Here is a 288,358-nt window from a genome sequence, read left to right on the forward strand (position 1 = left end):
TAGTTTAGCCACTGTGGAAAGCAGTCTGAAGATTTCTTAAAGAACTTAAAACACCATTTGACCCAGCAATCTTATTACTGGGTATATATATCCAAAAGAAAACAAATCTTTCTACTAAAAAGACAGATGCACTTGCATGCTCATCGCAGCACTATTCACAATAGTAAAGACATAGAATCAGCCTAGGTACCCATCAACAGTGGATTGAATAAGGAAAACGTGCTACATATACACCAGTGGTTCCCAACCCTTTTGACTCCAAGGACTGGTTTCATGGAAAACAATTTTTCCACAGACTGCATTGCTGGGAGGAGATAGTTTTGGGATGAAAATGTTCTACCTCAGATTAGACGTTAGTTAAATTCTCATTGGGCATTAGATTCTTATAAGAAGTGTGCAACCTAGATCCTTCACATGCACAGTTCACAACAGGGTTCGTGCTCCTATGAGGATTTAATGCTGCTGCTGATCTGATAGGAGGTGGAGTTTGGGTGGTAATGCTTGCTCGCCTGCAGCTCACCTCCTGCTGGGCAGCCCAGTTCCTAACAGGCCATGGACAGGTAACAGTCCACAGCCAGAGACTAGGGACTCCTGATATACACCATTGAATACTATACAGTCATAAAAGAAATGAAATCATGTCCTTTGTAACAATATGGATGCAGCTAGAGACTATTTTCCTAGGCAAATTAATACAGGAACAGGAAACCAAATACTGCATGTTCTTGCTTACAAGTGATAGCCAAACACTGGTCACATGGACATAAAGATAGCAACAATAGACACTGGGGAACACTAAAGGGTGGAGGAAGAAAGGAGAGCAAACGTTGACAAACAACTGGTGGCTACTATGCTCAGTCCCTGGGTGATAGGATTATTTGTGCCCCATACCTCACCGTTACACAATATACCAGGGTAGCAAACCTGCACGGCTACCCCCGAATCTAAAATAAAAATTGAAATAAATAACAACAAAGAAAAAATAAAATCCTTATCTCTCACTGTAAAAAAGTAAAAATAAAAAGACCAAGGTGAAGTCAGCTTGAGGAGAGTTGGAAGAAGTGTCATTCAGTTTGAGAGATGGAGCCACACTGAACCAGCAGAGTGGGTCCCAATCTTTTCTGCACAATTTCCTGGGGGGAGGCTTAAAGAAATACATGTGAGATCACAATCCTGGGGGTGGTGCACATGTCTGAGTATTTTACTTTAAGCTCTTCAGGTGAGTCTGACACACAGCCAAGGTTGAGGACCCATGTAAGCAGGCGGGCCAGATAGCTTTTTTTTTTTTTTTTGAGAGGGAGTCTTGCTCTGTTGCCTAGGCTGGAGTGCAGTGGCACATCTCAGCTCACTGCAAGCTCTGTCTTCTGGGTTCACGCCATTCTCCTGCCTCAGCCTCCTGAGTAGCTGGGACTACAGGTGCCCGCCAACACACCTGGCTAATTTTTTTGTATTTTTAGTAGAGAAGGGGTTTCACCATGTTAGCCAGGATGGTCTCGATCTCCTGACCTCGTGATCCGCCCACCTCGGCCTGTCAAAGTGCTGGGATTACAGACATGAGCCACCATGCCTGGCCGCCAGAGAGCTTTTTTTCCAAGGCATGTCCTGTTCTCTGGTCCAGCCACACTAGCAGCACTGAAACCCAATGTCTCCAAGCAGCTGACCTCTAAAGGGTCCAATTCTTCTTTTAAGAGGGGACCGTTTGAAGAGATGTGAATAGAACATGAATAAGGGCAGAGAAGGTACAAATATGCTAACAAAGCAGATGTTCCAACTAGTTTATTGTGTTTTTACACACGCACACATACACATACACACACAAATAAATAAAAAGCTCTATACCCAGTAATAGCACTAGTGATAATGCATTTTTGTATTTTTTGGATCATATTTTTGAGAAAGATCAAATATTTCATTAACATTTATTTACTAATTAATATTAAAATAACTTATATTTAACATTTTTACAACAACCTTACTGAGGTATAAATCACAAAACATACCATTAACCCATTTAAAGTATACAATAGTTTTCATTACTTTCACAGAGTTGTGCAACTGTCACTGCAATCAATTTTAGAACATTTTCATCACCCCAAAAAGGAATCCTGTACCCATCAGCAGTCATTCTCCATCACCGACCCTTCTGCCAACCCTCAGCAACTACCGATCTATTTTCTGTCTCTATGGATTTGCCTATTTTTTGACATTTCATATAAATGGAATTATGCAATATATGGTCTTTTGTTATTCCATTATTTCACTTAGGATAATGTTTCCAAGGTTTACCCATGTTGTAGCATATATCAGCATTTCATTCCTTTCTACTGCCAAATAATATCCATTGCTGGAATATACTGCATTTTATTTACCCAACCATCAGCTGATGAACATTTGGGTTGTTTCCACTGCTTGGCTATTTGAGTAATGGTGCCACAAACCTTCCTGTACATGTTTTTATGTGGACATAGGTTTCCATTTTTCTTGGGCATATACCAAAGAGACTTGCTGTGTCATATAGTAACTCCATGTTTAACCTTTTGAGAAACTGACAGCTTTCCAAAGTGGCTGTATCACTTTGCATCCCCACCAGCAACATATGAGGGTTCCAGGTTCTTCACACTCATGTCAATACTCATGATCTGTCTTTTTTATTATGGCAATATTTGTTTTTAAAATGGTATGTCTTGATATTTTGTAATACATTTAGATATCTTAAAATTTTTTATGTTGTTTTACTGATGGTTTTGCTTTATGATTTCTGAACTTTCCAATGAAAGAAAACAACTACTGAAGTCAATACATATTTGAGTATCAAAGACCCTAAACTGTCATTTTTGCTGCAGTTATTGCAGCAAGTAATTAGATTTTTTTTCTTTTTCTTTGAGACAGGGTCTTATTCTGTTGCCCAGGCTGGAGTACAGTGGCTCATTGCAGCCTCAACCTCCTGGGCTGGCTCAAGTGATCCTCCCACCTCAGCCTTCTGAGTACTAGGCTACAGGCATGTGTCACCACAACTGGTTAATTTTTGTATTTTTTGTAGAGATGGGGTTTTGCCATGTTGCTCAGGCTGGTCTGGAACTCCTGGGCTCAAGCAATTCACCTGCCTCACCCTCCCAAAGTGACAGGAGGTGTGAGCCACCATGCCCGGCCAGTAATTGCATTTTCTTTATGACAAAATTATTTTCAGAGCTTAGAATTAGATAAAACTTCTTCTCTACTTGTATATTCCTTCTACAGAGGAAAGCAGTCATTGCTTCTTTGCACTGACTGGTAGAAAGCTTAAAACTAAAACTTTTCTTGGTTGGAAATTCTTGCTAAATTTTAATTTTTATTTTCATCTTTTATCTTGTAGGTATTTTTTGATACCTCTATATTAGTAAAAGCTAACTCACATCCCTTCTAGTGGGAAAGAGGCTATAAAGAAGTAAAGAAATAAATACATGGTAAGTACCCTTTATCTGCACAGCAATCTCAAGGCAGTAATTATAAAGGATAAAACTGAAGATATGAAAAGTTATTTACCAAAGTCAGAAACTTATAAGTGGCAAAACTGTATTAGAATACAGATCTTGCAGTCCCTCATTTCAGTTCTTTATACTCTCTCAACATTCCATCATTCTGTTTAATACAGACATTTTATGGCATCTGAAAAGTATCCCAAAGTAGCTCTTGCAGAACCAACACTTAAATGTAATAGAGTCCCTGTGATAAGATGTTCAACTAATATTTTATCCCAGTGATTGAGATAACTTTAAATGTTCCTCAATAGTCCCTACAATAGCTTAGCTCTGTATGAAAGGAAAAAATGTGTTTATTTTTCATTGATAATTATAATTATTATAATAATGATTTTTTTTTTGAAACAGAGTCTTGCTCTGTCTCCCAAGCTGGAGTGCAGTGGCATGATCTCAGTTCACTGCAACCTCTGCCTCCCGGGTTCAAGTGATTCTTGTGCCTCAGCCTCCTGAGTAGCTGGGATTACAGGCGTGCACAACCACTCCAGGCTAATTGTATTTTTTCTATTTTTAGTAGAGACAAGTTTTGCCATGTTGGCCAGGCTGTTCTCAAACTCCTGGACTCAAGTGATCTGCCTGCCTTGGCCTTTCAAAGTACTAGGATTATAGGTGTGAGCCACCACACCCGTCCTATAATTATTATTTTAATTATTAATTTTCTACTAATGCTGAGAAAGATGGTATAAGACATAAAAATCTAATATTTGTCTAATGATATGGGTCAAGGCACCTAATATCAATAGTTAGCTAAATAATAGGGTAAAATATTTATGAATAATTCCAATGTAGAATAATTTATAGAAAGTTATATTTTTCCACATTACATTTTAAAGTAACTTAAAATATTTTTGGCTATATGAAATTTATATATTCTTCCTTAAAGAAAGAAAATAAACTTTTATAGAAGTAGTTACAGAAATGCATTTGGTATTCATTCCTGGTGATACAGAATTGAATTTAGGTTTAGTGCCAGATACAGGATGAGAACACCATTAGCTGGAAACTATACTTACCTCTAGGTGATTTCTATAAATTTGAAGTCCAATGATTTCACTTATTAAAGTGGACAAACAAGTTACATGTTCCGGACCTAGGTGACAGTTACAAAAACTATCTAAAAGACAAAAACAGTCTAACCACGAATGAGAGGATTCAATACATTTTATAAATGCCTCAAAAGAACTCTTTTCTTATTCTCATTCTATCTCCATGTCTGGACTTGAGTATTGTGAACAATTGCAGTTTGGTCTAAAGAATTAGTCCATCACTATGAATTACCACACATCACAAAATTACTTAAATCACTAGTGCTAAGTAAGTGGTAGGACCTTATGATTGAATAAATACTGGTTTTCTAGAATTGTAAAAATCCTCAGAAAGTGTATAGTTTTGCCTCAGTCATTTTACAGGTGTGGGAAATAAACAAGAGGTGAAGGGACTTGCCCAAGATCTCCTAAGTTCATGGCAGAGCGGCAAGTTTATTTGTAATCTAAGGTTGTTCTACAATACCATAAGAGTTCAAGTCAAAACTTAAAATGGACTTGATTTTCGGCTTTGTTTAAACTTGAAATTTAAAAAACTGAGCAAGATCCAGCCCAAAATAGCAAAAAGGTTTTATGAATACACACTTTTCGCTGACAGTCAACTAGAAACCAAATAGAATAGAAATGTTTCTATCAGAGCAGATCATGGGTGTATCATGAAAAGTAAATGTAACGATGCCAGCCTTCAGATTCCCTAGGATATTTTAAAACTCTCAAGCACTTCATAGTTTAGGGTCACTGGAGAAAATTACTTTTATGCAAACAAAGGAACACACATCTGGAAAAGGAGCTAAAGAAAAATTTGGCAGTTCTTATCTATTTTATTCCCTGAAGAAATGTGCTGACCATTAACTTCATAAGTTGAATATTATAAATGGAAAAAGGAAGAAATAGAAATCCACCCAGTTCTGGAATCATGGATGGAGTTCTGGAAGATGGTTTGATCTTGTAATCTTTTTTACTGGTCCTCTCTTGGCACTCACTGTCTTCTGCTTAGCTGGATTATATCTTCCACTGAAATAAATAAGTGTTCATCATAATTTTTCAGTCACCATTATGTACAACAAAAACATTATAGGCCACACAGGGAGAAATGTATATTGTACCTTATTCCCCACCCCCCACCCCGATAGACCCTCACATGGAAACCTTCCTGTGAAGAGTTTCAGCTTACAGTGCAAATCTTAGGCAGCCTTCTGTTATAGCATATCATCTCCACAGCTACAGAGGCATACAGCTTAAGGGTAGATAATTCAAACGCTGGGAAGCAGCATGTCAGGTGCCCTAATGTGGAAAGTTCTGTCTAATGAGGGATAAGACAGATCCATGGATTCCTTTCCTTAGATTTCCATGAGATCCTTTTTCCATTAATGACTTATGTGGCATTAAAAAGCCAACCTAGCTTATACTCTGACTTGAGAGAGTAAAAGGCCACTTCAATTTCCTAAAAACTTTCTTAGTTAGGGGGTGATGGCAGTAAAACGATGAGTAAGAACCTGTCATTTTCTCCTCATTAAAATGAAGGATAAGATTCTCTTCTGCATAAAAGTGATGATAAATTGGCAAATATGGTTAGAAGCAACTTTATCAAAACTCTGGAAATTAACGAAAGTGTTGCAACAATCCTGGAGAATTTATAAAATAACAACAGAAACAAATGGCTGAAACTTCGAACACTGAGCTTTGTAGCATTTTAACTTGCCCTATGCCTATCCACTGTTCCCCCGGCTGTCATCCCCAGCTCCATGGCAGCCTTGAAAACCAAGAGTGCACAATTGCAGTGAAAACCCAGTAGCCTGGCAGACACCATAAGGGGCAGAATAGGGCTGGAGCTCCTTTAACATCTATTTCATTCCGAGAGGAGTTTCATTATTTAAATAGTCTGGTGATTACTTGAAACACCACTTACAAAGCTATCTTTATTTGACCTAACTTGGAGATGGTCCAGTGTAAATAGCCTTTTCCCTAGGGGCATGGAACAATAAGAAACCATTGTTTAATTTCAGAGCTGCCGGGAGTTAGTAGATAACAATTGAGGAAAAAAAAATAGGCTTACCAGGAAGCTTAAAAGGAAAAGCTGAGAGGCCAGGCTCAGTGACTCTCACTTGTAATCCCAGCACTTTGGGAGGCTAAGGGAGGCAAGTGGATCACTTGAGGCCAGGGGTATGAGACCAGCCTGGCCAGTATGACGAAACCCCACCTGTACTAAGAATACAAAAAAAAAAAAGAAAAAAATTAGCCAGGCGTGGTGCTGCATGCCTGTAATCTCAGCCACTTGGGAGGATGAGACATGAGAATCACTTGAGCCTAAGGCAGAGGTTGCAGTGAGCTGAGATCATGCCTAGGCAACAGAGTGAGACGGCTGCGAAATGAGTGTTAATAAGCTCCATTATATTTCTTGGAATCTAGAAGACCATACACACGCGTAACTGTGGGGATGCATAGGAGTGTGTGCATACTCAGGAAAGGCCTGAAAAGTCCCTAAGCTTTTGCCTCTGGCTGACCTTGAGGCTCTGCACAAGCAGGAAGTAAAGAATAAGGTACAGTTGTAATTTGCCTGACCAGCTGTTGAAGGCATGTTCCAACACACACACACAGAGCCCATCAGCAAAGTCTAGGAGATTTATTGATTCTAGGCATTTAAAGAAATCTGTTCAATTATTAGCTGACCCCTAAGCTAACTCAGCAGAGACTTCAGTGTCCACCCCAACAAAGAATACAGATTTTACATAATTATTTCAGAAAAGTCACTAAACAAGCAGCCGCAAAAACAGTGACAACAAACAACCCTGGGGAGGGGAAAGAAACTAATATACAGAGTGGCCACGTTATATTTTTTAAAACATCCAGTTTTCAAAAAAAAAATTACCATATATGAGACGAGACAAAAAAAATGGCTCTTATGCAAGAAAAAAAAGCAACTAATAAACACTTTCCCTGAGGAAGTCCAGATGTTAGACTTAATAGAGAAAGACTTTAAATCTACTATTTAAATATGTTTAAAGAACTAAAGGAAATCATATCTATAGAGGAAATTATAAGAATGTTGTCTCACCAAATCAAGAATACTAATAAGAGAAAGAAATTATTTAAAAAGAACCAAATAGGCATCCTGGAGTTGAAAAAGAAAATAACTGAAATGAAGAATTCACTAGAAGAGCTCAACAGCAGATTGGAGCAGGCACAAGATTCAGTGAAGTTAAAGATTTGTCAACTAAGATCGTCTGGTTTGAGCAACAGATAACAAAGAATAAAGTGAAGGAAGTTAAAATATTTTCCCCCAAAATATAGTTCTTTGACATATTTTGAAATGTCAGTCTCTTGGCCAGCAGGCAGAAATGGCCTTACAAAGCTGTCTTAAGTGGGGAACATTTGCATTAATGTGGAGAATCTCCACTAATGCAGCTGTGCCACTTCCCCTTTCTATGCTTTTCCCCAGATCTAGGAGAGATTGAAAATCTGACACATTTAAAAGTCTGAGAAGAAACATTTACCATCTATTCTCTTTGATGGTGGCTTCATCTACATAAAAAGTCCACCTTTGTTTGCTAAACCTCTTCTCCCTGCTCCTATAACCTTTTTTAAAATCAGAATCTAAGCCCCTACTCTTTCTGTAACTTCAAAATGGTATATAAGCTTCTATAACTCATTGGGAAGTTGGGTCTTCATTCTGAAGCATGTATACATATTAAATAAATTTGTGTGCCTTTTCTCCTATTAATAAATCTGATTCATGTCTGTGATTTTTAGTAAACTTTAGGGGCAAGAGCCTATGGCCCCCACTAAAGAAAACTGAACAGTCTCAGAGACCTGTAAAACACCATCAACTATACCAACATATGTATAATGAGTGTCCCAGAAGGAGAGGGTAAAGAGTAAAGGACAGATAGATTATTTGAAAAATAATAGCTAAAAATTTCCCAAATTTCATTAAAAATATTTATCTACAAATTTAAGAAAGCTAACAAATTCCAAGATGAATATCCAGACACATCATAATCAAACTATCAAAAGCCAACACAAAGAGGGAATCTTGAAAGCAGCTAGAATGAAGCAACTCAGTCTGTATAAGGGATCTTCAATAGGAGTAACAACTGATTTCTCATCAGAAACTATGAAGGCCTGAAGGCAGTGAGATGAAATATTCAAAGTGCTAAAGGAAAAAGACTTTCAGCTAAGAATCCTATGTGCAACAACACTATCCTTCTAAAATAAAAGAAAAATTAAGACATTTCCAGATAAGGAAAAACAGAAGGAATTAATCATCGGTGAACCTGCCCTATAAAAAATAGTAGAGATTTTTGTGTTGAAATAAAAGGACATTTGATAGTAGTGTAAATTCACATGAAAAAATAAAGAAAACTAGTAAAGGTAACTACATAGGTAAACATAAAAATAGGATAAATGTGGTTTTTGTTTGTAATTCTTTTTGAATCTCCTAACTGATTAAGAAAATAACTGCAGGAGCAATAATTATAAATCTGTTGATGGAAACAAAATGTATAAAGTTGTAATTTGTATGACAATAACAGCACAAAGTAAGGTGGAGGGAATGGAGCTACATAGGAAAGATCTTTTGGTACACTACTGAAATTAAGTTGATTTGAACCTAAAGTAGATTGTTATAAATTAATATCCTAATTGTAATTCCCAGGGCAACCACTGAGACCAAGACCAGATGGCTTCACTGGTAAATTCTACCAAACATACACATGTAAAACCAATCCTTCGTGCACACTTCATAAAAATGAAATAGGAGAGAACACCTTCCTACTTATTTTATGAGGCAAATATTACTCTTATTTTCTTGTTTCTGCTTGTTTGGGGTTTGGTTTGCTCCTCTTTTTCAAGTTTCTTAAGGTAGAAGATTTGATTTTTTATTTGAAATGATTCCTTTAAAAATATATTTACAGCTATAAATTTATCTCTAAGCACTAAACCTAATAAAGAAAATCTATGAACAAAATTTACAGCCAACATTATATTTAATGTAAAAACCAAAAGCTTTCTCTCTAAGATAAGGAACAAGTTAAGGATGTTCACTATTACCACTTCTATTCAACATTGTATAGAATTAGGCAAGAAAAATAGATAAAAGGCATCCAAATTAGAAGAAAAAAAAGGAGTAAAAAAAGAAGAAGAAAAAGAAGAAGAAAACATGGAGTAAAATGATCTCTATTTAGGTGACATGTTCTTATGTACAGAAAATACTAAGGCATACACATACACATACACATACAGACACAGACACACGCATGCATTTATGAGATCCAGAGTTTCTGGATTTAAGATCAATATGCAAAAATCAACTGTATTTCTAGACAATGCAATATATAGTCCTAAAATGAAATTTAAAACATAATTCTATTTCAAACTGCATCAAAAAGAATACAGCATTAGGAATAAATTTAGCCACAGAATTGTAAGATTTGTACACTAAAATCTATAAACTATCTATGAAAGAAATTAAAGAAGATCTAAATAAATAGAAAGAAATTCATATTCTTGGATTAGAAGACTTAATATTGTTAAGATGGCAATACTACCCAAAGTGATCTACAAATTCAACACACACTCTTCATCAAAACACCAGCTATATTTTGTGAAGAAACTGACAAGTGGATCCTAAATCCACATGGAAATTAAAGGGACTCTGAATAACCAAAACAATCTTGAAAAAGAACAATAAAATTTGAGTACTCACACTTCTTGATTTTAAACTCACTAAAAAGTTAGTCATCCAGACAGTATGGTATTGGCATAAGGATAGGGTTATAGATCAATGAAATACAACTGGGAGTCTAACAGTAAACCCATATGTTATGGTCAATTGTTTTTTTACAAGAGTGCCAAGACCACTTAATTGGTGAAGTATAGTGTCTTCAACCTATGGTGCTAGGACAACTGAATAAATACAGGCAAAAGAGTGAAATTGGATGCCTATCTCATATCATATACAAAAATGAACTCAAAATGGGTGAAAAGGGAGCTAAAACTATAAAACTCTTAGAAGAAAACATAGGTTAGGCAATGACTTCTTATATATGACACCTAAAACACAAGTAACCAAGAAAAAGTAGATGATGGTCTTTATCAAAATAGAGAACTTTTGGGTTTCTAAAGATATCATCAAGAAAGTAAAAAGACCATCCATAGAATGGGGAAAAAAAATTGTAAATCTTTTATCTGATAAGCTCTCAGACCTAGAATATAAAATGCTCTCAATGCAATGTAACAGAGACAAACAAGCCAATTTAATAATAGGCAAAGGACTTGAATAGACATTTCTCCAAAGAAGATACAGTTGTCCCTCTATATCCACGGGTGATTGGTTCCAGGACCCCCATGGATACCAAGATTCACAGATGGTCAAGTCCCTTACATAAAATGGTGTCATATTTCTATATAATGTACACACATAATCCAGTATACTTTAACTCATCTCTAGATTACTTATACATAATACAAAAGTAGATGCTACATAAATAGATGTTATACTGTATTTGGTTCTTAAAAATTATTTATTATTATTGTATTATTATTATTATTATTATTATTGTTTTTTCCCCAATTTTTTTGATCCACAGTTGGTTGAATTCATGGATGCAGAATTCATGCATATGGAAGGCTATCTGTATAGAAATGGCCAACAAGTACACGAAAAGATGTTCAACATCATTAGTCATTAGGAAAGTGCAAATCAAAACCACAGTAAGATACCACTTCATATCCACTAGGATGGTTAAATTTCTTTTAAATAAAGGACAACATGTTGACAAGGATGTGGAGAAACTGGAACCCTGATACATTGCTGACAGAAATATAAAATGGTACAGCCACTACAGAAAACAGCTTGGCAGTTCCTTGAAAAGATAAACAGAATGGAATTAACGCAGCAATTCCACTTTTAGGCATGCACCAAAGAGAATTAAAAACATTTACACACAAAACTTGTGCAGGGATGTTCATAGTAGCATTATTCAAAAGAGTGAAGAGGTATAAACATGTAAATATCTATCAGCTGATGATTTGGTAAATAAAATGTGGTATATCCAAAAACTGGAATATTACTCCACCACAAAAAGGAATAAAGAACTCGCATATGTTCCAACATGGATGAACCTTGAAAATGTTATACTAAGTGGCATAAGTTAAACACACAAGTTCACATATTGTGTATGCTCCCATTTACAGTTGGAAATGTGTCACATAACATTTCAGTCAGCAATGGACTGCATATATGACAGTATTCCTGTAAGATAATACTGTATTTGTACTATACCTTTTCTATGTTTAGATACACAAATACTTACCATTGTGTTACAATTATCAGAGTGTTCAGTACAGTAATATGCTGTACAGGTTTGTAACTTAGGAGCAATAGGCTATACCATAGAGCTAGGTGTGTAGTAGGCTCTACCATCTAGGTTTTTGTAAGAACACTCTATGATGTTTGCACAATGACAAAATTGCCGTATGACACACTTCTCACAACATGTCCCCATCATTAAGGGACATGTGACTGACTGTATATGAAATAACAAAACCAGAGAAAACCATAAAGACAGAAAGCAGATTAGTAATTGCCAGGGGTTAGTGGAAGGGGGTTTGGGAACTAACTGCTCATTCATATAGGCTTTCTTTCTGGGGTGATGAAAATGTTCTGGAATCCGTTAGCAGTGATGCTTGCATGACCCCATGAACATACTAAAAATCATTGAGTTGTACACTTTATTATTTTTATTTAAAAAAAAAATTTTTAATGAGGTCTGGCTCTGTTGCCCAAGCTGCAATGAAGTGGCACGAATATAGCTCACTGCAGCTCAACTCCTGGGCTCAAGTGATTGTCCTGCCTTGGCCTTTTGAAGTGCTAAGGATACAGAGTTGTAGGCTAAAAGGATATTTTTTTTGGTATATGAATAATATCTCAATAAAATAACTTTTTAAAATGTGCTTTGGGAATAATTTATTTCCTGTTAAAATTTTCTTTAGTTTATTAATCATGTTTAAAAAATGATTTCTTCTGGTGAAATATGGAATTAATCACAATCATTCAATTATTATATTTAATTAATATAGCTCATTATAGATATTACTTATAGTATGAAATGATTTTCTATTACATTAAGGATGTTTTGAGTAGCTTCCAAAATACGGCCCATTTCTAAAAGATCTAACTAACATGATGACACTAATGTCTTAATAATAACTGACTAATGACACTAATGATGAAGCTGAGGTACTTTACTGGTAAAAGATATTTAATCTCCTAGATGTCTTTTAGAGCAATGTTTTCCAAACTGCAGAATGCAACTCATTAGTGGATTGATTTACTGAATTACAATAGCAATATAAAAATAACAGAAAAGGAAACAACAGAAGAAGAAAAAGAATATATATTAATAAAAAGAACAGAAAAGGTTGGCCCTTGGCTGGTATCTGGAAACTTACTGGTAAACAGTTCCCTACACTGATATAAACCTTTTCCCAAACGAAAAGAATGATTCACTATGCCTATGCTGTCTGTACAAACAATGTGGTTTATACTGAACACCTGCTTTCTTTCTGGGAGTCTGGAATTTTGGTGCACGCCAGGCAGACGAAGCCTATGTGATCTGCTCCCAGTAGAAACATTAGGTGCTAAGTATCTAATGAGCTTCTCTGGTAGATAAAACTTCAAGTACTGTCATAGTTGTTGTTGTAATTTTTTGCTGGAGGAATTATGTATGTCTTATGTGGCCCTAACTTGGAGAAAACTTTTGGAAGCTTGAGCCTAATTTTCTGAGAATTCATCCCATGAGCTTTATCCCTTGGTTGATTTTGCTTTGTTTTCCTTAGCTAAGGATGGAAGGAAGGAAGGAAAGAAGGAAGGAAGGAAGGAAGGAAGGAAGGAAGGAAGGAAGGAAGGAAGGAAGGAAAAAAGGAAGGAAGGAAGGAAGGAAAGAAATATATATTAGCCATAAGTACAAATATATGCCAATCCTTATGAATTCTTCTAGCGCATCACTGAATGTGGGCGTGGTCTTGGGGACTCGGACAGTATATGAATTCTTCTAGTGAACCATTGAATATGGATGGGAGTGGTCTTGGGGACTCGGACACAGTGGTTATTGGACAAAATGTTGCTACCTCATTAATCTCCAACAAGGAAATTTGCTATACTTGAGTGGCTCTTACCTTGACCTATATTTAAAAAGGATTCTGACTTATAGCTGATTCACATCTTGGCTTAATTTTTTATAGTGTTAAGTTACATATTAATGTTTTCCCCTACATAGGATAAAGTTACTCAGACAAGGATTACCTGAGTAATTCTTCTGTATTTAGGACCAGGGAAAATTGCATGTAGATATAACCTTCTAAACTCACAAAATATTTTCCTGGTTTTTTTTCTTAAGAGACAGTGTCTTGCTCTGTCAACCAGGCTGGATTGCAGTGGTGCAATCGTGGCTCACTGCAGCCTTGAACTCCTGGGCTCAGGTGATCCTCCGTCTCAGCCTCCCAGGCAGCTGGGACTACAGTGCACACCATCACACCCAGTCAATTTTTCTAATTTTTGTAGAGACAGAGTCTTGCAATGTTTCCCAAGTTGGTCTTGAACTTGAGGCCTCAAGCAATCCTCCCGCCTCAGCCTCCCAAAATGTTGTACGACAGGCATGAGCCACTGCACCAGGCCCTCTGTTCTTTATCTATCTTAAATTGGTTTTATTTACATAGGAAAACAGTTTAAACTGCACTGGCATCTACGTTTATTTTAGTGTCCACTCCAGTGAACATATTTCCTGACTAAAAAGGCATGCCTTGTCTTATTATGCTTCACTTTATTGTGCTTCAAAGATACTGCATTTTCTTACAAATTGAAGATTTGTGGCAACCCTCTGTTCAGCAAGTCGATCAGCACCATTTTTCCAATAGCATATGTTCATTTCATACCTGTGTCATATTTTGGTAATTCTCACAATATTTCAAACTTTTAAATTATTACTATATCTGTTATGGTGATCACTGATCTTTGATGTTACTACCGTAATTGTTTTGGGGAGCCATAAACCATGCCCATATAAAACAGCAAACTGTTTAATAAAGGTATGTATGTTCTGACTGCTCTACCAACCAGCCATTCCCGGGTCTCTCTCCCTCTTTTTAGGCTTCTCTATTCACTAAGACACAGCAATATTGAAATTAGGCCAATTAATAGCCCTACTATGGTGCTGAAGTAAAAGAAGAGTTGCACATCTCTCACTTTAATTTGGCTAGAAATGATAAGCTTAGTCATTTAGTGAGGAAGGTATGTTGAAAGCTGAGATGGGCTGAAAGCTAGGCCTCTTGTGCCAAACAGTTAAGCCAAAGTGTAAATGCAAAGGGAAGATTCTTAAAAGAAATTAAAAGCACCACGTTAGTGAACACACAAATGATAAGGAAGCAAAACAGCCTTTTGCTGACATGGAGAAAATGTGAGTGGTCTGGATAGAAGACCAAAGAAGCCACAATATTCTCTTAAGCCAAAACCTAATCAAGAGGAAGGCCCTAAATCCCTTCAACTCTATGAAGGCTGAAAGAAGTGAGACAGCTGCAGAAGAAAAGCTAGAAGCCAGCAGAGGATGGTTCATGAGGCTTAAGGAAAGAAGCCCCCTCCATAACATAAAAGTACCAAGTGAAGTAGCAAGTGTTGATGTCATACCTGTTGCTGCAATTTTTTGCTGGAGGAATTAAGTATGTCTTATGTGCTGCAGCAAGTTACCCAGAACTAGCTAAGATCATCGATGAAGGCAATTACACTAACCAACAGATTTTCAATGTACACAAAACAACCTTCTGTAGGAAAACGATGCCAGCTGAGAAAAATGGGAAATTCTGGCCTTCTCCATTATTATCAAACCTCTGAAGATTCTGGAAATCCCCCTATCTCAGACCCACAGTCCATGTGACTTTAAAAATAAAATGTGGAGGAAACTGTGAAAACCATGTCACCTAGACATTCCTAGCTAGAGAGGAGAAGACAATGCCTGGCTTCGAAGCATCAAAAAAAACAGGTTGACTTGTCTAATGCAGCCGGTGACTTTATGTTGAAGCTAATGCTCATTTACCATTCTGAAAATCCTAGGAATTATGCTAAACCTAATATTCCTGTACTCTGTAAATGAAACAACAAAGCCCAGATGACAGCACAAGAGTTTAGAGTTTACAGCATGGTTTATTGAATATTTTAAGCCCAGTGTTGAGACCTACTGCTTAGAAAATAAGATTCCTTTCAAAATATTATAACTCTTTGATAATGTACCTGGTTACATCCAAGAACTCTGTGGGAGATACACAAGAAGATAAATGCTGCTTAAATGCCTGTTAACATAACATCTATTCTGCTGCCCACTTATCAAGGAGTAATTTTAACTTTCAAGTCTTATTATTTAAGAAATACATTTCATAAGGTTATATCTGCCACAGATAGTGATTCCTCTGACGGGTCTGGAAGAAAACCTTCTGGAAAGGATTCATCATTCTAGATGCCACTAAGAACATTTGTTATTTATGGGAGGAGGTAGAAAAATGTCAACATTAAAAGAAGTTTGGAAGAAGTTGATTCCAACCCTCACAGATGACTATGAAGGGTGCAAGACTTCAGTGGAGGAAGTAACGGTAGATGTTTTGGAAATAGCAAGAGAACTAGAATTTGAAGTAGAGCCTGAAGAGGTGACTGACTTGCTGCAATCTGACAATAAAATTTGAATGGATGAGGAGTTGCTTCTTACAAATGAGCAAAGAAAGTGGTCTCTTGAGATGAAATCTGCTCCTGGTAAAGATGCTGTGATGTCATTTTTGAAATGACAGCAAAGGATTTAGAATATTCTATGGACTTGGTCGATAAAGCAGCAGCAGACTTTGAAAGGATTATGCCAATTTGGAAAGAAGTTCCGCCGTAGGTAAAACGCTATCAAACCACAACACAAACGACAGAGACATCTTCCATAAAAGAGTCAATCGGGGCATCCAACTTCGTTGTTGCCCTCTTTTCAGAATTTGCCCCAGGCACTTCAGCTTTCAGCAACCACCACTCTGATTCATCAGGAGCCATCAACATCAAGGCAAGACCCTCCACCAGCAAAGAGATTATAACTCACTGAAGGCTCAGATGATCAATAGCATTTTTCAGCATAGAATCTTTTAAAATTAAGATATTTACATTGTTTTTAGACATAATGCTAATGCACACTTAATAGACTACAGTAATGGTATAATGGTATAAAAATAACTTTTATATATACTGAGAAACCCCAAAATTTGTATAACTCACTTCATTGTGATACTAGCTTCATTACAGTGGTCCGGAACCAAACCCATAATATCTCCAAGGTATGACTATGTTTATGTCATTGTTAATGGTGTAGTTTTAAGCTCTCCTAGGTACATATTATTTTAGTTTAAAAACTAATATATTATTGTGCTTGAGGACCAAAAATGTATCTGAGATCTAAAAAAAAATGTGTATAAATAGTGGAACAGATCACAACTTCTTTAAGTTCTCTTACCATCTGCAATTTTATATTGTTGCTATAAAACCTAGACGTTCTGCTTCCAAAATATAGTGGACACCTGTTTTGTCAGTGGCATTTATGTGCAAATGTAATTAATTAGAAAGAAAATATGTAGCTAGACTTACGTTTTCACTAGATTCTCTTGCATCCTAGGCAGTTGATCCATCTGTTGCCTTTTAGAAACTTGATGTAAACCAGAACCCTGAAATACAAAAATTTGAGTGTTTATCCTCTTAGTTCATAATTGATTTCAGAAATAAGAGAGATAGTCAATTCTCAATTAACTCTCCCATAACCTGGTTTTTCTGCAGCATATGTAAGAGAAGTTTTTTGTGTGTGAGCTAAGATATTAGATCATTTGATATGAGTGACAGGTTTGGGTATATTGGAACAGAAAATAGAATTCATTCATTCCTTCAGCTAATGTTATGGAGCATCTACTATATGCTGCCACTACATTAAGCACTTAGGTACAAAGACAAACGGGTCCTAGTTCTATTGGGGAAACAACAAAATAAATAGGTGACTATAATTAAATGCCTTGATAGAGATGTGCACAGGTGCTTTGTAAGCATACAGGAGATGTAGTTAATTGAGGGTTTGGGGGGCTCCACATGGAAGAGTAGCCAATTAAGAACTAAGGAAAGGATATTCTAGGTAGAAGGAACAGTAAGGACCTCAGGTATAACGCAGTAGATATATCCAGAAACTGCACATAGCATTTGGTCTAACGGCAGTCTAGGATATTAGCAGGGACAAGGTTGCAGAGACAGGTACAGCCAAGTTGGAGAGGACCCCATAGAGACCACACCACAGAGCTTTGCTGTGATCCTCTGGGTAATGCAAACTGAAGGTTTTTAACAGGAAACAACACTATTGTATCTGTATTTCAGAATGATAGGCAGCAGAGAAGAAAAATGGGTGCGGCAGAGTTAGTTAAGACTTTGGTCACTATGCTGTTGACATTATATATAAAGTACTAAATTTAAACCTAAGTACTACATTTAAACCTAGGGAGCCACATTTTTAAATGAACAATAACAGAATTGTCCAAAAAGGCAGCTGAAATACCTGGGCAGTCTGGAACCTATGTTATGGGAATGGCTAATGTAACTTAATATTTTAGCTTAGAAAACAAAACAAAACAAAAAACTAAGGGAAGACTGAGAGGCATTTACAAATCTTTGAAAACCTATCTTGCAGGAAGAGTGTAGACTTATTCTTATTCTTCAGAGGATGTAACTAAAACCAATGGATTTTAAGGAAGTTTCAGGAAAGGAGAATAAGAGGCATCATATGATATTTTAACAATTTTAACAATTAGAACTTCCCGATAATGAAACAGAAAAGCCTCAGATTCCTTATCTGTGAGCTAAAAGCATTATATTCCTCAACCTCTCACAGCCATTGCTAAAATTCTATGTTTACGAGGATAGAAGCTAAAGCTTAAGTTTATTATGTGTTGCAAAAAGCTCTAATCAGTCTTTCTGCCTGACTTTAAGTAATGTAACGTACCTATGTATTAAAAAGCAATGTCCGTAGTGTTCTTACGTTGTGCATATCAGAAGACTCCCAAGAGGGGGAAACTCAGTTTCATTCAAAACAGTGAATCAAGAGTGAGACAAAGCCACAGAGAGGACAGCAGCAGAAGGATAAACAGCACACTCAGCAAATAGCTCTAGTTATCTACCAATGAATCAATTATTTATGTATTCAGCCTGGGAAGAACTGCAAATCATCCATTAACCTTTCCAATCACCATAGTATCCACATGGTTAGAACTGTCCTTCACTATAGAGATTAACAATTCACACTAGAGTGAAAATCCTTATTAACATTTATACTGGGGACAGGATTAACATCTTCCTGGGAAGCTGTTAAAATAGGCTTTTATCGTATGTTCAGTGATCCTATGGAGTCAGAGTAGGATTATTTCACATAAGTGAATTTTTCAGATAAACAAAGGTAAATGAATGCCTTGGGGACAAAAGACTTTACTTTTAACCTTAAAAGAATCCTTCAACAATGTTTTATATATCACCTTTTTCTTAATAACTTGGGCTTAATATTATGAACATAAATTTCTATTTTATGTTCAGTTCAGTAAAGAATTTTGCATATTTCCTTTTTGCCACTCTTTGTGAAAGGGAATAGAAAGCATGAGTCACCCTGCCTGACCTCAGGGAGGAACCTACAGCTGAGTGAAGCAAACAGATGTATCAGCAATAAGGGACCAGGAGGAAGGCTAAGGCAAGCAGAAATTCTGGTGTCCCTGTCACAGAGAGGCTCGGAAAATCAGAAAAGAAACATAGGAAAGTGATATTCACCATTTACTGGAATTTAAAACCTACTATGTGCCAGAAACTTCACCCAGCACTGCACATATATTATTTCTCTACATACTCACAAAACCCCTGCAAGATACTGATACTTTCTTTTCACAGGTGAGGAAGGAAATTAAGGCCCAGAAAGGTCACATAATAGCAAGTGCAGAGCTGGGATTCAGATTCAGATTTGCAATCCCACTACAGTCTGGTCTTTTCATCACGTCATGGCCCCATAAAGAGGTAGTGTTTGTGCTAGACCTTGAAGGAAGTGGAACTGGCATGTATGAGAAGGAGCACATTCCAAGCACATAGTCTGAGGAAAGGCATAAGGGTGCCTGTGTTCTAGGAGGAATCAATGCATCCAGCCCAGTATCAAGGACCATGAAGTTTAAGCTAATCATCCATTTTACAGACAAGAGACTGCAAGAGCTGATCCTATCTTGTCTCAATTTCTTCTTGTTTACCTTAGTCAACACCGCAACACACACTTCCCTTTACCCATGATAGACCTTTCTCAAAATTTTCTAAATATCCCCCTATTGGCTCTAATCCCCAAACCTAATGCTCTTCCTCTCAATCCTTTCATTAATCCCTCTAGATATTCGGGATCAGTGACTAGCAGATTATTCTTCATGCTACTCCCATCCTCAATATCCTCTACCTCCTTGTCAGACCTAGTTGTGTCTTCAGGACTCCAACCCTCTTTTCGGCTCTTTTTCCCTTGATCGTCACTGTTGAACTTCTTCACAGCTATATCCTAGACTATTTTTTCTTTTCCCACTGTATATTATTCCCAATGCATTTCATTGATTCAATGACTTCATTTTTTTTTTTTTTTTTTGAGACAGAGTGTCGCTCTCTCGCCCAGGCTGGAGTGCAGTGGTGCGATCTCGGCTCACTATAAGCTCCGCCTCCTGGGTTTACGTCATTCTCCTGCCTCAGCCTCCCGAGTAGCTGGGACTACAGGCGCCCGCCACCACGTGCGGCTAATTTTTTGTATTTTCGGTAGAGATGGGGTTTCACCGTGTTAGCCAGGATGGTCTTGATCTCCTGACCTCGTGATCCACCTGCCTCGCCCTCCCAAAGTGCTGTGATTACAGGCGTGAGCCACCATGCCTGGCCTACTTCACTTTTTATATGTTAATAATTTTCAAATCTTTATTTGTTTCCTGAGAGTCATATATCCAACTGCTCTTTGGACACTTCCATTTGGATAATACACACTGAAAACCGAGTTTACATCCTAATCTTAAAACATTACCAAAATAAGATTAATACTGATTACATATTTAAATGTCAGATATTATGCTATACAAATACTAAAAGATGTGGTGAATGCTGTGAAACATTGAGATGGTCTTTTTAACTATAACATTAGAAATCATAAATAAAAGATAGCTCTGACAAGGTCAAAACAAAAACTCTACAATACCAACAATATCATAAATAAAACTGAAAGGCAAATGAATAGCTTGAAAATAGATACAACATCTTTCATAACTTACTGATCACCTCCCTGTCCTGTATTTATAAGTATGCACTTCTACCAACAGCAATTCTGATCTCTCAGACCTTACCATGCATTATTATAAAGTGAAGTGCCTTGAATTTCATGATAGTACAGAGATAGCAGCTACCAGTTGGAATTCTAGTGATTAGGGATGAAACTAAAAGGATAATTAAGGAAGCAAATATGAAAAATAATCTCTTAATTTGGAAAACTGTTATGTCCTTTTTACTTTTTTTTTTTTTTTTGAGATTGAGTCTTGCTCTGTCATCCAGGCTGGAGTGCAGTGGTGTGATCTCGGCTCACTGCAACCTCCGCCTCTCAGGTTCAAGCTATTCTCATGCCTCACCTCCAAGTAGCTGGGACTACAGGTGCTCACCACCAGGCCCAGCTAATTTTTGGCATTTCTTATAGAGACAGGGTTTCACTATGTTGGTCAGGCTGGTCTCAAACGCCTGACCTCATGATCCGACTGCCTCGGCTTCCCAAAGTGCTGGGATTAGAGGCTTGAGCCACCACACCCAGCCCTTTTTATCTTTTATACAAGTTGTGTATTTTCTTGTCTACCCTCCATATTTAGAAACTTAATTCCAACATCTGCTTCTCTCCCAAACCAAAACAAAACCTAGAAAAGTGAAAAATGTAATTTATAGTAAGAAGAAACACTTAGAATTTGGAAATAAAAAAGAGTTACCTGAGACATTTCAGCTAGGTATGTACGGCGTTCATTGCTGATCTTCTGGTAAGCCTATGTGAAGATACAAAAGTAAAGGGTCCAGCATATGAGAAGATTAGCAATACTAGCAAGACTAAGTTAAGGTGTATGTCTCTATAGTATAGGAAATAGTTTTGTAAGCATTTTGTGATAATTATAGAGTAGGTTTGTAGATAACATTAGAAATAATGGCAGTTTCAAAGGAATTGCTAAGTATATAGAGTAAAAACAAACCTTTGATTCTTGTTCCAGTTTAAGTGCATAGTATTTCACTTGACTTTCAAGAGTCCTCTTTTCTTTTTCTAGCTGTTTAAGTAATGTGTTTAAGGATTCCTGAAAATGTAAATAGTAAAATTTTATATGTATTCATGTTCTAAACAAAATAAGAAATGACCATCAATGTATTCACTAGCAAATGCCTTGTATACCTAACATTCTGTGATTTCATAATTCTATGATGTGTACTTTTTTTTTTTTCCAGACAGAGTCTCACTCTGTCACCCAGGCTGGAGTGCAATGGCGTGATCTTGGCTCACTGCAACCTCTGCTTCCCAGGTTCAAGCGATTCTCTTGCCTTAGGCTCCCAAGTAGCTGGGATTACAGGCACCTGCCACCATGCCAGGCTAACTTTTTGTATTTTCAGTAGAGACATGGTTTCACCATGTTAGCCAGGCTGGTCTCGAACTCCTAACCTCAGCCTGGTCAGGCAGGTGATCCACCTGCCTCAGCCTCCCAAAGTGCTGGGATTACAGGCGTGAGCCACTGCACCAAGCTGATGTGTACTTTTTAAGTAATGGCAATAATCACAATATTTATTGAACGCTAACAATATATCATGTGTTGTACTAAGTGCTTTTCTTTTTTTCATAGTAAGCTATCTTTATTTGAAAAATGGTATCGTACAAACCTAACACTGTCTATCAAACTTCAATAAGGGCAATTTCAGCATCAACTAATGAATAGTAGCTCAACTAACAAGAGACCAACCAAAAGCGCTTTCAGAGGAGCAGCACTGGCTGATGTTCTGCTGGGGCTGTGGGCATTCAGAACCTGGCTACAGGGAAAACATAACCAAACCCGCTGGTGCTTTGGACCCAAGCCCTCACATCGTGACCTGCCTCCCTCCTGGGAGCCCTGGCACTTCCAGGTTCCTTTGGCACTTCCTGGCCCCTGTGGGGGCAGGAACTTGGCCTCACAGTCAGCTGGCTTCTGCCTGTTGTGGTCATTTTTTTTTCCAGAGTGCCCAGAGTGCTCTCTCAGTGGACATGGCAGTCACCCAGCTTTCCTGAGGTGTTTTCTCATGGAAGAGGGTCTTGTTATGAAAACTGGAAGTGTCTTTCTTCAATTCTTGGGCCAGTTCTTGGAACAACTTGTAGCAGTGTGATATAAGCAGTTCAAGTTTTCAGGTGCCTTGTGAAGTCTCTGGTCGGGGTCCAGGCAGTAGGTGTCCTCCTCCATGGACTGCTGCTGAGGCCCCATCATGTGTTCTCCATGCAGTTCAGATAGAGTGGGGAGGGTCAGCTACAGCTTCAGGAACTCCCCCTCAGGCTGTGCCCTGGCACCCTGCAGAAAGGCCTGCTCCCTGGCGTGGTGGCTCACACCTGTAATCCCAGCACTTTGGGAGGCCGAGGCAGGTAGATCACTTGAGCTCAGAAGTTCGAGACCAGCCTGGCCAACATGGCGAAACCCCGTCTCTACTAAAAATAGAAAAATTAGCTGGCATGGTGGCACATGCCTGTAATCCCAGCTACTCGGGAGGCTGAGGAAGGAGAATCACTTGAACCCAGGAGGCAGAGGTTGAAGTGAGCCAAGATCGTGCCACTGCATTCCAAGCTGGGTGGCAGAGCAAGACTCCATGAAAAAAATGGAAAGGCCTGCTTGCCGATCAGACTTTGGACTTGTCCTGTGAATTCTTTCCTTCTTTGGATTTCTTCCCACAATTGCATTCTGCTTCTCCAACTACCCCTCAGGAAATAAGAAGGATGTACCTATGCTACCATTGTCATCCACAGTCTTCAGAGGAACTTGTGGCCGGGACGCTGGGGGACCCACTATGTCCTTCGCTGATCCCCATTCACTGCCAAGTCCCCGTCCTCCACGTAGTCTCTTACCACCCTTGAGCAGATACAGGGCGCTCAGCACGGTGTGGGCCAGGGAGGTCAGTTGTCTCACTCCAGTATTCATGGGCTGTTTCATTCTTGCCTTGGTCTGCTCCAGCCTTTCCTTCTTCTCCTTCTTTGCCTGCAAGTGTTGCTTCCATCTTGCAATTTCTTGGCTGGGCAGTTGTGCAGGTTGCTGATGGTCAGTGCTGTCATTCAGATCATCTGCAGTTTGTCCTTAAAGATCTCCAGCGTGCTGTGAAGTGTGAGGGATGTGATTTGCATCAGTCACTTGGGGAAGTTCAGGAGGCCTGTTTTTTCATGCTTTTCTCAGAAGCTCACTGTTTTAGTTTGTTCTCATGCTGCTATGAAGAAATACCCGACACTGGGTAATTTATAAAGAAAAGAGGTTTAATTGACTCATGGTTCTGCATGGCTGGGGAGGCCTCAGGAAACTTACAATCATGGTGGAAGGCACCTCTTCACAAAACGGCAGGAGAGAGAATGAGACCAAGCAGGTGAAATGCCAGACACTTATAAAGCCATCAGATCTTGTAAGAACTCGCTATCATGAGAACAGCATGAGGGAAACAGCCCCCATAATCAATGACCTCCACCTGGTCTCGCCCTTGACATGTGGAATTATTACAATTCAAGATGAGATTTGGGTGGGAACACAGAGCCAAACCATATCACTCAGTCATGTCCTGAAGGGAAGGCCTGCTCATTTCATTTAGAATCCCTCAAGCAGAGGTTTTGGAGCAGTCAAGGACTGACTTCCAGCATGGGTGATACGAGGCCCCCACCGGCTTGGGGTGCTGACCACATCTTGGCCCTGGCCTTTCTGTGGACCTCACCCTGGTCTGAACCCCCTGGGCCGTCTCTTCCCTTCTTCTCACTGCATGTCATCTCCTGATCATAAAGGCCACCACAGCAGCACATGTCCGATCACCCAGAGTGTCCATAGGTTCCCTGGCACTAGTCCTAGGCTGCACATCACTAATTACTACTGCCCACAGGTGGGCCAGCAGAAGCTGGGTGGGCATTGTGTGGCAGACAGAGGTGCTCCGTGGTTCCTGAGGGCTCTGCAGCTCTGCTTCCATTTGCCAGTGGCCTGTGGGCCAGAGCTTACCACTAGTGTTCTGTGTCTAACACAAACAAGGGCCTATTGACCAGGTAGACCACTCACTGAGCTGGGGGTAGGGGAGGCACCTGGTATTACAGAAAACTGTATTCTTGATTTTGCTGTACAAATAGAAAGTGACATTACTTACGCAATGCCTTGGAGGAGTGGAAAGAGCTCATGGCAGCCCCTAGCTCAGGCCACTCCAGGCCCCATCTAGCCCTACAGCACAGCTACAAGGTCAAAGCAGGGCTATGTCATAGCCCTGTGTCCACACATAATCATCTCAGGGCAGTGTGGTGGCCACCCCTGGTGAGGCTCATTACCCTAATTTCAAGTTTCCTTCTGCTTCAGGGAAGCCTGGTCCTGCCTACAAAGAGTCTGTCTACCAGCTGGGCATGGTGGCTCATGCCTGTAATTCCAGCACTTTGGGAGGCTGAGGCAGGCAGATCACAAGGTCAAGAGATCGAGACCATCCTGGTCAACATGGTGAAACCTCGTCTCTAATAAAAATACAAAAATTAGCTGGGCGTGGTGGCGCACACCTGTAGTCCCAGCTACTTGAGAGGCTAAGGCAGGTGAATCACTTGAACCTGGGAGGTGGGGGTTGCAGTGAGTCAAGATGGCACCACTTACTCCACCCTGGCAACAGAGCAAGACTCCATCTAAAAAAAAAATAATAAAAAAAAGAAAAACAATCTTTCTACCTTACTAGATGGAGCTCTTTGTAAAAGGGACTATGTTTTCTTCATCTCCATATCCCCAGTAGCTAGCCAGTGCCCAGTATACACTAAGGCTCAGTCAACGGCTTATTTTCTTATCTACTCTGACTTAGGACATGTCACTTCCCCTCTTGACCTCCATATTCAGACCTGTGAATGAGTAAGTGGGCAAAGGTCCCTCTAGCTTTAAAACCCCTCCAATATAGAGAGAACTCAGAAACCAGAACCAGAAGCTGAGGAACGGTGAATGGAGCATTTTCCCTGGTGTGATGGATGAGACTGTAGATCTGGTTACTAGGGTGATTTTTTTGCCACTTGAAAGTCCCTGCAGAATGTGACCCTAGTTTTCAAATCAGACTCTAGAATGATCTTCAGTGTTGGTGGTTTTGCTTTTGTTTTGAGACTGTTATTGACACAGCAGCTTCTGGAAATCTTTTTCATGGAGAGTATGGGGGCTTCTTTGGCCAAATTGGGTGGGTGCAGGCTCCATCAGCTCGGCAGCTGCTGTCTGGGCCACAGCCTGTCTGCTGAGTCCTGCTCCCCTACAGAGGTTTTGGTCAGAGGTATCTGAACAAGAGCAACTCCATCTTGAATACAGGCTGGGTAAAATAAGGCTGAGACCTACTGGGCTGCATTCCCAGGAGGTTAGACATTCTTAGTCACAGAATGAAATAGGCTAACACAAGGTACAGGTCACAGAGACTTTGTCAATAAAAGGATGCAGTAAAGAAATGGGGCAAAACCCACCAAAACTTGAGATGGCAACAAAAGTAACCTCTGGTTATCCTCACTGTTCATTATATGCTAATTATAATGTATTAGCATATTAAAAGACACTTCTATCAGCACCATGACAGTTTACAAATGCCATGGTAACATCAGGAAATTACCTGTATAGTCTTAAAACGGAAGGAACCCTCATTTCCAGGAATTGCCTACCCCTTCCCCAGAAAACTCATGAATAATCCACTCCTTTAGCATATAATCCAGAAATAAGCAAAAAAAAAAAAAAAAAAAAAAAAAAAGCCAGTCAGCACCCCTGGGGGCTGCTCTGCTGATGGAGTGGCCATTCTTTTATTCCTTTATTTTCTTAATAAACTTGCTTTCACTTTACACTATGGATTTGCCTCTAATTCTTTCTTGTGTAAGATCCAAGAACCTCTCTTGGAATCTGGATCAGGATTCCTTTCCGTTAAGTTTCTCCATACAGTGTGACTGGCCATGTCATCTGTCACAGGTGTGAAAACACTCAAAACCAAGAGCCTGAAGCTTCCGGGTAAGGATGAGTGCCTACCGAGGAATCCTGCTCCCTGCAGGCACATCTAAAATGTGTTCCTGTGCTCGGGCCCTGCTCTTTCCAAGAAGGCAGGCTCCAGGGATTCCCAGGATCCCCCTCCCTCGGATACCACAATCTATGTAGGTAGCAGGACTACAGTGGTGAAAGCCACCATGACAGTGAGGGCCGAGGGCAGGATGGTCGAATTAGAAGGCAGCATCCTGCCCCCTGGTGATGAGCTGAGTCACTTGGTCCCTGTCTCCCCCTCAGAGCCACCATCTTGTCGTGGCTTCCCTCAGGAACATTATGAGCTCTCCCCCAGGAAGTGCTTCTTGGCTTCCCTTTGTTACCGGATGGGAAGTCTTGACTGCGAGTTGTCCAGGTTCTTGGTATATTGAACAAAGACTTGAACAAAATGCTCAAATAAAGCAATGGATGGCAGCAACATAGATTTACTGAAGTGAAAGGACACTCCACAGAGTGAAGCGGGCTCAAGCAAGTGGCTCAAGAGGTCTGAGTATAATGTTCCCTGGGGTTATTAACTAAAAGAACTTGATAACACCCTTTAGAGGTTTCCAATTGGTTACACCCTATGCAAATGAAGACAGCCCATGACCAACCCTGAAGTGAAGACTTGGCCCAAAAATACGCATCAGAGGCTGAAGTAAAGACTTAGCTCATGACCAATCAGAGGTTGAAGTTTTCCTTTAGGTTGAATTCCAAGAAGTCAGAGGCAGGTTGGCCTTAGACTCCCTGTCTCTAGACCCTATTCTCCTGCCTCATCTTCTCCAGACTCCCACCAGGTGGTGGCCTCTCTGGCCCTGCCAGGGACTGGGCGCAGGGAGGGGAGGGGTGGCTGACAGGCCTGCCTGAGGCAGGTGGGCAGTTGGTGGCCTTCGGGCATGGCCTGCTCCAATGGAGATGCCTCCTCGCTTGGCCTGTCCAGCCCAGTCCACCTCCATGCCTCTGGGAGCCCTGGGCCTAAGTGCTTTTCATAGATTATTTCATTTAATACTTATTACAGTTGAAATGGCTAATATATTTCTATTTGACTGTTGAGAAGATTGCAGCTTATAGAGATTACATAACTGGCTCAAAAACACACAGCTAATAATGGTAGAGCTGGAATGGAACCCAGGTAAAACGACTCCAAAGGCCACAGATGGTAAACAATTATTATATGCGTGTTCATTTTATTGTTACCATTGTAAAAAAAGAGGTACAGGCAAAGACATTTAAAGAGGATGTCCTATTGTTAACTGTATACTCTAAGTCAATTTTTATTTCCTGGTGAAAAACTAACTTAGAAATCTATAAAAACAGGATCAAACAGGCATCCAAATACAGGAAAAAGTTTATGGCACCTTTTTTATAAAAAGATGGAATGTAGTGAATTATCTTGATCCACATCAATAATACCATACATATACATAATTATAAATTGTTAGATAAATGTACAATTAAAATGTATAATTTTTATCTTCCAATCTGAGTTACACTAGTTTCCTGGTATTAGTGAAATAAATGTAAGCAAACCCTTATGTAAAAAACTCCAGCTATTTGTGATGAGGGGTATCTAGGTTAAGGTCTTAGTTTCTAGAACTAGTCTACTCTGTAATATCCTCACAATTTTCCTGATTACCAACCTTTAGTGCCTATTCTACCACTCTACTTCTTTCACTTCTTGGGCTTGATAAATAATCTCCTTTTCCTGATCATATTATTTCTCTTTTTTTGTGTCAGTGCATCCCTCACAAACTCTAGAACTTTCTTTTCTGAATGCTACTTTTCATAAGAACCTCCTACCCCCATCTGTTTTAGCTTTTCAGAGAGGACTTAGAAGTGCACGGTTTCCTGGGTGTCACATATAGAAATGCAGAAAAGCTTTCAAGAATCTATAATCCTTCTACCTGGCCAATATTCACTGAGGGCCGAAATCTGTACTGACTTGATGATTGGGGATGTGGAAATCTGGGAAAGAGGTATGTGGATGGTCCTATAAAAGTGGGAACAAAGGGTGAAATCTCTGTATTGCACAGTAATTTTCACCAGAGAGCACCCACTACGTAAGAGGCATTAAACCATATGGAACAAAGACTTAACCAGGAGATAGCATCTGGTTTCTGTTTTTGGTCACCCCAGTGGGTAGACAATGAGCTCATGATCAGTAACCACAGCGGCTGAGATGGCGACTTTGCGTTGGCTCAACATAACGGGCTCCTTCCCAGCAAGACTAATCTAGTACTGCTGCTGCTCAATGTCTAGCCTACCAACAAGAGACGACAACATAAGCCGCTGTTACTGTGCCATCTTTCAAGATCAATCAGCTGCTTGGTGGCAAGAGTTGATTATACTAGATGCCTTCCAACCTCAAAACAGCAACAATTCATCCTGACAAGTGTTCCTGATACAGTTTTACCTTTCCTACCACAGTGCCTCAGCCAGCAACATACTTTGGCAATCTATCAGTTCTGAGAAGGAAGTTTGTTTGTTTGTTTGACTCAAAAGGGCTCTGTTAGGCCAAAAAACAATCTTACCATCCTTTTCAGGTGGGACTGGCTGGACAGTCAACTGGCTGATATCTAAGACTGGCAGCCTAGCATAATTAGTGGCTCAGAGCATATGAGTTGAAGGCAGAATGCTAGGCATAGAGCTAAATTTGTAGCAAAGAAAACCCACACTGCCACTAGAAGATAACTTGTGCCTGTTCTGTAGGAAAGCTGGATTCTTTATGATTAGACTTGCCTCCAGAGCCTGCCCTGTGATCACAGAACTGAACATCAGAAATACACCATTGGGAACTTGCTGTTGGAACTCACTGCAGAGCATTTGTGAGTTTAGGTAAATTCATCAGTTGATTTTAGCCCAATAGACCCAGGTGCCAATTTACTCTAAATCGGCTTAGGTCTGGGTTGTTTAATCATCCCACACTTTTTAGTTTTCTCTTATATTCTGGGAAAACCATTAAGAGATGCCCCTGCTGAGAGACTTTCACATGCAGAAACTTTTTCAGGAAGTTCATACAGAGGAATAACTGTCTACCCCTCTAGTGCTGCCCAGAAATGCTCGGCCCCACCCAACTGGAATCTACCACCCAGAAATGACTTATGTTAACAATTAAACCTCCTCTGCCAACACTTCAGCACATAGTGTTCAGATTACCAAATACACAGTCCTTGGGGAGGTATGTGATCTCATCCTTAGACAAAAAGGAGATGAGTGGAAATAATTTTCTAAGGCCAGCCTGACCCACTGTCACATAATGCTATTGGAACTGTACCAGCATGACTGTGCCAGCACCTGAGGAATGATGAACACCTCCATCTCCTTCTGGGTGTGAAAGTATGTAATATATTGATTTACTGCTAGATGTAGTCTCCTACTGGCCCTGTCTTGCTAGTCTTGGACTTCTAACATGTGCCACAAAGATTAGTTCTAATACCTAAATAAATAAAAGTACTACTAGCTTTGAACTATACCTAGGAATTCAAGTCATGCTTCAAATATGCTTTTAATTGTGGCTCAAGCCTTCAATCATGAAAACCTGAAGATTCCCTGCCCCAGCTGAAAGGATAAAGGTGGCTGGAGGGGTGAAGATTGGTATATACTGGATAGCCCAATATAGATCTTTAAAGAACGATTTTTACCTAGGAAGTATGCTCTGGGCTCTGCTCTGTGCATAAAAGTGCCATCTAACTATAGGTCCAGAGCTAGTGGGCTTGGTTTCTTGAACTGTCTCTGTGCCCAGCTCTGGATCAGTGGTGGGGGTGAGCATCTCTTTTCTAAGAGATACTATGGTTGGCCAGTCTATGTAAGGTCTCCACCTTTAAACTAATGAGCTCTGGGGACATATAAAGCAGTGAAAACTCTTTTGATATAAACATATGATTGAAAGAAGGAGAAAATACAATTTGCAGAAGGAGGGGAGTTCTGTCCTAGAAGAAGTCAGAGGGAATGCTGATCAAACCAAACCAAAATGCCCTCTACAAAGGAGATGTTAAAGCCCAGTGTTTGGCCATGGTATATGGGTTTCTGAAAAGGAGTGGGAGAGGGAGGGTTTAATAGAATTAAGCAGTTCAAGGAATTGTGAGGCTATAGTATTTGTTGAATTTACAATCAAGTTCCCTAAAACATTGGTAGGAAAGTAGAGAAAAAAAGGGTTAGAGGTCAGAGCAATAATACACTCATTTGGTTTAAAATTTAATCCCCAACTGATAACTGATCATTTTCAGTAACTCCAATGAGTTCTCCCATTCTTGCAAATTAAAGGGAAAAAATCTTCAAGTCAAATTCTCTCAATCATATTGGTCATGATCTAGGTCACTAAATCTATTAAAAGAATCCTTCAAAGAAAAATGGAAGCAGTTGATTTAAATCTCCACAAAGCAAAACTGCAAGATATTTCAGAGCTCATACCTTCCGGAAACACATCTACTTCTCTAAACACTTTATTCTCTCTTAGATACTTCTTAACAATTATTAGAATTTTAAAAATTATATTAAGAGAATAATTCGGTGAAACAGGGCAAGTTCCAGTCTCTCAAAATAATTCTAGTGATAAAACAAATCCCTGAGAAATGACACATCCTCACTATATATATTTGACCAACATCCCTGTTAAAACGTACTTGGGTGATATTTCTCAGGTAGGTATTATTCTTCTTCAAAAATTAATTACACACTAGTATCATAAATGGTTTCCAGTTCCCTTCCCCCAAATACAAATTTGCTCCGGAAGAAAATCAATAAAAGGCAAACATATGCAAGAAGCTAAACTGAGTCATTTTACAGAAAATTAAAGCCCTATGAAATAAACTGCTCAATATGAAGAGCTTTTGAAGGGATAATCAGGGGGTGAGGGAGGTAGTTCAAAATTCTGCTACATGGACGCTTGCTCCAAGAATTCCAAGTTTAGGCTACCATAGTAACGTAGATCAGTTACATAATTTGTTAAATATATTTATAGATGTAAAATGAATCCAACCCTTTTTAGTATAGTTTTAATGGAAAATGTATTCTAAGTTCTAAAAGAAGTTAGCTTACAAATAACTTTCTGGAACACAAATTATTTTTGCATTAAAGATGACCTGAATTAGATGGGATTCAAAACTTTAGAAATTCATACCCAAAAAACGTACATTCAAATAGCATTTAAAATTACAGGCAATATGTGATTAAAAGCCAAAATGTGAAACATAGACAATAAATACTTCAGAAGTTTTTAAAAGAAGTTGATCAATATGGGCTACAGAGTCCTTAAAATGAGAAGGATTTCGATGGAAAAAGTGAAATGGAAGGAGCTATATATTGGTCACAGGCTTGAATCAGAAACAATTATTTAATGGTAGTGATAGAGCTGAAGCAAAATATTTCAGCAATAAATAAAAGACAAAGTAGGATACCTAGGGAAGGACCTGGATAAAGAAGGCTTAACATGTTAGGCTCAGGAGTCTAAGAACTGGGAGCTGTTCCAAGTTACTAAAGAAGAGACATGATAAAAACAGGGACTTAGGAATATTAGTCAAGTGGCAGTCTCTATGACAGAGGATGTTTTCTGTTACTTTCAGGTGTGAATTTGCAATTCTAACTCCTGAGGCTTAAACATTTTTAATATACCTGTACTTCCTTTGTGACTTAGACTATATCTTACTGCTGTTCCCAACCTGACTAGATTCCTTGTCTCGTAGCCTAATTTTACAATTCATTCATTTATTCAAAAACTGCCTATGAAGCACCTCTTATGTGTCAGGCATTGTGCTAGGGATAGCACACTAAGAATTACAAACCTAGACTCTGTCCTCATGAAGCTGAGAATCTGATGGGGGTTCAGAATGTGGTCTATCTTGATGAATGTTACATGTGAGCTTGAGAAGAATCTGTGTTCTGGTGGTGTTGGATGGAATATTCAATAAATGTCAATTAGATCAAGTTGGTTGGTAGCACTTTTCAGGTCAACTGCCTGCTTATCAAGCACTGACAGTGAGATGTTGAAGTCTCCAACTTTCATAATGGATTTGTCTATTTTCCCTCCAGTAATTAATCAAAGTTACCATTCAGGTACACCTACCAGTTTACAATTCTAGCAGTTCTCATTTTAGGTGAACAGATCTCAATTGTGACTGTCCACTTTTTTCTGTTTATCCAGATTTCAGGGTAGGAGTTTGCCCTGCAAACACAATTTTCTAATGGGTCTAAGAAAAGTCACTGATTTTCAGTTTGTTCACCGTGTTCTTGTTGTAATGACAAGATTGACAACTTTCAAGCTGTATACATGTTCTAGCTGAAACAAGGAGTCACATACTTTGATCCCCTTTTCTAACTGAAATGAAAAGAATGAATTCTCCAAATCATGGCTGCATACCCTGTAACTGAAACCTTATTAATCTGCTCTGGCAGTGATATCACATCAGGCAAAGTAGCTGCAATTGAGGCTACTAATTTCAGTCTGTAGTGCCTACAGTTTTTCCCCAAGAGACATCCAGTTTCTGCAGCCATTAGGCTGGCAAATTAAAGACAGCTATGATAGATACCAGTATATTTGCATCTTTTAAGTCTTTAATTATGGCACTAATCTCTACTGTCTTCCCTGGGATAAGACATGTTTTTGATTTACAGTTTTGGTCTGGTGAAGGGAGCAGTTTCAGAAGTTTTTATTTGGTCTTTCCCCTACCATGATAGCTTTTACTTCAGAGATTAGGGACCCATAAGGGAGTAACTTTCAACTGTCAAGTATATCTATTTCAATTATGTACTTGGTGATGGAGATAATTATCACTGCAGGGGTAGGGGAGTCTGTGGGCACATTGAGCCCACTGTGATTTGGAATTTGGTCATAGATTTTCTGGGAATCAATGTCAACTCGGAGTCTGTGCTCAATCATCCTTGAGAACTAGTTATTTCTTTTCCTCAGTGTCCAGTCACCTGTGTAAATGGCCAGAGATCCCTTTTGGAAGGACTATGGATACTGTCATAACATAAACTTTGACTAGTATTGCAGGGCCCTTCTTAGGAATCCAGTCACTTCTTTGGTCAGTAGTTTCTGGTTCTGGAAATTGGTTCAGATCTGGGAAATGAGTAAAAGAATTATGCTTTCTGCTGGGCTGTCCTCAGCCTCCTGCTCCTATGTTTTTGCTTTTCTTTCTTTAACTAGAGATGCTGAACAGCACCATTCTTAATTGCCTTTGCAGCCAGGGGAGGAGGTGGGTGCAGCTCCTGAGGAGGAAACCAGTTGTCTTGTTGGGAAGAGGCCTCCACAGCATCTTCCAGCACAGTGGATACTCTTTTAGCCCTTATTAGGGAAGGGTGGGCCACCTCTGCACACCTGGAGGGTCCAGGTAGACTTGTAGAATCCAGATCCTCAGGGGCACCTATCCAGATATCCCATCAGAGTTTTCAAGATCCCTGGTCATCCCTATCAGGGCCCTGCCCTTCACATAACAGACCTACCTGGGCTGAGCATTCAGATGCCTCTGGAGCTCTGCAACTCTCACAATTAGGTCTTTAGCCTATTGTTTTACCCTGTCCACCCTTCCACTACTGGTATAGAGGGCCTCTTATGAGGCTACCACTAAGGCTTTCTGGTTTCACATACTTGTTAACAGTCCTCAGCCTCTCATTATCCGTATGTAGGCTGTCAATACAACTTGGTAGCAAATGCCTGCATCATGGCTTCTTCCACAGTACTCCACTCCAACAGGACATTTTCCAAGGTCATCATCAGTGCAATCTTTATGAAATGAACTGCCACGTTGGGCCAGGATCTACTGTTGTCACATCTACCAATCAGAACAGATCCTCTTCCTGCTACACAGTGATTGAGCCAGTTACAAATTACCTCCTATTTTCTCATATTACTATTCTTACTCCTAGTTTTAGACCTGGTCTTCTGAGAAGCAGACACTATGATGGGATTACATGTGAAAGGATCATGTTATGAGACACACCCATGTAAAAGGAAATAGGGAGCAGGAAGAGGCCAGGAGAGCAGTCTGACAGTAATGCAAGTCTTAGCCCTAGTAAAGGACAGGGAGAGAAGCTTGGCTGGGAGCAGAAACGTCCTAGGCTGTAATGTAGTCTAGGAAAAGTTTGGCAAAGCCAACCAAGAGTGCTCACATCTGCAGCACATATACTAAAATTAGAATGATACAGAGAAGATTAGCATAGTCCCTGTGCAAGAATGACACACAAATTCATGAAGAATTTCATATTTTATAAGTTAGAAAAGATTAGAGTCCTATCTTCGACCTCCTTAAACAGAATAACTCTCAGCTAACAATTTTGTATCCAGCAAAACTAAGTTTCATAAATGAAGGAGAAATAAAGTCATTTTCAGACAAACAAATGCTGAGGGAATTTGTCACTACCAAACCAGAACTATAAGAAATGCTAAAAGGAGTTTTAGACCTTGAAACAAAAGCCCAATATGTACCAAACAGAACCTCTTGAAACCTTAAAACTCACAGGGCCTATAAAACAATAACACAATGAAAAAAAAAACTAGGTAATAATTAATATGATGAAGAGAACAATGCCTTGTATCTCAACATTAACACTGAATGTAAATGGTCTAAATACTCTGCTTAAAATATACAGAATGAATTAAAAAAAAATCACAAACCAAATATCTACTGTCTTCAAGAGACTCACCTAACATGGAAGGATTCATATAAACTCAAGGTTAAAAGGTGCAAAAAGATATTTCATGCAAATAGAAACCAAAAGTGAGCAGTAGTAGGTATTCTTATATCAGACAAAACAGACTTCAAAGCAGTAACACATTAAAAAAAGCAAAGATGGTCAGTATATAATGACAAAAGGATCAATTAAAGAAGAAGATATTTTAATTCTAAATTTATATGCACCTAACACTGGAGCTCCCAGATTTATAAAACATTTTAAAAATGTTTAAATTTTAAAAATTACTACTAGATCTAAGAAATGAGACAGCAACACAATAATGGTGGAAGACGCCATTGACAGCACTAGACAGATTTTTGAGTCAGAAAGTCAACAAACAGTGAACTTAAATGACACTCCAGAACAAATGGACTTAACAGATATTTACAGAACATTCTTCTCATCAGCACATGGAACATTCTCCAAGACAGACCATATGATAGGCCACAAAATAAATCTCAATAAATTTTTTAAAATTGAAATCATATCAAGTATATTCTCACACAACAGAGCAATAAAAGTAGAAATCAACTCCAAAAAGAACCCTCAGAACTATACAAATACGTGCAAATTAAATAATCTGCTCCTGAATGATATCTGGGTTAAATCAGTAAGAAACAGAAACCCTGAACAGATCAATAACAAGCAACAAGATTGAACCAGTAATTTAAAAGTTGCCAAAACAACAACAACAACAACAACACCCAGGACCAGTTGGATTCACAGCTAAATTCTATCAGGCATTCAAAGAAGAACTGGTATCAATCCTACTGAAACTATTCCAAAAGACTGAGAAAGAGGGAATCCTTCCTAAATCATTCTATGAAGCCAGTATCACCCTGATACTAATACCTGGGAAGGATTCAACAACAAAAGAAAACTACAGACCAATTTCCCTGAGGAACATAGAGACAGAAATCCTCAACAAAATACTAGCTAACTGAATCCAACAGCACATCAAAAAGATAATGTATTTTGATCAAGTGGGTTTCATTCCAGGGATGCAGGGATGATTTAACATATGCAAGTTAATAAATGTGATATATCACATAAACAGAATTAAAAACAAAAACCATATGATCATCTCAATAGATGCAGAAAAAGCACTGGACAAAATCCAGCATCACTTTGTGATAAAAACTCTCAACAAACTAGACATAGAAGGGACTTACTTCAAAATAATAAAAGCCATACATGACAAACCCACAGCCAACATCACACTGAATTGGGAAAAGTTGAAAGCATTCCCCCTGAGAACAGGAACAAGACAAGGATGCCTACTTGCCCCACTCCTATTGAATATAGTTCTGGAAGTCCTACCCAGAGCATTCGGGCAAGAGAAAGAAATAAAGAGCATCCAAATTAGAAGAGAGGAATCCAAACTATTGCTGTTTTCAGATGACATGATTGTATACCTAGAAAATCCTGAAGACTCCTCCTAAAAGACCCCTAGATTTGATAAACAAATTGAGTAAAGTTTCAGGTTGCAAAATCAATGTACACAAATCAGTAGCACTGCTGCACAACAAAATGACCAAGTTGAGAATCAAATCAAGAACTCAATCTCTTTTACAATAGCTGCAAAAACAAAACAAAACAAACAAACAAAAAAACTAGGAATATACTTAACAAAGCATGTGAAAGACCTCTACAAGGAGAACTACAAACTACTGCTGAAAGAAATCACCGATGACACACACACAAAACGAAACGCATCCCATGCTCATGAACTGGAAGAATCATTGTTGTGAAAAGGACCATATTGCCCAAAGCAATGTATAGATTCAGTGCAATTCCCATCAAAATACAAACATCAGTTTTCAATGAATTAGAAAAAAAATTCCTAAAATTCATATGGAACCAAAAAAGAGCCCAAATAGCCAAAGCAATCCTAATCAAAAAGAACAACTCTGGAAGCATCATATTACCAGACTTCAAATTATACTACAAGGGTATAGTTACCAAAACAGCATGGTACTGGTATAAAAAACAGGCACATAGATTAATGGAACAGAATAGAGAACCCAGAAATAAAGCCAAATACTTACAGCCAGCTGATCTTCGACAAAGCATACAAAAACATAACTTGGGGAATGGACCCCCCTTTTAATAAATGGTGCTGGGAAAACTAGCAATCCACATGTAGAAGAATGAAACTGGATCCCTATCTCTTACCTTATATAAAAATCAACTCAAGATGGATCAAAGACTTAAATATAAGATCTGGAAGTATAGAAATTCTAGAAGACAAGGCTGGAAAAATTCTCATAGACATTGGCCTAGGCAAAGAATTCATGACTAAGATGCAAAAAGCAAACGCAACAAAAACAAAAATAAATGAGACCTAATTAAACTAAAAAGCTTCTGCAGAGTAAAAGGCATAATAATCAAAGCAAACACACAACTCACAGAATGGGAGAAAATATTTGTAAACCACACATCTGATAAAGGATTAGAATCTAGAATCTACAAGGAACTCAAACAAATCAGCAAGAAAAAAAAAATCCCATCAAAAAGTGGGCAAGGACATGAATAGATATTTCTCAAATGAAGATATACAAATGGCCAACAAACATATGGAAAAATGCTCAACATCACTAATCCTCAGGGAAATGTAAATTAAAACCACAAAGATGCTATCTTACTCCTGCAAGGCTATTAAAAAGTCAAAAAACAATAGATGTTAGCATGGATGTAGGGGAAAGGGAACTCTTATACACTGCTGACGGGAATGTAAATTAGTACAACCTCTATAGAAAACAGTATGGAGATTCCTTAAAGAGCTAAAAGTAGATCTACCATTTGATCCAGCAATCACACTACTGGGTATCTACCCAAAGAAAAAGAAGTCATTATACAAAAAAGACACTTGCACACATATGTTTTTAGCAGCACAGTTCACAATTGCAAAGGTGTGGAACCAACCTAAGTGCCCATCAGCTAACAAGTAGATAAAGCAAATGTGGTTATATATACACCATGGAATACTACTCAGGCATTAAAAGGAATGAAATAATGTCTTCTGCATTAACTTGGATGGAATAGAAGGGTAATATTCTAAGTGAAGTAACACAGGAGTAGAAAACTAAAAACTGTATGTTCTAACTTGTAAGTGGGAGCTTTACTGTGAGTACACAAAAGCATACAGAGTGATATAATGAACTTTAGAGACCCAGAAGCGGGTGGCTGGCAGGCAAGGAAGGGATAAAAAAAACTACACATTAGCGGCCGGTTGTGGTGGCTCATGCCTATAATCCCAGCACTTTGGGAGGATGAGGCGGGCGGATCACAAGGTCAGGAGTTCAAGACCAGCCTGATCAACATGGTGAAACCCCGTCTCTACTAAAAATACAAAAAAATTAGCCAGGAGTGGTGGTGCATGCCTGTAATCCCAGCTACTCAGGAGGCTGAGGCAGGAGAATCACTTGAATCCAGGAGGCGGAGGTTGCAGTGAGCCAAGATTGTACCACTGCACCCCTTCCTGGGTGACAGAGTGAGACTCCATCTCAAAAAAGAAAAAAACTAAAACTAAACTAAAATAATAATAAAAACTACACATTAGGGACAATGTATACTACTTGGGTGATGAGTGCACTAAAATCTTAGAATTCACCACTGTATAGTTCATCCATGTGACAAAAAGAAAACACACACACACACACACACACACACACACACGTACCCCAAAATGTATTGAAATAAAAACTTTTTGAAAAAAGCCATCAGGGAACTTGAAGTCGAAGTCAGCTGACAATGGAGTCCCATGCTTCGCAGGAATGGGTCTGCCTTAGTAGCTCCACTGCACTTAGTCATAGGCGGAGAATAGCCCTTAGGAAGTATAAACCTGATACAAAAGTAGTAACACAGGTAGAATTTTTTTGAAGCCCAGCACCTATGGTCCTCAGTTAACTTTCCTGTCCTGGGAAGTCTGTGAGGTTCATTGTTGGGTCACCATACTAACTTTTCTATATTTTTAAAATTATTTTTTCTCTTATTTTTTCTTCCTATTTCTTCCCATTCAACACGCTAACTTTTCTAAAGGGCATTTCAGGTTTTTTGCTGAAGAATACTCTAAACTCCTAACCCTTAATGTTTAATCCTAGCTGCTGGTTTCATGGAGTAGGGCAGGAGAAGAGAGCTGAGAGTTCCATTATTCAAACTGCATATTTTCATTTGATCCCATCATTCTTAGACCTCTATCTCACTCACACTTCTCTGTGTCTGAAACTCCAGAGTACAAGAGCTATTGCAGTTTAATTTCTCCAGAAAATAGACTCCTAACTGAAGGAGAGTATCCTGGCTGCATGGGATGGCAGAGGGGTTCCAGTGACCAACTGCTCCATGTGTTTATCTTCAACTGTCTCTCAGTTTTCAGCTCCTTTCTCACCTCCATCTTCTTCCATATCTGCCAAGTTCTAAAGCACTAAGCAGGTCAGAAGAGTGAATGCATTATTTTCACCAATATTCTTCTCTACAGGCACTCTGTTGTTGCTTCCTCAACTTCTATCAAGTCAATTTGTATTCTTCCAGCTATGAGCCTTGCAAAATTTGTTTAAATCACTCGCCTGCTGAGATTTCTTCTTATCCATTCATTTCAATGATCAGCTATCATTTCTTGTCTAATAAATATCAGATCCAAATGTAAAAGTAGGCCCCTGGGTGCCTATTCTTAACATTTTCTTCACACTTCAAACTCAACTTTACCAAAATAAAAATTATGATTTTACTTAAACCAATTATACCCAATTATACCCAGTTTTCCAATTTTACATGTGTTATTGGATTTTGTCAGGTGGGAGTACTTTAGGAATTTTATACATGGGAAGAATATGGGTTTGTGAGACAGGAGCATGTAAGAGTGAACACACCAAATGATGTAATAGTCATTAAAAAAATTTCCTAACTGAGGCCCCACACACATACTACCTTACTTACTAGTTTCACAAGCAAAACATGTTTTGACTAAAATGGGGAACATTCTAATTAGGCATATTTGCATTTTTTAAGCACAATACTACTACTGCTTCAATAATATTTCTACTATTCTGCTAGATTTAAAAATAGTAATTTTATACTCAAAAACTGTGAATTCTAAAATAGATCACATTTGAGATCGTTAACAACCCACCCTGGTATTTAAGTTAGAAATTCCATCAATGTTTTTATTTAAAATTTTTTTATAATGTGCTAATTTCTAAAGCCTTATAGGCACCATGTGGAAAACGTATTAAGAAGCAGCTTCATAGGAGTTGTGGTCTTCGTGCCTTGTCCTTCTTTCTTTCTTCACCATTGTCTTTAGCTTTAAGCTTTAACACCTTGCTTTCTTCTTCCAGCCTCTACCACATGACTTTGTCTCCCAGCTCTGTGGGTGTTCATTCTGTCCAGGCTCAACATAGAGACACAAAGTATTTTCTCTTCTGCAGTTAGCCTCAGCACTGCCCCCACACAGTTATAGCTGGTGTGGTCCAGAATTCCTGGAACCCACTTCACTCTCCTTCTCTGCACCTGCTTCTTATGAGTTGTGTTTTAGACATACTATGCTTTGAAATTATACTATAACTCAGGAAGTTATGATGTGTCGTTGGGGCAATCTCATGGGAATAAGGCCAGCATAAAAATAAATTATCCTGGGGAGAAGACAACACCACATTATAGATTTTGCAAAAACTACAGCAATCATGAAATAACCTGGACCATAAACAAGAAGATATTTGTAATCATCCATTTATAATATACATACTAGAGATCCCTGTAAAATATAAAACTATACTACAATAACTTTAAAGTTCCCTCTTTTACTGACTCCAAAATGAACTAGATATCTTCAAAACAGAGGAACACACTCTCTCATTCCATCATTTCCAATTCACTGGACCACTCATAACTTAATGTTCTTGATCTTCCCAAGGAGCTGCTTTTATCTGATTATACAAATCAATGGTAATATACCAGAAAACTGCAGCCTGGAAAGACAAAGCAATGCCACAGTTAAACTGAAAACTCTGTTAGATATTAACAACAACGAAAATCACATACATAAAGCCAATTCTTCTACTATCATACAAGAGCTGTTTTGTTTTGTTTCTGACACTAATAACTTCTTAGCATTCCAAGCAATAACGTATTTCACCTACGTTCTTGTTTTAATTTGCTTTTTAAAGGCCATTTTCCTAGAGTAGATTGAAACAACAGGGTAAGAATAAGAAATTTCAAGATACTGTTTACACACCTGAAATAAAGTATACTTAGGTTTTTTAAAAAGTCCCTCACCTCTATCCAAAGCAGAAAGAAAATTCCACTGGCTGCTTATTATTTTTTAAATCAACAATTGCTAAAGAACACAAAAAACTGAAGTAAAAAATAATCACTCCACTGAAGCTTACAAAAGAAAAAACAGAAGAACACAATTTAGTTAAGCACAGCTCCTAGATATACAGTACTTTTCAATATAGGCAACTGCAACAATGAAAGAATACAGCCTTCTACATACTTAAATACCAAATGCCCCCTTGTGGACAGCACTGTTACTAGATTTACATATAAAATCTGTTTAACTTTTCTCTTCATGATTTGAAGCTATGTACCTATCCCCTAATTGACCATTCTGATCTTGGGGAGAACACAAACCCAGTGAGGGCTGTCACAGAACACCTCAGGAGGCAGTCTCAGAGGTTATATCATTTTAGTAACCTCAATACTTTAAAAATACTTAATGCGTGTCAATAGTGCTCTAGGGTCATTAATTTTAATGACTGGTTATCAGGCATTAAAAACAAAATTTCTAAGAGTTTTCAGAAGGCATAAGCTACCAGAGTGAGCCCAGTGGGAGCATGACTAACTGGGTGCACAGCGAGGTAATGAGTCCCAGGAAGACCCAAATAGGGCTGGATGTCCATCAGGCAGCACAGCTAAAAGAAGAATCTGAATCATGATAAAGGAAAGAAATTAGTATCACAGTCAGGCAAATGGTGTGGGGCATCAGGATGAAGAAAAGATAAGTAGGTCAATGAGTAATAAGACAGACTGGAAGTCAGAGGGTGGGACATGACATGGACAACAGAGAATAATAGAGAGGAGAGCCCAGTGTGGGATAAAAACAATGGCCCGATGGTTTAAAAGAACTAAGACTTAAAACCATTTCTTCCTTCAGGTTTCTCCTGCTTTTGTAATATGTTCTTCTCCTGTTTGTCATATGGCAAACTGAAACATATGTCAGAAGGGAAGACAAACAGCCAAAGATTAATATTTCAAAAAGTCAATTCACCAAAGGATTAATTTGCAGGGAGACCAATCTACCTATAATTCCAAACTTACTAAAAACTCGCTTCAAGGAAAATCATTCATATACGTGAACGTATAACCTGAAATATATTCTTTTTCTAAGTATATTTTCGATAATAATACTAAATGCTAAATCATTTCTGTAAGTTTTGGGTTTTCAACAAACATTTCTTAAAATGTTACTAAATAAAATTATATTCATTAGAACATATTCAAGGATTTGGATTTTGGCAAATTGGCTTCCTGTGAATTGGTTTTCTACAAATTGATCAAGAGTCTTCCAGAGAATGTTTGAATGAGATTAAGTATTTTCCTGAATAATGTTTCTCGTTTCTACACCTTCTCCCCTATTCTTTTCACTACCAGCTAGTCTTGCTAGCTTTAGGAACAGGATCCATCTGACTGACAAAGCATATGCACTGGTAAGAGATTTCCCTGAAGAATCCAAGCTGCCTGGGTGTCATGGAAGACAAGAGGGTGGGTATTGATAGGAAAACTAGAGAAAGAGAAAAATAGGGGTCATCACTTTTATGACTCTAAATGAGTCAAGGAACAGGACTTCCACTTTGCAATACAATTGACTGCAGGGGTATGGTGGGGCTTGTTGATAAGAGCCATTACACTAACTTTTCACAAGCAAGTCTGTATTGCACATCTTTCTCTGAGGGATATAAATCCCCTACATCTGTTGATCTCAAGTGGTGCTCTGTAATAGAGCCTATTGAGATGCCTGCCAAAAAAATACAAATGTCCAGGCCTTACTCCAGACCTACCAAATTTCTGGGGAAATCCTCAGAATGTATACTTTTAATACACATTAGTATACATACATAATGTATATAAAAGTATACATTAAGCAGCACTATTCACAATAGCAAAGACATGGAATCAACCCAAATGCCCATCAATGATAGACTGGGTAAAGAAAATGTGGTACATATACACCACGGAATAACATGCAACCATAAAAAGGAAAGAGATCATATCCTTTGCAGGGACATGGATGGAGCTGAAAGCCATTTCCTCAGTAAACTAATGCAGGAACAGAAAACCAAACACCACATGTTCTCACTTACAAGTGGGGCCTGAACTTTGAGAACACATGGAAACAGAAAGGGGAACACCACACACTGGGGCCTGTTAGGGAGTGGGGTGGAGGGAGTGGAGAGCATTAGAAAAAATAGTTAATGCATGCTGGACTTAATACCTAGCTGATGGGTTGACAGGTGCAGCAAACCACCATGGCACATGTTTACCTATGTAACAAATCTGCACATCCTGCATTTGTACATTTGTACCCCAGAACTTAAACATTAAAATTAAAAAAGAATACACCTTTAATATACATTAAGATGGCTATAAGTCTTTGATGAACATACCTGGGAACTCTTGGAAGGAATTTCAGGTAGGCACTAAGTCCCTTTTTGGTGAATGCACATGGAAGAGACTAGAAAATGTACACCCAACTAGCTCAAGGGAAGTAGAGGTTCTGCACTTTTTATTAAGTGTGTTAAATACCGGCCAGGTGAGGTGGCTCACGCCTGTAATGGGAGGTGAGGCAGGCGGATCACCTGAGGTCAGGAGTTCAGCCTGGCCAACATGGCAAAACCCTATCTCTACTAAAAACACAAAAATTGGCTGGGCGTGGTGGTGGGCACCTGTAATCCCAGCTACTTGGGAGGATGAGGCAGGAGAATGGCTTGAACCCGCGAGGCGGAGGTTGCAGTGACCCAAGATCACGCCATTGCACTCCAGCCTGGGCAACAGAGTGAGACTCTGTCTCAAAAAAAGAGTGTTAAATATCTAATGAATTCTATTATAGTTTTGAGAAGGTACCAGAAGATTCAGAAGATTCACAACTTATATAACAGCACAGCTTAATAAGTGAAAACAGATTGCATATCTTCGGGCCTTATGCTTATCCCTTCCAAGGTGATTGGGGTTAATTTCACAACAGACTTGTTTTAATAAAATAGTACTTTTCCTTTATCAAGGGAAAATAGGACAGGAACTAACACAGAGCTTACTATGTCAGGCACTATGCTATTTGTTTTATCTATCTCTAATAATCTTCACAGTAACCCTGCATGACAGTTTAATTAACTCAATTTTACAGATGAGGAAATTAAGCCTCAGAGAGATGAAATAGCTTCCTCAGTGTCCCATAGTCTGAATTTGAGCCATGATGGTCTGATTCCAAAACCTATGTTTCTAGGTAAAATAGGTTATACTCAGTACATTTTCTCAGCCCCACTCTTCCACTACACACCACATCACATTTTCTCCTAACATCCTGGCCTCTAATTGGCACTTCTTTCTTCACTTTTGAATAATTTGCCTGAACTCTGGACAACGCATTTTATCCTCTCCTACAGCAGAAGTTTCTAGAACATTCTTTTGCTGTTCATAAAGCCATCCCCTTCTTGACTTCTATGATACCATTCTTCCAGTTGTCCCCCTCATCCTTTCTATTTTTCCTTCTCAATAATATCCCCTAAATTGCCTCCTAACACTTTAAGTGTTAGCATTCCCCAAGGTTTCAACCTCAATCATATTTTTCAGACTGCATATATTTTCCCGAGCAATCCCTTGTAGTTTCATGACTTCATGTGACACTTATGACTTGGTGATCAGGTCACCAAGAATGATATGCACAGTATGATATTTTTTAATGCATTTTTATACATACAACATGTGGAGAGATATTAAAAAATAAACTGAAATAATATATACCAAATTCATGGTAGTCCTTCCCTATGAAAAGGAAGCAAAAACAAGACAGGGAGGAGAACAAAAGAGATCTCAACTCTATAAATTGTTTTCATTAAAAAATTTAAAATAAAAAAGGGACACAGATCTGAAGATTTATAAATACTAGAATATGGAGTTGCTCGCCATAATATATTCTGTGGGTTTTGTTTAACTCAAAATTGAAACCAGAAACAACCTAGAATACCAAGTTATAGGGAAAAGTAATGAACATTTGCATTCCAACACAATGGAACATAATATAGCCTTGAAAAATGCACATGAAGAGAATATAACATAAGAAATAATTGACTTAATTATCCTGATTAGCATAGGATTCAAAATTGCCCATGCAGTAAGGTTATAATTATATTTTAAACAATAAAAACTAGCTGTAATTCTTTTTCACTTTGTTTGTTGGCTGACTTATTCATTTGGTTGTTCTTTTAAATCAATATGTATGCATACAAAAATTACTAAAAACAGAACTGTCAACAGTGGATATGTTTGATTTTATAATATTCTCTTTCTTTGCCTTTTATTTTTCAAATAATATCAACTGAATACATATTGAATGAATATGTATGAATGAATTGAATACATAAAATGAAATGCCTTCACTTTAAATGACTTTGTGTGTGGCAGATACAGCCAACTGTACGCTCACAATCCACTCTTCTCTTCTTCCTGTATATTCAGTAAAACACTACATTTCCCAGCCTGTCACGCACACAAAGGTGGCCATATGATACAGTTCTAACTCCCAGTGAAATGTCAAGGGGAGCAGCATCTTAGAAAGCTCTTTGAAGGGGAGTAGACCTGACTGGCTTTCACCTTGGCCATTTCTCCTTCACCTACTTCTTTTTTTGAATGATAATGTGAAGCAGCTGAGAAGGTGAAGCAGCCGTCTTTAAACACGAGGACAAAAGCCACTCACAAACAGATGGCAGAGTAGAAACTTAGGGGAAGCCTGGATTCCTGAAGGCATACAGCCACTGCACCACCCCTGGACTGCAAACCTCATACTTTCTGTCACATGAGGAAAAAAAAGAAAAGAGAAAAAAAAAAAACTTTACTTGTTTAAACCTTTCTCTTATATTTTGTCAAATGCAACCTTTAATTGATACATCATGCTAAAATAAAATTTTAACAAATTACCCCACTGAAAGACACTTAGAAGATAATATAATCTATCTTACCTTCAGAGGAGAAAAGTGAACCTCAAGAAAAAAAAGGTTGGAGGCATCAACCTAATATCAGAACAAAGACTAAAGCTTCACTCTCACGTATGTGAATAATTTTTTCCAAAATATTAAAATCACACTGAACTTTATATTTCAAAATGGCTGAAACAGGCAGGGTGTGGTGACTCATACCCGTAATTTTGGGAGGTGAGGCAGGTGGATTGCTTGAGCTCAGGAGCTTGAGACCAGCCTGGGACACATGGTGAAACCTTATCTCTACTAAAAATACAATAATTAGCCAGGCATGGGGGCATGAACCTGTAGTCTCAGCTATTCAGGAGGCTGAGGTGAGAGGATTGCTTGAGCTCAGCAGGCAAAGGCTGTAGTGAGCTGAGATTGAACCACTATACTCCAGCCTAGGTGACAAAGTGAGACCCTCCCTCAAAAAAAAATGCTGAATGGTAAATTTTACATTATGTACATTTACCACAATAAAAAAGAGATAAAATTATATTAAAATAAAGTCCACTTTAATGATATAGTTTGAAGATAATATTTTATATATTTTTGTCAAACAACATTTAAAATATTACACATATACTAGTCAACAACGAGTGCCCATCCTTTTGCTACCCATAAGCAAATCTGCAGTTTGAAGTTACTCAAAATTAGTATTCAAACTAACACATCAATTTCATAAGTATGTCTGTACAGATTACTCCTAAACACTAAACAATCCACAACAAGGATAAAGAATCGGGAAATTTACAGATGGTGTTTGAATTCATACCCTATCCCACAAACACAAGTAATTTAAGCCCTTTTGCCTAATTGTCAATTTAACAGGAAGCCAAAAATAGGTCTGCGTTACACAATTACATGTCTAAATTTCACAAATATTATTCTTTATATCAAAGAATAAGACTTAGTATATCTTTCGTCCTTAGCTAAGAGGGTCTCTTGACTGGATATAGGATTGTTGGATCCCAGTGCTTTTTGTTTAGCATTTGGACACTTCTATCACTGACTCCTTGGCTAGATTTCTAATGTCTGCTGCTCAGACATACCCCTCTTGGATTCATGAGTACCAAACACTCATGAAAGCACCTGTCCAGAGAATAGAGAGGATCAGTACTATTTATACTGAACTTTCATTCTCTTTCCTTTCTGCTTAGCCTGTGGTCTCACTTTTCCTTGTGTTAATATTTCTTCAGTCCTTTACTGTGCAGAAATGTAATTCTCTGTCTCTGGATCTAAATTATTAAACCTCTTAGAGAACCATATTTTCTTCAGAAATAACACAAATACGTCAAGGAAAATAAATGTAGTTTTGCCAACATGAATATGTTCCAGAGTCTCAGGTAGTAGTTAGAAAACCAATTAAAGGCTCCTTAGATATGCCCTAAGGTATTTTACCAAGTCATACCAGCACTTGTTGCTACTCTCCACGAAGGTGGTGATACCCACTCTTGTGAGCTAGGACTGAACCTCAGTTATCAAGAAGCAGGTAGCTACAATATTTTATATCCAGTAGGTACTAATAAAATTCTACCTGCAATTAAGAAAAGGCACTAAGCTTAACACAGCTCTAGCAATGATTTCTAAATGCCACAAGAGGGCGATATAACTCTATGACAGCACACGGGAAAACACAATTTTTCGAATTAAAAAAGAAAAATTCCTGACTTTCCAAGATATGGAAATAAAGGCATGTCTGGGTTGAAAATAACAAGTGTGCAAAAACACTTATTTCTCCTTGATCCATTATTAGCAAAAACACAGTATTTGTCTATATCTTTCTCTCTAGAGGTTGGCAGTGATTCAAAACGCAATATCCACACATGCTCTGCTCTTCAGGAGGCCTGTGAATATAGCTGGCAACTTAGTGCTCCACCTATAGCTACTTGAAAATTATTTGTTGTTACTTCAAACAGGTCCCCTGAAAAAAATAGTTTATTTAGACCTTGCCCTAGTCTTCAAACTTCTGTTTGAAATACGTCTGAAAAAAATAGACATAATTTCCTTCAATTATTCTTTGTGTTTAATCATATTTCTACTCACCACTGGCATTCGTTCATAGACACGAATAGAAGATAGTCTATCTACAATAAATCAAATACGAACACTTAATGTTTTATCAGTTTTAACTCAAATTATAAAACATATATATGATTGGTTTTGTACCTGAAGAGTTTCCACGGATTTTTTCCATCTTCTCCTTGAGATAAACAATTTGCTTTTCTAGTTGATCATTTAATTCAAGTTGTGTCTCATAACGGGTTTTCCATTCACTACCTGAGTAAAAACGGGGAAACAATCAAGATAACCCCAACACCTCTCATTTATTCATTAAAATAACATGAAGAGCTTGATCTTACTCTATTACTACATTTTACTTTATTGGCAATACAGATCAACTAGAAGGAAATAATTATTAAGTCTGTATTTCTGTTAGTAAGATTTTCTAGATTGCAAGAATTAGACCCACACTCAGGCTACTACACAGCCAAAACTTATTACAACTACTACAATTCCTCTTCTTCCCTATTTCCCACCCCCTTTTTTCTTTTACTTCTTGTGCATCCTTACAATGAATTCAATTAGACGGAATATCAGGACATGTTTCTTTCCTTGGAACTTGAAATACCCATATATATAATATTCATATATCCATAAATACATATGAATATTTAAAGTTCCAAGGAAACTTGATATATTTATATATTTTATATATACTTATATGTATATAAAATATCCTAAACATTACTAACCTATCCAATGTCATGTTCATTTTTTTCCTTTGAAAGCAATTCTGAAGTCTGCTTAATAACTATCACTTATGTGTCTGCTGTGTGTAAAGCACACAATGCTTTACATACATTAACTAATTTAATCCTCATTTTAGAAATGTAGTTACCTATTTTACAAAGATGAGGAAACCAAGGTTCGAAGATGTCAAATAATATTCTTAAGATGACAGAGCTAATAAATAAGGGAAAAACCGGGTTTTAAATCCAGTTTTATCTGCCTTTGAAATCACATCCTCTTAACTGCTAAGCTGAAGGAACAATGTACATTTAGCTATCTTCTCGGGCATTTTCTCTTAACCTTAAGCATTTTTCTTTCGCTAAACCCCTTTAGCTATTAAAGTCAAAGCATTTTTCTTATGTCTGGGGAAAAAGAAGAATACAGCCTAAAATTAAAAGGTCTTTGTTCAGATTCAAAGTCCAAAGCTAACTTTTTCTAGTCTTTAAAGTCAGGCTTTGTAGAGGGCAAAAAGATGGCTTCTTTTTCAACTTTAAATGCTCTTCACATGTCTGAAATAACTGCTGCTACATAACAGTTGGTGGAGGAGTTAAGGAGAAAGAGTATTAGCACATACCACTACCAACCTCCTCAGCCCAGACACAGGTCTCCCTTACACCCTCATCTTTATGCAAATGTGGCCTACCAAAGGGGCTGGAACACCCTCCCATACTGAAACTGAAAGTCATTAACCCAAAAGCTTTGGAAAGCAACAAGAAGAAAGGAGAAGCCCTGAAAGACTAAACATTTACCCAAAAGACACAGTAGAGCCCAGCTGCATGGAATCATGTTTATAACTTGCTACCTAAAGTCTCCCTTTGTCATGGTATCCCCCTTCCTACCATGGGAATGGATGCTTCAGACCAAGATGAGAATGGTTACCAAAAAATTAAAAACGCAATTTATTTTTGGCACATCTGAGTAGTTTATAAATTCTGACACCATTTTATTTTAAAATATTATTGACTTTTAAGTCAAAAATCAAATATAGACAAGTCAGCCAGGCATGGTGGCTCACACCTGTAATCCCACCATTTTGGGAGGCTGAGGCCAGCAGATCACTTGAGGTCAGGAGTTCAAGACCAGCCTGGTCAATGTGGAGAAACCCCGTCTCTACTAAAGAATACAAAAATTAGCTGGGCGTGGTGGCAGGCGGCCGTAATCCCAGCTACTCAGGAAGCTGAGGCAGGAGAATTGCTTGAACCCGGGAGGCGGAGGTTGCAGTGAGCTGAGATCACGCCACTCACTGCACTCTAGCCTGGGTGACATCGCGAGTCTGCATCTCAAAAAAATAAAAATTTTTCTTAGAAAAACAAAAATAAAATAAGATAGATAGACAGACTGACCTATTAGTATACAATTGTAACCAAATGCAATTCGGCTGCTCGCCACTTACAGAGTCCAATTAATAAGAGCAAGGTCTGGTGGAAAGTGACTTTATTAACCCCAACATCAACATGGGACAACACAAAAGACCCAACATAGACACCAAAACAAGACACAGAACCTTGTAACCAGCACAACTCCTGCATGCCTCCCATATTAAGTTTCCCTTTGTAAGCCCCCTGCCTTTTTTCTAGAAATTGGACATGGTTATTTTGGATGGGAATCTGGCCACTTGTCCATTATTAGTTTTGGTCAATGAAGTCACTTTCTCTCTCTCAGACCTCGCTCTTGTTAATTGCACTATGCAATCAGCACTTAAAATTGCTGGTTACAATTTTAGTGTCCCATATGGTGAGTGCTGTATGCTCCAGGGCCTGAGCCCGCCAGTCTGGTTTCTGTCAGATGGGGCAAAGGGCCATCTGTGAATACTAGTTGCTGACGGCTAGCTGACCCATGGCTAGGATATTAGGGAATTTCCAGCAGTCGCCAAGAATCTTTTGTCTTAGGGATCCTCTCTTTTCTTCCTGCTATGGTGTCTGCTACCTTCAATGCTTCACTGGTGCAAAGTGACCTCTGGAGAAGTTGACAAACTTTGGAACTAGGTACATTAGTCAGAGTGTACCCAACCACCCTCTGCCTCTTTTGGGGTGTCGCTAGGGCTCTGCTTTATTTAGACTTGGCTGCCAGTGACACTATATGAGCATTTTATGCATTGGTTTTGTTTGTATTTGCTGCAATCTTGGGCCTTTGCTCAGTTCTGACTCAGCTGCCTGGGGGGAGCCATTTGAAACTGAAATGAGGGATGTGGGAGTCTACACAGCCCCTTAACCAGGGATTTGTTTGGAGGCACACCACCTGTTTGTCCGTGTGTGAGATCTTTGTGCACCCTGATCTCTCTCTCTCTTTCCCCTTTTTTTTCAACTTCATCATCCTGATTATCTCAGAAGCCATCTACAGCCCTCCTCTTCTCAGCCAAAACCACCCTTAGCTCCCTCTGGCTCGAAACAGTTTACCTTGACTGGTGACTTGAGGAAATGGGAGGGATTCATCCCACACCCTGCAGGTCTGGGGTGCTGAGGCTGTCCCTAAGAGGAGATAAACAAGAGAGGTAGGGGTACTGTGCAGTGGCTGGAAGGCTCATGAGCCTCCCTTCCCTCTTTTTTCTTTCCTCTTCCTGCCCACAAAACCTGACCTCCTTTCTCCTCTCCACTCTTCTTTTAATCTTTTCCTGTTCAAACCAGGAAACCAGTACTGAAGAGGAAAAACAACTTTCAACATCCTGGCCCCATTTTGTCATCCTCTTTGGGACTCCAGCTGATTACATATGGTCCATTTTTGTGTACATTTTAAACTGATGGGCAAATTACAGCAAGAAAAATTTAGAGCTCAAATAGTTAACCTGAAGCTATAGAGTTAAGTAGCGTCTTCTAAAGCTATCTTCCTCTCTTTCCTGCCTGCTTTAAATCTGCTGTTACTAAGCTGCTGGTGCTAAGACTCATTTATGGTCTAACTAGAATGTAAACACTGGAAAGTTGTTTGAAACTGAAAATAAAAAAACAAGGGTAAAAGGGGTTTAAAAAATTGCCATAGAGACTGTTTTACCCAAAATTTTGGTTCACAGATTTCCTTGTATTACCTATTAGGGCAAACGAAGTTTGGCCATATGAACAGGTTTCAATTTTGTCAGAAAAAGAACTTGGAGCCAGCTAACTTTTGTATGTCTGTAAGTTTGTAATGCTATCTCATGGCTAGAGTTCCAAGGTAAAAGCTATTGGTTATTTCTTTGTGCATGTATGTATACATGTTTAGATATATTTATGTAATGTTCATGTATTATGTTCTGTGTTGTGTCTAGCATGCTATCAAATTGGCTTATAAGTAAACGAGTACTCAAAAATTAAGTCCAAATGCTTTTCAAGTGCATGTGAATCTTTAATAAAACTGGTTTTAAAATTATTGATAAAAATAGAAATGTCTTCAGAATTGTCCACATACGTTTTTATCTAAGTGGTTTTATATTTGTATCAGTGTGTATACTAAGCTGTCAAGGGTTGACATAAAGGTTCTAAGACTTTACACTCAGCCAAAAACAGAATAATCTTTGTGTATTTTTTTTGACAAATAAGATTAACTTAAGATTGTTAGTTCAATGAAACAGCTAAATCTTCTGAGTCATCAGCAAATACATTTAATTTTAAGGCTCTTAATTAGGTGCTCACCATTTACTGTTCACAGATTTTAAAAATGGTTAATAGGGAAATTATTATTATTATTATTGAGACAGAGTCTTGCTCTCTTGCCCAGGCTGGAGTGCAGTGGTGCAATCTTGGCTTACTGCAAGCTCTGCCTCCTGGGTTCACACCATTCTCCTGCTTCAGCCTCCAGAGTAGCTGGGACTACAGGCACCCGCCACCACGCCCGGCTAATTTTTTTGTATCTTTTTTAGTAGAGACGGGGTTTCACCGTGTTAGCCACCAGGATGGTCTCGATCTCCTGACCTCATGATCTGCCCACCTGGGCCTCCCAAAGTGCTGGGATTACAGGCGTGAGCCACTGCGCTCAGCCCAGTAATAACTTTAAATAATGATTAGTTTTGTGTAGTATCTCAATTTTCGGAAGTAATTTAGATAAACTATTAAAAAATGGAAAGAGTGAATACATGTAAATGAGATAAATGCCTGTAAGTGGACTTTTTATGTAATTTTAAATCTTAAAATTGTTTTGAATTAAATAATAGATGCTCCAATCCAATTGATAATAATTAGATTTCTGGGACACTTCCAATTAAGAAAAGATTATGATGTGGGAAAACATATTTCTAAAACTGTAGAATGGTTTCATCCAGACAATGCTAACATCTGATAAACAGTTCAGGATTTCTTGCTTCCTAAGTTTTCACTAAAATTTAACGTTACTAAGAATAAGAATTCTAATATATAATTCCGTAAGTTGTGTTTTCATTTTTTAAAAAAGAGTAAGTAATTCAAAGGTCATTTAAAAGTTATTTCTAAAAGAAGATAAAAAAGAATCAGTGAGTAGGGGAGATATAAAGAAAGTTGTGGATACAAAAATGTGTTTATAATAAAAAGGTTATAAAACAAGCAAATAATTTTACATGAGAAAGATTTTATATAGTAAATTCTTGTCCTCAAATAAAATGGCTGGTTATTCAGAAAACAGAAAATTTTAGGACAAATCAGAAAGTCCAAGCATGTAATAAATGGTCTATGTCAGTTATGATAAGGTTCGTAAAAGGAAAATCACAAAAGTTATTTTATGTATTAAGTTGGCTATAATTCAAAGGGAATTATTTTTAATAGTCTTTCTAAGATTGATCTCCTATCCTACAACAAGGTTTTCTTAAGGTATTACTTTTCTCTTAATAAAATTACAAGAGATTTTTAAAATTTTAGAGCCTGTTTCTTTTAAAAACTTCTCAGAATCGTATCTCAGAAGTTCAACTATTGCTGTCTCACTGCTTTCAGTTTTTCCTCCGCCTGAGAAGGCCTGAGATGAGCGCTCTCTCCTTCAGCTTTTAAATTAGCTTCTGTAACATTTTTCCTCTGGTTCCATTGTTGTGGCCTGATGCTAAAATGTTTTATCTTAAAGGTCTAGAAAAGCAATATTTTCCTCCAGTATAATTTGAATCTGTACTCTTGGCTTTCTTGATAGGTTTAAATTTTTCAATGTAATCAAGAAACTTCTCATGCAGTTACTAAGAACTATGTATTCCTCTGCTATACTCATAACCCTGAACACATTCTTCCTGTGTCTGATTAAATTCAAGTACATTTTTCATCAGGTTTAACTTCCAGGTTGTCTAAATAGGCTTCCTATAAGGAGAAGTAGTCACACTGCAGGTTTTTCTTCACCTTTCTAGTAACTGGCATAAGAAACAACATTTTACTTTTTATCAAAATAATTCGTATGTTGTATTTATTAGATTTTTAATTGCTTAGAAAAACTGAGACCTAAAAGGCTGAAAGTTGTTACATGCATGTAACCTTCTGTATTGCCTTTAAGTCTTTCAATGATCATTTTGGTTAAATTAGTAACTATTGGTTTACAATGACCTGTGGATCTGTTTTAATCAAACGTTTTGAGCCCTTTAACATTTTTGAGAAACATCTTCAAAATTGAAACCAAAATTAAGTCTCTGGCTTATTGCTGGTGTTTATCAAAGCTATAAAAGTTAATTGCTGCAAGGTTATAGAATCTTTTTACAGCTTCCAGTCAAGTCATGGACTCTAGCGTCACCACCTCCAGCCCCTTAAAAAGGTCCTTATCAGGTGCTATTAACTAATCCTTGTGCTATGAAGTTACAGGGCTTTGATTCCTGGGTACACATATCTCATCTAAAGAAGGCACTGACTCCTGCCAGTATCTGACAGCAAATCTAAGTTAACCAAAGCCCCATCTTTAGATCTGGGAAAAGATGACAATCATAGTAAACTACCTTCATGAGACACAGGGACACACCTGTACCGCAGAAAAACTAAGATTCACTTAATAATTTTGCCTCTATCTAAAATAATATAATTTATTCTGTGCCTTGATACTAAATAATTTAAATGTTTAGCTACCTATAAGTTTCCTTTCCTGTAATTGTCAGAACTAGGCAGGGCTTATGACCTTTTTGTGTGAAACATTGCTAATACTTCACATTTTTTTTTACCTCCAGAATTTGAAACTATTCAATCCCTCCAGGCCCAGGGGCTATCGCAGAAGTGTGTCATTGTAAGGGCCAGATTTTGAGGGATAAAATTAATTAAGACCCTCCAAATCAAGGACAGACACACAGATGCCTAAACAGCTGAACAAATTCTTGTGTTTTGTATAGCTAATTGCTACAAGTCAAGATTACAGTATCTCAATGCAGAAAATTTATAGATAACTCAACTTTATAACCTTATTTTTTGGCTTTTGGTTTTTGGCTCTTATGTTACCTAAAAGGGGTTTTAAAGATTCCTGAATACCTGCTCACCTCCACTCCTATCTAGCCTAAAACGTTTAATCGGATGTAAGTCTTTGACTCTAAGTTCCTTGGCAATAGGGGTCCCACTGAGAAGCATGATGGACCAGGGGCAAGTAGTCACACCACCCCAGAACTTAAGCTAATAAAAGCTTAGCTATGGATACTGCCTCTGCATACCTTGAACAAAAAACGGGGAATATAAACTAAAAAAAAAAAAAAATCCTAAGCCCCCCCCAACAGAGGGAATGTATCCACCTCTTGGCCAAAGGGAATCTCAAAGAAACCTGAAAAACTAGTTCAGGCCATTATGAGAAGTGAAGGGTTGGACACGCCACACTATACCTTCCCCCACTTTGGAGTTTAGGCACAAATGACCAGCATTAACATTAAAATAGAGATTACCTAAGACTGACAGACTCTGTAGCAATAAGATACACACTGTTACCTGTTTCGCTTACTAACAAAGACTCTCAGAAGGTCAGCAAACAAGTGTTAATGCTGCAAAGCTTTCCCAAATTCATTTTATTCTGGAGTTTCCTGTATGATATCTCTTATGTTAAATAAGTAAGAATTTGGACTGAACTGTTATTCCCTTATAGTTACAGTCTTCTGTTATCTCTTCATATAGGTCCTCATACTTCTTAGGAATATTGCCAGATCTTTTATGGTTTGGGTTGGAGTTGTGGGTGGGATCATTTAAAAACCCTATTTTTCTAACTGGTTATTGCTGGCATTTGTTTTTTAAAATAAACATTTATTTAGTTATTGTATCCAACCATTTTCTAGTTCTTTATTAATATGCTAATCTTTATAATAATTGTATCACTTCATCTCTAATAGCTATAACTCTTATTTCTATATCATATTGTATTGCTTAATTGGAACTTTCAAAACTATATTGCATTTTAATAATGGCAGCAGGCAGCTTTGGTATTTTTTTCCCCAAGAATGGAAATGCCTCTACTATTTCATTGTTAAGTATTACGCTAGTTTGAGATAAATAGAAGTATTCTTTTCCTTGTTTTGAAATAAGAAAAACAAATGGAATTTTATTTTAAAAATTTTAGCATTTACTGAGGTGATTTTTAAAAAATATATTGGATCCATTAATACATTACCCACTAGCTAAAGGCATTTGGGCATAGAAACCAGCCTATAAAAGACTCAATGGAGAAATCCAGGTTGAAGATGTAACCTTGTGTGTTGTCAATAAGTCTCCTTTTTTTTTCTTTGGATGGAGTCTCATTCTTGTCATCCAGGCTGGAGTGCAATGTTGCAATCTTCGCTCACTGCAACCTCCAACTCCCAGTTCAAGCGATTCTCCTGCCTCAGCCTCCAGAGTAGCTGGGATTACAGGCACCCACCACCACACTCGGCTAATTTTTCTTTTGTTATTTTTAGTAGAGACACAGTTTCACCAAGTTGGCCAGGCTGGTCTCAAACTCCTGACCTCAGGTGATCCGCCTGCCTCGGCCTCGCAAAGTGCTGGGATTACAGGTGTGAGCTGCCGTGCCCGGCCTCCATTTTTCAATCTATAAAATGGAGGTAATGATACTATTTTCAAAGGGTAGTTGTGAGGTTTCAATTTTTTTAAAAAACATACTTAAAGCTCTACACAAATACTAATTCTTCTCACTTAAAAAAAAAAAAAAGTCACCTGAACATTTCTTTACCATTTTCTTATCACTAAACTTTGTTGTAAAATTCAAATTAAAACATAAAACCAAATTTTCTACACATAGTTTCCTATGAACCCTAAAAGGCTTCAAGAGGTGACTGAGAATATAAAGCTCTTTAGAGTTGGCTGTGTTTACCGTTTACCTAAAAATTAATCCAGTGACAAGCAAGATCAAACAATAAGCAGATGAGAAAGTAGAAATAAAAACTACTCTTTCGAAGGTTTTTGCTATAAATAGGGCAGGGAGAGGGGATGCTAGCTGAAGGGGAAAAGTGGGACCAAAAGAAGCCTATCATTTGTTGTTTAGATAAAATAAATTCAGCATGTTGGTCTGCTGTTGGGAATGATCCAGTAGAGCAGGGAAAACAGTGTCGGGAAGACAGGGCCATCACTAGAGTGATATCCTTGAGTAGGTAAGAGTAGGTAGGATCTACTGCACAAAGGGAGGAGATAACCTGAGACAAGAATAAGGACAGACAATTCATAAAACAGGAGGGAAGAGGAAGTGCAAGGGTGCAGGCAGATGGGTAGCTCTGCTGGTAGAAACATGCAGAAGTCCTCTTCTGATAGCTTCTCTGTTTTCTTTGAAAGAGGAGGGTAAGCTCATTACCTAAGAGTGGGATTGAGTAGAGAGGTGGTGGAGGTTTGAGAAGAAAGCAGAAAGGGTGAACAAATTATCTGAACAGTGAATGCACCCATATTTGTCGCATGTGCACCTTTTTCCAATAATAAATTCATTTTAAAACACCTTTAATATTGCCCCACTGCCTTCAGGATAAATGTAAATTCATTAGCATCATGCAGTCTTCTTGATTCATCTCCTTCGTAAACTTTAATCTCATCTTTTACCGCATTCTCATTATGACCTATGTTCCACTTTTATCAATTACTTAGCATATTCCCCAAATGGCTTTATGTTTAATGCTCCTGTGGCAGACTGTATTTTCCAAAGATGACTGCAATAACGTATCCCATCCCATGTGCTGCTCTGTAATGTGACCTTAAAGCAGTCTACCTCTCCAGTCCCTTGAATCTGTGACTATTATGACCAATAGAATACAGTGGATATACACCTGTGCCAGTTCTGGGAGTAGCCCTTGAATGGCCTGGCAGTCTCTACTTACGTCTTTTGGAATGCTTGCTCTTGGGATACATCCTAACCTAACCACCATGCTGTGGAAGAAAACGGTACAAGAGGCATTTCTGACAGGCAGCCCTAGCTGGGCTTCCAGTCAAAAGCCAGTGTCAGATGTTAGCCAAGTGAATCAGTCATCACGGAATAACCAGTTCACTTGAATCTTCAGTATACCTGACTGCAACCAAACAAGAGATCCCAGTCAAGAACCATCAGGTGAACCAACCCAGTTAATCCACAGAATTATAAGAGAAAGTTTGTTGCTTTAAGCTCCTAAATTATAGGGTGGTTTGCTATGTAGCAACAGACAAGCAGAACTGTTTTGAGTGTGATGTGGTAATAGCAGTTGTATTATCACTTACTGAAGGCATGGCAAATATATGATCTAGGATCAAGTCATGGCTCAGCCACTCCCTGGCTATATGACCTTAGAAGTTATTTGAATTCCTGAATTTCATTCTTCCATAATGGGAATAATAGTAACTACCTCACCTGACACAGTCCCTGGCTTTAAAGGAGTAAACGTTTCTGCCCTTCACCTTAGGCCTTACTTTTCGCCCACGGAGGAAAGAACTTTCTCTCCTATCATTCTGACCTTTTCTCTTTATACCCACATACTAGCTCCTTTTGAGAACTGGTACAACTTGTTGAGCCACATTTTACTAGTGGGTATAGTTACTGCATGTGTACCTGTAAGCATGCTTTCTGTTTTTTCCTGTAACTGGGTATATGAAGAAGTTCTAGCTATCCTGCCAATGCAAGTATTTGATAAGTACACTTAGAGCCTGCCCCCAGAGACTCAATTATATCTAAGATATAGATATGGAGATAGAGGAAGCTACTTCAGCCTTGGGACAAAGCAGTATTCTGCAACCAAGCTTTAACAAAGCATTGGGTACTTATAGAAAGTGGCATTTTATTTCCCATATGGCCACTAATCCTTTTTGTTCATGGCTCCCCAGTTGAGGAAGAGTATAAATGCCTCCCCTGATAACCCTAATAAACTCCGCCTGTTCCTTAGCATTCAGTTCAAGCACTGCCTGTTCTGGAAAGCCTGTCTTTATTACCTCACCCAAATTCTGTTAGGTTTCTCTTCCCTATGTTTTCATTTATCCTCACATAGAACTCATATGACTTTTCATATCCATATTCTGGTTTGATACTTTCTCCCAATAGTCAATGAACCTCTTTAGAACAGGGAAAACAAAGGTCTTCCATTTAAAGTGTTTACATATGGCAGGGTCATATCTTGCATACATTACAAATTTTAAGGATACATGAGTGTGTATGTACACAACATCCTCCACAGCAAACAATAGGCTTCCAACAACAATAGCCAAAACCTAGATACAGATTTTATAAACATATCCCAAATCTAGAAGTTAGGATACAAAGAGTATATCTTGAGGTGAATAGAAAACTGGTGATATTTATTTAATAAAGAAATAATATATTGATGTCATGTAACAAAGGTTTTGCTAATTAATGAACATTTTGAACTTGAAAGGTAGAAAAATAATTAAATAGTAATAGGTTTGATATTCTGAAGTATCAATTTTAAAGCCTCTATCATAAACTATTATTAATGTGGCCAAAAAGCAATACTGAAACCTTGGTACTATTATTCAATATATGAAATTTAATCCTGGTAAAATGAACAATAATTATACAGGAGTTACAAATGTAAGTATTTACTTATATACCTTCATTGTCAGTATTCAGTTTGGCTTCCAGTTCTGTAATCTTGTGTCTTAGTTCAAACATTGAGAGTTGCACTGCATCCCTGTTATTTAAAATGTTTTTGTTGATTATAATTCAATTAAAAATAACATCAGAAAAATAATACATAGTAACCCACTACTACTTCAGGAACAATTTACTATGACACATCATTTACTGAAGGACTGGTTAAGAAACAAGACTCAGGTAAAGGAAGGCTTCCAATTAGTTCTAGGACTCAAATATGCACTAAAGCTCAAAGACCCCCAGGCAACCACTGGAAATCCTTTATTTATTTATTTATTTATTTATTTAAGAGACAAAGTCTCACTCTTTCGCCCAGGCTGGAGTGCAGTGGTGCAATCTCGGCTCACTGCAACCTCCGCCTCCCGGGTTCAAGCAATTCTCCTGCCTCAGCCTCCTGAGTAGCTGGGATTACAGGCATGCGCCACCAAGCCTGGCTAATTTTTTTTGTATTTTTAGTAGAGACGGGGTTTCACCATACTGACCAGACTGGTCTTGAACTCCTGATCTTGTCATCCGCCCAGCCTTGGCCTCTCAAAGTGCTGGGATTACAGGCATGAGCCAGCACGCCCCGCCCTCGGAAATTCTTTAATTTAAATATCATCCCAAAGAAGTTAGCTATCTGGTTTTTCAGAACCAAGCAAATTAGGCACTGCACATTATTACAGAAAGGCATACCTAGGGCAATACACAATAGCTGACAAACTGAAACAAAGGGAAAAAAAGAAACACTAATTTAAAAGGTTAGCTATTTAGGACATCAATAAATAGAACATTATCATATGACAGGACCATTTATTCAATAAATAGTTTTGAGTGCTATTATGTTCAAGGCATTGTATTAAACACGGAAGAATTCAGTGAACAGTGAACAGAAAAATAGCAATAGCGGCAGCAAAGTTCCACTGGATGCGTATTATAAGCCAACGGTGAGTGCTTTATAGTGTATTTCATTCCAACCTGGGCACAACTGCAGGAGTATGATGATGACTATTTGTATACCCGTCTTAGAGTGGAGAAAACTGAGGATTAAAGAGGTTAATTAACTTGTCTAAGATTGCATAATTACTGAGTGACAGATGGGGTTTGCATTCATTCAGCACTCTCCTCAAGTACTTGCTCTTACTCTCTACTTCCTCAGAATACACAGAACCTGTCCTCAGAATGCGTGTAGTTTGGTAGCAAGACAAGAAATACACAAGCAATTAAAAAACTGTGATTGGAGCTACAATAGAGGAAAACCCAGAACGCTATCTACGCACAAAGGAGAGTCCAGTTCTCACGGGACTTGTGGATGGAGTTGGGAGTATGTCCAAAAAATAAATGTTTCAAAAATTTAACACCAAGTACGAATACTGTTTTTAAAAAGCATAAAGGAGTAACAGTTTTACTAAATGCCATTTTATGAAGTTCCCCCTAAAGGGATGAAAGAAAAAAAACAAACCCGCATAACTAAATAAAATCTTTGGAATTTTAAACAAAAAATCTGGATTTATGGAGACGACAAAACCAAACACAACTTTTGGCATTACAGTATATAGGCAAAACACACGCCGTATGCTCGGATCCTAAGGGCAGAACATCCTACCTCGAAAGCTGCCTACTTACAATACCAAAGGCTTAGTCAAAGAGGCACATGAATCTTTGGCACGGAACACTTGGGCAGGTCGACCGAAGTGCCCAGGGGTTAATCCCGGGGCCGGTCTCCCAGTATCCTCAGCGGCTTTGGCCCTGAGACGCCGCAGGTGAAGGCTCGGGGGGCGTGGACCAGACTCCACACCGCGCCGCCTCCCGACTCACTTCTTGCGGATTTCTTCCAGCAACTGCTGTTTCAGGCGGTTGGTGCTCACACCGTCGAAATTGTAGCTTTTCTCTTCCTCCATAGTGTCAGGCTAGAGACCTCCCGCGTCCTTCCCCTCAGCACACCTTAGAACACAAGACAGTAAAGGCCACCCAGAAGCGAGCAAGGAGAGTATGGCACGAGGCGGGGCACCCGAACCGCCTCCCGGTCCCACCTCCCGCGCGTGCCTGCAGAGGCGCGTGGTGACGTCATAAAGCGATGCCCGTAGGAGGCAGGGGGCGGGGCGAGGGCAGCCGGGGAGACTGGAAGAGAAACCTGCTCTGTCCGGTGGAGCGACCCTGGAGAACAGCTCGAGGGACACTCCTTGCTCAAGACTCTGGGGTTAGATTGTTCCGACTACACAGGGGAGTGTCAGGAGGCCGAGAATATCCCTCACCTTTTTCTTCCCTCCTGCTGGTTGCTTTCCTAAACATAGACCTGGGTGGCAAAGTCAGCTTCACTCTTAGCCCTTGTTAGGAAAATGCTGGATCCAAGAGTAGCTGCGCCCTTCTTTGCTTCAGTTGAACAAGCACCAGAGTCGCTGATTTGGCAGTGTTGGAGCGAGAGGAACTGGCCTTAAAAAGGTACCTCCTGAACTCGGGAAGACTGCTAGCCCTCCAGATTATTGTTTTGCATCTGTGTGCCGTTCATGAACATACCTCAGAGCTGCTCACTGCAACTTGAAATTTCTATATATATATATATATATAGAGAGAGAGAGAGAGAGAGAGAGAGAGAGAGAGAGAGAGAGAGAGTCATGCGCCTCCATGTGAAGAGACCACCAAACAGGCTTTGTGTGAGCAACATGGCTGTTTATTTCACCTGGGTGCAGGCGGCTGAGTCCGAAAAAGGAGTCAGCCAAGGGAGATAAGGGTGGGGCCGTTTTATAGGATTTGGATAGGTCAAGGAAAATTACAGTCAAAGGGAGGTTGTTCTCTGGCGGGTAAGAGTGGGAGTCACAAGGTGCTCAGTGGGGGAACATTTTGACCCGAGATGAGCCAGGAAAAGGAATTTCCCAAGATTATGTCATCGCTTAAGGCATTGACTAGCCATTTTCACTTCTTTTGTGGTAGAATGTCATCAGTTAAGGCGGGGCAGGGCATTTTCCCTTCTTTTGTGGTTCTTCAGTTACTTCAGGCCATCTGGGCGTTTAAGTGTAAGTCACAGGGGATGCGGACATGCAAGTCACAGGCGTATATGTGCAGGTCACAGGGGATGCGATAGCTTGGCTTGGGCTCAGAGGCCTGACCTACATTTCTTTTTTTTTTTTTTTGAGACGGAGTCTCGCTCTGTCTCCCAGGCTGGAGTGCAGTGACACAATCTCGGCTGACTGCAAGCTCCGCCTCTCCGGTTCACGCCATTCTCCTGCCTCAGCCTCCCGAGTAGCTGGGACTACAGGCGCCTGCCACCACGCCCGGCTAATTTTTTGTATTTTTAGTAGAGACGGGGTTTCACCGAGTTAGCCAGGATGGTCTCGATCTCCTAACCTTGTGATCCGCCCGCCTCGGCCTCCCAAAGTGCTGGGATTACAGGCGTGAGCCACTGCGCCCGGCCTCATTATATTTTTAATCACAAAGTTCACCTCCTGCCCTTGATACATCTGTGTTTCCTTGACAAAAAGAGACAAACTGTAAAATATTTGAAGAGATTTATTCTAAGCCAAATGAGTGACCAATGGCTGGTGACAGCTCTCAGGAGATCCTAAGAACACGTGCCCAAGGTGGTCAGGGTACAGCTTAGTTTTATACATTTTAGGGAGACATGGGACATCAATCAAATACCTGTTAAGATATACACTGGTTCCATCCAGAAAGGCAGGGCAATTGGAAGGGATGGGGGACAGGGGGCGGCTTCCAAGTCACAGCTAGATTAAAAGATTTCCTGATTGGCAATTGGTTGAAAAGTTATTTACTAAAGACTTAGGAATGTCTTTAGAAAATAAAGGGGTTGTGGAGAGCAAGGTTTTAGTGAGAATGGGATAATTGATTGGTGTGGAAAACACAATTTGGTGTCAGACGTGTTGTGAATACATAAATAGTTTTCCAATTGAGTTTCTGGATGAGATTAACATTTCAATTGGGAGACTGAGTATAGTACATTGTCTTCTCCACTGTGGGTGGGCCTCAGCCAATCGACTGAAGACGGAATAGAACAAAAAGGCTGACCTCCCAGGAGTAACAGGGAGCTCCTACAGCCAAACAGCTTGAGTTGGAACACTTTTCCAGCCTTGGGCTCAGACTGGGACTACACATCAGTTTGCCTGCCTCTCCAGCTTGTCAACTGCAGATCCTGAGACTTCTCAGCCTTCCTAATTGTATGGGCAAATTCCTTATAATAAATCTTTTATACACACACTCCCTATTAGTTCTGTTTCTGTGAATTACCCTAATATAGGAGGTATGCTTATCAAAATTTTGTCTAGCTGTAAGTCTGAAAGGGCAACTCACAACCAAGTAAACAGAATAGAATGAAGTGAAAAGGACTAGATTATCTGTTGACAAATCCAAATGTACAGAGGATTTCTTTTTTGAGATGGAGTCTCACTCTGTCTCCCAGGCTGGAGTGCAATGGCACAATCTCAGCTTACTGCAACCTCCGCCTCCCGTGTTAAAGCGATTCTCCTGCCTCAGCCTCCCAAAGTAGCTGGGACTACAGGCATGCACCACCATGCCCAGCTAAAATTTTTTGTGTATTTTTAGTAGAGACAGGGGTTTCACCATATTGCGCAGACTGGTCTTGAACTCCTGACCTCGTGATCCACCCGCTTCTGCCTCCCAAAGTGCTGGGATTACAGGCGTGAGCCACTGCACCCGGCCGAGGATTTCTTAAAAAGATCTGTTAGCAGAATCTCACTGTGGGAAATTAAGATCAAAGGCAAGCAGAGAACAGGTTTGTGTTTCTGGCAGAAATAAAGCAACTGAATTTACCTCCTGCCTGAAACAACTAAAAAACTAAGAGGAACAAAAAAAGAAACAATGGTTTTCAAGACATTGAACATCAGGCAATAAGGGACAATGATCTCTTGATGAGACACAAATGAGGCAAGCTCCCAAATTGGCCTGGGCCTGCCAGGGTACAAAGCAGAAAGGGAGAAAACAGGCAGAGGCTGGTGGTTGCCCTAAGTTGAGGAAACAGAGTTTCTCTAACAGTCTAGGGAGAACAAGGCAGCTAGACTTTGCAGGGCAGACATTGGAGGGAAGAGCTGCGCACGGTGTTCCCAGACCAAACTGAGGGTTGGGCTGCTATTTCTTGTGACCCAGTAAGAAGATGTAGATGAACCGGGGAGGAAGAGTTTTTATTTCTGGAACCAGTTACAGGGAGAAGGCCTGGAAATGATCACCAGACCAACTCAAAATTACAAAATTTTCCAGAGCTTATAATACCTTCTAAGCTATATGTCTATGTGTAAGTGTGCATTCATCTAAAGACATAAGTGGTTAACTTCTTATAATCTACAACTAAGGTCTGGAGTCCTGAAGACCTTCCTCTGCAGCCTCAGTAAATTCACTTCATCTAAATGGGTCCAGCTGCTAGGGTGATTACGCTTGTCTCCTGCTAAATCAGGGAGGTTTGGTGATTCTTTCAGAACCCCAACAAACTTGTTTAATCCTAAATGGGTCCAGCTAAGAATTCCTTCATTTTTTTTTTGTCATGCTTTAAGGCCCAATAAAGGCCTGGGCAAAATTCTTGGTGGGCTTTTGTTACATTCCAGCCTTTGTATAAGGGCCTTGGCTTTTTTATCTTTTAGCATTTAACTTAGCCACTCACTCAGTACTGAAACAGTTGTTATGGGGGCCTGTGTTGAGACCTGGCCTGCCACAGGGTACACTCTGCAGCAGAGTCCTGATGAATGCACACACATGGTGGGGCAAGTACTCAGGCTGGGGAAAGAACCATCACAAAGGATTAGTGGGGAAATCCTTACAGTTTACAGAGGTAGGAATAATCCCTGCTACCACCCACCAGAACGGAAAACCTCTGAATTCACAGGGCATCAGGTACACAGAGGATTTTGCTTTAGGAGTGGAAAAAAACACTAGCCACTAGCCCTAACAAGTTTAGAAGAAAGATCCAAAAGTATCCAACTGGTTCTAAGTAACTTAATCCCCTCCCAAGACAAAGCTCAAGAATATTTATAGGAACACAAAACATCCAGTACCCAATAAGGTAAAATTCACAATGTCCAACAATATCTTTGGTCTCGTTATGTTGCCCAGGCTGGTCTCAAACTTCTGGACTCGAGAGATCACCCAACCTCAGCCTCCGTTGGGATTACAGGTGTGCGCCTCTGCACCCAATGTAACATTGTTTTCTTAAGGTATGTTAGAACTCACCTGTAAGTCCATCTGGGCTGATGTTTCTTTGTGGGAAGATTTTAAACTCCTTATGGAACTATCAGCCAAAATACCCTTAAAGAATTTGGTTTAGGGAATTGAGCCTCTTGCCCTAACAATCAGTAGGACTTACTAATTTATAATGACGACAGTGTGGGACTGGCCCAGGAAAAAAAGAAATGACAGATGGAACAAACGTCTCTGAGCCCAGAAACACTCATACTTGATATATAGAGAAAGACCTGTGGGAAATTACTGAAGAAAAGAACTATTCAATAAACAGGGGTTAAATAACTGATTATCCACGGGGTGGGGGAGGAGGGGAGGAATTAGATACCTTACATCTTGCACACATACACACAAATCTCAGTAAACACCTAAACATGAAAAGCAAAATTGTCAGCAGTGACAAAAGGCAAATTTTACAGTAGAGGGAAATGAATGGCAAATGAACATGAAAAATTCCTGATCTAAGGTCAGGAAAGGAGGTCAGGAAAACACAAGTTAAAATTATGAGATACTTTTTTATATATGCTACATTAACAATAAAAACATTGCAAAGTTCCGGAAGTACTACTCAAGAGAATATCATCATTTTGGAAAATACCTGGCATTATTTTGCAAAATTGACAAGCCAACAACTCCACTCTTATGTATAAAGTCTCTTGCATATGTGTACCAAGGGACAGTCAAGTATTTTTTGAGTGTACTGTTTCTACCAACAAAAACTAAAAATAAATGTCAACTGATAGGAAAATGAACACTTGATGTGGTATACTCAAACAGAATACTACAGAGCAACTAAACCATCCATGCATATAAGCACAAGAATTAATTTTAAACATAAACTCAAAAAAGCGAGTAAGACTTCACATTCAGACACTATATGTAGAAAGCTTCAAACAATGAAACAGTATGTTTGAAGAATATATATGTGTGATTAAAAAAGGGGAAGGAACAATAAAAAATGACGTGGGGAAAGAGGTAAGAAAATAGGAAGAACATACATATACGTAATTGGCAGCTTTCCGTGTCTTTAGTTAGGTGTGATGAGTTTTTAAGTATTAATTCTGTTACTCATCATACCTTACATGTAATATGCAATTTTATCTATGTATCAATTATTACAAAATATAAAAAAATCTTTAGAAGATGCCTATCTCCTAATGATTCAATGAATGGTGGGAAAAGTCCATTTTCTAGAGTCTAAGACAGCACACTTTTTCTGCAAAGGGCCAGAAAGTGTGAATAAGTTAGGCTTGAAAACAGGTGGCCATCTGGATTTAGCCCATGGAGGATATTTGCTGACCTCTGGTCAAAGCTAACTATTTAAAGTTTACATTCCATTATTTGCCATTCCATTTCTTTTAAAATTTTTTTAAATTTTTAATTTTTATGGGTATGTGGTAGGTGTATATATGTATGGGATACATGAGATATTTTGATACAGGTATATGATTCATAATAATTACATCAGGGTGTATCTACTGCTTCAAGCATTCATTTGTGTTACAAACGTCCCAATTACACTCTTTTATTTTTAAATGTATAAAAAGTTATTGCTGACTGTAGTCACTCTGTTAGGCTATCAAACACTAGAACTAATTCGTTCTAACTAACTGTATTTTCATACCCATTAATCAACCTCACTTCCCTTCCTATCCCTTCAATGCCTCCCAGCCTCTGATAACCATCATTCTACTCTCTATCTCCGTAAGTTCGATTATTGTAATTTTTAGCTCCCACAAATGAGAATATATGAAGTGCCATTCTATTTCTTAAACTTAAAGCATAGACTGTAAGCTATTTACCAATTCACTTTTATTTCCATTTTATCAACTAGTACATTATCCTTGGTCTTAGGAAAAGCCTACATCAGTTCCATGTGTTCCCAAAATATAAGCCCATGTGATAATGAGGTCAGGCAATTCAGTTTTTTAATTCATAAAGTGCATTCTTCAGACAGCTTCAAATAATGTCTACGTAGCCACTAGAAGATCAGAAATTATTAGAATGGACTACAGCTATGAAAACTAACACCAATCTCTTAAATTCAGTAAACAAAAATAAAATACCATTAGGTATTTAGTTAGTTTTTTAGCCCACGTAAGTAAATAGGTCTGTGAATAGTCTGCCTCCTGCCAAAGTGGAAACCATAATGCCTATCCACCATGGATTACGCCTAAGGTTTTCATATTCTTTACCTTGATTATGAACGAACCTTTCCTTTTTAATAACTTGTCTTTTAATATAAATTCCAATGACCGAATCCCAGAATAAAAACGTTTACCATTAGTAAACTCAATTCTATTTATATATATATATATATATATTTTTTTTTTTTTTACAAGTTTTAACCTTTTGGAAAAACAGAAGCAGATATGATAAAATAATTTCTTGAAGTACTTTTTTAATCCAATTAAGCTGATAATAATCACTTTGAATTTTAATACAAAACAATCATGTTCCCAAATGTCCTAGGCTCATAAGAGAACAATCGGTCTCAATACAAAAGATGTAATAATCTATTTTTATTCATTTTAAATCAAAAAGACCATTCCATTTCCTAACAAACAGGTAAGTTACAAAAGTAGTCCATTTTACTTTTCATCAGTCTTTCCGTTTTGAACAAGTCTTTTTGAGAATTCTTAGTTTAGAATTAGGTTTAGCTTACACACTGAAAATTTTGAGAAGCATCTAAAAAAATCCACACTTAGTGCAAAAAGAGGAGACAATACTTTAAGCCTTCTATAAAAAGAATTAAGGTTACTAAATGCCAATTTTTAAGCAAATATATAGTTTCCTAATTTGCTTTCTGAAATATAGCAGATATAAAAATAGTTCAACATTAGGTTTAATAAGGTCTAAATAGCACATGTATTATTAGCTTTATTTTACCTGCAAAAATATTTCAGCTACACTTGGAAAAAATAAACTTGAGAATATTACTTCACATTTCTAAGGCCAGATGCAAGAATACTTATTCTTTTCCTTTTAAATAGAAGACATGCCATAAAATTTATGAAAGTTAATTTGTAGGAATGAATACATTTAAAAAATACTGGTTAATCTGTGAGGAATTCCACATTTGCTTACATAACAAAATTTCATCCATTTCATAAGGCTTTGGTATAGGTGATTCCCAGCACTCCATCATTTATCTTTCTTCTTTGCCTCCTTTACTTCCTTCGTCTGCTCATCCTTCTCCCCTCTCACGTTGACATTTGCTGCTCCTTCTTGATTTTCCCTCTGAGAATTATCAACTATCTGATAGTCCTCAAGGAGAGTGTGTCCTGTTTGTGTTGCAGTTTTCTTCACCATTGCTTTGATGCCAATGTTGTTAATATTGTAGGCAGTTACGCCAACATTGACTGCAGAATCCACTGCATTGTGGGTAGCTTCTCCTGCATTATACCCGTATCTTTAAAAGAAAGATTAGAGGACATACAATGATATGATAAATATAAAATAAGGTCTTCTGAATTAGTATTAAATAAGTCAAATGATTACTGTGTTACCCCTGAAAGCAAAATTAAAGCTTAGGTTTCAATTTAATTAACAACTTAAAACACAGTAGAGAATGAAATCACACTGTGACAAAGCTGTATTTTCTCCTTTAGTAAAAACAGTGTGTGAAAATAAACTCAGACTAGCTGAGAATGATGTAATAAAGACCCTCAAGTAAAAATAAAGTGTAAATTATAATATAGGTCATTAATCAGTCTTTTTTTTTAATCCTCCCTTTCTGGAAATATGAGGGAAAATATTCACAGAAGCAACTAATCTAGAGTCATGTAAGTGGTTTCAAGTTCTACCTTAACCAGACTTCAGCTACGTCTTTTAATTACGGGAATTTGAGTTTGTCTTTAAACAGAGATTCTATGGCATTCTCCCCTGCATCCCACCCTACTGCACACTCACTGGCCTCCTTGCTGTTCCTTGAGCCCACCAAGCACTCAAAGGCCTTAGGACCTTTGTACTGGCTGCTCTCTGCTTGGACTTCCCATAGTTCTCTGCCCCACCTTCTACAAGTTGGCTCAACTATAATCTTCTCATTATCTAATTTGTTTAAATTGCCTTTTCCCACATGCCCACCTCCACCTCTTGACAATTGATTCCCCTTTTAACTACTTTTTCTTCTCCCATAACTTACCACTTTCCACATACTATAGAACTTACTCATTATCACTGTTCATGTCTTGCTTGTCTCACTAAAATATAAACCCTATTGGAGAGGAGATTCTTAGCTTTGTCCTTTAACGTATCCTAAATATTGAGAATAGTGCCTGATACTCAATGAATATTCACTAAATGAGTGAAATCAGTAATTCCTGCCCTATCTGCCTCAGAGTTTCTTGAGCATCAGATGCATAGCAAGTGCCTGGGAAATGATAAAGCATATACAAAAGTAGTTATTATTGATAATAATATCTGCATTTAATGCTATTTCTATGATAAAATACAATTTGAGGTCCTATACGAGCATACCAAAACACATTTCCCTCATGTTTAATTGTTTTACTCTTTACCCCATTTTGGTAACAGGCTTTTAAAGCTTTTCTTGTCCACAGGTTTCCCCAAATAGAGGACTGTTTAAACAACAAACAACAACAAAAAGGCAAAAGTTTACATTTTCTCCAGGACACAGTGAAGTTTCCTAGGTGCTTTATGACCTATAGCTGGACATCTTATGTAACACTAGATCTGCCTTTTGAATTAACAAGTTCTCTATTACTAAATAGCCTGGCCTAGAATAGTGGTTTGTGATCCCACCGGCTTGTTTGTGCTTGGCTTTTTTAACCCCAGTGTGAAATAATCTTACAGTGCCTCTGAATGATGATTCTATTCTGTCCTTTGCCTAATGTTAGTAATTATATTAGAGCTAGCACACGGCAGAGCCTAGTCTGTCAAACCTTCCAAGTCTGTACTACTCTTAATCGAGGCCCTTCTCACCAGTCAACAGACAGAAAAGCTTCCTACAACTGCTTCGGCCAGTCCCTGTTATGCAACCCTTCAGCATTCCACAGGATCTGCTGATGGTGCAGAAGATGCACTATTGCTGATGGTGCCTTCTCATTGTCAACCAAGCCCCAGTCACAAATACTACTGTCAGGTGGTAATGGCTGTGTCTACACAAAAAGAAAAAGGTATCAGCAGTTTCTGCACTGAAAAACAGGGACCGTAACTCTTGGTGGAGCCGGTTTCCCCGAGGGCTTACAGAACATTCAGAAAACTAGATTCTAATGCCAACCATGCCAGTAATTAGCCACATGACCTTGGTCAAGTTTCTACCTCTTTGCATTTGTCAACTTTCTCTTCTTTATTTGAAAAAAATGAGGTATATGTGTGAAAGCAGTTTTAAAATTCTAAAATACTAAACATATATTTTTAAATATCCTATAAAATGGCTTTTCATCAGTTGTATTTATTTTTTAATATACCCTCAACTATCACTCCTGCTTTCCAATATGCCTTAGAACTAGTTTTCCTAACAGGAATCTATTCTTCTCTTCATAAATAACTGTTTAGTCCTTTTCTTCAGATTCAAACTATACTGCTATAAACTCCTATAAAGCATATGTCTGGCAGAAAGTTAAATTTATTTTTGATCTCTTATTTTTAAACAAATTTACTTTAATTAGAGCTCATTAAGTTGGATTTTATATACTAACATTACCAATTGAAAAATAATAAAAAATGAATACAAAGTAGGCCCTAAATAAGTCAATGAGATTCAAAACTACAACTGAACCAGATTTTTCTGAAATGTGTTCAGTTATACAGAACTGGTTTTGGGTAATATGACACCTGTCATTGAAGTTACCCCTTCATCCAGTGCAAATTTAGGGGGAATTTTAATTAAATTTCACTAAACAAACCAATAAACCAGCTACACTTATAGCATAGTACCAAAAACCATAAAACAGTAAATTTTCCACAGGAAAAAAAGTCTATTATTAAGCTTATATTCCACAAATATACATTCAAAGAAAATATTGCTAGGGGAAAATAAAAATACATCTATCAAAGCTATATTATTATTCTTTAAACACTTCAAAGTGGAATAAAAGAAGCTTAAAGGTGAAACTTAAGCTTCATATGTAGAAGAGAGATGAATTATTGAATAGGTACTATACCGCAATTAAGTGTAGCAGGTTTAAAGTTACTGTTTTTCATTATTCCTGTATGTCTTCACATCTCCAAATATAAGACAAAAGTATTAATTTAACTGACAAAAATAAACTGAATGTTAATGAATAGTTTCTATGCATTTACCTAAAAATTTTAATAGTTATTTAATCCTCTGTACTGGCTTATCCACCTGAAATCAGATAAGGAAGTTTATATAATACATTTGGTTTTCTCTCAAGCATAAAATTAAGGGACATTTAAAATAACTACTTTGGAGAGCAATCGCTTATCACAGGCAATTAAGAACACGAATTTTCCTTATTAAACTACCATCAGTTTGATTCGAGTACTCCACAAATGGTCATTCTATGAAATACTTTTTGATAGTAAATTTAAATACAGGACAGTGTAAATAAACCTAAGTGTATGTAAACAAATAAGAACAAAATTAAATAAAGGTACAACAAGTTTTTCCATTTCTTCAGTTCTATCACTAAGTTATTACTGGTTCAATACTTTTAGTTTCTTCTCTTAAAAGACGTTTTCTACTTTGGGCCAGATTAGCTCCAAAGGTGAGCAACAGTATTACTTAGATAAAATCTTTTATTCCCTACTGCCTCTCCCCTCTTTCTGAATTTCTAATAGCAGAAACTAAATTACTGCTAAGACTGAATCATCCTCATAGTTAGAAATACAAAGCTACTTAACTAAATTCTCACTTATCTGCTTTTTATTTAAATTTCATGAATCTTTGGAAAAAAGGATAAAAAGAATAGCAATAATACAATAATAGAAATAAAAGAGCTGAGAATCACTGTTAAAAATATGCTATTCAACATATTAAGTTCTCATTAAGGACCAGAAGTGCAAAATCTACATTAAAATCCAGTATTTCCTAGTTATGTGAATCTCAAACTTTTAATAAGTTAATTGTAGTTAGGTAAGTATTTTTTTTGTCATTAGAGTAGGCCATGAAACAAACCCAACAAAGCACTTCCTATTTTCTAATACGATAATCTAAAAATAATTCACTTTTGGCCTAAAAGGCATTTCTGAATTTCACCTGTTCTTGCTACAAATAAAGAACTATTTTTCTAATTATGACTGATCCAAAGTAACCTCAGGGTCATAAAACAATGACTGAATATTAGAGTTCAGTGCCACAGGTGACAAGAAGTGAGTTGGAAGACTTGAGTTTTATATTTCTATCAGAAGAATTTGAGATCTATTGTATGTTTTATCTCTCAAGTCTTTTGGTAAAACTGACACTCCAGCCAGGCACGGTGGCTCACGCCTGTAATCCCAGCACTTTGGGAGGCTGAGGTGGGCGGATCACAAAATCAGGAGATGGAGACCATCCTGGCTAACACGGTGAAACCCTGTCTCTACTAAAAATACAAAAAATTAGCCAGGCGTGGTGGCCTGTAGTCCCAGCTACTCGGGAGGCTGAGGCAGGAGAATGGCATGAACCCAGGAGGTGGAGCTTGCAGTGAGCCAAGATCACGCCACTGCACTCCAGCCTGGGCGACAGACCAAGACTCCGTCTCCAAAAAAAAAAAAACAAAACAAAACTGACACTCCAAAATGATATGCTATATTGCTTTGATTTGATTCAAAGATATGTATCCCCCAGAATGTAAACTAGTTCAGCCACTTTTGGGAGATTTCTCAAAAAACTTAAAATGGAATTACCATTTGATACCCAAAAGAAAATAAATTATTCTATCAAAAAGACACATGCACTCACATGTTCACTGCAGCACTATTCACAACAGCAAAGACATGGAATCAACCTAAGTGCCCCTCAACGGTGGAATGCATAAAGAAAACATGGTACATATACACCATGGAATACTACACAGCCCTAAAAACGAATGAAATCATACCCTTTGCAGCAACATGGATGCAGCTGGAGGCCATTATTCTAAATGAATTAATGTAGGAACAGAAAACCGCATGTTCTCACTTATAAATGGGAAATAAACACTGGGTACTCATGGACATAAAGATGACAACAACAGACACTGGCGACTACCAGGCGGGGGAGGGAGGGAGGGGAGTGTGAGCTAAAAGACCATCTATTGGGTACTATGCTTACTACCTGGGTGAAGGGATCATTTGTACCCCAAACCTCAGCATCATACAACAAACCTATGTAACAAGCCTGCACTTGTACCCTTTAATCTATAATAATAGTTGAAATTATAAAAAAAGTAAAAATAAAGCAATTCCTATTTTCTAACTTAAAACAAACAAATGTATACATGCCCCAGACAGAGCAGATCAAACCAATTAAGGATGGAAATTAAATTAGCACTGTAGAGCACAGGTTCTGATGACAGAAACACTTGGTTTATATCCCAGCTCTACTACTCCCTAGCAGAGAAATCTTTAACATGGTATTTCACTTTGCATTTTGGTTTCCTCATCTGCAAAATGGAGATAACAGTGTTGAAAAATTAATCAATACGTAGGAAAAGCAATGAACACAGTGCCTGATACAAAAGTATGAACTCAACTAAATGCTGTCAATAAGTGGATAATTAACATAAATAACCAAGAGTTGTGAATACTATTAATATTGCTCTTCTTTTTTCTTTCTAAACAGTAAGATCCAAACTAATTCAAGGCTAAGAAAGCAACTCAGGTCCTTCACACTAGATTTAGTTTTTAGACCTTGATTCTTCTAGTGTTGTATAAAGAAAGTAGAGTCAGGTAGAAAGAATAAGGAGCTAAAAGCAGAAGACCCTGCTTTAACTCTCACCTTCAATACCACTTGTCATAAATTTGTTATACAGTTGCTGCTTCAGCATTTATTTTTAGGCCTGACATAAGTTGCTTGAAACCTAGTTGTATCCCACCACCTTTGGCCTAGTTAAAACTTCCCCCTCCCCGTGTGGTTGTCTGCAATACAGTATACTTGTTTCTCATCTCATTGACTCAAAACCCAACATACCCCACAGCTGCTGACCACGAGAAAATCCAATGGTCAACATTAGAGTCAAGTAAAACCAGAGTCGTGTAAATGTTCCCCTGTTCACACTGGTTTTCTTTAAACTAGTCAATCCACAGGCCCCACTGGAAAGCCAAAGGAAGAACACCCATGGACTTGCATGAAGGTAGTCACACAAATCGCCTCTCCCTTGCTGCTGCTCCCTGTTCACCCACCTCCCGCCCCACCCACTGGTTGAGCACTCTGCTGTCTTCAGACTTCCTCCTGGCCCTCGTGGGTACCCCTCTTCTCTCAAGGGTCTGTGAGTAATAAAAAGCTTCTGTCGTTTCGTGTGTTTGGTTGTACTGCCTTCTCTGTGTGTCACATGACCAACACACCCAAACCTTGCTCTCCTCCTAGTCAGGGTCTCCTAGAGAGTGGCTATCTTAGTAGGAATAAACTGGACACAGGTCAGAAAAGAGTCATAAGGGCATATGCCATCAACAAGTTCCCTGAGAGAGGGATACCTGGTCATGGATGTGCCAGGATAAAGAAGTATCCTGTGAAAGGCACACTGCAAACATCCATGAGCTTTTCCTCTTGAGCCACGACACAGCAGGACTAGAATTTATAGCCACTCTCCAGAGACAGACTATAAGGCCAAATGAGAAAGCAATCATAACACCAATCAGGTGAGCTTGTGCAAATCATTCATTTCTGCTTGTCCATTTCTTAATATATGAAATTGCAGATACACCATCTACCCATTCCAATACAAACGTACGGTGGTAATCAGAGTCAAGTAAGATGTGACATAATTTTTAACAGTCTGTATACTGAGTGGGCTAATATTAACAAGGGGTATAAGAGTTTAATTATAATTCAAGTTTATTCAGGCAGACATCACCCATCAAAAACAGGTAGTCAGTTAATAAGGTATACAGGAATTCTGGGCTTTTAAAAAAACTTATTCTTCACAGTAACGATGAACAAATGTTTATAACGATTAGTAATATAAAGCAAAGTGACAAGAATTCTGTTATACTAGAAATACTATTCTCCCTATTTAAGAAAAGCAGTGAGTGAAAAAAATTATTTATCAGATACTTAATAAAAATATCTTTACCATCATGGATTTTTGCAAATGCTACAGGAGATTTAGTTGGCCAGGTGTGGTGGCTCATGCCTGTAATCCCAGCACTTTGGGAGGCTGAGGCAGGGAGATCACCTGAGGTCAGGAGTTGAAGACTAGCCTGGCTAATGTGGGGAAACCCCATTTCCACTTGAAAAAAAAAAAAAAAAAAATTAGCTGGGTGTGGTGGCGTGCCTGTAATCCCAGCTACTTGGGAGGCTGAGACAGAATTGCCTGAACCTGGGAGGTAGAAGTTGCAGTAAGCTGAGATCGCGCCTCCAGCTTGGGCAACAAGAGAAACTCCCTCTCAGAAAAACAACAACAATAACAACAAAACAGAGATTTAGTCATTAAAATAAAATTCAACTTACTTATATCTGACAGTTTGTACAGTTTCTGCTGAAACATTGTTAACAATGCATTTAGCTGCACATTCCAATCCTTGCCAAACAGTTGAAAATCCTGTAAAAATAATATTTAAAAGTATGTAAATCTAGTCCAAAGCAAATAGAGCTTCCTAGTTAAAATTTTGGGCCCCTTTGTTACCTTGAACACTACTTGCTGCTACAACCATGGCACCATCCAGAGGAGATTTCCCATCTTTGTCTTTTTTAAGAGATTCTGGAACTAGTTTGCTTCCATGCTTCTTGACATGTGGAGCTAGTTCTTTTCCAACGCAATTCGCTACAGTGCAAACTCCATCAACTAATATGACCATTAAAAAAAAGAAAACTTAGGAAATATATATTATTCCCTTGATTTTTACCAGTCATCTTGCAACATTCTTAAATGAGCCTCTAAAATTGTTTTACTATATAATGTTACAATTTCTACTTAAGGATATGAAGCTTAGAGAGGAGGTCTCACTATGTTGCCCAGGCTGGCCTTGACTTGTACTCCTGGGCTCAAGTGATCCTCCTGCCTCTGCCTCCTGAGTAGCTGGGACTACAGGTATGCAGCACAGACTGGCTATTTTTTAAATTAAGGCTTTTGTTTGCTTTAAAGCTGTGCTTGCAGAGCCTACTGATGTTTATAACCTTGCCTCTCAGATATACATGTTCTTGCACTTCTGCTTGAGAAAACCAGCCACCTTTTCTATCTGACTGTTGCAATGCAAGATTGGTTGGTACTTCGAGATTATTCCAGCTTAGTGTATTCATATTTTTCTATTGATAAAAATCTCAGTTATCTCAGTGAAATAACAGTAAAATGTTTAATTCTATAAAAGTAAACAATCCAAAATCTGATTCAAAAAATACTAAATACCAAAAAAGATCATTTTGCTAAATTTAATGGTAATCCATTAAGGTTCTATCTACCCATCTCAAAACACCAAATTTCAGTGCTGTGATTCTCTAAAAGTAAGGAGTTAGAAGTATATTGCTTGGGAAGGCTGGCGCCAGAATCACTAAGTCAGCTTTTCTCAAACAACAGATCCCTTCCTCTTGACCCTCAACTACTAAGCAGTAAACGACTCTCCTTGAAAGAATGTGTCATATCCCTTGGAAGGATTCAAGGATTCACATCCAGTCGTGCTGCATAATGATGTTTTGGTCATTTCAGACATTTCAGGGTCCCATAAGATTATAATGCAGCTGATTAAGTCCCACTGCCTAGTAACATCACAGCCACCATAACATCATAGTTCAATTACTTTGTCTTTAAAATAAATTTAGTGTGGCCCAAGTATACAGTGTTATAAAGTCGGCAATAGTTTATAGCAATGTCCTAGGCCTTCACATTCACTCACCACTCACTCACTGCATCACCCAGAGCAATTTCCAGTCCTGCAAGTGACATTTCTGGTAAGTGCTCTCTACAGGTTTTATGCCATTTTTTATCTTTTATATACTGCACTCCTACAGTACTTTTTCTATGTTTAGATGTGTTTAAACACACAAATACCATTGTGTTACAATTTCCTATAGTATTCAGTACAGTCACATGGTGCATAGGTTTGTAGCTTAGGAGCAATAGGCTATATCATATAGCCTAGGTGTGGAGTGGCAATAATGTTTAGGTTTGTGTGAGTACATGCTATGATGTTCACACAATGATGAAATCACCTAATGATAGATTTCTTAGAACTTACTCCCCTCGTTAAATAATACATGACTTTACATTCAGAACTCTTTCTCAAAGATACACACACACTCCTCGTCAACACATCAAAACAACCCTCAACCAGTTTCTCAAACTTTAACGTGCAAATAAGAATCACCTAGGGATCTTGTGAAAATGCAGATTCTGAATCAGTAGGTGTGTCTGTGCCTAAAATTCTGCATTTCTAAGGATTCCAGACAGGCCGATGTGATGTTGCTGGTCCGCAGGTCTCACTATGAATAACGAAGAGAAACTGCTTTGTCCTAATTCTTTATTCTTGAGATTAAACCATCTAAATGAACATGCAGATTAACCCTGGATTAAGACATTATTTTAAATATAACTTTAAAGAGGTAAGGTTGGCCGGGCGCGGTGGCTCAAGCCTGTAATCCCAGCACTTTGGGAGGCCGAGACGGGCGGATCACGAGGTCAGGAGATCGAGACCATCCTGGCTAATATGGTGAAACCCCGTCTCTACTAAAAATACAAAAAACTAGCCGGGCGAGGTGGTGGGCGCCTGTAGTCCGGGAGGCTGAGGCAGGAGAATGGCGTAAACCCGGGAGGCGGAGCTTGCAGTGAGCTGAGATCCGGCCACTGCACTCCAGCCTGGGCGACAAAGCGAGACTCCGTCTCAAAAAAAAAAAAAAAAAAAAAAAAAAAAGAGGTAAGGTTATCTAGAATTACTTTACCCAGGAACTGACTGACTTTTGCTGCTCCTCCTGTAGCTTGCTTCGCTATATAAAGTCCCTTGGTGACAGCTGGACTAACTTCCACAGGTTTTTCTTCTGGTTGAATCCGCTCTCGGAGTTTAGAAGCACCTTTCTGGATTGCTTTGCCAGTAAACTCAGCACCTTTGATTAAACCCCAACTCACCCAGGAAGCACCTTTTTAAAAGAAAATTTAAAATTGTACAATATTAGGGCTAATTATACTTTTAAACACTTTAATAAATAACATCAACCAGAAAAGAATAAAAGGAGTTTGATGTTCAGAAGCTAAATGTGCCATGTCATAAACTTTCAAGCTAACTTTATACCTACAGTTTTCTTCCTGAATACTTAGGTCATATGTCACTCAGTGACAGAGTTCTGTGTTACTCTATGCTGCCACTGCAACTTGCAGGTATCTCTATATGTTACTTACCACAGTATATTACTGTTAGGTATTAATTTTTAGTTTTGGTGCCATTAACATAGAATTTGGCTAAAGAACCCAGATATTCTTGTTCTTTTTGCCTTAGGCCAGGCACCAGGTTTCCCCATGAAATCCTGAGGGAGAAAGACAGAACTATCACAAAATGTAAACCAAAGAAACTGCCTCTCAAACACCAAGGCAGAACTCTTACTTTCTTTAGGCTAAAAGCATTAGTCAGGGGGTCCTGTTCCTTCCTGAAGCCTAAACCCAAACTCTTGGATCTCAGTACTGTTTAGCTTGCTACATATACCTGAACGACAAAAACATGAGAACACCCAAATGCATGAGAAGAGAAAATTTAAAAGAAGAGAGAGGCCTAGATAACTTAGCCATTTCTCATGACAGCAGGTCCTAGCCCTTTGCTTTGCTTATGTTCTCGCAGCTTGAATGACAGAAATGCTCACCAGAGGAACAGACGGATGGAAGGGCCTTCTCTAGTGAGGACAAAAGGTCCTCAGCCAGTGGAAATGTGGGGAAAGGAGGAGTGGGAGAGGGATGGGTAAAGAAAAAACACACAAGAACAGTGTCCCCTAAGATGGACGAAGTATTACCCTACTCTGCAGAGACTTTCAATTTAAAATATTTCTTTTTTGGCGAACACTTAACAATGTGCTTTCAAAGTTGAACATATGAAGTACTTAATTATATTTTCTCAACATCTGTGGTATGGTTTTACATGATTACTCCAGCCCATGAATAAGCATCCAGCAATCATGTGAAAACCATAACAGTTTATTTTAAAATGTTAACAATGAAAAGTGACATGTAATAAATAATTAGAAATTTTATGTTTCTCTTCCTGTTTTAGTCAACATCTCCACCTCCAGCTCCAATCCTACCCCCACTGTCCTACCTGACAATCAATTTCTGGGGAAGTGCAGGATTCAAACCCAAGCAAACAGGCTTCCATAAACAATAAAAGGCTTGAAGATGTCCATTTAAAAAAATTATCTTTTTAGATTAACTTATAGGTTGAAAAGTGTTAAGAAGAAACCAGCTGAACATGAACACTGAGAAATCGTAAAATAAATGACAATGAAACGAAGGATACTACAATCCTATAATGAAACTATAAGAAATAATAGGGATGAAGTCAAATGATGACTGAGAAAAATAAATGGAAATGAGATAAAAAGTCACAGCACTAATAAAGAGAAATACTAGATGCAAATAATCAATAACATCACCATGGAAGTATACAGTATACATAAATATGTTAAAACTATGAACACTGCAACAGAAGATAAGGAAATGCAATATTTCATTGGTAGCTATGTAGATATTTTAAATAACATGTATGATGCCAGATATAGATTGATTCTGTTGACGTCTGCATCCTATGCACTGAATTAATGCAGCCACATGACAGACCATGAACGTCTGCTGAATAAATGAGACATTGGCAGATGTTAAAATTATCTAACTCAAACCTAACTACTACAGCTTGTGGGACACTGTCTACTTTTACTGAACTAAAGAAAGCTACCATTTACAGTTGTTATTAAAAACAGAAGTCCCTGGCCAGGTGCAGTGGCTCACGCCTATAATCTCAGCACTTTGGAAGGCCAAGTTGGGCAGATCACTGAGGTCAGGAGTTTGAAACCAGCCTGGCCAATATGGTGAAACCTTGTCTCTACTAAAAATATAAAAATGAGCTGGGTGTGGTGGTGTGTACGTGTAGTCCCAGCTACTCAGGAAGCTGAGAGAATCACTTGAACCCTGGAGGTGGAGTTTGCAGTGAGCCGAGATAGCATCACTGCACTCCAGCTTGGGTAACAGAATGAGACTCTGTCTCAAAACAAAACAAAACAAAACACAAAAACACAGAAGTCCCAAATCACAGCTTTCTCTCCTGGTAAAAAGCTAGCTGAACCCTAAGATTATATAGAACCCAACTTTTCTGGTAAGTTTTAATAATTTTATCATAAGAAATATGAGCTTAAAACACCGATTCACTGATCTTTTTATTTTCAGCTTTTGATACTCTTTATCTCTGGCCATGAGGGGGAAAAACTGGCAGAAAGTTGGCTAGCACATGGCTACTACTGAATTCCCAATCACATGACATGTATCTTATGTTTGATGCAGTCCTCTAAAAACCTAGAAATGATTTGTCTTAGCACTTAACCATCCTATACCAATCAAAGTATAAACTGAATATATGATTGCTCTTTGATGTTTTGTTCATTCTATATAATTTATGCTAGAATAAAGGTCTTTGTGGATCTGACAGCTGGAAGACTGTACTAGGTCAATGGAGTCCCAGAAGGAATCTACTGAAGAATAGGAGGACTTGCTTGTCTATTCTTTAACAGACTGAATTAACCAAAATGGAAAACTTTTTGCCAGGGCCTAGAAGCACAAAATGGTAGCAAAAAGCATAATCTTGGAGAAACTTTAGGGAGGCATCACAGTTGCCTCCGTTCTGCTCACTCTCAGCCCTAGGATGATATGCTGGAATAGGTAGGCAGAAAGTGATCATTCCCTCTCATTCCATGTCAACTGTTTGCCTAGCATTCCAGAGTCCATCTGTAAATTAAATTGGGAAAGATTAGGGAGTTAGAGGGGACATTCAAATACCCTTGATGATCTTTTGCTACCTCACAACCACTAAAGTGTTCCAGAATGACTGAAAGTAGGTTGCTCCAAAGGTGAGCTCCATCAGTCTATTGTCAGCAACCCTCTGCCTCCTCCCAAATAGTTTACTAGGCTCTACTCCATTGATACCGCACAGCCGCTGCCTTCTTAAAGTGTAAGTCTAGGTTTCCCAAGCCCATACAGGTAAACTTTAAGCACGGTTGTTTTACTTTTTTCACCTTTTATATTAGGAAAACCTCAGACTAGCTTTTAGTGATCTTTACTTATTCTTTGACAGCAGACAAGCACCAATTATGGGCTAAGATGAATAAGCTCAATTTATATCCCTGGTTACTCATTTTGTACATAGACTGAATGAGTCAGGTAACAATAGTCTCTTGATAGATCAGATAATTTTCCCGGGAGTAAATCTTTATTAATTTTCTGCCCCCTCTTTGTTTTACTTGTACTGTAAGCATTTGATGAACTATTCGTTCTACGTATTAAAAAGCTCATAAAGAGACATAAACTCTGATAGGCAGTTAAATGGTTTATAGTCACCAACTATGAGGGACATTACTAGAACTCCAGCCCTGAAGGTATAGAATAAAAAGGAAAAGAGGTACTGGCATGAAGAAACTGAGGTCTTAAGTAATAAAGAAGGCCTCTGCATGTTACCAGAGCACAGTTTTTGCTTGTTTTAAAATTATGCACTGCTGAAAGTTCTTTTGAAATCTCCAGAGAGACCTTTTCCCAGGATTAACTGGCTGTACTGCTTCTGGTAGCACCATGCTGTGGTATCTATAGTACCTAGGAGGCCTGAGATTTAGTGGCAGCTGGTAATTTCTGAAGATGACCACAAACAGTTCTCCTATTCTGAATGTTAATCCTTCCACAAGATCTTGACATTCTTCCCAGAGGGAAATGGGGTCTATGTCACATTCCTTGCATCTGGGCTGGCTTGTTACTTGCTTTTAACCAAATGATGCTGGAAATTTCCAAGAGTATGTCAGAAATGGTAAGGCAGCTTCTGTCTGTTTGCTGGATGATTCACATTTAAAGCCCCAAGTCACTATGTAGAAGCCACACTAGCCTAAGGCCACCATGCTGGGTGGAAGTCCAGCCACAAAAGGCCATGTGCAGGCACTCTATTTGGCAGTCCTAGACTTTGACCTCTCCCAGCCTAGATGCCAGAGGTGTCAGTAATGATTCCAGTCTTCAGCTTATTGTCCAGTCACTAGCTAGCCTTTGAGTCTTTCCAGATGAAGTCCTTAGATACTATAAAAGAGATATAAGCCACTCCTGCTGTGACCTTTCCAAATACCTGGCCCACTGAATTCCACAGAAACAAATGTTTGTTGTTTTGTGCCTTTGGGTTTGGGGCAGTTTGTTACATAGCAATAGTAAATGGAACAAACTTATAACAGCATAAATTCCAAAAACTTGGTAAAATGACCTTTGAATTTAGTGTGTGGGGGTAATAGGCAAGTTTTCTGAAAAATGGCCTCCTAAAAATAATGCTTAGCAGTCTACAAAGTTGGGGGGTAGGGCAGTAAAAGTGAAAAGGTTTTTCATTGCAATTTCTTTGTGAATCTCTTTCAAGGGTCAATTTTAATGACTGCAATTACATTTTAAAATTTGGCTTTATCTTTTTTCTTGTCTCAAGCATAGTTCTTTGGCACTAGGAAAAGTATTTTAGTTCCTAGCTCGCTAATTATTTTAGCTTGTTGGTTTTTTATGTTGAAGATTTCCTCTGCTTTAGACATCTTCTAAAATGGATTTTAGTGGACATGGAAATCTGAATTGACAGTCGTTTAAATGAGTTAAGACCCATTTAATGGGGTTATGAATTTGACATACTGAATGGTGATTGGCAATATTTTTAAAAAACAAAATAAAAGGTATAAATCAGAGAGTTACTACACCTAAAAAGCTACATGAAATGTTAACCAATTAAAGTAGAAAGACATGCCACTAATGATCATTCTGGTTTCAGAATAATTGATCTGAAGCCCTTTATAACCGTAATTAAACAGCAGAGACTACTTCTCAAAGAGCTTGGCTATAACCCTCAGATGTTCTCATGTCTGCATGGCTGTGCAGTTAGTGCTGCTTTGCTTCCAAAGATGAACATGTTCTCATGTTTTGGGTGGGTATCTGAGTCCATTTGTGATGCCATAACAAAATATCATAAACTAGCAGCTTATTAACAACAAAAATGTATTCTTCACAATTCTGGAGGCTGGGAAGTACAAGACTAAGGTGCTGGTAGATTTGGTCCCTGGGGAGGGGCCCAATTCCTGGTTCATAGAATGACACCTTCTTACTGCTTCCTCACATAAGGAAAGCGACAAGGCAGCTCTCTGGGATCTCTTTTATAAGGGACTAATCCCACTGATGAGGGCTCCTCTCTCATGATCTAATTGCTTCCCAAAGGCCCCACCTCCTAAAACCATCACCTCAGGGGTTGGGATCTCAATATATGAATTTGGAAGGGACACATTCAGACCACAGCTGAGGGACAGGGGTTGGGGGAGGTTAAGAGGGAGCTTCAAAGGGGAAAGGAAGGTAACTAATTTTAGATTCAGAACTATTAAGAGTTTGAAGATTCCTGAAGCTTTTCACTATCCATTTTCCCAATAATAAAACAGAATAATAGGCCAGGAAGAATTTATACTTGTATGATAATAGCTGATGTTTTAAAAGACTAGTGCCTTCTACATTTATTTCTAAATTGATCATTTAAAACCAAAATACAAAATATTATCTTTCTCAGTATTCCCTAATAAACAATATCTTTATTTGGTTCCAAAGGCTTAATGTCATACAGGGGGAAAAAAATTAACATTACTGTAATACCTGACAAAATGTTGTGAGCCACTTTCTCACTCCATTCAGGTAATTCTTTTGATTTTTCTTCTGGAACTGGCTCACATGGTACAATGTGACTCAGGTTAACGTCTTCACTTGAAGTATCTTTAGCCTAAACAGTAAAAATGTTTCAAAATGTGAAGAGTTAGTACTAAGAGGGGGAAAACTGTAAGCATTATATAACAAATATGAAGCCAACAAATACTAGATATAATTAATGAAAAATATCTTCAGCCAACCTAGTTACCAGTATGGTCTTATAAAGCACAATACCAGAACTGCCATGAAGTTGAAAACTGTTCTGGTCCATATAAATCTTGACTGGTAAGATTTAAATACCAAAACAAGTTCAATATGGCATTTATCAAATCATTTATATTGACTTTTTTTTCTGGACTAGATTGATTTCCTTCAAACAGATATCATCCCTAGATATTAGTGTGTACATGGTACTCAGTAAGATTAAAAGAGTTTTGTCAAATGACTCAATCAGTAAGCAAAGATGAATTCATAAACTGGTTTTGACAGAGCAAACAAATGTCTAATTTGAAACAAGAAGGAATATATAAACATAGAATAATCTGCTATTCCATTTAAGAGGAAATGGAGAACATAGAAATATCTGTACTTTGCTAACTGAACAGCTGTTATGAGAGCCTGGGCCAACACCCAAACTCTCAAAGCTAAATGAACTCATTCTAAGAAACAAGACGCAGGCTAACTCAGACCTCATAATATTAATATAATAAAATAACCTGAAAATCAAAGTGGCCAGTAATACAAAGAATGTCACATAAAATATAAAAACAACATTAAACAAAACAACTTCTACATGGGATAAAAGTCACCCATAAGTAAAAATCTAAAGCTTTTCACTGCATATACTTTTTAATATCATTTGATTTTTTTAGAACAAGAAATTAAATTTTAAAACATGAAGTTCTAAATGATATGGAAGAATTTCCAAATACACTGTTAAGTAAAAAAGGAGCAAAACATTATGTTTTACATGCCACCTTTTATGCTAAATATTATATATGTCCGTGTGTGTGTATGTGTATTTAACTATGCATAAAATATATCTAGAAGGACAATAGAAGTTAATAATTATGTGTCTGAGGCCAGGCATGCTGGCTCACACCTGTAAATCCCAGCACATTGGCAGGCCAACGTGGGTGGATCACCTGAGGTCAGGAGTACGAGACTAGCCTGGCCAACATGGTGAAACTGAAACCCCATCTCTACTAAAAACACAAAAATTAACTGGGCATGGCTGCAGGCACCTGTAAGCCCAGCTACTCAGGAGGTTGAGACACAAGAATTGCTTGAACCTGGGAGGTGGAGGTTGCAGTGAGCTGAGATCACACCACTGTACTTCAGCCTAAGTGGCAGAGTGAGATTCCATCTGCAGGGGATGGGGGAGAGGAGGGAAGATTATGTGTCTGGACAGGGGAGCCAGGTGGTTGGTGGACAGGAATAGGGCCCAGACTTATTTTTCACCATATACTCTTTTGTACCCTTTAACTTTGGTTTCTTCTGATTAACTTTAAAACAACATTTTTAAGTAAAATATATTTCTTGGAACCATTTTGGACTCCCAATATCCTCATATAGCTGGTGTAAGATGTTCAACATAAACCACAGTGACACTTTGCAAATAAATATAGAATATTCACGTGATATTCATCAATTCCAAAGATAATTATTGAGCATTTACCATGTGGAATACAGCAATGAACAATACTAAACTGCCTGTAATATGATACTCAAGACAATGCTGTTTTATTCATATACTTGCTTATATTACCGCTTCTGCCTAGAATCCCCTTAAATTTGCTATGCATACGACCAACTCTTCTTTATCCTTCAAGACTCATCTTAGTCATAATGTCCTGTAGGAGGGGGCTCCTCACTGCTTCCCATACCACTCATCCACCCACACTTACCTGTTAGGCTAGGCTGCATCTTCTGTCTAATAGCCACTTTGGATAGAAATGATCTCTTTGCTAATCTGTCCTTTCCATTAGACAGTAAATTCATTGAGACAAGAAATTTAAACCTTTTCCACTATGTATGCCTAACATGCTAGCACTCAATAAATACTTCCTGAACTCTAATCCAAATTTACCAGTTAAAATATATTACATACGCAGAGCCTATGAAATGAAAGAAGAAACCACTCAATATATTTTTAAAAATCAAATCTCTGTCCTGTTGCCCATCCATAAAAAAACAGGAAATAAAAATGGCAGAGGGTAAGAAAAAAATAGACAGAAGCATATGTAGCCCCCAAGCTCTTGGTGAATATAGGAAGGCAGAGAATAACACAAAACAAATAAGAAAGTATGTGCATCATTAATGCATTCATAAAAATATTTTGGTCAGGTGTGGTGGCTCATGTCTGTAATGTTGGCTACTTGAGGCGGCTGAGGTGGGAGGATCACATGAGTCCGGCTGCATGTGATCAGGTCAAGGCTGCAGTGAGCCATGTTTGCACCACTGCACTCCAGCCTGGGTGACAAAGCAGGATCCTGTCTCAAAAAAAATAAAATCTCTCAAACAGTTGGGAAAAAAGTCTATCCCCCAAACACAGAGTATCTTTTAAAATAGTTTAAGTAACATACACTTTAAAAGGGAAATATTACAACTGATTCTAATTGTTTTTGCTGGTGATCACTTTGTTGACTATGCACAAGTTGCTTTGCTTTAGTATATGGGACTATGATCATAAAAATATATGAAACTGGAGAAAAGTACCATTAGAAGACAACACACACTTATTATTCTTTTATTTACCCTTTTTCCACGTTTTCCTTTATGACGTACATCCTTATTGCCTTGGTCCAACTGTTTTACATCAGTTCCTGAGGCTTCTTTTAGTTGGTCAGAGGAGGGTCTAGTTCTTCCAGGGATTTGGAATTCATTTTCTTCTTCTGCTCTGTTCCAGTTGGCCTAGAGAATAAAGGTTTAAACCTAGCCCTAATCAGAATTTTTCTTAGATGACTTTCTGCCAGCTATATTACACCATGCTCAAGTGACATACTTGTTTGAATGTCAATGTGGCAGTCTATAAGTAACAACTGCTTTTGCTTTTTTCTCTATGCTTCTCTTTTTTCTTATCACCAAACCCCAAATCTCTGAGATCTTTGGTTCATAGCATATGCTTAAGCAAGTTTCAAAAGACAAAGTATAAAAGACAACTTATTAGCAGTTGTTGGCATAAGTTATCTTTGAATCAGATGCAGCTACATTTAAATTTAATTAATGAATAAATTTTAGGTAACATATACAATATACAAGACAAAATGAATTTAAAGGCAATTAACAAAACTCATGTCCACTTCGTTATGCATTATTGGAAGGTTTATTTTTTAATTTTCTACACAGTATACACTTTGCTGAATGAATGCTTAAGAGTAAAAACCAGTCAAAATTATAGCTAGTAACTAGCTTATGTTTACAGTTGAAGTTCTGGGACAGTAAAGCAAGCTAAAAATAACATACAACCAAAAAATAAAATTGAAGAGATAAAATAAACATACAATCTAAAAGTCTGCTTAGTTTTTTTCCTAAAGTCCAGTAATACAGGTCCAGTTAATGTAGGGGTGAAGGGAGAAATAATTCCACATTAGGTCTGAATACTTAAGAGCATCATTTCACTCAGTCAGTAAACAGTGAAGTGAAGATGAACTGCTTCGTTTGATCATACTCCTGCCTTTGTGAATTCCTCCTCACAAGTACAATGAGGCTACACACTTCTGTATGCTGATCATGTATTTTGTTAAATAATTGCTGCTATGCTAAAGTATTGATTTGCTGACCACCAGGTAGGTCATTCTCAGGTCAACAGGGGCTGATTTTATATTTTCACTCACACACACACACACACACACACACACACACACACACACACCCCTTTGTGGTCTCCTGTTCTCACAATTTGGCCATCCCACCACTTAACACAGTAACTGGTTAAATAATGAATTCCAAATATCTGCTGACTGAAGGAGACAATAAAAGATTATACTATCATAATGCCCACCTCAGTCCACCCCAGATGACTGTCAATATTCATAATCAAAAATACTTTTTCCCTCTTGCTACAACAATATATAAAGAAAGTCTCTCCATAATACTCTATTCAAGCCCCCTGTTAAACAGAAATACTCTATTTCCACAGGTACACATGTGGGCAGAGGAAACATGCCAAATAAGGAACGTTCCAGGATGATCATATTTTAAATCGTATTTTCTTTTTATTTTTTTTGTTTGGCCTTCATTTACCACAAGAACAAAGAAAATTATCTCAACCAAAGCCTGTTTCTTCCTCAGAATGCCAACCATACCCCTTAAAATGTCCAACATAACCTATCTACTAAAGCCAAAATTATCTTCATGTCACCATTTAGACCCATTAGTACACTTTTCCAGCTGAGCAGTAAAACAGTGGTGAAAACAATAGCTAACATTCACAGAGCATCACTACTTGTTCTGATACAAGTGCTTAATGTATTAATTTTTAATTTTCACCACAGCCCAATGATGTGGACACTGTTATTATCCCCATTTTATAAGTAAATTAAAGTATAGAGAAGATTAGTAACAGCTGAGCTAAACGGCTATTAAGTGGAAGAGCTTGAATTCATATACAGGCAATTCGACTCTAGAGCTCACAATCTGAACCACTATTACAGCAAATTCCAAGCATGTAGCTGTGAACACACAAACAAATAATAAACTGTTAGTCTCCTAACCTTGATCACAGTAGAGGTTATTACAATTTCTCTAAAAGCTGAAGAGCTTACGTTAAAGTAGATTTTTTTCACCCTAAAGATAAGCACACAAGTTACCTGGAGCCGAAGGTCAGACATTTGCCTTAATAGATCCTCAAAGAGCTCTCTATCATCCTCTGGTAACTCAGAGGACAGGACGACCCCCACAAAGCATCCTGCTGCTTGCAGCATTGTATCAGGAAACATGTAGGCTCCTGCAGTACATTTCAGAACTGGAGATCTATCAGGAACTAGAGGATACAACCAGTCACAAACCTGAAAGGATTCATTAGAAGAAAAAATATATATACATATAAATGAATGAAACTAGATTTTCACTTATGTTTTAATAAAATTGTTATACTAGAAAATAAACACTTCAAAGTTGGAAACATATTTTAAAAGGCTTTATAGAACCATCAACATCAACAAATTCCCAAGAAAATTAATCATTTGCTAGTCTGATCTTCCTGCAATAAGGACTGTGCTAAATATGTCATGGTTCCACTGATCATACAATCTTAAAGCTCATGGCCTTAACTAGCCCAGCGTTAACCAATAATGACTCTAACTTTAAATAAATAATAATCAAAGTAAATTAAGGTTTTCTTCATTATTGAAATAGATATTCCTTTTGTGGTACATAAACTATTTTCAGGTATTATTTACCTGAAATACTTACTGAAATAATAGTATTTACTGATTTAATGCTCCTAACAAACCTATGAAATCAGTTACTATTATTGTCATTTTATGTACAAGAAAATTGAGGCACAGAGAGGTCAATTAAGTTGCTCAGAACCAACAACTGAAAAGTGGAGCTTGGATTTTAACACATGTAGTCTGGACCAGAGAAGCTGAACAATTATTTTAATCAGAAACCCAGCACTCACAGGCCGGGCACAGTGGCTCACACCTATAATCCCAACACGCTGTGAGGCCAATGGGGAGCAGGGGGATCATTTGAGGTCAGGAGTTCAAGACCAGCCCGGCCAATATGGTGAAACCCATCTCTACTAAAAATACAAAAATTAGCTGGGTGTGCTAGTGCATGCCTGTAATCCTAGCTCCAGCTCCTTAGGAGGCTGAAGCAGGAGAATCACCTGAACCCGGGAGGTGGAAGTTGCAGTGAGCCAAGATTGTGCCATTGCACTCTAGCCTGGGCAACAGAGCAAAACTCTGACTCAAATTAAAAATAAATAAATAAGAAACTCAGCACTTACAACGTGGAATAATTTTTTGTACTAAACCCAAGAGAACCTGACATAGCAGAATAGATTAAGTTAATGTTTATGGATTGTCTATCTATTGTGAAATAAAAAGCAAAATAACAAAAGCTCTCCTGCAGTGTCATCTGGGAAGGTCAGCTTGCCAGTACACACACAGACTTAAGCTCACATCCTGGCTGCCTAATTTATTTCTAATGCAAAACATTATTTGAGTAACCAAAATACAACTGTGCTCAACATCAAAACAGTCTTACCCACAAACTTTTAACATTTGAGTGATTATATATTTTAATACGTATGAGAAAAAATACACATTTCCCTTAATTTCAGTTATTATTAAGATATAACTGACAAGTGGGACAATTTAGTAAAAATATAAAGCAAGTAATAGTAGTGGTATGGAGTTGACAATAAAGATTGTAAAAGTTATTCTAAAATAAAACTTAGGAAAGGTTTTTTATTTTTTTTATTTTTATTTTTATTTTTTCACTATTCCGTGGTTTCTTCAGATTAACTATATCCTGGTCACCTTAATTGAACTGGAATATCACCAAATTGTCTTTAAAATACCAACACTTTATAGACCTTTCTTAGGACAGGATATTACAGATGAGTGAGTGAGTTCATCCACCATAGGCTGATTTTTCCCAGTTTCATTTTCAGAGGGCAATTTCATGTCCAATTTCTGTAACTATAGATTTAACAAGTTTAAAAAGTATGTGGTATTAAAACTAAAACCAAAAGAAAAATTTTTTTTTGAAGTTCTAGAATTCTGTCTACCTAAAACCAAAAAATCTTAATTTCCTATTTAGACCAATAGTGATTTTAACAGTGATTTTTAGTATAGGAAACATCTAACTTCTAGTATTTAGTTGGTTTATTATTGTATTTTTTTTTTTATAAAAACATTCAGAAAACACATATGTTAACTCTTTTAAGGACACTCTGCTACAAATACCTGAATACAAGCAAATGAGAACCTGTTAAAGAGACTCAAATAAAATTTTGGGAGCAATTTTACTTTTCATTTAGGACAAAAAAATACACATATGAGAAAGATTAAAAACAAAATTAAAAGCACTAAGGACAAATCTGTATTAAAGTACAAGTCATTTCAATGGATGAGTGAATGTAACCATGGTACAGTATTTCTGCCATTCGCTACCCCATCTCCAGTTGCTAAGGACCCAAAGATTTTTTAATTCCATTGTTACAGTGCAACATTATTAGTAGAAATTGTTACAGTTTTTATCATCCCCCACCACAAACCCCAACCAATAAGCCTACTCTTTTTAACCTTAAGGCTCCTTCCCTAAAATAATCTACAGGAGTCACAATATTCTTCCTGCCCAGTATCAAATATTTCCTTTCAATAATGCCCTCAAAGTATCTCCCTCACACATCCCTAGTAAGCCTCAAATTGTCTTTAAACAACTTTCAAGTTGACTCCATATAAAAACTACATAAGAATCAACAGGAGAGTATACCAAAAGAGAAAATGATTAGAGATAGCCTATGCTATTACTAAACCACATTATTTGGACTGTGGACAAAACACTTGCTTTGCTTAAAAAGTGATCTTTCTTCAATGCAAACTCCTTTGTTATACTCAACGTATACTGAGTCCTCATTTCAAGAACTCATCTTCCTATACCTACATCCAATCTTTTAAAATGAGATTGTCACTGGACCACTATCTTCAGAATACCTCACTAAATCCACAGTAATGCCCTGACATCAGTCTTTATGTAGCACCCTTTACTCTTGGACCAAGTGCATTCTGGTAAATTTCTCTGCTTGGACTGTTGGAATTACATCTTAAATTATCACCACAGACTCTACTTCTAAACCAGGGTCTTTCAACCTTGGCATACTTGAGATTTTGGGCAGGATGTTTTTTGTTCATGAGGGCTCTCCTGTGTAAATGTGTGGCAGCATCCCTGGCCTCTATCCACTATGCTAGTAGCAATCAACCTCCAGTATGACAACCAAAAATGCCTCCAGACATTGTCAAATTTTCTCTGGGGAGGCAGAATTACCCCTGGTTGAGAACAACTGTTCTGGACCATGTGCTGGGTCTTACCCAGTTCAGACCCTCAGCTGAGTCTTCACAACATTTGTGAATATTTACAGCTATACATCCACAGGAATTACATAAATCCCTTTTGAAATTAAACTTATTAGGTTTCTTCTTCAGATAAAGAATTAAAAGTTTAAGGACGACCACTCTTCTCAAGTTTTATCATCACAAACTTAATACCAAAATAAAACTATTAATATATCTTTAAAAAAAAAAGACTATAAAACAAACATTTTTAAGGCTCATAATTTCATGGAATATATTTAAAAACAAAGAATTTATTGTTATCTTTTTGCACTTATACTGGACACATAAACATTAACATATAAAAATGATGAAGTCTACATGTTTTTCAAATTACACTTTCATTTTCCTTTGGCTTACCTGAAGAAACCCGGGAGGACGGTTTAGAACCGTATCAAGAGAATTATCCAAAAACCTCACAATTCGAAGGTACCCAGGATACGAAGGTGCACTAACCTCCCCTGCAGGATTTACAAAAAAAATCTGTACTCCATTTGGTATCAAAATCAATTCATCTGCATCTAGCCCTAAAGTCTCCAGAGGCGGCGGCTGAGAATGATTCCTATAAAACTCTTCTCCAACTGATGAAACCTCCCCAGAATCTGTTCCATAGGATACCGTGTAGTGACCTTCAGCAGCCTGAGGAGTATAAGCAGGAGGAGCTTCTGCTGGACAACTCTGGGATGGTGAAGGGAGAGAAGCAGGCGCAGCAACTGCCCCTGCACTTGGAGTTGAGGTGTTTCCATCTACTTCAGCATGCTGAGGAGCTGAACTAAAAGACTGAGGCTCTGGTAATTTTTCACACATGTCTTTAGGTGGAAATTCTGGATATAACTTGGGCACCTCCTGAAGATCATTCTGTAGAGAAGTGGCAAGACCCTTCTCTAGAATTTCCAGCCTGGTACGTACGTTCTGTAGTGTTTCTTTCATTTTCTGTTGCATTTGTCTAGCAGATTCCCACCCAGGGCCTGTGTGTTCAGACTCTGTTGATGAAATGCTGATCCCTCTGAGCAGGTGTCCTATTCCTTGCTTATAGTAGTTCTTTGCTTCTTCCTTCTGACCTAATTCATCTGTATTCAGACCTTTGTTAACAAACAAAAAGGCCTTCTTATATGCTTCTCTGATGATCTTAATTTCAGCAGGTTCTCCATTTTGTGGCTCTTGCTCCATTTCTGCAAAATTGGAAACATATTTAATTATCTTGCTTAGCTATTGTTTACTTATTATCTATATCTCCTACCTGAATATATTTTAAGAGGACAAGTGCCTCGCTTATCTCTGTTTTGTTCACTATTATACTATCCTTTAAGCCTACCATCAGGTTTGTCATAAAGAAAGCACTTAACATGTATTTGATGAATGGATAAATGAAAACTCTTGGTCCAAAATACCTTAATTTAAAAACATAAGAGAATAAATCAGAATACATCCATTACATAATTTTCTTGTTCCAGTTTCTTATAATAGTTTCCTATGATACATATGATATGTATGATATATCATATCATACTGGACACATAAACATTAACAAAATGATGTAGTTTACACATATTTCAAATTATGCTTTCATTTTTCTTTGAAAAATGAATACATTTTTGTATTATGGTTGAAACAAGAATCTCATTCTAAAATTCATTATGATATAAATCCAGATTATATCCAGTGAATAAAAAATGAATTGAATCATACACTGGGGAAAACAAATGAGAAAAAAAAATTTGAAAGAAACTCTGTTACCTGATTTCCACTTAGAGGTGGCAGGTTACCCCACACAGCCCTGTTGCTTCCCCAAATCCCACTAAGATGACTCTAGAAAGATTATGAAAAAGGAATAACCATGTTTTTTCTTAGTGAGAAAAATACATGAATAGGTATTTCACAGAGGAAAATCTTTAAAAAGCATCTGAAAAGGTATTCAACATACTATTCCCTCAGAAAAGTGAAACTAAAATCGAGTGACACCAACTAGACACTTAACAGATGGCTAAAATTTAAAAGACTGATTAGTGCTAAGTGAAGACAAGTGTAACTCTTCTACCTTGATGGTGAAAGCTGAAAAATGATACACCATTTTGGAAAACTGGTAGTTTCTACTAAAGCTAAACATTCACCCACTCAATGACCCAACAACTCCACTTGCAGGTATATAACTAAGAGAAATGGATGCATGTGCATGCCAAAGACATGTATGGCAATATTCACAGCAACCATATTCACAAAAGGCAAATCCTTAAAACAACCCAAATGCTTACTCATTCATACAATGCAATAATACACAGAAAAAATTTTTAAACCTGATTGCCTGCAACATCAATGAACCTCACCAATTATTTGAGTAAGAGCCAAATACAGAAGACTTCATATTGAGACCATATACTGTGATTCTATATGAATTAAAGAATGGGAAAAACTTGTCTATGATATGAAATAAATCAAAATAGTGCTTATAGGTAGAGGCTAATGACTTCGCAGGTACAGGAGGGAATCTCATGGCCTTTGGAAATGTTCTCTGTTGATCTGAGTGATGACTACAAGGGTGTACAGTGGTCCCCCCTTATTTACAGTTTCACTTTCTGTGGTTTCGGTTACCTGTAGTCAATCATGATCTAAAAATATTAAGTGGAAAATAACAGAGATAAATAATTAATAAATTTTAAATTGCACATTCTCAGTATCATGATTAAATCTCTTGTTGTCTCTCTCTGTGCTCCCTGAGGCATGAATCATCTCTTTGTCCAGGGCATCCATGCTGTCTATGCTCCCCTCCCATGATCACTTAGTAGGTGATATGGTTTGGCGATGTCCCAACCCAGATCTCATCTTGAAGTGTAATCTCCATAATCCCCAGGTGTCAAGAGAGGGACCCAGTGGGAGATGATTGGATCATGGGGGCAGTTTGCCCCATGCTGGTCTCATGATTGTGAGTTCGCACCATATCTGATGGTTTTATAAGGCAGTTTTTCCAGCTTCTGCTAGCTCTCTCTTTCCTGCCGTCGTGTGAAAAAAGTCTTTGCTTCCCCTTCGCCTTCTGCCATGATTTTAAGTTTCCTGAGGCCTCCCCAGCCACGCAGAACTGTGAGTCAATTAAACCTCTTTTCTTTATAAAGTACCCAGTCTTGGGCAGTTCTTTACAGCAGTGTGAAAATAGTCTAATACAGTAGCCATCTTGGTTATCAGATCAACTGTTCCAATATTGTGGTGGTTGGATTCAAGTAATTCTTTTTACTTAATAATGGCCCCAAAGTGCAACAGTAGTGATGCTGGCAATTGGGATATACTGAAGAGAAGCTGTGAAGTGCTTCCTTCAAGTGAAAAGGTTAGTTTTCAACTTAACAAGGAAAAAAATCATATGCTGAGGTTGCTAAGATCTACCATTAAGAACATATTTTCTATTCCTGAAATTGTGAAGGAGTAAAAAGAAATTATGCTAGTTTTGCTGTTGTCCCTCAAACTGCAAAACTTACGGTCAAAGCATGTGATAAGTGTATTAGTTAAGATGGAAACGGCTTAGATATGAATAGAAACATGTTCCAATTGAAAGCAATGGGGTTCCACAGTATTCATGGTTTCAGGCATCCACTAGGGGTCTTGCAACTTATCTCCCTTGGATAAGGGGTGGGGGGGATATACATAAAAACTACTAAACTATAAATTTAAGATCAGGGCACTAGATGCATTTTATGTGATTCCTTAACAAAACAGATAAACAATAAAGCCATAACTCACAAGGACAAATAGGGACGATGAAGAGTCAACAGTACTTGGTGTCAAAAAAGGAGGCGGACAAGTGAAAACTCCCAAAACACACTTGAGAAAACAGATGCCTTAAACTGTCAGTGGGAAAATCAGAGATGGAGCTGCACTTACATCACATCAAAAACCTCCAAAAGCATAAGAATTGATGGAATTCAATCTTCCAGTGGAAAGGAAGTAGAGGTACAGCTGAAAAAAGAGGACTGGTTGAAAGCCTCTTTACAAATTAGCACCCTCAGATCTTTCCTACACCAAGCACTCAGGACACTGTTTCTCTACAGCCCTGAAAGACTGAGTGCTTTGATCTAGAAGACTGTAAAATAAAGTGTGGATAAGAAACTATCGGACATGATTAAGGGTAAAAACCAAAAGCAGGGGGATTAAATGAAATGTTACACATTGATTATTGAGACCCACAGCCTTCCTCCCCACAACTTGGTAATTAGGAGTTCCGGCTGCCAGGTACCCCTCAAGAAAGGAGATTGGAAGTTACCTTCTTGAGGAATCTGATCACCACCAAGAGGAAAGACACAAAGAATAGTGATAGTGAGAGTTCCCTAAGGAAAACTGTCCAAGCAATTCACCGTTCAGAAGCCATAGTTGATAGGTTCTACCCACAGAATCTCAGATCAGCTTTCTAGCGCTTCATTCACTCACATGCACACACTCACACAGACACACACACAGCCCAGGATCACAAAACATGAGGCAAACATCCAGTATAAAAGATAAAAATAAGAGCAATGTAAATTTGGTTGAAATGGACAATGTGCAAGAAAAGGAAAACTTACCCAAAAACCCCCTATCATTTACATCAACATAAAGAAAAAGAAAATATCACATCCATAAAATTAAAAGTGGGATGCATACACACTGAAAAAAAAGGATATTCAAGGAACAAAATGAACTCTGGGAAATTAAATATTTAAAAAGCAGAAAGGAAAAACTCAAGAAGGATGAGATCATACAATTATAGAAAATGCCCAGAAAGCAGAGCAAAAAGACACAGATGAAAAACAGGCAAGAATAAATAAGAAAATTAGGACCCAGTCTATAAAGCATATCATTTGAATAATAAAACTTCTAGAAATACGGAAGGCCGAGGCGGGCGGATCACCTGAGGTCAGTAGCTGGAGACCAGCCTGACCAATATGGTGAAACCCCGTCTCAAATACAAAAGCATTAGCCGGGCATCATGGCCTGCACCTATAGTGCCAGCTACTCAGGAAGCTGAGACAGGAGAACTGCCTGAACCCAGGAGGTGGAGGTTGCAGTGAGCCGAGATCGCACCACTGCACTCCAGCCTGTTGGACAGAGCGTGACTCCATCAAAAACAAAAAACAAGAAAACAAACAAACAAAAAAAACTCCTAGAAATAGAGAATAGAGAAAAAAATAAGGGATGAAAGAATTAAACAAATAATTCATAGAATTTCCTAGAATTGGAAACATGAATTTCCTGATTTAAAATGACCAAAAGGTTGGGCGCAGTGGCTGACACCTATAATCCCAGCACTTTAGGAGGCTGAGACAGGCGGATTGCTTGAGTCCAGGAGTTTGAGATCAGCCTGGGCAACATAGTGAGACCATCTCTACAAAGAAAACATTAAAAAATTAGCCAGATGTGCTGGTGTGTGCCTGTAGTCCCAGCTACTCAGGAATTGAGGCAGGAGGATCACTTGAGCGCAGGAATTCAAGGCTGCAGTGAGCTATGATCACACCACTGCACTCCAACCTGGGTTGAAAGAGCATGACCTCGTCCCTAACAAACAAAAGTAAATAAAAAAACCAATGGGCAAAAAATAAGGAAAAAAAGGGGACAACGAGGTAGGCGAATCACAAGGTCAGGAGATCGAGACCATCCTGGCTAACAAGGTGAAACCCTGTCTCTACTAAAAATACAAAAAAATTAGCCAGACGTGGTGGTGGGGGTCTGTAGTCCCAGCTACTCGGGAGGCTGAGACAGGAGAATTGCTTGAACCCGGGAGGTGGAGCTTGCAGTGCGCCGAGATCATGCCACTGCACTCCAGCCTGGGCAACAGAGCGAGACTCTGTCTCAAAATAAATAAATACATAAATAAATAAATAAGAAAAAAATATTTAACACCAACAAACATACCATGACATTTTAGAACCCTAGGCTCAAAAAGATCATCTTTAAAACACTTATACAAAAAAAAAAAAAAAGAGAGAGGGACATAAAAGTGCTAAGGAACTTAGGAACTTCTTAAAGGCAACAAAACAGAAGAAGGAAATTATATATTTAATTCATAATTCTGAGTAAAAATAGCTTCTAAACCCAGCCAAGTGACTGCTCAGTTATTACATCCTCTGTTTGCTGGGTACCATGTTTTATGAAAGGAATCCCAAGACTGATGATGAGCTTCCAAGCTAACAATCAGGCAAACATTCCAGGGTGGAGTAGGAGACAACAGAAAAGAATGTTTTAAGAAAGTAAAACTGATAGAATGAATACTTAATGTGATCGCAAGCTCTGAAAAAAGATCTACACAACCGTGAGAGTATTCAGGGTTTCATCAGTACTAATTAAAAACTGAGGATTAACTCTAGGGAAAACGATGTTGAGCAAGAAATAAAAAGTAATCATAATGTACGAAATGTTTCAGTTTTCACTAGTGTCATAATATATACAATGAATCTCAATATAAACAAAATTATGGTACAATCATATTGAAAAGATGGGAAGATGGATGGATAAAAAGTTTATGTGCATGTGACAAAGGATGAAAGACATAAAACTTCATCTTTCCCACTGAGAAGTTAATGGACAATGCCTAAAACTGAAAAAGTACCAATATATTCGCACTGTTTAGAGTACAAAAAGACCAAAAGAATTGGGTGAGAAAAACGATACAAGCTGACTTTGGGAGGAAGGGGTAAGATTTTTCTTAAATCTACGTGTATGACAGAAAATTTAATTACTATTACATTAAAAAAAGTAAATGGAAGCTTTAGAGTAACTATGTCGAACAGAACTGTAATGCAAGCCACATATGTAATTTTTAATTTTCTAATAACCACATTAAAAAGGTAAAAAACAGGTGAAATTTCAATGATAGTATCTTATTTATCCAAATATATCAAAAACATTATTTCAATATGTAGTTAATATAAAAACTTTCAGTTAAATATTTTAGCTTTCTTTTTTTGATATGGAGTCTTCAAAACTCAGTATGCGTTTTACACTGAAAAGATATTTCAATTCCAACTAACCCCATTGCAAGTGCTCAATATTCACATGTACCTAGTGGCTACTGTTATTAGATGTAGCAATTAATTTCCTGTGATCTCATGAAAACTTATGATAGAAGAATTTCAGTGATATGAAACTATTTTAGCAGTAATCTACACTATAAAGCATCACAGAAGCATCACAGAAAGCATTCATTAAAATTGGTCTAGCTTCCGATTAATAATATAACTATACTTTCTAACCTGAAAAGCCACTAGTCGGCCTTATCAAGCAACAACTTCATGGTAGTCAACAGAATATATTCAGTAATGAATTTAGAAAATACCATATACAATTGACCATATACAGACCCAGCTATTTGCTCTACGCCACAACCCCTATCAAAATTAACAATCTCTTCTCCTGGAATTCTATCCTGTTGTGTCGTAAGACTGCCACACCTTTCCAAAGAAACCACAGGCATTTTGTACTTTATCTTCCTCAGGATACAAGGAGGCCCAGAGTAAAACAGCAGAAAGACAGCAGAGGTTAAATAGGCTTCTGTGAGTTGATTGGGAACTTCACCAGCATCATTAAGTTTGTCCAAGTGACTTGAACAGGGTCTTGAACAACACTGTGACTTGGCACCCACTTTTGTGCTACATACAATAGGACACCACTATCCCCATGCATCATTTAGAGTACTTAACATATGCTGGACAGTATGCTAGGTGTTTATCTGAATTCTTACAAACAATTCTTGAAGCAATATTACTATTAGTACTTCTTTCCAGAGAAGAAAATTGAAGTTTGAAAGCATTAATTGCCTTAGATCACCTGTTTTCTGAAAGACCCTGGAATTAAGAATTACTTTTACATTTTTTAAAGGTTATGAAAACAAAGAAGAATATGCAACAGAGCTCATATATGGCCCCAAAAGCCTAAAATATTTACTATCTGGCACTTCACAAAAAAAGTTTACTGACCCTGCACTAGTTGACAGAATTAAATAGTCTGATTCCTAAACAAATCCTCTAAATCAGGGTTTCTCAATCTTGGCATGGTTGACATTTTGGGTTGGATAATTCTTTGTTAGCAGCATCCCGATCTCTGTCCACTGGATGCCCATAGCAGCACCCCTCCCCCATCCCAGTTGTGACAACCCAAAATGTCTCCAGACATTGCCAAACATACCTTGGGCAGCAAAATCGTCACCCGCTGAAAATTATCACTCTAAATGGTCTTCAAACTGGGGACAAATAAAGTCTTCCATGGGGCATACACTAACAACATGTGTAATTTTAAGAAAAAGGCTTCCAGATCCTTTACTCCCATGAGTACTCCTCACTAAACTGAACTGCCTGAGGATATGCCCACTGTTCAGTTATCATGCTAGTTTTAATCCTTTCACAATCTTCCACTTTACGAAACAAAGGCATACTTCTCACCCACTCCTATTCTTACTATGGTACACTGCCCCAAGATGGAAAAGCCTTCCTACCAACAAACAGTAAGTCAAAGGGTTCAAAGACCCTCCTTTAATTTAGGCACAACTCCCACTATCAATTCCATTAAGAAACAGATTTCCAGTAAACTTCTACTTTTAATAATTATTCTTCATTAAAATCCATCAGGTGTTTATGCTATTCTGATCAACTATTTATAATAACTCAACCCAAAAGAAAAATTACAACTTACAGAATTAGTTATAGGAAATTTTTAAACTTAGTTTCAATTTATATAAACATTGTAATTAAAGACACGTATCACAGAGATTGATAAAAAGCTTTCAAGCATAAAAATACATTATCTTAAGATAATATTCTGTGGGGTAGGGGTGATAAAAAAGTAAAATTTTTTCAAAAAGGAAGTGTGTAAAATATAATGTATTTTAAAAATTGATGGTGATGGATATAAAACTACAAAGATACGATACTCCACTGAATACAGTTAAAAGATTGATGTACCAACATATTAAAATGTTAATGTCAATCCCATGTGGGAAATTGCATCCTTTTCAACTAACACATGATGTAAAATGCTCTAAGTTAACCAAAAGTGTGCAAGAGGGACAGTTTTACAAGAATTATTTCGGGGTTCACAAGCAAATTAAAAGTACTGCTTTAAAAATCACTCACTACTATTATATATGGCAAAGACATAATGGACATGGTCTGTCTCTGGCCTTTAGAAGCACCAAAATTTGCTATCTTTTGTTAGGCTCTCTAAATGTGTCTGGCACTTTTCTAAGGTTATCCAATTCTCACTCTTGGAGGTTGATATCTGATTTTTTAAATGTTTTACAAATATAGAGCAGCTTGCCCAAGAACAGGGTTAGAAAATGATAGATTCAAATCAGTTCATGGATCAGAAGACTATCTGTCAAGAAAATTAAATGAGCTCTCGCCTGTAATCCCAGCTACTGCACAGGCTGAGGCCGGAGAATAGCTTGGGCCCAGAAGTTCAAGGCTGCAGTGAGTTATGACCGCACCACTGCACTCCAGCCAGCCTGGGTGACAGAGCAAGACCTTGTCTCTTTAAAAAAAGAAAAGAAAAGAAAAATGAAAATGAAAATCAGATGAAATGTGTTTGATTCCAAATCTAAAAGTCCTACTATGTTTACAAGTCAGCAGAGTGAGGGAAGGGTGAAGAAAACCCAGAGTGTCCCATGGTAGAAAGTCATGTGGTTTAAATCTTCAGTAGGTAGCATTTGAAAGCAGAAGGGAGGCATAATGAAGGCATTTAGCTAGAAGCAATATTCACCTTGGGTATACCTTTATTTCTAAGCTTATTTAACATACAGTATGATGAAAGATTTCCTAAACAATGTGTCAATGGAGAGAACAAGATGGCTACTGAGAAAGAGGAGTGTGTCTGTGTGTAGGGTGGAGTGGGAGGGCTAATCCCACAGGGTTGCTTAATAACCTTCCTTGCTGCATCTCCATCTTAAAGAGAAAAAAAGGTTACACAGAGAGAAGAGCCTGGATATCCAGAGGTTATATAAGTCTAAAGGTCAATTTCAGTCTAATCTCTGGGGAATCTCAACACAGAAAGAAAAAGGTTTAAATTAAAATATCACATTTTTATTTTGGGACCGGGATTTACTATATCCTCAGCAGTCTCAGAAAATACATTTTACAGAAATAAGGATTGTAGGATGGTGACTTTCAAAAAAGCCTATTCCATTCCTAAGCACAATTACGTGTCAATCAAGTGTCCTGAAAAGATAAAAACCATTATCACACGATTTCACATTCTTCAATTTTCAAAGAAGAGAAAGTCTTTGAAACGACAATCTCATGTATTAAACAGTACCTACACCAGTGTAATAGTCTTCAATAACAAACCAAAATCTGTTCCTAATACCAGTAATTCACCTAAATTCTAATTTGTTAACGTTCTAATAAAACACATTTATTTCAACATAACTATATGTATGTGTGTATATGTCTTAAAAAATACCCAAGAGCAAAGGTAAAATTCTGAATTAAAATACCTATTTAGTTCGAGTCCATAAACATTGAAAGTAGTAACACTCTCACTTCACTCTCAACAGTCAACATTACAAACAGTCTCTAATAATACCGCATTTATCTCCCCGGAGCTAGCAGAAGTTGATCGAATGCCTACTTGGTCCTTTACCAAAAAAGCGGAGGGGCCTTGTCTAATACCTGAATGCACCTCCCTCCGTAGCATCCCGCTCATTCTAGCTTGTTAGGGAAAACTACAGACAACGACGGTTCAGAGAGTGCCACAGGTGAAGCCCACCCGAAACCACATTACAGAAAGGCTTCCTCTTTCAAACAGGTCCAATAAAGCCACGAAATGAAGGCTACGACGATAAAGAACTGAGAATCAGAAAATATTTCCATATGGGTGCGGTCTTCTATTACTTTTCCCCCCACTTTCGGAAATGTCAAAGAAAAATTGCTACATTCTTAAAGATGAGGCCATCATTTCAAAGGCAGTAACAACCTGGAACGCAAATTCGTTAAATTAGAATACAGTAAGGCCAACCTCGGGGATCCTCGGTGGACTACTAGTGCACTTCTTTACAACTAGAAAGTGGAAAACTGGGTCAGCCCCACAGTCACGCAATAATGCCGCGTCACGAAACTGCGCATTCCAAGAGAAACTTTTCTCATGCCCAGAATTAAGCCGGAGGGATCCTCCGCGCAGCTCAATCTCTAGGAAGCATGAAGGAACGTATTGTAGAGAGTAAAATCACGCGCAAGCCATCCCAATACAACTGCAGTTGTTCGTGGGCCTTCTTGCAGAGAAAGGCTGCCGAACCTTGACGGGGCCGTGGGCGCTGCGGGAGAGCAAAAGACCACAGAGATCTGCGAAGCCAAAGTAAACAACGAGGTTGGGGCCCCGAGAATGATCAATAGCAATGCTCCGAAAGGACCCCGCGACGGGAAGCGAGCGGGAAGGATTTCCTCCACTCTAACAGTCCACGGGTTAGAGGCCGAAGGCTCCCTAAATACCACGTTCCGGGGAAGGGACTAGAACAACTTCTCAAACTATTCTCTCTCGAAATCGCTCCCTTCCTCGAAAGTTCCATCTCTGAGACTCGGAGGAGGCCCCGAACCCCTCCGCCCCTGTCCCGTGACCGTCGCCCGCTCAGCCTCCCAGCGGAGTCCGCCGGGCCTGGGGCGCCCACCCCGCCCACCCAGGGGACCGCGCAGGGGTGAACTCCCCCGCGCCCCACCTGCGCCTTCCAGACCTCGGGCGTCCTGGCGTCGCCTCGAGATCTCCCCGCGCGGCCGCCGCAGCACTGGCCAGCTCCCGCTCCCTCACACAGGTCGCCGCTGCGCTCGCCGGGGACCGGTCCCCAGGTTCCCAAGGCCTCGCGCGCGCGCTCGCCGTGGCAACTAAGACGTTCCCAGACGCGCGCTCTCGAACGCTCCGCGTCACGAGACCGCGCCGCCCCGCCCGTCGGCCTCGCTCCCGCCACCGGGCCCGCAGCACGCCGCCGCCGCCGCAGCCCAGGTCACGTGAGTGCCCACGGGCGCGTCTTGTCAGCGGATTCGTCGCCGGCCTGCTCAGCCTAGGTTCTGCCCACTCTGACCTTCTAAATGGTACGTGGGAGGACGTCCGTCCCCTTCGAACCCAAGAGTCACCGTAACACTCTAGAAGGGGAGAAAAGGAGCGAGGGCGGCAGGCGACAGAGAACCTCGCGAGTCAGCGGTTTCGCGCAGACCCCCCCAGGCACAGTCCCCTGCGGCCACGTCGGCTGCTCCGCGCCTGCGCAATCTCTTTCTCCCCCGCGAAGCCGAGGCCTCCGGAGGTACTAGAAGAGAGTGTGGGCAGTGAGCGCTTGTAGCCGCTAGAGGGAGCGCTGAGCACAGTGCGCGAGAGACAACAAAGGCTGACTGTCCCCTCAATGCCTCTGCAGCCTCAGCTTTGTGACTTATGTATCCAGAGCACAGTTAGTTTCCAAAAGCCCGCCTGCACCACGTGTTTTTAGTCTGGGTGTGTGTGTAAAGTCTATATCACTATCATAAAACTGTTAGTTCCTGACTCCAGGATACAAAGAGTAAAATCAAAATGAACATACTTTACCTTTCTTGACAAGTGTTTTTAAGTTAGTAAAATATTGTAGATGACAGACTTGTACTCTTCAAAAGGCCTGCCTTAGGAAAAAAACAGAAAAAAGAAAAAGCAGTATGTACTTGCCCTGAGCATTTAGGACCAGTTTTTTTGTTGTTGTGTTTTTGTTTTGTTTTGAGACAGTCTTACTCTGTTGCCCAGGCTGGAGTGCAGTGGCATGATCTCGGCTCACTGCAACCTCCGCTTCCCAAGTTCAAGTGATTCTCATGCCTCAGCCTCCAGAGAAACTGGAATTACAGCTGTGCACCACCACTCCTGTCTAATTTTTGTATTTTTAGTAGAGACGGGGTTTCGCCATTTTGGCCAGGCTGGTCTCGAACGCTTGACGTCAAGTTAGCCAGGCTGGTCTCGAACTCCTGACCTCAAGTGATCCGCCTGCCTCGGTTTCCCAAAGTGCTGGGATTACAGGCATGAGCCACCGCGCCTGGCCTTAGGACCAGTTAAGTGACTCTCCTAAGGATTGCAGTGACTTACTCCAGATGAATTAATCAGATTAATTTAATCAAAATTAATTAGTGATGGGGACTATTGGACTGGAAGAGGGTTTTAAATGTAAAACTGGGAGCCATTTGGTACTTCCCTCAAATCTCGAAAAGGTAGCAGTCAGTCGTCCTAAAAAGCAAAACCTATTAGAGAGGAATATATTAATACAGTGGTTTCAAAATGATTTGCTCTTATACCCCCAAAGGAATCCCCAAAGACTGTGACTGTTTTCTTACTTCCACATTTTTGGATTGACCATCACAATTTCTCATCTGACTTAAATAGTTACAAAAGAAGCAACTTCTGTTTTATCGTAAATTATCATTTTAAAATAAAAGTTGTGTAACTTTTAAATGTAGCCAGTGGAATCTAAATACCAATTTAACATCTAACATCATCAATTTTTAAAACTACGTGAACAAGCTTTTAACAGAAGGAAATTGTACATCATTTCTTTTCTTCTTGAACTCGTATTTCCATTCCATATTGTGAAATTGTATCCCAGTATTTCTTTAGTCTTGCAAATATTGGCCAGGCTTGGTGGCCTGTAGTCCCAGCTACTCCAGCTACTCCAGAGGCCGAGGCAGGAGGATTGCTTGAGCCTAGGAGTTTGAGACCAGCCTGGGCAACGTGACGAAGCCCGTTTCTACAAAAAAACACAAAAATTAGCTGAGCATGGTGGTACACATCTGTAGTCCCAGTTACTCCAGAGACTGAGTTGGGAAGATCACCTGAACTGGGGAGGCAGAGGCTGCAGTGACTAAGATTGTGCCGCTGCACCCCAGCCTGGGCAACAGAGCCAGACCCCATCCTCCTTGCCCCTACCAAAACAAGAAAGAAAATCTTTTATTGGTCGTCTACTCTACTTCTTTACATTTAAAAAGTACATACATTTAAATACAATTTTAAAATTTTCCAACAGCCGTAAAGATGAATGTGTTTAAAACATGTAGAATTTCTATACACAAACTTGTTATATATAGAAAACCCTAAAGAATTTACTACAACACTGTTAGAACTAATAAATGAGTTCATCAAGGATTCACGACAACAGGTCATTTTCATATGAAGAAGCAATCAGCATAGTCAAGAAAGGTGGGAAAAAGTATTATGGGATGTGCCAGCACCTGAATAATAGAATGATGTTACTTTTCTGGATTTTGTGGTATCTGTAGTATTCATCAGCTTTTTTAAATTAGTAATTTTTAAATTCAATTTTATTGTTTTCCTTCAGAAGGTGATTCAAACTGTGAAAGCTGCAAGCATCACAAAACTTGGATCTGCTTAGGCCAAAGGGGGGCTTGAGATTAGCAGAAAATAATTGCTTATATTTGGAAACATGTAAAAAGCCATTTTTAACATTTAATATATCTTATTGAAATAAAACAAGGCTTGGATTGTCAAATCAGATTGACAAAATTCAGAGCTTTTACCCAGTCACAAGAAAATAATGGCAACCTCCAAAACCACTAACCCAGCTCCCCAGGGCTTACCCGAATTCCTGAGAACACATTCTGGCTTAGATCTAGCAGGTGAGGTCTCTGAGTGAACTATGCCAGTGAACACTTACACAGATGGAGCTCTTTCAGTCAGGAGCTGTCTCCATTTTATACTGAAATAATTATATGTTGGAGACTGACATTTTCCACTGGGCCATTCCATGTATTAGTATATCCATCAGTTCCAGGTTTATTTACCATAGGCCATCTAGACAGACCAGGTGTACCCTGCTTTAAAAAGCATTTCATAGACAAGGACTCCCCATTCTCTTTCCACCAGAATATACCTTGCATGTTTACAAGGAGATTTGACTTGGTCATTTCCACTTGGCCATCTCAGGATAGGAATAATTCGCTAAAGACCAGCTGCTATCACTTAACTTCTGGCCTATCGCCCTTGTCTTTTTTTCTCACCAGATCCTTCTAAAAAAATAATTCTCTAACAATAGTGAATAATTGTGGCTGAGGTCTTTAAATGAAAATTACCATCATACCATTATAGAAGAGAACAATATTTTGAAATCTTGGCACTGTTGGGGCTTTTACCCCTGGGTAATGCACCAGAGGAAGACTTAGGGAGCCGAGGGCTGTGTATTTGTTGCGTAAAGTGGGAGAAGTTTTAATGTGAAAAGAGGAGTAGGAAAAAAGATAGTAGGAAATAGCACATAAGAAATTAAGATCTGGATGTTGATTATCTTATATCCCTGTAAATTTTCTGCATACCTCCAGGGGTATGCATACCCTGGTCAAATATTTTTACATCACATACTTGCCGTGGAGAGTCTGGAACCATTAGTTCTAGAATCCAAGAGCCCGAGTTTGAAGCCACCCTCATCTCACAGTTGTTGCCACTTAAACACTCTGAGCCTGTTTTCTCACCTGTAACATGGGGATGTGATAATAGAATCTGCCTCATAGGGTGGTTACCTAAACTAACTGAAGTAACTCATTTAAAGTTGGCACTCAAGCCAGGTGCAGCAACTCACACCTGTAATCCCAGTACTTTAGGAGGCTGAGGCAGAAGGATCACTTGAGATCAGGAGTTCAAGACCACCCTGGGCAACAAAGCAAGACCTCATCTCTAATTTTGAAAAAATAAAAAAAAAGTTTGCACTCAATAAATATTGGTAGTAATATATGAATTTCTTCTCTTCTTGCTGATATTTTTTAATGATTAGCAAAGAGCAATTTGGTTCTAAGCAAATCTGAATGTTTTTTAAAGTCTAATTATCTTCCTTAAGATTGATGAAGTTGTTTTCTCTTAGCATAGAATTTATCTCACTGTACAAAAAATGGTAATATGAATACTATTATAACCCTGTCACAGTGCCATTAATAAAACAGTAGTATATACATACCATTATTTTGGTAACATAAATGTTCTCAGAAGAAAAATCTACTTGTTAATGGACTTTAGGAATGATATATGCCTATTTGGGTTTTAGGCATGCAGTATCCATTATACTTACAAATCCTGGGTGATTATGCCAAAGACTTTTTTGTAGAAGCCTGTAGTTTAGTTAGATGAATGTGCTACAAGTTTCATCATAAATTATGCTAGATTCAATTTCATTCAGGTTCTTATTTCTTTTATTCACGTGCTGAAAATATATTATTTTTTCTTTTCATCTATTATATCATATTGTCAGTGGGTATTAGAAAACCCAGAGAGTGTATCACGTAATGATGAATATCATTAAAATGAGAAATGTCCAAATTACTTTAGCCATGAATTGAGTTAGATGTCAGGGTATCCATCTCATGAAGTGAACTTAGGTTATCACTAATGATATAACCTAATTGCTTCAAGCTCATGTTGAAATCAGTGGGATGACTCGGTGTAAACTAAAACTCCTTGTGAGTACATTATGTTGAGGGCCAATGTTTTAATAATGTTCTAAAAGTTCTACATGAGACAAGGTTTCCGACCTGTGATCTCATTACATTTTTCTTTCTTAAACTCTACATTATATGAAAAGCATGCATTTGACAAAAGATCAATAATTGTGATGTTCTTAGTAAAGTGTAACTTTCCTCTTACAGACCAAATATAGTGGATGACGGGCAATCTATTGATTAAAAATGGAAAACAATTTCTTTAACATTTCTTAGTAACCTAATTTGACTTTGTACTAGCTAAATTGTATTTTTTATATTATGTTATAAATAGGCGAATGGGTTGGCTATCTTATTTTCTATTATATATATATAACAGAGCGGTGGAGTGGGATTTAAAACCAGACACCAAAATTCTTCTAAGAACTGCATTCCTTTAGGAAAATACATTGGTAAGCCACCTAGATTCAAGACGGGTCCCCAAAGACACAGGCAAAATCAGACAAATAAATGAGAGAATACTTACACAGCATTTTGTAATACTGTCACTACATTACAAATGAGCCAAGATTTGCACAAATGGAGTAGGGAATGAGAAGCAGTGAAAACTGAGAAGAGGCCAGGTGTGGTAGCCTCACGCCTGTAATCCCAACACTTTGGGAGGCTGAGGTAGGAGGATCAATTGAGCCCAGAAGTTCAAAACCAGCCTGGGCAACACGGGGAGATCCCGTTTCTAAAACAAACAAACAAAAAAGAAATGGAAAATTAGCCAGGCATGGTGGCACACACCTGTAGCTCTAGCTACTTGGGAGGCTGAAGTGGGAGAATCTCTCAAGCCTGGGAGGTGGAGGCTACAGTGAGCCATGTTCACATCTCTGCACTCCAGCCTAAGTGACAGAACCAGAACCTGTCTCAAAAATAGAAAATAAAAAATTGAGAAGAGAGGAAAAGCCAAGTAACATGATAGATTGACAAAAGACTCAGAACGAAGTTTCCAAATTTTATATTTGAGGTTGCTTTTGCTGTTGTGCTGTATGAAGCCTACATTTTCTGAATACTTTAGAGCAGTTTGCAAAAAAAAAAAAAAATTGTGTTTTGTCTTGTTTTGTTTTGCTTTGTCTAGAAATGTAGGAAAAAGGCTCACCATTCACCTTGTTTACATGGTACAGAGCAAGACAAACATGTAAAGAATGAGACGAAGAATGGTGCTGAGAGAACCCATGAACTGAACTCCTTAGGGAAAGGAAAGGCTCAGAACCAAAGATGTCCTCGAGACTGGAAGCCCCTGGGGAGACCGTTGGACATTTTGAAGAAGGCATTAGATTTTCTATGAGAGGTGGGAATGGAAGCTCAAAGCAAATGTCAATGCCTTCCAGCCAAATACAACCAAGAATACACCGGAGGTTTTAGTAAACTGGGTTTATTACTCATTGAAGTGAAGAAGAACACACCAAGGGGAGTCAGGAGACATCTCGATAAAAGGGTGTTAGAAAGGCCCTATTATAGCACATGGGCTTGTGTTAGGTGATTTTGAATTGGTATAAAGAACTGGGCTTTGCTCTGGGTTGGGTGCTGTCAGGAATCAGGAGTAATTCTATGACTGGGGTTTTTAAACCTTATCTAGGAGGGAAGACGAGAGCCACACCAAACCTGTCATTAGGAAAGAAGCAGCAGTCTCTGGTATTAGCCAAGATAGGCAGATGTTTGGTCATTTTTGTGGTTTCAACAACATTCATATACTCTGTTCAGACACGATTTCAGAGTGCTTGTGTTTTTGTCTTGATCCTTCAATAGTCACAGGGTGGTCTTGTCTGACGTGCAGGTTCTGTGAATTGTTTATGTTCAGTTGGGTAACTCCAAGGCCTAGATAGAGGCAACAGGCCAGCTCCTGGCAACACATGGAAAGCTAGGCCTGTTCCAAATGTCAAAGGATGCTTTCTTTCTTTCTCACAGACTTTATGAAGTAGAGTGACCTTAGATGACACTGGGTTAGATCTATTTTATCAGATTGACGGCTGGTTGATTAAATTCTATTCCCCCCTTTAAACGATGTCATTAAAAAGAAAACCTATGTCATGTTTTAATCAGTCAGTTAGTTGATTAACAATATCTATTTAATGTCCTTTGTAGGTAGAGGACTGTAACAAAAGAAGCATAAAGGAAGTTTTCTTCTACATCATAAGATGTTCCACCATGACCATCCCTTCCTTAAAAAAGTAATCTTTCTCTGTCCAGGAAAAGGTGAATAACTTAGCAGACCTTGACTGCTCAGACCCTGCACTGTCCCAAGAAAGGCCTGGTCTTCAGGACTGTCCTCTGCACTTGAGGAATATTCTATTCTGACAAGAATGGGTTTTTTTATGCCTTTTGCCTGTGGGAGCTAGAATCTCAGTTGCTGAGGTCAACCCTACAGGCACTGCATGCCTATAAGGTGGACCCCCAATAAAAATTCTGGACACCAAGGCTCAGGTGAGCATCCCTGATTAATAACACTTTGCACATGTTGTCCTGCATCATTGCTAAAAGAATTAAGCATGCCTGTGCAACTCCACTGGGAGAGGATACATTGGAGTTTGTGCCTGTTTTCTCCTGGACTTCGCCCCCATGCACCTTTTCCCATTGCTAATTTTAATGTATATTCTTTTGCTGTAATAAACCAGAACTGTGGGTATAATTGCTTTCCTAAGTCCTGTGAGTCCTCCTAGTGAACTGTCAATTCTGAGCATGGTCTTGGAGACCCATGATTAATTCTCCAACTGTATGTCTTCTTTATAGCCAGTTCTACTCTATGTGGATTTACTTCTTTAATCTTTTTTCACAAGAAAACAAATTTCAGTTTTGGCATACTTTTAACAATAGCTGAAGAGGAAACTAGACCTAGAAACAGAAAATGTAAGTAAAGAAGACAAAGTGAAAGTAGAAATGTTTACAACAAGAATCTTGATAGAGATAAAGTAAGTCTGCTTTTTAGGATTGTATTCATTCATTCAGTCGTTCAAACAATATTTAGTAAGCACCTGCTTTGCATCAGGTAATTGCTTGATGATGGAGTCACAGTGATCTTTAGAACAGATATGGGTATGTGGGTTCACAACACATACTTTGTGTTTTTGTTGTTGGTTTTGGTTTTTGAGTCAGCACCTTGCTTTGTTGCCAGGCTGGAGTGCAGTGGGACTATCATAGGTCACTACGGCCTTAAACTCCTGGGCTTAAGTGATCCTCGTGCCTCAGCCTCCTGAGTAACTGGGATTACAGGCATGTACCACCATGCCTAGCTCTACAACATGTATTTTGTATTAAGTTATCATGGCAGAACTAACTCCGTACACTTCTGAGTGCCAGAAAGGAAATGTGGGAAACACCCAAGAGGTCATGTCTGTTTTCAATATCAACTTAACGTTATCTTGCTCTGAAATCTCAGTGAGGCCTGGAAAGGAGAGCTATTTTCAGCCAAAAAAAAAATAAAGGTTTGGAATATCAGAACAGCACAGAAAATGACATGCCAACCTATCTCCTACTATGTATGTTACTTGCAACAAAGCAGATTTTTAAACATCTCATAAAACTGTGAAAGTATAAAATCATGAGAAGTTTCTAGTAAGTGTAAACTAAAAATAAAATTCTAAGGTTCCCCCCAACTATCCGAATGGACTTCCTCCTCAGCCAGGGCTCTTTTAAAATTTAACCTGAGAGACTGTTTCAGGCCATGATGGGAAGTGGGGGTCGAACATGACTCATTTTATTAGGTGGGTGCAAAGGTAATTACAGTTTTTCTCATTAAAGTAATGGCAAAAAAACACACACAAAAAAACCAAAAAAAACCTGCAATTACCTTTGCACTAACCTGATAGCTCCTTGGCATTAACATCAACACAGACTTAAAGTCTGATAATGTGAGGGTTCAGTCAGGCTGGTGGGAAAAATTTTAGTTATAGAAAATATACACAAATCCTTTGGGAAGGCCTGAGGGCTTTTACATATAGCACTTGGCTGAAGGCAGCCATGTCCCCTTAGTTAAATGAATTAGACTAGAAACAAAGAAATGTGGAGAGTTTACCTAACTAGCTTGTTTACTCATGTGGTCCTAAGACTAACTTTTGATCTACTGTGGATGCTTAATTGCCTTGTACTAGGGAAGTCTGCAATATCAATTACCCCTTAGTGGTGTTGACTCAAGCCTTTGTCAATTAATCTTTACTGAATAAATACGAGTCTAGCTGGCTGGTTGAGGCCATGCTTTACAGCACTCTGCTTGGAGTCTATAAGCGGCCTGGACGCTCAGCCGGACTGGCAAAGCAGAATATCTGTATGTCAGTGTACTTTATTCATCTGTCATTGGGTCAGGGTCTGTGGGACAGACCCCTGCATGATAAGAAACATTTTACAACCTATTCTGTCTGAAGTCTACTACCTGAAGGCTTCCTTTTCAAATAAGAACTTGGATTTCCACAATCTTTTGTCTTAATCTAGACAGCCCTTTCTGTTGATCCTACGTCTTTAGACAAACTCAACCGTCAACCAGAAAATGTTTAAATTTACCAATAGCCTGGAGGCCCTCGCACTTCAAGTTGTCCCCGCCTTTCTGGACTGAACCAATGTATTTCTTAAATGTATTTAATTGATGTCTCATGCCTCCCTAAAATGTATAAAACCAAGCTGCACCTTGACCACCTTGGGCACGTGTTCTCAGCACCTCCTGAGGGCTGTGTCACGGGCCATGGTCACTCACATTTGGCCCAGAATACATCTCTTCAAATATCTTACAGAGTTTGACTCTTTTTTGTCAACATAAGTAAGGCAGGATACATGGAAGTTAGTGTGCATTATTTACTAAATTGAAATTTGCAAAATATTTCATATGTTATTCTGTGTATTAAATGTGCTTTGTTTTATTTCAAGCAATGTAAAGATAAGCGCTTTTAAAGACAGTTTTAATCATTATCCCTCAAACCTATTTTCCCTACCAATTTGTGAATGTCTTAATGTAGATATTCTTCCTCCACTTGAGAAAGGCAACTTTCCCTTTCCTCATGAAGGCTGCACTTCCTAGGTTCTCAGGGTTGTAGTTGCCGTTGGGATCCAGGTAACCATCAGCTAAGAACCCTCCTTGGAGTGGGGCAGAGCATGGATGCTTCCGCTCTTACAACCATGGATACCTAATCAGTTATTTTCAAGGGTGGGTGGTTGACTTTATCTGGGACCTGCTTCCTGAGGAGGCACAAGTCATCTTTGCTGGTACAGAGGCGAGGTGATGGAAACAGTCATTTTCTTAGAGGAATGTGAAGGTATGGTCACCTTGGAAAAAGCCCCTAAGGCCCCTGGTAAGGATCCTGCTGAAATATTGGATTCAGGGGAGAAGAGGAATGTCCTACCGCTGTGCAACCTGCAGCAAGTCACACCCACAGAACTTCTGTTTAAACACTGCTTGTCTTTTTATAAAAGGAACCTATAAGTGGAATGTGAAAGAACCCCTTGGCAAAACAGCAATTATTAAAATAATAACTGGTTACGTTCAGGTATTCTCGGTTTTTAAATTCTGTGTAATTGTGGATTACAAGAATAAAGAGACTATCTTTAGTGCTGGTTCACTGTATCATCAGTCAGACACTAGCCCTTCATGAATAGATTACTTATGGGGGCAGCCAAGAAGAAAAATGTGTGATGAATTGCCGGCAAAATCCACCGAGCATCAGGAATTCATTGTGGAACATCCTTGATTGTCTTGGGAGGATTCCCATTCCAGGACAGCTAACACTTTTCTGGCAATATGCAGGTTTTGGAGGGAAAGATCAAGGCCCAGAAATTCCAGCTCCAGGACTCTCAGTTCTTGGAGCTGGTCCATCCGAGCCTGATTGCCCAAATGAAGTGATATTATAGCTGATTACCAGGAACACAGTGCGCAACAGATTTAAATGCATCAGTTCATAAAGGGTTCATAAGCAAAGTCACTATTCATAGAAAAAAAAAGAAAAACCTGCTATTTTATGAGATTTGGCAAAAATACACCAACAGTTATATTTTACAGTTAAAATTTTCAAACGATTCTTCCCAGAAACACTTTTTTTGGTTGTTATTCAATCATATTCATTTTATGAATGGTCTTTATTTCTTAGTCTTTTTTGCATGTTTGGATTTCTAATTGCTGCTGTTTCTTTAAAAAATAAAGGTCTTTTTTGTAAAGCAATACTAACTTGAAAAATCATCATCTCCCTGACACAGCTGCAAAGACCTGTTGCTGTCATGACTAATATATGAAGACGAGAAATGAAAGTTGAATTTACCAATTTTTTTCTCATAGTCCCAGTTTGGCTCGAACAATTGGTACTGTATTACTATTACCGACAAAAAGCAGCTGTTGGCCATTTTAAAAACTCTCATTCAGGACACAAGTAGGTCTTAAGAATCCTTGTTTCTTTTAAAAGAGTGAGTTCTGCAATCCAAAATATTTCCTTAGTTTAATTTACGTATAGAGAAGCCCCTGTAGTGTCAGATCACAGCATAGCTGAGCATCACTGAACTCTATTTAGTCACGAGGTTTGATTATAACAGCAGGGTGCTTCTTATGCAGTCCTGGAGACGTGGAAATTAAAATGCTAAGAAAATCCTATTTTAACAAGCCCACACAAACTCATTTATATTAAGCCTACTTGCCAAGTCTGTAAGTTACTCCATCAGAATAAGTTAAAGCATTTTTAGAATTTGATTAACTGTTCTAGATAAAAATAGTTCCCATTAACTTTTCTGCAAAATTAAATTGGGAATAAGACTAATAAGTATAATTTTGGGGGGCTAAGTGGAAGGTCTTCTGCTGACTGTTTTTTATTCATCAATCTCACCATCTCCCACCCCCAAAGAACGAATAAGGTGGCTATGCTTAGATGAAGAAGTAGAACCTCAGAAAGTTTATGTAATATGTTCCAAACCACAGCAAGTATCAGACAAAGCCAAGGTTCTCAAAGGTTGTTTTCAGAACTGTTATTTTATTGAAATTAACATTCTGTTGAATACTGTATGCTCAGCATGGTGAGTTTCCCTATATTGTCTTTAAACTCTTCCCCCCACAAAATTATATGGAGTGGGGTTTACTGACATTACCTAACGCGGTCAAGGTCTTGTGACTAGTAAGTGGTAAAACTGTAATTTAAATTGGAGCCTTTGACTTTAAAACCTTAGTATGTTTTTCTTATACCACAGTGTCTTAGTGGTTATCCAGTTCCCAAGAGGTAATACACTTTGGAAGAATCTGAAACATGTTAGAAAAAAGAGTAATTTGCCAACGCTAGAGATGACCTCTTCAGGTTAGCTCTAAATATAGACATACACTTAATGCCATGGACCATCACATGCAACTGTTGGAGTCCTAACAGTCTTACCTATTACCTACATGAACTTAGGCAAGTCAGTTACCCTCAAAGCTTATTTCCAACTTGGCTTGTTGAGAAAGCAGTAACAACTTCATAGGATTTTATTTGGGATTAAATAACATAATGTATGCAAAGCTCTGTACTCCACAAGAGACAGCAGATGGCAGTAGTCAAGAGCACAGATCCTGAAGCCAGCTGTTCAAATTCAGAGTCCAAATTCTGGATCTGCCACTGGCCAGCTTGGTGACCTTGGGCAAGTTTGTTTGCTGTATTCATCTGTGCCATCTGTGTCCTCACTGCTAAAACAGGGTAATGATAGTAATTGCTTCATGAGCCAGTATGTATAGGGTATTTAGAATAGTGCCTGGAACACTAAACAGTATGTAAGAGGGAGTTTTTTTTTAAAAAAAAAAACCTATTTGAACGTAGTAGATGCTGAATTTTATTCTGCAATCACTCAGGTGGATTAAAAATAAATTTTTCAACTTAAATTTTTGATCTTTGGAGGAAATTCCTGCATTGCCATTAGGGAAACGTCAAACGAAATCAGCAGTTCTAGAATGATGAATGTTAGAGTTACCCTAGTAAGTTCACTGGATTTGGGGGTAGGAGGATGAGGCAGAGAGGAAGGTGTTAAGAGTGTCTTTCAGATTTGGGGATTAGATAACTAGGTGTGACACTAGGAACTATTTCATACTGAGATGGGGAAGAGAAGAATTATGCATATGGGAATAATAAGAAGTGAAAGAACTAGCTTTTGTAGCATCTCCCAAGTACTGGGCATTGTGCTAGGCACTTTGTATACAGAGTAACTCATTTCACTGTCATAACTACCCTTCGGGTTTTACTCTCTCTGTTTTTAGAGATCTGTGAAAATTTTTAAAGGCGTGTGTTTTGCCATATATGCAAGTGAATCAACTTGCCAGATAAGAGTTTGCTGCATAAATATGGTAAGAATTATTCTTCTCCTGCCCCCTTCCCCCACCAAGCTCTGAATTTTCACATCAATATTTATATTGCTATGTTAGTACTCTAACACTACTTTCACCAGAAAGTGACCCTTTTCTATTCTTGATAGTTAGTCCTTTAATACCTCCATAGACAAAGAACCTTTTGAGATGCCATGCAGGCTCTAACGTTCCGTAATAACTTGGAAATCTGTGATGGTTAGACAACTCTGTCCAGGAATGTCTTGGGAGCTGTGATATTTCTCTCATACTCACATTAGACACAGACATACTATCATGGAGCTAAAATTCATGGTGTAACGATATTGCACATTGACCTCATAATGCTGTCTGTATCAATTTCAACATTAATATAATGTAACTGTTTCCAGGTGGAAGCAAACCAACTTGTATACCTGTTTTTATTCCAGTCTTCTGAAAAATGCATGCCATCTGTATTACCTCCAACTTTTGGGAACAAAATACATTAAGCAGAACCTCAGATAGTCAATAGAATCTGTGTCTTTTTCAGGATGTTTCTGAACTCTCTAAAATAAAACAAGTTTTGAATTATAGAATCCATACATTTTTCAAACACAAGCACCACCAGAGGAAATTGCTATTAATTTTCTTTTTTTTTTTTTTTTTTTTTTTTTTTTTTTTGAGACGGAGTCTCGCTCTGTCACCCAGGCTGGAGTGCAGTGGCGCAATCTCGGCTCACTGCAAGCTCCGCCTCCCGGGTTCACGCCATTCTCCGGCCTCAGCCTCCCGAGTAGCTGGGACTACAGGCGCCCGCCACTGCGCCCGGCTAATTTTTTTCTATTTTTAGTAGAGACGGGGTTTCACCATGGTCTCGATCTCCTGACCTTGTGATCTGCCCGCCTCGGCCTTCCAAAGTGCTGGGATTACAGGCGTGAGCCACCGCGCCTGGCCTGAAATTGCTATTAATTTTCAAAACTCACTGTTATGCAGATATTTGGTGGAATCACATGAATGTTCAACTATCAGCACTTTCAAGTGGTTTCACCTAATAGATCAAGTAGTTTGTAAATCTCAGGCAACATTAACATAATTTTTTTCAATCCCTTTGCATCATTCTTTTTATTTTTATTTTTATTTATTTTTAATTTTTTAATTTTTTTTTTTTTTTTTTTTTGAGAAGGAGTTTCCCTCTTGTTGCTCAGACTGGAGTGCAATGGCATGATCTTGGCTCACTGCAACCTCTACCTCCTGGGTTCAAGAAATTGTCCCACCTCAGCCACCTGAGTAGCTGGGATTACAGGTGCCCACCATCACGCCCAGCTAATTTTATATTTTTAGTAGAGACGGGGTTTTGCCATGTTAGCCAGGCTGGTCTCCAACTCCTGACCTCAGGTGATCAATCTGTATCAGACCCCCACAGTGCTTACACCACGCCTGGCCCCTTTGCATCATTCTAAAACCATCTTTTCATTCTGATGGATAATTGCAACTGAAAACTTTCTAAAGTTTACTAAGTATTTATTGCTACTATTTACATTTTTAATTATACTACTATAATTTTCTTTCTTACTATAGTAAGAAAGCTATTACTGATGACTATTGTAATCTCTATTGATATTTACAATTGATATTTTTGCTCTTTGGTTTTAAGATAAATTCTTGACTGCATGAATATCAATAATAAAAAGATTTTTCTGCCTGTGTAATGTTTCAAGGTTTTCAGCATGCTGTGCAAAAATTACCTTGAGCAATGCCTAGGACGCTCCATTGTAGGCAGGCATTATTATCACTCCAGTCCTTATACTAGACACTAGGCAAGCGATACCCATATCACCTGGGTGTGGTGGCTCACGCCTATAATCCCAGCACTTTGGAAGTCTGAGGTGGGCGGATCACCTGAGGTCAGGAGTTCAAGACCAGCCTGGGCAACATGGCAAAATCTCATCTCTACAAAAAGTACAAAAATTAGCCGGGCATGGTGGCACATGCCTGTAATCCCAGCTATTCAGGAGGCTGAGGCAGGAGAATCGCTTGACCCCAGGAGGTGGAGGCTGCACTGAGCTGCCATTGCACCACTGCACTCCAGCCTGGGCGACAGAGCAAGACTTCCATCTCAAACAAAACAAAACAAAACAAAAACAACAACAATTAAAAAACCATCTTACGGAAGAAGAAACAGAGGCTCAGGAGGTGACCAGCTGTGAAGGGGTGTGGCTGTACCCAGATCTAAATAGTCACAGCTGATTACATGTATTCACTACATCTTTGTTAAGCAACCTGTCCAGGAGTGACTCAGTTATTGAAAAAAGTGCATTTCAGTATCATGCTCTGAATAAGACATTGCTCTTAGGATGCAGAATCCCTAGTTTCTTTCTCCCCTGTGTGCTCTACATAAATCCAGACCTTCTCAGGTGGCTTCCGTACCACAGTGAAGAGGAAGCTTATGGCCTCGGCCAGGTGTGGGCCCTGCTCCTCCACCAGGCTAACTTTCAGGGCTGGCTTGGTGCCTAAGATAGCCCACAGCTTGCTGCCCCTCAGCTGCTAGCCCAAAACCAACAGCAAGAAAGCAGACTGTAATGTGGAGGAGACTTTTTTTTTTAATGAAATTTTGTTCCTAGGAGACTCTAAAAATTAATACTTTATTCTACTGTTCTTTTCGGTTATGTAAGATTATTTTCCAAAATGCTGGCAGCAGTTGTCTTCTGTATTAACTAATTTTCTGTTGGTGATTATCAACATGGTGGAAAGGCAGGATTGGCTAAATCGGGGCTTTCCACTCTTTAACATGCATACACATCCTCTGAATATTTTTAAAAAATACAGATTCTGATTCAGTAGGTCTAGGATGGCACCTGAGAGGCTGCATTTCTGGAAATCTCCAAGGGACTGGTCCACAGACCACACTTTGAGTGGCATGGAACGAAAGTGTTTCAAACAGTCCTTGTATCTGCCTGATGATCTGTGAGAATAGGATCAGTCTAAAGATTAGTAGTGATTCTTTTTTCTGAAAACAATAACAACCAAAATGATTTCTAGTTGATTTTATTTTTCCCTATTTACTTTTTCTATGAGAGTGTGAGAATTAAATGGAATTCTCTTTCCTAGTGTTTGGGAATAAATCAGGTGTTGAGTTAAATAAGCATCTCTCTCTCACTGTCTCTCTCTCTCCCCCCCCCTCCCCGTCCCCTTTTTCTCTGTGTCTCTCTCTTTCTCTCTCTGAACTCTAGAGAAATGCTGAGCTGCTGCCTTTTGGTCCTCCCCCTTCTCTGAATTTTCCCATCTACCCTTCTCTGCCTTTGCTTGATCCTTTTTCCCCCCATAAAGATTTGGGGTTTTTATTGACTGGAGACAGATTTTGGCAAGAATGTCCCAGTTATTTTAGTTTGTGCAGTTGGTCACATTCTTTTGAAATTAGCCTGAAATTAGATTACTGCTCAAGATAGCCGTGAAATAATATCAGCGCTCGGTATTTAATTCTGAATTATCTGGCAATGCTGAATGAGCTCTGCCAAAATGGACATGGCCAAGGTCTCAGCAGTGATAGTGTTGCAGCCTGTTGGTTTTTTTTTGTTGTTGTTGTTGTTGTTGTTTTACTTTTTATTTTGAAACAAATACTATAAGAAGATGCACAAATAATAGTTTTGAGTGTACATCATCCAGCTTTCCTCAAAGATAACACCTTACATAACCATAGTACATTATGAAAATCAGGAAACTAGCATTGGTACGTATTATTAACTAAACTACAGACCTTATTTTGATTTTACCAGTTTTTACACGCACTCTTTTTTTGGGGTGGGGGAGGGTATACAGTAGTATAAAGTTTTACATATCTGTATCTAGATTTATGTAACCACCATCACAATCTTCCTGATTGCTAAAAGTTGGTGTTCTCCAGGATTCTCTCCTGAACACTATTCCGTTTTCATTCTCCACATGGTCCCTGGGCCCTCTTATCGGTAATGGTGACTGTAACTATCTTTTCTATTTGGATAATTCTCAAATGTATAACCTTAACCTCTGTTGAGCTCTATACCTCACCATTTCCTGGCCTACTTCCCGACACCCACTGACTATTTTATCTGTCCCATGAGCTCCAACATAGCCAAAATTGAACCTGTATTCCTTCATTTTTAAACTAAATAATCTCTATTTGAGGGATTAACACTTTGTGGTCCAAGTCAGAATTCCCAGGGATCACCTTAGAAGCATCCAGACTCCCTAATCCATCTGCACATGATAAAAACAGCCAACACTCCTAGAGCAGGCATGTGTGCCGGATACTGTCCCATACCCGCTCGAGGGATCAGCTCACTTTGTTCTGATGGCAGTCCCACACTTTGTCAGAAAGGAATCCAAGTTTCATGAAGCCTGAAACTCGTATAGTTTCCTGTCCCATTAAAGAAAAAGAATAGGAGGTTACAAATATTAGAATTAGTATTTATCAAGGGAAATATTTGGGCTAGTGCAAGTGAGGGGCCCTGAAAATTGACCTTCACTAGATTCATAATCTATCTGCCTTTGAGATAAATGCTATTCTTCTTGCCATTTTACAGTGAGACAATCAAGGAACACAAAGTTTGCAAAAGTTAACTTGACCAAGGTCCTCCTGTCACAGGGGCCTCATTACCTCTTGCTGTGTTTTAACAGAGGCCTCCTATGTGACCTCTCTGCTGTTTATCAGCCCCCTTCGTCCATTCTCCACACTGACCCCAGAGGATCTGCACACAGGGCCATGTCTCTCTCCTGATCCAAAGCTGTCACTGGTTCCTGGTCTCTTTTAGTATAAGAGCTAAACTGTTTTTGCATGACTCCCTGGCTGTCCCCTCTGACACTGGAGGTTGCATGATGCTGAACTGCTAGGGGCTCCCGCCAGTGCCCCACACTTCCACTTCCTACTCCTTTCTATGTGCCCTTCTGCTGCCAGGACTGCTGTCCTCCCATCTCCTCTACACACTGCACTCTTTATCATTTTATCCAAAGTAGAAATTGCATTATTGGTTATTTTTAGCTTATAGGAGCAACAGATGGTTAAAGTAAAAAAAAAAAAAAAAAAAAATCATGTAATGCAAAGAAAAAAAAAGCACAAAGAATTGAGTAAAAACTACCAGATCTGTGGCCCCATTTTTTGGGATGAACCACCATTAAGTGTATAGTATATATATTTTTCATTTTTCCTGCTCTGTGTGTGTGTGTGTGTGTGTGTGTTCGTGTGTGTTCTAGTGTATAAAATTGGGATATGTTACTATGTTACTGTTATTCTTTTTCATGTTTATTAATCTTCCAGACTTTTCTCCAAAATGTTTTCCTTTTTGTTTTGTTTTTGCAAATCTTGTGGGGAAAAGAAAGAGATCAGCCTGTTACTGTGTCTATATAGAAAGAAGTAGACATAAGAGACTCCATTTTGTTCTGTATTTGAGATGCTGTTAATCTGTGACCCTATCCCCAACCTTGTCCTTGCAAGAGACATGTGCTGTGGTAACTCAAGGTTTAATGGATTTTGGGCGTGCAGGGTGTGACTTTGTTCCTAGAAAAGCTAGGTATTGTCCAAGGTTTATCCCCATGTGATAGGATGAAACAATGTTGCTAAAAGGTTTATCTCAAGGCACAGGATTTTCCTTTAAACTTATTCATGTCACAGATCCTTGTTCTTATGTCTTACTGCTAATTTCCTCCCTAAAAACGATCCTATTGTCCTGCCACTCCCTTATCTTTAAGATGGTAAAGATAATTATAAATACTAAGGGAACTCAGAGGCCGGTGCCGGCGTGGGTCCTCTGTAAGCTGAGCGCCGGTCCCCTGGGCCCCGCTTTTCTTTCTCTATACTTTGTCTCTGTGTCTTATTTCTTTTCTCAAGTCTCTCGTTCCACCTAACGAGAAACACCCACAGGTGTGGAGGGGCAGGCCACCCCTTCAAATCTCTTAGATTACTAGGAAAGCCAAGTCTCTCCTCCTGGATTTCTTCTCCTGTAAACTGCCTATTGAGACCTACCCACTTCTCTATGGAGCATAGATGAAGGATATTGGTCATGTATGTTGAAATATTTGTCCAACTTTATCCCTAGTTTTTTGACTATGTAAGGATGAGGAATTTTAATGTGTATATACTTGTAGATGCCTTTAGAACAATGACCATATCTTTTTTAATCTCCATTGCTCCAGCATCTAGTACAACGTCTGCAATGGAACAGGCAAGCTGTGAATATTTGTGATATGCTTGGGTGGACTAAAGACCCATCGCCTCTCTCTAGAGTGCCCAGCATGTTGGAGGTAAGAGCTCATCTTCTGGTCTCTTTACCCCTTCTCATACAGAGCCAGCCACCAAATCCTGCAAATTCAACCTTCAAAATGTCTTTACACATCCCACAACCACCACCACTCTCAGATTTATCATTTCTCACCTGGATTCCAGTAGCTTCCTCTCTCTGGTCTCTCTAAGCTAACGCTTTCTCTATCTGTGACCGGGGTTTTCTAAAACACAATCTGTTCATTTCACTCTCCTGCTTAAAAACCTTGAATGACTCCATAGTGCCTGGAGGAGAAACCTAAATACTTTAGAAAGAAGTTCAAGTCTCTCCATAAAATCTGGTCCGACTTCCCTACTAAGCCCCGCCTCTTTTTCTTCTCTCTCTTTACATCTTCTATTCTCCAGCTGTGCCACACTTTCAGCTGTTCTGGAACAGACCTTATATTTCACAACTCTTTGCTTATTAGATCCATCTCAAATGTCAGACATTCCATGGAATCTTGTCCTGTCTGTCTATCAAAATTATCACCCTACTATTACCACCATTAGCACCACCATCCTTACCTGGTATACCTCCCTCTATCCTCTACACTTCCTCATTAATTCAAAGGTAAGTTTATATTTCTCTCCCTATTTCAACTTCCTGCCTCCATAGAAATGATTTTCTGGTTCAGCAGTTTCAATGAATCAATCAAATATTTGCACACCTGTTATGTGCAAAGTACTGACTCCATTTCTGATACTCAACTCACTTTTCAGTTGAAATTTTGAGTGCAGCTGAGTTCTGAAAAATTATTAGTTTATAAGAGTCTGAAAATACATGCATTTATAAAAATCTTGGGGGACCTCCTCTTTCAGCTTTGGAACCCCCCTCCGTCTGTCTCTGAATGGGGGAGCTTCTTCTTCCTGTCTTCTCCCTTCCTTCTTGCCTATTAAACTCTCCACTCCTTAAAACCATCCCACATGTGTCTGTGTCATTTTATCTAAACCGGCATGAGGACGAAGAACTGTGGTGTTCCTCCACTCATCAGGGCCCAATCATTTTGGTGCATGCGCCGAGAAGGGAAATTCAGTAATCAGACTGAAGCAATCAAACTCCAACTGGTGCTATAAACTGAACCACACATGGACCCGCCATTCTTCTGAGGACTCTTAGATCTACCCCAGGAGGAGGGCTAGCTGCTGTTACCCATTCAACACCCCTTTTCAGCAGGAAGTAGCCAGAAAGAGTCGCTCCCCAAAACCCACTAACAGCAGGTAGTGTGGCATCTCCACAGGGGGGAGTGTTGTAGGAAAAGGGGTTCTTGGGAGGTTTTCGGTTTTTAAAGCATCTCCAGAAAAGTTTCCTGTAAAGCTCCGGCTCTCAGAGCCAGGTCAGCAACCTTTGATATGCAAATGCAGGCCGTTAGAAACTGGGTCCACCCCAACGTGGAGGCCTTCTTGCCCTTTCCCCACATGTTCCTGGCAACATGGCCACCCCCACATATCCCCACATGTATAGAAAATCATGGCACCCTGTATTTACATATTAAAAGGGTAGGGTGGGAGGGCCAGCTTTTTCATGGGCTTCATGAATGACATGCCTAGTCAAACCAATCCCCTGAGCCCTATGCAAATCAAACACCGCCTCCTCCAGCATCTGCATGTATACCTGGCTGGTATCCGTGGCAAGGTGGGAACCTCCTGTTTTGGCTTGGGAGACCCCTTCCCTCTGTCTCTGTACAGGAGAGCTTCTTCCTTCTGTCTTACCCTTTCCTTCTTGCCTATTAAACTCTCCACTCCTTAAAACCATTAAAAAAAAAAAAAAAAAGTTGAGATGAAAAAAGCCTTGTAAACTTCTCTTGGAACAGAAGATATGAAGCAAGCAGGGAGGTAGATGGCAGTGTATTCCCAGCCTTGTTAGCTAAGCAAGTGAGCGGGAAGGAGGGCTTCTATTCACCAGTGATACATTCTCACTCACTGTGTGATGATTCAGTCATCTGGCACAGCATCCTCTAGTTCAATTAAAATATGTCTGAGTTTTGGTCTAAATATAGTAATAGACACAAATATTAAAACCATTTTTTCCTAAGCTTTTCAAAAATTATATATTCTGAGGATATGATGGATAGTCATTTGCCTCTGCAAATGTAAGGCACACAATTTCTATTCTCATTGCAACATGCTTTAGGGCTGAATATAAACAAGAAAAGGATTCAATATGCATACATTAATATTAGTAAACCTTTGCCCCTAGTAAAATGATCATGACTATAAAACTTTAAGGCTCATCATTTTTCTTTCAAGGAAACAGTCAAGCATATTTTAAACATGTCAACAAAAAGTAAATTCTTTCATTTGCTCATTCCTTTCTCCCTTCCAGCATGTGAAGCACTATATGAGCTGCTGAGGATACAGGAATAAACAACAACACAGGTGTGTCCTCTGCCCAAACCAGGCATAAATGAGCTTCCAAATGAACACAAACAAACCTGGAAGGCTTTTGAGGAAGAAGGACCATTACAAAAAGTACAGAGCGAATGTGTTGAGATCATGTTTATCAATCATTGAAGTAACTATTCTCCACAATTTCAATGATTCTCCAGCCAATATACTATTACCCCTCCTTATTAAAATAAAAATGAAAAACCCTACCAATAGAAAGCTGCCTTTCCTAGTAGATTGCATGCAAGTCATACTGTTAACTAGAACTTAAGATACCTTGTTGATTTAATCAGTAGGTTACTATGGGTAAATTCAGTATTAAGAGAAGTGAGGCTATCAATATTATATATATGTCTTGCATTTTTTCAGTCAGTTATTACTTGAGCTAACATTAAAAATCTTAATATATTGCACTCTATGTTTTTTGAGCACAAATATAACAATTTGAAAAATAAGGTAACTGGGCACAGTGGCTCACGCCTGTAATCCCAGCACTTTGGGAGGCTGAGGTGGGCGGTTCACAATCTGGAGATCGAGACCATCCTGGCCAACATGGTGAAACCCCGTCTCTACTAAAAATACAAAAATTAGCTGGGTGTGGTGGTGCGTGTCTGTAATCTCAGCTACTCGGAGGCTGAGGCAGGAGAATCACTTGAACCCAGGAGGCGGAGGTTGCAGTGAGCCGAGATCGTGCCACTGCACTCCAGCCTGGCGACACAGCAAGGCTCTGTCTCAAAAAATAAAAAATAAATTTAAAAATTGCAGAACATTTTCTTTAAATAATGTGATTTTTATCATAAGCTATTGATTTTCTTCCAGGGTCATTTGCTTCCCATCTTTCTTCCAAGTGTCATCATCTTATATATTTCACTTTTTATAAAACTTTAAACAGCAAAAGGCCATGCAAAATGAAAAAAGCTAACGTATTAATTCATTTAGTCCCTTAAAAGCTGTATCAGAAGCTATAGTTGAAAAAATACTATAGTTGAAAAAAGAGTTATTAGGAGTGTTGCAATGTACTCCTAAATGTCCTATAACTGATGTATTAGTCTTATACTCTTCTTAATCATATATAATGATCTTAGTACTAGCAGACGTCTAAGGTCTAAGATGGCATTTAATGCAATTTTGTCTCCAAATTCTGCTGTGGTTTCATCAATGCCTTTTTGTCAGCTCTGAGTTTAAATTTTAATCTGGAACCATAACTGATTTATCCCAGCTGCTGACAACTGCCTGGAATCTGGTTTGGAGCATCTCCAAAGCCAACGTACTTTCCCCCAAGAAAACACAGGAAGATCTCTCTGCCCAGGCTTGAAAATACATAAGGATCCGGTTTTCCATCCTTTACTTTAGGGCAACTTTAACATGATTCAATGCCCGCTGACTGCCTTTACTGCTACAGGTAAAGTAATAAACAAAGCAGTCAACTCTCAGGAGCTCTCTCTTTTGTCTGCTTTATGTGGCCATGTTCCTTCATTGCCCTCTCACATTCACTCAGTAATCCACCAAATATTTATGGAGCCTTCATGGTGTGCAAGGCAGTGAACTCCACACTAGGAAGAGTGAAGCCATGGAGATCACAGGCCTGGCTCTTCATACCTTTGCCTTTCTGTCGAATTGAACTTTCTGTTAAGTTTAAAATACACAACAGAACTTTGATGATGTTGAGGCCTGGTTGGGGATGGGACAGATAACCAGCCCTTAAAAATAAAGCTCCTCCAGCCCCGCCGAATACCTTCTGAAAGAAGGAGGGTTATTATAGAGCATAACTAAAACAGTAGTGATTAATAATGATAAGAAAGTTTATCTCTTTACTCACTCAAGAGCAATCCTTTTGGGGCAAATCACTTATGATTTCCTTCCAGGATTGAAGAGAGCATGCACAGACGGAAGGTGGGGGCTGGTGCTGGTGCTGAGCCTGGCATGGGGAGGGAGGAAACAAGAGTGAAAAGACTCTTTCATTCTTCTGGCAAAGGCAGCCTTGCAGCTGGGGCCACGGTCTGCGGTGCTGATCCATCTGCTGGGCAGTCGCCTCCCAAGAGAGCCTGTGTTCCTCCAGTCATGCGTATCTTAGCACCAGTCTCTGGCAGGAGCCAGGAGATGGGGAAGACAATTTAAATGATTGACATAACTTCAAAAAATGTGGATAAGCCCATATTTTTCTCCCAAACCAAGAATATCTACTCAATCTAAACTCTTACCTGAGATCTCTCTTCCTCAGACCCAGCGTCACGAACTTGCCGTCTAACCTGGCAGGTCAGTAAAACCTTACCCCTTTCAGGTCCTCATCTGTAAAATGAGAAGGTGGCAGCAGAGGTTCCGAAGGCTCCTTCCAAATGAAAACAAATACGCTTTTTACATCAGTAGAATTTCAATGGGCTCACACTTGACTCTGAAAGAGAAAATAAAAAATTATTTGTGTTTCTGTTGGCCCTTTCCTGTCATTTTAGCTTACTTATTTCTACTTATTGACCCCATTTTTGTGTTTCTTATTTCTTCTATTAACACCACTAGATTAAACCAAGCAAAAATTTAAAGATTAATATCCTTTAAAAAAATTTTAGACACATAAAACACACACACACACACACACATACACACACACCCTGCATGTAGATGAAGCAGCTAGAAATGAAAGCCTAACTGAAACATAATTCCAGTGGTTCTCAAACTTTAGCAGGCATTAGAATCACCTGAAAGATTTTTTAGAATGCATATTGCTGGGCATCAACCCAGAGTTTTTAATTTACTAGGTGAGGTGGAGTCCCAAAATTAACATTTCTTACAGGTTCCAAGTAATACGGATGTTGCCGGTCTGGGACCACACTTTGAAAAACACTGCTTTGTAGCACAGCTTCCAAGAGACTCCAGTGTGTGTTCTGTGTGTATCTTCTCTATGTATGTGTGTTCTGTATGTGTATATGTACAGTACACGAATCTCCAATGTATATTCTTGTCTAATCCCTTAAAGTCATGATGTGCCTCAGGCCATAGTTTCTTCTCTCTACTGATTGTCAGTTGTCACCAAGTTGAGGTGGCGTGGCATTTTTCCTTATGTCAAAACGCTTTCCATCTATTCCTAACTGATTGCCTCCTGATTTCTTGGTTCCCTTGACTATTTCATTGAAAGTATCTCAAACCATTGTAAAACTTGCATTTTAACATCTAGCATGACATTTTCCCTTTGTTTAGTTTCATTTTCATGTCAGATTAAGAACTCCCACCAATACACATTCTCATTTAATCCCCCAGCCATTGTGATCTAAAACTCTTTGCCAGAAATTCTGCATGCCCAGAAGACACACACACACACGCGCACACACACACACGCACACACACACGCAATGACAGAGAGGCCACTCAAGTCAGGGTAACAAGGTGGAGCCTTTGCAGTGCATTTATCTAATGCTAATAGAGATGCAGTATAATGTAGTTGTACCAAGTTTCCATCTTTGCCTTAAGCAGGATATGAGCCTGAGATTGTAGAAGAAAGGATTCTGTAAACAGATTTATTTCATGATATTTGGGTAGACAGTTCTTGTTAACATAGAACAACTTTATACTAACTATAGGAAATGTTTTTCAATAAATTCTCCTTGACAATCAATGTGTTCTCAGGTTCTTATCTTCTGAGAGAGAGCTATAGAATAAATTATTCTGGGAAGTGTATGGTATGGCACATAAAGAGGAAGGAGTGGTTATTTGTATGAAATAAAAATTGTAACTGATTTTTAAAAGATACTCACATGACTTCATCTCTGTTAGAGTGCCAACATTAAAACTAAGTAACGATTATGAGGGCTTCTTAGCAGTCCTCTCCAAGGTGAGGAAACAAGATCTGTTCTTCAACACTGTCTTCTGCTACCTGCTTGCTCCTTCCCATCTCCCTTTCTGCCTACACAGAGGGTCTTGTCATTTAGCAGGAAGAAAAACGACTCAGGAGCCCTGAAGAAAAACGACTCAGGAGCCCTGAAGCAGAGGGCTGCTGCTGTTGCTGGTGATTGATGGGTCTGGGTAATTTCACCTCTGGTGTCAAAAAGATTTAAGTTTCACTTGCAAGCTACTTGCTGAATCCAGCCATCTATCTCAGCCCTACCAAGTTTAACCCACTCTTAGCCCTCACAGGCATTAGGCATTTCTTTCCCATTCACAGTTATCTGTGACTTTTTTTCTCGTTGCACATATGTTTGTAGCATGTGGTATGTTTCTGCATGTATGTGTATGTGTGTGTATCTGGAGTGAAGATGACTGAGCTTCCGGTCTCACTAGCCTAGACAGAACTTCAAGCCTCCCTTTAAAATGGCCTGACTACGTCAAATAATTTTTTTAAAAAGCTACTTACTTAATGACATCTTTAACACTTCAGATTTCTGTACATATCTATAATACCTTACTGCTATGGTTTGGCTGTGTCCCCATCCAAATCTCATCTTAAATTCCCACGTGTTGTGGGAGGAACCTGGTGGGAGGTAATTGAATCATGGGGTGAGTCTTTCCCATGCTGTTCTCATGATAGTGAATAAGTCTCTCGAGATCCGATGGTTTTATAAGGGGGAGTTTCCCTGCACAAGCTCTCTCTTTTTGCCTGCTGCCATCCACGTAAGACGTGACTTGCTCTTCCTTGCCTTCCACCATGATTGTGAGGCCTCCCCAACCATGTGGAACTGTTAATCCATTAAACCCTTTTTCCTGTATAAATTACCCAGTCTTGGGTATGTCTGTACAGCAGCGTGAAAATGAACTAATACACTTACTAAAGATATTCTACTGTCCCACAAAACTTATTCGACACATTGCCTCGACTGTAGAAGCTGTGTTGTGAATTATGACTGTGGGCAGGAGCTATAGTGTTACTCTGTGACTTCTGTTAGTATAGCTTGGTGGAGATCAGAATATTAATTTGTAGATTTCTTATGTTCTATTATTTACTATTTGTTTATTTATTTTTTAAGACAGGATCTTACTCTGTCACCCAGGCTGGAGTGTAATGGGAACTCAACACAGCATTGACCTCCTGGGCTCAGGTGCTGGGCTCACCACAGCAGCGACCTCCTGACCTCCCATCTGAGCCTCCTGAGTAGCTGGAACTACAGTGCTCACCACCACACCCAGCTAATTTTTGTATTTTTTGTAGAGATGCGATTTTGTCATGTTGCCTGGGCTCAAGTGACGCACCCACCTTGGCCTCCCAAAGTGCTAGGATTACAGGTGTGAGCCACTGTGCCTGGCCATGTTTAATTTTTTAATTAGATGGAGGCATGGGAGTGGCCATTCCTTTTGTATGTGTGAATGTCTGATTTACTTCTATTGCCATTTATAATGCAAAGATAGATACTTCCTAATTATTTATTCTGACCAGGGATATTATTTATTGATAGAGCTGATGATACTATGTGGCTTTTGTGAACTGATCTGCTTTTTGGTTTTGTTTTTATTCTAAAGTTAACTTTTCACTTATTTGTAACCTTGAGCTAATACAGAGGTTTGATTGTTTGATCGTTTTTAGCTTTTCGATGGGTAGTCAAGAAGATAACAACTTTTTTTTTCTTCTTTTTTTTTTTTTTTGGATGAAGTCTCACTCTGTCGCTAGGCTGGAATGCAGTGGCACGATCTCAGCTCACTGCAACCTCCGCCTGCTGGGTTCAGGCGATTCTCCTGCCTCAGCCTCCTGAGTAGCTGGGACTACAGGCGTGTGCCACCACGCCTAGCTAATTTTTGTATTTTTAGTAGAGACGGGTTTTGCCATGTTGCCCAGGATGGTCTCGATCTCTTGACCTTGTGATCTGCCCACCTCAGTCTCCCAAAGTGCTGGGATTACAGGCATGAGCCACTGCGCCTGGCCAATAATGGCTTTTAAACAGTTAAAGCTGTTTAAAAACACAACTCCTCTGAGAAGCTACTAAGAATTGGGTCCATTCAAAGCTGAAACTGCTGTTCTTATCTGTTTGGCAAATCTAGATTAGACTTTCTGCAATTTGTGATGTAATTGTGTACACTTACCATGGAGTTGCTGAGACAATTAACGTTAAGGATTGACCCCTTATGGTATGACATACCCCCAGAGAGGGCAAGGGAGGTAGCCTAGGGAGAGAATAGCTGTCAAGTCCTTTCTTGCCTTTACTGCTTATGAGATAATAGGATTCTCCAGAAGTATCCTCTCTCCCCAAAGACTGAGTCCCACCACTGTTAAATTCAGATGCATACTAAGTTTTCCAGAGAGGGGCTGCCTAACGACCAACACACTTCATCCAGCTGGAGCCCCTGGCACTTAAGACCAGGGGAGGAACTTAACTCTTTTGAAAGGTGCCAGGCCATGTAAACCAGAGCAGTTTTTCTAAATAGTAAAATGTTATTAGCCGTGAAGAGATTTAACCCCTTCATCCTGTAACATTGACCTCCTGGGCTCAGGTGCTAGACTCCAAATATATGAATAAATGCTGATAATAATAACAATGATCATGATAATGCAACCCTTATACATCTAGGGGTCATCTGCTTATTTTCAGAGCAAAGTCATGTTCCAGAGGCAGAAGTCAGCAGCCACAGAAATTTTAAAAAGTCACTACATTCTTTATTTTTGGTCGATGAAGAACGTGGGAGATTATGATTCCGACTCTGGGGCAAAACCTTTTAAAAACCCCTCTCTCTCTCCAGTTTTCTCGTATGCTCCAGAACCTCTCCTATGTCAACACTAAAACTATCCCATAAGGCCCGACCTTATGTGGAACTTGCTCTTTTCTTTTCTGCTCTTTCTGTGGCAGATACCTTGGTTTTTATGCAAGCAATCAAAAAATTTCCTCATTAAGTGGAAGAGGCACAGGGACAACTGAGTAGGTGTGGTGCTTACTGAAGTACTGCATTGTGTTTTGGAAGGAGAGGATCAGGGAAGGATCTGGACATCCTACTTAATAGTTCTTGCTGCAGCACAATAGCTGCCCTTCATTATGCCATGACCACAATGCAACCACATATTAGATGCTCTGTTTGTATTTTCTCATTTAAGACTTATTAGCCCCATTCTAAAGAAGAGGCATCTAAGCTTCCCAGGGGATAATTAGTATTCTCATGGGCCCATTGCCTCAAAGTGGCAAAGTCAGGATCTGAACTCAAATCTTTCTTCCTCCAAAGCCTTTACATCTGCCACTAGTCAGTCACCATGCCTGTTATTTTAAATAATTAATTCAAAGGGAAACAAATAATTTCTCTTTTTTTTCTTTTTTTTTTCTTTTTTTTGAGACAGGGTTTCACTCCTGTCACCCAGGCCAGAGTGCAGTGGCGTGATCTTGGCTCACTGCAACCTCTGCCTTCCAGATCACTCAAGCAATCCTCCCACCTCAGCCTGCCGAGTAGCTGGGATTGCAGGTGTGCACCACCACACCCAGCCAATGTTTTTTGTATTTTTTCGGTAGAGATGGGGTTTTGCCATGTTGCCCAGGCTGGTCTCAAACTCCTGGGCTCAAGCGATCCACCCGCATTGGCCTCTCAAAGTGTTGGGATTACAGGAGTGAGCCAGCACATCCGGCCCTATACATCACTTTTACTGGTAAAAGCTCCAAAGGTTAAAAATATAAAGATGATTAACTCAATTTTATTCATTAACTTCATAGACTCTTATGCAGTCATTTCATTTAAAATAATAAGGAAGCTGTATTTTTTATGTAAAGAAGCATACAAGATAATGATTGGTTAAAAATTAAATGAAGTTTAGTATATAAATTATAACCATTTAAAAGTAAGCATATACAGAGTTAAAAATCAGAAAAGTCATAAATATGCAAATTAAGTCTAGTAAGGCAAAGAAGAGGAGTTCTATTTTTTGCTAAAGTTATTCACATTTTAAATGACTGTCTTTGAAAGAAAGAAAGATTGTCAGTCTTGGGTGGTCTGATTCTACTGACTGCACGCTTCACAAACCCAAGTTCAAACTGGAGAAAGCTAAACACTCTCATTAATCTGATAGATTGAGACAATTCATATTCTTCACCTTCTTATCCTATTTTTATCAAAATACTACTGTACTTAACAGTGGAACAGCCTGAAACAAAATCAACCTAAAGGCCTGCTCTCCTGCCCTGCGGGGGGCACCGTGGGCTTGTTTAAATCAAAGGCAAAGTGGTAAATTAGCAGTCTGATGCCGATTCAGGCTCATTCCTCTACCAGCAGACACTGAGCATTTCTTTTCTTTTTTCTTTTTTTTGAGACAGAGTTTCGCTCTTGTTGCCCAGGCTGGAGTGTAATGGCTCAATCTAGGCTCACCGCAACCTTTGTCTCCCAGGTTCAAGTGATTCTCCTGCCTCAGCCTCCCAAGTAGCTGGGATTAGAGGCGTGCGCCACCATGCCCGGCTTTTTTTTTTTTTTTTTTTTTAAGTAGCGACAGGGTTTCTCCATGTTGATCAGGCTGGTCTCGAGCTCCTGACCACAGGTGATTCACCCTCCTCGACCTCCCAAACTGCTGGGATTACAGGCGTGAGCCACTGCGTCTGGCCGACGCTGACCATTTCTTACTCTCCCTTTCCTTGCTCCACCTGAAGCCTTTAGTAGTCATTCAAGTATAAAAGACTGGTGTCATTTCAAGAGTGTCTTCTCTTCAGGAGATTTGTGTCAGATCTCTAAGCCTTGCTCTCTACAGGAAATGGAGACTCTAAGTGAAAGGGAATTTGAGGAATTGCTGAGAAGACAGCTAAGAGACACTGAAAGCCAACCTCACTCTGTGACACAAGGCCACCTTTATGCTGGGGGAAAGACTGCCTTCCTGAGGGACTGCATCCTCAGAGGAAAAATGTTCTTCATTTTATGTCTTTAAAATAACACTTCTGGTATTCATTGCTTTCATGAAAGAGTGAATTTTGGAAAGGAGACTTTATTATGCCTATAGAAGATAGTTTTCTCTGCTTATATGTTAGTTCATGCATTTTCTCTGAAGGACTTTTTTCTCCTGAAGGTAGATTTTCTCTTACAAAAAACAGGTGTGAAAGTTCAGTGTTCAACAAATCTACCATTCTCTTTAACAGATTTATTTCATTTTATTTTATTCTATTTTATTTTATTTATTTTTCGAGGCTCCTGCTCTATCACTGGGCTGGAGTGCAGTGGCATGATCCCAGCTCACTGCAGCTTACATCTCCCACGCTCAAGCAATCCTCTCACCTCAGCCTCTTAAGTAGCTGGGACTGCAGGCATGTGCCTCCACACCCGGCTGTTTTGTATTTTTTTCATAGAGATGGATTTTCAACATGTTACCCAGGCTGATCGCGAATTCCTGGGCTTAAGTGATCCGTCCACCTCAGCTTCCCAGTGTTGGGATCACAGGCATAAGCCACCGTACCCAGCAAGCAGGTTTATTTTAAATTTCATTTTGTCTTTTATAAGTCATCATAAGATGGCTCACTTTGCTCTAAGTATCAAGCTTTGTTTCATTCTCTGAGCTCCTAGAAGGCAAGACTTTCTGTGTGCCAGTGAGGGGTTGTGGTTGATAGCTGTGATTTGAGGAGGTATTTCATAAGCAATATCATTTTATGACTTCTGAATTGCTTTAGTAGATTAGTTACTACTTATGAACCAAAGAATATTGGTCAGCATTTTCCACAAGGCAGTACATTTGTATATGTTTTTGATTTATATTAGAAAAATCGGAGCCTCCACTTGACCTTGGCATGAGTCATAGTCACTAGTCATAAGTGGCTGAGGAATCCCACCTCAATCTGGAAAGTGGCAGACACTAGCCAGTTGCAGATCACCTGGACCGAATGAGGAGGGAACATAAAAGCCAAGCCATGCCAGCCCCTCCCCTCGGGTCAGTGCAGTGGAAGGAGCATAAGAACAGCTGGGAGCATGAAGTATGGAAGCAGATCCACCCAGATTTGAATCCTGGCTCCCTTTCGTACTAACCATCTGAACTTGGACTAGTTATCTAGCCTCTTTTAGCTTTATCTGTAAAGAAAGAATAAAATGATCTATTTCATAGATTTACTGTGAGGATTAATGAGTAATAAACATAATAAAGTGCTTAGCACAGTACCTGATACAGAGCAAACCTCCAGTGAAATCTATCTCTAAAAAACTACAAAACCAAAATACACAAATTCAATGAGACACTATTTCATAACTATTAGAATGGCTATTGTTTTAAAAATAGGGAGGCCAGGCATGATGGCTCACACCTGTAATCCCAGCACTTTGGGAGGCCAAGGTAGGTGGATCACTTGAGACCAGGAGTTAGAGACCAGTCTGGCCAACATGGTGAAACCCTGTCTCTGCTAAATATACAAAACTTAGCCAGGCATGGCGGCACGCACCTGTAATCCCAGCTACTTGGGAAGCTGAAGCACGAGAATCGCTTGAACCTGGGAGGCGGAGGTTGCAGTGAGCCGAGATCACACCACTGCACTCTATCCTGGGTGACAAACTGAGTCTCTTGTCTCAAAAAAAAAAAAAAAAAAAAAGGGAAAATAGCAAATATTAGTGAGGATGTGGAGCAATTGGAACACTTGTGCATTGGTGGTGGGAATGTAAAATGTAGCTTCTGTGAAAAAGTCTGGTGGTTCCTTAAAAACTTAAAGAAACAATTAAATTACATATGATCCAGCAATTCCACTCCTAGGAATACACACAAAAGAATTGAAGGAAGGAGCATACTACTCTCCCGCCAATGTCACAGCAGCATATTCACAGTAACCAAAATATGGAAACAACCCAAGTGTCCGTCAACGGATAAATCAGATAAAAAATATTGGAATATAATCCAGTGAAATAGTAGCCAGCCATAAAAAGAAAGTCTGATACATGCTACAGTGTTCATGCTACATATGAAAACATTATGCTAAGTGAAATAAGTCAGCCACAAAAAGATAAATATTGTGTGATTCCACTTTTATGGGATACTGAGAATCGGCAGATTCATAGACAGAAAGTAAAATAGAGCTTACCAGCAGCTGGAGGTACGGGGAAAAGGGAAGTTATTTTTTAATGAATACAGAGTTTCTGTGTGTTATGAAAAAGTTCTGGAAATCACTATTCTACTCTCTATTTCTAGGAGACGAACGTTTCTAGATTCCACATGTGAGATCATGTACTATATGCCTTTCTGTGCTTTTGCATATTGCACTTCGCATGTCCTTTAGGTTCATCTATGTTATGGAACGCTACACTGTACCCCATAAATACGTAGAGTTATGCATCAATTAAAAACAAAACAAACCAAAAAAATGTTTTTAAAAAAATTCTGGAAATGCATAGTGGTGATGGTGTACAACACTATGAATATACTTAATGCCACTGAATTGTGTACTTAAAAGAGTTAAAATAATAAATTTTGTTATGTGCATTTTCCCATGATAAAAAACATTTGCAAAACAAGACCAACCTTGACGATGTCCGCCTGTGGACCAGCTTGCCATTTCCACACCTAAAATATCCTTTCTGATATTTGTTCTTTGCCAATTTCCCTGCCTCTGTCGTGAACTCTACATGCCCACTCCTGACCATGCATGTGCCAGAATCACGCTCAAGCCCATAACCACCTGGCCAGTCAGGTTTCCTCACTCTTCACCTGCGTTCTCCTTGCTCCCTGGGAGTTCCCCTCGCCTGATGCTTCCACCCTCTTTTATGTCCCTAACTGTCCCTCTGCCTGTGATGAGGGGACTGTCTAGCATGCTCTACTCTCACCCTCTGGCTTAGGTCTCCTTCCTGTAGGGGCTTTGCTGCCCTGTGTGTCAACACCTGCATTGAGTGAGGGTGTGTGTGATGCACCTTCTCTGCCTGTTACCATCCCCAGGTGCCCAGCACACATATATCATATCACAACTGTGGAAGTTGGGTCCATGTGCTCTATCCACTCCCTCCAATACAAGTGAGTCTGCAAAGCAGCCTCAAAAATAATTAGTTGTTACAAAACATATCAAACCATAATATGATTCTTAATTACTAAAGAACAACAAACTGTAATAGGTTCCACTGGAGAAGGCATTACCTTCAGGGGAAAATCTTTTAATATAATAAATGCATTTGCTTGGTAATGTCTCCCGTACACCCTGACATCTCAAATATTCATTTAGCATAATAGTGATTCCACTAAAAGCAAATAAGCCTAGTGCTATTTAGACATATCAGCTACCAGAAAAATATTCAGGGAAGCAAATTCTTTTATGCATGAATGTGTGAACCCAAAAGAGAAGTCTCAATCAAATCAGAAAGTTTATTTTGCCAAGATTAAGGACACACCCATGTTACAGCCTCAGGATGACGTGTGCCCACAGTGGGTGGGGTACAGCTTGCTTTTGTACTATCTGGGGAGACATAATACCACGTCAATACATGTAAGATTTACATTGGTTTGATCTGGAAGGGTTGGTCGAAGTGGGGGCTTCTAGGTCATACGTAGATTTAAAATTTTTCTGATTAACAATTGGTTGAAAGAGTTATTATCAATAGAAAGGAATGTCTGACTGATGATAAGGGTTGTGGAAACCAAGGTTTAATCATGCAGACCAAGCCTCCATGTGGCAGGCTTCAGAGAGAATAGATTATAAATGTTTCTTATCAAGCTTAAGGTCTGTGTTGATGTTAATACTGGTTGGTTTTTCCTGAATTCCAAAAAGGAGTAAGTTATAACCCCCCTTCCACATCATGGTCTGAACTAGTTTTTCAGGTTGACTTTGGAATGCCCTTGCCCGAGAAGAGGGATACATTCAGATGGTTCGGGGGGCTTAGAATTTTATTGTTTGGTTCACATATGCATTCCACAAATATTAACAATATTAACAAGTATTAAGGACTATGTGTCAAGCATTTTTCTAGGTACTAGGTTACAGCGTTAAAGAAATGTGAGTGGTTATTAGGTTTTTTTCTTTTCTATTCTTTTTTTTTTTTTTTTTTTTTTTTTTGACGCGGAGTCTTGCTCTGTGCCCCAGGCTGGGGTGCAGTGGCGCGATCTCGGCTCACTGCAAGCTCCTCTCCCCCGGGTTCACGCCATTCTCCTGCCTCAGCCTCCCGAGTAGCTGGGACTACAGGCGCCCGCCACCTCGCCCGGCTAATTTTCTTGTATTTTTAGTAGAGACGGGGTTTCACCGTGTTAGCCAGGATGGTCTCGATCTCCTGACCTCATGATCCGCCCGTCTCGGCCTCCCAAAGTGCTGGGATTACAGGCTTGAGCCACCGCGCCCGGCCTCTTTTCTATTCTTTAAGCTTATATATATATATTTTTTATCTGAAGTATTATTGACCCAAGACCCTCTTAAACTCTAATTTTCAAGTTTTTCAAGGGTGGCCAACAAGGCCATACACTATAGGGATCCATATCCTATCATTTGTCCAGACAGTCCTACTTCTCTTTCTTAGGAAGTTTCTCGAACTCTGATACAATTTTCCACATCTACCTCAAACAATGTACATAGATAAAACGTTGTGAAAAAAATAATCTTTATTAAACTGTAATACAATTTGTCTATCCAAAATAGAATTGACTGCTCTTCTTTTCTCTTTATGAAACTTTATCAGGAAACCTAAGTAATCACTAGAATTCTGAAATTTGAATATGTATAATCTGTTAACTTTGGCTTCTGTTAATTATAGGGCATTAGGGAAATTAGCTTTACAATCTTACTTGCAGAAGAAAATTAAATTTTCTTTCAGTCTCAGCTGTATCCATTGGAAATTGACTATAGGGATTCCAACAAAAGGGAAATCTATGATTATTGCATTAGGGTTTCTTAGAGGCAAAAAAAAAATGAGCCTATTAGTTAGGAACTACAACATAAGTTGTACTTTGGCTGTTTATACTATAAAGCAGCTGTGGGAAGCAAGACTACCCCTGGTCCCTGGTAGAAACAGGATTTTAGAACGGCAAGATAGTTTCAGGGTACATTGCATCCATCCCATTTGAAGTCTCCAAAATTTTTTTCTTTTAAATGAAATCCTAGTCATCCTTAAATACAAGAATGCTAGTTAGTTAAGGAGTAATTAAAAATTTGTCCAAGCACAATGAGGTTGACTATATAGGCAACTGAAAAACTAGACATTTCTTTTTGTAGCTGTGAATTTGGAAAGAAAATTTCTAATCCATATACTTTTGCAGACTTCTTGCCTTATCTTTATAAAAGGCCTGGGATTCGCTATAAGACCTACCTCACGATGTGAAGGTTTTGGAAGCTTTCAGCAAGAAGATAACACAAGCTCTATGGGTGCTCAATAGCAGCACATCAACCCTACTCAGGCAATGAAAATACTGAATAGGAGCATTTCCTGGGCACATTAGTTATCCTTTGGCCACTATAGCAAATGACCATAAGTTTAGTGTTTAAAACAGCACACATTTATTCTCTTCACGGTTCTGGAGTTCCAAAGCCCAAGATAGGTCTTTTAGGGCTCTAACATCAAGGCATCCATAGGGCTGGTTCCTTCTGGATCCTGGGGAGGAATCTGCTCCTTGCTTCTTCCAGTGTTAGAGGCTGGCCACATTCCTTGGCCCATCACCACTTCCTCCTGTCACTTCAATCTCTTGCTTTGATCCTCAACATTTTCTATTGTTCTCTCTCATAAGGTTATTCCTGTGATTACATTGAGCCCACCCATATAGCGTCCCCAACTCAAGATCCTTAATTAATCACATCAACCAAGTCCTTTAACACGTGAGGTAACATTCCTTACAGGTACCAGGGATTAGGGCGTGGGTACTTTGGGGGTGCCATTATTCAGCCTACCACATTAGGCAATTTCAGGCCAGCCACTTAACCACTGCAAACCTCTCAAATGAAGAAAAAAAATGAAGGAAGAAGACATTTTGTATAACTCTAGATGGATGATGCAATGTTGCTAATTAATGCCACCTAGGTCTGGGGATCCATGAAAACCTTACCCCAATCAGAAGAATCTGCATCACTCCTTACACCAGTCTGTTCCCCCCCGAATGTAAACTCAGGCAGGCAGACCACCTCACCTATAAGTAGTTGTTGAATAAAGTCTAGCAGAAAAAGCAATTTTTGCTACATACTCTTGCATCCTCTCCTCTTATTTTGTGGATTAAATACATCAACAATATCTTTCTGCTATATTCTTTGGCACAATATTGCATTAACATGCAATTATAGTTTGTTCCATATTTAGGGCCACATACCTGACCTACCAATCCAAACTGTCATTGTATAATTCTTCCTAAATATCCTGGCATCCCTCTTTATTCAAGAAACCATAAAGCACAACACCAACTATGGCCATAACCTGCTACCATTATTAATCTTTACTCTACAGCTTTGCTCTTTGACCTCTACCTATTTTGATCTGCAATTAACCCATACAAGGCCTGAGAAGAGTTGAGAGACAGATCCTCAGGCTGTCCAGCCTCCACCCCATCTCTGCCGTTATGTTTTTTTTCTATGTTCTAGTCAAGAAGAGTTATAGTATTAGCTCCCATATTTGGATCTGTGACTCATTTTGAGATAGGTTTTGTTTATGGCATAAGGTGAGGGTCAATATTTTTTCCATGTGGGTATCCAATTATCCCAGAACCATTTGTTGACATGCCTGTGCTTTTCCCATTGAATGTCTTGGTAGCTTCGTGGAAAAACAATCAAACATAAATGTAAGGGTTGATTTCTGGACTCAGTTCTAATTCATTGATCTACATGTTTATCCTTCAACCATGATTTTTCTTTTCATTTTCTTTTTTTGAGACCGAGTCTCACTCTGTCACCCAGGCTGGTGTGCAGTGGTACAATCTCAGCTCACTGCAACTTCTACCTCCTGGGTTCAAGGAATTCTCCTGCCTCAGCCTCCCGAGTAGCTGGGATTTACAGGTGACTGCCACCATGCCCAGCTAATTTTTATATTTTTAGTAGAGACAGGGTTTCACCATGTTGGCCAGGCTGGCCTCGAACTCCTGACCTCAGGTGATCCACCTGCCTTGGCTTCCCAAAGTGCTGGGATTACAGGCCTGAATCACTGCACCCTGCCTTTACACCATAATTTTTGATTTAAACTTTTTAGTATTTAATTATTTCTGCTTACTTTGTTTTAATTTGCTTTTATTTTCCTAGTTTTAGTTTAAGTAGAGGCTTAGGCTGTTGTATTTAAGATCTTTCACCTTTTGTAATATAGGTGTTTAAGGCTATAAATTTACCTTTAAGCATAGCTTTAGCCAAATCTTATACATTTTGGAATTTGGTATTTTTGTTTTAATTCAGCCAAAATATTTTCTAATTTCCTTTGTGATTTCTTTTTTGACCCATGGATGCTTTAGGAAATGTGTTTGTTATATAGATAAATTACATGTCATGGGGATTTTGTGTACAAATTTTGTCACCCAGGTAGTAAGCATAGTATACGATAGGTAGTTTTTTGATGCTCACCCTCCTCCACCCTCTACCCTCAAATAGATCCAGTGTCTACTGTTCCCTTCTTTGTGTCCATGTTTACTTAATGTATAGCTCACACATATAAGTGAGAACATGTGGTGTTTGTTTTTCTGTTCCTGTGTTTATTCACTTAGGATAATGGCCTCTAGCTCCATCCATGTTGTTGCAAAGGACATGATCTCATTCTTTTTTATGACTGTATAGTATTCCATGGTGTATATGTACCACCTTTTCTTTATCCAGTCTACTGCTGATGGCATCTAGGTTGATTCTGTCTTTGATATTGTGAATAGTGCTGTGATAAACATATATGTGTGTATGTATTTATGGTAGAATAATTTATATTCCTTTGGGTATATACCAACAATAGAATTGCTGGGTAAAATGGTAGTTCTAAGTTCCTTGAGAAGTCACCAAACTGCTTTCCGCAGTGGCTGAACTAATTTACATTCCCACTAGTAGTGTATAAGCATTTCTTTTTCTCTGCATCCTCACTAACATCTGTTATTTTTTCACTTTTTAATAATAGCCACTCTGACTGATGTAAGATGGTCTCATTGTGGTTTTGATTTGCATTTCATTAATGATTATTAGTAATGTTGAACTTGTTTCATATGCTTGTTGGCCTCGTGTAAGTGTTCTTTTGAAAAGTGTCTGTTAATATTCTTTGCCCACTTTTAAATGGGGTTGTTTGTTTTTTGCTTGTTAATTTGTTTAAGTTCCTTATAGATTCTGGATAATAGACTTTTGTGAGGTGTGTTTGCAAATATTTGCTCCCATTCTGCAGGCTATCTGTTTACTCTATTGATAGCTTCTTTTGCTGTGCGGAAGCTCCTTAGCTTTATTAGGTCCCATTTATCAATTTTTGTTTTTATTACAATTGCTTTTGACATCTTCGTCATTAAATCTTTGCCAGGGCCTATGTCTAGAATGATATTTCCTAGGTTTTTTTTTCAGAGTTTTTATAGTTTTAGATTTTACATTTAAGACTTTAATCCATCTTGAGTTGATTTTTGTATATGGTGTCAGAAAGGAGTCCAGTTTCAATCTTCTGCATATGGTTATCCAGATGATGTGTATGGTAAGTACCTGGGGAGCTAGCACCTTTGACTACTCTTTTTTTTTTTTTTTTTTTTTTTTTTTTGCTGTCCACGTACGTAGTAAAATGAATCTGGAAGTGACTTGTGTCTACTAGCCAAATCAGTCAAGCCTTGGCATTGGCATTGGCCTTAGCTTGCTTTGCAGTTTGTATGTGACTCACCTGTGTGAGGCCTTTTATGCAACAAGATCTCCCTTGTCCCTTCTAAGCATGCACGAGGCCTCTGCAGTGCAGAGCCTTCCAGGCCATCAGGGATATATGGAGACTTTTCAAGTCCTACTGTGGTTGTCTCATGCCCTTGATCTCTCTGTTAAATTTCTGGCTGCAAGCCTGCTGATCTGCTGTTTGCCCCCACCAGGATGGCAACCTGAGGCTAGCTGCAACTAGGCCTTCCTCACTGTTTTGCTTCCAAGCTCACTATAGTTTCCAACAATGCCCAAGGGCACGGGGATTTTCTGTGCTCTGCTTCACATAAAGTCAGCCCTCTTTGGCAAAGTATATTTTCACAGCCTGCCCTATCCTGGTAACGCTAGGGCTGATGGAGCTGAGGTACAGGGCAGGTAGGACAAGAGCAGCCCTGGGCTGAAATGCTATAGACTCTCACTGTTCAGCAGTTTTTCTTAAATAAATGATTCCCATTTTTTATGTGCTTTTGGTCAATTCCCAGTACCCTAAAATGGTTCTATTGAAAAATGTGTTCAGTTTTATTTGTTACCATTTGAGGAAGGTATTTCTTGAGCTCCTTGTTTTTCCAGTCTGGAAGATTTAGCTCTTTAATACAATTTATTTTGTCGGATAATTGTATCATACATATATTGTTGAATGCTGACATATGCATAGTATGTAAAATGGATACTTTTCTTTCTTTCTTTCTTTTTTTTTTTTTTGAGACGTTGTTTTGCTCTTGTTGCCCAGGCTGGAGTGCAATGGCGCCATCTTGGCTCACTGCAACCTCCACCTCTCAAGCAATGCTCCTGCTTCAGCTTCCTGAGTAGCTGGGGTTATAGGCATGCGCCACCATGCCCAGCTAATTTTGTATTTTTAGTAGAGATGGAGTTTCTCCATTTTGGTCAGGCTAGTCTCGAACTCCTGACCTCTGCCTGCCAAAATGTTGGGATTACAGGCGTGAGCCACCGCGCCCGGCCCAAAAATATATTATTTTCAAAGTCAGAACTGATTTCCTTGTTTCTCTCAAAGTCTAAAATATCATTTATTATGGTTTCTCAAATAATTTTCCATGGAAAACTCAGTAATTTTGATAAACATTTCATAGAAAAAAAAATTATGATTAAATGTGTTTCGGAAATGAAGTTAAATAGGTTTCTTTGCTGCAAGAATTAAAAGAACTTTGAAAGGTTTATATGTGATCTGAGTGCTTAAGAAAAGAAGTATGATACATTTCTTGACTATGGAATCTGCCTTTTCTTGTGAGAGTCTCAGGAGACACCCTTAGGAAATAGGGTAGACAATAAACACGTACTGGGTAATAACTGTTGCCCTCTAGTGATAATTTGCTTGACATCAGACCTTCCTTGATTTCTTTGCAGAACTATTTTAATAGCCTTTTTGTAGTTTCCTCTTCCTTCAGCTCTATTCAAGCCATTTACCTGATGACTTTATTTATGTTCTTCAAACACAGATATGGTTATTTCTTCTCTGCTCAAAAGATTTTTCTTTTTTCTTTTTTTTTTTTTTTTTGGAGACAGGGTCTTGCTCTGTCACCTAGGCTGGAGGGCAGTGGTATAATCATGGCTCACTGGAGCCTCCACCTCCTAGGCTCAAGCAATCCTCTCACCTCTGCCTCCTGAGTAGCTGGGACAATAGGCATGCACCACTATGCCTGGCTAACTTTTTATTTTTTGTAGAGACAGGGTTTTGCCATGTTTCCCAGGCTGGTCTCAAACTCCTGAGCTCAAGCGTTTCTTAACACCCCTCGGCCTCCCAAAGTGTTGGAATTACAGGCATGGGCTACTGTGCCCAGCCTCAAAACATTTTTATGGTCCCATCATAATAAAAGACTCAGTTTTCTCAAGAAGGAAAATGACAAGTATTGCTTGAATAGCAGTTCCTTCCTAGCTGGATAGTCTCCCGAAACTCTCATTAGTCATTACCAAGGATGGAGGGTCTGTGCTTGGTCTTAAAGAGAGAGACTTGCACCTCTTTGCCCACAATGCCAGGACAAGCTGCACAGAGAGTGGAGCTCAATAAATGTTTGGAGTTGAGTGGAATTTCATGCCACTCATGATGATGCCATCTCTGACTTCCCTACAACCAGGTCCTGTCCCATGAAAGAGAAAAGCTATCAGGAGCAAGTGAGAAATCACTGGGGTTATAAGATATTATGGGAGCAGGAAAAATCCTCTACCTTCTACTTAAACCTTAACATGATCATATGTCCTAGAATAATGCCATTGCATTTCACCATTGCAATATGTCAATAGTTGTAAAATCAGCAGCAGTTGATCCAGTTTGGAAATATGAGGGTGGATGTAACACAGTGGAAGAAAGAGACGTGTAGGTAAGGCAGAGGGTATTGAAAATGGTGTATGGGTTGGGAAAGGAATTAAAGGGCAGTGAAGTACCGACCAACTACACGGCTGGTATTTGCTAATTAATACTATAGCTGTGAAATAAGAAAGAAAGAAATGTGTTAGTATGTTGGCGATTATTTTGGGATGAAAAACTTTTTAGTGCAATTCTTTGTTTTAATCATTGGTTTTTACAGAATATCGTGCACATTAATAACTTTAAAAAGTGACAAGATTAAGGTACCATCTGAAGCTGATGAGTAACTGGTATCATGAAGGTCTTGTAATATAACTAAGGAGAATTGTTGAGATTTAGCCATTGAAATGTAATTACACACAAAGCTTGCAGCTTCTTTGGGGAGGCTGACCGATGGGGTTTGATATGCCTTGAATTATTTTAAAAATCTACTTTTTGATACAAAGTGAAAAATTTGAGGATATTTAAAAGTAAATGTTAAAATTTTTGAAATATGGGCCAATGGAAATTTTAAAACTGCTTCATGAACATTTTATTAAAATCTGTAGGAGGCTACTATACAGTATCCCAGACCATGAATAATAAATTGTCAAGATGACTATGGTTCTCACTTATTTTAAAGCCATCAGATGCAAAACCCATAGATCTAAAATATGCACCTGTAAAATTCTCCCAGTGAGTTATAAAATGTAGCCTTTGATTGGCTGGGTAAAAGGCAATTAACTTTTCAACCAAGCAAAATTTGAATACAGTGCTTCAGGAATAGAAGTTCAGAGACCTACCACTGAATGCTTTTCTTCATGCTACAGAGTTGGATATAGCCTGGAGGCTCTCATAGTAGGATGGTTTGTTCTTAGGACATTTAGATAATAATACCGATGCCAAGGAGAAACTTACTGGCAGGTAAGCACATCTTGGATGAAATCACAAGGTGAGATTTGGTTCTTAGCTTTGTTAGACTCAGGAAAATAAGTATTTCAAGTTCATTTGAAGTTGAAATCCTGAGGGGGAGGCCAGGTTCACACCTGTAATCCTAGCCCTTTGGGAGGCCAAGGTAGGAGGATTGCTTGAACCCAGGAGTTCAAGACCAGCCTGAGCAAAATAGCTAGACCATCTCTTCAAAAAAAATACTAGCATCGTGAGTGGCATGAAATAAGCATGTGGTGTCAAGTGCCTGTAGTCCCAGCTACTCAGGAGGCTGAGGTCAGAGGATCATTTGAGCCCAAGACATCGAGGCTATAGTGAGCAACCTGGGGTGACAGTGCAAGATCCCTTTCATCTCCAAAAAAAAAAAAAAAGGAAGAAGGAAAAAAAGAAATCCTGGGGAGTCAATTTATTCAAACCAAAAGGGAGACTAATTCATAAACCTGAAGACCAAGTTTTTGATTTATAATGGGAACGCTGACAGGATAATGTGAGACCTACCATTTATCATTTGCTCAGGGCACACTTTCCTGGGATCCTCTCAGAAGACTGAATCAGAGGCTGAGCATAGAGGTAGAATAAAGGGAGTAAGATGCTGATCAGTGACTAATGTTCTTCACAACTCTAGAAACGCAAATTCAAGTACTGAATCCTCTTCATTACCCTGTTGTTTTCTTAGATAGTTGAAGGACCTGTTTGGTCTCCTTGATATATCCATTAAATTTCTTTATTAAGATTGTTTGACTGATTTAAAAAATAAGTGTTTAAATTATTTTGAGATTGGTTGATCTCATCAGAATTTTGGGAATTTTCTCCATTTTTCATTTTATATGGTCAGATTTTCTGGCCTTATTCCCCAAATCTGAGATGCTTTCTTGTATGATTCAATATTTTTGCTATATATCTTAGTTTTCAATTGCCAATCCAGTCTCACGGTTCACCTACCACAATAATGGCAGGTGATAGATAGAAAAGTCAAATCTAATGCTGTAACTTCCCAGCTGGAAAAGCCTTCCAATGATTTCCTGTCCATGTACTACAGCCTAAACTTTTTAGCACGGAAAACCAAATGCCTCATGAGCTGACCCTTGCCTTCTCTCCAGGCATCTCTTTAGCTGTGGCCCCAATTCTCTGTTCTCATGCTAAGGCCATGTGAAACTTTCTTGAGGCTCCTCTCACATCACATGATTTTGCACTCAGCCTCCACACATACATGCATCCTTCTGCCTGGAATGCCCTTGATTTCCCTTGCAGGTTTGGAAGTACCTTTTCTATTGAAGTCTTTTTCAATATCATCATCCCACAAATAAGTGAGATCATGAGACATTTGTCTTTTTGTGCGCGGCTTATTTCACTTACCATAATGATCTCCAGTTCCATCCACGTTGTTGCAAATGCAGAATCTCATTCTTCTCTTTATAGCTCCCTTGTGTATATGTGCCACATTTTCTTTATCCATTCATCTGTTGATGGACATTTAGGTTGCTTGCAGATCTTGGCTACTTGAACAGTGCTGGAACAAATGCAGGAATGGAGGTATGTCCTCAATATACTGATTTCCTTTCTTTTGAGTATATACCCAGCAGTGGAATTGCTGGATCATATGGTAGCTCAATTTTTAGTTTTTTTTGCAGAACCTCCAAACTGTGCTCCATAGTAATTGTACTAATTTACATTACCACCAACAGTGGTCAAGGGTTCCCTTTTTTCTACATCCTTACCAGCATTTGTTATTGCCTGTCTTTTGGATATAAGCCATTTTAACTGGGGTGAGAAGATATCTCATTGTAGTTTTGATATGCATTTCTCTGATGAGCAGTGAGGTTGAGCACCTTTTCATATGCCTGTTTGCCATTTGTATGTCTCCTTTTGACATATGTCTATTCAAATCTTTTGCCCATTTTTTGATCAGATTATTAGATTTTTTTTTTTTCCTACAGAGTTGTTTGAGCTCCTTATATGTTCTGGTTTTTAATCCCTTGTTAGATGGTAGTTTGCAGATATTTTCTTCCATTCTGTGGGTTGCCTCTTGACTTCGTTGATTGTATCCTTTGCTGTGCAGAAGCTTTTTCACTTGATGTGATTCCATTTGTCCAGTTTTGCTTTTTTTTTTTTTGGTCTGTGCCAGTGGGCTCAATAAATCTGTGCTCAATAAATCTTTGCCCCAATAAATGTCCTGGAGATTTTCCTCAATGTGCTCTTGTAGTAATTTTCTAGTTTGAGGGATCTTATATTTAAGTCTTTAATCCATTTTGATTTGATTTTTGTATATGGCCAGAGATAGGGGTCTAGTTTCACTCTTCTGTATATGGATATCCAGTTTTCCCAGTACCATATATTGAAGAGACCGTCTTTTCCCCAGTATATGTTCTTGACACGTTTGTCAAAAATTACTTCACTGTAGGTGTATGGATTTGTTTCCAGGTTCTCTATTCTGTTTAATTGGTGTATGTATCTGTTTTTATGCCAGTACCATACTGTTTTGGTTACTATAGCTCTGTGGTATAACTTGAAGTCAGGTAATGTGATTCCTCTAGTTTTGTTTGTTTGTTTGTTTGTTTGGCTTAGGATAGCTTTGGCTATTATGGGTCTTTGGGGGTTCCATATACATTTTGGGATTGTTCTTTCTATCTTTGTAAAGAAAGTCATTGGTATTTTGATAGGGATTGCATTGAATCTGTAGATTGCTTTGGGTAGTATGGACATTTTACCAATATTGATTCTTACAATCCATGAACCTGGAATATTTTTACATTTTTTTGGTGTCCTCTTCAATTTCTTTCATCAGTGTTTTATGGTTTTCATTATTGAGATCTTTCAGCCCTTCATTAAGTTAATTCTTAGGTATTTAATTTTATGTGTAGCTACTATAAATGAGATTATTTTTAAATTTCTTTTTCACATGGTTAACTGTTAGCATATAGAAATGCTACTGACTTTCGTATGTTGATTTTGTATCCTGCAACTTTACTGAATTTGTTTATCACTTCTCACAGTTTTTTTTGGTGCAGTCTTTAGGATTTTTTTCAAATAAGATCATATCATCTGCAAACAAGGATAATTTGACTTCTTCCATTCCAATTTGAATGCCCTTTATTTCTTTCTCTTGTCTGATTTTTTAGCCATACTTCCTGTACTACATTGAATAACAGTAGTGGAAGTGGGCATCCTCGTTGTGTTCCAGATCTCAGAGGAAAGGCTTTCAGCTTTTCCCCATTCAGTATACTAGCTGTGGGTCTGTCATATATGGCTTTTATTATGTTGAGGTATATTCCTTGTATGCCCAGTTTTTTTAGTGTTTTTAATCATGAAAGGATGTTGAATTTTATCAAAAGCTTTTTCAATATCAATTGAAATGATCATATGATTTTTGTCTTTTATTCTGTTGATATGATGTATCACATTGATTGATTCGAGTATGTTGAACAATCCTTGCATCCCAGGGACAAATCCCACTTGGCCATGATGAATGATCTTTCTAATGCACTGTTGTATTATGTTTGCCAGTATTTTGTTGAGGATTTTTTTCATCAATATTAATCAGAGATATTGACCTGTACTTTTCTTTTTTTGAGGCGTCTTTGTCTGGTTTTGGTATCAGGGTTTTTGTCATTTATTCTGTTGATACAATGTATCACAATGATTGATTTGAGCATGTTGAACTGTCCTTGCATCCCAGGGATGAATCCTACTTGGTCATGATGAATGATCTTTCTAATGTATTGTTGAATTAGGTTTGCTAGTATCTTGTTAAGGATTTTTGCACCAATATTCCCCAGAGGTATTGGCCTGTAGTTTTTCTTTTTTGAAGTGTCTTTTCCCGGTTTTAGTATCAGGGTAATACTGGCCTCATAGAAAGAGTTTGACAGTATTTCCTTCTCTTGTGTTTTTCAAAATGGTTTGAATATGATTAGTATTAGTTCTTCTTTAAATGTTTGGTAGAATTTGGCAGTGAACCCATCAGGTCCTGGGCTTTTCTTTACTGGGAGACTTTTTATTATGGCTTCAAGCTCATTACTTGTTCTTGACCTGTTCGGGTTTTATATTTATTCCTGGTTCAATCTTGGTAGATTGTATGTGTCTAGATATTTGTTAGTTTATTCCAGATATTCCAATTTATTGGTATATAGTTGCTCATAGTAGCCACTAATGATTCTTTGAATTTCTACAGTATCAGTTGTAATGTCTTCTTTTCCATCTCTGATTTTATTTATTTGGATCTTCTCTCTCTATTTTTCTTAGTTAGTCTGGTTAAAAATTTGTAAATTTTGTTTAACTTTTCAAAAAAACAACTTTTTGTTTCATTGATCTTTTGTATTTTTTCATTTCAATTTCATTTATTTCTGTTCTGATATTTATTATTTTCTTCTATTAATTTGGGATTTCATTTTCTCTTGCTTTTCTGATTATTTAAGATGCACTGTTAGATTGTTTGAAGTTTTTCCTCTTTTTCAACGTAAGCACTTAGAGCTATAAATTTCCCTCTGAGTACTGCTTGGCATGTAGTGTTTCCATTATCATTTGTTTCAAGAAATTTTTCAGTTTCCTTCTTAATTTCCTCATTGACTCACTAGTCATTCAGGAGCGTATTTTTTAATTTGCCTGTATTTGTATAGTTTCCAAAATACCTCTTGTGATTGATTTCTAGTTTATTTCATTGTAGTCAGAGAAGATGCTTGATATTATTTCAATATTTTTTAATGTTTTGAGACTTGTTTTGTTACCTAACATATGGTTTATCCTTAGGAATGATCTATATGCTGTGGAAAAGAATATGTATTCTGCAGCTCTTGTATGTAATGTTCTATAAATATCTGTTAGTGCAGTGGTTTATAGTGCAGATTAAGCCCAATGGTTCTTTGTTGATTTTCTGTCTGGAAGATCTGTCCAGTGCTGAAAGTGGGGGGTTAAAGTCTCCAGCTATTATTGTATTGGGGACTATCTCTCTCTTTAGCTATGATAATATTTGTTCTATGTATTTAGGTGCTATCTATTTATATATCTGGGTGTGGTGTATCTACTTTAGGGGACTCTCCAAGCGCAGTAACAATGTGATTCTTATAGACTCATAGAGGTACCACCTTGATGGTCTTAGACAAGATCCAGGATAATTCTTTGGATTACCAGGCAGAGACTCTTATTCTCATTCCTTACTTTCTCCCAAACAAACAGAGTTTCTCTCTCTGTTCTGAGCCACCTAAAGCTGGGGGTGGAGTGACACAAGCACCCCTGTGGCCACCCCCACTATGACTGCACTGGGTCAGACCTGATGCTGGGTCTCACCCAAGGCCTGCTGTAATGACTCCCTGGCCACTGCCTATGTTCACCGGAGGCTCTGGGGCTCTACAATCAGCAGGTAACAAAGCCAGCGGCCTTTGTCCTTCCCTTCAGGGCAGTGAGGTCTCTTGGCCCCATGTGGGTCCAGAGGTACCATCCAGGAGTCAGGGATTAGAGTCAGAAACCTTAGAAGTCTACCTGTTGCTTTATTGTATTGTGGTTGAGCTGGCGCCCAAACCACAAGACATAGCCCTTCCCACTCTTCCTTCCCTTTTTCCAAAGGCAGAATAGCCTCACTCAGTAGCCACCACCACCACAGGCCATGAGGAGTACTGTTAGACTACCAGCCAATGTTTCCATAAGGCCCAAGGGCTTTTAAGTCAGCTTGTGGTGAATGCCGCCTGGCCTGGGACTCACTCTTCAGGGCAGTGGGCTACCCTCTTGCCCAGGGCAGGTCCAGAAGTACCTTCCAAGAATCAAGTCCTGGAACTGGGGACCCCAAGAGCCTACTTGGTCTCTTCCCTGCTGTGACCATGGTGGTACCTGAAGCCAGCAAGTCTCAGAGGCTCACCTGAGGCCCTTGATGTAGAATCTGGGTATTGTTGCTAGTTATTCAGGGACCAAGGACTCTTCAGTTAGCAGGTGATGAATGCTGCCAGGACTGGCTCCTTTCCTTCAAGGCAACAAGTTCCTTTCAGGCCCAAGTTGTGTCTAGAAATGTGTCTGGGAGCTAGGGCCTGGAACGAGGGCCTCACGTCTCTGTCTGGTGCCCTATCCTACTGTGGCTTGGCTGGTATCCAAGAGGTAAGACAAAGCCCACCCCACTTTTCCCTCTCCTCTCCTCAAGCAAAGGAAGGGGTCTCTTTTGGAGCTGCAATCTGTGCAGCCTGGGGTGAGGGGAAGGGTGATGTGAGCACTCCCTTGGCTGCTCCAGCTGTTGCAATACACTTCTTTTTATTCCTCCTACTTGGAATTTGTTGTGCTTCCTGAATCTCAAGAATGGATGCCTTTAATCCATCCTGGAAATTCACGTAACATAAAATTCACCACTGTGAATTAATTCAGTGGCTTAGCTCTTATATTTTGAAATATTGTCTCTTCCCTATTCTATTCATGCTCTCTTTCAGGAACTCCAAGTTATATTAGATTTTCTTCTTCTATCCTCAATGATTCTTAACCTCTCTTTCATGGTTTCTTTTTGCCTGTTTGTGCTATAATATGTATAATTTCTTCAGTTCTGTCTTTGAGTTCAATAAATTGTACTTCAACTGTGCCTATTCTGCTGTTTAGCCAATCTACTGAATTGATTTCAGTGATAATATTTTAATTTTTAGAAGTTACACATTTGATTCTTTTCTGAAACCTTCTGGTCATTGCCTATGCTCTCTTCATATTTTGGATAGCTTTGGAGGAACCATGTTGAAATGGAACCTGGCTTCTTCAACATTTATTTTCTATTAACTATTTGAAAATTTCAAATCTGAAATCTTTTGGTGTCTTAACCAGGTACTCCAAGATGCTACCAATCAGGTACACTTTTAAAGGTTTAGGGTTTCCCGGATGCTGCAGGTAGAGAAATTTGAACCATAAATCCAAGTGATAGGAGGTTATTATTAAAGATTCTGGTCAGGCGCGGTGGCTCATGCCTGTAATCCCGGCACTTTGGGAGGCCGAGGCGGGCGGATCACCTGAGGTCAGGAGTTTGAGACCAGCCTGGCCAACATGGAGAAAGCTCGTCTATACTAAAAATACAAAAATTAGCCAGGTGTGATGGTGCATGCCTGTAATCCCAGCTACTCAGGGGGCTGAGGCAGGAGAATTGCTTGAACCCGGGAGGTAGAGGTTGCAGTGAGCAGCGATTGTACCACTGCACTCCAGCCTGGACAACAGAGTAAGACTCTCTAAATAAATAAATAAATAAATAAAGATTCTCAGGTGAGAGTTTACAGTTTTTGTTTTTCTTTTCTACCCAGAGCAAAAGAGTGTAGTCCTTCGAGTGTACTAGTGTTTGTTGGGGCCTGGAATCTAACTCAGCTTTGTTCAGGCCAAAGGTCTTTCTTTCTTGCTCCAGAACAGTCATTAAAATTCAAGGCTCTTTTTACTGTAGTTGAGGTGTTTTTGTGTAGGAATAGTTTTTCAGTGCATGCCAGGTCACTAAAAGGAACTAAAGTCTTTGACAGTGGAATAACTCCTGGACAATTTTATATTAAATATACAAATAAATCAGGAGTTGTGATTTTAAAACCACATGAAGTCAGATTGTATTTTCTTAGCATTTATGGGTAAAGAACAAAAATAAAAACTATTTCGTGTATGACAAAAGTAATTGGGGCAGGGCGCGGTGGCTCACGCCTGTAATCCCAGCACTTTGGGAGGCCGAGGCAGGCAGATCACGAGGTCAGGAGATCGAGGCCATCCTGGCTAACACAGTGAAACCCAGTCTCTACTAAAAATACAAAAAATTAGCCGGGTGTGGTGGCCGGCACCTGTGGTCCCAGCTACTCAGGAGACTGAGGCAGGAGAATGGTGTGAGCCCAGGAGGCGGAGCTTGCAGTGAGCCGAGATCGCACCACTGCACTCCAGCCTGAGCAACAGAGTGAGACTCCGTCTCAAAAGAAAATAAAAAAACAAAAACAAACAAATAAAAAAAGTAATTGGGAAGAGGTGTATTTTAGGATAATATGGATATGACAGCCATAAGAAAAACAGTACAGTTTTATCCTTACTAATAAATATCATTGCTTAAAGTGTTTGATTAGCACCCTAAAAAATGTATCTTCTTGTATATTGTTAAAGGAAGTTGGCTCTGATGCATAAGTATGAACATCTATTAACACAATGAAATTAGTCCACAGCAGAACTGTTAGTTTAAGCCGTGTTTGGGCAACACATATCTTCCTTGAAAAAGAATTAGACTGAAAGAGCTGATTATTCCTTAAAAGCCATTTAGCACAACCCACATCTCATACCTTAATTTGTAATGTTTCATACAAATTCAGTTCTTTTCAGTAGTTCGGTGAATGGTATGTCACTTTTTGGATGGCAGCCCTTATTTTTGAAGATTCCTGTTATGTGGAAGAAAACTGGCTACTTTCTATGTAAATATTTTGTTAAATATTTATTGCTTTCTCTAGGATTTCTCCATCAGTTTCCATGACAGAGTCTAGCAGTAGATGTACCAAAAAAATCTCCCAGGAATATCTTGTTTAGATTTACTTTGAGGAACCAGTAACTCATCCTTATGGGTCCAGAGGGAAGCTATGGGCAGACTCGTGTGAGCCAGCCTCTACACTTGAGAGTATATAGAACTCCTGGGGGAGTGGAGGGGGATCCTAATATCAGGGAGAAAAGCTCCTTGTCTGTAAACATGAAAAGTGAAACACATGTTGACTTTCAGGGTGCTTAGTGATAAATCAGTGAAGAAGAAGAAGAGGAAGAGGAAGAGGAAGAAGAGGAAGGAGAAGAAGAAGGAAGAAGAAGAAGAAGAAGAAGAAGAAGAAGAAGAAGAAGAAGAAGAAGAAGAAGAAGAAGAAGAAGAGGAGGAGGGGGAGGAGGAGGAGGAGCAGGAGGAGGAGGAGGAGGAAAGGGAAGAAGAAGGGGAAGGGGAAGAAGAAGAGGAGGAGGAGGAGGAGGAAGAAGAAGAAAAAGAAGAAGGAGAAGAAGAAGAAGAAGAAGGAGGAGGAGGAGGAGGAGGAAGAAAGAAAGAAAGAAAGAAAGAGAAAGAAAGAAAGAAGAAAGAAGAAGAATTATTGAAGAAACAAAGTTCTAGCTGTTGCTGATCAGATACCTTGAGGTCAGCGGAGGCTTCAGTGCTAGACTAGCTCTTTAATCCCTTCTTCATGTAAGATCCCTAGGTATTCTTTTACCCTGGTATGATCCCTGCTACACATTTAAACTGACTTTTGTGAAATTTATCTGGTATCTAAGTGTTTGGTTGCAGGAGAAAGCAAAACAAAAAACAAAACCTGAATGCCCTATTGCCAGAGGCAGACTATCTTAGACATCTTGTATCCCTTATTCTGAATATTTAGTAGGTAACCATGATGTTTTTTGTTAACTTCAATAACAAGCACATTAATTTAATCATGGTTAAAAACAAAAGTGAGAGAGATACTATTAGCTTTATTTTTGAGCAGTGGTTTATCCCAAATACATGTATTTTATCAGCTACCCTTTCTGTTTATAATCTGGCCTTGGAATTCCAGAAGACCATATAATGAAGAGAAATAATAATCAAAACAGCACCACATACCCATTTTATTTTCTTTCCAAAGCAAATTTAGATGATATATTACTTTTTGTAACTTGGTACCTTTTCCAGAATGCTTTTCTTTGCCCCAGCAGCAAATAACAACAAAATCCCTGAAGCCTCCAAATATTTGAAACTATTTTTCTTGGAGTTTCCATGGTATCTCCTTGATATAAATGGATCTGAAAAGCCTTTGCAGATAAATGTGTGAAAATACATTTTATATCACTTCTAAAATCTGGCAAGGGAAATTATCTCTAAAGACATTCATCTCATTGACTTGGCAATTTTACTAAACTGTAATCACCACTTAAATATTTTCATTGTTGAAGAGCGCATGTTCCCATAAAGTAAAGATTCATCCACCCAGAGCTTGAAGGATAAATATATAATTTCCACAAAGGTCTTATAATCCTTAGACACAGTTGAGTAATAGTGCAGAATTAAATAGTGCTGTCAGCACTGAATCTATCAGTGAGACCAACAAAAGTCAAAGTGGGTGGCATATTTCAACAAATGGTATCAGCAGAATATCATAAGATTCAGGATAGCTCAGAAGACTAAGCTTCATATCTAATTAATCCTGAAACATTATTTAATTGCCCAAATCAACTGTCATACTAATTCATGTTCCTAAGTTCATAGTGGAAGGAGACCAATTCTAAAGAGATCTTAGTCTGGCCATTTAAAAAGTCATCCTCATTCGGGAGAGTTACTCAATTTCAATTTAATTCTTCATTTCAAAGAGGAATAATTATGTTCACTTATTTTGAATAATAAGTTATTGTATAATGTGTTCTAAGTGAAAATTAATTAGTAAGTCACCAGTCACATTTAGTGAAAATAGAAAACATACTTCCCTTTGTTTTCAGAAATAAGTAATTGCTTTTGTCAGTCCACAGAAAGCTGTTGACCATCTGCTATTCCTAATACTTTGAACAGTGTGCAGAAAGTGTCCAAAGTAGAATAACAGTGTGTTTATGATTGTTTTAGGAAACAAGAAACCAAGAATTGGACGAATTGTCTGGGCTCAGTGGCTCACGCCCACAATCCCTGCACTTTGGGAGGCCGAGGAAGGAGGATTACCTGAGGTCAGGAGTTCGACACCAGCCTGGCCAACATGGTGAAGCCCTGTCTCTACTAAAAATACAAAAAAAAAAAAAAAAAAAAAAAAAATTAGCTGGGTGTGATGGTGCATGCCTGTAATCCCAGCTATTTGGGAGGCTGAGGCAGGAGAATTGCTTGAACCTGGAAGGTGGAGGTTTCACTGAGCCAAAATCACGTCACTGCACTCCAGCCTGGGCAACAGAGTGAGACTCCGTCTCAAAAAAAAAAAAAAAAGAATTGGACAAATGAAATATGTAGACATAGTCACTGCCTATGAGCCAAAATACAAATTTTTCTTTTAAATGTTAATATTACATTGAAAAAGAAAAGAAACTGTGTTTTCTTTAGTTTCATTATAATAGAGATATAACAATATTTTAATTAAAATGCATAGGAGGCATAATAATGTAATTCAGCATAAAAATACTAATGTACACAGAGAGCTTATGGTGTGACCTGAGTTTGCACAGGTGGGTGAGCTGTAGTTCTTTTCCAGCGGAAGACCATGTGCGGATCTGGACCTTTCCAGATAGCAGTTCTGACCATGGCCTTCTAGCATTCACTCTCCTGGCTCTCATCACTCCACAGATTGAGAAGAAAGCTCTGACAATGATCCCATCATTTCTTTGTGATACACAGAAGTAAGACTCACTGAATTACTCCAGTGAAATCTTTGTTAAATGGGCCTTTGTGTCTATGGTACTGTGTTGGGTTGCTTGTATTCAGAAATTAGTCACATTGATACTATGTCTGCTCCATGAAAACCTGTATTACTGTATTAGTTCTCACACAGTAATACAAAGGGAAAAGAAACCAATTTAGTAAAAACACAGACTATGTTATTCATAGACTTGAACTCAAGGATAAAATTACTGAAAGCTAATCTTTTTAAATAATGTATATGCTGATTAAAAGGCAACTGTAAATATGAGTTGGTTCTTTGTTTTCATAATGAAAAAATACAAAAGTTTTTGGGTCAAGATGAATATAGGAACACAATGGATGTTTACAAAATAGTCAATGTTTACTTGAGCTAGTTAATATGAATCTGGTTATACAATAATATTTGAAATAATATTATAAAAATGTGCCAATTTGAAATATTTCTTCTCATTTCAGAAATAATTTTACTCAAATTCTTCAAATTCTTGAAGACAAGAGTCTTCATTATCAGAAGAGCCACTATTTGAGCCATTTAATTTTTTCCAATTCTAAGTATTTTGAGATAAAACAGTTTTTAAGATAAAATACCTTTGAATTGGCATATACTATAATTGTAAATTTTATTCCAAAACAAAGTAGTCAATTGTGAAACAGTAGAACAATTGTTTTACATTGTCCCATAAGACATACATTTGTTATCTCCACAAAGCAAAGGTGAATTGCTTTATAAAAAACTGATCTTAATAATCTTGTTTATATCCATATCCCAACACTACAATTTGAAGGTCTTACCTGGAAGAATAATTACCAAATCTGTACTAAAAGTCTTTGTCTCTTTTATTAGCTCAGTTAGATGACCTTTTAAGATTCCCCATATAGCTCTAATTGACATCTTTTCAGGCTAATTTGTCTTTCCTAAATAATTTGAAATTAAAATAGGATAATTGGAATAATACTTCCATCAAACAAGAGTCTTGGAGAGGACTTGGATATTAAGTGTCTTAGTTCATTTGGGCTGCCACAGCAGAATATCATAGAGTGAGTGCTTTGTAAACAACAAATATTTATTTCTCACAGTTCTGAAGTTGGGAACTCCAATATCAAGGTGCCTGCAGATTCAGTGTCTGGTGAGGACCCGCTTCCTCATTCATAGTGGCAGTCTTCTCATTGTGTCTTCGCAGAGCAGAAGGGGAGAGGGAGATCTCTGGGGTCTCTTTTATAAGGACACTAGTCCCATTCATGAGGTTTCCTCCAGGCTTCCTCCCTCATGACATAATCAACTCCTAAAGACTCAGTCTCCTAATGCCATCACTTTGGCAGTTAGGATTTCAACAGATGAATTTGAGGGGACATAAACATTTATGTTTATGTAACTCCTTTAAGTAACTCCTTTTCTCTGAGGACTAATTTGGTAAAACACAAAAACAACATTCTTCAAATAACTTGGCCTTTATTTTTGCTTGACAGTTAATCACATTTTGTTGTAGTTTTGTCTTTGGTATTATTGTTCCTTAGGGTAAAGTTTTTCAATCATTGAAGCCACAGAAAATCTTTAAGGTATTTAACATATATATGTTTAACTATTTACACACTGCTATAAAGAAATACCTGAGACTGGGTAATTTATAAAGGAAAGAAGTTTAATTGACTCAAAGTTCTGCATGGCTAGGGAGGCCTCAGAAAACTTACAATTGTTGCAGAAAGTGAAGGAAAAGCAGGCACCCTCCTCACAAGGCAGCAGGAGAGAGGAGAGGAGGGGAAACTGGCATTTATAAAGCCATTAGATCTCGTGAGAATTCACTCGCTATCACGAGAACAGCATAGGGGAAATCACCCATGATCCAATCATCTCCCACCAGGACCCTCCCTCAACATGTGGGGATTATGGGGATTACAATTTGAGCTGAGATTTGGGTGGGGACACAGAACCAAACTATATCAACATGGCATGGTGGTTTTAAAAATGCCTACAAATTCTTTGACACTACTCCAATAAAAAGATAGAGCCCAATTCCCCTTCTCTTGAATATAAGCCAATCTAAGTGACTCAAGTTTAACAAATGAAATGTTCTGAAAGTGATGTTGTATGAGTTCTGAGGCTAGGCTGGAAAAGACAAGACAGTATCTGCCTGGTGATCTTTTTGTCTTTCTGTCTATCCCTCTCTCTGAACCAGCGCCATGTTTTGAGGAAGCCCAGGCTCCATGGAGAGGCCAATAGCCAAGACTAAGGTCTCAGCCAAAAGCGAGCATCACCTGCCAGATACGTAAGTGAATGAGCCATTGGATGATTTCCGTGGCTAGCCTTTGAGTTGCCTCAGCTAACATCAAGTAGAACTCTGACCATCTTGTAGATTTGTGAGCAAAATGCATACTGTTGTTGTTTTAAGCTACTAAGTTTTTGGGGTGGTTTTTTATGCAACAGAAGATAACCGAAACACACAGATCATAGGACTACAGAACAATATGTGTCTTACAGAGTAAATGATTAATAAAGAATTCCCAAATGAATAAACACATGAATATGATTATAGTAAATCAAAGTGAATATAATTTCCATTTTCCAATGGCAACACTGATATGTTTTTTTCTGACATCATTATTCCTCAAAATGCTGTTATGGACTAAACTGTGCCTCCCTCCCAAATTCCTATGTTGAAGCCCAAACCCCCAGTGTGACTATATTTGGAGATAGGGCCTTTAAAGTGGTAATTAAGGGTAAATGACATCATAAGGATGGGGCCCTAGGCCAACAGAACTGTGTGTGGCCTTATAAGAAAAGGAAGAGACACCAGGGATATATGCACGGAGAAAAAGCCATGTGAAGACAGGGTAAGAAGACAGCCATTTGCAAACCAAGGAGAGAAGCCTCAGGAGAAACCAAACCTGCTGACACCTAGATCTTGGACAGCCAGCCTCCTAAACTGTGTGTGAGACAATACATTTCTATTATTTAAGTCACCCTGTCTGTGGTGTTTTGTTATGGCAGCCGGAGCAGACTAATATACATGTCAGACATGTACCCTTCTCAGGGCCTTATACTTGCTGGCCCCTTTCCCTGGGGCGCTCTGCTCCCAGATAGCCACAGAGTTTGTTCCCTTACTTTATTCAAATCTCTGCTCAGATAGTACTTCAACAGTACACCTTATAAAGGGCAGGTTCTGGCTCAACTGACTCCTTATCCTCTTACCTGCTTTAGATTGTCTTCATAGTGCTTATCACTACTTCTCATGGTATTATACATTTGTCTCTGTTTTTCTGTTTTCCCCAAAGGGAAGTAAAGTTCTTGAGGGCAAGAACTGTGCCTAATTTAGATTACTGTGCTATCCTAGGTCCTGCAACACTGCCAGGCACAAAGTAGCAGCTCAATAATGTTGAATGGGTTTTTAAAAAATGGATGCTTTTAGGTTAACAATGAATAAAGGACCTGTGCCAGGTGTGGTGGCTCACACCTGTAATCCCAGTACTTTGGGAGGCCTAGGCGGGCAGATCATCTGAGGTCAGAAGTTCAAGACCACCCTGGCCAACGTGGTGAAACCGCCATCTCTACTAAAAATGCAAAAATTAGCCAAGTGTGGTGGTGTGCACCTGTAATCCCAACTACTTGGGAGGCTGAGGCAGGAGAATCGCTTGAACTGGGGAGGTGGAGGTTGCAGTGAGCTGAGATTGTGCCACTGCACTCCAGCCTGGGTGACAGAGCGAGACTCTGTCTCAAAAAAAAAAAAACCAAAAACCAAAAAACAACAACAACAAAAACCTGGTTTCAAAAGCAACATCCTCACAAATTAAAGTTAACAAATCCCCATATTTTGTGATGTTGCCACAAAAGACCAGTTTTATCACAAAAGGATTCTAAGAACCATAGGAAGATTAGGTCTCAGGCAGCAGGGAGCCAGAGCCCACAGCTGCTGGGGGAGGCAAGGAGACCAGAGGTGAGGAGTCCTGGAACAGAAGAGTCTTAGAGGGTCCAGTTCTCACTGAGGACGTGGTTGCACTAACCTTCCAGGTTACAGTGCTCGCGTTGGGCTGTGCTACTACATTTTTAAAGATTCTTGGCTAATGTGGGCCAGAGAGATCTTCAATTCAAACTAGAGATTGTTTCCTACCTGATAGGGGCAGCAAGGAGGGGACCTGTGGAGGTGGCTGCTGAGTGGGTAATGCTCTCTGGAAGAGAAATCAAGAGTGGAGACCTTGCAGCGCCCTGTCTAGTCACAGGAATTGCCAGGATGCTCAGGGTCTTGGGAACCAGACAGCTTCAGAGGGATCAGCTCAGGCACCTGCGCAAGCGCAAAAGTTATTTTAAAATGTCATTGCTTTAAATCTATAATTTAATATGAAATTTGAAACAATCAAATCAGGTTGATTCACATCTGCTATAGGAAAGGTAGGGATTAGATTGTAAATTCTGTGAGAACAGGGAGGAATCATGTCTCCCTTGTTTACTGTTATAGTCCCAATACCTAAGAAAGTGCCTAGCACATGATAGGTGCCCATTTGCTGAAAATGGCATGACGAACACACAAGTATAAAGAGATAGTGAAACTGATTAGCTTTGTGTAGTTCTGATTCCCATCCCAGAACCTTCCCTGGGTCCAAACCCTACTGTACTTGCAGCTTAACAAGAGGAGAGAGGTCTGAGAATCTGTTAGCAGGAAAATGGCAATTCTTATTTCACTTTTGTTTTGCATATATTTAAAATATGCAACCCATATTATGAACCCAAATATGAGCACCCCAGCATAGATAAATATTGGGTTATTTCTTTAAAATTCAGATATAATAATGTAAATCAAAGTGTTCAGTAATACTGTTTTCTGAAACATCCTAAGAGCTACAAGAAAATAATAAATTTACAAATTACGTTTCAAACTTATTATGGTAAGGTATTATATGAAAGAAAACAGCAAATATTCTTCAAACTTTTTTTGAAGTTGTACAAATAAGTTAAACAAATCAAAGCTAGTATTAGGGGCCAGATTTGGTCGTATTTTAGAAGCATATGTAGAAAACCATTAGGAAAATCAGAATTTGAGTAGATTTTAGATTTATTTCTGTTCTGAAAAAAGTTAGTGTTTAATAATATTTAAAATTTTTCTATTAATTACATATATAGGACATAACAAATTTTAATTTTTAAATTAGGAGATTTCCAAATATATCATGCAGTATACAATTTTTTTTTTTTTTCTAAAAGAATGTAACAATGTTCAGAAAAAAAAAATTGCTCCTGGTGAGTGAATGTGTGAATCTGGGAAACCACATTTCTCCCCTGGATCTTTGCAACCCTTGGATCAGGAGATCCCCTCACGAGTCCACTCCACTGGGGCCTTGGGTTTGACACACAGGGCTGCGCGGAGTCTCAGTGGAGCAGCTGCTCAGGCACACACAGAGACCTAGAAACTTTACATACTCAGGCCCCGAGATCCCCAACAAAGGTGACTGCAACTCAGGTGAGACCAGAGGTCCGTACATACCCCCAGGAAGGGGTCTGAATCCAGGGGACCAAGCAGCCTGGGTCGGCAGGCCCCACTTCCACAGTACCTTACAAGATAAGACCCACTGGCTTGGAATTCCAGCCGCTGGCAACAGGGTGGAGCTGCCTGAGATGGGACAGAGCCTCTTGGAGGAGGGGAGGGCTGCCATCGTTGTTGTTTGGACAACTCAGTCATTCCAGCCTGTGGGCTTCGGAGAATCTGAAGAGTTTTGACAAGGAAGGGATCCCCCAGCTCAGCGCAGTTACTTTACCAAAACATGGCCAGGCTGCTGCTTTAAGTGGGATCCCGACCCAAACCTCCTCATTGGGCAGGACCTCTCAGCGGGACCTCCAGCCACCCCTGCCTGCCCTCTCACTACAGAGAGAGCTCTGATCTCTACCTGGGATAGAGTGCCCTGGGGAAGAAAGGGATGCCACCTTTGTTATTTGGATAACTCAGTCATTCCAGCCTGCAAGCTTTGTAGAGTCCAAACAGTCCTGACTAGGAAGGAACCCCCTAGCACAGCACAGCTGCTTTACCAGCATATGGCCAGGCTGTTTCTTGAAGCAGGACCCTGATCCATTCCTCCTCACTGTACGGGACCTCCAAGCCAAGGCCTCCAGCCACTCCCACCCTTATTCCACAGACAGAGCTCTGATCTTTCCCTGGGATGGAGTGCCTGTGGGGAGGGGCAGGCTGCCACCTCTGTTTGGATGACCCAGCCATTCCAGCCTTCAGGCTTTGGAGAGTACAAGCTGACTGGAGCACAGGTGCTTCCCCAGTACCACACAGCTGTTTTTCTAAGGCATGGTCAGTCTGCTTTTTTAAAAGAGACCCCAATACATTCCTCCTCATTGAGCAGGCCCCCCAGCTGGGGCCTCCAGCTAACCCTGCCCATGTTCTATGACTGAGACAGAGTGCCTGAGGATTGGAGCTGGCTGTCACTATTGCTGTTTATGCATCTCAGCTGGACCAGCCTGCGGGCCTTGGAGAGCCCAAACCGACCGGAGGCTGAAGGGATCCCCAACACAGCATGGCTGCTGTACCACAATACAGCCAGACTGCTTCTTTAAAGCAGGTCCCTGATCCTGTTCCTCGTAACTGGCTGAGACCTCCCAATCAGGGTGTCAAGCCATCTCCTACAGGCGTATTTGGGCCGGAACAAATCAGTACCCTACTGGAACAGAGCTTCCAGAGGAAGGGGCAGGCTGCCATCTTGGCTGTTTTGCAGCCTTCACTGGTGATAACTCCTGGTTATGAAAAAATCGAGGCAACTAGGGTTTGGAGCAGACCCCCAGCAAACTGCAGCAGCCCCATGGAAGAGTGGCCAGACTCTTAAAAGAAAACAAACAAACAACAGAAACTGCACTGGCTAGCCATATGCAGAAAATTGAAACTAGACCCCTTCCTTACTTTATACAAAAATAAACTCAAGATGGATTAAACACTTAAATATAATATCTAAAACTATAAAAACCCTGGAAGAAAATCTAGGCAATACCATTCAGGACATAGGCACAGGCAAAGATTTCATGATGAAGACACCAAAAGCAATTGCAACAAAAGCAAAAATTGACAACTGGGATCTAATTAAACTAAAAAGCTTCTGCACAGCAAAAGAAACTATCAACAGAGTAAACAGACAACCTACAGAGTGGGAGAAAATTTTTGTAGTCTATCCATCTGACAAAGATCTAATATCCAGCATCTAATAAGGAATTTAAACAAATTCGCAGAAGAAAAACAACCCCATTGAAAGCTAGGCAAAGAACGTGAACAGATACTTTTCAAAAGAAGACATACATTCAACCAACAAACATATAAAAGAAAGTTTAACATCACTGATCATTAAAGAAATGCAAATCAAGCCACAGTAAGATACCATGTCACACCTGTCAGAAAGACTATTATTAAAAAGTCAAAAAAACAAGAGATGCTGATGAGGTTGTGGAGAAAAAGGAATGCTTTTATGCTGCTGGTGGGAGTGTAAATAGTTCAACCACTGTGGAAGACTGTGGCAATTCCTCAAAGACCTAGAGGCAGAAATACCATTTGACCCAGCAATCCCATTACTGAGTATATACCCCCCAAATATAAATCATTCTATTATAAAGATACATGCACGTGTATGTTCACTGCAGCACTATTCACAATAGCAAAGACATGGAATTAACCTAAATGCCCTTCAATGATAGACTGGATAAAGAAAATGTGGTACACATACACCATGGAATACTATGCAGTCATAAAAAGGAAGAAGATCATGTCCCTTGCCGGGACATGGATGGAGCTGGAGCTGGAGGCCATTATCCTTATCTAACTAATGCAAGAACAGAAAACCAAATAGTGCACATTCTCACGTATAAGTGGGAGCTGAAGGATGAGAACATGTGGACGTGGAGGGGAATAACATGCACTGGGGCCTGTCAGAGAGCGGGGAGTGGGAGGAGGGAGAGGATCAGGAAGAATAGCTAGTGGATGCTGGGCTCAATACTTGGGTAGTGGGATGATCTGTGCAGCAAACCACAATGGCACATGTTTACCTATGTAACAAACCTACACATCCTGCACATGTACCCCTGAACTTAAAATAAAAGTTGGAAATTTTAAAAATGCTGTACAACTTTGTTTTTATACAATTCAGATCCCCATCTTTTCTCAAAAGTGCAGTTTTGAAGTGGAACATGAAGAGAGGGATGATATATGGCTTGTAAGAAAAAAGATTAATAGAGTCTTTCTGATTAATGATCTAAGTCAAAATTTAAATGGATACGTTCAAAATCAGTTCCACCCTGAATCACCCTTGAAATACATTGCTATAGATTATTAAATCACTCACATGAGTTAGAAATTGCATTTTACTTATCACACAGAAATCATTGCTGTTGTTGAACTGACAGATGATTAACCCCCAACAAATTCCAGTTTATTAATATTAGAGGGAGGGCAGAGCACTGTACCTCAACACACGTGAGAGGACATGTCCAGCCCTGTCTATCCCAGCCTAAGAAAGTTTTCCCTTTTGTTTCTTTTGGTGGCCTTCGATTATTCTGGAGTGTTTCTCCTTCACTATTGTTGTGATCTTAGCTTATAATCAATAGTTAATCAGAATTTCAGAAGTTTTTAGTTAATCAGAATTTCAGAAATTTCTATGTTGGTTACACTTCTTAACATATCAAAAAAGCAAATTTCTGTCTTGTTTTTATGTACTTCTTCAGGAAAAGGATCAAAGGCCAGCTTCCTATAACACAAAGACAGCTTAAACGTGATTCAATATCTGCTTCTGGTGGGGTAAAATATTGATTGTGGATTCAAAGCAAGTAAATAGAAACAAAGAAAATATTTGTTATATTGATCATCTCAAATATTCCTTAGAGTGTGCCATTATTTCCAAATCCCACTTATAAAGTACACAGTATTTTATCATTATTTAGTTGAATTTATTTTCACTGACTGGTATGGGATTGGTATAGCAACAAGCTGTTAAACTGACCTCTCTATTTCACTAGCTTCCTTCGGTTCCCTCCAGCCTAAATTGCAAACTCTATTTCTCTTCCTCTTTTAGTAACTGTGCCTGCTAGCTTCAGAAAAAAAATTCTAATTTGTTATAAATAAATTATCTTGGACTTGAAAGCCAAAAAATTCAGTTCTAGCTGTATATCTTCCATATTCATTGTAACTGAAGATTTCTCCCAGAAAATTTCTACTTGAAAAACTTATCATCTTAATACTTAGTTATTCTCATCACAACTCCAGAATTTTTAATCACAATACAGTATGCTTGCTTTATTAGGTACATAAGTATATAAAGGAAAACACTCTGGAATCTGTCTATTGAAAAGTAAGTCTACTCAATTAAGGAAACTAGTAATAGAAATTATTTGTTTCTAAAAGTGAAACTGTCCCTATAAATTTTATAAAATTACTCGGGAAAGAAGGGAGGGAGAGAAACAAAACAAAGATAAACCAAGCTTACAGCATAGTCACATTAATCATTAGGTCAGCTTGCTTTTTGACCAGCTTCCTCGTAGTTGTTTGTTGCCTAATGTTCCAGAATTATTGGACCTTGTCATAAGACTATCGTTTTTCTTAACTGCTCTATAGATAACCTAAGCATTGTGAAATATTGAGTTTTCCATTTGAGATATGATTTCAGTTCCCCTGTACCAGTAAAACTACTAACACCAGATGCTCTGAAGGATACCACAAAGAGTTGACTCACTAAAGAATGCAGTTTCCACATCCTGATGATTTCATGCCCATTACCCTAACCAATCAATGACTTCAATTTTCCAGCCCCTTACTCTCCATAATCCCCTTAAAAACTTTAGCCCAGAACACCTCAGGGAGATGGAGTTAAGAGTCTCCTCCCATCTTATCACTCTTCTGCCTCGTAATCATTAAACTTTCTCTGCTGTCTCAGTGTATTGGTCTGAGAGCAGGCACATGAACCTGTTAGTCTAATAACAATAGTATCAAAACGCAGAACTGTGAGCACACTGCTGCATAAATGATCTATTTAGTATTTTCCAGAAAGCAAATAAGCAGCTCATTGTATTCCAGTAAGGCTCATTTACACAAATAATGGGTCTGTTCAGTCACGAAGCGAGAAACGAAGCAATATATCTCAAATAAGGACATATCTTGGGTGTTGATGAATTATTGTCTGAGGAATGAGGCTATCACAAGGCTGAATGTCAATCTGAGAGGCAAATTCTTAAATTATGGAAGGAGGGTATGAATTTGGTCACAAAATTTAACATACAACTTAGTAACAAAAATGAAGCTTAAGCAACAAATTACACAACTATTATGTAAGTCTAGCAGTCAGCAGATCTAAGTAGATGTCTATCTATAAAATTAAATGATAAAAGTTGGGTTAATTTGCCAGGTTAACAGAATCCAGATTGATCTTTTAGCTGTTCTTGTTCTACCTCTGGACTATTGCATGATCCTGAAAAAGAATGAACAGTTTTTTAACAAGGAAGATAATAATTTCTGGACGAACTCTCCTTGTTCATTTATAAATTGATCTTCTTTATAAATCACACGATGAAGTATGTTTGTTTCTCAAAAAAAAAACCTCCTCTACATAGATGGTTTCATATCATTATTTTTTGGCACACTTTATCCTAAATTATGGTATAATAACTTAGGGGGAAGCTAGTCAAGAAAAACATACACATTTGCATACACGGTAGCAGATCTAGACTAATTATGATCACTCTTAATGTGCTATGACTGTTCTCAACTACCACCTAGTCTATCCTGCATTAACCAGTATCGTAGCCACTAGCTGCCTGTGACTACATAAATTAAAAATTCAGTTCTTCAGTTGCACTGGCTTCATTTCCAATGCTCAGTAGCCACGTATCATAGGAAATGTAGGTACAGAACATTTTCATCATTGCGGAAAGTTGTTTTTTTTTTTTTTTTTTTTTTGAGACAGAGTCTCACTTCGTTACCCAGGATGGAGTGCAGTGGGGCAATCTCTGCTCACTGCAGCCTCCACTTCCTAGGTTCAAGCAATTCTCGTGCCTCAGCCTCCCGAGTAGCTGGAATTACAGATGTGCACCATCATGCTTGGCTAGTTTTTGTACTTTTACTAGAGATAGGGTTTCACCATGTTGGCCAGGCTGGTCTCAAACTCTTGACCTCAAGTGATCCAGCTGCCTCGGCCTCCCACAGTATTGGGATTACAGGCGTGAACCACCATGCCCAGCTGGAAAGTTCTAATGGATAACACATTTAGCTTGAACTTGCAGCTTGCCATGATAATTTTCTTCAATAATCATTTTTTTATTATTCAGCAATTAATATTTTTATTATAGGAAATTTAGAAACTACAGATAAACCAAATGAATTCAACTAGAATCAGCTAATCCTGTGATACGAACAGATAACTAATATTTGGTATGTATTTTTGGTGCTTCTTCCAAGCATATAAAAATTTTAAGTGAAAATCCAACATACTAAACTTACTGTTTTTGTACTTTATCTCATAAAATATATTTTGAACATTTCTGTATGTCACTTTTTCTCTACATAATTTCATATGACTCTATGGTAGTTTTTCAGACTAATGCTGCACAGTTGTCACTATAGACTCCTACTGCCCTATACTTCATTTAACAAATTCCTTCATTTGAAACATACAGATGATTTTTTAATTTCTCTATTATAAAAAGCTCTATAGGTGAAACTTTGAACCTATTTATGATTAGTTTCTTAGTATAAATCCTAGAATTGGAATTCATTAGTGTTAGTTTTCTTCTGAAACGTCACTTTTAGAAATTTAATTTGATGGAGATAGGTCTGAACCAAGGTTTTCTCACCTACACAGGACAGGGATTAATGAAATGATCTCCAAGCACCCTCCTAGCTTTTCAGATCTAAGAATTTTTTCAGTGAGTGACAAAATATGAAATTCCTAAGAAGGAGGAAAGAAAAAAACACAAAGGTTTGAAAAAGCAATTTAATACATCAGATTTCCTCCCTCATACACACACAATATTGTCATGAAATCAGGAATTTTGAGGCTGGCAGGGGAAAGATATGACCACCAGGTGGTAGCAGTACACAGAGTGCTTTGTGTGGTGCTTGGACAAGCTCTCATGTAGGAGTGTAGATGGGGGTGAAGCCCAGGGATCTTGGAGACCTTCCAGAGACAATGGTGTGGGTCCACCACCCAAAGGGGAAGAGAGCAAGGGAACTCCCTGGGGAGTGGAAAATCAGAGAAAGGAGGTTACCTTTAGGTTAGGTGATGTCCCTCAGCCTCACGATGTGGGAGGCTCTGGGTCAGAGAGTTAGGAAGGGTAGCATGGACCTGGGTCTTCTATAGCCTCAGGGTTTGGCTTATCTAAGGCTAACAGATGTCGGTGGAGTTTCTGGGCTCTGAATGACTAAAAAATATGCTTTCTTGGGCCATATTTAAAACAATTGGCTGTACAAGAATTTGAGTTTGCTGCCAGGATGCTTTGGAGCCAATGGTCTTGCTCAGGAATGAAGAAGTAAGCCACATAAGACCAATATAGAGGGGCCATCTTTTGCTCATTTTTGGAACAAGCATAACTTACATCTTATTATTCAATCAACAAACATTTATGAAGTGCCTACTATGTTCTGAGCACTATGCCAGGAAAAGAGCTTCCAAAATTGAGGAAGATGTCATCCCTGACGCTAAGGGACTTATGATTTTGGAAGAGGGCCTTTTGAATGGGAGAGTGGAACCCTGAAATGGTAGACAGGAAGCTGTTGCTCTTTCCCTCTTCATGGGTTTTCCTAGAATAGCTGTCTATCTACTAATAATTATTTTACAGTGGTGGCACATTGCACCAAATGTGTTACAATCAATCTACTTTTTTCTCCAACTCCATAATCAATCTCTGTTAATAAGGAGAATTCATTATTATCAAAACTCATACATATGTAGGGATGGAGGTGGAGGGAAAGGTGGCAGTTCTGGGCAATTATTAGAAAAGACTTTATCATTAAGATGTCTGAAATCAAACTTGCTCTTCACTTTCTTTTTCCTCAGAATTCAGCTAATCTTCTGGCATTTCTACTTCTGTTAACTCCACTATTCTGTCATCGACCTGACCTAGAAATTGCAAAATGATGTTTGTCTCCATCTTCTCTTTCAAACCCAGCATACAGTCAGTTGCTAAGTCATCTAGATTCTGTAGTCAGAGTGACTTCACTGAGCCTCCTGTTCTTTCTGTGTCTATGGCATGATCCTGGTTCAGGTTGCCATTTCCTCTAGCAAGTGTTTCCTGAAGCATCTCCTACTCCCAAATCCCAGGCTACTCATTGCTCTCAGATGGTTCTTCTATAAACATAGTTCTAACTTCATCATTCGTCTATTCAAAAGTGCCACAGCAAACTCCTTATTCTAGTATTCAAAAATACTACAGGACATTATCCCAATGTTCCTGATTGTAAAGTGTATCCTTTACTATAATCTCAGGTGTTATAGGACATCAGCATAACCCATGACATGTTTTATAATCATCTTCTCAGAGTCTTTACTCATGCAGAACTCTCTTCCTAAAATAGGTTCCCCAAACCCTGCAGATCAAAACCAGATCCAGATTTCAAGGCTAAACACAAAACCACCATTTTCAAGAAACCTTTCCTCATTTCTGTAATTAACTGAAAACATATGTGGCTTTTAACCAGAACTTTCTCTGGACTTCTTAGGAAATGTTTACTTCACTCTAATTACCTTGTGGCAAATTATTTGTGTATTTGACGAAATAAGACTAAAATCTCCTAAAAGACTAAACTTTGCATAAGACTCTTTGTTACTCATTTATGCAACTTCTGTGTCTATCATTAGAATAAATTAAAATGTGTTGTGCTTTTCATATACACAGAGAACAGTGTACTTCAGGTGGACATTTTTTTCACTGTTGATTAGGCAATGTGTTCAGTAATGGAAACAGATGAAAAAAGATATTCTTTGTCAATAAAAACCAAAAATAATAATAAACAATTCTGATATCATGGATAGAGCCACCAAGCTGCCTCATTCAGTCAGAAAAATATTAATTGCCAAAAAGGAACACACATTCATGCACAGAACTTTATGACTTATAATTATTATTAAAATGTTATATGTGTTTGTGATTTCTTCTTTCCAAACAGAATTTTCACAACTGAAAACTACATAGATTCTTTTGGCTTTTTTTTTTTTGAGACAGAGTCTTGCTCTGTCACCTAGGCTGGAGTGCAGTGGTGTGATCTCAGCACATTGCAACCTTCACCTGCCAGGTTCAAACAATTCTCCTGCCTCAGCCTTCTGAGTACCTAGGACTACAGGCACGCCACCACTCCTGGCTGATTTTTTTTATTTTTAGTAGAGACAGGGTTTCGCCATGTTGGCCAGGCTGGTCTTAAACTCCTGACCTCAGGTGATCTGCCTGCCTCAGCCTCCCAAAGTGCTGGGATTACAGGTGTGAGCCACTGCACCTGGCCAGAGAATATAATAATTTTAAATGTATATGCAGTCAATATTGGAGAACCTAGATATATAAAGCAAATATTATTAGAGCTAAAGAGAGAGATAGTCCCCAGTATAGTAATATCTGGAGACTTCAATAGTCCACTTTCAGTATTGGACAGATCTCCTATACAGACAATCAACAAAGAAACACTGGATTTAATCTGCACTACAGACCAAATGAACGTAATAGATATTTACAGAACATTTAATCCAAAGGCAGCAGCATACACATTCTTTTCTTCAGCACATGGATGATTCTCAAGGATAAACCATATGTTAGGCCACAGAACAACTCTTAAAGATTAAAAAAATTGAAATAATATCAAGCATCTTCTCTGACCACAGTGGAGTAAAACTAGAAATCAATACATGGAAAATAAATAGTATGCTCCTGAATGGCCAGTGGGTTGATGAAGAAATTAAGAAGGAAATTGAAAAATTTCATGAAAACATGACAATGTCAAAACAACATACTAAACAGCAAAAGCAGTACTCAGGGAAGCTGATAGCTCTAAGTGCCTATATCAAAAAAGAAGGAAAAGTTTGAATAAACAATCTAATGATGCATCTTAAAGAATTAGAAAAGCAAGACCAAACCAAACCCTAAATTAGTACAAGAAAAGAAATAATAAAGATCAGAGCAGAAATAAATGGGACTGAAATGAAGAAAATGCAAAAGATCAATGAAACAAACAGTTGGTTTTTTGAAAAGTTAAACTAAACAAACCTTTAGCCAGAGTAACTAAGAAAAAAACAGAAAAGATCCAAATAAATAAAATCAGAGATGAAAGGAGGAGACATTACGACTGATAGTGCAGAAATTCATAGGATCATTAGTGGCTACTTTGAGTAACCACATGCCAATAAATTGGAAAATCTAGAAGAAATGGACAGATTCCTAGACATATACAACCTACCAAGATTGAACCAGGAAAAAAAACCCAAAACCTGAACAGACCAATAACAAGCAATGGGATCAAAGCCATAATAAAAAGTCTCCTAGTAAAAAGAAGCCTGGTACCCGATGGCTTCAATGCCAAATTCTACCAAACATTTAAAGAACTAATACCAATCCCACTCAAACTATTCTGAAAAATAGAGGAAGGAACACTGCCAAATTCCTTCTATGAGGCCAGTCTTACCCTGACACCCAAACCAGACAAAGACACACCAAAAAAGAAAACTAGAGGCGAGACTGGGCACAGTGGCTCACGCCTGTAATCCCACACTTTTGAAGGCCTAGGTGGGTGGATCACCTGAGGTCAGGAGTTCAAGAGCAGCCTGGCCAACATGGGGAAACTCCGTCTCTACTAAAAATACAAAAATTAACCAGGCATGGTGGCAGGCACCTACAATCCCAGCTACTCAGGAGGCTTAAGCAGGAGAATCACGTGTACCTGGGAGGTGGAGTTTGCAGTGAGCCGAGACTGTGCCATTGCACTCCAGCCCTAGCAGCAAGAGTGAAACCCCATCTCAAAAAAAAAAAAAAAAAAAAGAAACAGAAAGAAAAGAAAAAAATAGAGGAAACTACAGGCTAATATTGCTGATGAATGTTGATGCAAAATTTTATCCTCAACAAACTACTAGCAAACCTAATTCAACAATATAGCAGAAAGATCATTCATCATGACCAAGTGGGCTCTGGGATGCAAGGATGGTTCAACATACACAAGTTAATCATTATAATACATCATATCAACAGAACAAAGGACAAAAACCATATGATCATTTCATATGGCTTTTTATTGATGTTTTTATTGATGTTAATATTGATAAAATTCAACATCCCTTCATGATTAAAAACCTTAAAAAAATTGAGGATACAAGGAATATACCTCAACACAATAAAAGCCATATATGACAGACCCACAGCTAGTATCATACTGAATGGGGGAAAAGCTGAAAGCCTTTCCTCTAAGATCTGGAACACAACAAGGATGCCCAGTTTCACCACTGATATTCCACATAGTATGGGAAGTATGGTTAGAGCAATTGACAAGAAAAACAAATAAAGGGCATCCAGATTGGAATGGAAGAAGTCAAATTATCCTTGTTTGCAGATGATATGATCTTACATTTGAAAAAACCTAAAGATTGCACTAAAAAACTATTAGAACCAATAAATTCAGTAAAGTTGCAGGATACAAAATCAACATATAAAAAGCAATAGCATTTCTATATGACAACAGTGAACAATCTGAAAAAGCAATAAAAACATAATCTCATTTACAAGAACCACACATAAAATTAAATATCTAGGAATCAACCAAAGATGTGAAAGATCTCTATAATGAAAATTAGAAAACACTTATGGAAGAAATTGAAGAGTACACCAAAATGGGAAAATATTCCTTGTTGGATTGGAAGAATCAATATTGTTAAACTGTCCATACTACCCAAAGCAATCTACAGATTCAGTGCAATCCCTATCAAAATACCAATGATGTTCTTCACAGAAATAGAAAAAACAGCCCCCAAATGTATATGGAACCCCCCAAAGACCCATAATAGCCAAAGTTTTCCTAAGCAAAAAGAATAAACTAGAGGAATCACATTACCTGACTTCAAATTATACTACAGAGCTACAGTAACCAAAACAGCATGGTACTGGCATAAACACAGACACATAGACCAGTGTAACAGAATAGAGAACCTGGAAACAGATCCATATACCTACAGTGAACTCATTTTCAACAAGGATGGCAAGAACATATACTAGGGAAAAAACAGTCTCTTCAGTAAATGGTACTGGGAAAACTGGATATCCCCATGCAGAAGAATGAAAATAGACCCTTGTCCCTGGACAGATACAAAAATCAAATCAAAATTAATTAAAGACTTAAATCTAAGACCTCTCAAACTATGAAACTACTGCAAGAAAACATTAGGGAAAATCTCCAGGACATAAGTTGGGGCAAGTATTTCTTGAGCAATACCTCACAGGAACAGGCAACCAAGGCAAACATGGACAAATTGCATCACATCAAGTTTTAAAAGCTCCTGCATGTCGCTTCTCGGCCTTTTGGCTAAGATCATGTGTAAAAAATGCCTGCACAGCAAAGGATACAATCAACAAAGTGAAGAGACAACTCACAGAATGGGAGAAAATATCTGCAAACTACTCATCTGACAACGGATGAATAACCAGAATATATAAGGAGCTCGAACAACTCTATGGGAAAAAATTGGATAATCAGATGAAAAAATAGGCAATAGATTTGATTAGACGCTTCTCAAAAGAAAATATACAAATGACAAACAGGCATATGAAAAGGTGCTCAACCTCATTGATCATCAGAGAAATGCAAATCAAAACTACAACGAAATACCATCTCACCCCAGTTAAAATGGCTTATATCCAAAAGACAGGCAATAATAAATATTGGGAGGATGTGAAGAAAAGGGAACCCCTGTACACTGTTGGTGGGAATGTAAATTAGTACAAATACTATGGAGCACAGTTTGGAGGTTCCTCAAAAAACTAAAAATTGAGCTACCACAGGATCCAGCAATCCCATTGCTGGGTATATACCCAAAAGAAAGGAAATCAACATATTGAAGAGCTATCTGCATTCCCATGTTTGTTGCAGCACTGTTCAGGACAGTCAAGATTTGGAAGCAACCTAAATGTCACAGGTGAATGGATAAAGAAAATGTGGTACATATACACAATGGAATACTATTCAGCTATAAAAAAGAATGAGATCCTGTCATTTGCAACAGGATGGATGGAACTGGAGATCATTGTGGTAAGTGAAACAAACCAAAGAAAAACATCTCATGTTCTCACATATTTGTGGGATCTAGTAATCAAAACAATTGAATTCATGGACATACAGAGTAGAAGGATGGTTACCAGAGGCTGAGAAAGATAATTGGGGGCTTGGGGAAGTGACAATGGGTACAAAAAAATAGAAGGGATGCATAATACCTACCATGTGATAGCACAACATGGAGACTGTAGTCAATAGTTTCATTGTATATTTTAAAATCACGAAAAGAGTACAATTGGATTGTTTGTAACACAAAGAATAAATGATTGAGGGGAAGGATGCCCCATTTCCCATGATGTGATTAATATGCATTGCACGCCTGTATCAAGACATCTCATGTACTCCATAAATATATACACCTATTATGTATCCACAGAAATTAAAAATAACTTTCCCAATTATTTGTAATTATTTGTACAGCCATTGAAAATGGCTGTATTGTCCCACTGAAATTATTTTTTCCTTGGTGCAGAATCTGGGAAAGGCCTCAACTCTGCGTCACGGGAAACTGATTTTAATAATGCATCTCTAGTTGTGCACGTGATTAGGGACTGACTCATGGTAACTAAAGTCAGCAGAAACTTCTTCCTCTCACCAAGTTCCTGGGAGGTTGACTTCTTGATGAGTTAATTGCTAATGGAGTCTGTACCTGAGCCAGTAGAGACAGTCTTGAGGGGTATTTTTGGACATCACAATTTAGTGCTTTCCCTTGGAAGGTGCTGGATAAACACCACTGAAAATTCCTGTTCTTTGGGTACCCCATTTCTAGGATATATATAGACTATATTTCCTGCCCTGTCTTTTTTTTTTTTTTTTTTTTTTTTTTTTTGAGATGGAGTCTTGCACTATCACCAAGTGTAGTGAGTGGCACGATCTCAGCTCACTGCAACCTCCACCTTCCGGGTTCAAGCAATTCTCCTGTCTCAGCCTCCCATGTAGCTGGGATTACAGGTGCTCAACACCATGCACAGCTAATTTTTGTGTTTTTAGTAGAGACAGGGTTTCACCATGTTGGCCAGGCTGGTCTCGAACTCCTGACCTCAATTGATCCACCTACTTCGGCTTCCCAAAGTGTTGGGATTACAGGCGTGAGCCACCATGCCTGGCCCTCGCCCTGTCTTTAAGACTTTAATCACCTTAATGATCAGATCTGGATACTGCCTCCAAGTCTTCCCAGCAACATACCTTTTTCCTTTTCTCTTAAGCTCCAACTGCTCCCCCTTTATATATCTGTATTCCTCATGGTAAAATAAACACTAATTATGTGGCACCAGGACTGTCTGCTATATTTCCTTGCCTGGAACAACAGCTCCTTGAGGGCAGGGATCATTTTTTATTATCATACTCATACCCAGCTACTGCCTGGCATACAATGGATGCTCAAAAAACTTTGCAAAATGAATGAATGAACAGTAGACTTTGTCTAATCTCATGTATGTATTCATACTATTTTCACTTGGAGAAGGTGACTTCTTACAAGTCTTAATGAAAACTTACTTCACCCATTATGTACTAAGGGATCCACTTTTCACAACCTGATGAAATATACTTCTTAAGGTGTGCACAGTTTTGGGTGCTTTTCAAGCTGGACTTGCTCAATCCTTTGGTCATCTTCCCTGGAGCTAAGTGCTAAAATGTCACAAATTGCAGCCGGTTCCTTGTTTCTTTCCACCATCTATCTCTCATCTTACTGTTCAAACTATGCTTTTAGTTAAATGTATATCTGAGAATGACAGAGGCATGTTATGAAGAGGCAAAACATGTCCCTAAATGGACCTTTGTCCTTAAATAAACTTGGCTGGTTTTTAAAAAAATCTTTCTTTCAGCCTTATCCTGAAAATCAACCTGATTTCATACTAATTAATAAAAACTGATATGTTTCAACAGGAGGTTAATTACTAGCTAGTATGAACAAATGCAATAGAATAACTGCCTCTGAAATACCAAGTAATTGCTAACAAACTGAAAGGACTATCTGAATTGTAATTTGGAGAAGGGAGTTGATTTTAATAGGACTTGTGGGTTTAAAAAATTCCCAGTAAAGGGTCGGGTATGGTGGCTCAGGCCTGTAATCCCAGCACTTTGAGAGGCCGAGGTGGACAGATCACAAGGTCAGGAGATGCAGACCATCCTGGGTAACACGGTGAAACCCTGTTTCTACTAAAAAATACAAAAAAAAAAAAAAAAAAAAAAATTAGCCAGGCATGGTGGTGCACGCCTGTAATCCCAGCTACTCAGGAGGCTGAGGCAGGAGAATGGGGTGAACCTGGGAGGTGGAGCTTGTAGTGAGCTGAGATCCGGCCACTGCACTCCAGCCTGGGTGAGAGCGAGACTCCTTCTCAACAACAACAAAATTCCTAGTAAAGAATTCAGCTGTCATCCTTATTTTGAAAATTAATCCTAGAGTTAAAGCTAGTTGAGCATTCACTGTCAGGTTGGAAGTGCTGACCAACGAACTTTTTAAATTTAAAAAAAGCTGTAATATTAGTATTTAAGTTATGCCAAATATTTTAGATATTAAAAAAGTTGTATTTAGAATTATGTTGTTTAATTCTCAATATATTACCAAATATATAGTTTATTTAAAGATGGGAAAAATTAAAATCTACTTATGTTTGAGTTCTAATCCTATTTTGCTATGCAAATCTAATCCTGATTTGCATAGCAAACTCAAGATTAGATTGTAATGTTGCTAAATGCAACATTATAATTATGCATTTCACTAAAACTGTGTAATTTGTGAGAAAGTCCTTTCTACTCCCTCTGTTCCTTTTGTTTTTAATTCTAAGGCCAAGTTTTTAGTTTAGATTTTAAAAGTAAAAATCGAACACCTATTCAGTTAAATTTGTTTTTATGTCATAAATCCTTACTCGTTGGAACACAATATTCAGTGAAGGCTTTTTTTTTTTTTTTTTTTTCCTGATATGGAGTCTCACTCTGTCACCAGGCTGGAGTGCAGTGGCCGGATCTGGGCTCACTGCAACCTCCAGCCTCCCGGGTTCAGGAGATTCCCCTACCTCAGCCTCCCCAGTAGCTGGGACTACAGGCGTGCGCCACCACGCCCGGCTACTTTCTGTATTTTTAGTAGAGACAGGGTTTCACGACGTTGGCCAGGATGGTCTCTATCTCTTGACCTCGTGATTCGCCTGCCTCGGACTCCCAAAGTGATGGGATTACAGGGGTGCGCCATCGTGCCCGGCCTCAGTGTAGACATTTTTTAAAGCCAAGAAAGCCGTAAGTATTGCACAAGTTATACACGTATCTGAATTTACATGCACACATAGATATCAGTTCATCGAACTCACTCTCCTGTTTAAGATATGACCAGAGGCTTGTAACGACGATGTAGAATTCTAAGACAGCACAATAAAACAATCATAAACTATGTAACCATTTCCCTTTGCCAAGTCTAGCAAAGTGGATGGAGCAGGAAGAAAGATGTTCATGATAATCCTATTTCATATAGATTAAGGTTGGATTAGGGTGCAGCCATTCAGATAAGAGGAGGGGTATTAAATTATCCGAGGGTCTCATTTGGTTACTTTTTAAAGGCTAAAGACGGCTGAAAGTCATTGGACACCTTTGTAGCCTTGTCATCTGGTCCTGGCCAGATCTGAGTTGGGAAAAGCCAGCCTGAGAGCGACTCCAACCCTGGTTTCAGCTTCAACCCAAAAAAGCAGATCAAAACGACAGGTTCCACGAACAAACACTGCGCCAGCGCCTCTGTTTTTGGAGAAAAGAAAAAGGGCATGAGGTTTCGGTCATTTTTGTCCGAGGAAATCAGATGAAAAGGGGTGTACCAAGGACCAGGTCTCGTGAGCGCAGCCAATCTTGTCCGCTCCCAAGCGACTCGGGCTCTTGGCAGGTCTTGCCGCAGAGTCCCTGACGGAGTTAAACCACTGAGGCCTTCAGCGTCCCAGGAAATAACAACGCTGTCGGCAGGTGGCGGAGGGCTCCCGAGAAGATATCCAACAGAGGCGCCAGGCAAGAGGACAGAAATGCTTTCATTCACCTTGCGAAGCAGAGCATTTGGTCCCCGTCGGCGTCTGACTCTGTTGTGGCAATCTAGATGTTACCAGAGTTCCCGTGTTTCCTTCGGGAGGCACAGGAAATTCAAAGGCACAGGAAATCTGGGGTGCAAGAGGACTGCTGTCTCTCAAGGAATAGAAGTCTGTGACAAACGTATAGAAATGAGTTTCATGTTGAACAAGATCCGTTTCTGTGTTCCTCCCTCATCCAGCCTTGATTCTCCAGATGCTTCCCAACTTCTTATTAATATTTGAGTCAACTGCACGGCTTTCAACCCGAGATTTTGTTAGAATACTTCTATTTTCCCCTTAAAGCAATGCCCACACTCAGTTTGCTTGGTAAAAATGTTAATAACGCACACTTTAAAAAAGGCGATAACCGTTGCTTGCATAAAGTGGCTATTTGACTACACTTTGGGTCTGATTTAGAGATTTAGGGGTGGATGTTTAAACAAAAAAGCAAAAGTAGTAACAGACTACAGCATTGGTAATGTGTGTGTGCATATATACATTAAAAAAAAAAAAAAAAAAGTTCGATTCTTTCACCTGGCTTGTCCAGTCACCTATGCAGGCGTCTGAGCCCCCGGGTTTCCAGGAGCTCCCCCGTATAAGGACCCCAGGGACTCCTCTCCCCACGCGGCCAGGCCGCCCGCCCAGCCCCCAGCCCGGAGCGCTGCCACCGACCCCCTCAGAGTCCCAAGCCCCAGCTGTGTTGCCCGCGTTCCTTCCTCTTCCTGGGCCACAATCTTGGCTTTCCCGGGCCGGCTTCACGCAGTTGCGCAGGAGCCCGCGGGGGAAGACTTCTCGTGGGGACCTCGAGCACCACGTGCGACCCTAAATCCCCACATCTCTGCCGCCTCGCAGGCCACATGCACCGGGAGCCGTGCAGGACAGGTGCCGCCCGCAAGAACCCCCAGCGATGGAGACGCCACACTGCCGCGACTGCACGTGGGGCCACCCCGCCGCGTCCCGGCCGCCGCCCGGCAGGAAGCGTAGGTGTGTGAGCCGACCCAGAGCGAGCCGCGCCCTCGGGCCAGCGTGGGCAGGGCGCCGCAGCCTGCGCAGCCCCGAGGGCCCCGCGTCGCTCTCCCGAGCCAGGGTTCTCAGGAGCGGGCCGCGCAGGAGACGTTACAGGGGGTTGTTAGCGGCTGTTGGGAGAACGGGTCACAGAAACAGTCCCTTCCAAAGCCGGGACCACCGTGGGGTGGGCGAGTCCGCCCTCCCAGGCCGGGGGCGCGGACCAGAGGGTACGTGTGCAGACTGCGGCGGCCGGCCCCACCTGGCCCGGGCGGAGACGCACAGCTGGAGCTGGAGGGCCGTCGCCCGTTAGTCCCGCAGGGGCCTGAACGCCCAGGGGTCGCGGCTTGTCCACCCGGAGCGAGTCAGGTGAGCAGGTCGCCATGGCGATGCGGCCGGGGGGAGCGCACGCCAGCCGCGGTCGGCATGGAAACGCTCCCTCCGGGAGCGGTCCGGGAGCGCCGCTGATTGGCCGATTCAACAGACGCGGGTGGGCCGCTGAGCCGCAGCGCTGAGCCGGGTCGCCTCCCAGGCTGGAATCCCTCATCACTTGGTACCTCCCTCCCCGCCCTGCCCTGCCCCGCCCCGCCCTTCCAAGTCCGGCCCCGCCCGGCCCCGCCCTGCCCCGCCCGGCCCTGCTCCGCCCTGCCCGCCACCTCTTAACCCGATCCTCCAGTGCACTTGGCAGTTGTTCCAGATACATAGAAAGATATCGCCGGGAAGAGCTGGGCCCGATTTGGGGTCCAGGCAGGTTTTGAGGCCTCCTATCTGGTGGGAGGAGGCCGCAGTGCACCACCCTGCTCGTCACTTGGGATGGAGACCCGCTTTCCCGCAGTCATGTACCCTGGATCTTTTATTGGGGGCTGGGGAGATGAGTATCTCTGCTGGGAAAGACAGGGGCTCCCAGATTTCAACTTCCAGGTAACGTGGGTTTAGTATCCCGACTTGAAGGCTTGTCAGAATGTTTCTCTCCTTCCAGCCCAACAGGAGGTCTTGGGATAAAAAAAACCCTCAGAGATTGGAATGACTGTTTTGATTCAGAGCAACTTTGATCGTTTGTGCGGTGGCTCATGCCCTTTCAGCACTAACAATTGCTGGGAAGATCAGCAATTGGTGTTAGTCCCTTTGCTTGGTGCTCTCCCTCCTAGAGGTTCTCTTGTGTCCTTGGAGCCCCGGGTGGACGGGGTTGAGTAACCAGCTTGTCTCTCTTTCCCTGGTAGCAGCAGCGCGTGGAGTCTGAGGCAATGCACTGCAGCAACCCCAAGAATGGAGTTGTGCTGGCTACAGTGGCCCGAGGTCCCGATGCTTGTCAGATACTCACCAGAGCCCCGCTGGGCCAGGATCCCCCGCAGAGGACAGTGCTAGGGCTGCTAACTGAAAATGGACAGTACAGGAGGACCTGTGGCCAGGTAATGACTCAGACGCACTGGGAATGATGCTTGTGGAGAACGGCCCTCCTCTTTGGTGCCAGGTGCTTTTCTCTTGCTTTTGTACCTACAGCTCCCCCTGAGTATTACAACCCTGGAATCTGGACTACAGGGAAATTGATCTTTCCTTTCCTTTCCTTTCCTTTCCTTTCCTTTCCTTTCCTTTCCTTCTCCTTTTCTTCTCCTTTTCTTCTCCTTTTCTTCTCCTTTCCTTTCTCCTTTCCTTTCTGAGAGAGAGTTTCGCTCTTGTCGCCAGGCTGGAGTGCAGTGGCGCTGTCTCGGCTCACTGCAACCTCTGCCTCCCGGGTACAAGTGATTCTCCTGCCTCAGCCTCCTGAGTAGCTGGGATTACAGGCGCCCACCACCATGCTCGGCTAATTTTTGTATTTTTAGTAGAGATGGGATTTCACCATGTTGGCCAAGCTGGTCACTAACTCCTGACTTCAGGTGATCTGCCCACCTCGGCCTCCCAAAGTGTTGGGATTATAGGCGTGAGCCACGGTGGCAGGCCAGTTGATTTCTTAAGATCACCTTGAGGGGTTCGGTTTTCAGCTAGAAATAGTGATTAGTTTTCTTTGTTATTTTTTCCACTACCAAGGAAATAGGTCTAGGAACTGTTTGGATTATGTATATTAAAGTAATTTAAGGGCTGGGCTAAAAGGAAATGTGAATGCTTCCAAATAAACTGTGGAAGTGGGGTTCCTCCAGGTCAGAGCAGTGTTCACACTGATGCAGGCTGTGCCTAAGGGAAACCTGGATAATCTTGGCTGTGTTCATTGGGGATAGTGTTAAAATCAGGATTAGATTAGGCTAGACTCGATTACTCCAAAAAGCGTGCTTTGAAAGCAGACCTCTTCCCAGTACTGACTAAGCAGCTATGCTAACAGGTAATGGTCCCTCAGGTATTAGTTGTGTGAACTTAACTGATCATAGATACCTTAACAGATGAAAACTATACCTTCCCTATTTCGTAGGTGAAAAAATCTGAAAGGTTTAATTAAGCCTCTGCCAAAAGAAAGATATGGTAGAAACTAGATTAGAAGCCCCTCATCTACTGACTCTTCACGTGATCTGTTCAAAACTTTGGAGAAAATTGAGTGGAAGTGGTTTTAACAAATTTTAATTTGCTTAGCGATGTTTGCTTTTTAAAACTTAAAGCCTGAGACTTGGTTCTTATGAATTGTCAGTTGTGCTTATGTTGAGTGGTCGCATTTTAAATTCCCAGTTGCTAATCTCTTATGTTACCTGGTGCCACTTCTGCATTTCACTGTACCTATCCTCTACAACCTGCTTAGAAATCTATTTTGTACCTTCGTTTCTCTGTTTAATCCTCAGTAACCTCCTCCTTCATGCTCACTCTCAGCTGATGACTTTGTATCTTATTTTCCTAAAAATATAGAAGCATCCAGAAGAGAATCTGCACATGTTCCTGTGTGCCATATAATCTGCCATCCACAACCTGTTATGTGTCTGCTATGTCCCTGCTGTCATGCGAGGTCGCCCCCCAACCCCATGTGTACAATATACTCGTGTCTTCTTGTTTCTTCAAGGATGTCACTCTAGCCACTTTTCTTTCTCTCATATCTCATTGGTTTTTTTCTTTTCTACTGGGCCCAACCTGTAAGCATACAAATATATTGCCATTTTTCCATCTTAAAAACCTGTCAACTAAACGCTCCCGCTGAGTGTTACCACCCTGGAATCTGGACCACAGGGAAGAAGTTGATTTCGTAAGATCACCTTGACCCGTCCCTTTTTCAGCTAGAAATGGTGACGAATTTTCTTTGTTAGTTTTCCAATATCAAGGAAATTGGTCTAGGAACTGTTTGCATCATGTCGATTAAAGTAATTTAAGTGCTTAAAGTAATTTAAGTAATGGGACAGAAGCTGTCCCATTTAAAGCCACCTATCTTGAGAGTTTGTCATATCTCGACATATACAATGTTGCCTTTCCCACTAACATGTAAGCTCCGTCCAGGTGTTGATACAGGTTGTGATGTTCACTGTTGTGTGTCCACTACTTTGAACAGTGCCTGGGCCTGACCAGGATGGCACACAGTGTTTGTTGGATGAATGCTCTCTGTCTCTAGTTCTTTTTCTGCTCTATTTTGACTCAATTAATAGTCTTTTCCTTCCTCGGCTGATCAGCATTATTTGACATGGTTGATCATTCTTTTTTCCTTGAAATAATTTCTTCTCATTCAGCTTGTAGAACATCACTCTCCAAGTTTTCTATCTAGCTCATTGGCCACTCTTTGATATTCTAATTGTTACTTATATATCCAGTCTCTACAAGTTAGAATGCCCTATGGCCTAGTCTTTGATCTAAATCTTGTACTCAGGCCCTTAGTAGCCTCTTAGTCTCCTAGCATTAAACACTCCCTATTCGGTGGACTGATATTTCTATCGCTGACCTGGGCCTCTGAGCTTTATTGCAGGCTCACGTATTCAGGAGTCTACTTGGCATCTCCACTTAGATCATATAGTAAGCAACTTCATGCTCGTGTAAAACGAAACACCCATCGTTTTCCCTACTCCCAGACTGCTCTTCCCAAGTCTTCCTTATCTCAGTAAATGGAGTATCCATCCTTCCTGTTATTTAGCCTCCAAACATTTGTCTTCCTCGATTCCTATTTTTCTATCACCCCACATCTAATCTAATGAGAAAATATTATTAGCTCTACTTTTTAAATGTCTAGAACCATTTTACTCTTCACGGTTTATAATTACTTCCCTGGTTCAAATCCCTACTGTGTCTCACTTAGAATTTTCAAGTTTTGTAATTGATTGACTTACTTACTCTCCACACCTATGCACAGCCAGAATAATCCTTTTAAGACATAAAAAGATTATACCACTCATTTGTCCCAAATTCCAGTGGCTCCTGTCCCTGAATAAAAGCCAATTCTTAGATCAGCTTTGGCAAGCCAACAAAAACAAAATAATAGTAATGAAAACTAATCCTTAATTGGCCTATGGTAAGTCCTTCATGATTGGCCTCTTTTCTTTCTATCTTCATGCCCTATATAACTGTCTCACTCTGCTCTGTTTGCTCTTACTGTGTCTTTTCTAGTTTGTTTCCTTCCTCTCCCACAGACTAGAATATAAACTCCGTCAGGTAGTTCTTTTTAAACATTTTGTTCACTGCTAAATTCCGGGCATGAGAAAAACTTCTAGCACATAGTAGATACTCAGTAAATATTTGTTTATTAAGTGTATGTCCCAGCCTATGGACACAGTATCTATGTAGCAAGAGTCAAACTTGGCAGTAACTTGGAGTCCTGGTTGTAGCAAGAGTCAAACTCAGCAGTAACTTGGTTATCTGGTTACAGTAACTTATGATTGTGACTCTTTGTTGTCTTTGTGATTCCCCCCCCCCATTACTACCATAAGTGTTCATTTTCCTACTAGACATAAATCATATATTTAACTTGGTAAATAAAAGGGAAAGTTATGGAACCATCTACTAACTTAGAAGTCGCCTTCAACAGTACACATCAAGATACAACAGTACACATCAAGATACATTATAAACAAAATGGTAAAGTGGTAGACAGAGCTGGCATTTGTATAAATATAGCTCAGGTTCGTAGAGCTTGCCCACCTGCCCTGATTCAGCTAACATTCACACCATCTCGCATGGCTCACCTTAATATGCAACAGTGTTTGATGCATTATGCTTGTTCACTGTGGTGGCACCACAGTTGTTCCCATTGTTCATGATAAGAATAGAGGAAAAGGAGAAGTGACTGAGAAAATTCCCCAAGAGTAAATGCATTATGACATACGTAAAGGTTCTGTGGCTTGTAAGAGAATTTAGCAGCATTTGGAAGTTTGGAAACTTCCAAAATCATCATGTTTCTTAATAACTGGGTATGAAATGGAAGCATTATAGGGGCCTTCTGGCTAAAAAGTTATTTATTTAAGGAGGAGGGGAATTGTAGGAACTCAGTCACTGCATCAAGAGCTATGCAGACTACTTATAAAATCTCATGATGCTATAAATATAAAAGCCAATTTACAGTTTTGCCTTTATATGTGGTACCTATTTCATTTTGTAAGAGAGCTATAGGTTTTCTTTTTTCTACAATCTTGAGTTTCCTTTGATAGCTATGTGATTAAATTTTAAGAAGCTCTTTCTCCAAATATCAAATGTAGACAAAGATAAGGGGGCAAAAATTACACTTTTGAAGATTTATTCTTGGAATTAAATTGCCGACATAGATTTTCCAGTTTAGAATTTATCTTACCTTCCCAGGCTGTTGGTTTGAGTCACGGAGGTTCACATCGCCTCTGTGGTCTTTGACGTGGCCTGTAACAAAAGATTTAAACGTTTTTTAGGGGATCACAAGAATCAGGTGTTATTCTGGATCAGAAAATGCCTTCCCTCCAGCTGGAAAGAAAGCGCTCCCTGACTGTGGGGTCCAAGAGCCCCCCAAGCAAGGGTTCGACATCTACATGGATGAACTAGAGCAGGGGGACGGAGACAGCTGTTCGGGCAGAGAGGGGATGGCGTTTGAGGATGTGTATGAAGTAGACACCAGCACACTCAAGTCAGACCTGCACTTCCTGCTGGATTTCAACACAGGTAACTGACTTGCCGATGGCTGATGGCTGATGGTACCCTGTATTTATAACTGCCTGCAGCATTCAATAGCTAGTACCCAGCAGGAGAAAAACAGCAAGTGATAACTATATTCACAACTGCCTGTGGAGGGTTAGTGGATTGGACAAATGTTTAAATTAAATGAGTTATCTGACAATGTTGAACTCTTGCAGTTTCTCCTATGCTGGTAGATTCATCTCTGCTCTCCCAGTCTGAAGAGATATCCAGTCTTGGCACAGATGTGACAAATGTGACTGAATATGCTGAAGAAATTTATCAGTACCTTAGAGAAGCTGAAGTAAGTTTTCCCACCTTCTACTTCAACCTTCAGGACCCAAATTCTTATTATTAAGATAAATTATAAACTCTTGGTTCATAACCACTAGTGAATGGCACTCTTATGCCAGCTAAACATAAGAATATCTATGAAAAATAATAATTGTGATGGCAAGTAGCAATTGCTTGGACTATTTCTACATGATTCAAAGGGTTTATATGTTAAATATTTTACTCTTAGGAATAATTCATATTGCCATTCTCCCCTGCCCCCCGCAACCGCATGTTATTTGCTAAACAATTACTTTACAGAACCAGAAATTTACACTTTCTTCCTTGTTATGATAAAGATTTATTTGGCTCTGATCAGGATCTTTCCAACCTTTGCTTGTGAGATTTTTAAATAGTAACTGTACTGTGGAATGATCTTTCTGAGATTGCACCTACTTAAATATCAAAACCTTTTCCTCACCAGATAAGGCACAGACCCAAAGCACACTACATGAAGAAGCAGCCGGACATCACAGAAGGCATGCGCATGATTCTGGTGGACTGGCTGGTGGAGGTTGGGGAAGAATATAAGCTTCGAGCGGAGACCCTGTATCTGGCTGTCAACTTCCTGGACAGGTTCCTTTCATGTATGTCTGTTCTGAGAGGGAAATTGCAGCTCGTGGGAACAGCAGCTATTCTTTTGGCTTCGTAAGTATTCTTTCAGCTTTCATAATACGAAACTATCACTTGTCAAAACACTGAATTTTTGTCCTCCATTTCTTATTGAAGAAATGCAGTGCTTGGTAATTAAAACTATTCATGTGTCCTTTGATAAAAGATCATCCTCTTCACAGGATTGACTGAGAAACTGAATCTTACCACATGTTTACTCTTCAATCACCTGGTTGTGATTTATAGCAACAAGTTCAATGTCATGACTAAGGCAGCCATCAGCTCAAATTCAGGATCTAATTTAACTATTCTGCAGTGTAGCCTTTTGGCTATTTCCTATCTATTAAGTTCTATTTAAAGACAGTGTGGTTACAAAAAGCTATCTTCATGATCTAGCAAATGGCCGATAACAACAGGTTTATTTGGTTACAGTGAATAAACTACTTCAACGGGTTCCTGTTACTATCAGTCATTCGTGACAGCACCTAATTGTGTGGGCTGAGTTGTGGCTGAGCTACCTTTAAGTGACCTGTCGCTGAGTGGTAGTTTCTTTTCTGTTCTTTTGGTCTCAAACATTCTATTGCTAATGCATAAAAACTGCCAAAATTCCCCTAAAGAAAGGGGAAACGAAGGCAGAAGGAAAGAATTGATCATAGTGAAATTATATCATTATGTCTCTTGGCTATAAGCATCATTTGCTAATTCAGTGGAGAAAGTCGAACAGCATCTTTTTAAAAACTAGAGGCCTATGGAGTTTGTTTCTATCATTGTGTTAATCCTAAGACTTTTTTCTATGAAATGATTTGAGGTCTGTAGAATGTGTAGGAATTTACCTGTAGTGTCTGTCATTCAGAATCTTTCAGCGTATCACAGGCCCAAAGCTAAAATTCTCAGTTGGAAATTATTTGTTACTACTCCTAGCAGTAAATATAACATATCCTTGTAATAATCATGCTCTTGGTCCAGAAACAAGCTCTATATTTTAATAGCTATAATATTTTCATAGCCTGGAGTCATTTAGTGGTGTTTAAGTGGATATGTGACTGCAAAGTAAGTCTGCAAGGGCCATGTGAAGAGGCATGGCTTATGGTAGCACAGGAGGAGAGCTATAGGTTCCAAGTTTTACTTCTAAAAACTCTTCCTTTCCCAGGAAATATGAAGAGATATATCCTCCTGAAGTAGACGAGTTTGTCTATATCACTGATGATACATACACAAAACGACAACTGTTAAAAATGGAACACTTGCTTCTGAAAGTTCTAGCTTTTGATCTGACAGTGCCAACCACCAACCAATTTCTCCTTCAGTACCTGAGGCGACAAGGAGTGTGCGTCAGGACTGAGAACCTGGCTAAGGTGTGTATGCCGTGTGATTTCCAGGAACTTCCGATGCCAAGGATTGTAAAAATCAACTTTTCCCAATTATCCTTCAGTTCTTTCCTTTTCGGTTTTCTTCCCACAGGCCCAGAAAAACTGTTCCAGTGCTGAAAGAGAGCTAATTTTAAGAACCCAGCTTTTGGTTATAAGGCATTACTATTGACTATGTTTGGCAGGCACGGGTTGTCTAATCACCCAACTATTCAAAAATTTAAGCTTGGAAACTGTTCCCTTATTGGATACAGATCACATACAAGCAAAACCTCCTAGGTTTATAGAATGGGAACAAAGTAAATCTAGTTTAATATGGTTCTAGTCTCATCCTAATATGTTATTAAGTAATGAGCATTATTTGGTTGTTTGGAGTTATAGAATTTTAGTTGAAGGCATTGAAGTATTGGTTTGGTCAATTGGGTTTCCAGCGACCATAATCTAGGATATCTGGTATTTATGTGCTGTGCATTGAGTAGCAAAGATGTCCACATGTTTTACTATGTTTCTTCTAATATGAGATGCTCCCACTGGTGCTGTCCTAGTCTCTGAACTGCATGCATTTGCCTGATAGATTAATAGCTTTAATGTTTTTGTCTTTTGGCTAAAATCTCTGTTCCAATTCCAGCTGCCAGAGCAGTGCTACTTTATCTCAACATAAACATAAACGACTAGCATTAGAAAAGTAACCTATCACCTATCCTTTGGGAGTAGGCCAAATACTTTTGTAATGACATTTTACCAAAACATAAATGTTACTGTTGTTATAGACAGGCATACCAATTACTAACCCAGTAAACCATCTTGAACATCTATTTCTGTAGATGCCGACTGAACAAAGATAAGACACCATTTATTTCCTTGCCATTTCCAGGCTTACTTGTGACCTTAGTCACATTTCTAATTCCAATGCGTTTTCTTCTCTTGTGCTTAGTATGTAGCAGAGCTGAGTCTACTTGAAGCAGACCCATTCTTGAAATATCTTCCTTCATTGATAGCTGCAGCAGCTTTTTGCCTGGCAAACTACACTGTGAACAAGCACTTTTGGGTAAGATCTAACTTCTTTCTAGATGAAATTCAAGGTCTATCTAGAATGGGCTTGCCTCTTATGAGGGCACGTTAGTTCATTAAGGATCTAGTCATCTTGACAGCAGACCACATGCTGCTGAGTCTTCCACGTCAGTCTTCACGGCTTTGACTCAATGACTTCACTCTATGAGGAGTGAGATTGCAGGAAGTCAAGGAGATAGTATCACATGCTCCTTCAACAGAAGCAGGCCTGGAAACCTTAGTGCCCACTGTTATTCAGGGAGGGCCCTTGAGGTACATTGACTGCTTCAAGCAAAAGTTTTTGACTTTTACCCTCTATATTAAAAAACAAACAAACAAACCTGGGTCCAATTAGGATGACCAGAAGATTGCACTTCAGGCTTTCAAGACAACAGAGTAGTAAAGTGTTGCCTCTTGCCCAAGAAGGTGACAACATCAGAAATGGACCCCTAGGTTTGGTTCTGAAGGCTCACTGTTGTACTAAAAGAAGCGGGGTGTCTACCTTCATTTTCATGAATGCTTATGTTTTTTTCTGCTGCATTTTCTTTTTTAAAAAATTTTCTTTTACCTTTTTAAAGCAGTTCTTATTCCAGCACTGCAGTGTTTTGACTAAAAATTGTTCATATTGTATACAAATAGAATGGTCAGGCAAGCAGGGCTCTATAAGGACCAGTAAACATTTCACTCATGAGGGAACAAGGAAAGTGATCCAGTCCCAAGTTGAGCATTATAAATTTATAATATGAGAAAATTTAGAGTCCTGGCTGTACTTTCTGATATTTTCCATCTAACGTCTCTGAAGGGGGTTCTGGTTTCTTTTAAGATGAAAGTGAATATTTACTAAGGGATTAATTCCCTTTATTTCAAATTGGCTATTTTCAGATTTCGAATACAAAGTTATATGAAGCAATTTTTTTCTTTTGTCTTGATTAGCCGGAAACCCTTGCTGCATTTACAGGGTATTCATTAAGTGAAATTGTGCCTTGCCTGAGTGAGCTTCATAAAGTGTACCTTGATATACCCCATCGACCTCAGCAGGCAATTAGGGAGAAGTACAAGGCTTCAAAGTAAGTCACTGACATTTTCATATCTTAGCTCTCTATTTAAAGCTTAATGGGTTATAGTAATGGTTACTAGATTAAAAATAGATTAAATTGTATATCTGGTGCCAGGTTGGAAAAGTAAGGTTACGTGTACAAATTTACAAATAAATTTGAAGAGATCTAGATTTATAATTTGTCAGCTTTTAATACTTGTAGTCAGCCAGCTTCCTTCCATTCTGTTAAAATTACTGGAAAGTTTTCTGTGGCCTGAGATTTTATTAAACTGAAGTCCTTGGCTTGTGCTGACCTTGTTTTTGGTCTTGTTTCAGGTACCTGCGTGTGTCCCTCATGGAGCCACCTTCAGTTCTTCTTCTACAGTAAGGTTCTGAATGGAAGCACTTCCAGAACTTCACCTCCACATCAGAAGTGCCATTAATTGTCAGAGGCTTCTGCAGTTTGGATCAACTAATGTTGTTTACAATATAGATGACATTTGAAAAATGTAAATGAATTTAGGTTCCCTTAGACTTGAATAGATTGTAATATAGTCCAACATTTTTTAAACAATAAACTGCTTGTCTTATGACCATGTGTTAGACTTATTTACTAATTGTCATGGCTGACATATTCGTCTGGAATGTTTGTTGAGAGTATTAAAAGTGTTATCTCTATTTCAAGCATCTTCAAAACTGGTTTTGTAAACGTGGCATGCTATTAGGATTAAGTGTTCCAAGGCATCCAGGGATATTCATGGTTGATAAATGGCCACTCTGAGGCTTTTTTCCTTCCTGTCTGTTTATTTCCCAGGTAGCTCTCCATAGATTAGTAAAGGAAGGAAGGGACAGCCTAGACAGATAGGTGAAGGGATTTGAATAAGCACTGCCTGCTGTAGCTTCACTCCACCATCCTAGTCAGTAAGACACGGGTTGAGGCCCAGATATAGTCACATACCTCTTAGGGGTCACTGACATTTAATTCTAATCCAAGGATACCATGCTTATTTGTACAGGGCTGCTATTATGTCTATGATCAGGTTTGATTTAGGCACCCATTAAGCGTATATTTCTGTCTTAGAAGATGCTTTGGGAGGTAGAAAAAGCAAATTTCACCTTCAGAAGGAACATCAGAATAATGAACCCAACCCACCAACTGTGTCTGTTGGGAGACCTCTACCCTAAGCTTTGGTATGGCTTGAATTATTCCTGATCTTTCATGATCTACGGTTCACTAATCTATGTATGGTTTCTCTTTCCTCTCCTCTCCTCTCCTCTCCTCTCCTCTCGTCTCCTCTCCTCTCTTCACTTTTCAAATGGCGTTTCAGTCTTGTCACCCTGGCTGGAGTGCAGCAGCACGATCTTGGCTCCCTGTAACCTGCACCTCCCAGGTTCAAGCGATTCTCCTGCCTCAGCTTCCCGAGTAGCTGAGATTACAAGTGTTCACCACCACACTCGGCTACTTTTTTGTATTTTTAGTAGAGACAGTTTCACCGTGTTGTTCAGGCTGGTCTTGAACTCCTGACCTCAACTGTTCCACCTGTCTCAGCCTCCCAAAGTGCTGAGATTACAGGTGTGAGCTACCACGCCTGACACACCTGGCTAATTTTTTGTATTTTTTATTTTGTAGAGGGTTCCCCCCCGCCCTGTATTGTCCAAGCAGGTCTTGAACTCCTGGGCTTGAACCCTTGGGCTCAAGTGATCCATCCACCCACCTTGACCTCTCAAAGTGCTGGAATTACAGGCGTGAGCCAATGCGTCTGCCCAGCACTTATGTAGGCTACAAGATGGATAAAATGGAAAACAAAATAATTGTTTTGAATTTCTTTTAAAGATTGGAAGGAAAAATGAGTAGATTTGGCCTCGAAGGTGGGTGGTGCTTATTGGAGATTAAATGTGAATTTTGCATTGTGCTCTTGTTATCACCAAAATTAGTAGCCCTGGACCAGTAGTTATTGAGCCCTCTGGGCTATGTGTGCCTCTGCAGAGGGGCCTCTGGAGAGGGGATTCCATGGGGCGGTCCCGAAGACTTGATTTGCTTTTTCTGCCTCCAAAACCTCTCAAGAGGATAAGAAATCCATATCTTCTAGATTCCTTTACATAGAAGAGATTACACTCAGGCAGGTTTTGGTGAAATGGGTATAGATGAAATTCACTGCAGCTTTTGTTTCTTTCAAGCTCTAATGAAATTATAAACATAAAAACATAGCCATATTTTATGAAGACTTTAAAAAATTTTAAAGTACCCAGAAGTTCTTAAAAGATTTTAGCATTCCCTCTACCCTGCTTTTTTTTCCCAGCAGATAAACGTTCTCAAGGTGCCTCCATTTCTGGTTCCAGTGAAGAAATTATTTCCCTAAATGTTTTGACATTTATTGCACATGGTTCACAAAGGGGATACAGGACCTGTATTAATACTGAATTCTGTTTTCATGTTATAGGATTAAAAACTTGTTATTCCATATTCTAATATATGATTCTGTGTTTCTGTTCACTGCCTGAACATGCTAAACTTTCCAACTATCCTTTTGTACTTCAAAAGGATGACAGACAAATGGCTTCCTCCCAAGTGTGGAGTGGGAGAGGGCAGTTCTGTTTTTTTGTTGTTGTTTATTGTCTTGTTTCTGAGGCAGAGTCTCCCTCTGTGGCTCAGGCTGGAGTGCAGTGGGACAATCATGGCTCACTATCACTACAGTCTCGACCACCCAGGCTCAAGCGATTCTCCCACCACAGCCTCCCAAGTAGCTGGGACTAAGGTGTGTGCCACCATGTCCAGCTTGAGGGCAATTCTGGGTAAGGTTTTGGCAGTAGAAGTGCTGTGTTTGTCCCTTTCAAGCCTTAAGGCTTTGGACCTGGCTAGGGAAGCTTCCTCTCATCCTTTGCCCACTTATGTTGGTTGATCACTTTCCTGTGATACGTGTTTGTTTTGAAATGGACCCAGACACAATAACATTTTCTTTCACTGGTAATATTCTTACTTTACGATGTTTTGTGTCAGCTAGAGGGGACCTTGTAGAAATAGGTTCTCCACTGTGAATTATTTTACAAAGGAGCTTTTGTTTCTAAAACCAAATGCAAAATGTAGACTCTCAATTACAAAAACATCTTACTGAACACGTAACTTTTATATTCTTTGCTGGTGGTGGTTTGCCCATATCCCATTCCGCCCCACAACACACACACCCACTGATTGCAAAGGCCTGACCCTTATCTTAGACTTCCCTTTCTTAGTGCTTTTTTATGTCTCTGAAATACTTTATCTAAAAATAGAAGTAAAACCATCCCCTGTGTATCTCCCGCCCAGTTTCAGAGGGAATAGCAACCTGTGTGTCCCTTCTTTTATACCATTCGTTTTCTTCCCTGAATTTGGTGTTGATCAAATCCGTGCATAATTTTTATACACTCTTGTGCCATATAATGATGTTTTGGTCAACAAGGGTTTGCATATATGATGGTGGTCCCGTTAAGATTATAATACTGTATTTTCACTGAAACCTTACCTATATTTAGATATGTTTAGATACATGAATACTTACCATTGTGTTAGAGCCGCCTACTGTATTCAGTACAGTAACATGCTATAGAGGCGTGTAGCCTAGGAACAAGAGGCCGTATCACACAGCTTAGGTGTGGAGCAGGCTGTCCCACTGAGGTTTGTGTGAGCACACTCGACAGTGTTCACACAATGATGAAATTGCCTAACAATGCATTTCACAGAACAAATCCCCATCGTGAAGCAATGCATGACTATACATCATAAGAATGTGTCCATAAACAACAATGTTTGCTTCTAAAATGTAATGATTATTGACTCTTTCTCACATCCTTCAGTGATAGGGATCTTAGGCGGCATTGTTTTTTGAAATTATATGAATAAGTAGAATCCTAGTTATTTATACTATTATATTGTCTTATGTGAATAAGTAGAATCCTAGTTATTTATACTATTGTCTTATATGAATAAGTAGAATCCTAGTTATTTATATTAGTGTATTGTCTTGTATGACTACACCATGATTATCTCTTCTGTTGATTTTCCCACATCTTTCTCCCTACCCCACTCCTTGTCAGCCAGCAATGGAAACTGGTTCAGACAGGGCTGTGGGTGTGGGAGTGCCACACCTGTCTGCCTCTGGAGGCTTTTTAACCTGTGACTTCAGACAGATCCAGGCCTTTCTGAGGAACTCATGCATGACCATGAATGTAGGGGCCCTTGTTGAAGTGGCCATGAGAGAGAACTATAGGAACTATAGGAACAGCATTTGCCAACCCTTTATCAGGAGCAAAAGCCCAAGAAATTAGATGGATGTATTCAAACTGTTCAGTTGTTTCTGTTTTCCCAGTATGTTTTTGGCACCAGAGTTAAAATATCTAGACATGTTACCACTAAAACTTGGAAATGGACATGTATACTCTTTGCTGAGGGTGCCCTTGCGGGTGCCACGGCCAGGCTTTATGTTCCATGTGTCTGCACTGTGGGGATGGGATCTGAGGCCGGGGAGGCGCTCCTCAGAGCTTATGCCTGTGGCCCTACTGGCATCCTGGCTCCAGGGCAAGTTCCACCTGCAAGACCCAGGTCTCCTAGGATGGTTTTTGTTACCCCAGGGAGGATATCCCATTCATCACAAGATGAATAGAAACTGACTTTAGGCAGCAAATTGTTTAATATGTCTTTCATCAGTGATTCCTGGACTTGATGGTGAGTTTTGAAAAACTAAATGGTCAGTGCTCAGTGAGCCAGAGTAATGAGGGAGGAGGCCTGAGGGGAGAAGCATAAGGACAAAGGACCTGGGAAGGAGACCATGGGTAACTGAGTCAAAGCAGGGTCTGTGGATGGTATGTTCTTGAAGAAGATGAAGCTTTCTGAGCAGGTAAGTTGACTGACTGAGCTGATGGGCCCGTTTACTTGCCCAGAGTAGGTGTCTGCCCAGGCCGACGGGTACTCGCTTCTCCTTAGTTGTCTCCTCCCTTTCACTGTGGCTGGATATCCTCCTGAGCATCTCTGTGTGTTTGCTCACGTCAATCAAGACACTATTATTTGCATCAACCTGTTGCTACCTGCAAACTTTGACTAGCTAACTGGTGAAAGGGAGAGCTATTCCCACTTTGCAACAAACACACACAGGAATTGGATAGTTATGTAGTTTCAGCCACTCACGGCAAGTGCATAAATGTTCTCAACTGATTTATAGTTATATTAACTTTTTATCCTAAATATCCTTCCCTCTTTCCCCATGTTTACTCTTGACATTGATTGCTCTTTCCCTGCACTATCAAGTGTTACCTGTAGGACAGGGACTTACATCCATTATAGACATCCCATCTTTATGATCAGGGTATGGGCTATCACATTCAAAAACAAAACCACCTTTTTCTCCCTCTGGTTTGTAAGCAAAGAGAGAAAGAGAATACCAAAAGCTACAATCCCAGAAGGAATCTGCTGTTGGGCTGTTGGACTGCAGGGGACTGGGAGACATGATATCTATAGCAATATATCTATATCTAGATAGATAGCGATATAGATATAGATATAGATATACAGATATAGATATAGATATATATACCCCTGCCCATGGAACAAATGGAATTCCTTTTAATTGCATGAACATTTGCAAAGCTGCACAGTACCCAAGGCTGGGAGAGCAGCCAATCCTGGTCCTTTATCAAGCGCGAACTCAGCTAATGGAGACGGTGCATCAAGACATTTACATTGAAGCTCAGAATGGAAGCTTGGGCTCTGCACTTACCAGCTGCTGGGCTGTGCCTATGCGTCACCTTGCTTCTGCAAGCAGCTCTGGCTGGAGTTAGACTCAAGCATGACAGGAAAGTACTATCAGCATGCTTTCTGTGCTCTGCTGCCCTAGCCTCAAACTGAGCTAGAGATCAGACATTGGATAGATGTCGGGATCAGATGCTGAGGGGAGGGAATGGGGTCAACTTGGGTTCATCTGATTAAGCTCAAGCCTACTGGAAAGGTTTTTCTCTCCTTGCTTTAGTCTGCTATGGAAACAATAATATCCTGATGTAAATAAACTTGTGGAGATGAATATCTCATTGTCACAGTACTGACTTTAAACTTGTGTCATCTAAAATGTTCTTTCTGCAATTTGGGTGCTTCTCAGCATCTCATTCTTTTAAGAGAATTGAAACTGAGAACTAAAGTACTGGCTTTCCCCTCTCACTCACGAATTTATCCTTAACAAAGACCCTTAGGCAGGACACCTGGGTCCTAATTCCAACTGGGCTATTACTTGTGGGATGCTGTTTTCACTTAGGTAAGCTAATTACTTTAGCCATCCCCAAATCTCTGGGGCCCACCACCCTAAAGGCTTATCTCATGTCACTCTCCAGTGTGTGTTGGGGAAAGAGAGCTTTTGCTTCCACATGATCATCCTTCCCTAGGAGTCCCTGCTGTGTTCTTGTATTTGGCAGGTGAGGAAAGAGAAAGAACGTGGGCCGGTGGGGGGTGGGGGGAAACACGCATTCTGACTGCAGGGAGCTGGGAGTCATGATTTAGCCGCAGGCTTGGGAGGAAAGGTGATATGGTTTGGCTCTGTGTCCCCACCAAAATATCATCTCAAATTGTAATCCCTATAATCCCCATATGTCAAGGGAGGGACCTGGTGGGAGGTGACTGGGTCATGGGCGGTTTCCTCCATGCTCTTCTCCGGATGGTCGGTGAGTTCTCATGAGATCTGATGGTTTTATAAGGGGTTTCATAAGCCCCTTCATGTGCTCTTTCTCTCCTGCTGTCTTGTGAAGAAGGTGCTTGCTTCCCCTTTGCCTTCCACCATGATTGTAAGTTTTCTGAGGCCTCCCAGCCATATGGAACTGTGAGTTGATTAAACCTCCTTTCTTTGTAAATTATCCCGCCTCAGGTAAAAAAAAAAATGGACCAATACAAAAGCGGAACTTAGTGTTGATAAACAGCCTGTGTTTGCTACAGTGGGATTCTCACTTAGTGTCCCAAACTTCTGTCTCTTCGTGAATGAGAAATTTGATTGGGTCAGTATTTTTCAGTTTTGAGCTACTGATCCATTTTTACTACTTCTGCCATATCTAGATGTCACCTTTAAAATGACTTACTTTAACTTAACATCTTCTTAGCAGTAATATTCCTGAAACAATGGATGTGATATGCTAGTTACCTGTTTTCTAACACATATTAGAATATTTAACTAGTGAATGTGTGTCAATTGACTGTACGCTCTATCAGATACATATATCAGCCCATGGGAATTCAGTGATCTGGGATTCTGTTCGATTGTGTGGAATTTTTTTTTCTTTTGAGACAAGGTCTTGCTTTGTCGCCCAGGCTGGAGTATAGTGGTGTGATCAAGGCTCACTGCAAAGTCGACCTCTCAGGCTCAAGCAATCTTCCCATATCGGCCTCCCTAGTAGCTAGGACTACAGGTATGTGCCACCATGCCTGGTTAATTTTTTGATATTTTGTTGAGATGGGATCTCACCATGTGGTCCAGGCTGGTCTTGAACTCTTCAGCTCAAGTGATCCTCCCACCTCAGCCTCCCAAAGTGCTAGGATTACATAGTGAGCCACAGTGACTGGGGAAAATTTTTAATGCTTAAAAAAGAAAACGTCAGCAAGAATTTGCTTTGTTATATGTCTTAAACCTGACAGTGCTTGGGCAAGAAGTTTGACTGCTGGTCACAAACTGCATACTGTCTTGAGAATAGCACTATTTTAGGATGATTAAGGACAACAGAAAGGGGTCATAGGGATTTAGGCCTTTAAATAATAGTACAGCATCTCATTTCTGCCTTATTTCTCCAACCTCTCCTTTCCCCTCAAGCACTAAAAGCGAGAGCTGGGGAAGTGGGAAGACTGACATACTTTCTTTTGGGGATGGACAATTTGATATGACAGTTCTGACATTTAGGGCAAAAGCTGGGCTGGAGAAGGTGCTTAAAGGTGAGATGAAACTTCAAACTAGAATTTCTCCTCGAAATAAAGTATAACAGGAGTTATGTCTCCAGGGCCTGAATCCATCTCTGTCTGCACCTTCTTCTGTCCCTGCCCGTCATTTCTCATCTGCATCAATCCCTGTAGCAACCGTCTCACCGCCCTTCAGTTTCCTCTTCCCGTTTCCAGAGTTTCTGAGATGAAATTGATGATATCTCTTTCCTGCATCAAATTCTTCAATGTCTTATCACCATTGGGATAAAATATGGGGTGCACAGGCCCTTCCCACACCAGACCCTGCCCACCCAAGTAACACCCACTTTAGTTAACCTGTGGTTCCTTGGGTGGGCCACACTCTCCATGCCCGGGGTCTCTCCCACATACTTCTCTCTTTTTCAAAAACAGTTGCCACTTCCCTACACGACTTGGCTACCTCTGAGGCGATTCTGCACAGCTAACCTTTGCCTTTGGCTCCCCTGGCAGCTTCAGGAAAGTGTCCCTCAGTATGGCCAGCTGACACTTGCCTGCCTCCCCTCCTAGAGCACAGGGAGATGCGTTTCATCCCTGGACTCCCAGCATCTGGCTTTAAGCTAGAGAGTCAATCACATTTGGTTGAATGAATGGAAGGATTATGCTTTTTCTAGACAGTCACTAGCTCTTGATCCAATCAATGATAAAGTACTATATCTGGGAAGTATAAAGCTTTTCAAAATACATTTGAATAAAATGAAGTTAAAAGAAAAAAATCACAATTGAAGGTTAAGAGTATATGATATCAGTGTACCGTTAAAAAGTTCATTCTCTTCATAATTATTACATTTATTGTTGTATAAGAAGTTGGGAGATAAAGCAAAACTTTGGTTAAAGTCTTGACACAAAAGGAGTTTCTTAGATGAAGACTGGAGATCCAATGGCTTTTGGAGGACAGGTCCAGGGTTTTACTGTCTTTTTTTGCCTTTATGTGTTTATCTGCTTTAGACAGAAAAAATTTTTGTCTTCAAAAGAGAACTCTTCCTGCGCTGCCATTTAATAAGCAACAGCAACAACTTTATTTTGCATGTAATCTGAGGTATCATAAATCATACTTGCTTTTGAAGTGCATAAACAAAAGCTACCTCACTGTTTGTTTGTTTTTTTTTTTTTGGAGATGAGGTTTCCCTTTGTCACCCAGGCTGGAGTGCAGCAGCACGATCTTGGCTCACTGCAACTTCTGCCTGCCGGGTTCAAGTGATCCTCCCACCTCAGCCTCTGGAGTCGCTAGGCCCACAGGTGTGCACCACCATGCCCAGCTAATTCAGAAGCCCTTTTAATAAAATAATTTATTCTTCAATTCCTGAAAAACAAAACCCACTTCATGATGACATAAAGGCCCAAAGCTTTAGCTTTGTGGCAGAATGGTAGGGAGACACAATTTCATCAAAGCCCTGAGAAATAGAATAACTAATGCAAGGAAATTTGTGGTTATGGAGCAGTTAAGTTACAGAAGCCACCTCAAAATCCTAGGCTTCAGTGCTCCTCCCAACTCAGTCTCCCAAGTAGCTGAGACTACAAGCATGCAACACCCTGTATGGGTCCCTTTCCCTCCCTCCCTCCCTCCCTCCCTCCCTCCCTCCCTCCCTCCCTCCCTCCCTTCCTTCCTTCCTTCCTTCCTTCCTTCCTTCCTTCCTTCCTTCCTTCCTCCCTCCCTCCCTCCCTCCCTCCTTCCCTCCCTCCCTCCCTCTCTTCCTTCCTTCCTTCCTTCCATTCATAGGGACAGGGACTCAAACAGGTTGGTCTCAAACTCCTGGGCTCAAGTAATCCTCCCACCTCAGCCTCCCAAAGTGCTAGGATTACAGGTATTAGCCACCAAACCTGACCCTCTATATTATTTATAATTTGATTTTTACAGGTATGTTTAAATTACCTGTTAGTAAATTTTCTATAATCCTTTCGAAGTGTTATCCAGCTCTTTATTTTAAATAGAAGAATTTAAAATAATTCTTGGTCAGACATGGTGGCTCTTTGGGAGGCTGAGGTGGGAAGGTTTCTTGAGCCCAGGAGTTAGAGACCAGCCTGGGCAACATAGCAAGACCCCCATCTCTACAACAACACAAAAATTAGCTGGACATGGTGGCACATGCCTGCAGTCCCAGCTACTTGGTAGGGTGAGGCAGGCAGACTGCTTGAGCTCAGGAGGTCGAGGCTGTAGCCATGATCCCACCACTGCACTCCAGCCTGGGCAACAGAGAGACCCTGTCTCAAAAAAAAAAAAAAAAAAAAAAAAAAAAAGAAAGAAAGAAAGAAAGAAAAGAAAAAGAATTTTTCAGCTGCAGTTAAGGAAGATTCCTAGCTCCTTAGACCTGTTGGCATTATAGTCATTGCCCTTGTGCCCCGATGAGGCATCAGGAAAGTTGCAGCTTTCTTCCTTGAGTCCCCTGGGGTTAAATTGTTGAATGCTGCTAATGCAAATCACCAGGTTAGTGATGGGCTCTGTATTAAATATTGACACAAGATAAATTACTGCAATATTTTTAAATGTCTCGTGCTATTAAGCACTTAGTGATTTTATTATATTTTCACTTTCGGGAAAAACTAAAGTTTGGGTTGCTAACATCTGACAGTGTAGAATTCTGAAACTTATAGCTCCATAACATCAGCTTAAAACAATTGATTCCACAAGACACACACAAATACTCCTTGTAGGAGAATTATTTTGGCTCTATATTTTGAGAGTTATTCAAAGATCCTTAAAATTATCTGGAAAGCTTCAGACTGGCATTTTCAAGCAAATATTAGTAGTCAATCTTGTGGCAAAACACAAGCTCCTTAAGGGCAGAACTACTGTTTTCTTTATTTTTGCATCCTCTATAGCCTTGCTGCTCAAAGCGTGGTCCATGGATCAGCAACATCAGCATTGTCTGGAAGTCTTTTAGAAATGTGCAACCTTGGTCCCAACCTAGATTTACCTGTGTTTCAGTAAGACAGAAGATTGGTGTGCACATTCAAGTTTGAGAAGCACTGGCCTATAGCACCCAACTCAGTGCTGGAAAGGTAAGAGCTTAATAAAGTTTGGCTGGTGTTTGCAGACTAGAACCTTCAAGAATTGATCATCGGTTTCAACTTCTTTGTTCCCAGGGTTGCTTTGGACTCTAGACTTCACCGTTACACATCTGCTAGAAATAAACAGCAAGGCAAAATTTAAATAACGGGATTTTTTAAAACGTCCCATTCTGTTTGATTATCTATCCCGTACTCAAACGAACACTGAACTTGGAGAGAAAGAGCCATCTCTGTCACTCTCCTGCTTCCTTTCAACCACATAGTGCCCTCTATGTGGCAGTATAACTCTGAGAAATGTGCAGAAAGTCAACATTTAGTCTTTAGCTACCATCTCTCTGCTCAGAGCTGTCTGTCCCACAATGACAGACCGGTAAGACAGTCCCTGAGTTAGGCCTCTGCTTGCTGTTGGGAGGCCCTCAGAGGTTTTCTCTCCTTCTTTCTCTATTCGGTTAAACTCAAGAGGCCAAACATCTCAGATCTGGCTGTATCACAGTACTGTAAACTCAACTGCCCCCTCTCCCTTAACTTAGGAAGCTTAACTAGAAAGGAACTCCAGAAACCATGAAAAAACCAAGTTCAAGATCATAACTCCTCAACACCTGGGCTTAGGTTGGAGGGAGTTGGTGCGTGAACAGGCCTCAGATGGAATCCTCCAGATGGAATCCTTAAGCATTACCCTAATGACGTGGTGTTTCCTGTGACTAACATGAGCTTCAGGTATCACATTTGCAGGGTTGGGAGTGGGAGCATCTTGGCGAGAATGGTTTTCAGCAAGGGGTGTGTGTCCTATGGGCAATGAAGCCAACAGTTAGTATATCCTCTGTGCATTAAGCACATGACATGACCACACAGAGCTTTTGTAGCTCTGGGCTGGGGAGGATAGTTATGGCACGTGTTGATGAAGCAACAGCGCGAAGTCATTCAATGCTACAGTGGCTGGAAAAAGAATTAACGTCTTGTATTTTTCTTGGATATACATTTTTTCAGTGCACTTTCAACTACATTATTACATTTGATCCTTACAAGATTATGTGAGAATAGGACAGACATTGTTAGCCTCATTTTATATCTAAGAAAACTAACGCACTTCTTGCAAGTTTAGAGTTTGCAGTGGTAGTTCATGGCAGTGGCTCAAATCCACTTATTTTACTCATTCCTTGACTCAAGTAACTTAATGTCTCTGTAATGCAGTTTCCGTAGCAGTAAATGGAGATGAAAATAATTGGGCCTTATTCATATGGTAGTTAATGTACACAAAGATTTTAGCATCGTGCTTGCCTGTACACAGTAGGAGGTGATAACTGTTAGCTTCAATGATTACTGCTGGAGATCACAAAGCTAATGAGTAGTAGACCTAGGACTTGAACCGTGATCTCTGGCTCTAAGTCCAATGATCTTTTCATTATGCATCAACGTGAGTGATTCTGGACACATCTCAGGCACCATCTCCTTCAGGAAGCATTTTCTGATCCCACCCCATTCCTGGCCAAGTGCTGATGTGAATTTTGACAGGAAGCAGCCTCCTGTTCAGTCTTTGCAGCTGAGAGCACATCGTATGCCTCTACCTGTGCTTCTTTATTTTGTTTGACCCCCTTTTGTCTTTTCTCTCTTCTCCTGGAGGTGTATTTATTATCTATGCCTATAATTCTCCAATTCTCTTGCAGAGTCTGAATAAAATCACAGTTTAGCTCCAGCTGTGTAGCTTTCTACAGCCCCACATGAAGCTCCTGCTTGCTGCCGAGAACACACACAGACGTGATTTATAATCAGATGGCAGGGGAATGTGGCATGTTGTCAAGGTTTCATTTCTGACCAAACAGGAGGGAGGAACTAAAAATGGGGCTGCCAGAACAAGAAGAAAATGTCAGGTGCTTGAAGGAAAGTGTAAAACTCAGACTCTAATCAGTTGGATGACGATACAATACCCTTTTTGGGGGCTTTTGTCTAATTCAGTAAAACTGAAATATACTTGAGGAAAACAAACTCATTACAGATTATATAGATACGAATGCATATGTGTAAGCATAGAAAGATATAGATACCTATATGGATATACATGTACATATGTCTTCGTTTTATTCCTGGAATTAGAAATGTTCATCCCATGTAGTCAAGCCTCACTATACAGGGCCATCTTCTCACTTAATAATCAGTGTTATTAATATAAAGAAACCATTCAAAATTTGTGTAATATAATAAAAGTCATACTCATATTCTATTACCAGGCATTGGCTACTGCTATTTATACAACACATTGAACGATGTGACTGTTGGCCACGAACAATTTGTAACTTTACTAAAATGAATCCCCATTCTAATAAACAGCTTTAAGGAGGAATTTTATAAGCTTAGGGGAGTATTTTGGGACAACAATTAATGTACTAAATATAAGCAATCTATTTTTTTTCTTACATAATAGGAATCTTGTTGCTTTAGGCAACCTGTTGGAAAAATGGGTTTCACTATTTTTGCAAGTCATCCATGAGGAGGAAAAGACAGTGACTGCTTAATCTGAAACTTTCAAAAGGATGAAATATAATAGTTAGAGCTACCTTAATACATGAAATATGAATAAGGGATTTCTGGGTTGGTACGAACTATTTTTAAGTTCTTCTATACCTACCAGAATAACAACCTTGCTTAATTTAAAACATTACACCCACTGTTTTTCCTTGGTTTGAGAAAACACAAGCAGATTTGACTTCACATTTTTTCGACAAGAACATAGTTAGCTGATGGAAGGTGGGATGTGACATGTTAGTCAATGATGGGCCCAAAGCTAACCGTGAAATCATCAGTGTAGTTTTAAAATCAATTGGCAACACAGTCCCATGGTGAAATCGTGTGATAATTTTCTCAGACACCTAATGTTTCAAAAAACGTCACGCTATGAATTTTGATTATGGTTGTAATCTAAACTGGCTCTCCAGTTTTGAAATGATTACATAAAAACATTGATTATGTGCCTAAAACACATTTTTGCTCAGGAAGCACATTTGGGTGAAGGGAACAGTTGTGAAATGAGCAGCACACATTTCCTTCACTTTAGAAAATAATCAGATAATACATTCTTCTCTTACGATGCTACCAATTCAAAGCTTTTATGCATTTGTCTTTACATAAATATATCATCACCTAATTACTAATGCTGAATGAGCTGTGCTAGTTCATTTTCTGTGAGTGACCCCAATAATCTTAGCCTTAACAAATTTAGGGAGGAAGGAATGACTAAGGCATTAACATCCAAGTTCTGCAATGAGGCCTCCAGCATGCCCTTCTGTCTGTGTAGTTAGAGACTTTCAGTGAGAACAAGGAGTGCTTGTCATCCTTTCAGTTGTCTCTTACTTAATGTTTGCCCAGAGGCTGGGTTTAATTTGGGCAAGGGCTCCTGGGGTCTCAGTTTGTGTAACTTTTTTGAGGCAAGGGCAGCAAGGAAGAAGCATTCTACTAGGCAGGCTTAGATGATGGCCAAGCTTGTCAGTTACCTGCGATGTCCAAGCTTATAAGTCACTTGGGGGACTATCAAAAGATTTTTGTGATTCGGGGGTCCCAGCAGGCAAGGTTCCAGGCCAATTTGGAGAAATGAGAATAAGAAAAGAAAAAAAGGAATCCCAGATGAAAATAATTTAAGCCAAAACTCATGAGAAGTCATGGGCACAGTTCAGCAATTCTGTTACGATTGAATAATAGGTTGTTGTTAAGCCTAAGCTTAAGAAAAAGACTCACAGAGGGATCCTGGTCTAATCTTTATTTCAGACTCACTCAGTCCCTAGACTTGTTGTCATCCAGCCCCTGAATTGTGATCATTGTAGAATACCAGAATGATACTGCCGTAGAAGAAATGGTCACCAACTCCCTGAATCAACAGGGATTTTTCCATTTCCCAGGGGAGGTAAGAATGCAAAAAGGTGAGGAAAGGAACTGAGCCAGCAGTATGTTACTAAATATTTAACAGCTGGGCCGGGTGTAGTGGCTCACACCTGTAATCTCAGCACTTTGGGAGGCTGAGGCGGGCAGATCACCTGAGGTCAGGAGTTCGAGATCAGCCTGGCCAACACGGCAAAACCCCATCTCTACCAAAAGATTCAAAAATTAGCTGGGCATGGTGGCAGGCTCGAGTAATCCCAGGTACTAGGGATGCCGAGGCACGAGAATCACTTGAACCTGGGAGGCGGAGGTTGCAGTGAGCCGAGATCGTGCCACTGCACTCCAGTCTGGGTGACAGGGTGAGACTCCATATCAAAAACAAAAAACAAACAAGAATTAATAACTGGCTCTCTGGGGAAAAAAAGTATACCTATGTATATGTACATATGCTTATTATGAATTGTACTAATGTAAAGAATATGTAGCATACAACTTATAAATAATAAAAAATACTCATATAGCTAATTGATTCTTACAGAATACTCCTGTTAATTTTTGCTGAACTTTTAAAATCTATAGCCAATCTACAGTTGCCATTGAGAAACAAATGTAGTTCTCATATGAATGTTAGTGGATATTTTCATTTAAGTCGATGAATGAGACTAAGTAAAACATCAAAGATGTATGCGGGAAATAACTTTTTGGTCAATGACTGGAATGCTGGAAGAACATTTCCTCAATTTTTAAATACTATTCACAATGCAATGGCCAGAGACATGACATATTTAAAAAGTTTAATCTGCATTATTTACATTTTATCCATCACTTTCTTAAGTTTAAACAAGGAACTGGAAAACTTTTTCTGTAAAGGGCCAGATAGTAAATATTTTAGGCTCTGCAGGCCATATGGTCTCTATCTCAACTATCTCTGTCTATACAATTCTGCCTCTGTAACACACACGCAACCCACAGACAGTATGTAAACCAATGAGCGTGACTGTATTCCAACAGAACTTTATTTATGAACACTGAAATTTGAATTTCATATAGTTTTCGTAAAATATTATTCTTCTTTTAATTTTTTTCAGCAATTAAAAAATATAAAAGCCACTCTAGCTCATAAACCATACAAAAATGGGCAATGGGCTAGATTTGTTTTATGTGTTACAGTTTGCCATTTTCTGGTCTAATCAATCAATAAAACAATAAATAAATTCATAGCAGTTATCAACTTCTGTGATATAAATATTCTCACCATGGCTGATTTCAAGCTCTCAATGTGACATCATTGAATGCGGTGAAGAGATGTGGAGTAGCACGTCATTATACAATATTTCCACCCTATGGATAAAATAGATGAGAATAGCCTGAAGAACACAGATAATATTAAAATGTAGTAAAAATAATTAAAATTGTGAGTGTTCAGCATTTATTACCTTATTTCTAGTATAACTTAATTATTTGTAATCTTATACAATTTTATTTTTTATTTATTTATTTTTGAAACAGAGTGTCCCTCTGTCGCCCAGGTTGGAGTGCAGGGGCGAGATCTCGACTCACTGCAACCTCCATCTCCCAGGTTCTAAGCGATTCTCCTGCCTCAGCCTCTGGAGTAGCTGGGATTACAGGCACATACCACCATGCCAGGCTAATTTTGTATTTTTAGTAGAGATGGGGTTTCACCATATTGGCCAGGCTGGTCTCGAACTCCTGACCTCAGGTAATCCACCCGCCTCGGCTTCTCAAAGTGCTGTGATTACAGGCGTGAGCCAACACACCTGGCCTACAATTGTATTTTTAATAATGGCTATATTCAACAACTGGCTGGCAACATTGTCAAACATTTAACAATTGACTCCTGAGAGTTTGTACAGGTTGTCTCCACCAAATCACAAAACTCTGCACTTTTCTAGAGCATATTGCAGCACTTGACTCTGAGATTCCCACAGCAACACTAACTCTTCATCCATAGACATAGAACTGCCCTCTGGAGCTACCCACAAAGAGTTCCAGGAATCTTAGGCCCTAAGTCATCTCAGAAGCTTTTGCTATCTCTGTCTTTCACATAAAAGTTGGATGAGAAGGAGATCTTCATTGCCACAGGATCAAGCAATAGTGGCAATATCTAGCATTTCTGGAGTGTTTACTCTGGGCCAGGTACTGTTTTAATCTTTTACTTATAACAGCTCATTTGATTGTGATTCATCCCCAAGAGTAACTTGCCATCATCATCATTTTACATTTAAGGATATTGAAAAACAGAGATGTGAGGCTGCTGGTCCACTCACACATGTAAACAGCAGACTTCCAACCTCCCTAAACACTACGTTGTGCATACTTGAGGAGACAAATACCTCTGGTTTATGATTTACTTATTTATGTACCCAATAACAGATTATCAACTAAATTCAATATATCCCAAATTGGGCCATCATCTTTCCTCCCAAATCTCCTTTTCCTCTGTTTTTTTTTTTTTTTTTTTTTTTTTTTTTTTTTTTTTTTTTTTTTTTTTTTGAGACGGAGTCTCGCTCTGCCGCCCAGGCTGGAGTGCAGTGGCCGGATCTCAGCTCACTGCAAGCTCCGCCTCCCGGGTTCACGCCATTCTCCTGCCTCAGCCTCCCGAGTAGCTGGGACAACAGGCGCCGCCACCACGCCCGGCTAGTTTTTTGTATTTTTTAGTAGAGACGGGGTTTCACCGTGTTAGCCAGGATGGTCTTGATCTCCTGACCTCGTGATCCGCCCGTCTCGGCCTCCCAATGTGCTGGGATTACAGGCTTGAGCCACCACGCCCGGCCTGTTTTTTTTTGTTTTGTTTGTTTGTTTGCTCTCGTTAATGACACCAGTACTATACTGGACACCCTGGGATCTTGGACTCTTTCCTTGTCTTTATTCCAAGCAATTGCCAATACTGTTAATTCGACTTTGAATATTTCTTTTCACTGTACCTTTTCTATGTTTAGATACACAAAGAGGTACAATCGGGTTGTAAGTCGCTAACAGTATTCAGTATAGTAACATGTTGAACATAATGTTCAAAAAATGAGGCTGGGGCGGGGCGCGGTGGCTCACGCCTGTAATCCCAGCACTTTGGGAGGCCAAGGCGGGTGGATCATGAGGTCAGGAGATTGAGACCATCGTGGCTAACATGGTGAAACCCCGTCTCTACTAAAAATACAAAAAAAATTAGCCAGGCGCTGTGGCGGGCGCCTGTATTCCCAGCTACTCTGGAGGCTGAGGCAGGAGAATGGCGTGAACCCGAGAGGCGGAGCTTGCAGTGAGCTGAGATCGCACCACTGCACTCCAGCCTGGGCGACAGAGTGAGACTCCCTCTCACAAAAAAAAAAAAAAAAAAAAAAAAAAAAAAGAGGAGGGGCACGGTGTCTCACATATCTAACTCTAGCACTTTGGGAGCTTGTTTGGAGGTTCTAGCAGGGGAGTGCAGCTACTCATATACCCTTGACCGAAGACTGGCCCTCTTCTAGCGGGGATGGTGGTCCTCTTCGACCAAGCGCGCAGCTTCCGGAGGGACGCACATGGAACAGTGGGGGAGGAAGGCAGCCAGATCAGCCGAATCAACCCTGGCGATCAATGCGGTGACAGATGTCACAGTCAGATCGCCCTCACATCCACTTCTGGCACTTTGGGAGGCTGAAGCGCGTGGATCACTTGAGGTCAGAAGTTCGAGACCAGCCTGACCAGCATGGTGAAACCCCATCTTAGCCGGACGTGGTGATGCATGCCTGTAGTCCCAGCTACCTGGGAGGCCGACGCACTAGAATGGCTTGAGCCCGGGAGGCGGAGGTTGCAGTGAGCCGAGACCGTGCCATTGCACTCCAGCCTAGGCAACAGAGCAAGACTAAGTCTCCAAAAGAAAAGAAAAGAAATCACCTGATGATGCATTTCTTAGCACACATCCTTATTGTTAAATGATGCATGATTGTACACACGACACTTTTGAAATCTATTCATCCATCAGTTTACAGACGCTTAGGTTGACTCCATATCTTGGCTATTGTGAATAATGCTGCAAGGAACATGGGAATGCAAATATCTCTTCCACACACTGATTTCATTTCCTTAGAATATATACCCAGTAGTGGGATTGCTGGGTCATATGGTAGTTCTATTTTTAATTTTTTGAAGAATCTCCATACTATAATTCATAATGGCTGAACTAATTTACAATCTTACCAACAGTGTACAAGGGTTCCCTCTTCTCCACATCTCTACCAAAACTTATCTTCTGTCTTTTTGATGATAGGCATTCTAACAGGTGTGAAGTGATAGCTCATTGTGGTTTTAATTTGCATTTCTTTGATGATTAGTAATACTGAGCATTTTTTCATATACCTGTTAGCAATTTGTATATCTTCTTTTGAGAAATGTCTGTTTAGGTACTTTGCCCATTTTAAAATTGTATTTGTTTTCTTGCTATTGAGTTGAGTTCCTTATATACTTTTGACATTAATCCCTTATAAGATGTGTCGTTTGTAAATATTTTCTTCTATTTCATAGCTTGTCTCTTCACTACATGGATTATTTCATTTGCTGTGCAAAAGCTTTCTAGCTTGATGTAGTATCACTTTTCTGTATTCATTTTTGTTGCCTGTGTTTTTGAGGTTATATCCAAAAAATAGTTGTCCAGAATAATATCACAGAGCTTTTCAACTATGTTTTCCTCTAGCAGTTTTTTAGACTAAGGTCTTATGTTTAAGTCTTTAATCTATTTTGAGTTGATTTAAGTATATCATGTGAAATAAGAAACATTTTAACTTTCACCATTTAGTATGATGTTAGCTATGGGGTTGTCATGTATAGCCTTTATTGGGTTGAGATACATGCCTTCTACACCTAATTGTTGAGAGGGTTTTTTTTTTTCTTTTAAAATCATAAAAGGAGGCTGAATTTTGGCAAATGATTTTTCTACAGCTACTGAGATGATGTTATAGTTTCTTTTTTTGTTCTTCATTCTGTTAATGTGGTGAATCACATTTGTGGATTTGCATATGTTGTACCATCCTTGCATCGTTGGGAAAAATTCCACTTGATCATAGTGAACCATCCTTTAAATGTGCAATTGAACTTGGTTTGGTAGTATTTTGTTCAGGATTTTTGCATCTACATTCATTAGTGATATTGGCCTGTAATTTTATTTTTCTTGTAAATTTCTTTTCTTGTGATTTTCTTTTCTTTTCAAAGTCCTTGTCTGGCTTTGGTATCAGGGTAATGCTGGTCCCATAAAGTTAGTATGGAAGGATTCCTTCTTCGATTTTTGAGAAGAGTTTGTGACAGATTGGTCTTACTTCTTTAAATGTTTGGTACAATTAAGGAGTGAAGTCATTGTTTTAGGCTTTTCTTTGATGGGAGACTTTATTACTGAATCTCCTTCCTCATTATTTTTTTTTATTTTAAAATTTTTCTTTGAGACAGGATCTCGCTCTCTCCCAGGCATTATATATTTCCACCATTATTTTTAAACCCAGGAGACCTTCAACTTCTCGAAGTTGATAACCGAGTAGTTCTTCCAATTGATGTCCCCGTTCATATAATAATTACATCCCACAGTCTCGGCTCACTGAATCTTCTGCGTACCGGGTTCAAGCGATTCTCATGCCCCAGCCTCCCAAGTAGCTGGGACTACAGGCGCATGCCACCACTTTGGCTGATTTTTGTATTTTTAGTAGAGAAGGGGTCTCACCATGTTGGCCAGGCTGGTCTCGAACTCCTGACCTCAGGTGATTCACCCGCCTTAGCTTCTTCCCGAAGTGCTGGGATTACAGGCGTGAGCCACCGCGCCTGGCCTCTCCTTTTTCATTATTGATCTCTTCAGATTTTCTATTTCGTCATGATGGAGTCTTGTTAGACTGCATGTGTCTAGGAATGTGCTCTTTTCTTCAAGGTTTCCAATTTGTTGGCACAGGGTTGTAGATAATAGTCACTTATGATTTTTTTTAATCTCTGTGGTATCAGTTGTAATCTCTCTGCTTTCATTTCTGATTTTATTTATTTGAGTCTTCTCTCTTTTTTGGTTTAATTAAAGGTTTGTCAATTTTGTTTGTCTGTTCAAAACACCTTCTATTGATCTTTTCTTTTTTTTTCTAATATCCATTTCATTTATTTCTGCTCTGACCTTCATTATTTCCTTTCTCTACTAACTTTGGTCTTAGTTTGTTATTCTTTTTCTAGCTTCTTGAGTTGTAATGTTAGGTTGTCCATTGTAGATCTTTCTTCTTTTTTGACATAGGCATTTATTGCTATAAATTTTCCTATTACAATTGCTTTTGCTCCATCTCATAAATTTTGGTAGGTTATGTGTCCATTTTCATTTGTCTCAAGATATTTTTAAATTTAACTTTTAATGTATTCTTTGACCCATTGTTTGTTCAGAAGAAGGTTGTTTATTTCCATGTACCTGTAAATTTCCCCAAATTCCCCGTTACTTGATTTCTAGTTTCATACCATTGTGGTTGTAAGAAATACTTGATCTGATTTTAATCTGAAATTTATTGAGACTTGTTTTGTTTCCTAACATACGATCTATTCTGGAGACTGTTCTATGTGCTCTTGAGAAGAACGTGTATTCTGTTGCTGTTGGATAAAACGTTCTGTATGTTTGTTAAGTCCATTTGGTCTAAAGTGTGCTTTATGTCCAATGTTTCCTTCTTTATTTTGTATCTGGATGATTTGTACATTTCTAAAAGTGGTGTATTGATGTCCTTACTATTATTATATTACAGTCTATCTCTCCCTTCAGATCTATTAATACTTGCTTTATGTATTTAGGTACTTGATGTTCAGTGCATATATATCTACAATTGTTATATCCTCTTGAAAAATTGACTCCTTTATCATTACATATTGACCTTCTTTGTCTCATCTTAGCATTTTTGACTTAAGGTTTGTTTTATCTGGTACAAGTATAGCTACTTCTGCTCTCTTTTGGTTTCCATTTTCACAGAGTATCTTTTCTTATCCCTTTGCTTTCAGTCTATGTGTGTCCTTAAAAGAGACATGGGTCTCTTGTGGGCAGCATAGTTGTATTGGGTTTAAAATCCATTTAACCACTCTATGTCTTTTGATTGGAGAATTTAATCAATTTACACTCAGGGTAATTATTAACAGGTAAGAACTTGCTACTGCCATTATTATTTTTTTTTTTTTGCTGTTTAGTAGATCCTTTAGTAGATCTTATATTCCTTTCCTCCTCTCTTGCTATTTTCCTATGTAATTAGTAATTTTCTCCAGAGGTATGCTTTGGTTTCTTACTTTTTATCGTTTATCTAGCATGGGACTATTGCTTTGTGGTTACCATGAGGTTTACATAAAATGTCAACAGTCTATTCTAAGCTGGTAACGACTTAACTTTATTTTTCTTTGTTGTGTAGGAGAAACTCATCTTAAGCTTAACTTGAGTGACAATGTGAAGTTGTGCAAAGAGCTCTGAGAACTTGTGCCAATTCCTTAAGCTTTTTGAGTCTCAGTTTCTTCAACTTTAAAATAGAAATAATTGTGCTTTCCTTACAATGTTGTTCTGAGCATTTAATGAGATAATATACATTAAGCTGTCTGACACATAGTCAGTGTTTGGTAAGTGCTGGTTTCTTTGACTTCTTAAGCAAGCACAAACTTACATTGCATCCGTCAGTCCCACTTGTCATTGCCAGTATATTAATATCACTGCGCTGACCAGTACTAATCAATTTTCTAGGTCAGCTCTATATTTCTTCCTAGTATCTGTCACTGTTGCAGTAAGTCTGGTAAACCTAACCATAATACATGAAAAAATGCAATTGTTAACCTGAAAAAAGAGAAAATCCAGACTCTTTATCCTGCATACATTTTCAGGATCTGGTTTTAAATCCCAGGTAAGTAGCTTGAAGCTCACATCCCTGAAGAAAAGAGATGTCTACATCTACCATGTTGCCCAACTTGAGGGGTGCAATTCACATTGTATAGTATCCTATGCTGTACATCAAAGATACAAGGTAAATGGTGCTACTGGAGTTGTGCAGTGCTGCAATGTTGGACAACTTGCTGCTGTTCTCATTTTTACATGATTGATTGGGAAGTAGGGTATGGAAGTAGGGAGCAATCAAGTTACACTTTGTTCTCCATTTTAGGCAAGACCAACATCCTAGGTTTTGAGGTCTTTAAATACTGCAGAGCAATTATCAAAGAAGTAAAAGATTGTAAGTGCTATAGATAACTGCCAACATTATTTTCAGAACAGATGTTTTCATTATAGTACAGTAATCATAGTACTAACCTAGGATTTCTTAACAAATTCCCATCAATGGGAGGATAGAGTTGTCCTTGCTGTCATACTCTATGGGGTAATCACAGAGCATGACAGCAATCTACTTGTCTTTCCCACAAAAGGGCTTATATATCCAGAGAAGATGGGCTCTTCAGTGTGGGAAGATGAGGGTTGTGAATCTTAACTATTCAATGTAGTACAAGTAATTTTAGATTCCAAGATAACCTAACAATAAAGTGATGGTGGTGCTTATTATCTTAATCTGTTGGTGTGTGAATATTATTATTCATAAACTTAATCCTGATATCTTGGGACTGCAGCAGGGTTCCAGGACCTCATTTCTTAATGTCTTCTTTACAGTTATAAATCTCAAAACAAATACAATAATCACAAGGGAGCATCAGCAGCTGGGATAGTTAAACACTACTTACCTTCACTATGTAGAAAAGATAAGTGCTCTTCATTGCAAAAGAATCCTTTATGGGTAAATGTTTTGTGGTAGAAATGTTCCTTCTGACAAAATTCGCTCTTTTAGAACATTGACACATAATATATGTACACATTTTGGGGTACATGTGATAATTTAATGCATTCATATAATGTGTAAAGATCAAGTTAGACTAGTTGCTCTTAAATTTTTGTCTTTATGCTAGAATTTGAATTATTCTTCTGTTTGAAATGTACCATAGATTATTGTAAACTATAGTCACCTGACTGATCTATCGAACACTAGACCTTATTTATTCTATCTGACTGTATATTTGTAACCCTTAATCAACCTCTCTTCACCCCATCCATCTTCCCTACACTTCCCGTTCTCTAGTAACCACCAGTCTACTCTCTATCTTCATGAGATGTACTTTTTTTTTTTAGCTCCCACATGTGACAACATGCGATATTTGTCATTCTGTGCTCAGCTTATTTCATTTGACACCAGGACCCCCAGATCCATCCATATTGTTGCAAATGAAAGGATTTTATTCTTTTTATGGCAGAATAATATTCAATTGTGTATAAATACCACTGTTCCTTTATGCATTCACCCATTGATGGGCACATACGTTGATTCCATATCTTGGCTGTTGTGAATAGTGATGTAATAAACATGAAAGTGCAGATATTTCTTCAATATACTGATTTTCTTCCTCTGGGATATATACCCAGCAGTGGAATTACTGGATCATATGGTAGTTCTATTTTTAGTTTTGGAAGGAACCTCCGTACAGTTTTCTACAGTGGCTGTACTACTTTGCATTCCCACCACAGGGTAAAAGTGGTTCCCTTGCTCTGCATTCTCATAGCATTTGTTATTTTCTGTATTTTTGATAATAGCCATTTTTCACTGGAGTGAGATAATATCTCACTGCAGTTTTGATTTGCATTTCCCTGATGAATAGCAATATTGAACTTTTTTCATATAGCTATTGGCCATTTATATGTCTTCTTTTGAGAAATGTCTATTCAGATCTTTGCTCATTTAAAAATAAAATTATTACATTTGCTATTGAATTGTTTGAGTTCCTTATATATACTGGTTATTAATCCCTCACCAGTTAAATAGTTTGCAAATATGTTCTTCCATTCTGTAGGCTTTCTCTTCACTTTGTTGTTTCCTTGACTGTTCAGAAGCGTATTAACTTGATGTAATCCCATTTGTTCATTTTTGCTTTGGTTGCTTGTGCTTTAGAGGTATTACTCTAGAAATCTTTGCACCAGCCATTGTCCTGAGGTGTTTCTCAGTGATTTATCCTAGTAGTTTTAGAGTTTCTGGTCTTAGATTTAAGTTGTTAATCCATTTTGATTGATTTTTATATACAGTTAGAGATAGGGGTATAGTTTCATTCTTCTGCCTATGGATACCCGATATTACCAGCACCATTTATTGAAGAAACTGTCCTTTTGCCAATGTATGTTCTGGACACCTTTGTCCCAAATGAGTTGGCTATAAATGTGTGGATTTATATAAGGATTTCTATTCTGTTCCAATTGTCTGCATGTCTGTTTTTATGCCAGTACCATGCTGTTTTGGCTACTATAGCTTTGTAGTATAATTTGAAGTCAGGTAATGTGATGTCTTCAGCTTGGAGCTTTTTCTCAAGAAGGCTTTGCCTGTCCTGAGTCTTTTGTGGTTCCATACAAACTTTAGAATTTGTGTGTGTGTCAGTGTGAAGAATGTCATTGGTATTTTGATAGAGATTGCACTGAGTCTGTAGGTTGCTTTGGGTAGTATGAACAGTTTGCCAATATTGACTTTTCTAGTCCACAAACATAGAATACTTTTCCAATTTTTTGTGTCCTCTTCAATTTGTTTTATCAATGTATTATATTTGACATTGTAGAGATCTTTCACTTGTTTGGTTAGTTTTATTCCTAAGTATTTTTTGTAGCTATTGTAAATGAAATAACTTTCTTTTTTTCAGATTTTTTTGTTGTTGTTGTTGTCATGTAGTGATGCTATTGCTTTTTGTATGTTGATTTTGTATCCTTAACTTTACTGAATTTGTTACACAGTTTTAACAGTCTTTTTTTTTTTCAGTAGAGTCTTTAGGTTTTTCTAAATATAAGATTATATTGTCTGCAAACAAGGAACATTTGACTTCTTTCCAACTTGGATGCCTTTTATTTCTTTCTCGTGTCTAATTGGTCTAGCTAGGATTTACAGTACTATGTTAAATAAAAATAGTGAAAGCAGACATCCTTGTCTTGTTCCAGATTTTAGAAAAAAGACTTTTCATTTTCCCCCATGCAGTGTGATGCTAGGTGTGGGCTTGCCATATATTGCTTTCATTGTATTGAGGTAGGTTCTTTTTATATTCAGTTTCTTCAGTTTTTATCACGAAGGGATGCTGAATTTTATGGAATGCTTTTTCAGCATCTATTGAAATGATCATATAGTTTTTGCCCTTGGTTTTATTGACGTGATATATAACATTTATTTATTTACCTGTTTTGAACCATCCTTGCATACCTGGGACGAATCCTAGTTGATCATAATGAGTAATTTTTTAATGTGTTGTTTAATTCAGTTTGCTAGTGGTTTGTTGAGAATTTTGCACCTATGTTCCTCAGTGCTTTTGTCCTGTAGTATCCTTCCTTTCTTTTTTGTTATGTCTTTGTCTGATTTGATAGAAGGTAATGAAGGCCTCATAGAATAAGTTTGGAAGTGTTCCCTCTTCTTTAAATTTTTGAAGAGTTTCAGTAGAATTGGTATTAGTTCTTTAAATGTTTGGTAGAATTCAGCAATGAAGAAAGTATGTCCTGGCCTTTTTTTAACCTTTTTATTTGGGAGACTTTAGTTCTGTCAGGCCTGGACTTTTCTTTGATGGGGGAGTTTTTATTACTGTCTCATTACTTATTATGGGCATGCTTTGGTTTTCTATTTCTTTATGGTTTAATTTTGGTACATTGTTTATGTGTCTAGAAATTTATCTACTTTTTTCTACATTTTCTAATTTATTGGCATATAGTTGCTTATAATAATAGCCTCTAGTGCTCTTCTGAATGACTGTGGTAACTCAACTTAATGTCTCCTTCTTCATGTTTGATCTTATTTATTTGAGTCTTCCATCTTTCTTGTTTGTTAGTCTAGCTAAAGTTTTGTCTGTTTATATTAAAATTTTTTTTTGTTTTGTTGCTCTTTTGTATTTTTTCAGTCTCAATTTTATCTAATTTTGCTCTGATCTTTATTATTTCTTTTCTTAAGTTTAGGTTTGGTTTGTTCTTGCTTGTCTAGTTCCTTGAGGTGCATCAGTAAGTATTTATTTGAAGTCTTTTCACTTTTTTGACGTATCTATTGCTGTAAACTTCCCTCTTGTAATACTTTTGCTGTATTCAATAGGTTTTTTATTGTTACATTTCCATGTTTATTTGCTTCAAGAAATTTTTAATGTTCTTAATTTCTTTCTGACCTATTGGTTGTTAAGGAGCACGATGTTTAATTTCCAACTATACATATATAGTTTCCAAAGTTTCTCTTGTTATTTATTTCTAGTTTTATTCCATTGTTGTCAGAAAAGACACTTGATGTGATTTCTACTTTTTTTTTCAATTTGTTTTTACTAGTCGTATGGCCTAAGATGTGGTTTTTCTTGGAGAATGCTGCATGTGCTGATGAGAAGAATGTGTATTCTGTACCTGTTGAATGTAATGTTCTGTAATTGTCAATTAGATACATTTGGTCTATAGTGCAGATTAAGTCCAATGTTTCCTTGCTGATTTCTGTCTAGATAATCTGTATAACGCTGAAAGTGGGGTGTGAAGTCCACCTATTATTGTATTGGGGTTCACTTTGTCTCTTTAGCTCTAATAATATTTGCTTTATATATCTGGGTGCTGTGGTGCTGGATGCATATATATTTATAATTGTTATAAACTGTTGAAGAATTAGTGCCTTTATCATTATGTGGAGACCTTCTTTATCTCCCTTATTAAAAAAAAAAGATAGAGAGGGAAGAGAGCAAGCGACTTTGCCTAGGAACCCAGGAAATTATCCCTTATCTTCCTCAGGTCCAGCAAGGGCTATGTATTCAGTGGTCTGCAAGATTTGCAACATACCTGGGCTTAGGGCACCCCTAGTTCTCAAACTGCTGCAGTAACCACAGGTTTAGATAACACTCAATCCCCTTTGAATTTTTAGAAAGCCCTCCCAAGAAGAATGGGTACAAACAAGGCCAGACTCTGAAGACTAGAATACGTATCTAACTCTCCAACGCCCAGACATTAATGAATGTGCACAAGCATCACGAGCATCCATTCATACCTTCATAAACACTAAAGGATAAAGATATCAAAAATAATAAATACAACAAGATAACAATATCAAAAGACATAAAAAGAGACAATACTTATATTAGGTGAAATAGACTACAAGTGAAAGATTATAACTGAGTGGCACACTGAGACCACAGCTCCTGAGACCAGCACAGCACCAGGGTTCACTCAAAAATTGCAGTCACTATGGCCTGGCTGACACTCAAATTTATTTGGGGCCCTAGGCCACTTTAATCAGCCAGTGGTAAAGCAGGTTGGAATTCAGACTCTTCCTGTTTGGGAATTCCCTTCTGGCCCAGGGCTGCTCTAACTATTCCCTTTGTGGGTACCCATAGAATGGTGCCAATTTGTGCTCCACTGTGACAGGGTGGCACTAAGCTCTATTGCAAAGTCCACTCTCACTGCTCTCCCTCCCACAAAGCACACAGATTCTCTCTTGGCTGCCCTGTATGGAGTTGGGGGATGGGTAGTACAGGTAATGCAAGACTTATCTTTTCTACCCTTTTCAATGTGTCTTTCCTTGTTGCTATGCGAAACGTAGGTATTGTGATTGCTCATCTCTTGTTCTTTTTATTTTTATTATTTATTTATTTATTTATTTTTATTTTTTGAGACAGAGTCTTGCTCTTTCGCCCAGGCTGGAGTGAAATGGCAGGATCTCCGCTCACTGCAACCTCTGCCCGCAGAGTTCAAGCAATTCTCCTGCCTCAGCCTCCTGAGTAGCTGGGATTACAGGCACCCACCACCACGCCTGGTTAGTTTTTGTATTTTTAGTAGAGACAGGGTTTCTCCAGGTTGGCCAGGCTGGTCTTGAACTCCTGACCTCAGGTGATCTACCCGCCTTGGCCTCCCAAAGTGCTAGGATTCCAGGCATGAGCCACCATGCCCGGCCTGTTATTGTTCTTATGAAGGTGTTTTCTTGCATACATAGTTGTTCAATTTGGTGTTCCTGTGGGGGGATGATTAATAGCTTTTCTATTTGACCATCTTGCTCTGCCTCCAATCAGAAACTACATCTTAGTCGAGATTTGAAGGATGAATAGGGGTTATCCAGGCAAGGAATGTGGGATTCGCGGAAGCATGCCTAGGTGGCATAAATAATTTGGATGCCAAGCCTACTTGGCTAAGTTTAAGAACCTTAAAGTTGTTCTGTTTGGCTGGAGAAGAGAGGCAAGAATTAAGGCCACTGATCTAGGCAGATACCAAATGGAAAAATATTTTGAATTTATGTTAAAGAATTTGGATTTTATGTTGAGGGCTGCTCATAATTTTAAACTGGATATTGACATGATTGCATTTGTCTAGAAACTTCATCCAGGCTACAGAATGGATTAGGTGGTCTGGGGTTAAAGCTGACATTACTTACTGTAGCATTTTCATACACAAAATGAGAAAGGAAAAAAATGAAAAATGTGTGAAGTTTGGTCTCCTCTGTCGGTGACTATTGTCTGTAATCTTGACCCAACATTGTGAAATATATTCTTAGGAGCATGGGATTCTGATTCTCAATGAACATAGGAAGGTTTAAAAATATTCTACCTGGATATACAAGTACACGGCTGCTCAAATTTCTGTCTGCTCAAATCCTACCCTGGAGCTTGAAAGGAAGCCACTTTCTAACACACATAACAATTGTATAAATCAGTACCAAGAATTGTGGAGAAAAAACACCAGAGAATTATAGAAATTCAATTTAAAATCTACTGAAAGCTTTGGTTAAGGCTTGTGTGGCTGTACAGAGAAATTGCATGAGGTAAGAAAGCCGTTGTCATGGCCACAGGACAGTTGGTATTTTGATAAAATTAAAATGCCCTCTCAGAAAAGGTTCTACCATTCTCTGGAATAACTTTTTAGAGCTTGAGGTGAAGGAAAGGCAAGACGTATGTGTGATAAGGCATTATGTCCAGGTGATACGCAGAGTCTAGCTTGTATTCCAGGAGCTTCAAATTCTTGTTTTCTTTTCTTTTTTCACCAAAGGCAGTATGAGAGTAAAATTGATCTAATTTCACAAACTGCACTTCTGGTAAATTTTAAAAGAACTTAAAATGTTATCCTTGAAAATGATACAATAAAAGGGGACATCTGCACATACCTTTTGTTCTAAGAATCTGAAATAGTAAGCAATCCAGCAGCATTCCAGGTAATAGAATCTATGTGGTATTGCAGTTGTTAAATATGCATAATTAATTAAATGCTAATTCTAATCATCATACTGTCAGATATAAACACCACTGGGAAGGGTTGTCTTATGATAAGACTAACAGTGCAAACATTGTAACACTATTCAAAGGCAGAAGAAGCCATTCTGGAGTTTTGCTAAAAATAGGGTGCTTATGGTGTAAAAGGAAATTAGACGTGCATGTTCTGTCCACCAAAGTTGACCATTCATTCCATTCCAAATAGGAACACTCACTGCCAAACCACCCTTTTAAGATAAAAGGAGCTTGAATTGAGGAAGTATGAGAAATTGATAGGTTTTCTGTTATTTGTACAAATGATTCTTCTTTTCTTTCATGCAGTTGTACAATGCTAATTAAGTAAATAAGAAACTAGTGAAATAAACTTTAGTGGAAGTTCTAAACATAAGCAAATGTTGCATTCTGCAATATTTAATACATGCTTCTTAAAGCTGATGTATGTATAGACATGTATGCACACACACTTAATCTTTCTCAAGAAACAGGTTGTTTTCAGTTGCATTTCGAGAAGTGTATTATTGTTTTGCTCCATTACTTTTAGTTTCTTATTCTAACTGTGTAGAACTATTTAAATAGGAAGAAATATACTCTTCAAGTCATTCTGGTTTAAAAATTGTGGCTTAGAAGCAAGCTGGCTTCACTTCCCCCACAGAAAATGAATATATATATATATACCCAGTATTGAGATCATCACTAGCAATATCCCAGAACTCAAGTATAAAGATGAGATAGTTCCTGGGTCCACAATGAAGTTAAAAAACTTTAATTAGACAGTAAGAGAATTGGACTTCCCATATCTGTCACACCACTCCCCCATCCCCAATCTGCCCAGCATCAAGTATGTGGAAAATTTCCCCGACTCAAGATTTTGACACTTGGAAAAGTGAAAGCGAGGTGGACAATCAGCTTCCCCACCATCTTGGGTTCCCTGGCAGGAAACCTATCTCTGCTTTAATCCATAGGAAATATTATGAGTGCCTAAAAGGAGAAATATTCCTGAAGACAGGCAGAGTCAAAAGGAGGAGGCAAGACTCCCATCCCCAGCCCTGGAAACTCTCCTCTGTAACTCCACCAAAAGAGACATCAAATCAGAGTGGCTGTTCAGTAGCCATGCTGTAAAAGGCATGTTCCACAGTTCCTCTGGACACAAACCCTTAACCAGCCATCCCACACTACTGGAACATCCCTTTAAGCTATCCTCCATTTGAGGTGGGCAGCGCTCCAATCATTTACTAGAACTGAGTCAAACCACCAAGTTGCTGTTTCCTTTTTAGCAAATGCTGCTGCAGCAGCATCACTTTTCCTCACTTAGTGGGGGAAAATATTTAACGAGTAAATTATAAAGAATCTCTAAGCAAACAGACCCAATGAAAACGAAAGCAAGAAAGACAGAGAAAACTGGAAAAAATAACTGAAACTTCAATGCAAAAATATAAAAGTATGCATGCAAGAAACAGAAGCAAACAGAACCATGACCTCACAAAGCAAGAAACAAACCAGTGACTGACTGTGACAAGATGATGCTACATGAGTTATCTGACCAAGAATTCATAATGGCAATTTTAAGGAAACTCAGTGATCAAGATAGCATGAAAAGGCAATTCATAAATTTATTACATATTAGCATTATAAATTTAACAAAGAGATTGAAATAATAAAAACAAATCAATAGAAATCATGGATCTGAGAAATACATTTGCCAAACTGAAAAATTTAGTTGAGGCTCTCAACAGCAGAACAGATCAAGCAGAGAAAAGAATAAGTGAGATCAAAGACAAGCTATTTGGAAATACATAGAGAAGAAAAAAGTACAAAGAATGAGAAGGAATGACAATTGCCTACACAATATGGAAAATTACTTCAAAAGGTCACATTTCAGGGTTGTTAGTGTTTAATAAGGAGTTGAGCAAGAGCAAGGAGTAGAAATCTTATTCAAAGAAATAATAACAGAAAACTTTCCAAAACCTGAGGAAGATATAAATATTCATATAGGGAGGTCAGAGACGACCAAACAGATCCAACCCAAATAGGAAGACCAAGGAGTACAATAATCAAGCTTTCAAAACTCAAAGACAAAGAGAGTATCCTTAAAAAAACAATGGGAAAGAAGCAAATAACATATAAAGGAGCTCCAATTCTTCTGGAAACAGGCTTTACAAAGGAAACCATAATAGTCAGGGGGGAATAAGATGACATTTTGCAAGTGTTGAAAAAGAAAAAAACTCTGCTATTTAAGAACACTGTATCCAGCAAAACTATTCTTCAAATATGAAGGAGAGATAAGGTGTTTCCCAGACAAACAAAAGCTGAGATAATTTACCACCACCATTACCACCAGACCTGTCTTATAAGAAATGCTAAAGGAAGTTCTTCAATCAGAAAAAAAAAAAAAAAAAAAAACCACTAATGTGCCAAAAGAAAACATGTGAAGGTATAAAACCCACTGGTAAAAGTAAATACATGGACAAACCCAGATTTCTCTAATAGTGTAATTGTGACATGCAATCCACTCATAACTTTAGTATGAAGTCTAAAAAACAAATCTATCAAATCTAATGATAGCTATGCAATCTCATAAGACACAGACAATATAAAAATACATAAATCGAGATGACAAAAAATCAAAATGTGGGTAGGATGAAGTTAAAGTGTAGAGGTTTTTTAGTTTTCTCTTTGTTGGTTTCTGTTCTTCGTGATCTAAGATATGTTGTCATCTCTTTAAAATAACTTAGTATATCTATAAGATTTTTTTTGTAAGCTTCATGGTAACCACAACACAAAAACCTATAATAGATTCACTAAAAATAAAAAGCTATGAATTAAAACATACTACCAGAGAAAATAAATTAACCACAAAGGAAGGCAGTGAGAAAGAAAGAAAGGAATAGAGGAAGTTACAAACAACCAGAAAACAGGTAACAAAATGAGGGTAGTAAGCCCTTATTTATCAGTGTTAACACTGAATGTAAATGGACTCAATTTTACAATTAAAAGATACAGAGTGACTGAATGGAGAAGGAAGGAAGGAAGGAAGGAAGGAAGGAAGGAAGGAAGGAAGGAAGGAAGGAAGGAAGGAAGGAAGGAAGAAAAAAAAAAAAAAAGAAGAAAGAAAGAAAGAGAGAGAGAGGGACAGGCCACAACTCCTGACTGCACTTCCTCCAACCTTTCTCCCATCCACAAATCTCATCTCCTTAAATAGCACCACCAAACACCCAGTTGCTCAAACAAATTTTAGAAGTCATCCTCAATTCCTCTGCATTTCTTGCACAGTGAGCGTGTTCTGCTCATCTCCTCCTGCTTGCACTTCAAGTCAGCCGGTTCCTCCTCATCTCCTGTGCTCCCACCGCCAGCTCTCATTTGAATAACTATAAAATCCTCCAGCATGTTCTATCTGCTTCAACTCTGTCCCCTGAAAGTGTTCAGTTTTGATTTAGCTTCAAACATTAGAAATTTAATATTCCAAAGGATTCTAAAAACGGATTAAATGTGCCAACAAGAAGGAAGTTTAATATGCATGCCATACCAGAAATAAATTGCTTTTCAATAAGATATAATCTGCAATAAAGTGCTTTTTCTTATGTCTGGCTAGAAGCCATAGACTCCGTCACTTTTCTCTCTTTTCAGAATCATATTTCTTTTCTGTTTCATATATTTTATTGATACATAATAAATGTACCCACTTTGGTAGGCCGAGGTGGGCAGATCACCTGAGGTCAGGAGTTTGAGACCAGCCTGGCCAACATAGTGAAACCTTGTCTCAACTAAAAATGCAAAAATTAGCTGGGCATGATGACGGGCACCTGTAATCCCAGCTACTCGGGAGGCTGAGGCAGGAGACTCACTTGAACCTGGGCGGCACAGGTTGTAGTGAGCTGAGATCACGCCACTGTACTCCTGCCTGGGTGACAGAGCGAGACTCGGTCTCAAAAAAAAAAAATAAATAAAATAAATAAAAAAGAAAAATGAAAAGTACCTATTTTCAGGGTATCTGTGATAATTTAATACATACATATAATGTGTGAAGATCAATTCAGCATAATTGAGCTACTGATCACATTAAATATGTGTATTTTCTTTATGCTAGAAACATTCAAGTTATTATCTTTTAGCTATTTTGAAATGTACAATTGATTATTGTTAAGTATAGTGACTCTACTGATTTATCGAACACTAGGTTTTATTTCTTCTTCTGTTTATTTGTACCCATTAATCAACCTCTCTTCACTCCTCATTTCTCCCTACTTTTCCTAACCTCTGGTAACCAGTAATCTACTTTCTATCTGCATGAGATAATACTTTCTTAGCTCCTACATATGAGTGAGAGCATGTAATACTTGTATTTCTGTGCTTGGCTTATTTCATTTAACATGATGATTCCAGATTCATCCATGTTGCTGTAAATGACAGGACTTTATTCATCTTATGGCTGAATAGTATCCTATTTTCTTTATCTATTCATCTGTTGATAGCCAATTAAGTTGATTCTATAACTCTTCCATGTATTGATTTCCTTTTTTATATCCAGAAGTGGAATGAATGGACCACATGGTAGTCCTTGTTTGTTTCTCATCATTTGATTGATGATGTTTCTCATCATTTCTCTTTTAGCTAGTTTGTTGTTTAGGTATAGAAATGCTACTGATTTTTGTATGTCGATTTTGTATCCTGTGACTTCATTTATCAGTCCTGAGTTTTTTGGTGGAGTCTTTAGTTTTTTCTGTATATAAGATCATGTTATCTGAAAACAGGAAAATTTGACTTTCTCTTTTCCAATTTGGAGGTCCTTTATTTATTTCTCTTGTCTAATTGCTCTGGCTAGAACTCCCAGTACTATTTTAAATAAGAGTGGTGAAAGTGAGTGTATTTGTCTTGTTTTAATTATTAGAGTAAAAGCTTCCAACTTTTCCCCATTCAGTATGCTGTCAGCAGTGGATTTGTCATCTATAGCCTTTATTGTGTTGAGATATATTCCTTCTATACCTAATTTCTTTTTAGTTTTTATCATGAAGAAATGTTGAATCTTATCAAATGCTGTTTCTGCATCTATTGAGACGATCCTATGGTTTTTGTTCTTCATTTTGTTGATGAAATAGATCACATTTATTGACTCACATATTTTGAATCAGCCTTGCTTTCGGGGGATCCTCTCTCCTGATCATGGTGTATGCTATGATGTGCTGTTGGATTTGGTTCGCTGGTATATGTTTTGAGGATTTTTGCATCTACGTGTATCAGGGATTTTGGCCTGTAGTTTTCTTTTTGTTGGTTTGTCTTTGTCTGGCTTTGGTATTAGGGTAATGTTAGCCTCATTGAATGAGTATAAAATCATTCCCTCTCTTTAGCTTTTTGGAATATTTTTAGGAAAATTAGTGTTTGTTCTTCTTTGAATGTTAGAATACAGCATTGAAGCCATCTGGTCCTGGCTTTTCTTTTTTGGGGAGATGTTTCATCACTGCTTCAACCTTGTTACTGGTTATTGGTCTGTTTAGGTTTTCTATTTCTTCCTGGTTCTGTCTTGATGAGTTGCATGTGTCAGCAATCTATTCATTCCTCTAGGTTTTATAAGTCGTTGGTATGGAGTTTTCCATAATAGTCTCTAATGATCCTTTGTATTTCTGTGGTATCAGTTGTAATATATCCTTTTATTCTGATTTTATTAATTTAGATCTTTTCTCATTTTTTCTTGTTTAGTCCAGCTAAAGTTTTGTTCACTTTTCTTTATCTTTTAAGACACCAACTTTTCATTTGGTTGATCTCTTGTATTGATTTTTTAGCTTCTATTTTGTTTATTTCTGCTCTGATATATACTATTTCTTTCCTTCTACTAATTTTTGGTTTTGTTTGTTCTTGCTTTTTTAAGTTTTTTGAGGAGCATTATTAGGTTGTTTTTGGAAATCTTTCTATTTTTTGATGAAGCTTTTCTTTTTTTTTCTATAAATTTCCCTTCCAGTATTGCTTTTGCTGTGTCTCACAGGTATTGGTATGTTGCATTTTTATTTAATTTGGTTCAAGAAATGTTTTAGTTTCCTTCTTAATTTCTTCATTGACTCATGGTCATTCAGGACCACGTTGTTTAATTTCCATGTATTTGTACAGTTTCTAAAGTTTCTCTTGTTATTGATTTCTAGTTTTATTTCATTGTGGTCAGAAAAGAGACTTGATATGATCTCAGTTTTTAAAAATTTGTTGAAACTTGGTTTTTTGGCCTAACATATGGTGTATTCTAGAGAATTTTCCATGTGCTGATGAGAAGAATGTGTATTCTGCAGGTGTTGGATGGCATGTTCTATAAATGTCTGTTAGGTCCATTTGGTCTATAGTGCAGTTTAAATTGAGTGCTTCTTTTTTGATTTTCTGTCTAGATGACCTGTCCAATGCTGTCAGTAGTGTATGAAAGTCTCCAGCTATGATTGTATTGAAGTCTATCTCCCCCTACATACACACACACACACACACACACACACACACACGTGCTTTAGTGTTATGTGAGTGTATATTTACAATTGCTTTATTCTCTTGCTGAGTTGATCTCTTTATTATTACATAATGACTTTCTCTATCTTTTTTAAAATATAATTTTAGACTTAACATCCATTTTATTTGATATAAATATAGCTACTTCTGCTCATTTTTGGTTTCTGCCCTGTGGAATGCCTATTTTCATTCCTTCATTTTCTTTCTTTTAGCCTGGATGTTGGGCAAGACTCTCACCTGTGTGATAATGACTTTACCCAGCAATTTGTTGAGTTCTTCATTATTGCAATTGGCCAGCTGCAGGTGGTGCAGGATGATACATGTCTTCTTGTCACAGGTCCCATTGCCTGCCAACTCCAAAATCTCAGTAGTCAGGCACTCCAACATTACTACTAGGCACACTGGCATATCAGCCCTTACTTTCTCATAGTAATTGCCCTTCAAGAGCAAGAGGTGCACACAACCTGTCAAGAACTGGAGACTAACCCAGGAGGGCTGCGTCTTGGCCTCAGTGCAATCCTTGTTGCTCTGCTTGCCACATCCAGACATAGTGGAGGGGAGTAATTGTCAGCATGAGTATAGCCTAAACATAAACTTACCTAATCAACTGATCAAAGTTAAAATATGGCAAAATGTAAAACAAACTCAAACTGAAGGATATTCTACAAAACAACCTGCCTACAACCTTAAAATTCATGAAAATGAGGAAAGACTGAGGAATAGTTCCACACTGAAGGAGACTAGAGAGATGAGGCAACTGGGTTCAAAGGATCCTGGATTGGATCCTTTTGCTATGAAAGACATCATTGAAATATTGGGGAAAATCTGAGTGGGATTTTGGTGTGTAGGGTATTCAGTTCTTTATACTCTTCATTATACTGTTCTTTAAGTTGACATTGTTTACAATTTTAAAGAAAAAGAAAAACTATGTCTCAAGAGAGTACGTTTGAGGTAGGCATGTAATAGGTAAGAAATGTTTTCTATTCAGTGACATAGCAGAATCGAAAAAGGTTGATTTGGAGTGCTCTAACTCATTCAAGCTTCCTAAAAACATTGACAGTGGCAAAATCTGACCTGAGCTGGTTTATCTTTTTGAGAATGTGGATAGATTGTGACAAAGAGATTTACCTTTGCAGCCAAGACCAATGAGAATAGAATTGATCTGAAATCCTAGTATAGGAATTATTCTATATAGAAAACCAAGAGAAACTCAATTTTCTAGTAAAAACAAGAAGATGAAAATATGATCATGTTATAGAACTTAACAAACAATGTGTTATAATTGCTTTGCAAATTTAGGAAAGACTTGGTTCTCTACTGTGTAAGCTATTCAATAAATTTGTATAATATGGTCATTAAAAATGTGGCTTATAAAATCCAACGTAACTTTTAAAAGTGTTCATGAAAATACTGTGTAATTCTAATCATTAATAAAAGGAAATAAGGACAGCTCTCATAATCAACTTTCACAAAGTGGACTCACTGGACTGAAGGGCCCCTCCATTCCCCTTGTAACTCACACTAGTTGATGCTCTTGGAGGACTGACATGCTGGTCACTCATGAGTGGAAACAGAGCCTTTAAAAAAACGCAGTTGAACTTGATGGCAGATTCATGAGAAGGTTCTTAAGGCTTCCACTCAGCAGCAGTACATGTTCCTTACTCTCACATTTTATTAGCCGAAGCAAGTTACCTGAAAGTCACATGTCAGTAGAAGGGGTGATAGTATGATCCTTCCATAGACAAGGGCAGGGCAGGAAGTGGGACATCGAATGGCACCCCAGTTTCTCGTGGAATCTCTGGAAAATCCTGAAGATCCTGATACAAACCTTTCCTTCTTAATCTGATCTGTCCAGAGACTCTAGGGCTGACATTCATGCCCTGGAAGAGGACAAAGCTGCATTGTCCCAGGGCCTAGGAGGATGGGCTCAGTAAGGAAGGGCAGCAATGATGTTAGAAAATAGTGTAATTTGTATCAATTGAGAACAAGTTATCTCTTTCCAGCTTAAAATTTTACATGCTTTCCACTACATCATTTTCCTCCCATCCTTCAGTTGGATTCAAACTAAAAACTATATGTATACACTGTGTGTGTGTGTATATATATACACACGGAAAAACATAGCACAGAGATCATGGTAATAGGGGCAAGAAGGGCCATAGGAGGCAAGAAGGACCATAGAAATGTGACAAACAGGAAAAGATTCTTGTTTCTTCATAGAGTTATGCAGGGCTGGCCTGGCTCACATGAGATGCATTTTTCTTCATAGAGGCAAATGTCAGGGTTATGAAGGAAGAAAAAGGTCTTCATAGATATTTTTGCAATTATGCAGATACTCATTAGATTGGGAAGGTTTAGGTACCTGCCTACTACAAAGGCTACCCAGGCATTCCCTAAAGACATCATGGCTGTGACAAACTTACTGATGAGAATTCAATGATAATCAGTGTAGGGGATCTCCAGAAAGCTTGTTTTTCTGTAATAACGGCTTGAGGTTTAGCAGAAAATAGCATTTTTCTGGCTACCATTTCACATTACAAGTATTCATAACATCTTTGGGAAAGGATGCCCCAAGCCTGTAAAGGCAGCCTGCCTATGCTGCAAGCAGCAGCAAAGAATGCTTTTGAAGATATGTCTTTTCCAGTGCCTTACGATTCAGAGTTGCATGCAAACAAAAGCTTGCAGGAAGTTCTCCCAAACCTCCCTGGGGCTTTCCTTAATACTTAGTGTGCTAACAATAATCTCAGTTTGGGAAGCAGCCTTCTATTTCTCACCCCCAAGGTTCAGCAGGCTGAGGCAGGAATTGCCTCCGCTGCAAGTGCTTCTGAGCTGCAGGCGGAGAAGAGGGACTTCTGATCTCCCAATGCAATGTTCTGAAGTGTGGATTTAATAAAGGAAAAAAGAGTATTCATGACTTGACTGCTTTAGGCCAGGTGGTTATAAAATCCAGACGTTTCCCCCTGATAACAAGATCTGAAAATCAAAATTGCTCACTTGTAAATTAACTGCTGAAATTTGGCTAATGTATCTAACGCCCTTTAGAGGAATGGCATTTTTTATCTCAAGGTCAGAAAAACTGCATAATTAGAGTTTCAGTTTTGTGAATATACCAGTAACTGCCAGGCTGGGTCAGGCATATCCAGTAACTAGCTATGGGCCCTAGGTGGATAGGACCTTCTTGGGACTTTGTTTTTATCATCTTAAAGTTAGAAGTTTCAACTAGATAATTGAGAGTTGCCCTTCCACCCTAACAAGCTGTATGCCAATACCTTTCCAAAGGTAACCATCAATTTGTTCTGGTGTGTCAGGTGGGGGAAACTGGGGCTTAGGAAAGAAAATGGAGAAGATATTTATTTTTCACACGTACAGAGGAAGGCTTTGTGTATATCTGGCAGTAACAGTCCGAGGTCAATCCTTTACAAAGTCATCTAATATAGCAAGCAATTCCTTGTAAGCAATGAATGACCATTAGCACGATGGAAGAACAACTTTGGGCATAGAAATGGCCTCTGACAATGGCACAAATGTGTAATTGCCTCTTATTACACAAGACGCTATCCACAATGGTAAACTTAAAGCTTTTTTGTTTTGTTTTGTTTTGTTTCTTAAAGCTTCTTTGATCTGTCCTTGTATACGGGCAGACTCGATCATTACTTGCCTTTTTACTCCAAGTAAATTTGTACCCCAAGGAAATATGAGTTTTGTGCTCATTCTGCTTGAACGCACTGACATTTTGTTAACTGACTGCCCATTCTCATGAGGGGTCAACACATATGGCAGCCTTTGAGGTCTCAGATTCAAGCCCTCCTTCCTTGAAGGAAGTTGGAGCCTGAGTAAGAAACATAAATATCTGTTTCAATGAGATTTTCTTACAATTTCAAGAACAAAATCCCCCTACAGCTTATTATTTTGGAATTTTAATTCTCTGCTCTTAGGTCTTCAAAGAGTATATATTATTCATCTATCCATTCATTTGTAAATAATTAAATTCAAGTTTGGTGCCAGCGACTATGAAGCACCAGGGATACGGAGGTGACTTTGACACAGTTCTTGACTCTGAGAACTCACAATTGTGTTTGGAAGACAGCCATGTAATCAGCTCATTAAACAACGGTATTCATTATTAAATTTGGTTTGTTCATGACAAAAACTCAACTTCATACAGCTAAGGTATGTGAGGAGTTTTATTAGATCAAAAAGAGAAAAAAGTGCAGTCAGCACTTGGGCTTTTTTTTAACATAAAAGTCTGAACTTTAGGGTATCTTTCTTTGGAAAAGAAAAGAGGATATTCTAGAAAGACTGTCATGCATTCCTGGAAATGCATGAGGAAGCTAACTAAACTATGAAGTATAGCTGAGGAGTGGGTGCCTCCTAAATATGGTGCAAGTGCTTTCTTGTTCGTCTCAACCCACTATTTGCACTGTGTTTACATATGTAATTACACTCAGCCCTGGCCACTCGTTTGTGTTTCTTGTTTCTTCTCCTTAAGCATTTGAATTATTAGATTCTTGGATCAGAAGAAGGTCACCCTGGAGGTGGGAAGACCAGTTGGTAAGTTATCACAGCAGTGTCTGTAAGAAAAGGTGCTGGCAATGCAGATGGAGAGTCAGGAATAGTGGCAAGATATTTTGGTCATGGTGACAGAACTTGGTCACTGGAGGATTACATATTTTTACTTCTCCAGAGATATTTTTGGAATCTTTTGGATTTGTTTCCTCTGTGCATTTATTTCAACCTGATTATGGAAGTCTTTCAGACATTACGTATTATTTTTTTCCTCTCAAGGAACGAACTAGAGCCCTAGAGAAAATAGGCCAGGGATGTTGAGGAGGGGGCCTGGCTAAGCATTCTTCAAAGTAAGCTGGTCTAAGCCCAGGTCGAGTCCAGGGAGAATCACTAAGCAAGGTGCAGGGAGCTATTCTCGGCTTAGGGAAACAAAACATGATCAGACACTCAGAAGTCAGGCACAGTATCAGGAACCCAGGTAAAGACAGAAGCAACAAGAATCAGAGGCCTTGGCTTTGAGGCCAGCAACAAGTTAGAGCCCATCCAAGAGTCGAGTAACAATCACGGGATGAAAAGTGTGTGTGTGTGTGTGTGTGTGTGTGTGTGTGTGTGTGTGTAATGTGGATGAAGCTGAGCCTCCAGCTGGAGGAAGTAGGTAGAAGTGAGGATTTACGGGCCAAGAGGTAAGGCAGTTCCTGACAGTCCAGGAATCCACACTCAGAAGACTCTGCTCCTGGCTTCCCATGTGTGCTACTTATCTTGCTATTCTCAGGGCATATCACCTGGTGGTCTGCAGACTGAGCATCCTGGTCTGATTCTCCCAAAGACAAGAGGAAGAGAGGAAACCAACATTCAATGAGTGCCTTCATTAGGTCAAGTACTTCTTGTTTGGGCTTCACAACAATACTAGGAAGGCATTATTCTTAGAGTAACCTGACAGAGATCACAGGACAAATCAACGGCCAAGCCAGGATTTGAACACAAATCTGCCCATCTCCAAAGCCCACGCTTTTCCACTCATTCCACATGGATGCTATAGCAAGGGACCACTCAGTGTCACGTTTGCTCTTGGATTCTGGAATCAAGTGCTTATCTTCCAAAAATATTGTTTTTAATCTCATGTATGGTGTTTGTTACATTTAACTTTTAACAAAGTGACTAATGATCTTTAAAAAAAATTAGAAATAGACTGTAAGCTTCTGAAAAAGCAAATACTATATCTTATTGTCTTATCTCTGTAATCCCCACAGTGCTAGCATGACACCTTCATAGATGCAAGGAGTGTGTGTGTGCATGTGCATGTGTGTGTGTGTGAAATGAATGGACATTCTTTCTCCACTTATCCCTGCTCCCTGTAACCCTATATAGGTTCTTTGGCTCCTGCTCCTACAACTTCTGCATTTCTTCTGGAGTTATCTAATACATAGACTTTGGCATTCTTCTATTTAGCTTCCAGAGACTACTTTATCTTGATTTCTCTATACTTGCTGGATTTGGAACCCATGGAGTCCTTCTTTCTTGCACATACTCTGTTCCCCCCTAGCACGTTGTCTCCTGGGATCTTGGCTGGGTCTTGGACACAGAAGGTTCTTCTCTCTGGATACAAAGACTCTGCCTTGAGAGGATGGAAAAGACTTTACATAGGTTGAGGTGACACATGAAGCAGACTTTGAAGATGAGAAGGCATTTTCAAGTGGAAATGAAAGTAAAGAAAAGGTATTTTAAGGAAATAAAAAGGTATGTGTGATGGTTTATTTGAAGATCTGTGAGAAATTTAATGTCACTGGAGCCAATGGTGAGTAGTGGAAGATGAGGCAAATTAACTTTTTAGTAAGATAGTTTTTCTTTTTCTACTTGTTTCTCAGTATGAGGCAATGGGATGAGGAAATGACTCTTCCTAGTTGATGTCCACGGCCCTTGGAAGAGCACTGTAGCCTTGGAAGAGAATGTCTCAGTTCTGGAACCACCAGACAAAAGAGTTTGTGCTTCTCCTGAAGAGCTTCGGGGACAGAGGGAGCTCCCCCAGATCATAATTCTTCCCACCAGTTTTCTAAGTTTTCTAATACTTGCTGGTCAGAAATGTCTGCTTTCCAAATAACATCTGATTTTTAAAAACCATTTTAGGTAGAATAGATGAAGTTTCTAAAAATCTTATACTGTCCCTTAAGGATTTAAATGTTTTCAGCTTATTTTAAATGCAACTATTTATTAGAAAACTTTGGGAAATTATTAATCATTTCATCACTTAAATATACTTATTAATATTGCAGAGTGTTTTAGGCTTTTGGGTATGCATATTTTTCTGAACTAAGTTGAAATCACTTTTTCTATGCAATGTTTTTATCACTTGCAGCCTTAAAATTTTAATTATAAATAATGTAAATATCTGAGAAGAAAACTTTGATTCTGTTAGGCATTTTTTTCCTCAGGTTGAGAAAAAAATACTTGGCCTTTTAAAGTTGGAGATTTCTACCTCAGAAAAGTCCTGTAAAACAGTGTGATGGTCTAAGTGGATTAGAATAAAATATACCTAATGATTAATTTTAAATGTTGTCAATTTTGAATTTTTAGGAAAGCTTAAGTAGCACAGTACAGTGCAATAATTTTATCTATAGACAAAATATATATGTTAAATCTTCTCCACCAATCTCAGTTTCCACAAGTTTAATTCATCCTGGCCCTTCCACTCACTCTCTGTGTGATTTTGGGCAAGTCATTTCCCAAAATGCCTCGATTTCCTCATTTTTGAAAAGGAGATAATAATAATAATTAGTGTAAGGATTAAAATGAGTTAATATTTATAAAGTTCTTAGAACAATGCCTGGCACTTAGTAAGCGTTCAACAAATGTTAGTTAAACTTAAAAAAAAAATCACTGGCTGGGCGCAGTAGCTCACGCCTATAATCCCAGGACTATGGGAGGCCAAAGCGGACGGATCACAAGGTCAGGAGATCGTAGCCATCCTGGCTAACATGGTGAAACCCCATCTCTACTGAAAATACAAAAATCAGCCAGGCGTGGTCGTGGGCGCCTGTAGTCCCAGCTACCCGGTAGGCTGAGGCAGGAGAATGGCGTAAACCCAGGAGGCGGAGCTTGCAGTGAGTTGAGATCGCGCCTCTGCACTCCAGCCCGGGCGACAGAGCGAGATTCTGCTTTGCTGCTATTGCAGCAAAGTCACAGAGGAAAAATTTGGGTCTATTTTTCCAATATAATGAGATTCAGAAAAACTCTGAGAATTAAAATTTTAAATAATTTTGTTATAAATATAGGTCTTCTAATGTCTTCCCATTTGGGAAAAAAACTTACCACAGATGACAGGTTCTCCCTTCAATGTCTAGGGAGACAAATCTCTGGCATTCTAATAAACCGCAAGGAATATATTCACATTCTTTCACGTTCACATTTCCAGGAAACAAGAAGTAGCAAAATCCAGGCCCGGCACGGTGGTTCAAGCCTGTAATCCCAGCACTTTATGAGGCCGAGACGGGTGGATCACGAGGTCAGGAAATCGAGACCATCCTGGCTAACATGGTGAAACCCCGTCTCTACTAAAAAATACAAAAAACTAGCCGGGCAAGGTGGCGGGCGCCTGTAGTCCCAGCTACTCAGGAGGCTGAGGCAGGAGAATGGCGGGAACCCGGGAGGCGGAGCTTGTAGTGAGCTGAGATCCGGCCACTGCACTCCAGCCTGGGCAACAGAGCGAGACTCTGTCTCAAAAAAAAAAAAAAAAAAAAAGAAGAAGAAGAAGAAGAAGAATTAGCAAAATCCAGCACTGCCTCTTCATTAAATTTAGGAACAAAACTCATCTTTTAATTGAATTCTTATCTAATGACTCAGAGCTTGGAGGCAATCCGATACCTTTAGTTTGGAAGTTTATTATGTATGTTAATGAAGACAAAATCATGATTATCTAGTTCTTGTTTGCCCTCTCTCACCCTGTCTCTTACATACTACACCACTTCCCACATCCAAATGTATTGATTGTTGATTAACAAGAGTGAGTTTTTTTTTTTTTTTTTTTTTTTTTTTTAATGAGAAGTACATATTGGAGCTAGGAGTGTAATTGAGCCTTCCTTCTTTCTTCAGGGACTGGTGATTTAGTTCTTGGTTGATGATTGGGTTGACAGTGGAAGCCATGGTAATGGTGAACAGCAGAAATTTGAGGGATTCTGAAGATACTAGTGTTCAGGGAGAAGGATGACCTCTAAAAGGGAGTGAAAAACAAGGACCATGAGAGTTTACATGGCTCTACACTAATGGGAAAATACACACCTCTCAAACAATAGCTGATGTTATAGTGAAACTTTCCGAGAGTGGGTGTAAAGTGAAACAGTCTTGACAAGCAGAAGGCAAATGTGCACAAGAGACTGAAGAGAGGAAGCAAATATACATCCCCAGCAGCATGCAGCTCAGAAATCCAGGATTATTAAAATAGCTCATACGTCGAAAAGCAGAGTTATTCCTACTCTTTCAGCATGTCAGTTTGTTGCTAAGTGCCACCTGGCATGTGTACTTTGAAACTTGGGAATTTTATTCCTAGGAAAATTGTGTAAATGTTTTCCTGCCAGGAGACATAAACAGTGCTAATAGCAGCAGCGTTAAGCTCTATCTTCTAAGACCTATCAATTTGTGGAGCTTAATTCTTTTCTTAGATCTCAAGACCCCATATTCTTCCTGCATCAGTTTTATAATCTCTGAAGTGATTAAGCTTCACCTAATCATTCTTTCTAGCTCCACAGTGGCTACAATAGCTGTGCTTTCCGCCACTGAAAAACCAAGAGTTATTCATTATAAATGCTTATCTGTGGGTTCTGAGAAAGGATAGAGGAAACCAGAACTCCTGAAGCTGACTCGCTATAACTCATGTTACTCAGCTGCATCAGGGGATTGACAGCTGGACAACCCTCCATCTGTAGGCATTGGTTTTTCTCCTCTCGGGTGCCTTCCTCACCTTTCTCCAGTCTATGTATTCTCAGAAAGCCTCTTCCCAAGACTCTAGGGCACCACTGTCCATTTTCAGTTTTTGTGACTATTAAAATATTCTACATTAAAAATGTCTACTGTGGTAAGCACTAGCCACATGTAGCTACTGAACACTTGAATGTGGGTATTGCGGCTGAGAAACTAACTTTAAAAAGTTTCATTGAAGTATAATTGACACACAGTAAGTTGTACATATTTGAAATGTACAATTTGATAAGTTTTGACTATAAATACACACATGAAAACAACAGCGAATTAAGATAATGAACACAGCCATCACCCCGAAGAGTTTCTTCATAACCCTTTTTAAATCCTTCTACCCCGCTCCTCCATCCTCAGAAAACAACTGATCTGTTTAATGAAACTAAGGATTAGTTCACATATTTTAGAATTTTATATAAATGAAATAATAAAGTAGTATACAACCTTTTTTATCTGTTTTTTTTTTGTTTTTTATTTTGTTTTGTTTTTTTCTCAGACAGTGTTTCACACACACAAAATCTCCCAATCTTATCTTTGTTTCTCTGTATGTAATGTATCTTTGTTCTCTGTCTTCTTTTAATCTTTTTCACTGGTTTTGAGCAATTTGATTATGATTTACCTTGTATAATTTTCTTCATGTTTATTTTGCTTGCAGGTATTTGAAACTTTTGCATATGTGCTTATAGTTTCTATCAAACCTGGAATGTTTTCAGCTATTATTTCTTTAAGCATTTTTTACATCTTCCTTGATTTCTCCTGTGCATCAGAGACTTCGATTACATGGATATTAGGCCATGTGAAGTTATTCTACACTTTACTGATGTTACGTTCTTTGATCTATTCCTCTTTTTCTCCTGTTTTATTTCCAATTGTTTCTCTTTTTATCTCTTCCTATCTTTTCTTTGGTAATGTCTAATCTTGTCTTAATCTCATCCAGTACATTTTCCATCTCACACATCATAGTGTTCCTTTCTAATGGCTCAATTTGGGTTTTTAAAATTTCTTTAATGTTTTTACTTAAGTTTTTAAACATATGGAATACAGTTATAATGTATTTTAATGTGCTTGTTTATTAATCCTAACATCTGTGTTAATTTGGGATCAGTTTTGATTGATTTTTTTCTCTTTAGTATAAATCATATTTTACTGCTTCTTTGCACACATAATAATCTTTTATTGAAGTCCAGAATTGTTCATTTCACCTTGTTGGGTGCTGGATATTTCTGTATTCCTATAAATATTCATGAGCTTTTATTCTGGGATGCATTGTAGTTACTTAAAAATAATTTTATTCTTTTAGCTTCAGATTTTAAGATTCCCTGTGCTATTAGGAGATATACCTAATGTAAATGACGAGTTGATGGGTACAGCACACCAACATGACACATGTATATATATGTAACAAACCTGCACATTGTGCACATGTACCCTAGAACTTAAAGTATAATAAAATAAAATAAAATAAAAGGTGACACATATGCATAATGGAATTCTATGCAACCATAAAAAAGAATGAAATCACGTTCTTTGCAGCAACATGGAAAAAAAAAAAAGATTTACTATGCTAGACCAAAGCAATGTTCAATCTTGGGCCAATTATTTAACATTACTGAAACAAGACCTAGCAAGGCTTTCTGTGCTCTTTATCCAGTGACTTATCAATCAGAAGGTTTTCAAGGTTAGCTAGTGGGAACAGATACCATTCTGAGTCTTGTGTGAGCACCAGGTACTGTTCTCTGTAATTCTTTTGGATGGTTCTTTCCTAGGCTTTGGGTAGTATCCTCACTTGTAAACACTGATCATTACTCTGCTAAAAACTTTCCACTGGTGCCTTAGGGAGAACCCTGCAGACCTCCAGGGTTTCATCTTCATGCTGTTGCCTCCTCTCCAGTACTCATTCCTGTAAAATCTAGCTATCTTCATTTACCTGGACACTCAGCTTCATGTGCTCGACTCTGAGTATCTATCAGTTTCCTCCCAGGTTTGCCCTCCCTTTTCCATAGCCTGTAAATTTTCTTAAGGCAGTAAATTATAACAATCATAAAGCTCCCCTTTTTTGTTTTGCGTATTTCAGAGATCGCTGTTCCTTGTTGCCTGATGCCCAATGTCTTTAAAACCATTGCTTTATATATTTTGTCTATGTGTTATTTGTTTCAGTGGGATGATAAATCCATTTTCCTGTTATTCCATGTTGGCTGGAAGCACAAGTCTGGAACTAAAATTTTAATTTAATTTCATTTAACTAACTTAAACAGCCATGTGTGGCTAGGGGCTCCCATATTGAATAGGACAGTCTATGGGGTGAGAGGAAGTAAACTGAAGTGGAACAGCCTGTGATTTAGTTTTGTGAGACATACTGAGAGACGGTATATTGGACAGCTCCCTAGGTCTTGTTTAATTGCCCAGTGGTTTTGAGAGTGTTCTTGCGACCATGCCTGACAATGACTGCTTCCTGCTCAGATGAAGCCTATTAGTCTTTCTTCACGGCTCACTGCTAGACTGAGAGCATTAATTTGAAGAAATCTGGCTTTCTTTTCACTTCGGCAGTCTGGTTCCAAACTCTCTGTAGGCTGGGTCTAGTTACTATTCTCTCATGACTCTGGGTTGAATGCCCTCCATGCGTACACTAAGTAGGTATTGCCACTTGACTCCCAGGTTGATACAATCTTGCCTTATTTTACGTTTCTTAAATGAAAACTCATCTCTTTTCCATAGGTGGCATTAAGAATCAACACTAGTAGCACTCTGGGAGGCCCAGGAGAGCAGATCAACTGAGATCAGGAGTTCGAGACCAGCTTGGTCAACATGTTGAAACATCGCCTCTACAAAAAAATACAAAAATTAGCCAGGTGTAGTGGCACGTGCCTGTAGTCCCAGCTACCTAGGAGGCTGAGGCAAGAGAATCGCTTGAACCTGGGATATGGAGGTTGCAGTGAGCCGAGATCACGGCACTGCACTCCAGCCTGGGCCACAGAGCGAGACTCCGTCTCAAAACCAAAAAGAAAAACAAACAAGAACTGACATTAATAAATGAGACCCTGAGCATTTTCCCATTCACAATGATTATTAGCCCCAGACAACTTAAAGAGAAAAAATAACCAAAAGAACCCAAAAACGTTTTGTTTTATTGTTTAAATCACCTAATCCCTAGTCAGGGATGCAATTAGGTTTTGCATGCCTGATTCATTTCAATTAAGATAGACTTGTCTGCAGATTTATAGTGTTGAATCTTAGACTGCTGTCTAGTATTAAAAGGATATTAGACCGTAGAAGATCTTATAACTTCTCTGTGCCGTAAGACTGGTAATATATTTGTATTATTAATACAATCATGTTTACTGGAAGGAAGAGTTCTATTTTTTGATGTCTCCACCAGAAAAATTAGACATGTTTGAGACTGACTCGTTCATCCATAAACTATTAATTGATCATCTGTTACATTCTAGACACTGGAGATGAAACAATGAACAGAGCAGACAAAAATCTCTCACTTCACAGAGATTCTATTCTGCTTGCAGGAAACTGTCAATAAGTATAATAAATAAGTAAAATATGTGGAATGTGCGATGGTAATAAGTGCTATGAAGTAGGATGAAGTGGGAGCAGGAGTAGGGAGTGCCAGGGTAGCTGTGATTTTAAATTGGGTGATCTGAAAAGGCTCACTGAGAAGGTGCCATTTGAATAGAGGACTGAAGGGGGCGAGGGAGTGAGTTTGGGGAAGTGCATTTCAGGTAGAAGTAACAGCAAATGTAAATGAAATGCCCTCAAACCAGAATGTGTGTGGCTTGTGCCTGTGCGGGCAACAGCAAGGAAGCATTTTGGACTTAGCAATACACCTTGGACTTTCTAAATGTATAACAGACTTTGGGAACTTCATTGTTCATCCTCTTAGCATTCTCATGTATGCACTGTGCAACATCTTTAATTTATGTGTAACTTTATGAATGTATGGATTTATTTATTTTTATACTCTGTGTTATTCCAAAAATGTTTCACATAATTTCTAACTGTATCTTTAATCTTCTGTCTCTTTTCCCTGGAATACAACTATCAGAGTAATTTTCCTAAAACACTGTTTTATTCATGTTCCTCTCATTCTTAAAAACCTAAAACTGCTTCTTTAATCAAGTCCAAAATTTTTGATTTGCTGTTCAAGGTCCTCTGTCACGGGTATGATATGCCTTCATGCATCCTACCTCCATATCACCTGTCTATGTGTCATATTTATTTCCATCCACACGAGTTCATGTTGCCCCCACCCCCCACCCCCCGGCCTTGAGAATCCCCATTTCTCATTGCCAATTCATTTTATACATAACTTTGAAATAAAAATCAAAACTCAAATCTACCTCACTTATTTATTCAACAAAGCATTTATTTATTATCTTCTACACACCAAGCATTGAACAGCATGAAATCTTAGGCAATTAACATGAGCGTTGAACAATGGCTTTCTTTTCCTGGTCTCCTATCACAGTCTAAAATATACAGCAGAACACTGTATTTCATTAAATATTCTTGTTAAGTTTCTACTGGTAATACCTATTTTTCCCCAGAGGTAAGCTGCAAATTCCTTGAGGACAAGAGCTTTGTCTTTTGTTACTTTGCACTTTTCACAGTGCCTGGCATAGTAGAAGCAAATTTAATATTTGTTGATACATTGATTTAATTTCCAAGGGTTTTTTAGATGCTGTCACAGCAAACCTCTGAAGATCTTTTAAAATTATATTTAATTAGTCTCCCGTCTTATTAATTAAGTAAAAATGGCAACTTCTGCAACACCATGATAAACAGCGAGTATTTCATTGGCCAGCTGGTTCACCCAAGTCTTTTATAACATTGGATGAAAGATACATCATCCACTTTCTCCTTTCAGTGGATGGTATTTTAATCTGTACAAAAAGTGCAGGACATCGGCTGCTTTAACAGTGATAAATGTGGGCTACAGCAGATAATATTGAGTCCTGTGCTCAAACCAAGAACATTCATCAAGCGCTCCTTTCTGTGGGTAGGTGAACAAATCCCCAGGTCCCCATTGTTCACAATGGGACAAGATACATCTCCTTCTTTCAAACAGCAAGACAGCTGTTTACATTTTCATGGCATCTATGAATTGTCCGCAGAACCATGCCTTACAAGACACTATATTCTCTGGCTAAGTTCCAGCCGCACTGGGCTTCTTCCTGTGAAAGTGTGTCCATCCCTTTCCAAGCCTCAGGTCTCCAATATTTGCTGCCCTCCCTGCCTGCAATGCTCTTCTCTCAGCTCTGCAAAGGCTCCTTCTTATTCTTCGGCTTTCAGTTCAAATACTGCCCCCTCAACGTGGCCTTCCGTGACCACTTTTATTTACAGATGCCCTTTCTACCGCCAAAACAACCTATAAATTACTGTTACGTCACCTCTTTACTTCTTTAATAGTATTTATCCCAATCTAGCCTAGAAGAGGTCTGGCACTTGGTAAATATGTGTTAAGTGAAAGAACAAATAACCGGTTATAAAATTAGCTACATGTTGTTTACCAGCATTGTTTACCACCCCATGCTCCATCCTATAAGTGATATCCACAAACCACCTGTGCACGCTTGACTTTCAATAACTTATAGCTTTAATAATTATTATTGCTTTTATTTGAATAAACGGGAGTGAAAATTTTAAATGAGAAATGTCCTGTTGATCCATATCCCTGGCCTGCCCTGTTTTTGTTCCCTGAATAGCCTTAGCTTCCGTTGATGGCCTCTGATTATCTCTTAGCTCTGTGGGTTTAACCCTGATCAAACTCATTTAATCTTTCAGTTGCAGGGCAATTCTCATGTGAATCAGAATCCTTCATTTGTGTTGTGCAGAAAACATCGGCATCTTTATAGCAGCTCTGTGAGTTGGCAAAGCATGGAGCCGGGTGATCTCTATTGTACAGATTAAGAAGAGGTTTAAAAAAATAAGTGACTTGAGGCCAGGCGCGGTGGCTCAAGCCTGTAATCCCAGCACTTTGGGAGACCGAGACGGGCGGATCACGAGGTCGGGAGATCGAGACCATCCTGGCTAACATGGTGAAACCCCGTCTCTACTAAAAAAATACAAAAAACTAGCCAGGTGAGGTGGCGGGCGCCTGTAGTCCCAGCTACTCGGGAGGCTGAGGCAGGAGAATGGCGTAAACCCGGGAGGCGGAGCTTGCAGTGAGCTGAGATCCAGCCACTGCACTCCAGCCTGGGCGGCAGAGTGAGACTCCGTCTCAAAAAAAAAAAAAAAAAAATAAGTGACTTTACTAAGGTCATGTGACTAGAAAATAAGGGTGAAGGCAGAGATGGAACAAGGGAGTCTGTTCCTGTATTCAGAGGCATGCTTTCATGGCACTCAGGAAATCTTATTGTCAGTGTCTTTCTGGATGAAAACAATGAGAACAGACCACTGAGAAAAGAAAGTTCTCAACTGCGTGCACAAAATCGTCCTCACCCTTTACTCCTGTTATGACCACAGAACTCATGGTAGTTTCAGAAAGCAGGCCAGTTCCCATGCTCTCAGCCACGTGGATTTGGTTTGCTCTCCTTCCCTGGGCAGCCCTCAATTCCTTTAGTCACTTGCATTTATTTTACGTGAATTTGGGCATTCTGCCATTGGCCTGTCTTTCTAGTTGTTCTTTACTTATTAATTTAGGAGTACATGTATTCTGTCAAGAGCTGTGCTTTAATATGGAGGCCAAATTGGACTTTTTAAAATTATTATCATATATTTTTGAGATGGAGTCTCACTCTGTCGCCCAGGCTGGAGTGTAGTGGTGGGTCTCTGCTCACTGCAAGCTCCGCCTCCTGGGTTCAAGTGATCCTCCAGCCTCAGCCTCCTGAGTAGCTGGGACTACAAGTGTGTGTCACTGCGTCTGGCTAATTTTTGTATTCTTAATAAAGATGGGATTTCACTATGTTGGCCAGGCTGGTCTTGAACTCCTGACCTCAGTTGATCCGCCTGCCTCCCCCTTCCAAAGTGCTGGGAATACAGGCATAAGCCACTGTGCCCAGCCCAAAATTGTACTTTTGAAGAAGGAAAACTCTTAGATTACAATTATCCTAAATAAAGTTTTGGAGACTTTTACTAAAACCAATTATCTGGGGGAAAGATAGAAAGGGAGAGGGGGAGACGGGAAGAGACAGAGAGACAGAGAGAGAGAGAGAATATGAACGAGATATAAGAGCATATCACAGTAGAAAAAACAGAAATTTATCAATCTCACCAGAGGAAAGTAGAAGAAGCATGTATGTCTGTGATTGCATGAATATTTTATCATCCTTGTCTGTAGATGTCAACACTGGGGGCATTACTGAAAGAACCCCAAGTAGAACTGAAAAGAATGATCTACATACAGCAAGTCACCGAGCACGCCAGGAATGGGATCTTTTGCCTTATTTAATGCCTGCCTAACATTGGTGGGGGGAAGGGGCCCTGCTTCTCAAGACACATAGCAACTATGCCCAGAAATCCCGAGGGGCATGACTAGGCCCAGCCCCTTCATTGGTTGGCTTCTTTAGTCAGCTATCTTTCCTTTGTGGGTTTGAGTTTCCTCACCTAAGGAAACCTTGTCCGGCCTACTGTATTTGCCGGAGTTGTGGGACCAAGTGAGAAACGTAAGAGAGACGGAATTTTGGAATCCATTAAATCCACACAGGCACAGGTTATCTTCATGTTATTAATGCACAGATAGACTGCTCCTTACTAGCTCTGCTAATGACTTTTGTGAGTCCCTTTGGGATTTCTTCAGCTCTGCTTGTTAATGGTCATTTCATTTCAGCTCAGGATATAGAAGCTGCTTAAGGATCCTGCTTTTATCTGTTCCTTCCTATGTCTAGACTGGAGAGACTGACTTGCATGAAATATAATTTTAGTGCTGACAGGCCAGCTGCTGTCTATGATATCATGGAAGATGACCTTACGTTGCCTACAGATGTTAAACACTGCTTGCAGGTGACCTGGCAATTCTGCCCATCTCTCCATTCTGCATACTAACTCTCTCCATCAGTCAGAACTAAGCATGGAGGGTGATTTGTTCTGCTAAAGGCCTCTTAGGAATTTCTTAATTATTGCTGACCAAAGAAAAAGGGAAAAAAGTAAGGTCAATTTATTTCCAGGCTTTTGCTAAGTAGCGGATGTTTCCTGCGCAAAAGTAATATTATAGCAGCATGTTATGTTTGCATAGCATCATATGGTTTTGAAAAACAAACTTTGTTTTAAAAATTATACAAGGAATTATGAATATATTCACGTTGAAAAAACTTGAAACGACATGGAAATACAGAGAGGCAATAGTTTCTTCTGGGAGAAAACAGGGAACTTGGGGTGATATAAGAGAGAGAGTTAAAGGAAGATCTTAATTTTGCCTCTATATTGAAATGTTGTTGTTTGTCAGTACATAGCTTGTATAAGCATTTGTATACATATAGGTAAATATATATTCAGATAAAAATATAGAAAAGATTTCTGTATATAGATTCATATTAAACATGTTGTTCAGTAATTTTTTGCTTAATCTTGATGCACTAAGTCATTAGAAAATAGACTTGCTGCATTAAAGAATACATAGCTCCATGCTATTCAGAGTATGCCAATCACTTTCCTGCATATGAACATTTGTTTTGAACTTGCTGATATAACAATGTTGTAAAAAACATTTCTGCACATACAGCTTTCTGCACATGCATAGGTATTTCTTTCAGTAGGATAGAAACCTGGACATGAAATTGTTGAATCAGACTTTGGGTAAATTACTTCTCTAGGACTCAGTTTATTTTCAGTAAAATAAATTTAATATTACCAACCTCGTGTCATTTTGAGCATTTAAAATTAAATATTTAAATTATAAATCCAGGTTCATTCTCTTTATTGATGTCTTTTTTAAAAAAATCACTTAAAATTCTTTTTCTCCTCACTATTCTCACAGTCGTTATTCCTCTACATCTGTTCCTCTATGTTCTGTTCTATATTAGGTGTTTGATGTACAAAAGAAGAAGTTAAACAACTATTTAAATTCCTTTCCTCCACCTTCTCCTCATCCTGAAGAATGTTCGAGTTCTGTATTCTGTCTTCCCTTCTCCACCTCTCCTCTTCTCTTTCCTAGTTTGTTTTGTCTGTGGTTCCCATCCTTTCTTTTCACAAGCTACATGGAGGCAGCCAGCTGGAAGTTGGCCTCTGAGGCTGAGGGAGTCGGAATGTGAGGGGTGAAAATGCTGGGGTGTGGAGATCCTACGACAAGTCGCCAGCTGAGGCTGAACCAGAGCTGCGTCTAGGAGCCAGGCGTCAAATGGTACCATGAAGAGTTTACGCAGATGCTTCAAGCTTTAGGGTTATAGCGTTTAATGCTTTAAATGAATCCTCTAATGGGCTCATTACCAGCTTCTCAAGAGCTCTGAGGGGCAGACTGAGGAGGGTGAAGAGAGGAGGGACACGGGTAGGGCTGGAAGTGCACTGAGGTTTGGCAGTGAAGGTAGCATCCTGCAGCTGGGGCTTGGCCTTTTATTTAGTTGCCTCAAGCTCTGGTACGCACAGTCCTCGGTGGCGCGGGGTGGAGGTGAGAGGAACCCTGGCCAAAGTCAAATACAGGGGAAGGATTCGTTTCTAGTTCTTATGTGTCATAGTGTTTTGCAACATTCCAATATTCTAACCTTTTTAAACTGCCTGTTAAATGTGAGCAAATTTGATGTAGATTTTCCCCCTAAAACGTTCTCTCCCTTGAAATCCATCACGTTCTTTTTAAAAAAAAAAAAAAAAAACAAATTTATCTTTATTTATTTATTTTGAGACAGAGTCTCGCTGTGTTGGTCTTGAACTCCCAGGACTCCCGCCTGGGTCCCCCTGGGGTTGCTGGGATTACAGGCTTGCGCCACCGTGCCTGGCTCATCACATTCTTCACGAATTGTTTCTCTCATGGCTGGGGGTCTCTTAGCATCTTGCGTATTTGTTTTGAAGGGAAAGACTAAAGCAAAGCTGCAGCCTGAAGCCTGAGACTACCACAGATTAAATGGAGCACCTCCGCTGATGTTATGACTAGAGGTATGGGGTTTGAAACAGCTCAGAAAGCTGAGCTCTGTTTCCAGGCTAGGTGCAACCCTGAGACAGTGAATGTTGCCAGCAGGCTGAAGTACATCCTGACACTTTCCTTTGTGGGGATCAGTGCTGTACATATGGTGCCTGTTAACTGCTTAGGTGACCATCAAGCAGGGACATTAGGACATTAAAGAGAGATGGTTAAAGCTGTTGCCGAGGAGTTTAGCTGCTAGCACACAGTCTTAGCTTCGCGTCTTCATGCGAATGCAGTTTCCTCATCTTTCATCTATTCTATTGCCTGAGTAGGTTAGTGCCATCTGCATGGACTGGAAATCCAGAAGGGAAGGGCTTCATGGGGTCCATTGACTTGTCCTGGCCCTACCAAGCAGTTGGTGTGTTTAATCAACACTCTTGAATATAAATGTGAGGAAAAGGAAACATGGCAGATCTGCAGTTGGATCTTTTATCTCTCAGTTCTTCCCTTGGAACCTCTGCAAGTGAATCCATGCTGTTCATTATGCTCCCCCAAAGAACATCATGAGCTGTTCTATGGGGCCAGATTTCATCCTACAATTATCTGAGAATAGTTCCCATATTGTAGAAGAGATGACTATCTGGTCCAATGAGTCAAGAGGGATAAAAGCACAATCCATTTGTGTGGGGGAAAGGCATGGTCTGGTGGCTAAAGAACAAAAACCCAGCATCTAATCTGGGTATGACATTTAACTCAGTGCCTTAGGCATGCCATTTTATCTTATGATACAGAAATCTCAGGAAATGTTACAGCTGCCTAGGTGCTGGGTTGTTCCCAAGATTTATGCCTTCAATATGCTTTAGATTTCAATTTGAAGTATGAAATAACATGGCCACAAAATGCTGATGGAAGTCTTTTGGTTTTCAATTGAATTTAGGAAACTTGGGACTTTCTTACATTTTGTTTCTATGCCATCCTTAAAACCACATGTGACTCCTGTGTATCATGTTCCCATTACACAGAGAACTCCTTCGACATAATCTGTGACTCTTCTGCCTTACATCCCAGGAAAGCAAATCTTTTGGTCCCTTCTGTTCCTGTCTCCTCCTTCTTGTCTTATTTCAATATCTGTTTTCACACCAGACCTTACACCTAGAAAATTCTCCCACTTTCCTTCCAATAATAACTCTCCTTACCTCTAATCCTTTTATCTCATTCCACTTTTCAAATTTCTCTTGCTCATTTAAAATCACTGAAAAGATTTTCATTTATTGACTTAGGCATGATTTCTTCCACCAGTCCCAACCAAAGAGAAATCTCTCTCTTTCTTTTCAGTGCCTAGCACAGTGCCAACCACATATTACATGCCCCATAAATGTTTTTTGAATAAATGAATAAATACTTCCTCCTTCACAAAAATAACTTGATTATAAAATATGAAATGTGAATGGTGGATGCCTATTCATTGGGATAACAGTGGTACCATGTAAAAGTTGTATAGGACTCTCTACTTTAGGGAGCACGCTGTTGCTACTGCCTGGAATGCCCTTGCCTTCCACCCAAGAACTCCCCAATTCCTCACCACTGACCACATCCTAGCAGGCTTTCAGGACTTGGTTTAGGGTCACTTCCTTCAGAAAGCCTTCCTGAGCTTCCAAGGCTGTTAAGGCTCCTCCTCTGTGCCTCCAGTCTGCATGTTTCTCATGGGACTGACGTTTACTCCTGTCTCTCTTCTCTCCTCCCAGTAGTTACAATAGTGCCTTCTTTGCCGGGGTTTCAGTTATGCACAGTCAACCATGCTCCAAAAATATTAAATAGAAAATTCCAGAAATAAACAATTCATAAATTTTAAATTGTACGCCATACTGAGTCATGGGATGAAATTTCTTGCCATCCCATTCCATCTACTGGACAAAGTGAACTGACATCCTCACTTTGTCCAGTAGACCCAGTAGACACTCCTGCCCACTAGTCATTAGTAGCTGTCTTGATGATCAGATCGGCTGTCTAAGTATCATAGCGCTTGTGTTTAAGTAACCCTTATTTTACTTAATAAGAGTCCTGAAGCATAAGAGTAGTGATGCTGGCAACTTGGTGTGCCAAAGAGCAGCTGTAAAGTGCTTTCTTTAAGTGAAAGGGTGAAAGCTCTTCACTTCATAAGAAAAAAAAATATATGCTGAGGTTGCTAAGAGCTGTGTTAAGAACAAATCTATCTGTGAAATTGTGAAGAAGGAAAAAGAAATACATGGTAGTTCTGCTGCCACATCTCAAACCAGAGACATTGTGGCCACAGTATGTGGTAACTTTTATGACAGTATATTGCTATAATACCACGTATTTGTTATAATACCATATAACCATATATACCATATACCAGTGTATAATACCATAATCACTTATGTTACCTAATTTAAAAATTAAACTTTATCATAGGTATGTATGTATAGGAAAAATCACATATATAGGGTTTGGTACTATCATGTTGGTTTCAGGCATCCACCAGGGGTCTTGGAACTCTCCCCACTAGCCCCCGAATAAGGGGGACTATTGTATTCTTCACTGGATTCTCAGTGCCTAGCAAGGGTCCTGGAACACTGAAGGCAAACAAAGCCTGCTGGGAATGGATAAATGCCACTGGTTTGTATGATTTTTAAGAAGTGTGGGTGAGTGAGAAGGGAGACTGGAAGTCTTTTAGAAGAAGGACCGATGCTTTTCAGGTTAAAAGTGAGACCACATCTGAAAGCTCCAAGAATTTTCAAGAGATGAGTGAGACACTCTCAAATCCAGCAACTGCAGGGTGAGGGCTAAGAAGAGCATGGCCCAGTTCTTCAGGTTACACCAGCATGCCCCTTCTTGGCATTTCATCTCTACTGTGATTTCTGTTTCTACCACATATTACAGTGTGAAATTTTCTTTTTGTCTTAGTCCATTCTGGCTGCTGTAACACAATACCTTAGACTGGGTGGTTTAAACAACAAACTTGTTGCTCACAGTTCTGGAGAGTGGGAAATCCAAGATCAAGATGCCAACAGATTTAGTGTCTAGGAAGGGCCTTCTTCCTGGTTCATGCATGCCATCTTCTCACTGTGTCTTCAATTGACATAAAGGGTGAGGGGTTCTCTGGGGTCTCTTTTATAGGGGCACTAATCCCAATCCTGAAGGCTCCACCCTCATGACCTAATCACCTCTGAAAGGCCCCACATCCAAATACCATCACATTAAGAATTAGGTTTCAGCATATGAATTGGCAGGTGGGGGCAGGGCATAAACATTGTCTATAACACTTCTAGTCCTCACTTGTGAACACTCCACTACAGCTGAAGCTCCTTCAGGCTGGAGAAGACAATGTTTCAGAACTCTGTTTATCCACGACACTGTGGACCAAGTGCTTAACAAGGAAAGAAAGGCTTGCTCTCTCCCTGGCCAATGTTTTCTGATGGCCTCCTATAGGGAGAGGAGGGATGTCTGTTGTAGGTGGCTGGTATTCCAGAGTAAATTTTTCTGGCATGTGATTATTATAATTATTGTTGCTGTGGATATTTATGATTAAAGACTACAATCCTGGTCTCTAATTGGTATAGTTTCAGGGTGGCATGGCTTACATCTAGACTGACTAGGCTGCCCTCTGACTTCTTCCTTTTACCCCCATTTTCCTCTTTGTGAGTCAAACTGTCTCCTGGCACTTTGAGTTTGCATTTCCTGACTTTGCTGCCGTGTAGAGAATTTGCACATGTGGACATTGCTTTCGAACCCTCTAGATCAGAAGTTCCCTTGTGGATCCACTGTGAAGACAGCAGTATGTGTGTGTGTGTGTGTGTGTGTGCGCGCGCGCGCGTGTAGGTAAGTGGTACAAATACTAATTTCAAGACTTTCAAAAAGCTTGATGGAAACAGCTTATTTGTGTGAAAGAAGATTATACAGGCTAACTAAGTAACTAAACATTGTGTTTTTTTGTTTTGTTTTGTTTTGCTTTTGTCTGTGGGCCAGAATTCTATTTGGGAAGGTAGGGTTTAGAAAGAATAGATGCATTTTAAAGGCAGATTTGGGTTAAATTTGCAGCTCAATCATTAACACACTGTGTGACCTTATGCAAATTCTTAACCCTTTGCATTCTGTTTCCCCACTGGGAAGGTGGGACTAATAGTCACCAAGCTAAAGTGTTTAGAGACTAAATAGAATTCTATCTGTTGAGTGTCTGGCATATCGTAGAGGCTTTATTTGGTCACTCCAGGAACTCCATCACTTTAATATTCAGAGTGTATCTTCCTTTGAGTTAATGGATAATTTAAATATTTCATCTCACCTGTATATTAATTAGTTGCCTCTTTTCGAAAGTGTTAAATGACACTAGCTCAGGCATCCCGCCCTCTGTGGCAGGCCTCTGAGAGAGGATGCAGTCAGAGAAAGTTGGTTTGGAGCCCCACTGATTTTTCTGACTTTTTTTAAGAGTGAAATTTTCTTCTTTTCAGGGAACTTGAAATGCTAAAAGCAGATGCCCAGAGACACCCTGATGATTGGATTTAAAATTTAAAAAGCATTCCAAACCTTCTAAGAGACAAATCTGACTTTAGAAGATTCTTACTTTTCATAAAAGTGTTTCCAGTCCCTAGTCACAGCCAAAAATAATTTGCATTAAGGAATGCACAGTCTAATAGGAACTCAAGAAAGTAATCAATTCCCTTTCAACCAGCATACGTGCTCTTGGAGTGAGACCCCGGGCTGCATTCCTAGTATTGCTCTAGTCACTGTGGTCTTCACTAATACAGAATGAAAATTCTCTGGGGCTTATCCCTACCTCCTCAAAACTCTTATTACACTAGGAGAAACCAGCGTTGCTGCAGAATGCTTGAGTTTGAGTTTCCTGACTTTGCTGCCGTGTGGAGAATTTGCACGTGTGGACATTGCTTTGGATCCCTCTGGATCAGAAGTTCCCTTGTGGGCCCACTGTGAAGGCAGCAGTGTGTGTGAGTGTGTGAGTGTGTGTGTGTGTGTGTGTGTCTGTGTAGGGGAGTGGTACAAATACTGTTTTCAAGATTTTCAAAAAGTTTGATGGAAACAGCCTGTTTGTGTGAAATAAGATTATGCAGGCTAACTAAACATTGTGTTTTTTGACCGTAGGCCAGAATCCTATTGGGAAGGCAGGATATAGAAAGAATGGATACATTTTAAAGACAGAAAGATTTGGGTTAAATTTGCAATTCATTCATTTACAAACTGTGTGACCTTATGCAAGTTCTTAATCCTTCTCATTCTGTTTTTTCACTGAGAAAGTGGGAATAATAGTCACCAAGCTAAAGTGTTTTGAGACTCAGTAGAATTCTATTTGTAGAGTGTCTGGCACATAACAATCACTATGTAGGTGGACTTATGATTATCTGGATCACCATTGTCCTAAACAATACAATAATATGTCACATTCTGGACAGAAATTTCAATAGCACACAGTGCTACCTTTTGTTTTTCTCTCTGTGCCAAGTATTGTGTTAAAAGATGTTCACAAATTATCTCATTTAATCCTCATAACAGCTCTCCAAAGATAAGTATTACTATTACGCCCATTTTACAGAAGAGAAAACAGAGGCTATCTATGTGATTTGGAAGATTTGTAATTTTTCAAATCACATAGATAGTGAGTAGAGGAGTCAATATTCAAATTCAGCTCATCTAACTTCAGAGCCCTCACGTTTAACTGATGCAATTAATTGAGAAGTCAATACATGTCCTTAGAAAACTACCAAAAAAAAAAAAAAAAAGAGAGAGAGAGAAATAAGGAAACGAAAGAGAAAGACCAAGAAAGAAAAAGAAAGAAAAAAAGTAATTGTTTCTTAAGATATATAGTTTGCTATTTAAATTATTATTAAATACTCCACATTTTTGAAAGGTATGGGTAATTAATCCATATACAACTGAATATTTGGTAAAAGGAATTACTAATTTGTTGCCTTCTGTATTCCTGAATGATTCCATGGACTTCAAGGTCATTTGCCAGTCACCTGGGTCTCTATGTGACAAAACACTGTCCTAGGCTATAGTATTATTACAAATCTGTAGTATTAGATGATCACAGCTGAGATGCAAGGAGGTGGGCATTATTAATTTTAAATAAAATTTAATGAGATATTATTTCTATAGAGTATATTCCATTCATTTAAAGTGCAGATTTCATGTGTCTTGACAGTTGTATACAACATCAATTACTGTTACAAGCAAAGTACATGTCAATCTATTTTCTGCTGTTGTCATGGAATACCACACACTGGATAATTTGTTAAGAAAGATTTATTTGGCTCACAGTTCTTGGGGCTGGGAAGTCCAAGATCAAGGGGCTGCATCTGGTAAGGGCCTTCTTGATGCATCATAACATGGCAGAAGGTATCACATGGTGACAGAGTGCATGCCTGAGGAAAAAGGAGGCTGAACTTTTGAAATAACTAACCCAGTCCGGTAACAATAGCATTAATCTATTTATGAGAGTAGACCCCTCATAACCTAACCAACTCTTAAAATTTCCACCTCTTAATACCATCACAATGCCAATTAAATTTCAGTAAGAATTTTGGAGGGGGCATTCAAACCATAGTAGTACAGAACATTTTATCACTCCCAAAAGATCTCTTGTGTCCCTTTGCAGTTCATTCCTTCCTCCACTCTGAACCATGGGTGACCACTGGTCTACTTTCTGTCATGGTAGGTTAGTTTGCATTTTCTAAAATTTTATGTAAATAGTCATACAATATGCACTCTCTTTTCTTTGACCTCTTTCACTCAACCTAATGATTTTGAAATTCATTTATGTTATTATGTAAATATAACAGTTCATTGCTTTTTATTGTTGAGTAGCATCACATAATATGTATACATTTTATTTTGTTTATCCCTGTACCTGTTAATATAATATTTAGCTTCTTTATGGGTTTTTTTTGTTTGTTTGTTTTTTGCTATTATGAACATTTTTGAACATTCATGTGCTAGTCTTTGTATGGACACTTGTTTTTATTTCTCTTGGGTAAGTATCCTAGTTGTGGTCATAAGTTAGGTGTGTGTTTAACTTTTTAAGTGAAACAGTGAATGTAAAATGATAAAAACCATTTGACGTTTTACCACTTTACATTTCTATCAGATGTGTTTAGGAGTTCCAGTTGCTCCACATCCTCAGTAATACTTGATATCATCAGTAGTTTTAATTTTAGTGAGTCTAGCAGGTCCAAGAGGTATCTCACTGTGATTTTAGTTTACATTTCCTCAGTATCTGATGACATTGATCATCTTTTTGTATGCTTATTGCCATTTAATATCTTATTTTGTAAAGTGTCCGTTCAAATCTTTTGTACATTGTAAAAATCGGGTTGTCTTTTCATTACTGAGTTCTTTATATATTTTTGATATGAGTCCTTAAAACATACATACATATATTTTCTTCTCCTCTGTGGCTTGCATTTTCATTCTTAATGATGTCCTTTGGGTATCATGAGTAATTTTGATGAAGTCCAACTTGTTAACGTTCTCTTTTGTAGTTCATGTTTTCTGTATTTTAATTAAGAAACCTTTGCCTAGTCCAAGATCACAAAGATTTTCTCATTTGTTTTCTTCTAGAAGCTTTATAGTTTTAACTTTTATATTTAGGTCAATAATTATTTTGATTTCATTTTTATGCCTGCTGTGAGGTATATTATCTACTACTGAATAACAAATTACTCCAAAATTTAGCAGTTAAAGCAACACATAAATTTCTTGTCTCACACAGCTTATAAGACTCAGGAATTTGGAAGGGGCCTATCTGGATAATTCTGGCTTAGACCTCATGAGGCTATAGTCAAACTGCTGGCCATGGCTGTAGCCCTCAGTAGTCTGACTGGGGCCAAGGGGTCTGCTTGCAGGGTGGGTCACCCATATACCTGTTGACAGAAGGTCTCAGTTTCTTGCTGTATACAACTCTCTACAAGGCTGTCTGAGTGTCCTCACAATTTTGCTGCTGGTTTTCCCTAGAGCAAATGATCTGAGCAAGAACTAGTGAGGAAGAAATCAAGGTGTCTCTTATAACTTACTGTCAAAACTTGACACCATCACTTCAGCTCTATTCTATTCATTAGAAGTGTCTCTAAGTCTATCTCACATTCAAGGTAATAGGAGTTAATTTATACCTTTTTAAGGGATGAGTATCAAAGAATTTGTGGGTGTATTTTGAACAACCACTTGAGATAAAGTTCAAAGTTCACTTCTTTCCCGTGTTGATATCCAGTTGTTCTATTATCATTTGTTGAAAAGATTTTTTTTCCCCATAGTTGGCATCATGAGTTCTACTTTCTTTTCCAGATGAATATTATTCATGATTATATTTCACAAGCAAACTGAATTTTTTAAAAGTCAAGCCTACAGCAAAAGGTTATTAAAAATACATAAACGAAAAATTCAAATGATGATACTCATTCTAATAATGTACTTTCTGTAAGTTTGCATTTTCAATTTGCAATTGCAATAGTTAATACAATCTTGGGACATTAATATTGGAAGACATCTAAGACATTAGCTAATTTACCTCAGTTTTATGAATATTGAAGCAGAAGTATTAGGAGACTAAATGAATGGTTCAGGACCTAATACAAGATACAGGCAGATCTGAGAATATTAGCTATTTAATATCCTGGCTTGGTAATCTTTCTGATATATCAACAGTCAAAAAGTCCTTGACATAAGCACTTTATCACCTTGGTCTCTGAAACTGTTATATTAAATTCCACAAGGAGCACTTTTTAATCTCACCTTATTAATTGCATTTGTGTGAAAATCAGTCTTGTTCCTTCCATCCCTTTCCTTATTCCCTTAATATTTCTGTTTCATCCACTAATACATCTATCCACTCAATATTGTTTAATTCACACATGTGTTGAATGTCTTCTATGATCCAAACATTGGTCCAAATGCTCAGGACACAAATATTAGAAGAACACTGTCTTTGCCCTGAAGGAACACAGAGTCTGACTTCTGTGAGCACTAGTGTATCATCTCTCTCAGTGAGATAAGCTTTTGAATTTAAGATCGTGTGTCTATCAGGTCATCACCCAGAAACCAAACCTTTGAGAAAAATGGGATTTCCTAGAATTATAGAGATTGCACAAGTTTGTCAATACTCCATGTGAAGGAATTACAGAAAATGGAGGCCTTCCATCAAAAGCATGGATTTTCTCTTAGTTTGTACCATCATCAATATTCCTAAGGAAATCTATGGAAGAAAATGCCAGGACTTTGGGGGATCAGTCAGAGGAAGTTTTGCTGTTAGGTTGCTTACCTGGTTTCTATAAAATAGGAGTCTGTTAGCTGGATGATTCCGGCTCAGGACCTCATGAGGTTATAGTCAAACTCCTGGCCATGACTGTAGCCATCAGTAGTCTGATGGGACCCGGCAGTTTCACGTGCAGGGTGGCTCACTCACACAGCTCTTGGTTATGTGGTCTCAGCTTAATTATGTGTGAGATATTTGAGTTGCAAACTGGGGATTACTATGGCACTGGAAGGGAGGTGTTTTGGTGGGGTGCAAGCACAAGGTTTTTTCCTGTTCATGATGAAAGCCTACTTCCCCAGGAGCATGGTGCTTTATGAAGCTTTATTCCATGCCTTTCACGATTCAACCATCCCCGAAGCACAAATGAAAGAGGGCTTTGAGATATACCATGTGACACCAGGTCCCCTCTGTACCCTTCCACCCTAGGCTGTTTCTCACAACTAGAGCTGCCAACAGCTGCACCCTGGCTGGGCATCTATGAATGGAATCCTCACAGAGCAGTCAAATATCATTTCTTCTTTGTTTTCATAAAGTGAATGAAGAGTTTTAGGAAATCTCACGCATGCCCTCAGAATAGAGAGGTTTCTCTCTACACTTGGTGCAGTTCAGTCAGGGTGCAAAGTCTGCCAAATGGAGCTACTGTTCTGATGATGCAGCCGCCTCTTGACAGATACCAGTGGCAGCTCCATGGAGGGCACAGAAGCAGAAGCCACTTTGGTGGAGGCTTAACCCCAGCTCTGCTGTGGATCAATGATAAAGGTCAATTAGCCAGACTGTCTTTGCATAGAACTGTATGAAAGAATGGGAATAATGGAATGGAAACAGAAGATTTCAGACCTGATGTCTGGACTTGTGTCAAAGGGCTGCGGGTGGAGGAAAGGGTACAACTCTCATTCCAAAAAAGGCAGTTTTTCCTCTAGGACATGAGATTCTTTGAACCTGACAGAGTTCTTAGTATAAACACAGAGTTGAACTCTGGTTGATTAAAAGGGGAAAGAAATATGTTAAATGACCAATGTGTGCTCAGAGAATCATTGAGAGATTCAGGCTTCAAGCCCCGCAGAGACCCAATATTGTACTGGGGAAATTAGGTAAACGAGGAAACTGCACTGTAGCTGCCAAACATTGGATGGGACAGTTTGCACTCTGCCTCCACCAGCCCCGGCCTCTGGATGCCCATCACCACTGTTACCAGAAGATTCCCTGAGCCTTTCCTCCTTTGCCCTAATGGTTCTCAAGTCAAAATCTAGGAAGGTGGGTCTGACTGGTGGAGCTTGGTCTCCTGACCATGTCTAACTGCAAGGGAGGCTGGGAAAGTGGGTACTGACATTTTCTGCTTCAATATGGGAGGTGAGCCCGAATTCTTTCTAAAATGCATATCGTTGGAGCAGGATTCACCACACATGGGAGAAGGGTTCAGAAACTGGGCAACTCCCTTAAGAAAAAAAGCACATTCATTTGAAAAGTTCTAGATTCTGATGAGGAATAAGAGAGGATAGGGGTAGGGTCTAAGTGAAGATAATGACTGGGGAGATTAACTTGGGGAAAGTTCCCTGCTCCAGTAAAGAATCTGGAAGGACAGAGTTCAGTGTTCCTTGACTTTGGCTTCAGTTAGGATCACCTGGGGGGCATTAAAAACCTACTGTTTTCTGGGCTCCTTTCTAGACCAGTTAAGTCAAAATTCCTGGGAGTGACTTATGTTCTGAAAGCTCCTCCCTGGTGATTCTAATGTGTGGCCAGGGATGACATCAGTTACATCAAAAGGCACCTGGAGAAGGGAAACAGGTGGACTCTGGAGTGCCTGCAGGCAGGTGCCAGGAGGTGGCATCCATCCACAGCCACTTGCAGCATGTTTGGCATTTTTCTGATCCAGCGCTGCTGAGCAACAGCAGGAATCTTCTTGTAACTCACTCGCATTTTTAAAGGCCTAACATGATGCACACGTGTGAGGTTTTCTAAAACCTGAAAAACATCGTTCCGTGATTAATAAAAGCTCTTTTCTCCAAGCAGTGGAGGAGGGAGGAGGGAGGTGGCTGTGTAGATTGAGGCCAAGTGCTGGGGAGCCGTGGGCTTGATAACTAGAGCCCACCATCCAAACCCTCACTCATTTGTCCTGGAATGATTACTTTTTCTAGTTAGATGGGTTGAGTGGGAGGAGAGTGAGCAAAGCCTGGGTTTGGGCTTTGGAAAGATGCCCCAGTGTGCACAGCTGGACGAAACTCTTCAAGGAGCCCAAGTAGTCTGTTCAGGAAACTCAGAGAGAGGAACAGTTCCTAGGCTGGTTGCCTTTGTGAATCACAAACAGACTTCTGTGACCACTGTAGCCCTTGGCTCAGCTAGGAAAGATTTGCAACACCAAATGCCTCTAGGCTTATTTAAGAATACTGTCTTAGTCCATTCAGCTGCTATAAAGAAATACCATAGATAGATACCATAGGTAGTTTCTTTTTTTTTTTTTTTTTTTTTTCTTTTTTTTTTTTTTGAGACGGAGTCTCGCTCTGTCGCCCAGGCTGGAGTGCAGTGGCGCGATCTCAGCTCACTGCAAGCTCCGCCTCCTGGGTTCACGCCATTCTCCCGCCTCAGCCTCCCGAGTAGCTGGGACTACAGGCGCTGCCACCACGCCCGGCTAGTTTTTTGTATTTTTAGTAGAGACGGGGTTTCACCGTGTTAGCCAGGATGGTCTCGATCTCCTGACCTCGTGATCCGCCCACCTCGGCCTCCCAAAGTGCTGGGATTACAGGCGTGAGCCACCGCGCCCGACCACCATAGGTAGTTTCTAAATGAAAGAAATTAATTTCTCACAGTTCTGGAGATGGGGAAGTCCAAGATCACGGTGCTGGCTGATTTGGTGTCTGGGGAGGGCCCCCTTCCTGTTTCATAGATGGCACCTTCTTACAATATCCTCACACACTGGAAGGGGGTGAACAAGCTCCCTGAAGCCTCATTTACAAGGACACTAATCCCATTCATGAAGGTGGAGCCCTCATGCCCTAATCCCCTCCCACAGGCCTCACCTCCTATACCACCACCTGGGGGGCAGGGGCAGGATTTCAACATGTAAATTGCAGAAGGACACAACTTTCAGACCATAACAGCTACTACCTGAGAAGGAGGGAGGTTTGGGATCCAGGTAAATTTTCACAATGCTAAATTTGCTTCCCAGTTTCAGTCTAGATGAAATATGAAGGAAAGCAATTAAGCAAAGAATGTGTATCAAGGAGTCAAACATTTCATGAAAAAGCCCATGGCAGCAAGTATCAATATTTGCTTTTCAGAGTAAACATCTCAGAGGACGTGTCTGGAGCAAGGCGGGAGGCATGGAGCGCAGTGAGGGAGAGTGAACAGCCAGCCCTCTCCAGCCAGCTCCCTCATCAGTCTCTATTCGCTGGTTATGAACATGATGAATGACGCCACTGCAGCAAAGCTGCTGTCTCTGCCCTTTGCCTGCCCCATTAAGGTGGTTTGGCTGTAACCTTGAGGAATAGATTCTAAAGGGCACAGTGCTGATCAATGCTCCCAATTCAACTCCCCAAAGCCACCTCCTGTAAAATCACATGTCCATGCCTGCTCATGTCCTCTTTTGAAAAGTGAGAACGTGGTGCTGAAATTAATCTTGACAACAGAAACCTTCCAAGTGTTGGTTTATGTTCTTGGAGCAAATTATTGGCTGTAAGAACAATTCGGGGGGAAAAAGGAGCATTGAGAGGATTCATGGAAATGTGTGGCAATAATTAGGCTGCGGTGGCACAGAGTCCTGGTGATGACTGCTGGTTCTTCTAAACTTAACAGAAAATTTTATAAATTGAAGTAGAGGAATGGACCTTTACAAGAGGAGTAATTTTCTTTAGTATTTATAATGGTAATATTTGTGTTTGGCACATAATTTAATAAATATTTATTAGTTGCCTACTATCCTCTGTGGTGTTACCACTAGGATGAATTCATCAACGTTCCCCTGTTCTCACAGATCTGATATTTTCATGAGGGGCGGGGGTAGGAGAGCGGTGGATAAGGAGAAATTACTTAAGGTATGCAATATACATTATTTGGATGATGAATACCCCAAAAGCCCTGACTTGACCTATGCAACCTATGCAGTAACAAAATTGCACTTGCACCTCATAAATTTATACAAGTGAAAAAGAAAACTTTAGTAGGATTCTCAGGTATAACTATGCAAAAATGAGAGAGAGCGGACCATAATGAGTTAATGTCAATAAAATAGAGTTAGTGATAGCACTGAGGTAAGCACAGGATGCTACAGAGGAGAGGGGGCAGATGGTATGTAAGGTGAAGTCTGATATTTTCTTTGCATTTTGAGCAGTGTGTGTATGTGTGTGTGTATGCGCATGCGTGCACGTATGTGTTGAGGGGTGGGTGGACAACAAGCAGTTTGTTATTAATGCAGCCGAAAGTTCAAGTTAAGCAGTGGCAGGATTTGGAGATGAAGATGTAGGGGTATGTCTTGCAGAGCTCTATATGCCAAGCTAAGCAGTCTGGATTCTTCTTTCTGCACACTGGAGGATTTTAAAATTCATTTGCATTAGAATTATTTGGGATTTCTCAGTTCTCTTGCTCTTCAACAACAACAACAACGAATTATTTAGAATTTTGCCAAAGTGTGGTCCCCAAACAAAAAGCCTAGTTATAACCTGGGAATCTTTTAGCAACGCAGAATTCCACTCCCCCCAGAGCCACAGAAAGAGAGTGTGTATTTTAATAAAGTGATCCATATGCATCTTATTAGTAAAGTTTGAGAAGTCACCTAGGGAGCTTGCTGGAAAATGAAGATTCCTTGATTATCAGATTTTGCTTCAGTGGAACTGAGGTGAGATCCTGGCGCTTGCATATCTAACAATCATCCCAAGTGATTCTGCTGCAGGTGGCCCAGGATTTAAAAAGAAAAGAAGAAAAAAAAAAAAAAGATGCTCTCATTGTCTACTTGGCTATCATATGAGTTTAGCTTCTTGTTGGAGACATGTATATATCACAATATGATCCCTCACTTAATATAAATCTTGAGTGGTAGTCCCAGGTAACACTGGCTAAAACAAAAGCTTAGCCCACAAACCTAGAAGGCAGCTCTGACCACACAGAAAGCCTGGCCAGGACCTGAGGCCCAGAAGTTCACAAGGACAAGCAGGTAAGCTGGGCACAGACTCTCCTCACTATGCTCTCTGGCTGATTCTAAGTAATCTAAAAGCAACAACTATGCTATCGCATTCTTCTGAGTACATTTACAGACAGACTTACTCGCCTGCCTTGAATGTTGGCAGAGAAACTGGAGTTTCAAGGAGTGGAGGACTCATTAGCAGCCAAGAAATGTGTCCTCAAAGCTGACGGCCAGTCAGAAGCAGATCAGTGAGGGCAGGGAGGCAGGGAGCACGCAGAGCCTCTGACAGCAGGATGCCAAGGACTGCAGGGAGCTAGGTGGAATGAGTCAACCAGACAAATAGCACTAACATTTCCATGTGGGGGAAATGGATTATTCAATCTGTCTTCAGACTGCAGCCCAGGTGCTCAAGCAACTCAGTTTCCATCCCTGGGAGCAACACAGCCATATAGAGGAATGTAGTCTTGGATATGGGGGCGATAGCTGGGGCCAAGGGCCTCTCTGTCACAGTGATATGACACATGTTCTCCCTGTGGCCGTCCTGGGAGGTGAGGCAGCTGCTGTCTCATTGTTAATTAACAACCACTCAGCAAATCTATGCTTTCCAACTAAGTACGGTTTCAGCGTTGGTGTATCCCCTTGGTTCTCAAACTCTAGTGTGCATGGGTCACCTGGAAAGCTTGTTAAAACATTGCTGGACCCCACCCCTAGGGTATCTGATTGAGTAGGTCTGGGGTGGGGCCTGAGAATGCATTTCTATCAAGTTCCCAGGTGATGCTGATGCTGCTGGTCTGGGGATCACACTTTGGAAATTACTGGTGTAGTGGCCACTGTGCTTCCCTGCCTGGATTCACAGTGGAACTGTAAGATTTATTCCTCCAGCTTATAGAGACTCTGTGGTCACCGTTATCATTCAGCTGTCAGCCACTTTGGGAGCTATCCACAAACAGACACAGCCACCTTGCTTGAGGTCATGCCCCTTCCCTGGAGGAGCCTTCATTCAATGATTGGTGAATACAGGGCAGTAGAAGCCCTCACTCCAGGATGAGGATTCAGAAGGGCCACCCAGTGACAGAATCCTGTGGAATTGACTACAGCCCTTGTCATTGCTGTGCCACAGCTCAACTCTTTCCTCCGCTCTGTATATGTAGGTGGCCACATAGGAACTCTCCCTTATGACCACCATTGGGAAAGGACAAAATGCTGAACTTGGTTCATGGATGGGTTTGCTCTCTCTGGTGGGTGGGAGCAAAACAAAAATTGAGGACAGTTATAGGACTCCCACTCAGAAATTGCCTTGAAACACAGCAGTAAGGGGAAATCCTCCCAAGGGGCGGGACCTATTGGCCAAGTCAGTGGGGCAGAGCTGTCGACTTGTTTCTGTGGGAGACGCTGCAAAGCTGCACGGCACAGGAGGTGGATGTATAATTTCATGACAGTAAAGTAGTGAAGAACTGGCAACAATAACCCGATCTGCCACTGATGGAGTGGACAGTACAGTTACGTGAACATTTTTACTAGAGTATGAAAAGCCCATTGGTATAGATTTGTTGAGGGCATTAAAGAAGCACTGGAAAAGGGGATCGGCCCCAACCTGGAGTGAGCAGCAGGGTAAGGACAGCTTCTGGGAGGACGTCATGCCAGAGAGGAAAGAATAGAGTAAGTCCAGGCAAACTAGGGCACAGGACTGCAAGCTGGGAAGCTCAGGAGATGAGGTTAGAAAAATAGAGAGGTGACTAGGTCGTGTTGTATCTTGAAGTCCTCAAAAAGGAATTTGAAATTTCTTTTGAGATACTGGAAATCTGTTGAAGGGCATTAAGCAAGGTTCATGATCAGATGCAGGTTTAAAAATGGTTATTCTGGCAGCAGGATGTGGGATGGATTGGAGAGCAAAGACTGGTGAGGAAACAGAGAGAGGAATTTGCAAGTCCTGGCAATGGTCCAGACAGGAGAGGAAACGGTGGAAGCGAATGACCATCACTCTTAAGAGCACAGGCTTCCTGAGACAGATGAACTGGGTCTGAGTTCCGTCTCTGCCCAAAAATTTGTGGATCTTGGATAAGTTTCTTTTCTTAGCAAAACCTCTGTTTTCTCATCTGTAAAGTGAGTATAATGGCAGCACCCACCGATAGAGTATTCTGAGGATTAAATAAGAAACTGCATAGAAGGGATTTGTTTTGTGTCTGGAACTAATACTACTCAAGTATTAACTGTCACTGTTATTCCTGGAGGGCGTGGACTAATGTGGAAGTAGAACCTCAGTGAAGAGGAATTGCCGGCTGCCTTGAAGGCATTCGAAGTATTGAGAAAGGAAGTTAAAGGACTGTCCAGAGCATGAGAATGGAGGTACAGCTGGTGCAATCCTATAACCTGGCTTTACTCTTAGGAGTATCACTTCATTGATTCATTTATCCATTTATCCCTGGCTTCGTTACTGTTTCCTGAGCATTAACCCTATGCCAGCACTGTTCCATGCTGTGGAATCTAGCCGTGACATACACATGAACACAAGACTGTTGGTGCTTAGTGGATCTTCCTCAGGGACTCTGACCTTGTAAAACTGAACCCGGACGTCACTCTAGGCTGAAGCACTTGTTCTGCAATGTCTTCATTTCCATCACCGGAAGCTTTACTATCCAATTCATGACTTCTTGACAGTTAGGAGAAAAAAGTTAAGATAAATCTATTTCTCCTTTTATAAACTAGTACCTATGAAAGTGGAAGGTTACAACTATCCAAGAATGTCAAGCTGCTACTTCGAATTCCAAGACTTTCGTTGTTTTTACTGAGAGGTTCTTCAAACCTTAAAAGCGACTGTGGAAGTAATTGCAAGTGAGTGACCTGCTGTTGATCTCCACGCATTTGCAAAGTCCAGTTAGTTTAAATTCTTCATTACTCAGCACAATTTCAAGTGGATTTTGCTTTCCGTATATGTAGGTACATTGTTGTTTCTTAGCTGTTGGGACTTACAGAATAGAAATGAGCTGGCATGATCTACAGCAAAACCTGTCTCATGTTACAATTTCTTATGCATCTGCACATTTCACTCTGCAATCTTTGTTCAGGAGCTAGGTGCCGCTTTCTCTGTTGGTATAAGTATGCATTGTTTCATCAGCACTACAGGAACCCCTGTGTTGTTAATGAAATAAAATTTAACTGTACTCACAAAACCCTTCATTTACTATGTTACTTGCTCCTGAAAATACATTACTGTTATAGCAATTCTGTATCCAGTAATCTGGCTGGAAATGTGTAAAGTGGATTATATCTACACTATGGCCCAGCCTTCCTTCCCCGTGAGGAAGAGGCTTAGGAGACTAAGGACACAAAGGAACTTCTTTCCACTCTGCACACGCCATTCCTTGCCTGTGTGGTTCTCCCAGGCTTCTACTCAGCAATTTGAATCCTGCTTACTCTTAAAGCGCAGCTCAAGTCCCATCATTCTATGGATATTTGTGTGCTTCCATCTCTTTCTACAGCATAGTCTGTCCGTTAGATTATCTCTATGCTGAGAGAGGAAGGTATGGAGGTAGTTGGCTGCCAGTGTAAAATGAACAAGGATCAAGCAAACAAGAGCAGGCAATGGATGTTTATTCAGAGCTTGCTGTAGCAAGGGAATCATCACTGTGTTTTGAAAGAGACTCAAAGGCAAGCAGAGGAGTGAGAAAGCTTTAAAGTGGAAAAAGGGAAGGTCAGGCATGCCCTAATCACAGGCTACTGTCATGAGGAAGCTATAGGCAGCTAACCAGGAGCCAGGCATCCTGTGTGATTGGTTAGGGAAGCATGTTTGTCTTTCTCTGGTTGGACTTAAGTTGGAAACGGAGAAAAGTAGAGAATGTGTCAGTTATGAATCAAGTCCTGGCTGATTGTTGCAGGGCCTATTGTTTGGCTTCCTGAGCTCGTTGCTGGAGACAGTGATGTGACTTCCCATAAGTCTGACTCATAGATAGTAGGTTGCATCCTAGGCTGTTGACAAAAAAAAAAAAAAAAAAAAATGGGTTGGCTTCCTGGGCAAGTTGCTGCAGGTCGTGGGTTAGAGTTCCGTTTTAACGTATGGTCTGGCTGTTGTTCATTTGTCTATTCTCTCTCATGAGGCAGGCAGCTGCCACAATGGCTCATGTGAGAGTCGCTGAGGTCAGTGGAATAAAAAGGAAGGGATGAAAGGACAGGGTTTGGTACAGATGAGACGAGGGAGGACTTTAAAGGCCAGAATAGTGGTTAAAACTCTGCTGCCACCAGACTGTCCGGATGTAAATCCCAGCTCTGCCTCTCACCTATTGACCATGAAAAATAATAGGACCTATCTCATAGAGTACTATTAGTTATCAAACGTAAATTATACTAGTTATTATATATAAAGTGAGAAGAACAGTTCCTGACACAGAGTAAATGTAGCTTATTACCCTGGGACAGGGGTGATGTTGTTAGCTGACAGCGAATCAGGAGGAAAAGCAGCCTTCAAAGCAAACTTTGGGCAAGTTTGATCTTCCAGTTGGTTCTCAGGAGTGAAACTGGTTTCTCCCTCTATCTAGTATATTCCCAAGAGCAGTACAGTGTGTGCACCTCCTCCTGTTTTGGTTAAGCCATCTTGTTTAATTTTTGTATATTGCACATTTATTTATCCATTTAATTGAAAAATAAAAATGTTATTTATTGTGTCCAAAATGAGGTTTTGAAATACGTATACATTGTAGAATGGTTAAATGAAGCTAATGCATTAGCTTCATTTAGCATATGCATATGCATTACCTCACATACTTATTTTTTGTGGCGAGAACACTTAAAATCTACTCGCTTTATCCAGTTTCAAGTATACAACACATTGTTAATAACTATAATCACCATGTTGTACAATAGATCTCTTGAACTCATTCGTCTTGTCTAACTGCAATTTGGTATCCTTTGACCAATATCTCCCTATTTCCACCCTCTCTCCAACCCCTGGTAACCACTTTTCTACTCTCTGCTTCTGTGAGTTTGACTTTTCTCATTTTTACATGCAAGTGAGATCATGTAGTATTTATCTTTCTGTGCCTGGCTTATTTCAGTTAACATAATGTCCTCCAGATTCATCCATCTTGTTGCAAATGACCAGATTTTTAAGGTTAAATAATATTTCTGTATGTATTATATACATACACACATACATTTTTAAATCCATTCATCCCTTGGTGGATACTTAGATTGATTCCTTATCTTGCCTACTGTGAATAATGCTACAGTACACATGGGAATGTAGGTACCTCTTTGACATATTAATTTCATATCCTTTGGATGTATACCCAGTCGTGGGATTGCTGGATCCTATGTTAGTTCTACTGTTAATTTTTTGAGGAACCTCCATATTGTTTTTCATAATGGCTGTACTAATTTATATCTCCTTTAATTTTTAATGGTTACTTTAGGGTCTGTCCAAAGAGGTAGCAAAACTCCCCCCCAGGCAAACAATTGAATCTAAAAAATTTAATTATCAGAGCAATGAGTAAAATGTAAAATGAGCTAAAAAATAAAAAGATTGACAATTTTAGTCATAAAGATATGTGTTTGTAGTGTTTTATAGCTAACAAATCATTTTCTGTTGAGTCAGATATTGGATAAATGAAAGTGGTTATTTTTGACAGCTAAGGAATGCAGGGCATGGATACTATATTATAAACTTATTAAACTCCTTCTAATGTTTGACTTTCAGTTAATTAATATCCCAGCACTTTAAATTTACACTGGTTTCTCAACTGTCATTTCTAGGTAAAAATTGATTTTCAAGGTAGAAATTTAATTTTCATGTATGAATCATAAGCATGCACTCATGCTAATGAATTATTTACTACACTAGAATCTTAGAGAAATATCTTGTCTAACCTATATTTCTTTGTTTTATATACGATCTACTTTAAACTTTTTCATTGATAAAATGAAAAGTAAAGAATTTTTGCAAACACATAGCTTCTTAAAGTACCATCTTCTATCCTTTGATCATTTTACTGCAAAATAAGGAAAAGGAAAGAATGTAGTAAAACCCAAAGAGAATCTTAAAGTTCATATCCTTTTTATCCATGTGAATTACAGTCTTTCCTATAAAAGAAATTGAGAAATCTGGTAATGTATTTCAAGCACGGATGGATGAACTGTCATCCATAGTATGGATAGCCTTGCTGAGGAAATAAACAAACATTTAATGCTCACTGACATGTCATTAGTTTCCCTAACAGCATAAACATACATTAAAGATGTAATGAGCAGGAATTTGTTCTGCCAACATTATGTAGAACAAGAAAGATGAGCCACTTAAAAAGGAGTTTAAATACCTACTGGATAAAGGCCAAAAAAAGGCTCTGCTTTTCTCTTGGGTTTTCTATGTTAGGCTAAAAAATCACATAGTGATTACCATTTAACTTTCTTTACTATTGACAAAAGGGAATCAGGCAAAATTCCAAAAACATGGCATATGATGTAATACGTTTGCAGAAATGCATCATACTCTTTCATTTCCTAAAAAATAATCCACCTGTGATTTGAGAGTGTCATGTTTTCCAGAGTTCTAGCCAAGAATGCAGTGAACTTTTTCCAGGCTGTTTCACCCAGGGGGTTGATGTCCTGTGTCTCCAGATCCTTCCCAACCATATGGAGCTCCTGTTCCCATAATCAAAACCATTTAGCAACGATGCTTTCCCAATTAACAAAATGTCCTCCTCACCGCCATCCAATGAGCTTTTCTTTTTTCACTTACAAATGTGACAAAATCTTTATACATTACCCTACATGTTCAAGTGTCTTATAATAAAGCAAATAAATATTGGCTGAAGCACCAGCTGAATAAACAAGTCTTCCTGAATTCTGCTGCTTCTTTTGTGACTGTCAGTGAAATTAGTTAATCTCTACATGGATTCAAATTTCTAACCACGTATCTTAAGGGTTCCTTTACTTAGCTTAGCCATAAGAAAAACACTACTTGTGATGGAGTCGCCAACTCTGAATAAAAAAAGTCGCCAACTCTGAGTAATAGCTCAGCTTTGTCACCCTCTGGCATATGATCTAATACATTTTCAGAAACGCATCATACTCTTTCATTTCTCAAAAATTTCCATTTTTTCCTCTTAAGTTCAAAGGACAATTTATTTTAGTTGTACTCACTCAAGTCTTTGATTACAGCCCCATTGATGTTTGCAGTTTTCAAGGACTCTCAACGCTTTCTTTTCCATGTGTTTCTTGTTCATCAGGTATCAATATACACACATCATTTATTTTCTACAAGTGCTGCATTCTCTCCATTCAGTACGTTCCCAAATGGACATGGGGATATTCTCCCTTGCCTTATACATCATTTATTATTGACTTTAGTCCTTTCATCTAACTTGAGACTTGATTTTTCTTATCTATTCATTTTGCCTATTGTTGAGCCTTTCTGGTTCATGTGCGTTCAGCCTTCAATGCAATTATTTGCAAAAACTACTTTGGTTAACTCTCTTTCCACTTCCAGTGGAATTTTTCCTCCCAAACAGCTCAAATTTGTTTCAGGGTATTTTTTTTTTTTTTTAAATATTATAGCTTTCTTTAAAAGACCATTTGGGGAATGTGTTTTAGATAAATCAGGCTGAAGTGTATTGAAGTTCTTTGAAGTCGGATGGCCCCTGGCTGGGTGGACTGAACTCTGCTACAGTGTATTTAACAGGATCTCAGAAGAGATAAATACCAATATCAAACAAGGACTGCAGTCAGTTCAGTCAGGATCTCTCACTAACAAGCTTCAGCGTTCTTAGCCTGGAGAAAAAATCATAGAAGGCAGACTTTTCAAACTGTGACTCCAAAGTGTTAGGAAAGGAGTCAAAATAAATTTATACTACTTACATCCAAGCAAAATAATGTGTATACAATGTCTGCCCACAGTAAGTACTGGCAAATTGAAAAAGAACACTCAGGAAAATAAGAAAAAAAGGACAAAATGCAAAAACAAGATGAGCCCGATCTGGAAGAAAATATAACCAAAGTATAAACTAGTTCTGTGACTACTCTCCACTATATGAAAATTTAATGATATATGAATGCAATACAATAAAACAACAGTTTCAAACCAAAATTATAAAATAAGAGGGAGACAGGAAAAGAGATTCCCCTGAAACAAAAATCATTGTCAATATAATTAGAAAAGGCAAGGAACAGAATACACAGGAATGAAAATAAAATTACTCGCTTGAGATAATAATACTACAGGAAAAAAATGTGGAGGATTAAAGCAATGAAAGAGAAAACACTAGCTATAAAAGACAGAGATCATTAAATGTAAGGATAATAAGTATCTTTAGTACAAAACTCACACAAAAGAACCGGAAAAATATCAAGAACTGTAGTTCAGAAAATCCTCCTTAAGATGAAAATGTTGATTTGAGTGTTGAAAATGCAATAAATTTAAATATTGAAAGTTAAAAATAAATAATGAATGGTGAAGAACAAATCATGTCCTGGTTAAGCATAAAGGAAGAATTCTTCAAACAGCCAAGTACAAACATCTTATCAACCATAAACGGAAAATCAGGCTTAATTTGGACTTAATAACAATCAATGCCAGATGGAACAGAATGGAAAAATACCTCAGAGTTCTGAGGGAAAGAAAGTGTGATCCTAGAATATTATGTTCAGCTGGGTAGCTCTTTTATTTTAATCACTGCCTTTCAGAAATTTAATTATGATGTGTCTTGGTATGATTTTCTTTATGTTTCTTCTCCTTGGGTTTTATTGAGTTTCTTTTATATAAAGGCTTATAGTGTTCATTAAATTTGGAAGATTTTTAGTCATTATGTTTTCAAATTTTTAAAAAAATGCCCACCTTTCCTCCAGTTCCCCCTTCTCGGACTCATATTATACAGTTGTTAGAACACTTGATATTGTCCCATGGGTCATTATTCACTTTTCCAGTATTTTTTCTCTCTACTCTTCACTTCGGATAGTTTGTATTGCTATGCTTGCTGATCTCTTCTGCAGTATCTAATCAGCCACTAATTAGTGCTACTACACTGATTCTATCTAGTTTATTTTTCATTTTTTTTGTACTGTATCTTTCATCTCCAGAAGTTCCATTTGGTTTTTTTTTTTATATTTTTCATTTTTTTCCTCACCATGTTCATGTTTTCTTTTACATCCTTGAGAGTCCTTATAAGATTTTAAATGAATGTTTTAATGTGTTTGCTAATTCCATTATCTCTGTCATTTCTGAATCTATTTATATTGATTGATTTTCTCCTAAGTGTCTGGTATATTTTCCTGCCTCTTTGCATATGCAATATTTTTTTTCTTAGATGCCAAGCATTGTGGATTTTATGTTGCTAGGTGGTGGATTTAGTTCTATTCCTCTAAAGAGTGCTGTAATTTACTCTGGCATGTAGTCAAGCTACTTTGAGTCAATTTGATCTTTTCGAGGCTTGCTTTTAACCTTCGGCCAGAGTGGATCTGAAGCAATCTTTGTTTTACAGCTAATTTAGCCCATCCTAAGGCAAGACTCTTCTGAGGGCTCTTGCCAATGCTCCATGTATTATGACAAGGCCTCTCCATCCAGGCAGATGGGAACATGAACTACTCCAAGCCTTATAAGCACTCCAGTAATTGTTCAGGCTACTTCTTTTCAGTAGTTCTTTATCCAGACTCATGGAGTTTCACTTACAAGGACTCAAGGGGACTGAAGGGTACTCCCTTATATATCTCCAGGGATGTCCCTCTACACAGGTTCTTCCTCTCCTATACTGTGTCTGTTACATTCTGGCAGCCTTGACATTCCAAACACTGACTTCCATCTCCTCAAGTCAGTGATATCGCCAGGCTCTGTTTGTGCACCCTGATATGGTTTGGCTCTGTGTCCCCACCCAAATCTCACCTTGAATCGTAATAATCCCCATGTGTCAAGGGTGGGACCAGGTAGAGGTAACTGAATCATGAGGCGATTTCCCCCATGCTGTTTTTGTCTTAATGAGTGAGTCTCACAAGATCTGGTGGTTTTATAAGCATCTGGCACTTCGCTTGCTTACACTCACTCTGTCCTGCTGCTCTGTGAGGAAGATGCCTGCTTCTTCTTTGCCTTCCACCATGATTGCAAGTTTCCTGAGGCCTCCCCAGCCATGTGGAACTGTGAGTCAATTAAACCTCTTTCCTTTATAAGTTACCCAGTCTTGGGTATTTCTTCACAGCAGTGTAAGAATTAACTAATACATATATCAACCCCTATTCTGTGCTATGTCCTTGAAACTGTCTGCAGGTGAGGCAATCACAGATTCACCTTATTTTTTATTTTCTCTCAGGGATTATAGTTTTATCCTGACTGAGTTGTTGTTCAATGCCTGACAATAATTGTTTCATATAATTTGTTCAGTTTTCTAACTTTTTCATGAAAGGAGGCCAGTTTCTGCAGAAATTAATCCTTTATTGGTGTATGTGGTACCTGTTAGGTTGTTTTCAAGAATAAAAGGACATAGAGGACAGTTTCAAACATGAGAGAACTTGGGGACTTTAGTACTCATAGCCCTGTTTGAAAAAATCAACACCATTACAAAATGTAGTCAATTGAGATCAATATAAAGAACTCAGGAATAAAGAAACTGTGGTAACATCCTTGGGATGGAGCACTACATTTATACATAAAACTAAAATTGAACGATCGTAGAACTCATGGCTATTTTAGTGTTATAGACCTTGACAAAGTGAAAGTAAAAATGTTAGGCAGAAAAGGAAGTGGAAAGAATTATAAGAGTAAATATTTTCATCATTTTTAGGAAGGAGTCAGTTGAAACTTTCTAAAATTGAGACTATAATTTAAAAAAATATAATAACTGCAACCTCAAATGTTCTAATCATTGTTTTGTAAACACTATAGGACCCTTATAAAAACTAATATCTATGGTAAGAAAACTTTAATTTATATGCAGCATTACCTAGTTTTTAAACATTAAATTAAAATAAAGTTAATTTATTTTCTAAAATGGCTTTCTGTCATTCTCGTATTGTAAAATTGTTTCCATCTATCCATTTTCTCCATTTTCCTATCATCCATGTGTCTATATTAATGTATGCAAAGAAAGATGTTTACAAAGAGTTTTCATCATGTTATCACACTAATTATATCTTGGTGTTGAGATTGTATACTTTGTTGCTTTTTCCATTTTCTTTCCTGAGTCCATTCATTTTGTCATTTATTCAATAAATATTTAGTGAATTTACACTATATGCCAAACATTGTTCTACATTATAAAGATACAATAGTAAACCAAACAAAAGAAGTCTACGTCTTCATAGGGTTTATTTTCCACTGTTGGGAGATAGACAATTTCACAATAAATATAATATTCAATGTAGTGAAAAGTTATATGAAGTGAGGCAGAGTGAGGATACTATGTGAGGTTTAGGTTGAGGTTAATGTTTTTTGCCTATGAGTGTCCAACTGTTCCAATATCATTTATTGAAAAGACTATTCTTTCTCAGCTGAATTTTTTGCACAATATAAAAAAAAAAAATCAGTTGGTTGTGCTTCCAGGGGTCTATTTACGAATCCTTTAGTCTGTTCCATTGATCCATCTATCTATATTTATCTGCCAGTTCCATACTGTCTTGGTTACTGTGGTTATATAGTAAACTTTTAAATCAGATAGTGTTATTTCTATAATTTTATTCTTCTTTGTCAAAATTGTTCAGCTATTCTAGTTTCTTTGCTTCACCATACATTTTTTTAAATCAGCATGTCTATATCTACAAAGAATCCTCCTGAAATTTTGCTAGGATTTGCATAAAACCTATAGATTATTTGGGAACAATTGGCATCTTTATTATATTGAGTTCCATATTTCAATCCATGTATGCAGATGTCTCCAATTTTTTTAGTTCTCACTTAAATTTTGAATATTAAGCATGTATCATTTTAATAACAGTAAGTCATTATTCTTTAAAGACACAAAAGATCTTAAGCATGGGTATAATTTGGCACTACCAATGTCTCTAATCTTTTAAAAAGTATTTTCATTTATTAATTAATCTAGGGACTTAGTACTGAGCTTGCTGACTCTTCCTCAATAGTTCACAAATTTTAAAGAGTTAGAAATCATCTCAGAAGTTTATTAAAATATATATTCCTAGGCCCGCCCCAGGGATTCTGGTTCATTAAATCTTGGGTGGGGCCCAAGAACCTGAGTTTCTAGCAGGCACATCATGTGATGATGAAATAGGGGTCCCAGCCACATTTGGAGAAACACTGACTTAGTTCTTTCTTTTCTTGTATATTTTCTTCTGCTGTCTGTCCTTTTCTCAATAGTGGATGCAAGGAGAATGAACTGGATATAAAAATCATATAAATACATTTTGCAGCTTGAGAAAGAGCCCTAACAAAGATGTAATGGAAGAGGTTGATGCTGTTGTCTTACATAAATCTCTTGGGCTGCTTGACTTCTGCATTTCCAGTCTATCCGGCTTCAGAGTTCCACAGGAAATGAGCAGCTCATACACAGGAAGTCCCACTGGAGCACATTAGAATTTAGTGAATGTGTACAGCTTTATCAGGTTTTTAATACGATGTGCTCTTCTAGGCTTGACATCAGTAGCAGGAGTTTCTGATACAGTCCAATGGTCAGTTGAATAGAACATGTAAGCTTCATGAAAGTGATGCATACGACCTGATTCTATGTGTGTATGTGATCCATAAGAATAACATTCAAGTTCATCCAGAGTCCTTTGCCTTTAATAGGAAGGGTAGAAAATGGCCAATAATCTGGATAAATAATAGGAGCTGTGGACTCGTGAAATACAAATTACTAACATTTTATTCTTCCATATCAGTCAGCAAAAGCTCAGTGCAAATACCTTTCTGTTTCTGTTCAAAGAGGCAGCCTGCTCAGACAGAAAGCAAGGGCTGAGACTCCATGACGGGGTGACAAAGTAGCACAGGCTGTACACACAGCAGACCAGGGGTTGAATCTTACTGAAGCCTCATATTAGTTGTGGTTTTTTGGGCCAGTAACTTCACCTTACTGTGCATCCATTTACTTATTTGGAAAATGAGGATGTAAAAATATTTATCTTCAGGATTTTTCTGAATATCAAAGGAGCTAGTGTATCAGAGTAAGCAACCAAAGATATTTGTTTTTAAAAAGTGGATTCTAATCTTTATTTCTAGAAAGCATCTATCTGGTGCAGCTTATAATTATTGCCTCTTTTTCTGACTGGCAGCCTGGGTTGGCGGTACTATATACTTGCTACAAGAATGAGGTAAAGCTCTAGCAGAGGAGTTCAAATTTAGAGGGTGCACATTATTTGTTCAGGGAAACTATTTCCCAGGGAGCAACAAGTCAGGCAACAGCTGGCTGATTCCAGTTTCCCTGGAAAATGAGAAAAGTACAAAGGGTGGCCTTTTGCATCAGTCTTCTGACGGGAGGGCCTCACCACGGATCCCACAGATATGGAGAATCGAGCTGATCAAGGCCCAGTAAAATTCTAGGGCACCCAGCTTTCTTCCAATTGCCTTATTGGCCCATACATGACAAATCACCTGATGATAATGTCTTCCTTTTTGAGTTGCAAAATATGCTGAAATAAAGAAAAAGAACAAAAGCAGACAGCTACTCTCAGGGTCTTCAATCTGCAGCCTCTTTTATGGCTTTCCAAATAATTTTAAAATGTTAATTGACAATTGCTCTTATTTATCATCTTTCCAAGCAGTCTTGAAGTCCATTGCAAAGGTGTACTGCTTTGACCTAACGTAGGAAGACACAGAAATAGCACGATCATTGATGTGTTTTGCTTCCCAGCTCTTTCTGGTAAGCACTGAAGAATCCACTTCCCATGAGAAGAGACAATCTCTACCCACATATTTGAACAATAAGAAGATTGCATTTAGACCATTTGATAACAGGGCTTTCAGCACACATACACACTCCCACTTGCCACTCTGGAGACTCATAACTCATTGGGATTATTTGTTCTTGGAGGAAACCAAGCACGGAGAGGCAGGAGACAGATCACAGAGACTTAGATAAATATGCCTAATTATAGACTGAGCTATTAGCGTGACATGAATTGCTGCTTCTGAAAATGATCTGACAGCCAGCAAAAGCTCCCGTGTCACTGGCCTAGGCTGTCTGTTAGCAAACAGGGACCTGCAGGAGCAGCCCCTACCGCCATTCTCCCAGCTGGCTCTGTGGCTCCGTGCTTCATTGGCTTTTCCGTTTGCTTTGCTTGTGAACATGCACTCCATTTTTCAAATTACTTCTGTTTTTCATGGGTTGAACATAGCTGCTGGTACCTTCATGCTTTCTTGGGTATTGCTGATGCTTCTTAATAAACTTTAACTTAACGACAGTTAAAACCCAGATCAACACACGCTAAAGGAAGAGCCCTACAGATCTAAAGCACTCAGCTCCACCCTGAATTGAGAGCTTGCAAACCTGCTCTGCAGCCTCTCCTACTCCAGGGAAACCTCTTTGTTCTTAATTTGTTTGATCAATGTCATTTATTTAGATCAAATCTAACACTTGTTCCTTTGAAAATTCTCTATGTATAATGAATAGTAGGTGAACATTTATTTGTCTTATTTTAATAGCATTGGGCCATCTATGAGCTTCCTCCTCTCTACTTGCAAAGCACCAATCTTGTCCAGAAAAACAGACAAAGGATTTCGGAGCTTGGCTGTGGATGTAGTGTGTATGGTGAATGTGCATGGCACACAGAACTTTTCATCAATGTGAAATGGGTGCTCAGCCTCTGGCTGCGTTTATTTGGGGAAGAGGCTCTTTTGAAGTATTTAGCACTTCAGTCTGCGTGACAGAGTGAGACTTTGTCTCAAAAATAAAACATTCTTTCTCTTGAAGTATTTAGGAATGAGTTTAGAAACAAATAGGGAGCATGCAAAATGGAGTGGGAATGGCAGTTATATGTATAACAGGGATGTTATTTCAAATCCATTAATGTGCTTTCTTTTTACCCGTGTGAGTTCTTTACCTTGGTCCTGGTTGGCGCAATGTATCTATCTGTATGTAAGGTTGGGGAGGGGTTTGAAAAATAATACAGAAGTTTCAAGAGAGAAAGCTGGACATAAGATTTAACTTCTCCCATGCAAGTTAAGATTCTGCAAGAGAGCAATAGCCCTGAAAATCAGGTAACTGTCAGGATAGGGAATTTGCTGCAGGCCTTTACACATTCACTCCCACCCACCTTTAGTAAGAGAAGCCATGCCCCAAAGACTCAAAATTGGGAATTTTCCTCTAAGATAATCCCTTTGTCTTTGATACCAGAACCAGAAGGCCTGACAACTGATGACACGGGACCTACTTAGATGTGAGAGAGAGGTAGATGTGTTAGATAAGCAATGCTGACACTGACAACTCAGGAACTGATGATCTTTTAAGATGTTCTACTACCTACAACAACCTTGGGCAAAGCCAGCTCGGGCCGCAGGGTCAGACAGAGTGGATCCTTTGGGTTTAGCTTTCTAGGCTGCTGCCAGTGCCCATGGGTTGTGGATGCTGAGTTGATGGCCAGGGGACTTGTCAATCAGTCTACCGTGGCAGGCAAGGAATCCCTGAAGCAGAGTATGAACAAAGATGCAGCAGACACTCAGGGGTCTGCAGATAGCCAGAGTCAAGGAGAGGACACTTTATCCCAAGAGTGCTTCTGGGCCTTTACCAACCCAGAAGAGACCAAGTCATGGATTAAATTGGCTAGACTTTGGGGCCAGCAGGACCCATAGCGATAGGAACATCGCTCTGGTGACAGGAGACAACAGCTTGCACACCTTCAAGGACTGTGTAAGGCCAGGGAGTCTCTTCACCCTGTGATGTGAGAAGGAGTAAGATCCCCTCTCCCCTAAAAATGGGAGTCTACCCTAGGGAGAGATGCAGAAGGAGATGGGAACTGGGCTATCTAAAGGACTCGGCATTTTTTCCCTACAGTGTCTGCACAATAGCTAAAGCGAGGCACAGATACACACAATGCATTGAAGGAATTGAAACCGATGGGAAACTTACTTAAAGGTGTTCTTGCTCACCAGCAGGCAGCGGCTTGGGAGAAATGCTGGATTGGAAACTTAGTTAAAGGTATTCTTGCCAACCAGTGGGTAGAGGCTTGGAGAAATGCTGGTCGGAGTTCTGCTGAAGAGTCTGTCAAAAAAGGCAGAAAAAATGCCTGAAAAGATGCAGAAAAGATATGACTATCTTCAAAACATGTTGAGACATTCTTCCCCTTTGCCACTTCCAGTAACCCTGAGAATGACTTCCTTTTGTTTTTTTGTTTTTTTTTTTTACATTTCCCCCTTCCCTTACATTTTATTTACTTATTTATTTTTAAAGATTTATCCTCATCTCTTTGAGGAAGCTGAAAGCTCAGATTTAGTCAAATAGAAGCTGTTCTATAAATAACCCAGGATGCTCTACCACATCAGACATGAACTTGCAATCATTCAGGCTGTCAATCAGTTTTGCTCTGAAGAAGCTTCTGGCTCAGTTTATTTGGGAAACAGGCTCTCTTGAAACTTTTAGGGAAGGTTTTGGGGATGAATGTGGAACATGTGAAAATGGTGCTTACTTAAGGGGCTTCTGTGGACAGTCTGGTAGAGTTTGTTGAAAGTGATAGCGGCATGTTTCTCTGGTGCCTCAGAGCATCATTTTGGGGTCCTGTGGGTCCTGGTTCTAAGATGCTTCTCCTTGGGTCCCAGGGTAATCTTTGAGACTCAAGCTCAGAAGTCCAGCAAAATGGTAGACTGCATACTCATATGCAAGATAATAACAGGCTGGGCCATGATCACTAGCATTTACTGAGTACTTAGTACATATCAGGTAATGTCCAAGCACTTGATAAGAAATGTTTCATTTAATCTCAGAGCAATCCTATGAGTCAGACACTATTTATCATTTCTATTTTATAAATTAGAAAACATATTTAAATATTTCAAATACTTGCCCAGGTTCAGCAGCCAGGAAGTGGCAATACTGAATGAAAAGCCAGGGACTACAGTCAGGTGACAACTTAGCCTGACACTCAAGCAGCAAATAATCTCAAGGAAGTCAAGTCAAGTCAAAGTCTGCTGTCTTATGCCTGGCCAGAGCCTCCTCTTGTCTCGTGCCCTCCCAACCATCTTGTGTGCAATAGGCCCCTAAATGTTACTCTACTGCAAAGCAGATGTGCAAAGAAAACACAATGTCTTTACGGAGTCTGCAGTCTCGTCCTTGCCACTGGTGAGCAAGAATGCAATTAATTAAGGGTCCGATCCAGAAAAGCTGTCATGAATAAGGTGTAAATGGCAGAAGGGCAGGCAGGAGGGGGTAGGTTTGGGAGTGCCTGCTATGGGGCAGGAAGACTTCTGAAATGCCAGGGGATAGCCTGTGAGTTCTATGCCCTTACGGGGAGAAGGAGAGAACTGTACAGAATAGATGAGGGCCAGAGAGAGAAAAGTGACAGGTAGAGAATAACTTCCCTCTCATTATCTAGGGAGGCTGACACACGTGCATTTGTACTGTAGTTAAAGGCTGTGCAATTGTAGAGAGAGAAGAGATCCAGGAGGGAAGGGGTGTATAGAATCATGTCTATTCTTGCTATCAACAACCACTCACATTTGTACATCACTTTACAGTGTATAATACACTTCACATACATAATCGCACCAGGTACTCCAGCAATAATTGTTCCAACCTATAGGTCCTTTCTCTGTGAGGCATCAGTGGAAAGCAATTAGCATGTGTGTGGAAACCCAGACTGTTTACACTTCATGCTTCAAAGCTAATCATCTCCCAGTCATTTTATTTGTTCATCTGCTATCATGTAAATAGAATTGGGGACAGCAAGGGTTACACGCATATGAAAATGTCCTCGATTACTTTAAAATGCTAATACTTGTCCTTCTGTAGAGGCTGCCTGAGACAGCACTTAACAGGTGCCAAAGCTTGTAAATGAGTCCCAGGACCTTCCATTAACACATCATTCATTTGCTTTCATAACGGAAGCACAAATAGATCTCCAATTAAGGCTTTTCTCATTGTTCTTCCAGGCTGTTTACAAACTCTAACAGGTTTTGGTCATGAATGATATTGGGTGGCTGTAACATATGCTATTTTTGAAAGAGTGGACAGTTGACTACCAATTTTCTGCACACAGATTACCCAGATGGTGCCTATCACTCTTCCATGTCCATCTGCTGGATCCTCCTTAAGGTCAGGGGCATGTGACTCTCCTTCCGGCATTATTCCTCAATCCCAAGCCAGACTAAAGTTTATCTCTGGTTTTTAAGTTACCCACTGACATCGGGAGCCGCCTTCATCAGAAGCTGACTGGATAGGTCTCTCCCCGCCCCGGCCCCAGGTTCCTACCATATCAGATTAAATGAAAGGCAATAGAAGGTGTGGAGCCATAATTACTATACTGAGATTCAAAGGGAACAGCATACAACGAGCACCGTGTCATTTAAATTGGCAGATTTCCACTCCACGCTTCATTTGCTAAACATTGGTGTGGATCGAGTTGGCCACCAGCACGAACCAAGTGCCCGTTGCTGTTGGCAGTTGGCAGCCACACATCCCGAGGTGGCTCCAGCTGTGGCCACTGCAGCGCTTCCTGCCAGGCAGACTGTGGTAGGTAGAGACAAGCTGGGCCCATCATGGGACTGAATGCAAAGCTGCCTTCCCCACTTTTTCTGCATTACTCCATGTGTTCAGTTTTCATACTTCTCCTCCTCCATGCACGGTTGTCCTGATTGATGTTTAAAAATAGTATATGCAAATGTCTGTCTTTCTACCTATCATCATCTATCATCTAATTGATCTATATGAATATATATGAACCTCAAAAATATTCTCATCATAAATGAGACTGTGAGCCATAATTAAGACTTCATTTAAAAAACTGTTGGTGCTGTTATCCTATTTTGGCTCCTGTCAAATGAAATATTTGCTCTTCTTACCTTTGCACATTTCCACGTGAGCAAACACACAGCTTTTCCCAGGAAACCAGAAAGATTGCCTCTTAGATTCACACCTGTAGGTGGTAAGGTTTTCTCAGAGGCGACATAGAAGCACTGCGTTTCCCAGGAGCGTGGAGGAAAGCAATTTTAAAATAGTTTGAGTTTTTTTCTGGGAGGTGGCACTTGGTGAACACACCTAAAAGTTTATTTGTCATGTGTTGATTCATTTGTTCATTCAATGCATTATTTTCTAAGAGCTTTATAGGTACTACCTCTGAGGACACAGACAAGTCAAGTGAGACATTTTCCCCCAAGTATCTTACAGTATAAACAGGGAAAGAGTTTTCCTAGAATCACCTCAAATCCACCCACATGGTCCTTTCAGAGCATGTTCACCTCACTTGTCTCCTTGGATGCCATGAAAACAGGCAAGGCCGGCATTATTCTCCTCTTCAATGGGAGAGGAAGCCAAGGTCTACCCAGGCTGTGCTGTTGGTTGTTGGTGGAGCCTGTACTAGGACCTCTCACCAGCTGTGTGACTCGGGGCAAATTACCCAACTGCTCTGGGCCTCAGTTTCATCATCTGTAACAATGGCATGAAAAATACCTATTTCATAAACTAATATTTGTAAGTGCTTAGCACCATTCACAGCACAGAACAGGCACTCAATAAACAATAGCTATTCTTAGCTCTTAGAAGCTCCGCTTAGATATTGCTGCTGCTATGAAGCTAATACTGCCCTGCTGGGATGGCTTTCCTGGCATTTTCTGAAGCAATATCTAGCTCACTTTTAGCACTTGCAGTCACTAGTGGATTTTAGTTGAGAGACGGTAAAGCTGGTTTAACAGGCAGGATCCCCACATCTTTTTTTTTTTTTTAAATCCGTCCCCTCTTCCTACAAACAGTATAAGCAGGGGACACACATACACGGGTGTGTTCTATTTCTATCTTCCCCTAGATATAAACAAACACGCATGCACGTGTGTGTGCATCACACGCACCTCATATCCAGGACCATCTCCAGTCTTAATATCTCTTCAACCATTTTTAGGCTGCGGTGGAAATGGGGCCGGGTAACTCCAAGGAGAAGGTGCTGCAGTCAGAGGCCTGTGGGACCTGAACGGTTGCTAGGTTACCATCCCCTGGGACTGGTCTGCTCCAGCTGGCCTGGAGGCTTGACAGATTTCAGCTGATTCCGAGTAACTCTGCCTCTTTGCTTTTAAAGTCCCCCAGGAATGTGTGTGTGAACCAAAGATTTGTAATGAGCCTGGGAGGACTGCCTAGACCCGATCCCTGTGGCTGCATTGAGCCTAGGTGGGAGAAGGAAGCCAAAAGGGTGCAGAGGGTGCAGGCAGAATTCCCTGCATCAGCTGTGCTTCTTGACTCAAGCCAAAGACCAGTGGACTCTGTTTGTCAAGGGAGATTTTCATGGTTTTTTAAGTGAAAAGAGGTGAGTGTGAGTGTGGGATTAATAGGGGAAGGTTCAGGCCTTTGGGTATTTTTCTTAAGTAGCCTCTGTGGGTATAACAGTGATGAATGTGGCTGCACTCACCACCAGGGAGCTTCAGCGATGGCAGGAGAGAATTCCTGACACACCCTTATTCAGTTGTTCAATTCTGAACCCAGCAGCTATTTTTTATGCATTTGCTCGGTTCTGAGAATTGGGGAAAGAAGTCATTTTCCATTATACTCAACAATATTTATAGACACTTAGTTAGTATAAGCATGACATGGTGCTAGTTTTAAGGATACAGTAGTAAGTGAAGCAGACAAGGCCCTGCCCTCATGGAGCTTATAGTCTAGGGGAAGATAGAAATCGAACTAGTAATGCCAGATATATGGAATCACACACCATGGGGAAACTTGAGAGACAATATAGCCTGGGGTCTGGAATGTGCACTGTAAAGCCAGAGAGTCTCCTTGAGAATCTTGGCTCTGACATTTACTAACTGTATACTTAGCCCGGCTTAGCCGCATTTATAAAATGGAATAGAAATAATAATAACAATATTTACTTGATAAGGTGTTTATATATAAATTGATTAGCACATAGTCAATAATCAATGTGAGTTATCATAGATTCTCCCTTGCTTTGGTGGGTTATTTTTTAAGAATCATGTTCTATTAACTGCAGGGTGCTAACAACAGGAGAGGGCAAACCCACTTTCTGCCTCAGTTATCGTTAATTTTATCCTGATAAGCTACTTGAGGATATGGATTTTGGCAGAGGGTTGAAATCAAATCCTCAGTTGCTACCTTTTATGGGGAAAAAAAAAAAAAAAAAGCAAATCAGGTCTAGTTTTCTAAGAGCCAAGCAAGAAGTACATTTCTGAGTATTCTCATGAGCTGGTCATCTAAGGTGGGCCCCTCAGACCTAAGAACAAATGAATAGCCCAGGAGGCACTAATATGAAGTCATTAAAAGGAACAAAAGGAGCAAATGTGAAGAGAAGGATTCTAGAAATTGGTGCCAAGGATAGCACTAAGTTCTCCTTCTAAATGTGACTGAAGGCATCTTTTCAGAGAATAAAGGCTAATTAATAAAGATTGGTTGCTGTTCCTGGCATTGACAGTTTTAAGGCACTTACTGGAGGAAAACAAAGTGGTATTGACCCAGCCTTAACGCCAGACATTGATGAGGCCACCAGAAACCATCCACACAACACAAACACTTTCCTGTCATTTTCCCATAAATGGAAAGAGCGGAAATCTGCCAGCCTTTGATTCAAAGATCTTGTAAGACTTTGAAATACACATCAGAGATATTTCTGAGAATGACACAGCACCTTAAATGAAGCCACCCTGGACAACAATTCTGAGATGAGATGCCTGTCTCAACCCTGTAACTCAAAGACTCAAGTCTTCTTTTATTTCTGTCAATTGCAAACCCCAATGTATTCTGTGGTCATCCAGAGTGCTAGCGTTTAGAAGGAAGTTAGAAATAATGCAATCCAAACCCTTTCCTTTATAGCAAAGCAGCTGAAGTCCAGAGAGGGGAGACCATCCAGAACCGCACCCAGTCAATGGCAGGGCAGAGACGGAAACCCAGATGCCATTTATTGTCCACCTTCTTCTAATATCTTGGGTGTTGTTTACCATCTACAGGCAGATTCCCTGGCCATCAGCAGCCTCCATATTGGTTATTAACAACTTGAAAGCAAGGACAATACCAAATACTATGGGATGATGTTTGCCTCTGATTGATGGTTTTGTTCTCATGAAGTTAGTACTCTCTGAATGGTTTCTTAATGGTTTCTCAATGGTTTCTAGACACGTGATATCTGCTGGTGGGCAATGTCTAAGCCTCAGTGGTTTTGATAATTAGACTTTCTTCCAGTAGAGCTTTTCCTCTCTTGCTTTTTCCTCAACGGGTAGCCCCTCTTCCCAGCGTGGCTGCTTCTCTTTCGGGTAAACACACATGCAAAGCCTGCTCTGATCCTCCCTCTAGGCAGACCCTGATGCACCTTCTTTTGGGCACTTTTCACTAATCCTTAGACTTGCCCTTTATGAGACATGAGTCTGATCATTAAGATTACTATCATACCTTATTATGATTGTTATGAGATTATTATAATAATCTTATCATCATTTATTTGCTGGTCTGTCTTTCTAATAGACCATATGTTTCATAGGATTAAGAACTGTGACTTTTTGTTTCCCTAGAGGCTTGTCTGTTGGCTGAAGAGCTGTTCATCCACCGGAACAGGAGGGAAGGCTGAGTAGCTGGCCACTGGCTTGGAACAGCAGATGAGGTGGTGGGAGCAGGTAGATGTTCTCTTCTATTTTCCTCTGCTGTCTCTGTGAAATAGAAAGGAGGATCCTTGCCTGAGAGTAAGGATGGGGCGGGGGAGGTTTGGAGGTCTGGGGGAGACAAGAAGGGAAGGTGTGAAGTTGTCAGGAGAGAGGGTCAGAGCATGGAATAGTTTGGGAGCAAGATGGTTGATAGGAGAAGGGATAGGGGCGTGGGAGAGTCTAGGATATGTGAGACGTTTACCTAGGACAGTGGGCGAGAGACTGGACCAGGCAACTGTCGCAGTATCTATGAGAAGCACTTGGGGCCTAATTGAGTTTAGGCCATGAATTTCAAGGGAGACCATTGACCATATTGAATGTTTTTTCCATTGTGCAGATGAAGGCTCAGAGTTGATAGAAAGTTGCAGTTGTCGATGTTCAGGGTTTCACTGAGAGAGTGCCACAGTAGGAGAGAGAGGCCAGGATGGTGTGGGAGCAATGTCAAGGACTCAGGACAGTAATGGACTGTGGGATCTCAGCTGCGTGAAAAGGAAGGGAAGAAATGAGGGATCTGAGGGACAGCAAGTAGAGCCACATGAGGACCAAAGAACTCTGAGATCAGCTTGCCAGGATAAGGAGTGAGAAGAAACCCAGGAAACCTCACATCCTTTTTAATATGAGATGAAGGCAGATAGAAGATAGGAATGCGTTTGCTTGTTTTAATGTCTGTACTAGGCAAAATAAATTATTGGTACTATGTTAGTTCTCATAATGCTTTTGGTCATATTACCAGTCCATGAAAGTAAAGTCTGGGAACAGCTTGTTTAGAGAAAACAGGCTGCAAGCCTGTCCTGAAGTGACCTGGCGTTAGTGTCTGCAGTGACCTGGCGTTAGTGTCTGCAGTGATCTGGGTTAGTGTCTGCAGTGGGAGGGAATTCTTTGCTTTGAGACTTCTCTGTCTTCCCTGAGCCAATGAAAGTCATGGAGAGGCTCATGGATTGAAGACCCTTAAAGTTTCCTTAATGTGTGTACAAATTCATGCCTGAGTTGGTTTTCTGTATCATTTACCCTACAAGTGGATTTGAAGCTGGCACGCTCTCTCTTGAGTCCCTAAGTGCCTTGAGGATAAAGTGTCCACGTAGCCTGACATTAGGGCAGAATCTGTCCAGCTGGGGTTTCCAGGAAGCTCTGAGCAAGAGGTGTGGAAATCAGGGCCTCAGCAGCTGCTGCCTGCTGGGGACAATAAGGTGTGGCCCTCCCTTCAAGCAGTTTTGTTTTCGGCTGGTGTGGTATCAAATATGCCATCAGTGTCTCCGTGGTCCAGCAGTAACCAGTGAGCAGCCCCACCGCAACAAGAAGCCAGAGAATTACAGGTCTCAAGGTCAAGGAAGCAAGGCCTTCTTGGATCAGCTGTGGAGCATTACCTTAGCCTTGTTGGCTTGGGCCTAGGGAGAGCTATACATCACGTCCTAATGAGCAAATATGAAAGGATCAGAGAACGATGAAATGACTTCGGCTCAGAAGGTCACTGAGTAATGGCTATCCTGATGTTGTCTTGAGCCAAGTTACAGCAGGACAGAATCTGCTCATCTTGAAAGAAAAGGCTTTGTCATATGTCAGTGTTCTTCTTTTGTTTCTCTCACATTCTCTTCCTCATCAAAATCAATATCTTCTCTTCCTCCTCTTTCTCCTCCTCTGCCGTTTCCTCCTTTATTTAATGTATATACCTGTTTTCATTTAGGCTGTTCATCATATACAATATACTGTGATGGCTCTGGCCACAGGTTATAGATTTCTGAGATTTTTCATGCTGTCATGAATACATACTGATGTTTGAATGTTGGGCGTATTATTTTTTTAACTTCTATTTTAGATTGAGGAGGCACACGTGCAGGTTTGTTACCTGGATATATTGCATGATGTTAAGGTTTGGGGTATGACTGATCCCATCATCCAAGTCCTGAACATAGTACCTAATGGTTACTTTGTCAACCCTGTCCCCTTCTCTTCATCCCTCCCCCATGTGGCAGTCTCCAGTTTCTATTGTTGTCATCTTTATGTTCTTGAGCACCCAATATTTAGCTCTCACTTATAAGTTAGAGCACGTGGTATTTGGTTTTCTGTTATGGCATTAATTTGCTTAGAATAATGGTCTTCAGCTGCATCTGTGTTGCTGCAAAGGACCTGATTTTGTTCTTTTTTATGGCTGTATAGTATCCCATGGTGTATATGTACCACATTTTAAAAAAATCCAATCCACCATTGATGGGCACCCAGGTTGATTCCACGTCATTGCTATTGATAGTAGTGCTGCTATGAATATACACATGTATGTGTCTTTTTGGTAGCATTATTTGCCTTCTTTTGGATATATACTCAGTAATGGGATTGTTAGATCAAATGGTAG

The 288,358-nt window shown here is 39.3% G+C and overlaps 3 protein-coding genes, 4 long non-coding RNA genes and 1 other non-coding gene across 31 annotated transcripts in view; 5 read left to right on the forward strand and 3 right to left on the reverse strand.

Moving 5' to 3' along the window:
- Positions 1–1,759: 1,759 nt before the first annotated feature.
- Positions 1,760–63,002, reverse strand: CCDC169 (coiled-coil domain containing 169). 9 transcript variants are annotated; one of them, XM_045376849.2, is made up of 10 exons: positions 62,709–63,002; positions 62,272–62,397; positions 60,432–60,511; positions 48,934–49,044; positions 48,811–48,851; positions 46,765–46,815; positions 21,875–21,973; positions 21,620–21,673; positions 17,217–17,293; positions 1,760–5,572 (listed from the first exon to the last, which is right to left on the reverse strand). In XM_045376849.2, the coding sequence occupies exons 2-10, from the start codon at positions 62,352–62,354 to the stop codon at positions 5,473–5,475; spliced, it is 696 nt and encodes a 231-aa protein (XP_045232784.1). In that variant the 5' UTR covers positions 62,355–62,397; positions 62,709–63,002; the 3' UTR covers positions 1,760–5,472. The 9 variants fall into 9 exon arrangements, with proteins under 9 accessions (XP_045232784.1, XP_045232783.1, XP_045232787.1 ...); XM_045376848.2 differs by lacking the exon at positions 62,709–63,002 and having other exon boundaries at positions 62,272–62,471; XM_045376852.2 differs by lacking the exon at positions 62,709–63,002 and having other exon boundaries at positions 62,080–62,471.
- On the forward strand, positions 34,965–35,071 carry LOC123569937 (U6 spliceosomal RNA). The gene has a single exon (XR_006693809.2). It is a non-coding gene; the product is annotated as a U6 spliceosomal RNA (small nuclear RNA).
- On the forward strand, positions 62,546–64,665 carry LOC123569737 (uncharacterized). Its single transcript, XR_006693520.2, has 2 exons — positions 62,546–62,895; positions 64,439–64,665. It is a non-coding gene; the product is annotated as an uncharacterized lncRNA (long non-coding RNA).
- Positions 64,666–69,038: 4,373 nt separating this feature from the next.
- On the reverse strand, positions 69,039–128,919 carry SPART (spartin). 11 transcript variants are annotated; one of them, XR_012426827.1, is made up of 11 exons: positions 105,348–105,512; positions 95,429–95,500; positions 94,052–94,863; positions 90,437–90,634; positions 88,383–88,538; positions 85,575–85,698; positions 79,634–79,828; positions 79,063–79,177; positions 77,388–77,546; positions 77,213–77,303; positions 69,039–70,066 (listed from the first exon to the last, which is right to left on the reverse strand). XR_012426827.1 is itself a non-coding variant. In XM_015439152.3 (10 exons), exons 3-10 carry the CDS (start codon positions 94,859–94,861, stop codon positions 69,799–69,801), a joined length of 2,001 nt encoding a protein of 666 aa, XP_015294638.2. In that variant the 5' UTR covers positions 94,862–94,863; positions 95,429–95,500; positions 105,708–105,887; the 3' UTR covers positions 69,039–69,798. The 11 variants fall into 11 exon arrangements, 6 of the variants coding, with proteins under 6 accessions (XP_015294638.2, XP_045233314.2, XP_005585700.2 ...); XR_012426828.1 differs by lacking the exons at positions 95,429–95,500; positions 105,348–105,512 and adding an exon at positions 128,851–128,919; XR_012426825.1 differs by lacking the exons at positions 95,429–95,500; positions 105,348–105,512 and adding an exon at positions 105,708–105,887.
- Positions 110,259–112,729, forward strand: LOC135968092 (uncharacterized). The gene is made up of 2 exons (XR_010582558.1): positions 110,259–111,403; positions 112,198–112,729. It is a non-coding gene; the product is annotated as an uncharacterized lncRNA (long non-coding RNA).
- On the forward strand, positions 124,094–158,847 carry LOC135968093 (uncharacterized). Its single transcript, XR_010582559.2, has 2 exons — positions 124,094–124,630; positions 158,425–158,847. It is a non-coding gene; the product is annotated as an uncharacterized lncRNA (long non-coding RNA).
- Positions 158,848–182,339: 23,492 nt separating this feature from the next.
- Positions 182,340–193,512, forward strand: CCNA1 (cyclin A1). 6 transcript variants are annotated; one of them, XM_065533151.1, is made up of 9 exons: positions 182,340–182,473; positions 183,715–183,903; positions 188,263–188,509; positions 188,701–188,825; positions 189,279–189,502; positions 190,617–190,821; positions 191,768–191,881; positions 192,817–192,950; positions 193,256–193,512. In XM_065533151.1, the coding sequence occupies exons 2-9, from the start codon at positions 183,739–183,741 to the stop codon at positions 193,305–193,307; spliced, it is 1,266 nt and encodes a 421-aa protein (XP_065389223.1). In that variant the 5' UTR covers positions 182,340–182,473; positions 183,715–183,738; the 3' UTR covers positions 193,308–193,512. The 6 variants fall into 6 exon arrangements, with proteins under 6 accessions (XP_065389223.1, XP_045232983.1, XP_005585707.1 ...); XM_045377048.2 differs by lacking the exon at positions 182,340–182,473 and adding an exon at positions 182,547–182,863; XM_005585650.4 differs by lacking the exon at positions 182,340–182,473 and adding an exon at positions 182,547–182,863 and having other exon boundaries at positions 183,718–183,903.
- The window catches only part of LOC102128883 (uncharacterized), a 158,132-nt gene continuing 57,944 nt past the window's right edge, over positions 188,171–288,358 (reverse strand). The window contains exons 2-4 of the long non-coding RNA XR_010582560.2: positions 279,296–279,427; positions 209,002–209,087; positions 188,171–188,233 (exon numbers count right to left, since the gene is read on the reverse strand). This is a non-coding gene — a long non-coding RNA (uncharacterized lncRNA). The remainder of the gene's footprint in view (positions 188,234–209,001; positions 209,088–279,295; positions 279,428–288,358) is intronic.

This window comes from Macaca fascicularis, chromosome 17, assembly GCF_037993035.2.
Source record: "Macaca fascicularis isolate 582-1 chromosome 17, T2T-MFA8v1.1".
In the NCBI taxonomy this organism is placed as follows: Eukaryota; Metazoa; Chordata; class Mammalia; order Primates; family Cercopithecidae; genus Macaca; species Macaca fascicularis.

Excerpts from the sequence above, each read along its gene's own strand:
- CCDC169 (XM_045376846.2), bottom strand. The coding sequence starts at position 61,147 with ATGCCTTTCTGTAATAATGTGCAGTGCCTAATTTGCTTGGTTCTGAAA. Across the intron at positions 49,045-60,431 it reads ACTGAATACTGACAATGAAG|GTAGTGAATGGAAAACCCGT; the intron begins GTATATAAGTAA and ends GTTTTTACTCAG. Across the intron at positions 5,573-17,216 it reads CAAGAGAATCTAGTGAAAAC|TGGAAGATATAATCCAGCTA; the intron begins GTAAGTCTAGCT and ends TATTTATTTCAG.
- SPART (XM_005585643.4), bottom strand. The coding sequence starts at position 94,861 with ATGGAGCAAGAGCCACAAAATGGAGAACCTGCTGAAATTAAGATCATC. Across the intron at positions 90,635-94,051 it reads GTCCTCCCGGGTTTCTTCAG|GTTTGTGACTGGTTGTATCC; the intron begins GTAAGCCAAAGG and ends GAATCCTTTCAG. Across the intron at positions 88,539-90,436 it reads TGTCTGACCTTCGGCTCCAG|GCCAACTGGAACAGAGCAGA; the intron begins GTAACTTGTGTG and ends TTTATTCTCTAG.
- CCNA1 (XM_005585646.4), top strand. The coding sequence starts at position 183,308 with ATGGAGACCCGCTTTCCCGCAGTCATGTACCCTGGATCTTTTATTGGG. Across the intron at positions 189,503-190,616 it reads GCAGCTATTCTTTTGGCTTC|GAAATATGAAGAGATATATC; the intron begins GTAAGTATTCTT and ends TTCCTTTCCCAG. Across the intron at positions 191,882-192,816 it reads CTGTGAACAAGCACTTTTGG|CCGGAAACCCTTGCTGCATT; the intron begins GTAAGATCTAAC and ends TGTCTTGATTAG.